This window comes from Heloderma suspectum, chromosome 2 (assembly GCF_057233095.1).
Source record: "Heloderma suspectum isolate Gila_16-S chromosome 2, 16-S_ref, whole genome shotgun sequence".
In the NCBI taxonomy this organism is placed as follows: Eukaryota; Metazoa; Chordata; class Lepidosauria; order Squamata; family Helodermatidae; genus Heloderma; species Heloderma suspectum.
In genome coordinates this window covers 114,925,440-115,209,077 of record NC_139459.1, presented here as the reverse complement: position 1 = coordinate 115,209,077, position 283,638 = coordinate 114,925,440, and the positions used below count along the sequence as shown (strand labels likewise).

General features: G+C 43.1%; 1 protein-coding gene across 2 annotated transcripts; it reads left to right on the top strand.

Annotated features, from left to right (window-relative positions):
* Window positions 1-135,103: 135,103 nt before the first annotated feature.
* On the top strand, window positions 135,104-266,649 carry SLC24A2 (solute carrier family 24 member 2). 2 transcript variants are annotated; one of them, XM_084834580.1, is made up of 11 exons: window positions 135,104-135,379; window positions 137,625-138,700; window positions 205,212-205,241; window positions 210,816-210,924; window positions 233,354-233,404; window positions 239,466-239,561; window positions 241,572-241,645; window positions 250,825-250,953; window positions 256,056-256,145; window positions 256,941-257,107; window positions 258,606-266,649. In XM_084834580.1, exons 2-11 carry the CDS (start codon window positions 137,774-137,776, stop codon window positions 258,853-258,855), a joined length of 1,923 nt encoding a protein of 640 aa, XP_084690706.1. In that variant the 5' UTR covers window positions 135,104-135,379; window positions 137,625-137,773; the 3' UTR covers window positions 258,856-266,649. The 2 variants fall into 2 exon arrangements, with proteins under 2 accessions (XP_084690706.1, XP_084690707.1); XM_084834581.1 differs by lacking the exon at window positions 233,354-233,404 and having other exon boundaries at window positions 258,606-266,622.
* Window positions 266,650-283,638: the final 16,989 nt, after the last annotated feature.

The following is a 283,638-nucleotide window of genomic DNA, read 5'->3' as shown; positions in this document are numbered from 1 at the left end:
ATTAGAGGTCAAGAGCTACTCCTTAATACTATCATTTCAAAAGTCCAGGGGCAAGATGGCCCCCTGTCCTACACCTGTAGGAAGCCTTAGGATGGTATTCACACAGTAAGAATTGCAATTCCCAGGCTGCCTTTGTGGGCTCAGTGCCCAGTATAGTGCATTGCCCAACAATTGATCTGAGTTTTTATATGTCCAGTCCTGATTTCCAAGGTGGTGAATCAATAGAAATCTGACTTTGGCCCAGACTTTGGCTTCTAGCTGAACTTGCCTGTAAGCTGAGATCCTCTGTGGAGGCCCTTTTATTGCAGCCTTCAGAAGTGGGCCATGATCGGGAATAGGGCCTTTTCTGTTGTGGTGCCCTATCTGTGAAATAACATCCCCAGACAAGTCCATCTGGTGCCAGCTTGAAGCACCAGGCCAGAACAATCCATTTCATTTGAGCTTTTAATTGAACATTGGTAATATTTGACTGCTGCCTCTGATGTTAGGATTTTATTGTTGTTTTTCTTTGTTTTTAGGCTGGCTTCTGCAGTATTTATTATACTGTTTTATTGTTTGTTATATTTACTTTTTTATGTATTGATTAGATTTATAATATCGCACGCTCTGCCTAGCAGGCACTCAGGGCAAAAACATTATGGGTTGTATATCCAACAGTGTTGTTCCACTGACAGAAACAGTTCTGTCAACGGAACCAGAAGGGGGGTGATTCCCACCCCCCACAGTCCTGAAAATCTGTTCCAGAGGGCTGGGAAACCCAACAGACCAGATTTTCGGGTGGCATGGGAGGAGAGAAAGGGAAAGTTCTGTCACACTAGTGGACTTCCACTAGCACAATGTTGAATTTAACCCTAGAACAGCCTTCCCCAACCTGGTGCCTTCACGATGTTTTGGACTGCAACTCCCATAATTCCCATGTCTATGCTGACTCGGGATTATGGAAGTTGCAGTCCAACACATCTTGAGGGCACCAGGTTGGGGACGGCTGCCCAGAACTTCACATAACCTTTTATGATGTCTTTTAAATGTATTTAATTTGAAAGGTGATATATAAATATCCTAAGTTAATAGTTGCTTTCTTTTTTTTAAATTCTCAAATGCTGTCTCAATTTGAACAACCCATAGGAAGGCCAACTTTTTTCATTAGACTGATGGTGACAAAATTGTATCTGATACATGGATTTTAGTTCTTTTGGATTCTGCTACAAAAGGCGAGGTACCTCATAAGAATTATGGTATGGAGGAGAATTTTGTGGAGAGATATGCATGATAAAACAGAAGAAGGAGAGATCATGATGGATCATGCAGTATAGATTCATTCTTTTCCCTTGTTCGTTTTATTTTCTTCTGTGGGCATGTTGCATTAGACAGGGTCATTATGTGGGAAGTTATATAGGGAAAGAATGGGGATTAACAGGATATATTTGTACGTTTGAATTTATCTGTTAAAATACTTATTATCTGTTAAAATACTAAACCATACTTTTATGACAATGGTTATAAAAAAAGTGACGGTGGGTAAATCTTGTAAACGTGCATTTCCTAGTTAAGCGAAGAAACATACAGAATTCATTACCGCATTGCAATTACAACTGGATATTAAGTTTGATGTGATTTCCCCTTTATGCTACATAGTATAGGAAGGAGCAGGCATTTCTAGCTGCTTTTCAATGCAGATGGGAATGAGCAGCCCAAACACTCTCTTGGGCTGTGCACATGTAGTTGTTTGCAGCTAACATGGAATGGTAGGGTGGCCGTGCGTCTGACTTTACAGAGGATAGTCCTCTCTTTGAAGGCTTCCTTTATTAGTAGGGCTGTCCAGTCTAAGTCTGGTTTAAAGGTAAAGAACAGTAAAAATTGAGAGCCCAGAGGCCTTGAAGTTGCAGTCAACAGTTAGCCCCTGGGCATCAGAGTCATAGTCTTCCCTCCTACAATGAGATGTAATGCAGTTCTACTTAACTAATAGTAATTATTTCTAAATGTTCATCTATACATATAAATTAGCACATGCAAATTGTATGCAAATCAGTGTCTCTTTTGTCCCTCTTTTTGGTAATGGAATAATATATGTTTCCACTTGGGAGGCACTCAGAATTGTATTTCTCAGTTTTAAGAGTATTTTAAGTTTTGAGATCAGTTTAGTGAGCCAGACAATGGGGCTGTTTGCATAACATGACAGCTCACCATGGGTTATTTAACCCATAGTGAGGCTGCAGCATATGCGGGGTGGAGCGGGGTGGGGTGAGTATGGCTGCCATTTTGAATTTGCAACCCATATGCAACACCACTTTTGAATATGCAGACAGACCCATGGCCTGTTTTAGGATTATGTGAGGGTTGTTTAACCCTCACATAACCCAAGCTTGCCGGGTTTGCACACACAACATGATATCCGCCGAGTGGTAGTTGCATATGCAGCCTGGTGCCCACAGGTGCTGTGGCTCACCATGGGTTAACCCAGTCAATTCCCGGTCAGTCACTTACAGTAAGGAGTCAAGGAGTGCAGTATCCCACTGCTTCTGAAATCTCCTTGTTTTGCAACAGTATAAGCAATGGGATAATTACTAGGCTAGACCTGCTAAAGTGCTTGCTGTGTTGGGTCTTTTCAGTAACTTTGAGGCAGAAATGTAATGACACCCTGGACAGGCAAGGAACAGACAAATGTACAACAAAGCTGCCAATTCACAGCTTGTATTTCTCTCATTAACATCCGTTCCTGCTGTCAGGGTGGACACTGAGCCCACAGAATCCCAGAGTAGTTCTGATTCTGAGGAAGAGGAGTCGCTCCTGGGAGAGGAGCGCGCTCCTCTTTGCCAGGGCCAACAGCTGACGGAGATTCCTCCCACCGGCATTCCTAGCTTAGATAGCAGTCCTGGGAGTGACAGAGCGCGGGAAGCAGACTTGATGGACGCGCGTCGCTGACGCAGACAGCGGTGCCAAATGGAGGGTGTGGAAAGGAGGCGTAGTGCCTGGTTGGCGCGCAAACAACGGTTGTGCCCAGAGGATCCAAGGGAAAAGGGGAGGGACTCTCCCTAGCCCTTAAGTTCAGGGGTCTGCCAGTGATTCCCTTTCAAACAGGGACCAACTGTTCCAGCTTAGGGCATAGGTACTCTGCTGCTCATATCTAGTTGCTAACGGTAGAGTTGTTAAGTTGTAAAAGAGGAATAAAGCTTTGAAAAGAATCCCTTTGTCTGTGTCTGGACTTGGCTACTGGATTAGACTGAGAGAGGCCTCCAAGGAGCCTTTGACAGCTTGGTCCCCATTCCTCTTTCCCCCCCCCCTCTCTTCTCCTATTGCCTTATGGAGGGTGCCGGGGACCCAGCGGTGCAAGCTCTGGCGCAAGAGAACCAGATGCTCCGTGATCAGATGGCTCAACTGACGGCTGCCATGCAGAATCTACAGGCTGCGTTTCAACCCCCTCCACCTCCGATTCCCCCCCACCGCAAGTGCCCGGTGGCTTTGCCAGAGAAGTTTTCTGGTGAGAAAGGACTTTTTCAGATTTTCAGGGCCCAATCAGAGCTGTACATACGTCTTAGGCCTGAGGATTTCCAGACGGAACAGGTTTGTGTGGGTTTCATCATTAACCTACTGTCAGGCATGGCAGCTAGATGGGCTTCGAGGCTCCTGCTCGCTAATGACCCCCTGCTCGGGGACTATCAAGGTTTCATGATAGCCATGGCCCGTTTTTTTGGTGACCCCCTGCGCATGCAGACAGCTTCTCGGGAGATTCGCCACCTCTGGCAGGGCAAGGACTCGGTTTCCAGCTACGCGACAACCTTTCGCTTGCTGATGCAGGATTTACAGTGGAATGATGCCGCGCTAGTGGCTCAGTTTTTGGATGGTTTGAACGACGAGATCTTAGATGAGTTGGCGCACACGCCCAGCCTGCCTACTTTGGAGGAGGTCATCCAGACCTGCCTTCAGATAGATAGTGGGCTAGAGGGGCGCCGGCAGACCCGGCGGGGCGCCGCGGGCCAGGATTTCCCTTCTCCCATTCCCCCACGTTTCCTGCCACCTCCCCCACCCCCCGCTCCGGCGCTGGGGGTGGAGGAGACCCCGATGCAGCTGGGAACTACCTGAGCCTCACTGCCGCCAGAGGAGCTTGAGCGCCGGCATGCTGAGCGCTGATGTTTTCGATGTGGAAAGCTGGGGCATTTTGCCAAGACCTGCCGAGTTAAATCCACAGCTCCGCTGCCTCCTCCTCCTCTCCTTCCCCCTCCTCCTCCTCCTCATCCCCAGGCCTGACTAGACTACCCCCCAAGCTTGTTGGGGGGCTCCAGTGTGGGGGTCAGTTCCCCACCAGGTGGGTGCTTTCCCCAACCCCCCCCACCCTCCCATCTGATGTTGCATGTTCACCTCCGCTCCTCCCAGTGGGGTGGGGTGGAGGCCCTAGCTTTAGTGGACTCGGGGGCTAGGACCAATTTCATGGATGAGACCTTTGCCCTCTTCCACAAGATTCCTACCCTGCCCCTTCCTGCCCCCTTGGCAGTGGAGACCATTGATGGGCATCCTCTCTCTTCGGGCGTGGTGACCCATATTACAGTTCCGCTCACTCTGCACGCCCAGTCCCACGTTGAGCAGATTCAGTTTCACTTAGCCAAGGTTCCCTTATACCCAATCGTGCTGGGTGTTTCCTGGCTCTATAAGCACAACCCTCAGATTTCTTGGGGGCTTCAGCAAGTGGAGTTTGCGTCTCCCTACTGCCAGGAGCATTGCCTCCCGGAGGAGGCGCCACTCCCAGCCCAGGCCTTAACCCTTTCCTCCCCCTCCTTGTCTGCTTCTGGCAGTCCTTCAGCTACCATTATCCTCCCAGAGAAGTATGCAGCTTTTCGGGATGTGTTTGACAAGAAGGAGGCTGACCGGCTTCCCCCCCACTGCCCTTTTGACTGTGCCATTAACCTCATTCTGGGGGCGACCATCCCCGCTGGCCGGCTGTATTCGATGTCAGAGCTGGAACTTCAAGCTCTGCGGGAGTTTTTGGACACAAATGTCAAACGCGGCTTCATTCGCCTGTCTTCCTCCCCCGCCTGCGCTCCTACCTTCTTTGTGGCCAAACAATCTGGAGAGCTCCGCCCGGTGCACAATTTCAGAAATCTAAATTCGGTCTCCATCCCTGACAAGTACCCCCTCCCCCACATACCTGAGATGCTGGAGCGCCTGGGGTGAGCCAAGATTTTCACAAAGTTGGACCTGCGTAGCGCATACAGTCTCATTCACATCCGGGAGGGGGATGAGTGGAAGACCTGTTTCGGGACCCGGTATGGAGTGTATGAATACCTAGTAATGCTTTTTGGGCTCGCCTGAACCCCTCCCACTTTTTCGCGTTTTATGAATGCCATCTTCCGGGACTATTTGGACACTTTCCTCATTGTATATCTCGATGATTTACTTATATTTTCTGAGGACCCCCACGCCCATCAGGGTCATGTCTCCGCCATCCTCCAGCGCCTCCGCAAGAACCATCTTTATGCCAAGCTGGAGAAATGTGCATTTGACCTAACCTCTTTGGACTTTCTTGGCTACATTATTTTGCCTGACGGTATCAGGATGGATCCTGCAAAGGTCCAGGCTGTCCTCTCCTGGCAGGCTCCATCCACCAAGAAGGACTTGCAACGTTTTCTGGGCTTTGCTAATTTTTACAGAAAGTTCCTGCCCAGTTTTGCTTGACTGACTTCTCCTCTCACGGACCTCCTTAAGGGCAAGAAATCTCCTTTTCATTGGACAGCATCTGCCCAACAGGCTTTCGAGGAACTTAAGAGGCTTTTCAGTTCTGAGTCGATCCTGTTACATCCCGACCCGAGGAAACCTTTTGTAGTGCAGACCGATGCCTCTGACTTTGCGGTGGGGGCGGTGCTCTTTCAGCCAGATCGGGAGGGCGGCGGGCTGCAACCCTGCGCCTACCACTCCAGGAAGCTGACCATGTCTGAGAGGAATTATACCATCTGGGAGAAGGAACTGTTGGCCATCAAGTCCGCTTTGGAGACCTGGTGTCATCTCCTGGAGGGGGCGCAGCACCCAGTCGAAGTTAGAACCGACCATCGCAACTTGGAACATCTTCAGACAGCCCGTGCCTTAAACCAGCGGCAGATTAGGTGGTCGCTTTTTTTTTTCTCGGTTCCACCTTAAGATTTGCCATGTGAAAGCCTCCAACAACCTACAAGCAGATGCTCTTTCTCATAAGCCTGACCTCCAGCCAGGGAGTGAGGAAAATTCCCTCCCCCTCTCTGATTCTTCCCCCCCAAGAGCCTGGCGGCAGCTGCGGTGCCTCATTCTTGGGAGGAGCTCCTTCTCTCTGCACAGGTTCAGGATGCTTCTGTTCGCACAAAGGTAGAGGAATTGGGGCTAGCCTCTGCCCCCCCCGCTCTACCCCCTTCTCTTTGCGAGGTGGCCTGCTTTACCTTTCCAGCCGGGTCTATGTGCCGTCTAGACCCCTCCGCGAGAAGGTCCTCCATTAGTGCCATGACTCCCCCACAGCTGGGCATTTTGGCGTCGCCAAGACCCTGCATGGAGTGACAAGGGATTTTTGGTGGCCTCGTGTGTGTCAGGACGTCAAGTCGTATGTCGCCTCCTGCCCAACCTGCCAGCAGGCGAAGGCTCCCTCAGGCAAGCCCACAGGCTTGCTTTACCCCCTGCCTACCCCCTCAGGACCTTGGAAACTGCTCTCCCTTGACTTCATCACTGACTTGCCTCGCTCACACGGAAAGACCACCATTCTGGTGGTGGTGGATTTGTTTTCTAAGATGGCCCATTTCATCCCCTGCTCTGGGTTGCCCACAGCCAGGGAGACGGCAGAGCTGTTTTTGGCACATGTTTTCCGCCTCCACGGATGGCCCGAGGGTCTCATTTCAGATAGGGGGGCCCAATTCACTGCCCATTTCTGGAGGGAGCTACTTGCGTTGCTCCATGTGACGCTCCGTCTTTCTTCCGCCCACCATCCACAGACAGATGGTCAGACTGAGCGCACCAATGCAACTCTGGAGCAATATTTGCGCTGTTATGTCAGTTACCAGCAGGATGACTGGTTTTCCTTGCTGCCTCTCGCAGAACTTGCTTATAACAGTGCCTGCCATGCTTCCACCCACCAAACTCCATTTTTTGCCAATTTTGGTTACCACCCCAAGGCTTTCCTGTCCACCCTAGCTCCCTCTTCGGTGCCAGTGGCCCATGACTTTTTAGAGGAGTTGCGAGCGGTACACCACCTCTTACGGGACTCCCTCGAGCAAGCCAAGACAGCCTACAAGGCCTCTGCGGACCGGTAGCGCCAGCCGGGTCCGTCTCTGCAACCGGGGGACTGGGTTTGGTTGTCCACCCAATTCCTCCCCTCTCACTCACCCACAAGGAAGCTTGCGCCTTGCCGCACGGGGCCTTTCCAGATTACGGCCCAGATTAACCCTGTTGCTTTTCGCCTGGCTCTCCCCCCCTCCATGAAGATCCATCCTGTTTTTCATCGGTCCTTGCTGTCCCCCCTGGTTTCTGGCGACCCTCATCGCTCAGTCGGCTCCCCCCCCCGCTGCCAGTGCTGGTGGAGGGGGAGGAGGAGTTTGAGGTCGCGGAGATTCTGGACTCCCGCCTTTCTCGCGGCCGCTTGCAATATCTAGTGGACTGGAAGGGGTACGGGCTTCATGAGTGATCCTGGGAACCTGCGGAAAATGTGCATGCTCCGTTGCTGCTGAGGCACTTCCACCAGCTGTACCCCCACAAACCCGGGGCCCAGGGGAGGAGCACGAGGGGGGGCCTCATGGGAGTGGGGATGATGTCAGGGTGGACACTGAGCCCATAGAATCCAGAGTAGTTCTAATTCTGAGGAAGAGGAGTCGCTCCTGGGAGAGGAGCGCGCTCCTCTTTGCCAGGGCCAACAGCTGACGGAGATTCCTCCCACCGGCATTCCTAGCTTAGATAGCAGTCCTGGGAGTGACAGAGCGCAGGAAGCAGGCTTGATGGACACGTGTCGCCGACACAGAGAGCGGCACCAAATGGAGGGTGCGGAAAGGAGGCGTAGTGCCCGGTTGGCGCGCAAACAACGGTTGCGCCCAGAGGATCCAAGGGAAAAGGGGAGGGACTCTCCCTAGCCCTTAAGTTCAGGGGTCTGCCAGTGATTCCCTTTCAAACGGGGACCAACTGTTCCAGCTTAGGGCATAGGTACTCTGCTGCTCATATCTAGTTGCTAACGGTAGAGTTGTTAAGTTGTAAAAGAGGAATAAAGCTTTGAAAAGAATCCCTTTGTCTGTGTCTGGACTTGGCTACTGGATTAGACTGAGAGAGGCCTCCAAGGAGCCCTTGACACCTGCTGCGAGATGCCCCTCAGAACCAATTCAGCCATTTGCTTATTAACAGTTATTGCAGGTGCGCTAATCCACTCCTGCCTCAACATCCTTTCTAATGCTGACACAGGCAGTCTCGCCCATGACCAGATCCATGTGCTCCACACAGCAATTCCAGGTGTGGGTCTGAACACAGGGGAGATATCTATCAGAGATTTGAACATTTACATTTTATGAGTGCTTATTGCACTGGGGAGATCCATGGCTTGTGTTCGAACATTACAGGAGTAACATTGCCAGACTGCAGTCCAGAGATTCACTCTGTCCCTATAAACTGTTGATGAAGTGGACGATGCAGCAGCCTGGATTTCTCCTGACCATTCCTTCCCCAGTCCTGTCATCCACTCATTCCCCTCACGCACTCTCTGGCACCTTGGGAATCCTGCTCACTACAGCGGGTGCGGAAGGAGCGCAGATGAAAGGAGAAGGAATGAGCAAGAGAAGATTGGGCTTCTAATCAACAATTTTCCAGGGACAGAACAAATCCCCAGGTAGTGCAACCTGGAAACTCTGCATAGAAGAAAGACAAAAACCGGATGCGTGACTCACGCGTACATCTTGTTTCAGCACTGGTTATATTGTCTGAAACCCATCAGAGTTCACAGTCACTGAGGTTCCGATCTACAGCACTCTTGTAGTAGCAGAAGAAGACTTTGTCTTCATCATTCAGGATGATTTGAGAGTCTTCTTTGACTGACATTTCTCAAAACCATTCATAATTTTATAAATGTATATCATGCCCCCACCCCATTAACCATATTTTTTTCTAAGCAAAAAAGTTGCAAATGCTTTTCAACCTTTCTTCATGCTCCAACTGTTTGATAATATTTTAAGGCAATGATACTGGCTATTTTGTTTTCAGTCCTTTCCCTAATGATCCCTAGCATGGAATTTGCCCTATTTTTTTTTTTACTGCCACAAGAACATAAGAACAGCTCTCCTGGATCTGTGCATCTAGACTAGCTTCGGGTGGCCTTCCAGGAAGCCCACAAGGAAGTCATGAAGTCAACAGCCCTTTCCTGCTGCTGCTCCCAACAACTGGTATTTATCACTGTAATGCCTCAGTATCAATACCCTCAAGGGTGAGTACCGATCTTTAGCCAAAATGACACCACCGACACATAAGAGAGAAATATTAGCTAGCTTGGGAGAATCCGAAGGTTTGCAAACATATAAAAAATTATTTATGGGAAAAACCCTAAGGGGGCTATCCCCCCGCCCAAGGATCAAATTTGCTCAGTAGCCACAGGCCACTAAGTCAGTTGGAAAAGAAAATGGGTGGGTGGAATGGGCTGGCTGGTTGGAAGTGGCCAAAGACAAGGGCATGGCTGCATCAGTATAGGACACTTCAAAGTGCCACCAATGGGCTGGCAAGAGAGGCTAGCTGAGAGAGGTGCGCCAAGGGAGTAAGGAAGAGAGTAGAAAGTGAGCAGTTGTATCTCTGTGTATGTTCCTCCTTTGCTCCATTTCTCTCCTTTGCTCTAGTCCTTCAAGAGAAAGGAGCAAAAGAAGACAGAGGAAGAGACACAGAGATATAAAAAGGGTACAGAGAACCTTCTCATTGTCTGGATAGGTCATTTCCTGGTTTATACTGAGAAGTTATTTTTAAACGTCACCATGGACAGATGTGAGAGTTACCCACAGAAATCAGTGGAGAAATCAAAGGTTTTAACGTAGCCAGGTTTGGACACCAGTGTCCCCCCCCCCCAACTTTGAAAGGTAGAAGATTTTTGCTCTTTCTCTTATTTAGTTTGAAACATTTAAAAAACACCCCTGCTAAGGCAAATTCCAAAGCAAATGCAGTTCATTGTAGGTTGAAAGGGGCTGTGGCTGGAAGAAAATAGTGTTCGCAACCCTGGAGTATTGTCCAGAAGAACTATACCCTACTGCGTGTTAGGGGTTAGGCTGAAGCTGAGAAATTAGCTTTCCACAAATTTGTCATGTAATCCATTTCTTTAATCCCCACATTGCAGGGTTCAGAGAGCAGCATTCAAAAACCATGCAGTGTAGTCACTGTTATACTCTTACAGCAGGCTGGAGGGCTGCACTGAAAGAGAGGCCGGGTTCGCACAGTTAGCGGGGGAAACAACGCAGTATGGGGTGTTTACTGTGCCCCCCTGCAGGTGCCACTTGCTTAACTACTGTGTGGCATTGCAGGTTGCCTTGTTCTCCAAACCCTGTGTGTGGTGTGGTGGGGGTGGCTTCTAACCCACCACACAAACCATGACTTGTAGTAGGAGTTGTGGAGTGAGTTAGAAGTCACTCCCACCGTGCCCTGGATGACCCAGCAACCCACAACACGGCACAGGTCATTAAGTAAATGCTGGGAAAGTGACTGGTACGTGTGGGGGAAGGGGAAACAACCCATACTGCGTTGTTTCCCCCTGCAATTGTGCAAACCCGGCCAGAGAGTTGCTTTCAGGAGCCCTGCAATGTAGCCCACTGTTAACATTGCATATCAGGGGTGGGCCTGAGGCTGGTTTGGATTCCAGTCAACCTCCCACCACTCTCAGGTTGCAGCAAGGGTCCATGTTAATTGCCTCCCCAGATTTCCTGCCAGGCTTAATCCAGCACTTGGTCGCATGGAGCAGCCTCATGCTTCGCTGGGTCACTACTTGAAGCACTAGTGTGTAGACTAAAGGTTGCATGCAGACTGGTTGCCCTCTTAAATGTTCAAAAAATAAAACAAAATAAAATAAACTAGGCACATAAAGTAAGACCCAAGTTAAAGTTGGGGCTCCTGTCTTTAATGCTAACTATTGTTTTTTCAGCTGCCTGAGCTACCAGCTCAGGTAAGACACACACACACACACACCAGGGATACACTGCAACATTTTGTTGTGGGTCCCCACTGCTATATGGTATTGACATTTTCATTGAACTATCCACCAAGGTGGCAGAACTGTAATGAATTCTCCCCTCCCAGTTCATCAGAATGTTCCCTTATGAACTTTGGCAAGCATTGTCTGAATATTCTTTGGGATCTGTAGGCCTCAAAAGAACCCTTGCTGAGGCGGCCTTCAAAATCAAGTTATGCAGAGATGGAAAAACGCATTGCTGTTTAGACAGCCTTGTGTATATACCTGGCAAGACAGCGAAGAAAAGACAGGCAAGCAATTTGGAGTATAAAAGCTTAACACAGAATGCTGAGAGAGGCAAGGGTGGGATGTGAACAAACGTAATTAAGCAGGCATCGTGTGGGTGCTCTAATATATATTAGTAGAATTATACTAGTCATTGCTTAAAAGTAACTCATAAGGAGACAACCAGTAAGGTTGCAAGCCAATATCATCTTACCTAGAAGTAAGTTCCATTGAACTAAATGGGACTTCCTTCTGAGTAGGTATGTATTAAGATTGCACTACAAATCTACTATGTTAAATCCAGTTTTCATTTTGTTTTCTACTCAGAATCCAGGTCCCATCCTGAAACAGCTGTCTCTTCTCAGGAACTTTTGACAATCCTTGCTTGGCTGTTTAAGTTTCAGCTCACTGTTTAACAGGTTTGGGATTTAAGTGGCCACAGTTATGCTTTGAGGTTAAGACACCATTAAGATAAATGGGAAACGTTTGCTCCTCTTTGTGGCTCATTTAGTCCGCTCTGTCTGAAAACTGACACGAAGAAGACCATCTTGGCTCTCTAACAGCCATCTTTCAGATTAAAAGGGGGTAAATCAGTTTAAGGGGAAGAGGAAACAGTAGAAGCTGAAGGCCCAGAGCCCACAGAATCAAAGGAACAATCAGAGTTCTTCAGTGGGTAGTAAAGTCACTAAGCCTAATGGCTTGGGTTATCGCTGACTGTCTAGCAGGCTAGTATTGGTGATAATGGACTCCAAGTCCATGTTATGTTTAAATAGCTTTGCAAGTTGCTCTTGTGCCAATGTTAGAATCATCGGAACTGAAAGTGGCAACCTTTAGTCCACACACTAGTGCTTCAAGTAGTGACCCATTCAAGGCTGCAGAATACAGAGACAAGAGACAGCATACCCTTCCCCAGTCTCCAGTGTTGGTTCTCCTTGATTTAGCTGGGCTTTAATTCCTCCATTTGACCTTGTCTGTTTGGGTCTCTCTGCTGTGTTTTCTTGCCTGCCAACCCAGCCACTGCCTCCCTGCATGACATATTCAGCTCAGGCCCTGGCCTTTGAAAAACATTACTCTGGTTTGTCCTTACGGCACAATATATATGTGGGCCACTTTCTCCCATATGAGCCTGCCTGGGGTTTAAGAACTTTGGGGGATGCCCTTTTCTCAGTACCATCGCCCTCAGAGGCCTGTTTGGTGGGGACGTTTGAGAGGGCCTTCTCACTGGCCACTCTCAGGCTGTGGAATTCCCTGCTGAGGGAGGCTAGGTTGGCTCTCTCTCTGTTGTACTTGTGCTGGCCAGCAAAGAGTTTTTTATTCAGGCAGGACTTTGGCATATAAGTGGGTCTGTTGCTGAAGCAGGTTTTAATTGGTTGGTGCTGTTTATTTCTTTTATTATTGTGTTTTAATGTCTTTGTTTTTATGCTATGATTTAATTAAGATTTTTTAAATCTGATTTTTATTGTTTGCTGCCTTGACGGCCATTTCTTTGGCAAAAAGGTGGGATACAAATTAAATAAATAAATCCACTACATGCCCTCAGTGTAGACCTTCCTGCCAAATTGTGTCTGAAAATTTCTGGTATTATCTGGCCCTGATCCCACTGGGATAAATAGGTTGCCTGTGGCTGAGCCAAACTAAGAAAGTAACATAGATGCGCACACACGCGCACACACATATTACACCTGACTACTTCCAAGAAAGAAAGAAATATGCTAAGAATCCAGAGTGGCTCAGCAGTGTCTGTTGAGAAATAGAAACACAAACCTCTCATTTACACACACACTTAACAACCCACTCACCCCCCTTAGCTGATCCATGCAGATCATCTAAAGGGGGGGGGGGAGTATTTCTCAGTTCACTTTCCCAGTGCAGAGCAAAGGAAAGCTCTTATATCTGATCAGCAACTGATCAGAAATAAGAGATTCTCCTGGCATGGGGGAGAGGTGGTGGGGCCTGGGGAGAAGCTGGCGAATCGGATAGGGGATTCCCGCGGGCTGGAGGTTCCCGATACATGATGTAAACCGCAGCATTGAAGTGATCATTGGAAGAGGCACCATAATCTGACATTCCTAAAATGAATGACAGTGCTTTAGTAACCCAGAATTGGTGAAATGTTTGGTAAATTGATGTTGCTAAAGAGTCAATTAATTTATATGGCTTTATATTAGAAAGAACCTGCCTATTTGGTTCAGGATGTGAGTTTTTAAATGCTTTCACTGCACTTAAGACAGAAATGGGTACCAATTTGCTTACCAGATGGCTAATTCGACTGAAGCAGACATCTTTGCTAACCCAAGGCAATTGTGGAGACTGGGTAGCATTATTGAAATATTTTCTAAGGATCTGTCCTCATCACGTATGCTGATTCAGTTCAATTTCATTAGGATCATGCTAGTGAAAGAAGTTTATAATTATAACTTGCTGTTTAGGAATGTGTGCATATTGCCAAGAAAACAAAATACCTATTTAAAAATACTTGAGAGAGAGAGAGAGAGACCTTGTTTAACCCTGTACATCTGCTAAATTGTTTTCCTCTGGGGATCTTTTATTCAACCCTCACATGCCCAAGATTTCCAAGATATATTAGTGTTGAGTGCCATTAAGTTGGGCCTTGATGAAAGAATGATAGGAGGACTCCAAATCAATTTATTTATTCTGCAAAATAAGGCTGGAGTCATTCACAGTTTGCACTGTATACTTCACAGAAAAAAATGTCATATTCTGATGAACACTCACTGAGACGACAAGATTAGTTTGCTATTAAATCAGGCAATAATACTGAAGTATACTTATTTCTGTCTGTATTATACTTGAGCATATAGTGCTTCTTCCTCCTGTGTAACCTTTCTCTGAATTTTGAGAGAGGTGAAGTAAGACTATGGCCTACAAAAAAGAACATCAAAAGTAGGCTTCAGCTTACACCCTTGTTCTGCCCTTCTTGAGTAGACTCTTGTTTTGACTCTTCTGTATAGAAAGATAACCCAATTCCAACTCACAGTCTCTCTCACACCTTCTGACCATGTCGCAGTTTTCAAGTTATGGGGAAAATACAAAGGACCCTTAATTAAATCAACAAACCTGCCCTTCACTTCTCCCAGTTTTAGCCAAATCATGCCCTGTAGCCTTCTGCAAACACTGACTAAGAGGGGTGTCAGAAAAGATAAGGGGGCAGCATCCATGAATGGCCTGCTCCAGTTTTGTGGGGCCCTAGGCAAAGCACACACACACACCCATGTTGTTGGGACCCAGTGGGTTTACCTGCTGACTGGCAGACAGCTATAAGCTACCATGTTAATCTCCCACAATATCTTTGATGTAGTCAATCAAACTACATTGATTGACTTGACTTTACAAGTCAAGTCATTACACGGAATAATGGGCTCAAGTTACAGGAAGCCAGATTCCGGCTGAACATCAGGAAAAAGTTCCTGACTGTAAGAGCAATACGACAATGGAACCAATTACCTGGGGAGGTGGTGGGCTCTCCCACACTGGAGGCCTTCAAGACGAGGCTGGACAGCCATTTGTCAGGGATGCTCTGACTTGGATTCCTGCATTGAGCAGGGAGTTGGACTCGATGGCCTTGTAGGCCCCTTCCAACCCTACTATTCTATGATTCTATGATTCTATGATTCTAGTCACTCCAGGGCATTGTGGGAAATTAAAATAGCAACTCCTTGATGGGGGTGTCCCAGGGCAGGCATTATTGGTGTGCCTTGTTAGGGTGATGGGGCCTTGGGTGCTGTCCAAAGGTACTGTGCGCTGAAACCAGCCTGCCCCCTGTAATTCAAGCACTGAACTTGGGTGCATCTGGATAGACAGCCGAAGTAAACAAAGCAATGCAGAGCTGGAGACCAGGATGCCTTCCCTGATCAGGCACAGAACCACAGAGAGACATGATGGTGAGGTCCAGGCAGGGCCCCCGGATCATGCCACCTACAACCTTCTAAAAGTGTAGCTAAGAGGGCCATCGTAAAAAGTAGGAGGCTGACCTCTTCCTGGCCCTTTCACACTATGAGCACCTCAACACGTTTTGGCTTATCCTTTATTCACCGAGTAGCTTTCCTTGCTTGGATTCAGGCCTGTACATATCCTCCTTCCCTTTGTTACCTGTGTGGATTCAGGCTGTGTAACCAGTTGCAGAAAGGGTTTGATGTCTGACTTAACATAGGTACTTACATTTTAGCCATGTGCAGGTCTTCACATGATGGCTAAACTACACCATTTTCACACTGAACCCCCTCCCCACTGTCCAACTGCTGTTTTGCTGCAATACAGGTACCAACCACCACTTTTGGGATTTTCACTGGGAAAGTGGCACAAGGGAAAAGAGCTAATCCCATTTCTCTGTGCCATGGTACTGATCTGCTGTTAGAGCCAAACTACACATTACACTAATTCCATAGCATGTAGTTGAGGCTTCTTTTTTAAAAACAAACTCTAGTATAAGCACATGCGGTCAGATTCCGATTGGGACCACCCCACTCTAGGAGGGGGGATTAAACCTCTGCCCACCATTTCCCCCCTGAAATCCCACCTCCCTCTGGGGAGAGTAAAAAAAAAAAGGAGAGAAAAAAGTCTCCACTGACATCATTCCGCTCCTTTTCTGACTCTACAATGTCATTTTTTAGGTGTGATGACCCATAGCCAGATTAACTACAGAGCTAAGGGGGCTGTAGTCCCTAGCCCAATATCTCAGGGGACCCACTAGGTAGCCCGGATTTTTAGCTTTCAAATAAAAAAGAGCAAGTTTCTAGCCCTTGTAGAACCTGACATATGAGGCAAAACATTCAGACGTATTCCACTCATTTTGTGAGAAATGAACCAACTACAGCCTTTCAGGGTATTTAGCCACTGAGGGAAGTTGCAGCTAGGATGAACATTTGACCATAGAGATAAGTATAGAATGAAGAGTTGTCTGCAGAAGGGATTTCCTGATTCATTTTGAGCCCCCCCCCCCTTTGGTCTACACTCATGGAATAGTGTTTACTGCCCATAGAAAACAATTGGGAAATCCAGAATTTTAGTGCAACTGGGATTGGGAAGTAGCATATTAAGGACATATCAACAACAGGAGTTCATATTCTTTCTAGCTCATGTCTTATTTTATTACCTTTCTGGCTGTTTTGTTAAAATGAGTCAGGGAATCTATGGCTCGATCTACACAGGTGATTTAGTGCAGAATGAGAGCACATCAGGGTCATTCATAACACATGACGTTATCGCCATTCTGCAGCAACCCTGCAGCTTTCCCCTGAAAATGGCGCATTTTGGGGAGGTTGTTTTCCTCCGTCTTTTTTTCTTTAAGTGCGGGTCCCGCATGGTTCTGCTGCAGTGTGCCCCTTTCCCCCAAATTAAATCCTGCATGCTGGGTGTGCCCAGGGATGTGTGTGCGACCAGGTTGTGACCTAGTCAAGGGGTGGGGCCACCACTTCCTCCCCCTTTTCCCCCATTATTGGCAGTAGCATGCTTTTCGGACACAGGCTTAGGGTTCTTTTCCCGCCAGTTAGCACTAATTCACAGTAGTGCAGTGTCACTCTTTCACCACTGGCATTCCCCTTTCCTTCTCCTCTGTTTACTTTTACTTTGCACTATATCACAGTAGCACTGCTTCACAATAGCACTGTTTCACTCTCTCACTGTGGTGCTTTCTTCTGCAGCTCCCTTCTTGGTTGTTTATTTTTTACTGTGTGTTACATTGCAGTAGCACTATTTTGGAATACAGCTGTTTCCCTCTCTCACTATTTCACAGTGGTGTGCTTTGGATATAGGACACATCTCGACTGTTTCTTTTTAATTTGCACTATGCAGTGTGCAGCTTCCTAGCAATGTAACCATTCTACAAGCCGCATGCAGTTATGAAGACAAATGGTGGATGTGAGGAGAGAGGTGTGGGGTAAAGTACAGTGACATAATTCATCCCTTCTATTAAACTTCCCTGAGCAGGGGAGCATGGACAGGGGCGGGGAACAAGCCTCTCATTCACTAAGCAGCATCTATGCAGTTGAGAACTTTCAGTTGTACTGGCAGGACTCTGCACACCAAACCCCAAAGTAAGGCAGTTTCAAGTGCAGTTTGACCTGTGAAAGTGGGTTTTTACCAGGTAGTGTAACACTACCTAAGAAAACACTTTTCTTGTTTCATGTGCTGCTGACGGACCAAAGCCAATTCATGAAAATCCAGATATAAGCAGAAAGTGCTTCTTATACCGTTCCCATGTAGATTGGGCCTATGTCTCTGTGTTGTGTGTGTGTGAGAGAGAGAATGGGAGAGAGGACTTTGATGTGTTTTTACATTTTTTGTGTCTGTGTGCTGTATGCTATAAAAGGGGAAGCTTGTGTTTATATTTGAGTTCTCTACCATAGAAGAGATATTAGTGGAGAATGAGAGCACATCAGGGTCGTTCATGACACATTTTGTTTCCAGGAAAGCATTGATGATTTACACTAAAATATGTAGTGAAAAATGTTTTAAAATTACTATTGTACATTGTTGACTCGTGTGTGTGTGTGTGTGTGTGTGTGTATGCACAACTGTTTTATATGAGTTCTGTATTGGAGGCACAACAGGGGACACTATCTCTGTCTGCCAGATAAAGGTTTGATCCAGGATGGATCTAGGTTTTCCAAGTCCTAACCCTAACATGAAATTTAACCCTCCCCCTCAGCCCAAGCTTAAATGTCTCCCCATCCAGACAGAACACAAAAAAGCAGCATGCAGGGTGTCCTGGTTGACTGCTCGTTCTGTCTGCCATATATATGGGCATGATCCAGGCCTGTGTACTTGCATATAGACCTAGCTTTTACTAACCCTTACCTAAATCTTAACCCTAACCCACACCCCAAGCTTAAAGCTTTCACTATCCAGACAGCATACTCAAAGGTTGCACACAGGGTGTCCTGGTTGACCACAAAGGGGCCATGATCAAGTCTATATATAGTGATCAAGTCCATATATATTATCAAGTCTGCCAAAGATATGGTTGACCTAGGTCCTTGTTCCTGCACAAGGACCCAGGTTTTACTAACCCTAACCCAAGTCTTAACCCAAACACCAACCCCAGCTTAAAGCTCTCCCTATTCAGAGAGCAGACTCAAAGGTCTCATTCCTGGTGTCCTGGTTGACCACTCACTTAGCCTGCTTTATATATAGACTTGATCATGGCCCATTTAACTGCATAGGGACCCAAGTGTTACTAACCCTAACCCTCACCCCAAACATAAATCTCTCCTCACAGAGACAGGATCCACAAAAGCAGCACACGGTGTCCTGGTTGACCACTCACTCTGTCTGCCATATATAGGCTTGATCCAAGCCCCTGTACCTGTAGAGGCAGGCAGGCTTTACTAACCCTAAACCTAAGCTGAACCCTAACCCACACCCCAAGCTTAAAGCTTTCCCTATCCAGACAGTGTACTCAAAGGTCGCATGCAAGGTGTCCTCTGTCTGCCATATATAGGCTTGATCTAGGCCCCTGTTCCTGCACGGGCACCCAAATTTTATTAACCTTAACCCCAAACGTAACCCAAAAGTTAACCTTAACACAGAGCCCAAGCTTAAAGCTTTCCCCATTCAGACAGCAGACACAGAGTCAGCAATCAGGGTGTCCTGGCTGACCACTTCATCTATCTGCAACATACAGGCTTGATCTAGGTCCCTATACCTGCACAAGGACCCACGTTTTACTAACTCTAACTTGATCCTAAATCCTCACCCTCACCCCAAGCTTAAATCTCTCCCCATCGACACCACATACACGAAGGCAGCATTGAGGGTATCCTGCTTGACTGCTCACTCTGTCTGCCATACGTAGGCTGATCCTGGCATGAGTGTGTGTCACGGGTGAGGACACTGTGGCTGACTATGGGTTATGTCAGCACTGGAAATTCGTCAATGTGTGTATGCACAAATGTCATGCATGAGTTCAGTACTGGGGTAGCATAGGGGGACCACTACATACAGCTAGGGGCCCATGGTGGCCTTGATCTGGCCCTGCGGTGACCAGGCGGCTGTTTCCATGACAACGGAAGGAGAAGCAAATGGAGGAGTGCTGGATGGAATCAGCTTTGCGGCGCTTTGGTCCATTCAGGGCTCCACGAGCAAGTGCTCTACACCAGTAAAAATCACTTCATATAACATACTTCCTGGTGGGAGTGGGGTTTGGAGTGAACGTCATCTGACTGGCAGGGGCTGCTCAACCAATAAGAGAGGCTTTTCCCTCTCCCCGCCTTTCTCCTTTCCCCTTTCCTCTGAAGCTCCGGATGCACCTGCATTTTAGGAGCAAGCCTCATTGACCACAATGGGAGTTACTTCCGAGTAGACACACATATGCTTGTGCTGGGAAAGACAGTGGGAGGGAGAACACAGGGATGGGAAACCAGCCCCCTTTCTAACCCAATGCTGCGCAGGATCGCTGTAACAAAGATGTGGTTACTTCCTAAGGCAATAAACCAAACAACAGAGAATCGGAGCCTCAAAACCCCACTTTAGAGCATTTAGGGAATTTGTGCTTTAAACTGTGCCATTTCAGTTGAGGGAGATCTCTGTAAATTCTGGTGTGGGCATTCAGGGGGCAAGTCTCACTGAGCAGAATGGGAATTACTTCTGAGTAGACACTAGTTGGTTTGTGCTGGGAAAGACAGGGACAGGAAACACCCCTTGACTGGGTTTATGGTGAAAGGCACACCTCTGGACAGGGCTAGCATACCCAAATAAATGAGGGGGTTGGGGCACACAACAACTATACTGGGGAGAACCCAGTATAGAAAAGAGAGCTTGGGGAAAAGAATAGGACTTTAAGCAGTCTCAGAAAATCCAGTTTTTCCGTGATAAACTCTGGGGTGGCTGCTGGATGGCCACGAAGTCATGTAATCCCTAACAACCTCCAAACGCAGCCAGCTTGGAGTAAATCGCTCAGGGAGAAACCTCTCAGAATTGTACACAGTCTTCCAGGTGTGATCACACAGTATTTTTGCATAAGGGCAGAATGATATTGGCTGTTTTATTTTCAGTTCTTTTCCTAATTATTCCTAACATGCAATTTGCCTTTTGCATCTCTTCACAAACCCTTTCTGTTTTAACCACCCTAAATAATGTGGTGTCATCAGCAAACCTGGCCACCTCACTGCTCACTGCTAATTCCAGATCATTTATGAACAAGTTGAAAAGCATTGGTCCCAGTACAGATCCTTGTGGGACCCCACTGTTTACATCTTTCCATTGGGAGGATTTATCATTTATTCCTACACTCTGCTTTCTATTCTTTAACCAGTTACTGATCCATTAGAGGAAGTCTCCTTTTATTCCATGACTGCTAAGTTTGCTAAGGAGTCTTTGATGGGGGACTTTGTTAAAAGCCTTTTGGAAGTCCAAATAAACAGTATCTACCAGATCACCCTTGTCCACAGGTTTACTGATACTGTAAAAAAAAAACACTGTAAAAAAATAGTGAGAGAAGACTTACATTTGTTTGAGCCATGTTGATTCTTTTTCAGCAGATCTTGTCCTTCTATAAGCTTACTCATTTTATCTTTAATAATGCTTTCCAACATACACTTAACAGACATTAAGCTAATTAGTCTGTAATTTTCCCGATCCCCTTGGATCCCTTTCTTAAAACTGGCATTACATTTGCAATTCTCCACTCTTCTAAAACAGAAGCTGATCTTAGGAACATGTTACATATTTTTGTTAGAAGGTCAGCAATTTCACTCTTGAGTTCTTTAAGAACTCTAAGATGGATATCATCTTAGCCTGGTGATTTATTCACTTTCAGTTTGTCAATATTCGAGAACTTCATCTTTTGTCACCACTATCTGCCTCAGTTCCCCAGACTCCCTTCCTGAAAACATGAGTTCAGGCACAGGTATGTGTCCTACATCTTCTGCAGTGAAGACAGTTGAAAACAATTCATTCAGCTTGTTTGCAATCTCATCCCCCTTTAGTATTTCTTTAACACCTTTGTCATCCAACAGTCCAATTGCCTCCCTAGCTGGTTTCCTGCTTCTGATAAATTTAAAGAATTATTAATTGTTGGCCTTGATGTTGTTAGTGATATGCTCCTCAAAAAGCTTTTTTGCATCTTTTGTTGTCTGCTTGCATTTCCTTTATGTATGTGTTCTTTTTTGTTCTCCTCACTTGGGCAAGACTTCCAGTTTCTGATGGAAGTCTTCTTTCCTTTAATAACCTCACACTGCTCATTAAGCATGCTAGTGACCTCTTCAACCTGGTACCTTTCCTGACCTGTGATATACATTCTAGCTGAGCTTCTATTACTGTGGTTTTGAGTAACCTCCAAGCACTTTAGAGAAATTTAACCCTTTTGACTTCCCCTTTAAACTTCCTTTTATTTATCTCATTTTAGAGAAGTTTTCTCTTTTTAAGCCAAATGTGACTATGCTGGACTTCTTTGACAATTTTCCAAGTACATATAAATTAAATTTGATAGCACTATGGACACTGTTTTCATTTGGTTCAACAACACTGACACCCCACACCAGGTCCTGTGCATGTATTGCATTGTTAATGTCATGACTAGTTTGACCCTAAGTGTTGTGGAATGTGGAGAAAAAAATTCTCCTCCATCAAAGTTGCTAGTTTCTACCCAAATCTTACTGTAAACCAACCTGAGAATTCTTGTAAAGCTGGGGTGGGCAGCTTGGGGCCCTCCAGATGTTTTGGCCTACCACTCCATTAGCTGTTGCCAGCATAGTCAATGGTGAGAGATGATGGGAGTTGTAGACAAAAACATCTGGAGGGCTTCAAGTTGCCACCCCTTTATTGAAAGGTAGTATATAAATACCAATAATACATATAACTGGAATGGCTCTAGGTGTGATACTTGTTTAATGCCTTTTGATAAATCTTATTAACCCCACCCCATGCATCTTTCTTTATCCAGTCCTATCAATTCTCCATTTTGTTTGCTCATTAAAACAGGTTAACAGCAAGTCTGACAAAACCTATGTATTATTTCTTATCTTGTCAGTGTGTGTGTAAGTGTGTATGTCAGTTTCATAAAATTACTTTCAGAAAATTTCAGAGAAAACAACAGGGTTCTCAAATGGGCCAACGTTTGGAGAGAAATTATGTGCAGACTGACGTTATGAGCTACACAGTTGCACTTCGTTAACATGACATCCATTGAGCAAAAGGCTCTGTTTGTTTTCTCTTGTCCCAGCCGAACAAATTATAGCCTTATCTGTCTTCTTCTGGCACTTGGGTATTTTAAGCTTCTCTGTTCCAGATGACTAAGGACATTAACAAATTATTGTAAGGTTTATATTGCAGCTGGTTAGTTTTGACAAGTTAGTGAAAAGAGCTCCAACTGCAAAGTAAGTTAAGAAGAGGGTGACAGGGTGTGTGTGTGCATCTGGGTATGTAGCATCCTGACCCTGATGAAAGATAGCAAGACCACATCTTTTTTGTGTTGTTCCTGTTAATGGGAGAGGATCCCTTCTTCATCCCTGCAGTGAAATTAATTGTCACAACCATGGGGACTTGTGTGATGCTACAAAACCCTAGAACACTTTTCACATTACACAGGTGAGCTCTTGGCAGGGCTAGCTCCAGGTTTAAGCTCTCCTACATTGGGCGTGCCTGACACCATTTTAAAAGTTCACAATGTCCCATTCTATAGGTGTTATGGGACGTTATAAGACATTTACAATGGTGGCTTGTAGTCCTACCCCACCTGGCATGGGGGGGTCAAGGCAAATGTCAGCACCAGTAGGCCTTGCTGGGGTCCCAGGAGCTGCTGGAGGATGCCCGGTAGCAACATATGCCCTGGATTTTGGAAGCCAGTGATGTAAAGACCTATGCAAACAACATAAATGTTGGAACTAAAGTGCATGCATCTGTCTCAGAACAATGTTAAGCCTCCATGGGAATCCTGCTGAGTCCCTCTGTTCGGATATTTCACTAGGCATGATCCTGCACTTCCAAACTCATCTTTGCAACCATATTTACCTGCAGATCTCACATTGGTTCTTTGTTTGCCTTACGTGTATAGCTAATTCCATATTGCTGTAATTCATGTTTGCAAGCCACCAAAAGGCAGGATAGAAATATTTTACTAAATCAATAATCAGGGGCTAAAAATGTGCTTTTTCTTTTTTTGAGTGAACACTGAGATCCTTGCGATCCTTACTTTCGTATCCAGTATCAAAACACACGTTTGCTCTGCAGAATAATGGGATTATTATTTAATCCCATTAAATATGCATATGCATATTTAATGCTGCATATGCAGCAACGGATTTAAGGTAGCAGAAATGGTTCAATATTGTATGGAAATATTGTACGGAAATGAGCAATGGTTTGGGTGCCGAATCTAGCACCGAGGAATGTCTAAAGTCATGTTTTCTGGAGCTCTGTGGCATGATGAGTGAGTAATATGACGAATTAATATCTCTTCCTTTTGTCCTCCTGACCCCACAAGCTTTTCATTCTGAAGTAAAACTGCTGCAGCTGCTCAGCTGTGTTATTGGGTCTCAGCATATCACTGTCATTTTTCAGGCGCAAATAACCACAGCCGCTAGCAATATTAATTCTGTTGGCAAACCAAACGGCAGCTGTATTCATTCCCCCTCCTCCCTGTTGAGGGTGGCTCCGGAACCTGTCTAACAGCTTCCACAACACCCTCCAGTTGCGAGGAAAAAAATTCAGTGCCACTTGTGGAAGAAGCAAACACGAACAACTGACACTTCTGTCACTGGAAATACCCTCTTGATTTCCTTTCCAACTGCAGTGAAGGAAAGGCAATGAGCGGAACAGGTTGCCATTGTTGCACAGTAATTTGCAGCAATCGCTTCAGACAAAAATGTAGTTGTCGCGCTGAATGTGTAACTGATTACCTATTCAATATAGCCCGTCTCCCTGCCTGGGTTGATGTGGTGGCGCCTATGCTATCGGTGCCACATGTGGTATTTGGAATAACCGCTTAGGGATATTGAGGGGTGGGGGGAAGCAAGTAATTAAAACAAAAATCACTGTGCATTTTGCGTTGCCCTGGTTGTAATCGGTGTTTGTAAAACAGAGAGACTGGACTGCAAAGCATTTGGAACAAAGCTGACCTACCCACCCCAACCGCCCAAATCTGGGCCTTACATAAGGGGAAGATCTCCTTTGATTTTGTAATTTGCGCAACTTTTTACGTGTAAAAACTATTAAGAAAAACATCTGTTAAGATTGGGAGAAATTAAGTCTTTAAAATTTGTTATGAAAAATCATAAGAATTTTGCTGGGGCTTAATGACCATTTCTATGTCTTGTAATAATTATATTTTTATTAAAATGTCTGTTCTTGGCTCTTTTAAGAGTATACATTTGAAAAACACAACATTAATATCTATTCATCATAGATGCATGGAAAAAAATCAAATCATTTGTTACTATCTTGTGTTCAAAAGCTGTTCCCACTCCCAACCCCCAAGTGGTAAAAAAATAAAATAAAAAATAGTGTGCATCATATTTCAGCTATGTTCCCAAAATGACTTTTCCCCCCCTCTTAGGCAGACCATGCATATGTATTTCTTCTTTCAATGTATAATTATCTTGTCTCTTAAGGCTCGCTCGTGGCAATATATTTCTTTATTTAATTTATTTATATCCTCCACATGACTCAGAGAGCTCTTGGTGTGACTAATACATTATACATGATTAATATACATTTAAAATACCCCCCATCATAAATACTACATAGCATCAGCAGAGCAAAAAGAACCTTTTAAACTGTCCAGCAGACGGAGAATATTTAAATCTACACCAGCTCATTTATTCAAAAAGACCTACTTCCTTCTCAAGGCCCATTGAAATGTTTTTATCAACCTTCTGAGACTAAAAACCAAGCTGGAGTAATTTTGGGAAGTTCCACAGTGAAGGTGCCACTACCAAAAAGGCCCAGTTCCTTATTGTTACCAATTTAGTCTCTGCTCAAGATGGACATTATCTCGATATGGGGAATAGGGTGCTAAGATGGGAGAAGGTGGCTGGATCTATACTTACTGCCTTTTTTTGCTTCCAATGAGGTTTCACCACCCACCTTTCACACTATGCAGTACTCACCTCAAATTGGAACCGGAATTTCCCACTTCTGTGCTCCCGCTTTCAATACCCTAATATCCCGGTATTTCCCCTTAACGTGCTCTGATTTTCCACCTTCGCTACCATATCCGGTCATAGTCCCCTCCCCGGCCTGTCCATATATAGCAGTGTTTGTATTTCCCTCCTGTCCAATCACAGCTCTCGACGGCCCCATCTCTTCTTCCAGCTACTGATCGCATAGCTTCCTCAGCAGCCCCTGTTTCCTCAGCAACAAGCAAAGGGCTGGATGTGTGTGCACTTGTCTGATCTTGGAAGCTAAGCAGGGTCGGTCCTGGTCAGTGCTTGGATGGGAGACCGCCTGGGAATCAGGCTTCCTGCACTGAGCAGGGGGTTGTTCTATTTATTTATTTATTTATTAAATTTATTAATCGCCCATCTGACTGGTCACCCAGCCACTCTGGGCGATGTACTACCCACCATAAAACAATTTAAAACAATAAAATTTTACCATAATTTTTTTTTTTAAATACCCTAACCCACCCCAAATGCCTGCCTGAACAACCACGTTTTTAATGCACGACAGCTTTGGAGTTGTGAAGCTTCACAACTTCGAAGCTTCGAAGATCATGCCTTAATTAGAAAAAAAACCATCGCGGAGAAGCCCCGATTCTGCGAGGATAACGCCTTAATTTAAAAAGCAACAACATCCGGAGCGGGGGATAGGAGGGGGTAAAACTTAGTCTCATTTGAAGGGATAGAACAACCCCCTGCTCAGTGCAGGAAGCCTGATTCCCAGGCTGTCAACCATCCAACTACTGACCGGGGCCGACCCCGCTTAGCATCTGAGATCAGACAAGCGCGCACAGGAAAACAGCACAGCGCTCGAGTGTGAACCGAACTCGCGCATTTGATGAAGCACTGCAATGGGGAAAATGGGTGAGTGTGAATAATTACGTTTTAATGCGAGTGCGTTTAACCGAACGGGACACTGAATTCAATGCGATGGCGGGCGCAACGTAGATCAGCCCAGTGTTTTCTAAGGCTCAAATTACACATGATCTCAGTGCGCATGTAGTTTTTCCTCTGATTTTATTTTTTTTACTGAAGCGCAGCTGTGGAAGCTACAATCTGGAGCTGCAGATCAACATGGGGAGTTTTTTTAACCCTTTACCCTCTGGGTTTTTCCTGCTAAAAATTGCCCCTCTAAACTGCTTTTCCTCCTTTGGAAAAGATACAGGTACAACCTCCTCCTCCATTTACTAGTGCCTAGAACAACCCAGCCAGCCTGGCCCAGATAGATTTATTTGTCAATCAGCCATAATCAAAACGATAGGATAAAACAGACAGAGCCATGTTCAGAGTGCTACCATTAGAGATCTGGTGTTCAAAAATGTAGCAGCCATTAACGTTTCCTTGGCATTAGAGCCATCCAAACAAAAAAGCAAGCAAAAATCCATCAGTGTCCTAGAAATAACACTAAAAGAGGTTGGAGAAAACATGCCTTCATTCCATTAAAGAAACTACAGTAGAACAATACATGAGAAATAGTCTACTTTAACCTTAAGTGACACATTTAGCATCATGTATAGTTTGGCCCCCTGTAAAGCACTGTGCGCATTGACTGGGGCATATCAATAGTTGTTAACAACAATCATGTATATTTCCTGAAACATCTTGGCAGATTTATTTTCAGCAGCAAGTATATTGCTGACTGATTTTTCAAGTGACAATTACTTGAAAAAGACCTACATGGCTCAGCGGTAAAGCACATACTTTACAGCAAAAGGTCCTATGTTTAATACCCGGCATTTCCAGGGGGCTGTCTTCACAAGCAATTTGGTGTGAAGTTAGAACAGTCTGAGGACCTTCGCAACAGATGACGTCGTGGCCAATCTTCTGCCAAACAGCCGCTTCCCTCTTGAAAAGCTGCATTTTCTGAAACTCCTTTTACTCCATCTTCCTTACTGAAAGCGGCTCCCTGGTGGTTTCACCATGTCCCCCTGGCATTAAATCCTGGGCATGCCTCTGTGACCTGACAGTGATGTGGTCAAGGGGGTGGGATGCCCCATTCCCTCTTATTTCCCCAAAGTAGTTTTCCCATTGAGAAAATCCCCAGGACCGCAGCAGCAACCCCTCACATTACCACAGTAGTAGGGACAATCATTCACCTTAGATAGCCTGCTTTTAATCTTTAACATATCCCCCCTTCTGTGCATGTTTACTCAGAAGTAAGAAATAAATCTTGCTCCCCTGCAGTTAACATATCTCTATGCATTCGGAGCCAGAATATTTTGCTAAACCGCTAAATTGTTAAAGGGTTAAAGGCTAACTTTAGTAACTTGCCCTAAAATGCTCTTTCACTTCTCTGATGCTCTCTTAAATCGCTATTGCGATACTGTGCTTCTTTGATCTGTAGTTTCTCTGATAAGTCATTTCTCTGTTGTTATGTAAAGTCCCTTCTCCACTTTATTGCAGTAACAATCTTTCCGGTTTATGGGACCTTCTCACTGTAAGCAGGGAGAAGGGGGGGGGGTTGGAAGCAATAGCTCCACAGCAGAGTGCCGGAATGGGGCAAAATTGAGGGGCTGGGCTGTTCTCAGGGGGAGTCTTCAGATGCTGCACTCTAGAATCAGGGATTTTGGCTTCTCAAGGCAAAAGTGTGCACACTGGGGAAAAGAGGGGGGAGATAATGTAGTAGCAAGGAGGAGCCTTCAGAATTGTGAATTAGTTGCTCTCCATTCATAATAATGTAGTAGTGGGGGGGCGCTGGACAGGGGCAGGAAACAAACCTCTCTCAGTGGTTGGGCAGCCCTTGCCAGGTTGATGACATTCTGTTCTACTCCCTGCACCCCACCTGGAAGTATGCTCCTTTCAAGTGCTGTGTGACCCACGAAAACCGGATATTAAAGATACAGTACACTCAGCTTATCTTGCTTCATGTGTTCCTGACGGACCAAAGCCGATTCCATGAAAATCTGAGTAATACTCCAACATGATTCTAATTCCATTGTTGTGAAGATCCCCCCAGGTAGGGCTGAAAAAACTGAACACCTGGGTAGCCACTGCCAGTCAGTGTCAATAATACTGGGCTAAATGGCCTGACTCAGTGTAAGAGGCAGCTTCCTATGTTCCTGTGTACTTAATGGTCATTCAGTGCCTTAAGCCTATCTGGCTAGCTGAATATATTACTGTTAATAGGTAGTTGAATATATAAACCACGTTTTCATTATCTTATTATTTTATTTTTATTATTAAATTTATTAATCGCCCATCTGGCTGGTCACCCAGCCACTCTGGGCGATGTACAACATACAATAAAAACAGTTTAAAACAATAAAATTCTACAATAAAAACATTTTCTAAAATACCCTAACCCACCCCAAATGCCTGCCTGAACAACAACGTTTTTAATGCACGACGGAAGCTCATTAAAGAGGGGGCATGACGGAGTTCCCTAGGGAGGGAGTTCCACAGAGTGGGGGCCACCACAGAAAAGGCCCTCTCCCTCATCCCCACCAGTCTAGCTGTCCTGGCTGATGGGACAGAGAGAAGGCCATCCAAGGCTGATCTTGTTAAGCGGCCTGTCTGGTGCTGCTGGAGGCGCTCCTTAAGATAGGCTGGGCCGGAACCATATAGGGTTTTAAAGGTCAAAAGCAACACCTTGAATTTGGCCCAGAAAACAGCTGGTAACCAGTGCAACTCCTTCAGCACTGGAGTGATGTGATCTCGCCGGCAGCTGCCTTTAATCAGGCGAGCCGCCGCATTCTGTACCAGCTGCAGTTTCCGAACCGTCTTCAAGGGTAACCCCACATAGAGCGCATTACAGTAGTCTAAACGAGAGGAGACCAGGGCATGTACTACTGATGGGAGCAGGTGGTCGGGAAGGAAAGGGCGCAGCCGCCGTATCTGATGGAGTTGATACAGCGCTGTCCGGCTCACAGCTGACACCTGAGCCTCCATGGACAGCTGGGAGTCCAAAATGACCCCCAGGCTGCGGACCTGGTCTTTCAAGGGTAGCCGTACCCCATTCAACACCAGGTCAACATCCCCCAGCCTCCTCTTGTCTCCAACCAAAAGTACCTCGGTCAGGGTTCAGCTTCAGCCTATTCCTCCCCATCCAGCCACTCACCGTCTCCAGACATTTGGACAGGGATTCTACGGCCAACCTTGGTGAAGATTTAAACGAGAGGTAGAGCTGCGTGTCATCCGCATATTGATGACACTGCACCCCAAACCTCCTGATGATAGCCCCCAGTGGCTTCACATAGATGTTAAATAGCATCGGGGAGAGGATGGAACCCTGTGGCACCCCACAAGTAAGTTGCCACGGGTCCGAAACCTCCTCTCCCAGTGCTACCCTCTGGTACCTGCCGGAGAGGAAGGACCGGAACCACCGCAATACGGTGTCTCCAATGCCCAACCCCTCCAGGCGGTCCAGGAGGATACCGTGGTCAACGGTATTGAAAGCCGCTGAGAGGTCGAGGAGAACAAGGAAGGAGCATTCACCCCTATCCAGAGCCCTCCTCATATCATCTACCAAGGCGACCAAGGCCGTTTCTGTCCCATGCCCAGGCCTGAAGCCCGACTGAAATGGGTCTAGATAATCAGTTTCTTCCAAGTGTGCCTTCAACTTCACCGCCACCACCCGCTCAATCACCTTGCCCCAAAATGGCAGATTTTAGACTGGGCGAAAGTTGTTCAAAACTTGAGGATCCAAGGAGGGCTTCTTTAAGAGTGGTCTTATCACTGCCTCCTTGAGGGCTGATGGCATCACTCCCTCCTCAAGGGAGGCATTCACCACCACCTTGATCCCCTCACCCAGTCTCTCTCTGCAGCTCATAATGAGCCAAGATGGGCAAGGATCAAGTAAGCAGGTGGTCGGCCTTACAGATGAAAGCACCTTGTCCACTTCATCAGGAGGAAGAAGCTGGAACCGATCCCACAAAACCGGTTTGCCACAGGCCACCTCTTGCTCACTAACTGTATCCACAGTGTGCAGAGTAACACACCTAATCTGATCAATTTTATCTGCAAAGTGCCTTGCCAAGGCCTCACAGGAGGCCTTAGAATGCTCCAGTGGTTCCGGAGCCACAGGACCGACCAGGCTCCGGACCACTTGGAACAGCCTCCTGGGACAGCACTCTGCAGACGCGATGGAGGCAGCATAATATTCCTTTTTTGCTGCCTTCACCGCCACGTGATAGGCTGAAGATACAGCTCTAGCCCGTGTCTGATCGCCGTCTCACCTCCTGTTTCAGAGCTCATAACCGCGGATTGAACCATGGTGCAGTCCGAGCCCTGTTCAGGGGGAGAGGGCGTTTCGGAGCCACCTGATCTAATGCCCCAGTGATTGCGGCATTCCAGCCACCCACCAGGGTCTCAACCGAGTGGCCGTTGGCATGCCCCAGAGAATCCCCAAGCACATTCAGGAATCCATTTGGATCCATAAGACGCCTGGGACGGACCATTTTAATGGGTCCTCCACCCCTGTGGAGGGGTTGTGGAACCGAGAAGTCCAACGTCACCAGATAGTGATCTGACCATGACAAGGGGGTGGTGGATATACCCCCGACTTCCAGATCACTCCCCACTTCTCCAGAAACAAACACAAGGTCTAGTGCATGACCGGCTACATGGGTGGGCCCAGTTAGAATATGGTGCAGCTCCCAGGAGGCCATGGTCTCCATGAAGTCCCGAGGTGCTCCTGTGAGGATGGCCTCCGAATGTACGTTGAAGTCCCCCAACACCAGTAAGTTAGGGGACTGCACACGCACATCAGAGACCACCTCAAGCACCTCGGCCAGGGAGTCAGTCGTGCAGCGGGGTGGACGGTACACGAGCAGAATCCCCAGACTGCCCTTCGGGCCCAACCTCCAGTACATGCACTCAGCAACCTTGGTCTCCCGGAGAGGGGGTCTGGTGAAGACCAAGGACTCTCGGTAGATAACAGCCACTCCCCCTCCCCGATCCCCAGCCCTCGGCTGCTGTGCATACGAAAATCCGGCTGGACACATGGCTGCAAGGGTTGGAGCAGCAGCCTCGGCCAGCCAGGTCTCCGTAATACATGCCAGGTCTGCACCCTCATCCAGGATCATGTCATGGATGAGGGAGGTTTTCTGGGTAACAGACCTGGCATTGCAGAGCAGCAAACGAAGGCCAGAAGATGGGGTCACGCCTCCCCCAGCCATCCTTTGGCTCTGGACAGGCCCGGAGCAGGGGACAGATACTACACATCTCTCCCTTGTTCCCCTTACCTGGCATGGCCTGCCCCTAGCGCTCCGCCAGTGCCTGCCGCCCAGCCTCGGTATCTTCTGGCCCCCAACACTCCCCCCACTGCCTCCATCAGGTGGACACATGCCCCCTCGCTCCCGCCTATCAGGCAGGCTACCCACCCCTAAAAACACAACAAAATCCCCCAAGAAAAAGAAAACACACACACACACACAAAACAATTAAAAATCCCCTTAAAAATAATGCCAGGCCGGAGTCCACAGGGAAGGCCAGGTGGTGGTGGTGGTGGTGGTGGCGGCAGCAGCAGCAGGCCCAGCAGCAGCAGGCGCACCTCTTCCCCGGTGATGGTGGTGGCCTCTCCTGCAGGCCCTGGCAATCCCAGGCCACCTCAGCCAGCCACCTCAGCTTATGTAGCCCCTCCAGGGAGGGCAGGTGGAGCAGCACAGCTGGCTCAGTACCTGGGGGCCTGGTCCTGCAGGGACTGGCGGTCTGCCAGGCAGAAGTCTCCAGGGAAGGCCTGGTGGTGGTGGTGGTGGTGGTGGTGGTGGCGGCGGCGGCGGCGGCGGCAGCGGCAGCAGCAGCGGCGGCGGCGGCAGCAGCAGCAGGCCCAGCAGCAGCAGGCCCGCCTCTTCCCCGGTGGTGATGGTGGCCTCTTCTGCAGGCCCTGGCTCTCCCAGGCCACCTCAGCCAGCCACCTCAGCTTATGTAGCCCCTCCAGGGAGGGCAGGTGGAGCAGCACAGCTGGCTCGGTACCTGGGGGCCTGGTCCTGCAGGGACTGGCGGTCTGCCAGGCAGAAGTCTCCAGGGAAGGCCTGGTGGTGGTGGCAGTGGCAGTAGCGGCGGCGGCAGCGGCGGCGGCGGCAGCAGCAGGCCCAGCAACAGCAGGCCCAGCAGCAGCAGGCCCGCCTCTTCCCCGGTGGTGGTGGTGGCCTCTCCTGCAGGCCCTGGCTCTCTCACCATGATCTGGTGGTCATGTAGGTACCTAAATGTAATGTCCTATGGAAGGAAGTGATGGATACTATATAGAAAACTAACGGAGCAATCCTATTCATTCAGAGCGCTCTGAGGTTGGAGTGTGCAGCTATTTCCGAAGGGGAAGGGAAGGAAGAGTAGCATTCACCTCCTTTCTTCCCAGTTGTTTCTTTTCCCTCCCCCATTGTGAATGATGGGGAGGGTATGCAATGAGATGACCATAAGCACCAATGCACCTGCAGACACCTTTCTTGGCACTCACTTGTAACAATAAAAAAAAACACCACATTTTCTTACCAGCAGCTGAGAATGCTGTGAAATAGGTTTCTGATGGTGCTGATAACTGTGGGTCAAAAGGAGTTGTTTAGTGTGTTGGGATTCAGCCCCCACCTCTGTCTTGTACTCAGTCTTTGGGGCAAGTTACTTGTCCTTTGCCACACCTCCCATGGCAGCCATTTTGTGGTGGTGCCCCAGACAGTTTCTCAAATGGCTAAATGTGTCCACAGCCGAAAAAGGCTGTCTACCCCTGATTTAGACCACTTCTCAGGCTGGTCTGAATGTTCTCCCATGTTGGGACAACGGTGGAGTGTTTTGGATACTGTGTCTCCAGAGCATCTCTTGCTCTGCCCTCACTGTGCCCCCAGTTCACCCATTTCCCCCCTCTGTGACACTGGAGTCCAACGTTCAGATCTTCTTCTCCGAGGCTGGAGCTGTATGTCTGACTGTGGAGGGGAAGATCTTATCTCTCCTGTGGTCATTGTACTGTAAAGAATGAAAAATCCCATTTGTGCCAGAAGTTATTTTACTTCGTTTCTACAGAATTTTTATTAATGAATGAATAAATAAATAAATGAATGGCATGTGAAATGAGCGCAATTGTATGGTAGTTTGAACACTCTTTGGCATTGCCCTTCTTTGGAATTGGAATGTAAAATGACCTTTTCCAGTCTTGTGGCCACTGTTGAGTGTTCCAAATTTGTTGGCATATTGAGTGCAGCACTTTAACAGCATCATCTTTTAGGATTTTAAATAGCTCAGCTGGAATACTGTCATCTCCGCTAGCTTTGTTGTTAGTAATACTTCCTAAGGCCCACTTCACTTCACTCTCTAGGATATCCAGCTCAAGTTCAGTGAGCACACTATCATGGCTATCAGGGACATTAAGATCTTTCCTGTATAGTTCTTCTGTGTATTCTTTCCACCTCTTCTTAATCTCATCTGCTTCTGTTAGGTCCCTGCCTTCTTTGCCCTTTATCATGCCCATCTTTGCACAAAATGTTCCCTTGAGATCTCCAATTTTCTTGAAAAGATCTCTACTCTTTCCCATTCTATTGTTTTCCTCGATTTCTTTGCATTGTTCATTTACAAAGGCCTTCTTGTCTCTCCTTGCTATTCTCTGGAACTCTGCATTCAGTTGAATATATCGTCCCCTTTCTCCTTTGCTTTTTGCTTCCCTTCTTTCCTCAGCTACTTGTAAAGCCTCATCAGACAGCCACTTTGCTTTTTTGCATTTCTTTTTCTTGGGGATGGATTGAGTTGCTGCCTCCTGAACAATGTTACACACCTCTGACCATAGTTCCTCAGGCACTCTGTCTACCAGGTCTAATCCCTGAAATCTATTCCTCACCTCCACTGTATATTCATAAGGGATATGATTTAGGTCATACCTGAATGGTTTAGTGGTTTTCCCTACGTTCTTCAATTTAAGCCGAACTTTTGCAACAAGAAGCTCCTGATCTGAGCCACAGTCAGCTCCAGGTCTTGTTTTTACTGACTATATGGAGCTTCTCCATCTTTGGCTGCAAAGTACATAATCAATCTGATTTCGATATTGACCATCTGGTGATGTCCATGTGTACAGTCGCCTCTTGTGCTGTTGGAAAATAGTGTTTGCTATGATCAGCGTGTTCTCTTGACAAAACTCTATTAGCCTTTGTCCTGCTTCATTTTGTACACCAAGGCCATGCTTGCCTGTTATTCCGGTGATTTCTTGACTTCCTACTTTAGCATTCCAATCCCCTATAATGAAAAGGACATCTTTTTTTGGTGTTAGTTCTAGAAGGTGTTGTAGGTCTTCATAGAATCGATCAGCCTCAGCTTCTTCGGCCTCAGTGGTTGGGGCATAGACTTCAATTACTGTGATGTTGAACGGTTTGCCTTGGATTCGTACTGAGATCATTCTATCGTTTTTGAGATTTTACCCCAGTACTGCTTTTCCCACCCTTTTATTGACTATGAGTGCTACTCCATTTCTTCTAAGGGATTCTTGCCCACAGTAGTAGATATAATGGTCACCGGAATTACATTCGCCATTACCTGGGCATTTATGAGAAGTTAGTTGCTGCTGCAATGAATAGGGCTAGATATATTGTTGGTTATCTGTTTTCTTTGCTGATCAGTTTCATTAGAGCCTTATTTCTGGTATTTATTTAATTGTTGGTTGCTTTTAATATTGTTGCTTCCTGCCCTGGACTTTTCAGGAATGCTGAGATAAAATTAGAACTAAAATGGATCATACATACATACATACATACATAAATTGTATTTAAAATTTGCTGGATATTTAGGTGTGAATGTCAAGTTTTTGTATTTTATGAGTTGACAAATGGTGGCATTTTAATCTTTTTTATGATGTAGTTTTTGTTTTATTGTATTTGCTGCCTAGCCAATGGTTTATGCATTAATAAAACTGTGATCTGAGTGACCAAATGTCTTTTCAAGGTGACAGCCTAGGTGATATAGGAGCCCAAAAGGGACACAGAGATGCAAACATAACTAGAAATAACCTGTGCCAGAGCAAATAACTTGCCTTCACAGTCATGGCAGTTTCCTTTCTAAATAGCATATCTTATTTCCTTCGAGCCGCTTCTGAGTTTTCCAGAGGTGCCAGCACATCTATGCTCTGGAAACCCTTTTTTAGTCTTCTGAAAAGCAGTTAGTTTATTATAGCACACTTGAACCATAGAGGCACCCTTTATCTGCTACAGAAATGCTGAGTATTGGCATGTCTATCACACCTGGTCAACATCAAAGAAACCAAACCAAACCAAAACTTGGAAGTTTACTTGTCCTCAAGCGTGTGTGTTGGACTTGCCTCCTCTCTTGCCTTATTCCCAAACTTACAAAAAACAACATTCCACCTTGTCCATGTACAAAAGCCTGTGCATTTGAAAGATGGCAAGAGATGACTCCTGGGTGTGCATCAGTATTATCCTTTGGTATTGTTTAAGGGGTTTGAAATAACTTTCACAGCTTCATTGCCCACAGGATGCCTAATTGTGGGGAGCGTTTCAATTTTTACGACAATGATTTTCTTGTCACCCTAACCGGGGAGGAATTGTTTTAATTAGCATGGCCTTCCCCTCTGGAGTGGAAAATGCCTTGGCAGCAAAGCAACTCAGTATCGTGTTATTAATCATTAGCATTAATAAGGACTCTTTCTTGCATCTATTCATCCTCACAAATGCATTTAGTTCTTCAAAACTCTATTTAAAACCCCCCACGATCTTTATCTGATGTGAGCCTGATGTCCAAATGTAAATCACTTATTCTGGCTTATTGCCAGGAGTCCCTTACCACACAAGTACATGCACACAATACTCATTTCTAAGCTCTTTTCTTTTTTTGAGTTAGAGGTTAATGGGAAAAGTCTGTGATGAACTCTTTAGTTAGAAATGGATGCTTTTCTCAATTACGGTGGGGTGGGGGAAGAAAGCTCTTAATTGCAGAAAAAGCAGCACACCAACTCAAAAGTTGCTGCAGGAACTACGAAGACAAATTTATACTCGCCTTGACTCCTTTCATCTACTTTGCCAAAAGGTTGAATGGAGTGGCTTCATTCTGAGAAATACAAGACAATTTTCATTTATTATGAACCCCCTACAGTCTTGGACATTCCTGCCCATGGAATGAATTGTGTAATGCATACACTCCTCACTGAGCACTCCATAGGTCTATATATTTCTTTCTTGTTCATTTTTCCCAGTTCCTCAAGCCGTAGTTGTCTTTTGCTTCTCCCCTGTGGGGGTTCTTCACACAGAGCTTTTATCCTGCTGTTGAGATTGCTCACTCTTGGAAGTTTGCAGGTCCTTTTCATGATGTCATCAACCTCCAGGTCACATCCAGAGGTATTTCCTGGTCATTCCATGTTAAATAGATCAGGAAATAATGAAGTATTAAAATACATTGGATTGATGCGCTATTAAAACAGCCACCAGATGGCACTGTTTCATTGAGTTCTATGGAACCTTGAAAATTAAAAAAAATCCCCTCTCAGCAATCACATTGTCGCTGTCTGGGAGCCCGCTGTAAATGTGGAAAGGCTCCACAATGGTACGACTGCGGATTTTTTCTTTAATGTAAAGGCAGCCATAATTTGTAAATTAACTGTGAAAAGAGATACAAAAAAAAAACAAAAAAAACCAGCTGTCTTAGCCATAAAAAAAGCCAAAATCCATATAGTGCAATGCTTTTGTTAGGTCAACTCAAATGTCATCAAAAAATGTACAAGCTTTCAAGATCCCCAGCTCTCTTCATCAAGCAAGGTGTTACAAAAAGCAGGTTGGTGCACTATGGGGGGTGGAGAAAGAGGGGCAGTGAGGCTGACAGGATGTCTGCATAGTCAGACTCTTGACAGAGCCCAATTTCAATGTTTGCAAACCCTCCTCCTCCGTATCATCTTAAGATTCTGACTATGCAGGCATCCCAACTACTTCATCCATTCGGCCTTTCCCCCACTCCTATTCCTCCTCCAACCCAACATCCAATATGCTTTTTGTAACATCTGATGAAGAGATGAAGAGCTCTGGAGATCTCAAAGTCTTGCACATTTTTGTGATCTTTGAAATGGCCTAAATGTACTAAATACTAAATAAAAGTATTACACTATGGGTCTGTTCACACTACACGACAGCCAACCGTGGCTTGTTTTAGTCATTTGAGGGTTGTCTAAGGCTGCCTTTACACTAAAGAAACCCCCCACAGTCCTCCCATTCTGGAGCCTTTCCGCGTTTATCATGGGCTCCCAGACAGCGACTACGTGATTGCTGAGAGGTGACACTTTAATTTTCAAGTTTCCAAAGAACTCAGTGAAACAGTGTCATCTAGTAGATGTTTTAGTCACGTTACATTCCGAGTTTAAAACATGGTTCATTAGTTCCGGATCTATTTGAGACGGAATAACCCGGAAATACCTCTGGATGTGACCTGGAGGTTAACAACGTCATGAAAAGGACCCGCAAACTTCTGTGAGTGAGCAATCTCAATAGCAGGATAAAAGCTCTGTGTGAAGGAGCCCTAACTCTCAACCCCTGCTGCCTGGGTTTGCATGATGCGACAAGCCACATCAAGCCAGGTGCCTACAGGCACCATGCAAAGCGGAGCCCACAGGCACCTGGCACAACACAAGAGCCCCTGAGGGTAAATTGAGCTACAGTGGGCTGTCGTGTCATGTGGTCTATATAGGGATTGTAAAAAGAGAGAGAGAGCTTTTCAAAAATAAAGTCGTGCATTTTTTAAAATGGATGCTCCTTACCTTTATATAGTTTTCTTGATGTTCACAATCAAGCAGCTGGGCCTTCCTGCAGTATTGGCAAGCCACATTTCGGGCACTGCTGGGAAAGGTTTCAAATGAAACATTTTAGGATAAATTTACAATTTGGTTTGGCCCATGCGACTGCAGTCGGAAGGCAGAAAAAAGCATTTTTCTAGCTGCTCAGGAAAAGCATTGGCTCTCAGTTCAGCTTCGCAGTATTTAACCAAGAAACCTTGTAACGACTATTTCACAGTTGTAAATCCAGAAAAAGCTCAACTGTGGTGTACATCAACGTAATAGCTTCATCATTTGAAACAACCTAAAAGGTGAAGCCATTCAAATTTGCGGAAAGAACTGAAGTCTATGGATCCCCATACAACACGCTGCCTTCGGCTCACTGCTTGTTCTCTCACAGCTCATTCTGAAATCATAGAAGCCTTTCAGGAGGAGTGGTGGAGCTCAAATGTATTTTACTTATTTATTTGAGCATTTGTTAGCCATATCCTCCTTTTAAAAAAGGCATTTGAAGTGGCATACACATTGAAATGAAGAAACAGTCAAAAACCACAGAAGACATGTAAAGCAAGCAAAACATAAAAGCACAAGTGGGACCCGCAAGAAAATTGTTACAGCGTGAAGTGCTTCTGTTTAGATTCCAGCCAGCCATGCCTTTTTCCAAGATAGTCCATTACATTGCCACATACACACACATGCTAGTCATCTAGTATTCTGTGTCTACTGGACACATTTAGGCTGCTTAAGGCTATTTTTGGAGGGTTTTTTCTCTCATCCATTAAAAAAAAAAGAACTTCTGCAAACAGGGGCATTGCTAGGCTGGGGCGCATGAGGCTCTGGCCCCGAATCAGGTTCCCAGGGTCCTGAATGTATTATCCGCACCCTGAGTGTTTATTACTGCCAAAGGAAGGGTTTTTTTTTCTCAGCTCAGTTGCCATGCAGGGGACAATTTTAAGGGGGATTTCAGCTGGGGAAGGAAGAGTTGGCTGTCCTCATACCACATGCTGCAACACATACATACGCACACAATTTATTTATCTGAGGTGGTTTTGATGAGAGGTTAGTTGGCTTGCTGTGCCTTCTGTGAAATTTAAATGAATCCTATTAATTATTTCTAAATTTGCATATTTAAATTTCAAGTAGCATATGCAAATTTATGCAGCTTTGTGTCCTACAAGGCTGGGCACCAGATCTTTTCAGTGTCCAGCAACGCCCCTGTCTGCAAAACTTGGGGTTCCCCCCAAGCCCGCCGATACCTCCCCCTTGTGCACAGATTGTGCCATGCTACTTAAAACTTGAAGAAGTTTGCTGTTTGTATACCGAATTAAGTTTTTAGAAACCACACATTCAGAACACACAGTTAAAGGATTCCAGAACCAAATACAACTGTTAAGACACATTCATTTTTCATTTACTAACCACTCTGAAAACCTTGAACAAGCCATGGCTTTCAGGGTGGTTTGTAAACCACCCCAGCCTCCCACCCTTGCTAGGTTCGGACATCACGGCAACTCACGATTGGCAAGGTAATTATGCTAATTAGGCAGCTGTCATGTGCAGGGAGGGGAAACAAGCCACTGTGGCTTCTTTTCCCTCCGTGATCGTGCGAACCCGGTCAATGCCTTTTGGAAAAGTCTGGTTTTATCTTGGTGAGATTCCTCTGGGGAGGGCATGCGATAGTATGGGTACCACCATAGAGAAAGCTTTATTTTGTGCCCTCACCATCCTCACTTCCAAAATGGATGGTATTTAGAGCAGAGCTATCTCTGAAGATGGGAATAGGGAAGTACATTTGGAAGAAGACGTTACTCTTTGAGGTGCTCAGGAGTATTCAAACCTACTCCAGTGTTAGACCTAGCTGTCTTCGCTTGGAACAGTAGATTTCAAACTATGGTGTTCCCCAGAAAAGAGTGAGCTTTAAAAAGAAAATGGTCCAGGATAAAATATAATCAAAATAATCTCCTGTTGGGTGGTGATCCTACCCAGAATATATGGAAAAGACACACTTCTCCTTGGATATTTTGCAAAGTACAATTGCAAAGCACGCATGCACACACATGTATTTGCACAAATGCACATTGTGGTATAATGTACAAGGGAGTAATCATGGTCCATTCAGATGGTGACGGCATTTTCCAGAAAAACACCTATTCCATTACACTTCCACTCAGCAAATTCTTGCCGGGGTGAAAAAGAATAAAGGCTAAAAGTGCAGTCTTTTGCATGTCTAGTCAGAAGTAAGTCCCATTGAGTTAAGTGGCGCTTACTCCCAGGAAACTGAGTACAGGATTGCACCTTAAGTTATGACATGCAACGAAAGGAGAAAAAGGAAGAACTCTTACAGCTGTTAGACAATTGGAAGTAACATAATACAGAGAGTCTAAAACTGTCAGAACAGAAGTGTTCGCCTTAACATAGTTGTCAGATTACACACTTGGCAAGAAAAACAAATTGCACCATAGTATTTCACCTTGATGTGTTGCCAGTATTTTAACAAGGTCCTCCATGAAAATACCCCTTTTTCTGTGATCCATGATAGAAGTAAAAGGCTTAGAATCTAGTCATTTGTTTTACCATTCAGACAAAGCTGCTTCTTTCTCTTATTCATCACACACACACACACACACACACACACAGACACGAGAGACAATGCTGTTCAATTGAAAAACTTTCAGGATGTTGGGAAAGTTTGTTGCTTGCTTCTGAAATTTTGGCTGTTAGTTTTGGCTGCTGAATTAAGATTCATCAACAGGTTCAATTCTATCGCCAGAGGCTTGAGTTGGGACAAAGGGATTTTATCACACTACATGCGTTAATTGGCTTACCTAGTGCCAGGATGTATATGTTATCAGCAACAGCTGTTTTGTGAATGGCCACTGTTAATGCAATTGTCACTATCAGTACTTCCCGCATTTAATTTCCATCTGACCTCACTGTTTACAATCCCTCCCATATATACTGTATATATACCTGAAACTCTCAATAACACTTCACGTATCTGATGAAGTGGACTATAGTCCACAAAAGCTTGTCACAGAATAAATTTGCTAGCATTTAATTTTTGTTATAATACTGATTCTCAGCCCTATCCTGAGTGGTAGGAAGGTTTCTTGGCTTTTGTTGTTGTTGTTGTTGTTGTTCAGTCGTTTGCCATTGCCTTCCCCAGTCATGACTACCTTTCCCCCCAGCAAGCTGGGTCCTCATTTTACCGACCTCGGAAGGATGGAAGGCTGAGTCAACCCGAGCCGGCTACCTGGGACCCAGCTTCCGCTGGGATCGAACTCAGGTCGTGGGGAGAGCTTTGGTTGCTATACAGCCGCCTACCACTCTGCGCCACACGAGGCTCTTTCTTGGCTTTTAGTAACCCCCAAATGTAATGGGCTATTGAAGGCAAAGAGGCATGCCAGTTTGTGGTTGCAAAGTAGCGAGCAAGGGGGACACTTCTTTCCAGACAAATGCATGGAAGATGGAGCAGAGGTGGTTGTGGGGTGGGGGGTCAGACTCAAGTGGATGCTCACTGTTTGTTTTAGGCGGAACAGATTGTGTTTTATTGAACAATTCTTTTAGCCTCATTGCCTGCCTGCTTCCCCATGCTCAGTACCTATCACTGTAAATAAACAGATATTACAAAAGACACCTTAAATCTTCTGTGATATCTCATCCAGCTGGCCACTGGAAGGAAACTGCAGAGTGTGTAAACTCTATGCACCATTATTTATTCATCAAGGAGTCGTGATCCAGTCTTAACATGTGTAAGTCCCTGTGATTCTAGTGAGAAGGATTTAAATATCTCCAGCACTCCCACTTAAATCAGTGGGTCTGAAAAGTGCTTAATTTTGGCTGGATCTTGCCCTAACTAATTACTAGCTCTTTAGTTCCTCTTCAGTTCTATTCCTTGCCTGATTCAGTTGGATTCCACCTACAGGGCTGTGCAAATGATGTGTTAAAAGACTTCTGGATTTGCTCCAACAGCAATAACTCTACATTTTTATAAGAAGATGTCAAAGCGCTTTGCAGTCTTAACGCTCTTGAAGAGTACTTCTCATTTTCACTTTTTTTTAATGGTGCAGTTACCATTAATTTGTTTTTCTTTTTAACTTGCCCCCTAAAATAGACCATTTAACACTGATACCTGGGCTTAAAAACAGACTCAAAAGCAGTACGATAGCAACCCTACCCTCAAGAGCAAATTCTGCCTTCTACTACCCTTGTAACTTTGATAGCATCACGAGGAAATATATAAGTGTATACTATATAAATATGTGTTTAACTTTTTTTTAATTGATCATTAGGAAAACTGCCCATTGTTATGATGGGCGGCTAGGAAATGGAGGAAGTGCCCATATTGCAAAGACATATTGCGCACTCACACCCTTTACAACAGTATACAATGATGGGCGTGTGACAGTGATTTATATACAAACTTGCAAAACCCCAAACTGTTCTTTGATAGAACTTAGCCGCTTCTCTCAAAGAGCTTACTATGTAACATGAGCCACAAACCCCACATGGAGTCTACAGTAGTATAGGCACATTTCTGACAAAAATGGATTTCTAGTAACACATCAAGGTGACGTGATCCATTTTGGTGTAAACTGATTGCACTTCCAGGCTTCAGTCTTTTCTCTCTAAGCCATCTTTAGATATACAGTATATTTGTACATCTGCTACCATACATCAAATCTGGTTATTACACTGTTGATGGCTATTTGAATTATGGTCTCCCCTAGATGTGTGAAATTCTTCTGTAGTACAGTCTAGACATGTGAAAGTCCTATAACCATATAATGTATGCCTGGAAGGATAAGTTTTGAACTCTTGAAGTAAAGTGTAAGGAAGTGTTAAGTTTATCAACTGAATTCTTCCTGTTGTGTAATAATATATTTACGATATAGGATTAAATTCCTTGTGCTCTAACTAATAATAAAACATGCTAGCTCTTGTTTGTCAGGAAGGCATGCTACACTGCCCAATCAACAGAGAAATCCATGTGGGTGGGTGGTTTTTTTGTGGTGTGTATGTGTGGGTGAACTTGCAATTTCAGATACAAGTTACCTACATCACAAATTGCACACCTTGGATGATATGCCTTGATATTCAAATACTAATGGGATGAAGGCTCCATGGAGAGATGGGGAACCTTTCAGTTCAACATCAATCTGGACTGCACTCCCTGGTTTCGACTGGGATGGAAGCATTACTGGAGTGGACCCAAGACCTAGCACTTCTAGAATGGGTTCGAGGCCATGACAGATGGGTATATCATGGCCCAGGGATATGCTATAGCCGCCATGCATGCCTGGGATCTCTGGCATGATGAATGGGAAGTGTTTCACTGTCTCTTACTGCACCAGAGGCCTAGAATGACCTAGGGGTGTCCCTGAGCAAGACTGGGGCCCCACTTTGCAGCCCTGGAAGCCTCTAGTCCAGGAATGGGCAACTTCCTTTGTGTTGAGGGAAATTTTTGATGTTAGGAAACCATATCCAAATGGGGCCAGGCCAGAGCATGAAAGGGGCCCCTTTTCTTTGTGGGTGGAATTGTCAGCAAGGTCTGCCAACTCAAGAAATGGTTTTATTTATGGTTTGTATGGCTCCCCCCCCCAATAAATGTTCTCTGTAGTTTCCCTTGCTCTTGTATAAATTCCAGTTTATTTCACCTTTTATGTTTCATTATTTCATTTCCTTATTTTCCAATGAATGTATTCTCCATTCTCTTAAATTGCAGTTTAATCACCTTTTATTTTTCCATAATTTACTCCTACTGTACTTTGCTGTAACCTCCTGTAATCTTGCTAGCTGGCAGAAGATTAAATGGATTATTACAGTTTTATCATACAAAAGGGGGCAATCTGGTTCAGCCGACTTTGGAATTGTATAAGATTAGGGTTCTGCCAAAATTGCTATATGGAATTCTGCTATGGGCTATGGCCAATTTAGATTCATTAGAAAGAGCTCAAAATAATTTCTTTGTGTAGACTTCTGGCAATTCCCACTTCTACAAAATTAGAATTGGTTCATGCAGAACTGGATGTAATGACTTTCAAAGCTGAAGCTCTTAGATTAGCCCTGCTTTTTTGGCTAAAAATAATCTTTAAGCAGGTATCAGAATTTATGGTGATGGTATTGGAAGAGATGGGCCCAAAATCATGGAAGCAAAAAAATGCAACCAGTTGTCATGAATTTGGGATTTTCTACCTCCTTTCTTTTAACTTAAGGATATGATAGAGCTAAAGTAAAATTGCTTCAAAGACTTAAGGATACTGAGATGCAATTTCAGGCAGCTGGGATCAAGGCTTGTCAATCCAACAACTTTTATGCCTCTTTTGTTCCTTTGTAACTATCTCTTCCAAAATACCTGGTAGATTTACCAAATATTAAAATGAGGGCAGTCTTCACTCGGGCAAGATTAAATGTTCTCCCTTTGGCAGATTGGGTGGGTCGGCATAAGAGGGTCCCTAAGAAGGACAGAGTATGTGGTTGCAATTCTGTAATAACGGAATATATTATTCATGCACATCTAGAATGCTCTATTTATAACAGTCTTAGAATCAAATATATTTATACGCTGTTAAAATTGTTGAAGGGAAAGTAATCTCGTCTAAAGGTTTGTTTTCTATTGGCTAATGCTGACAAATATGTATCTTTCAGAACATCTAAATTTCTTGTCAGTGGTCTACAGATGCGTGTCACAAAGTTTAAAGGCTGTATGGAAAACTATTCAACTTCTGATGGTTCGCTAGTAGAGTTTTAATTACAATTATCCTTCTTTCACAGTAACTCTGTATAACGGCAATTTGCTAAGTTACAATAAATTATTTGTTGTAGTTGTAACCTCCATTCCACCTCTCCTCATTCACTCATCCGTACTTTGGTCAAACACAGCAGGAGTAGCAGTACTACTTTCTGCTTCCTGGATAGAGGCAGGTCTATAGTGCAGAAGGGTGACAGAGCATCTTCCTACACCATAGAGCCCTGCGAGAGCTCAGCCCTGGGCATCTCTTACAGGTTTCTAGGGAAAGAAGGAGAGGAGGGAAGAGTGGTAAAATCTTATTTTTAAACGTGGAACAGAGGCTGCACTGGCCAGGAGCAAAGGAATTTCAGCGGCAATTTGGTGGCACTCTATGGGCCCCCTAGGGGTACCGTAAGTGGCTCACGGGGTGCCACCTGTTCTATTTCATCAAAGGGGCAGTGATTTTACACTGATCCCTCACTACACCAGATGCCAGAGGCCTTGGAAGATGCTCAGAATGAACTCTGTACATTCTCTAAGTGAATTGTGGAATCCATTCCAGATTCCACAAACTTCTCTGGAGTTTTGGAGGAGTAGAATGGATTCATTTCTGACTTTCCCATATGTTTCTATCCATATTGTGTTTGTAGTGAGCTAGTCATATTTACATGGCATACACATCTTGTGTGGTTGTGCCTTGAATATATCCCCAGAAGGGGGGCAAAAAACCCCCCTTAACTGGTTCGTGGATTCTCCCTATGGTCAATTTTTTTCTGCCTGTTTCCATGACCCACTGTTAAATGAGTTACGAGATGGCCAGAAGGTGGATAATAAGTCATTAATAGGTGGAGACACATCCTAGCTGTTAGTGATCATCTGGAATACATAGCTAGGCGAACGTAACCAAAAATCTTTATCCCTATGTGAATTTTCTGCAAATTGCCAAGGTGACGTTGAAATTACTGTGTATCTGTGACAGTTTTACAAAGCTAAGGTTTCTTTTCCACTTTGTAACGGTATTTTCTCCTCTAGTAAAGATAGCAGTGTTTTCTTGCTATCTCCAAAATCAGGCTGGAGATCCACTGTGTAATGGGGTTAACAGGTAATGGAGGCAGATAGGAAATTACTTGTGCCTCACAGCAAATATTTGAATAGTGTCACTCCTTTGATGGAACACATCCACCCATTACTGCGCGTGAACAAAAACCTTCTGTATCAAATGGGAGAAAATAATAGTCTTTGAGCTATTTCAATAGAGTTCCAAATTAGTGAGTGCCAATTTACTTGATGCCTTAATGTACACCAAGATGCTCTTAGATGAATAATTTCCTCCACCACCACCCCCAATTGGAGCCATCATCCTTTGCATGTATCTCTCTTATTTCTGCCCAGGCCAGTGCAGATATGAGCTTAATAATAATTTCAAAGGAGACCTTGTTATGAAATTATCTCAATGGTATTTAAAATTATTTCAAGACACTGACAAGTTCTACTAAATTACAGTTTTCCAGTTAATGCATTTGTAATGCTTCACATGGTGAGGAATTATGGTACAAGGAGAATGGATGCAAGTATTTTGGTACTGTCTTCTAGAGAGCTTTCATCTCATTTTTTCCTGTTCCTTTTGCCCATGACCCTTTTACTCTTGACATCTAATTTTTCTTTTAATATGTAGAGCTGATTTGCACTTTTCCACATTTTTTTGTGAAACTATTCCCCATGGCTTTTCCCCAGGCAATATTAGTAACGTGCATACAGTACTACTTCTGTATCCCACCCTTCCTCCAGGGAGCCCAGGGCAGCATACCTAGGTTATCCTCACACCAACCCAGTGAGGTAGGCTAAAGAGTGACTACCCTATAGTGTTCTAATGAGTTTCATGGCTGACTAGAATTTGAATCTAGACCTCTCTGGTTCAACACTCTTGGTGAAATCCAGTGTTGTACAAGTGGACGTATGGGATTTCCCAATCCTCTCCTCTCCCTGTAGCCTCCTATGCCCTCAAAAACCTGCTCTGGAGGCTCCCCAACCCTCTGGAGCAGGTCTTGAAGGCGCAGGGAGGGGGAACTGCAAGGGGGAGGGGGAATTGCCCCCTCCTCGTTCTGCTGACAGGAGCCATTCTGTTGGTGAAAGGGGTTAATTGGATACTAAACTTCACATCATATGATACAGTGGATACACAAGATCAAGATGCAGGGGCAGTGCTAGAGGGGGAGGATCTACCCCCACCCCAGCTCACCTCCCATTGCTGGACTCCTTTCATTACTTGAAGGAAAGGCACTTTTCACATATATGAGCGCATGGTATTTTTATTCTGTAGTTTTAATAATTATATTTTATATTGTATTTTCTGTTGTATTTTTGTGGTTTTAATTTTGTGAACCACCCAGAGAGCCTCGGATATTGGGCAGTATAAAAATCAAATAAATAAATTCATATATCATCATCTCTGTAGCTCTTCTACACTTCAGATGCAGTTCTTGAGCCTACGAAGACTATGCATTTTGCAGCTACTGACATGCTCTTCAAGATGCCAACAGACCAGTGGCAATTCACTGAGGGGAAAGGGGAAGCATCTGCCATGAATTGAGGAGGCGTGGACAGCTGCATTGCTGAAGGAGGTAGAGCCCTGTTGTTTTTCCTTGACCCCCACCCCTTGGTGTCAGGATGGAAGTTGCTTTGTTATGCAATCATAACCGGTCCTCCAATCCCCTGAGGGTGGGAGAACTCCCTTAATCCCAGTTTCTCCTCCCTGTTGCCCTTACAGTGTAATCCCCCTAAGCATGTTTATTACTCAGAGTTAGGCAAGTGTGCATGGAATTGCAGCCTTAGATGCTATGCTGAACGTTGTCTGGAGTGAGACATAGCCTAATCCTATATATAAGCAAGAAACATCAAAGTTGATTTTTGGGTTGTATTTGTCTTAGTGGAGTGAGGCTTGGCTTGGGGGATGTGAATGTGAGTGTGGGAGGTGGCATAAAGAGCGCCTCCTGTGGTTGAAAATTTTCCACTACATCACAAAGCTAGCCCCTTCTGCATCCTAAAGGAAGGAGTGGGTAGAATGAAGATCATGCACATAAAAAAGGTGGAAAAAATGTAATGACATGTGGTGGGGAGGGAACCACTAAAATGGAGCAAATTGGGGAGCTGAGTAGAGGCCTATGGCTAGGCACTATTGCACTCTTCAGTTGCAGGCTTCTCTGTTGCAGACCAGGATCCCTGGACCCGACCCAATCCTCTCCACTGCACAGCATGCATAGACTTAGCGGCGCCTGAAGACAGTTGGTGGCTCCTGAGAGATATGAACAGGGGGTGTGGAGGGGGACTGCAAGAGTCTCAGCCAAAAAGGAACAAACTCAACCCTGGAGAGAAAGGTTGCTAAGAACTGTAGAAGGGCAAAGGCTCAGTCAATGTTGCCCCTGCGAAGAAAGCTTGTTAGATTCTATTTCCATTTTCCTCCTTGCAGCCTATGTGGGTGTGGTGTATGTTTGTCAAAGACTAAAAGGTTGGTGTGTTCTAACGTAGTCATCTTAATAAAGAGTCTCCAGTGTGCCGCTGGTAGGGATGTACGAAAATCACTTACCTTTCGGGGATTATGCTGATGGTGCGGGGGGAGGCGTTCCATCCCTCCCCCCGGAATCCTCGCCGGGGGGGAGGCGCTCCGTTCCTCCCCCCCCCCCCGGAATCCTGGCTGGTTGGCTGTGCTCCGCAGCGATTCTGCGGAGCCGCCGGCCGGCTCCGCCAGCAGCCAGACATCCGGCCGCTGGCTAGCAGGGACGCAAATGGCGGTGCCCGTAGCCGCCGCCGTTTGCGTCCCTGCAGTCAGCCATGATAGGCTACATAAATGTTTACGTAGCCTATCACGGTTGAGTAAAAAAAACAAAACAAAACGCGCGTACGCAAATGGCGGTGCCCATGGGCACCGCCATTTGCGTTCCTTATTTTGGCACATCTTAGTCTACGTAAACATTTACGTAGACTAAGACGGCGAAAATAAGGGGAACGCAAATAGCATAGTCTATGCTATTTGCGTTCCCCTTATTTTCGCCGTCTTAGTCTACGTAAATGTTTACGTAGACTAAGATGTGCCAAAATAAGGAACGCAAATGGCGGCACCCGTGGGTGCCGCCATTTGCGTACGTGCATTTGTTTTTTTTTAAGTCAGCTGTGATAGGCTACGTAAAGGTTTACGTAGCCTATCACGGTGTTTTTTTAAAATCTAGCTGTGATAGGCTACGTAAATCTTTACGTAGCCTATCACGTTTTTTTGTTTTTTGTTTTTTTTTAACTGGAAATGGCGGCAGTGGCGGCCGGTCAGAAGACCGACCGCTGCCGCCGCCAAACCGCCGCCGGAGCCGCCGCCGCTGCCAGGAAGATCCGCCCCAGGTAAGTCTCGTCCTGGGGGGGGTGGCAGACCATTCCGCCACCGATTTCGGGGGGCCGAATGCGCTGCCATTCGGCCTCCCCGAGATCCGTGGCGGAATTCTCTGACATCCCTAGCCACTGGACAGCAGGATCATGGATGCAATGCCAGAAGATTAGGTAACCCCTCCTCCCCTGCCTTTCACACTGTCACACTACAGCAGAGGCGGCTTATGGGGGTGGACAAACAGGGTGGAGGCCTACCTCCTGCTGTCTCCCTTCTTGATCTCCCTCAGTCCCCCCCATCACAGCGCCCAAACAGCCAGACCTTAGCAACACCGTTCAGCGGCAGTACAGTAGTCTCTTCTTCCTCTAGCTGGCGAGGGGAAAACACGTGAGACAGCTGCACTGGGCTTTTATTTGTTTTTCCTGCATGGGTCGCACAAGTCGCACAGCTCTCTTTGTTGGGGCAGGGCAATATGCAAGGCGCTCTCACGGAAACTGGGAACCCTCGGGAGCGCTCCCTGGTGGCGAGTCAGAGAGCAAAATCCGATAGGCAGTTCCCCCACTGTCCTAAAGTTGATGGCTGCAGAGGCACCGTGGAGCCAGCCCCCTGCCAATCCATACTGTGAAGAAAAGCACAGAGCCGGCCCACAGCCAATCATGCACAGTAAGGAAAATCAGCTCACCACAGAGCCCCTCAGAGCAGCCCCAGTGAGCGTGTTTTCAGTCTCAAGACAAAGGAGCGAGGGGGGGAGGTGACTACGATTCAGGTGACTATGATTCAGCAGTGACTCTGTCTGTTGGTGAATTTATCCACTGACTTGATTCTTCTGGCTTGCAAACGATATGTTGCTACACTCTTATGACTTCTCCCTCCATCGTGGAGGGGGATAGATTTGAAGCAGGGAAGTAGCTCTATTAGAACTCCCCTCCTTTTGAACTTGAGCCCTGGAACTTGCTTATAAGCATAGTGTGCCTCTGAGCAAGTGCAGGGTGCCTTTCTTTCACCTGCCCCTGCTACACTGCAACTAGAAGGGAATTTACTGCTGGAGGAAAGGCTGGCTTGTTCTTTTGAACTCATGAACTGGCCTCTTTGGGAGATGCTTTCAGAAACTTAAGATAAAAATAGTGGAAGGAGTTTCCTGAAACACACACACGAAAACAAGCACTTCATTCTTCATGCGATTTTGTGAACTCTTTCCCTAGTTATGGAAAGTAGGGGCATTTCTTTAGGGAGGAGAGCGACTAGATGCCCTTTTCTCCCCTGTCTGTTGTTTTGAGCTGTTGAAAACAGATTAGCTCATATTCATGCTTAGTACTGAAGCCTCTGTGAGCCTAGCATAGAATCATAGAATAATAGGATTGGAAGGAGCCTATAAGACCATCAAGTCCAACCCCGGCTCAATGCAGGAATCCAAGTCAAAGCAACCCTGACAGATGGCTGTCCGGCCTTGACTTGAATGCCTCCAGTGTGGGAGAGCCCACCACCTCCCTAGGTCATTGGTAGGGCTGTGCACTGCTTTGGCCCAAGGCCCGAACCCCGAGTCAAAGCGGGCTGCTTTGGGTCACTTTGAGCCCCTTCTGAGGCAAAGCGGAGGGGGCACGAAGCGACCCAGAGTGGGTCGGGGGCTCTCCGAAGCACTTGGTGTGTTTCGGAGCTTTGGCACCCCTGGCCCAGCCGCACCAGGTGCTTACCTGAGCCACTGCCGCCACCTCTGCCGCCGCCATTGCTGTCCTTGCCGCTGCCTCTGCCAATTCCTGAAGCATGGACGCGCGCTGACTCTTATTGCAGGGAGTTGCCATTTTTAAAATGGCAACTTCCAGGAACTTCCTGGAGGTTTTTAAAAATGGTGACTCCCTGCAATAAGAGTCAGCGTGTGCATCCAGGCGGTAAGGACAGCGGTGGAGAAGGCGGCAAGGACGGTGGCGATGGTGGCAGCGATGGTGGCGATAGCAGCGATGGTGGCTGCAGCGGCAATGACGGCAGTGGAGGAGGTGGTGGCAGAGGCGGTGGCAAGGTAAGGGGGTTTGCACGGGTGCATCAGGGGGGACCTGAAGCGGGGTTCAGCATCTAAATCCCGCTTCGGGTTCAAGGCTGAGTCGGGTTGGGGCCCCCCCGAATCTCCCGAGCCGAATTGGGCCTGCCTCCAAAGCCACAAAGCAGCTTCCGAGTCAGATTGGGGGGTCCCTGCACAGCCCTAGTAACTGGTTCCATTGTCGTATTGCTCTAACAGTCAGGAGGTTTTTCCTGATGTTCAGCCGGAATCTGGCTTCCTGTAACTTGAGCCCATGATTCTGTGTCCGTATTTGAGTCTCTCAAGCCAAGCCATTCAGAAAAGGAATGCAATCTATTATATGAGAAGAATAAAGTTGACTGCCACCAAAGTGGGACTGGAGCATGTGAAGAGTGAGGAGGTGGGTAAATGTGAAAATAAAGGCAGAAGGGCCTATTGGGTCAGGTTTGCTGTTTCAATGTAAGGAGAGGGAAGAGAAGGCTGCAGGAGGAATGCTTGAATCATTAGGTTATGTTTTTGAAGTTCAAGAAGTTGAATGCTTGTGCTCCAGTTCTATAGTTCCTGAAGAAATTTGGAAAGGGTGAGCATAATGTCCTCATAAGCACTCTAAATTATCCTAACATCTAAGATATGCCAGGAGAAAATCATTACTTAAGAGTTGTTCAGGGTATTTAGAGATGGATGAATGCAAGAAAAGACAGCTCTTTTCTGATGTCCAGCATGCCTTCCTAGGCTTTTTCTTCCTGAAAGAGGGTGTGATATACTAGTGAGTGGAAAGTTGCTCACACACATCTGAATTTTGTTGTCAGTTCAGTTTTTCATCCATTACTAGAAACATGTACATTCATGTCTGAAATGTGCATTTTGCTGTATCTTCAACAGCAGACTCTGATAGGGGATCATGGCAAAATAGGCATGTCTATAGATCTTAGGTTATACCTTATTCAGCAAAAAAATCTTGTTCCATGTCTATTCAAAGCCACAACATCTCTTTAATAAGGATTTGTCCAAGTCGGCGAATTGCTGGACGTGTAATACAGCTAATGCTTCCTTTAACCATATATTTTTGTAATGCCCAATAGTTGCCTCTTTGGGGGAGGATGTCATTCTATAGATAAACTTTGTATTGGAACACTCTTTAATATTTACTGATGTACATGTCCTTTTAAAGTATCTACCTGCTTCCTGGAAGTTAACACATGGTCAGTGCAAATGGATTCTCTGAGCTCTTTTGACAGCTAAAAGACTGCTGCTGCAACATTGGAAGGCTAAATGCTCACCTCCTATAATGCAATGGATTGAAGACTTTACAATGCTTTCAACATTTGAATGGGTGGTATATAGACACCAGGATACTTCTTTGGATATTTGGTTTGCTTTTGTTGAAATTTATGTATAATTTTTGGAAAGCTGTATTGTCTCTCATACACACACACACTTCATATGCATGCACTAAAATTGATATATCCAAATTTATGTTGCTACCTTTTTTTTCTTTCCCCCTTTTTTTATTTTGTGTGTGGGGGGGAATAAATATGTCCATGTTCAAGTACTGTGGGGAGACAGAAGAGTTCTACTTGAGGAGGAATCGGTCTACAACAGGAAATGTTAGACATCTTATGTTTTATTTGTATTTGAGGGAGTATGATCCAGTCAAGCTTAAGAATATGTTTAAAGTCCATTGCTTTCAGAAATTCCCATGGCCTTTCCCAACCTGGTACCCTCTAGATGTTTTGGACTACAACTCCCAACATTCTTGACCATTGACCAGGCTGGCTGGGGCTGATGAGAATTGAAATCCAAAACATCTGGAGGGCACCAGGTTGGGGAAGACTGCCTTAAAAATCAACACATTTATTGTGGCATGAATCCTAAACTTGTTATTTAGAGGTTAATCCTACTCAGTTCAATGGGGCTCATTCCCAAATGAGTGTTCATAATAAGATTTCAGCCCTACTCTTATGGGGATGGTTGTCTTGAATGATAGAAGTCACAGAACTCCTTATGAAATCTGAAAGTATCCACATGAGTGTGATCAAACTGAAAATCATTAACACTACTTTCAGGTGTATCTGTTATTTGTTGAAATAAGAGAAATAGCAAGGTAACTACAATAAATATTTTACTCACCTACAGTTATAACCAAATGGTTGCTGATAAATACTTACTAATGAATGCGATGCCACATGTATTGCATTGATCATGGACATTTCTTCTTATAGTACAACAAATTAGGAAAAGATTTAATTTTAGGAAGGGGAACCTCTAGTTATGATTAGAAGAACAGGAAGTCTCTTAACATTTCTTCATATGTATTTCAGCATGTAGCAAATATTATATGAATGCAATGGAGAATATTTGGAAGAAAAAGAATGCTTTTCTTTCCTGTGATGTGCTTTTCCTTTTATTTCATGAAGGTTGTATATAACTAAGAGAAAATGTACCTTGGCTTGCATATCTTAATATATATGTGTGTGTGTGTGTGTGTGTGTGTGTTCATATATTGATATATGTTTCCCCATTTCATTCCTTAGGATAGTAATCTCTACAAAAAAATTCATATGATGGATTAATGGGCTTCAGAATTACTGGAGAGAAATGTTTCCAGAACAATGTACTTCACAAAGTACAAAGTATAACAAGCTTGACTCACCAATTCAAATGAACTGTGAAAGATAAATTAACTCTGGAATTAACTCTGGAAAAGATTAAAAAATCAAGTTTCTGTTGGGTATTACAAATATGAACAGAACAGGGAGGCTGAAGGTTAGATCAAGTCATATATCTAAGGCTGCATGATCATTGAATTCTCAGTTTAGTCATAACTACTTGGGCAGATAGTTCTATTTTCCATTTTTTCAAATGGTGTATGTGGGGGTGATCTTGGCCCTGGTATTAAGTTCTTTCCCAGTTTGATTGCTTCGCAGGATTACAACATATATCCTTGCACCATTTTGTCAGGGGAGGCTTGGAACTTCACGTCCACCATGACAACCATAGATCCATCCCTGTGTCTAGAATATATGGCAGATCAAATACCAACCAACTTCCTATTTTAACTTGATCTAGAAAAAGGTGCACTACATATTGACAGAGAGAAGGAATACCAGTGAAGTATTTAAACTGGAATACCACTGGAATAACTGAGTATACCTATCAGAATGTCACTGCAACCAACTGAGTTAAAAGTATATACTCTGGACCCATGAAGTTACATACTCTATAGCCAACCTTTTGGGACCTGTGGGCGCATTTGGGAATTTGAGTTACTGCTGTGGGCACCACCACAAAATGCCTAGGTCATCACTTTGGCTTCTATCTTTCGCATCTATGGATCTTAGGCTGCATCTTATTCAGCAAAGCTTTTGCTTCGTAAATTGGACACCACAACGTCTCTTTAATAAGGGATTTTCTAATTCAGCTAATTGCTGGCAGTGCAATACAGCTAATGCTTCTTTCAAACATATGTTTTGGCAATGTCCAGTAGTTGCTTCTTGGGGCGGGGGGGAGGTTATTACACATATAAATTTCGTACTGGAACCGTCTTTAATATTCACTGATGTACATGCTCTTTTAAGTTATTTACCTGCTTCATGGAAATTAACAAATGGTCAGCATAAATGGATTCTCTGCACCCCTTTGACAGCAAAAATACTGTTATTGAAACATTGGAAGGATAAACACTCACCTCCTATAATGCAGTGGATTGAGGACCTAACAATGCTATCAATAATTGAACACGTGGCATATAGACGTCTATATAGATTATATAGACTTGAGGATACTTATTTGAATATTTGCTCCACTTTTGTTGCAGTCCGAGTATAATTGCTAGAAAGTAGTATGTATTTCTACTTATACAAATCCATATATACATATACAAATCCATGTATGTATATTAAAAAATTGGGGAAATATAAAAATAAAAAAATATTTTGGGTGCCCATGGGTGCCACGTTGTGCTGTGTTGGAGACTCCTGCTATAAGCCATCCCCAGGCCTTGTTCCTGTATGAAGGGGTGGGTATAGAGCAGGGCTTTTACTAGTCATGGAAGCAGGTTTCTATCCACCTGCATTCTGAGGACCAAAACAGGCACTACTTGAAATGTGTACTACATCTCCCTCTCTCCCTCTCTCTCTCCCTTCCTGTCTTCATTTTTAGTCTAGAGTGGGTGTATGGCCGCCAATCTGGGTTGGGACCCTGGCATGGGGGTGTAGGGGGGCTTTCAAGCTATGAATCAGGGCCCCTGCACCTACTCTAGACTAAAAATTAAAAGAAGACACAGCTGCTAGGCACACTTTTAAAGTAATGTCTGTTTGGGCCCTAAAGTGGTACAGGCCAGAGACACAGATTTACCGCCTCAGTGTGATGGAGGCCTCACACCATAAGCATCTTATCTGTACATCATCCCACAAAGCCCAGTAGATGACAGCAGGAATGACGAGTTCAGGGGGAAGGTCGGTTTACTTTTGCCTTGCAAAATCTTGGTAAGGCACTCAGGCTTTTAAAAAAAGTACTTAACTTTTCAGCACCACAGACTCTTCAGCACTGTGAAGTCATTTGTCCCACAGCCAAATGCTAAGTTCTTCTGAAATATCAACAGGGGGGAGGAATTAGATGTCTTTTGATGGGAAAGAAAAATATACATACATACATACATACATACATATATATATCTTTTCCTTCAAAATGTATTCCTTTAAAGTGTGAGAGTGGAAGAGTGAAGAAACCTGAAAAGTTCAGGTGTCACAAGAAGTCTGTCAGCTGCTAAATATCTGTATTCTTCAGAAGAATAATGTGCACTATACTTTAAACAAACTTTGTGGCTCGCTTTCTGTCGTCTTCACTCCCCCCCACCCCACCCCACCCCGTTCATACACTTCTTGGTATTTGCTTCCTAAGCAGCCTTTATTAAAGCAGTGCTGGGGAGTAGCTGACAGTGGGTGGTCTTTGAAAACCAGGGAGGCAAGTTTGGAAGGGAAATGGAAATGGTAGGATCCCTTTTTCATATGTATGTTTCAGTTTCTAGTATTGAAAGGAGAAGGCCATTTGCCCCACACGCAATCTGAAGGAACACACCAGACATATAAAAGAGACACAGTGAATGGGCTGAATTACAGGCCACAACTTTATTAAGGTACATGTCTGATGTGCACCATTCTTCCTTAGTTAAAGCCAAGCTCCCTAAAGTCAGCGCAGGTGTGCTCATTACCAAGGCAAGGGCTAGTAACAGCCATTCCTGCCAGTCACCTCGCATGGGCAACCACCCTGCCTCCAAGCATCAGATCAGTCCTATACTTGGTTTTTGGTCTTCGCTGCCCACACACTTAAAACATGGGCAGGGGAATCTGTGTCAGCAACAGCAGCAATTTAACTTCTGAAAACAAGTTAAATTGGTCCCTTTTAGCGCACTGTGGCACTAAAATAGCTGATCGCACACCCCCCCCTGCTGCTGCCACCACTGAATATGGGGGGGGATGAAGCAGGGCTACATGTGGCCCATGGCTGGTGTGTTGACCACCCCTGCTGTACCACCCTTGCTGTGATGAGACCATCAGGGCTCAGAGGAGACTCCCTACCTCAGGCCCATAAGCTAGATCTCACTTGGGTATCCCTCCCTTCACCACACCAATACCTCAGAGTGGTCACTAATGTCCACTGTCTGTGTCTCCCTTGGGCCTACACTGAGCTCGCCAGTTGTGACCTATTTATGGGGAAAGGCCAGGCCAAACGAATCCACATCTTCAAACCCAACTGTTGACAGAGTGCAGCAGAGGCAAGAATTCTCCCTTCCTATAGCCTATTTAGGAATGGGAGTCAAAAAATCCTGCTCAGCCCCACTGGTGGTGATCCTACATTCCCTGACATGGTGGTGGGGCTTTGGTTGTGAGCTGCATTTGGTGCCCATCCGTGATTGGAGAAGTTGCTGAACACAAGATAGCTAGCCTTCTCCTCCTCCATGCCTTCTGAGGGTCAGAACAGACAGTACTTTAGATGTGTGTTTAGCAGCTACGTCTTCTTAATTTTTATTCTAGGGTAGGTGCCGGGACCCCTGGATTGGGACCTGGGAGTAGGGAAGCTTTTAAGATCTGGATTGGGGCACTTCTACCTACTCTAGAGTATTTTTTTAAGGCATAGCTGTTAAACACACATTTAAAGTAATGTTTGTTTTGGCCCTAAGGGAAAGAGGCAAAATGTTTCTGTTTCTGGCTTTTAATTAATATTTTAGAGCTCTGTAGTTAAACTGCTGCTACTTTAATGTCTCGTTTTTAGCTGCTTGAGTTAATATTCGTAGTGTTTGTACTGTTTTAAATTGCTGCTGGGATAATATCTTTTGATATTGTAGTAAAGAATGAGGTTTTATGTTATGCTTTGATGAATTTATGGTTTTAGTATGTTGTGAGCCACTTGGGGAGGGCTTGCCCTGAAATGTGGCATACAAACATTAAAATAACATAAAATACCCTCTCCCACTAGATGAGGTGGGCCGTGGAGTGCTAATTTTTTCATCATCATCATCATCATCTCAAATTCTCTGTAGTGTAGCATAGGGATAGGCAGTAGATAGATAGGGATCTACTAGTAAATCTCTGATTGATTTGCAGTAGATTGGCAAGGGTTTCTGGATTCCTGGTTGTCCAATGTTAGCAACAACTAAGGGTATAATCTTATACAAGTTTAGGCAGCAAAAAGTCCTACAACTCCCAGCATTCCCCAACCAGCTAAGTTGGCTGGGGAATGCTGGGAGTTGTAGGACTTTTTTCTGTCCAAACACGCATCGAATTGAGCCCTAAAATGTTTTCCCCACTCCCGGCTTTGGTTGCTGAAGAAGAATGCTTAGGGGAAAAACCAGGAGTGGTCTTTGTTTGTGAAAGAACTTATGAGCTTGGTTCTAATACTGATCACAAATTATCAAGCTGGCCACGTACTCAGAAGTACCCTGTTCCACAATTCTTAGTGTATGTTCACCTGTCTGAGACACTATTTTGCATTGGTGGACTCATGGTTCTAGTACCTGGTGTAGCATGTCATATTGTTCTATGCACACATTTTCTGCTCCATTGTAGCCATAAGAATGGCCTTACTAGATCAGACCAAGATCCATCTAGTGTAGAATGCTGTTTCCACAGCAGCTCACAAGCAGCAGAGCTCAAAAATGATGGCCATTCCCTGTCATTGTCCCCAGCACTTAATATTCAGAAACATACTGCCTCTATTCTTGGCTAATTAATAATGATAATACGCACAAATAAATGGTTGTTTTTTCTACCATTTGCTCATGCTGATCAATTTCTCAGCAACATCCCTGGTTTTTTCATGCTATTTTCACTCTGTGCTGCAAGATGCATTTCCTGTATCTTTTAATCCCCTCGAGCCACTGTAAATTCTCAGTTAAACTGGGACATATAGCGAGCTGTGAATTTTCAACACTTAGGTTGCCACAACACACGAATGCATTGACCTTGCTGAAATGTTTGGTGATGCTGAGCTAACAGGAGCCAGGTTCTTCTCCCTGTTGGCTTTGCTACCATCTCTTCTACTATATTTTCTCTCTGCTTGTCATAGTTCTTAATCTCACTGACATATGATGTCACAGGTTGAGCAAGGAAAAGATCCCTCATTGAGTCAACCCTTTGCACTGAAAAGTGATGAATCTTTTCTCTTATTTATATGAGACGAACCAGAGGCCCCTCTGGTTGCAAGCAGCAAATGTGAGGTGCAATTTGGTTGTGACCATTTGGGGGCAAACTTCATAGAATCATAGAATAGTAGGGCTGGAAGGGCTCCTCCTGAAGCAAAGCCAGTACTGCTGGGCAACCAAGGCACTGAATGTGGAAGGACACGTTTCATCCACAGTGTGCAGGGTACGGTTTAGGAATCTTCAGCCCATCAGGCCTCCCCATCTGGCCTGTGAAGGCCTTCCATGAATACCCTCCACCTTCCCAAAGCTTCACCCCTCAGAAACAGAAGAGGGACGGGAGAGCAGCTCCCAACTCAGCCACAGCCTTGTGGAGCGCTCCTGGCTGGGAAAGGCTAGGATGAAGTGAAACCGGCTCTCAGCGGAGCTGCCGATGCAAGGGGTGCTCCTTGAGCGGATGGCTTGATCTGATTCGTTCCTCCCTCGCCATTCTTGGTTGGGAAAGGCAAGGATGGAGTGAAGCCGGTTTCCAACCTGTGAGAAGAGCACTCCTGCTTCATGGTGCTCCTTTCTGTCAGGAAAGCTAGCTCAGTGCATGTGCGTGTATGTATGTGTGTGTGTGTCTGCATGCTTTTGTGGGTCTGTGTGAATGGGGTGAGTGTGGGTGGGGGGTGAGAGAGAGAGAGAGAATGGCTGGGTTCACACAACACTCAGTGGTTGAATGTGGGTTGTTGTTGAACCATGGGTTATTGTTGTACCATGGGTTATCATGTTGTCTGAACACAGCATGTTTCCCGCAGGGTGGCTTGTTAAGTGCCATCCACTGTGGCTTATTTTTCTCAAACAAGCCACCTTGAGAACCCATGATCTGTTGTTGAGTTGTTCAGAGTGGTCAACAAGCCATACTGCATGTTTAACAAGCCACCCTGCAGAAAACATTCTGCATTCAGATAACACGATAACCTACCCTGCAGAAAACGTGCTGCGTTCAGACAACATGATAACTCACGGTTCAATAACAACCCATACCATGGGTTGTTTATTGAACCATGGATTATCACTTTATATGAATCCAGCTAGGGTGGCTTGTTAACCATGCAGTGTGGCTTCTTTTCTCAAACAAGCCACCTTGAGAACTCATGGTTTGTTGTTGGGTTGTTCAGGGTGCTTAACAAGCCACACTGCATGGCTCTGTTCAGACAACACGATAACCCACCCTGTGGGAAACGTGCTGCATTCAGACAGCACTCTAACTCATGGTTCAACAAACAACCCATGGTTCAAAACAAGCCACACTCAATCACTGAGTGTGGGTTAGCGTATTGTGTGAACCCAGCCACTGTGTGGGAGTGTTTGGGTGAGCTATGCCCTGTCCGCTGCTGGCATACACCTCCCAACATCCTGGGGCCAATCCTTACCCTCCAGTTCTCAGCAAGTGGTATTCATTTTTTAATGGAAGATGCTCCCTACCCAAAGTTGTGCATTCCCTGATGCAGTGTGTATGTTTTCTACAGGTCTTCAATATAAATGGTTCTATTATCTTCCCCCATCTAGCAGAAAACCTTGCACAAACCTGTAAAAACCTGTGACATATATCATAGCCATGAGCAAGTAGCATTCCATCTTGGGACGTACAGGAAATACATTAGCTGAGGTGCAGAAAGACAAGGTACCTTTCCTAACCCCTTTGTATATTCAGACAATTTGGATGCTGCTTCCTTCTAAAGATAAAAGGAAAGAACATAATCTCTCTTTTCTGGCAGGCATGCTTTTTTCCTCCACAGCTGAGTACCGCTCTTAAACTAATGGGTACCTACAATATAGTATTATATGTGAATAGCACTTTGGATACATTATTCAACCTTGTTTTGAAGTCCTATTGATCACTACGACTCATTAATTCTGTCACTGTCATAACATAAATAGCCCGAAGAAGCATTTGCATGGATGTGCAAACTTTCCTGATGAACCCTTCCCTCCGATAAATGTTAACCATGCAAATGAGCTGGAAGAGATCGAGGCATAATTGGTTATATTATCAGCGCACGGCAGAAGGGTGGCTTGTAGCCAGATGGGCAGTAGTCTAAGGGCATGGAAGAACGGCGGGATAGGGTGAGGTGTGGCAGTGGGAGGACAAAATCACAAGCCATTCTGGAAGCTCAAGTGCTGCTGATTAATCTTTGTAGGATCTTGCTAGTCAAAGAAAAAGCTTTGTCTGTATCTTGCTAGTCAAAGTAAAAGCTTTGTATTACCTTTGTCTAAGGTTAAAAAGATTTTGATTTGCCATTTCTTTTTGTTTTTTTCTTCGTTTAAACATCTAGGTTCTGCGACAAGGGTAGGCAACATGGTGCTCATGGGTACCAATGTGCCTCTGGGACACCTTTCTTGGCACCCGCCAAAGTACCCTACCCTTCCCACTTAATTTTTTTTTAGCACATTTTCATACCAGCCGCTAGGATTGATGTGAAAAGGTTTCTGTTGGTGCTGAAAACAGTAGCATCAAAGGAGTTGTTTAGTGTGATTATGTTCAGACCCCACCTCTACCTTGCACTCTGCACTTTGGGCAGGTTATTTGTCCCTTGCCATGCGTCCAAGGGCAGCCATTTTGTGGTGGTGCCCAGGACAGTTTATCAAATTGCTAAATGTGCTCATGGCCCCCAAAGTTGTCTATCCCCTGTTCTGGGAGATCAGTATCAGTCTCCAAATCCAAAAGCCCCTTTTCACACCTTCACATTCTGTGTAGAATCAACACAGAGAGCGGGAGTGGGACCACGTTCCTTGCCTCCAGACTCCGTGTATTCATTAGCTCTATGGGTAGAGATGCCTACATGCATACAATTGGCCCCTGCTTTTTCAGGGTTCCTGATCACATGGAGAGAGTTACAGGGCTTCATCACATGAAGCTGTTATCCTGCGATTGAGATTGCTCCTTCACGGAAGTTTGCGGGCTCTTTACATTATGCCGTGACCCTGCCATGACCTTCCTGCACTAAATGCCCTTTGTTCCGTTTTTAAATTGATCGCAGATAATGAGCTATCAAATTACCCCCTTGTGTTCCGCTCCAGTTTCCTCTGTGAAAAGAGTTAAAGTGGCAAGAAGAGGAGCGACGTCAATGACAGATAATGGAAGACTCAGATACGGGGAGAAGGCGGGGGGGGGGAGGAAGCACATGTAAAGGGAGTCAGCGGTGATCCTGCATTTAAAATGGAAGCAGAAAGCCCTTTTTTAAATGCAGGATTTCAGACTGATGTAGAAATTCAGTCTGAATGGTCTGCATCAGTGTTTCTAATTCTCTTTCTAAAAGTACTCCATATTACTAACGTCAAACAAGCTACTCCTGAACTGGGAGGAATCAGACACAGCTTCCAATGAAGCAGAATAAGCCATGGTCAGAAAGAAAAGGAGGAAAAAGCACAAGCATCTTGATGTGTATGGAAATGTTTGAGTGCTTTAAAAAGCCCTTTTAGACTGGGCCCTCTTAAAGCAGTTTAGCACATGGACAAGCTAGTAGGAGAAGCTGGAATCTCCTTCTACTGAGCTTTTTCTTCTTTTTTACATAAACAAAGATGAGACAGGAGTCTTTCAGGTATGTGAAGATCTCGTGAATGTTTTCCAGTGCTATGAGTCATTTATTGCTCTATAAGCCTTGAGAAATGAAGGTTGCTACTGAGATTTTATGGTTATCCATAAATATTTTAGGTCAACCATTGCACTGCAAGTCTTTTTTTATTAAAGGAAGCTGACTCAAACCTCATGAGAAATGAGGATAAGAACATAAGAAGAGCTGGGTTGGATCAAAGCAGGATTGATAAAAATCATTTATTTTTAAAAATTAAAACCAGATTTTTAAATTTTAAATCGGGTTTTTAAAATTTAAATCAGATTTTTTGAAACAATTAGTTTCTCATTTTCTTAAAGCAATTAGTAAAAAAGAGTCTGGGTTAAAGAGAACATCATGAATACTAATTACACAACTTCTAATTATATTCTATGAACATGTTAACAGCAGTTTATGGAGATGGGAGATACCCTGATCAGTCCTATTCTGCAAGTTGTGTACAGAAGTGCATACATGTGTGTGCGCTCTCAATCTCTCTCAGCCTTGCCTCTCTTGAAGTGCAAAGACAGAGAAGGTCAATGAATAGAGAATTTGGGGAGATGGAGTAGGTCTGAAGGAGGAGGAGGAGTCTGGATATAAATGCAAGGGATAGGGGAGGGGAATAGTTCTGTGACTACAGTATTCCAAGTGTGATTGCACTAGAGCTTTGTATAAGGGTAATATGAAATTGGCTGTTTACTTTTCAGCTCCTTTTCTAATTATGCATGGAATTTGCCTTTTTCACAGCAGCCCAACATGGGTCTACATTTTCACTGAGCCATCCACAACCCCAAGATGTGTTTCCTGGTCAGTTCATCACTTTACATTTACTTACATTGAATCCCATTTGCTGTTTTAATGCCCATTCTCCCAGTTTGGAGAGATCCTTTGAGAGCTCTTCGCTGTCCCATTTCATTTTAACCACCTTATATAATTTGGCGTCATGAGCAGCCCTCCCCACCTCACTGCTGACCTCTAACTCCAGATCATTTATGAACAAGTTAAAAAGCATGGGTCCCATTACTGATCCTTGGATCTGAGATGTAATACAGACAAGAAGAAGCTCCACGCAATTACCTTTTTTTTTGCTGAGCTGCACCATTTCAGAAGTGGGGGGAAACAATTGAATGCGTTCACACAGAAAATATTCTCTACAGAAAGGACCAGCCCTATCATTAGGCAAAGCGTTCTAATGTGTAATGTTCGAATGCGTGTGTGTGGTTTTTTTTACTATTTTAATGTTCCTGTTTTTTAGTGTTTTATGGCTTATTTGTAAATATATTGTACACTGCCTTGATGGCTTTTTAGCAGATAAGGTGGTACATAAATGCTAATAATAAATAATAATAAATTAAAAAGTGAGGTGGCTGCCACAGGTGGTGGATACTTGGCTGTGGGGGAAGGCAGGAGTGGCAGCCCCCCCGACCTTTCCTTCTACCCCACCCCCCAGCCATTCCCTCTGTTGGAGGACAGAGCTGTGTGCCCTGCACCCCCAAGTTAGACTGTGGTCCTCACCTGCTGCCCCATCCCCTGTGCTAAAATAACATTCAACTGCCAGTCCAAGTCAGGTTCTGTACATTGACGAGCAATGGGGGCTGGGGGGAGAGAAATCTGTTCTTTCCCTCAGGCATATGCCATGGGATGAGTTAGTCTGGAACCTCACATCCTTTTAAAAAATGTGTTGGTAGTATTTTCTGCAGGGGAGCATTCAAAATATTTGTTCCATCACCTGCTCTCTGAAATGGTGCAGCCAAGCAGAAGATACCACATGAGGCACCTACTCTTCTGTTTACTGGTTCTCTCACAGTATTGTGTAGGGGGTACGGTGGCCACTTACAAATCGCCAAAAAAAGAGGAAATGCATCACCAAAAAGGAGGCAATTGTTTTGCATAAAAATTGCATATTCTTATTTATACGTATAGATGCAAATTTAGAAATAATTTATAGTTTAAGTAGAAAGACAGTACATCTCATCATACATGGAAGACTGTAACTAGGTGACCTGTGTGCCTGCCTGTCTGGCCTGTTTCCACAAGTGATTTACTCCAAACTGGCTGCATATGGAGGTCATTAGGGATACATGATATCGTGGCCATCCAGCAGCCACCCCGGAGCATATCTCAGAAAAACCGGATTTTCTGAGACTGCTTATAGTCTGATTCTTTTCCTTAATTTGGCTTGTCAGAGCTTCTGTTGTGGTGTACACCAACCCTCCGCATTTACTCCAGTGTGTTAGCCCTGCCCAGAGGTGTGCCTTTCACCGTGACCCTGGTCAAGGGGTGTTTCCCCAGTGTTTTCCCTGACTGCATTTCCCTGACTGCCATTTCTGCCATTTCCCCGCTGGCCACCAGAGTTCTTTTTTTTTTTTTTTTAAGTAAAGGATTAAACCAAAACAGCACTTTAGTGCTATGTTGCGAACCAGAAGTAAGCACTCCCCATTCACCAGCCACCAACTGTGTTGATGTTGGACATTTAAAGCCGTTACTCTATCAGGAGCTAAGGCTTACACTGCTAAAAGAGCCATGGGGTGAGGTGTACATATATAAGTTCCCAACCAGATCGCAGTTCCAACGGTAGTTACTGCAGAATCCTCAGTTGCACATTTAGAAGGCATCACTATCGCTCGACAGCGAAAAAAAACCCAGTTCTCCAGCAGCACCTCTATTCCTCCCTCTTGCTATCTCATAATAACACTAGTGAACATTTCTTCCGTCCATATGAATACCCCCTATGTCAGTAACTCACTATCATGAAATAGCACTAACATGTATTTGTGCTATCGCGCGATAGTGATTAGTTCAGGGGGTCCTGCTAACTCCTGTTGTAGTCAGTGAGGCTTGTTCCCGAAAGTGCACTATCATGTGTTTGTGCTATCATGCGATAGCACATCTATTCAGGGGTGCCTGCTAATGTGGAAGCCTGAGATTTAGAGGGAAAGGAAAAGAATGGGCAGAATCGGGCATAGGTCTGGGAAGTCTACTCAGAAGTAACTCCTGTTGCAGTCAAGGAGGCTTGTTCCCAAATTTACTGAGATTGCCATTAAGCCCAAAACACCAACTGCATCCAGGGTACACCATGTATTCATCTAGTGAAAGACATAGTAAAGGCTATGTGAAGTGCTATTTCCAAAGCTGCATGTCTCTGCTGTTTGGTTCAAGGCTTTTTAGGAGTAATTAACACCAGCTTCAATCCTTTGCATCATCACCTAACCAGGGGGGCAGAAAAAAGGGGAGTAGAGTGGGGAGCCTCTCTTATTGGTTGAGCAGCCCCTGCCAGTCTGATGACTTCCAATCCCTCCCCACCCCACCAGGAAGTATGTTTCTGTCAGTGACGTATAATGGTGCGGTGGAGTCATGCCGATTCCATGAAAACTCCAGTATTCCTTCGTTTGCTTCACCCTTCTGTTGTTGTGGAAACACGGCCCAGGTGTAACCCTTGATGGGCAACAGTTCTTATGGTTCTTTATCTTTAAGTCAGAATTGGACAGGACAGCCCTTCAAATAGAGAATGGTCCTCTGTAAAAGAGGACACATGGCCACCCTAAGTCAGTGAAGGTGGACAGTGAGATGAAGGGAAGGGTCTTTCACTTTAAAAGTTGACAAATAAAATGTAAGATAATTGCTTCTCTAGTTGCAGTTAAAAAGGGCGGGGGAGTGAGTGTGTAGGGTGTGGCACTTTAACTTTACTGTCAATGTGGCATATCTTGTTGAAGATGATAGAAATGGAAGCCCTTGGTATATATGTTAAGATCTGATGAAGGAAAGGCAGCCAATCTATATCCTCAAGCAGCCTGGAGAGATCTATTAAAAGGAAGTGTTTAAAGGTTGGCAATGAAAAGTAACCGGCAGTAATTGCATAGCAAAGTTTGCCAAGGTTGCAGGGAAACTCCCAGGGCATGTCACAGCAAATTCCAGCAACATAATTGTTCATTGGATGTTAAGTACAACTATGGAACATAACTACGCTAATAGCAGTGCAGTGCATTTTTGCATTTACTGCCTTTTTAATATATCGGCAGAGCAGATGTTTTTGGGTAGATGTAAACAACAAGCAAGCCTAAAGCATAAGAAAAATAGATAGGGCTTCCCTGGGGGCTGTCTTCATGAGCAATTTTTTAGTACAAAGTTAGAGCAGTCTGAATTCCTTTGCGGCAGATGATGCCATCACCAGTCCGCTGCCAACCAGCCGCTTCCCTCTTGAAAAGCTGCATTTTCTGAAACTCCTTTTACTCTGACATTTTTACTGAAAGCAGATCCCTGGTGGCTTTACCACAGTATGCCATGTCCTGCCTCACCCCCGCATTCAATCCTGGGCATGCCTCTGTGGCCTGGCAGTGACATGGTCAAGGGGGTGGGACACCCCATTCCCTCTTGTTTCCCCAGTGGAAGTAGTTTTTCCCAGAAAATCCCCAGGACCGCAGCAGTGACCCTTCACATTACCGCAGTAGCGGGGACACTCAAATCACCGTAGGTAGCCTGCTTTTAATCTTTAAAATACCCCGCCCCTTCTGTGCATGTTTACTCAGAAGTAAGAAATAAATCTCACTCCCCTGCAGTGAAAGACCTAAACACTATCTTTAGAAACTCACCCTAAAGCTCTCTTTTCCTTCTCTGATGCTCTCTTAAATTGCTATTGCAATGTTTTGCTTCTTTGATGTTCTGTAGTTTCTCTGCTGTAAAGTCATTTCTCTGTTGTTATGTAAAGTTCCTTCTCCACTTTATCACAGTAATGATCTTTCAGGTTTACGGGAGCTGCTCATTGCGAGCAGGGAGAAGGAGAAAGGGAGAAAGGGGGGGGGGTTGGAAGCAATAACTCCAGGGCAGAGTGCTGGAATGGGGCAAAATTGGGGGGCTGAGCTGCTCTCAGGGGGAGTCTTCAGATGCTGCACTTGAGAACCAGTGATTTTGGCTTCTCAAGGCAGAAGAGTGCATGTGGGGGAAAACGGGGTGGGAACAATAACTCCATAGCAGATTGCTGGAATGGGGCGAAATTGGGGTGGGGGGAACTTCTCAGGGGGGGCCTTCAGATGCTGCACTCAAGAACTGGGGATTTTGGCTTCTTCAGGGAAATCTGCACATATAAGGAAAATTAGTTGTTCTCCATTCATAATACTGTAGTAGCAGGGGGGAGCCTAGACAGGGGCGGCAAACAAGCCTCTCTCATTGGTTGAGCAGCCTCTGCCAGTTTGATGACATTCAGTTCTACTCCCCCACCCCAACCCAGAACTATGTTCCTTTCAAGCACTGTGTGACCCCTGAAAACCAGATTTTATGCCAATTCCATGAAAATCCGGGTAATACTCCACTCTCTTCTCATTCCATTGTCATGAAGATCCCCCCTGGATTTTTCCCAAGAGGGGGTAGGCCCCACTGAGGTCCTGTTTCAGTGGTGCGGAGGTGATAAGATTCAGCAAGGCCTGACGATCTGTTCCACTCCTAGCTACATGTCAGGGTGGAAACTGAGCCCATAGAGCCCCAGAGCAGTTCTGATTCTGAGGAAGAACAGCAATCTGTGGGAGATGAGCTCGCTCATCTCTCATAAGCACAGCAGCTGGCAGAGATTCCTCCTGCCAGCATTCCTGAGATAGATAGTGACCCTGGCAGCGAGAGAGCGCTGGAGGGGGGCTTGCTGGATGCTCGGCGCAGACGCAGGGAGCGCCGACAGATGGAGGGCACCGAGACGAGGCGCTCCGCTCATTTGGTGCTCAAACAACGGTTGTGTCCCGAGGACCCAAGGGAAAGAGGGAGGATCTCTCCATAGCCCATAAGTTCAGAGTCTTCCCGCGGTTCTCCTTCAAACGGGGACCAACTGCCTAACCTGGAGCTTAGGCTACTCTGCTATCTATCCCCAGTGCAGTTCCTTGCTTAGTCGCTAATGATTAGTATCTGTAAGAGTCATAAAGTAATAAAGGAATAAAGCCTTGGAAAGAATCCTCGTCGTCTGTGTCCTGAGTTGGCTGTTGGAGGGGACTGCAAGAGGCAGCTAGGGTGCTCCTGACACTACATCAGTGGCAGCATATTCTCAGAATTTATGACTGATTATATTTTTGATCTGCCTTTCCCCCAAAGAGCTGATGGTGGCTTACAAAGGTCTCCCTCCACCACCACCACCCTGTGAGATAGATCAGACTGAGAGATGCTAATTGGCCCAAGGTCACCCAGTCAACTTCATTACTGAGTGGGGATTCGAGCCTGGATCTCGCCAGTGCTAGTCTAGCACACTAATCACCATGCCACATTGGTAATAACAAAGTTATCAGCACAATTGTTGCTTTTTGTAAGCAAATGGATTTGTCTCTCTAGCTTGTGTACCGTGTTTATAGGACCATTTAATCGTCGATAAGGTGAGCCACTCTGCCCACACGCGATCTGTTGAAACGATGCGTTGATCAAAGGTATGAGGGGCCCCGAGGCATTAATAATAGCACTTTCATTAACTAGACATTGTACATAAATCACAGTAAAAGTGCAGACCCTGCCCTTGGGTTTACCATCTAAACGACTAGTCAGACAGGGGCAGAGGAGGGAAAGGAGAGAAAGAAAATCAGCTTGGCAACATGAGAACTAAAAGGCTTAACAGGCATTTGCACCTTGCTGGAGCTAAGTGTAGGGCAGCCATGTGTCCTATTTTACAAGGGCCGCCCTCTATTTGGAGTCATCTTCTTTGAAGGGCTGTCCAGGCCAAGTCTGGTTTAAATATCAAGAGCCATAAGGAGGGAGAGCTGGGAGCTGATGGGCCTTAAAGTTGCCTATCATCTCTTAGCACCTAGACAGCAGACTGAGCAGGCCCACAGATCACCTGGTCACAGTCTTCCCCACTATGGTGAAACGTATTGCATTTCCATTTGAATTACAGTAATTACAGCAACGTGCATATAGTAATGTCCATACCTAGAAATTAGCATGGGGATATTTTGTGCAGTTCTGTGTCTTTTGCCCTCTTTTTTAGTGATGTGTAAGTGGATCTATATTTGCTGACATAATTGCGGGGCTAGAGAAAGTACAACGACCCAGCAGCCCCATACCCTCCATAATTTTGCTGGCAAGCATGGACACAACTGCTCTCACCTTGGCCCCCTGGCCTTTGCTCAACGGTGACTCTGGGCAAAGTGGTCCCTTTTCATGCGCATGTGTAGGGGAATGACCAGAAAATGGCAGGAAATGTACAGCTTTGGTATCAGAGGATATTGTCATACATGTTGCTGTGATACCTCTTTAAGAAGCATTGCTAACTTTGGAGGGGAAACTCACTGGTGTAGAAAGGCAGCAGGGCAGAACTCCAAGGAAAGGGAGAGCAGGAAGGACTTTAAGAGAGCAATCCTAAATGGCTGTCGTTCTATAGGCAAGAGAACGACAAGGCAAGGGGCTCTGAGACTGGAGCCCTCTGTCTCTTCTAGGCCCTGCCCGGAAGGATGGGAGGAACAACAGAAGTGAAAACACCTCATTCCTCTCAGCTATTTTTAGCAGGATGGGTCTTGGAGCCCGGCCAGCTTGCTGGCTTACCTGGAGACACTGCCAGGAATGAAGAGGCATGTGGATCCTATGGACCCACATCCTCTCCGTTCCCTCTGCAGTCTACCCACCGGCATGCCCCCTTCCTACCAGCCCTGACCCTCTTCCAAGATCGCAACAGCAATCTCATAAAAGAAGCCTCCACAGAGCTGTGAGGGGTGCTAGAGGCGACAGCGGGGGGGGGGGTTCCCATTCAGATTTCCCCTCCTGAGGCTGTAACAGTGTTTATGGCCTCAGGAGGGGAGATCCGTGATATCCTATGGTCCCTGGGATGCTTTCCCAGGGACCATAGGATTGTTCTGCCTGGTGAACAGTGAGCACAACTTCGTAAAAAGTATTACAGCACTTGACTTGGACATGATTGTTATTGGTGTTGGGAATATTGTAACCTCATCTGCAAGCTACTGGAACGTGGCAGTGCTGCAGTTAGTTCATAAGAACGCTGGCCACAGCTAGCCTTGGGATCTCTATAGACTACAGTGTGGTTTCCTGTGATTTCTTCCTTTTGCTCCTGCCCCCCCCCCCCATTGCTGAGAGCACTTGTGTTTGCTCTCTCACTCCTGCCTGTATAATGGAACACAAAACAGACTGAACAAACTCCTCTTGAAACTCTATGCTGTACCTGCATGTATATGCAAGATGATTTGTGAGTAAAACCATTTTACCTTTTCTTCCCTAAAGGAAGGTGCAGTCTCCTTTATTATCCTAAGATAGCCTTGTGTGCATGTGGGACTCGTAAATGCTCATTCTGCTTTGCCTTTTTTTGTTTTTCCCTGCTAATTGCCTTTCTGACAGGAGGCATCATTACTAAATAATCCCATCAACTGGAATACTTGTAAATTTGACCACTCAATATACTTCCCTTGCATTATCTGAATGTTAAGGCAAGAGGGGGGCAGGGGGAATGAAGACACTGAAAACTTACCATATTAATTTTAGCATGCCTGAAAGATTGTGTGCATAACTGTATGTGCTTCTTGAGAATAGTCATTTGGAAAAAAAAGAGTTAATGACACCTTTGATTTTAGATTTGACTGGTATTGTATCAATGCAGTTGCTCAGTTTGACCTGTATTATTTTAATTTAGTATTGTTTTATGAAACTATGCACTTTGGAACATGGCTTTTTTTTCTGCAAAAAATATAGCAAAGGAAAATACAACCCCGCACCCTCCCGTGTGCTACTGGCACTGTGCAAACCGATCTCCATAACATCTATAGTGGATATTTCTTTTAATGCCTCCTCTTCCCTCTGCCAAGTGCAATTCATTGACCCCTGATGGATTCCATTAAAATGTCTGGCCCAGTCTAGTACTTGGTGAACTGCACCCTACTGTGTATATGTCAGAATACAGGCTAGTTCCTGCACCTTTCATTCATTCATCTTTTTGCCGTCCTTGCTTCCGTATAAATAATAATAATACTCAGTCTTGTTTACAGGTTTATTATCACTAGTGATTAGCATTTTAATTTGATTTTAAATTAAACGACCCCATTTGTTTTTATGCTCTCGGTTTATGGGCTCTTGCAATGCGATCTGTTTTTCATCCCTTTTGAATGCAGGATCCAGAGCTAAAAAGAATCCAATAGTTACCTTTTGCAGCCCCTAGTGAGCAGCATGGAATACCTGGAGAGGGTCTCTGATTATCTCAGGTAATTAAAGGAGTAATCCTATGCATGTTTAGACAGAAAAAATGCCCTACAATTCTCAGCATTCCCCAGCCTGCCATGCTGGCTGGAGAATGCTGGGAATTGTAGGGCTTTTTCTGTCTAAACATGCATAGGATTGTGCCCTAACGCTGTTGCTTTTTCTTCCTTAATTATTATTTATCTCCAACTTACTTTACCAAAATTGCCCCCCACCATTCCTGTGGCACTAGTGGATTTCTTAAAAAAAACTACAAAATAGAATCTGAATTAGCATTTGGATAAGCTTAATCAGATATGAATTAATAATGTGCTATTAGCAGTCTGAATGTTAATTGCTGCCAAATTTTCTTCCAAGGGGGACATCCAATTGTGTCTGTCTGCTGATGGAACAGCTTTCACCAGTGGGGCGGATTCCCCCTCTGCCATGTCCTCCAAAATATGCTCCAGAGGTTTGGGGGACCCTCCAGAAAAGACTATAGGGAGGAAGAAGGGATGGGATAGTTCCATTGTCTGTTTGCACAATATTGGATGTGGCCCTAAATTAGAATGGCTAAATAAAATATGGAATGTAGCTAAATTTGATATATTGATAACATATAAAAAAATTAAGGCAAAACAGTTTGAAAAGAGATAATTTTTATTTTGCATGAGACCCTTTTAAACGATATTGGTTGGTATATCACAGATTAACTAAATTATATTTTTCTGTTGTAATAATACTTTTTTTTATAGTTTTCCATATCTGTAGCTCATCTCTGAGATTTTTTTTTCATTTGGTCTGTTTTTCTTATATCTAATTTTCCCTTCTGTAAAGTATTAACTTAAAAAAAGAAATATCAAACAGAATTGTCTGATTGTGTTTGCTTAGTTACTGATGACAGAATGAATGAATTCATTTCAAAAATGTGGTGATTAATAAGCCACTTACTTAAGAGGCGTGGATTTTCCGACTGTATTCTGGGAAGTCCTGGAGTTCCTGAAAAAACATTATTGTGGGTTCCTCAATGAGAAGGTGGGTAATGGTGGACAAGCTCCTTGAAAAACAGCTTGCCAGCTGGGCAGCTGCAGCAGCCAGCAACTCTCTCCCCAAATACTGCCTCTGTCTCAACTCTGCCCCACCCCACCTGCCCACCCCAACATAGCATCCCTCTCCTCTCTCAGCACTATTGGTAGGAAGATGGAATTTGCTTCTACCAGATTGCTTGGTCTTTGCAGCCAAGTCTAATTTTCTCTGCCAGCATAAATCTCTCATTTGCATCTGGAACACGGAATGAACTCTGTCCAGGCGCTGATTAATCTCTGCTATTTCCCATCATTTTTGTACTGTATAGAGCGAAGCATTAACATATTGTGGTTCAAATCCTGCATAGCGGACCACTTAAGAATAGCAGCTCATACTTTTGTCTTGAGATATTCCCTCTTAGGCTTAAGGGAGATAAAAGTAGATCATCCATAAAAGCCTTTCCACCTTCAGAAAACATGCTGAAGGTGTCCAGTGCTGACATATTATCATGCCACTGTTTAATTAAAGTCTAGAATGCTGGCTTCATTATAGATGTAATAAACTAATTCACTAAATCCATGTAAGTATGAAAGAACTCTAGACAGACAGTAGCTTGAATAAATCCTTTCCTTTTCCTGTTGCCTGTATAGAGGGAGCTCATGTGGCCTAGTGGTTAAGAGCATGAGCTACATGGTAGGAAGTCATGGGTTTAACTCTACACTCTGCTAGGAACTCAGAGGGGAAGATGAGGCAACAACACACTATCCCTCAGCTCCACCCCATCTGTAGTATGGGGCTAAGAATATTTGTTAATTTGTTAAGATATTTATACCAAACTTTGCAGTCTTAAAAAGACCCACAAGGTGACTATTGGTCCACTTTAAAGTGACAATGACACATCAGCAAAAAAATTGGGAAAATGCAACACAGCAGAACTCTCAAAACCCGCAGAGAGACCAATTCAGTATAGGATCATTATCAAACAAGTGCTCTATCAAAAGGCTATGTTTTCACTACACAGTGGGAAGGTCAGCAGTGACAGAACTAGGTGGACCTCCCTTGGGTAGGTCAGCAGTGACAGAACTAGGTATTCCACAGCTATGGCACCAAAACTGAGAAAGCCATAGAGATTCTCAAACTTCCTACCCTCAGGGCCTACTTGAGAGAGCTAAAATGACTGAGGTCCACCAAAATGGTAATGTAGGGGTGGAGCCAGTCATCAAATAGTGGCAGATGGAAGCAGAGTTGGTCCTTACTAGCTGGCAATTAATGATACAAGCTTATATTGATACTTAATCCTTCTTAGGAAGTTGCTACGTTCTTTGCCACCATGATTTCCTTATAGTAGGGAATTTCATAATTCAGCTTTCCTCAAGTGAAGTACAGACATCAGCTCTGGAGGGATCATGACTCAGCCTCACCATTTCAGGCAGAATTTGCTGATCCAGAGGCTCTAAGTGAAGGACTTTTGTTTTATAGTTTTTCCTCCTCCCGCCCCACATGCCTCGCAAAGAATTCTTACTCATCTCCTGCCCTTTCTTGTGCCTCGCTTCTCTCACACTTAACTTGTAATCTCTCCCCCCACACTGCCAACTTCTTTCATCCCTCCCTCCTGCTGGGGGTACTGGGTGGGCTGCAGCATTGAGGGCCCCCTGAAAGTGGGCTGAGACCCACTGGTGGCCCCTGGCTCACAGCTTATAAAATGCTGCCCTATCCCACATTCCTGACTGCTGTATTTCAGATGATGGGGGGACATGAGAAAGAGCTTCTTTCAATCTAAGTATTTGTGCTGCTGGCTATGGATGGAGATGGTGTCAAAGATATCCTGGTCCAAGACTATTGAGGTCCTAACAGGTTTTTTTTTAAGCATTGTGAAATGGGCTTGGTATCCAATCGGTATCCAATGAAAGTGGTACAGTACTGGAGCAACACGGTCCATATGTCTCACCCCAATATATATTATAGCACAGGGGTGGGTAGATGGTAGATTGAGATATATTGGTGGATCACAGAGACTGAGATCTGTTGGTGGATTTGAAGTAGGTTGGCAAGGGTTTCTGACTTCCAAGAGACACAACAAAAAGGCTAGTTTTCTTTGCTAAATTAGACGGTTACAGTCCCTGATTTGCAATCATTCAGATGTAAGATTCGTATATTTATATGCAGTGTGGCAGATATTTGCCTCCACCATTAGAGCCACCATTTTGCATCTGGCTGCTCGTCCAAGCCAATATTTTGCAACTGTGACCTGGCTGATAAAAAAAAGAAATAGATCCTGCAAGCCTGAAGTCTGCCCATGCCTCTTCCAGTGGCTGCAAGTAGCCTACTTTCCCAGCCGGATAATGAGATGAAATAACGTAAGGGAAGCAACATCTATTAGTTTTCACACAGAGTACAGTTTTTAAGAGAAAGGAGTTTTTAAGGTGTGATAGAGACATCATTGCCCTTAGTATATGGGCTCTTTCATATGGAACTTTTATCCTGCTATTAAGATTTCTCACTCACGGACGTGTGTGGGTCCTTTTCATGACGTCGTTAACCTCCAGGGCACATCCAGAGGTATTTCCTGCTAATTTCGTCACAAAAAGATCCGGAACTAATGAGCCATTTTTTAAACTCGGAATATTATGTGATTAAAACAGCCACTAGACAGCGCTGTTTCATTGCGTGGAACCTTGAAAATTCAAAGCTTCCCCTCTCAGCCCACTGTAAATGCGGAAAGGCTCCAGAACAGGAGGACTGCGGGGGGTTTCCTTAGTGTAAAGGCAGTCTATGTGCATGCAAACACACACGTACACATATCTTATACCCCAATGTTATATCTGGTCAAACTGTTATGAAAAATATAAAAGCATGCAAAACGTGATTACTAGATACAATAGCAAGATGACTGTGAAAACCATGGGCAGCAATATCTCTTTTCGTATCACCTTCATCACTGAAAACAGGAACCTGTCCTCAGCTTTAATATAAGAGAACAATGAGTATCTATACCACAGTGGGCTGGTTCTCACAATCAAACAGCTCACCAGGGCGTATTTAAGCCAAAGTGGGCTGCAGTGCACGCCAGTGGCCATTTTGAATATTCACTGCCCAGCCACAACTTGCTGTCTTTTGCAAACGGGGGGCAGGGGGGTCTGTGAGGGCAAAACTGCCCAGTTTTGCACAATATGACAAGTTGCAGCTGAGCAGTGAATACTGAAATCCTGACCAGCACACACTGCAGCCCACCGTGATTTAATCCAGGTTGGGCTGTTTTGATCGTGTAAACCAGGTCAGAGCTTAGATTTAGATAGGGTCTCAGTTAAAGCCATGGCACATCATATTTGTCCTCTGAAAGACATGCAATAAGTATTATTATTATTATTAATCATGTATGGCACCTGCAAGTAGTATACAACTTTAATAGAGAAAACTGTTGGAGATCTGCATATTGTGAGTGGGACATCCAAAGGCGAAGAAACCTCCTTGTTCAAAGCCCCATTAGGCTTCCACTGGCAAAGCAAAAGAGGAAAAGGAATGGCTTTGTTCTTTTCCTCCCCTTTCAGGTCCCCCCCCCCTTTTCTTTTACTAAAGCGAAATACCCATCCATTCCTGCAATGGGAGGGAAATACATATGCCAGCTCCAGGGCTAGTGTACATTTCCCCCAGTTAAAGGAGCATATCAGGGGAATGAGAAGGCTATGGATTCCTTGGATCCAAACCTTCCCTTGATCTGCCCGACATGCCCACAGAACACCTTTTCCCCTCTACTGATGTTGGCAAAAGTTTCTGCAGCAGCTGGGAGGGGATTTGCAAGGTCAGATCTCGCCCTTTCAGGTCAGCCCTCTCTCCCTACCCTCGAAGGAGGAAATCCAAAACATCCTATGGCTCCTGGTATTCCCTCCCAGAGCTCATGGGAGCCCAGCCTGACTAAGAGCCTTTCTACATGAGGGTTTTATTGTTCGCTCACTCATGGTAGTTTGCGGGTCCTTTATACGACGTCATCACCGGGGAAGATGGGCGGGAGGGTGCTGTTGCACTCCTGTCCTGCTTGTGGGTTTCCTGTGGAAAGCTGGTTGGCCACTGTGTGAACAGAATGCTGGACTAGATGGACCCTTGGTCTGATCCAGCATGGCTCTTATTATGGTCTTATTCTCCAGGGCCTCTCCCATGCTTACCGACCATTATCAGGGTTTTTTTTCTTAACAGAGAAAGTGCGTTAGTTTTTCTGAATTGCCTCTATAATGCCATAGAAATATCATGTAATTGTGCAATTCCACTATACCACAGTGCCACTTAGGGCGCAATCCTATTGAGATAGGCAGCCGCCTCCAAACTTGGAGGCGACTGCCTATCCAATGCAGGGCATGAGCTGCCCTGCATTCGTGGCTAGACAGACAATTTCGGCTGTCTAGCTGCAGGAAGTCAGAGCAGGGGGGTGATGCCAGATGACGCATAGGAAGGGTCGGAAAGGTACGTCCACCCTCCCCGCCCTGGTCCAGCCCCAGGAACGCCCCGTTCTCGTTGGTCCACACTCCTCTTACGAGCACGGAGCATGGGGCCAATCTGCGCTGCCTACAAGGCAGCGTGGGAGGGGGTGGAGGTCGGTTCTCAGGGAACCGACCTATCCTGTGGCTGTCTAGCCACTGACTAGCAGCCATAGGATTGCACTCTTAGTGGAACATATAGAATGGAAAACATAGAAAGGCAGAGAAAGAAAATTCCCAGAAAAGAGCGTGTAAAAGAGACTATTTTAATCCCACAAAGAATCTGGAACCAGAATCCTCAGCAAAGGTGTGTGTTAAAAGCTTCATGTAGAAAATACCTAAGAAAATCCCTCTGAACAGCCAAGAGAGGTCAGCCATCATGAAATTCATTTTACAAGTCAAGCACTTGAGAGATTATGATTTGCCTAAGATTGACCAATGAATTGTGAGGCTCAATGTCAGTATTATAACCATTGGATCATACAAATTGTCTCTTCTTTGTGAATGCAATGTATTTTATGTACCCCATTCATTTGAACACATGGTTCGCTAACAGACAACAAATGACGATCTTTAGGAGCTTCTTCATGCGTCACTTTATAAGCCGACTATTCCTATCCTACACACTTTCCATAGCTCTAAAAACTGTAGTGATCTGCATGGAAATGTTATAAGGTAGCATAGCAACATCTGGAAGGGCTTGAAAATGTGCCTGGGTCAATCAGTGTAGCTGCCATTCACAAATTCTGATGACAGTCAAACCTTTCTGGTTATAAATAAGCACGGTTGAAGTATACCAATCACTGAAAACTGTGTCAGTATAGCACCCAACCACCTGTTGGTTTAAAATCCTAAGCCCTTTGAAGCTCACAACCAGTAAAACAAAATATATCATTTGCCATGATTTTCCTTCGCTGAAGCATTTACTGTAAATCATTTGTCAGAGAGAGGCCTATTCCTTAAATATCAAGGAGTAGCTAAAAGGCTCCTGGAGTTTAAAATTGTTCTCCCTACTTTGTCTGCAAGGGTATAATTGGCATATAATTTTGTTCGGCTTTCAAACGCAGGATGGTTCAGGTTCAAGAGAGCAGCAAGCCAATTAACCTGTAAGACTCCTTCACCGTATTCCATTGTGGAACTATCAGGCTTATTTGTAACGCTTGCTAGGGCATTAGCGCACAAATGATAGGTCGTGTCTGTGCTGATTTCTCTATGAAGAAGCAGGACCTCTGTTTCTTTAAAGAAACAGCTGTATTCATTACATTGTAAAGAGGTCTTTTGCTGTGCTGCACAGAGCACTCTCTCTCTCACACACACACAGAAACTGGCTGCACCTTGTCTCCTAGCTAGTGTGGCTGCACCTTGTCTCCTAGCTAGTCAGCCTAACTAGTCTCTACTAGTTGTTTGTTAACACATCAACCAATACGCAAGTCTTAAAGCGACAGTGCACAATTCCCACAGGCTCTGTCTATTACAGTATTTGAAGTAACCCAAAGGACTAGAACTGCTATGTCCTCTCACCTCCTTGAACGGTGAGAGGTTCCAGGGGGAGCACGACAAGGACCTGGCTTCCTTTTGGAGGAGAGATCACTGAAGACCTAAGGCATTTCTGTAATATTTGCTTTATTGATAAATAAACGAGTAGAAAATAACCGAAGGCAAGCACTTGTGTTCTCCTACTGGGCATCAGATCTGCTACCCCAATCAGATCACCAAAGAGAGGAATTGCAAACCCCAGGTGCAGGCCCACAGTTACAGCCCACCTCTCTCTGTCTTAGAGCTTCACCACATGAGGCTAAAATCGTGCATCCTTACCGGGGCTTCTGCTTCTGGATTTTTTGCAGGATTAAGATTGGCTCCTTTACACGGGTGGACATGTGCTTTGAACCGGGGAATTCCTTTCTTGGCAAGTTCTATATGTGGTTATAGTGGAACTCTGCAATTACACACAGCCGATATATCGGATCAGTGTTCCTTATCAGGTTATCGCCTGTCTTTTAAAAAGCAGGATAAAGGTCAGAAAGTGTGGGAAGTGCCCTGGAGGTTGAGGACATTGTGTAAAGGACCCACAAGCTTCTGTGGGTGACCAATCACAAGTGTGCAATAAAAGCCTCATGTAGAAATGCTCTCCGTCTCTCTATCAAACCATAGTGACTTCATGCAGATTCAAACCTTAGAATATCATACCCTACCCATTAGCTTGGGGATAGGAAAGAAGATGTGACTTTCCCATAGCCTCTCTCACTGAGAAAACATCAAGCACTTCCTAAGCGAGGTGTGGGCAACACATGCCCCACAAATCACATGCAGCTTCCCTGCCCCTTTGTGCAGCCCCCACTGTCTTCTGGCCCATGATGATGGCGAAAAAAGAAATTCAGTTTGCTGTTGACATTTGGCAGTGTGGCAGCTGGAAAAAAGGACCTATTTTGCTTTAAAACAAAGCTAAATGCACCTTTTTTGCCACCATCACTGCTGAATTTCAGTGGCAAATTTGGTGGTGTGGGGCAGGAGGGTGCTGCCAAGACCTTGGGAGGCTGTCTACCAGCTGCAATCTCTCTTTAAAAAGGAAGGTATGGCCAGGAATTGCTGCTGGTCAAAACAGAACTGTATAAAAAGAGTGCCTGTCTCTCTCCCCCTCATGCACACACATTTTGCAGAAAGGGAGCTCAAATTCTGAGGGCTCAACTAGATGTTATAGGAGTTGCACAGCTACCACCAAAATTTGCAGCTCTGTATTTTTTCTTCTCCTCTCTCTTCTAGTGATGTCTGCAACTACAAAACATGTATGACTACTCCCTGGCTGCTGCTTATGGGGAGGGGAAAGGAAACAAGGCAACAGAATCAATTGCTCAAAGAGGATTGACAAAGATATTTGGCCTCACAGACTGGAAAAACCACTGCTGTAGTAGACAAATGTTCTAGGCCAAACCAACTTGCCTACAGAGGAAACCCTGCGCATTGGGGAAGCTTCTGGGATTATATTCTTTCTATTCAAATCCTTCTTGTGTCTAATTCTTAGTCAAGCATTGCATAGCCATGTGGTTATATGGCCTCAGAATACACAGTAATACCAGACTTTTTAAAATCACATTTGGCCATTATTGGCCATAGTATCTTGGATCTGCTCATCCTTTTACCAGTGCCTAAAATCTGAGAATTAAAATCTGTGTAAGAATGTAAATAAAGATGGAAGGCAGATTTAAAAATAAAAATGTTGGCCTGAAAGAAATGTACACTCTCTCTTTGAACAAGACTGTAGCCATCTGGGATACTGTGCCACAATGTCAATCCAAGAAGAAGAAGAAGAAGAAGAGCAGTCTATATAATTAGATGGGCCCTTAGACCAGGGAACGTTGCCCATACTAGGCTGCCTAAATTAACAAGAAAATTATTTCTACACATATACTTGTTTAGTAGCTATTAATCTTCCTCCTTCAAAAATTGTATTCCAACACTATTATTGTGAAGAAAACTTTTCCTTGTTTCAATTCTAGAGATGGATCAAGTGGACTCTTCACTAATGCCGCCATTCTAACTGGAAGTGAGCATCACTGAACACAATGTGAAACTTACCTTTGAGTAAATTTGCATAGGATCAGGCTGCATGGTTGGCGTCACACAACCACTTGGGGCTGGCAGGGTGTGTGTGTGTGTGTGAGAGAGAGCTTTTATTCTTTTCAATAACCATGCAAATGCCATTCCTCTCCCTTCCTCTGCAAACTTTCCTAACTCTGAGTTAATACTAATGGCAGAACGAGCAGGTTGAGGAATGACATCAGCTGGTTACTGCCAAAGAGCCCATCATTAAGATGGAAAGGCATTTGTGAGGTTCTGTTTATATCTGTAAGTTCTGCGCACAGACCCATACTGCCCTACCCTGTGGGATCTGTGTCAGTGGAGACTGGGCCAGCCAGAGGCGGAGGTTTGTCCTCATCGCAAGAGCATTTCTCCCATAGGAGTGAATGGCAAATATTCACTTATATGGGAGAGATTAAAGAGATATACACTCAAATACTACTGGGGAAGGGACTAAATTTACTCCTTGATTGCAGTCATGGAGCATAAAGCTTACCTGTGTAGGCCCATCCTGGATTTGGTTGCTTGGTAATGCTTGAGTGTGGCTGGCTTTTTTATATATGTTAGCAAGGTCCCCATTGCTATGAGCAATGGGTGGGGTGGGTTGATATATTTCAAGGATCCTATGGAAATGCAGGGCACATGGTCAATGAGGATTGGGTCACCCAGCATGAGGCTAGATCAGGGGTGCAGAACCTCTCTCAACCCAAGGGCCAAATTTCATTTTGGAGAAGCTCTCAGGGGCCTCATTCCAGTGATGGGTGGGGCCAAAGGGACGGGGCTAAAATAATAAAAACCCGCATATTTTAGCTTAAAGCTCCTACAACCAAGTGATCTGTGGTTGGGGAAAAGGGGGTGTGGCCAGGGGACCCCAGAGGGCCAGATTTGGCCCCTGGGCCTGAGGTTTTGCACCACTGGGGTAGAGGATAGTTTTTGTCCTCACTACGAGAATCCCCTTAAGTGCAGCACTTTACTTTTCTCCCTAGGACTGAAATGGCCACTATACATTTATATGGGGGGAAAGTGAAGGGGTACATCTGGAGACTTGGCTGTGTGGGGGGGATTAACACACTCACTGGCCCAATGATGACCTCAGGTAAGACTCAAGACTGCTCCTACCTGCATACTACACCCCTTCATTTTCCCTCATTCTGTTTCGTGGTCACTCCAGGCATTTCCCCTCATGCTGTAAGGGAAAAACTAGAGGCTAAAATTTCAGGGTCCCTGGTATTGGGTACCTAGGCACACCTACTTTAAACAGCCTTAGCTTGGCCCTGATGTTGTAGGCGAGGTTCCTTTGGGGACTGAGACCAGTGTTCACATTCACCCGGATTTACTTAATTTCTACAAATAAGGACTAAAACAATGACATAAGCTAAATGCATTTATTAAAGAAAGATAAAGAAAAGTTCAACCAGCACACAAACCTTCAGCCAAGCAAAGCCATACTCACACTTTACCAAGAAGGGTAAAGGGACTCTTTCCTACTCCAAACCCTGGCTTTAACCATGACCACAGTGTAGCAGAGTTAATCCAGAGTAAAGGAAGGAGACCCAGATCTCTTCTGTGTACCCCATTATATACCTTCTTGAAGTTGGTGTCCTCCTGCTAAAAAATTCCAAAATCTTTACAACTATTGGTCTATGTCATCCTATATGTCCCATCTCATGACAGATTTCCCATATACCCTCCTACCTCTTGTTTACTACAAAACATGTCCAAGTTCTCCTTTTACATGGTCAACAGCTCCTTTTTTCTTCCCTTTATTTCCAGACAGGGGAATCCCAAACCACAACTTGTTCTTATCTATGACCCCTTACTTTTTACCCAGTTTCCTTATAAGGAAGACACAGTTGATAAGGTTGGAAGATTATCAAAACATATCTTATCAGCATCAGCATCTAGCAAGCTTCTAATAGAGTGGATTTTACTCCCTTACTTGTCCCATTGCCCATGGTACAAATGTAAATTACAAGGCCCAAGAAAATCCTTACAATGCGATGGATTAACAATTGCATGACGGGGAGAGCAGGAACACACTGGCTGGCCCCATGGTCACATCCTCTGCTGGCCATGGTTCCCTGCCATCCATGCACTGGGGCAACATCTGCAGTGTGGAAGGCTACCTGCTTAAGCCTCACTGCAACCTGGAACCCAGTGTGACCAGGGTTCCAGAGCATGGGGAGGGCCTACCTGTGTTCAGGAAGTTTCCCCCCCTGCAGATGTTTCCCCAACACATGGATGGTGGGGTTGTGGGAGCTGAGGTTAGGTGGCATGGCCTCACCCTCCCCTTTACATGGGTGTTAATTGCATGTGCAGAGACACCTGAAGGGAGCTAGAGTGTGAGCAGAATTTGGGGGAACTGGCTTTTTATATATAGATAAATGACTGTAGGCCCTACTCCCAGTTGGGTTTCCTTGGTCTCATGGCTGAAGTAACTATTAATGCAGGAAAGTTAGGCTGGATCTAGTGGCATGAAAATTGCATTAGATTTTGATCACTTGATTTATTAGATTCTTATAATTGTAAAGCATTTGAACAGGAGTGTTGAGCCCCTTTCAGCCCAAGGGCCAAATACCATTTTGGAGAAGCTCTCAGGGGCCGCATTCCAGTGCTGGCCAGGGCCAAAGGCAAATGGGCTGGCCCAGATACCAAAAATGCCAGTATATTAACGTTCCTACTGCCAGTAACTAAGCTTTAGGAGAGGCGTTTCAACCTTTTAGAGTGGGGAAAAAACTGCACAAAAGCTGGGAAGCCACCAATGATTGGTGGTTGGGGGAAAGGGTTGGGGCCAGGGGAAGGGGGTGTGACCTTCTGGGGAACCTTGTAAGGCCAGATTGGGACCCCAGGAGGCCAAATTTGGCCTCCTGGGTTTCTGCACCTCTGATTTAAATAAATAAAAATCCCTCTACTTCAAAACACACACAATACACAGGACTCCTTCACACAGAGCTTTTATCCTACTATTGAGTTTGCTCACTCACGGAAGTTTGCAGCTCCCTTTTATGACGTTGTGAACCTCCAGGGCACATGCAGAGGCATTTCCTGGTTATTTAAACTCAAGAGGATCTGGAACTAATGAACTATTTATTTAAGTCGGAACGTTATAGGATTAAAACAGCCACTAGATGGCGCTGTTTCATTGTGTTCTATGGAACCTTGAAGCTTCCCCTCTCAGCAATCATGTGGTCACTGTCTGGGAACCTGCGCTAAATGCAGAAAGGTTGCAGAACGGGCGGACTGCAGGGGTTTTCTTGAGTGTAAAGGCAGCCAAAGTTCCATGAGCAAACACACATCTCTCTTTCTCGTTCTCTCTTACGTTCTAAAGATCAAGTTCTCCTTTGTATTACCTACATGTTGCTGCCCTGAAAAAGACTGAAGATCTGCAACAGGGAAGAGAGACTTTGTTCTCCAGCTTGCTGCAGTCGTGGAACGGTCTTCATTACTCTTTGATTCCTCTAACATCCCCTAACGTATAAGGAGCTTGGTTTCAGTATGGCTGCCACAAGATGAATAATATCCCCTTCTGTGCTGCTTTTATGTCTAATTGGTATCTTTGTTGAACAAAGTGGGAGTCGGGGAGGGTTTTTTTGATGATGTAGCACATCAAACAACGATCGAAAATCTGGCGGTACCTAATTTGTTGTTTACAGAGGATTCAGACACTCAATCGCTTCAGTTTTGCTAAGGAGATAAGTATGACTTGTAATCAGGAATCGCAGGTGTAAATCAGATGCGCATTGGAGGGTGCGTCAAAGATTATATGCTACTTATCAGCACTGTATTTTAAGCTTTATTAAAATGTTCCCTCTGCACCCAAGGATCTCCACCACACATCCGCCACCCCACTGTTTCTCTGTATGTGCTACTTGGTGGGTAAGGCCCTGCATTTTCAATTCTGTTGCTCTGTGAACTACTTACAAATAAAAATCAGCCTACATTAGAGGTTAGTTGGTGATATATGCATTACAACATCTGTTAATTGAAGTGGTTAAATTGGACCAGCTGCCAGTGCTGTTTCTAGCTCACTTGAGATTTGGAATTTGTTAAAATCTGTATCAGCTTTAAATAAGGGAACAATTATTGTGTATAAAGCTGCCTCCAAAGCATTATCACGAACCGTATCATTAGACCTCTTATGGAATATCTGGGAAAAAGAAATTGGAATATTACAGCAAGTTGTTGGAAGAAAGGTTTTTAAATAATCCCAATATCTATATTAGGTATGAAACATAATGCAGCAAAAAAAAAAAAAAAAAAGGTTGGATCCAGCATAAGCTTCCTGCAGACAGAAGGGCACTTTCCATCCATGGGAGGTTCTGATTGAGAGGAGGAAATCCACCAGCAGAAAAGGGGGACAACGATTTTCATTGCTTCCCCCTCCACCTGCAATCCCTGTGAACCCCCACCCTCAATCTGCTCTGGAGTTGGGATTGGTGAAGAATGCCTCCCCCTCCCTTTTCCACAGGTGGGAGCTTTTGGGGTGGAACTCCACTCAAGGAATGCTCCTGCCAGTGGAAAAGAAGCTCGATCAAATGCATTACCTAAAGTAGCCTTCCCCAACCTGGCACCTTCCAGATTTGGTGGGCTACAACTCCCATCATCCCCACCCAGTATGGCCATTGGCTAGCTGCAGATCATGGGGTTTGTAGTTCAACACATCTGAAGGGCGTCAGGTTGGGAAAGGGTGATCTAGAGTATACTGGGCTCTTCCATGATTATGGTGTGGAAAGTTTATGGATATAAATTACTGCTGGAGATGTAACAGTAGCTACACCTACATCGCCCTGAGATCTTTGAATGTGGAGAGGTATACAAATATTGTAAATGAATGAATAAATAAATAAATAATTGATGCATATATTATTTATTTATTTAGTACATTTCTGATCCGCTCAGTAACTAATGTTCTCAGGGCGGATTTCAACCTGTTAAAACACAGTTAAAAATATAAAATAAAATACAAATATTTAACAGAATAAAATACAATATAGTGCAAAATAATAAACAGCACAGGAATTGATAAAATAGCCACAACTTAGAACTAGGTCTCTAAAATGCCTGGGAGAAAAGAAAGGTCTTTGCCTGGCACTGAAAAGATAACAACATAGTTGTCAGGCAAACTTCTTTGGGGAGTTTAGTGGGGTGCAACCACTGAGAAGGCCCTCTTTTTTGTAGACACCTGCCTAGCTTCCCTTGGCAGGGGCACCCAGAAAAAGGCCCCTGAAGATGACCCAAGGGTCTGAGCAGGTACATGCAGGAAGAGATGTGTGTTTAGATACTCTGTTCCAAGTGGTTTTAGGATAATACTATGGGGATATACATATAAAGGTCAATATTATGGGGATGTTAGGTGAATTTTTCTGACAGGACATGTTCAGCTTTTCAGTAATGTGGTGTTAAACATGAGATGTGTATTTTCTTTAAAAGAAGCAATTTTAGGAAAGTTTTGTTTGGGCACTTGATTTACAGCAAAATCTCTTCCTCAATCAGCCTTCTTAGTGGCAAAAATTAAAATTAAAGCACTCGAAAGCAGAAGTTGCATGCCCATATAATTTACATATATTAGCAGGTTAAAGAAAACTTGTATTTGTTAAGCAAGGGAAATTGTTCAGTTTGAAAAATGTCATTCTTTTTTAAATTGTTTTTCTATATAATATTTCATCCTCCATTTACTGGATTTCTCTGAAAGGTTACATGAGTTGACTATTAAGCAATGGAAAGAAGGAACCCATTATTTTTATAAGCTTCAATTTGTTTTATTAATGGGATGACACTGTACATTTATGACTAAAAAGTTTTTTTAAAAAATAATTAATTAAAAAGGCAAGTTCAGAAAAAGGGAATCGTAGCAGGAAGGACTGGTGGTGGGGAAATGACATAATCTGATTTGAATGGGCCTTAGCTTTAATGTGTTAATTCCGGCCTGGTTTGAATTTGGCCAAGATTAAATCATTTGAGACAGGCCCATTCTGAATTGGGCCAGTGTGAGATTTCATATTAGTAGTAAACACTTTTGAACAGCATAATTAGGGCTGTTTGGGGGTAAACTTCTTTCATTTATATTAATTTTCTTAGTGAAAATCTAAACTAGATTAAGAGAGCAATCCTATGGCCCCCTAGACAGAGTCTGGGGGGGCATAGGATAGTTCAGATTCCTGTAACCAAGGTCGGAGATAGCGCTCTGACCTACGACCCAGGAGTCTGAGCCCCCTGCCCCCTCCCCCTTGCAGCCAGCGTGTAGAGAACCATGGCGGCCAGCGTGTAGAGAACCACAGCGGTTGCCTCTCCAAGGTTGCAAAGGCAACCTTGGAGGGAAGGGAAAGGGGGTGGTGCCAGTGGGTGAGGATGGGAGGAGACAGCTTATGCCGTATCCCCAGGCCTCCCCAGCCGCCTCCCCTCCACTCCCCGGCGCCTCAGCTAGATGGGAGAAAATGCCCATCTAGCAAAAATACAGAGTGGGAGGAGCGTGGAGGTGAAGATCTCCTCCGTGGTGCCTCCCTGTCTGCTTTGGATGGCTGTAAGCCACTCAGTCCAGAGGCTTACGGCCATCCCCGTAGGATTACACCCTAAATTACATTTCCTTCCATTTACTAAATTTTATATTACCACACTCCCCTGCAATATAACTGCAGGGATGCTGTAATCAGGCAACCTAAAACTGTCCTACTTGAAAGCCAGTAACAGTTGCAGTGCAGTTTAACACAGGTCAAGATGGTGGTTCCTAAAGCTCAGCTTCTTTACTTGAAAGATCAGTGATTGTAAGGCAGGATGGCAATGGACTGATGCCCATTTGACTAAGTGTGCTTTTGATGTTTCTGGGGCAAGGCTTGCCGTTAATCTGTGCCCTGCGCACTGTCTGCTCAAATTCCATAGTGGGCTGACTGGCAGTCAATGTTGTGATGAAGTTTAGGGGACTGACTATAAAGTATGTTACTCCTTTTAGAGGTCTGTTAAGGGCACGATCCTATAGAGACAGACAGGTGCCTCTGACCTCCCATGAAGTCGGAGGTGACCGCTTATCCAATGCAGGGCAGAAGTAACACAGAGGAGAGGATTCCCTCTGTGCTGCAGCTGGCCTGCACTTTGCCTTAGACACACCTAAGTGCAGCTTCGGTGAGGAGGCTGGAACGGGGCTGGAGACCACATTGGAAGCAGTGGTCTCCTCTCACCCTCACCCCCAGGAACGCACTGTTTTCACCTGTCCATGCTCTGTGTTATGAGCATGGAGGCAGTGGTGGTGTAGCTCTCCGCATGAGCTACAAGGGGGAGGGGAGCACAGTTTCCCAGCTCCGAGCTTGTAGTGCTGTCTACAAGCTCGGAGCTGGGAAACTGAGAAATCCTATCTCCCCCAGACGCTGTCTAGGGGACATAGGATTGCTCTCTCTAACACTCTTCTCTCTGTAATGTTTTAATCCCTACTGTGGGGCAATATCCAACAATGTCACTTCGCAAACTCAAAGAGTGCTAACAGAGCTCCACCAAATCTTTCTGTTATGCAAATAGTTGCGCATCGCACTTCCACAAGCTGTTGCACAATCGGCTGCGCAACCGGTTGCACAACCCGTTGCGCAAGTGTAATGCACAACCTGTTGCATAACAGGTTGCACAAGCATGCACAACTGCTTGCACATCGGGTTGCACAACCACCTGCACAAATGTAAGTTTAGTTGGATTCTCCTCTTGCGCGTAGTTCGGAACCTGGTTTCCGCTAGCGCAACATCATTTGCACTAGCGGATTGACACAGTTGGATACTGTCCTATGGCACCGTAGATACTGTCCTATGGGAACTTCCCTCCCAATTCAAATAGTAGCTGTGGGGGCCCCTCTCTGAATCCATACTGTAATGGAGGCCAAGGTTTAATGCCCCCCTCCCGCTACAGCCCCAGTCTGGATCAGGGAGCCCTGTGGTTGCTATTTACTTTAAAAAACCCACAACATTCACTCACGTGTGCTAATTGTGTAAATAACATAATCCCTGTTTTGGCTTCAAATCCCCCTTTTGACACAACTTTTATTTCGCCTCCCACCTCATGGGGCATGACATACACATGCTTTATGGATGGCCCGTGAGGCCATTTCTTTGAAGAATTTTCAGATAGTTTGGTTGCACAGTTCTCTCATTGCCCTTCAAACTTTGCTGACTTCTGATACCACACGTGGTGCAGAACCTCAGGACCAGGGGCCAAATCTGGCCCTCTGGCAGTCACAGTTTGACACTTTGAGAAGCCATGGCCCCTTCTCCTCCCCCACCCTCTGTTTCTCCCAACCACTGATTGTTGGGTGGCTTCCCATCTCGAGCAGTTTTCCCCCATTCTCAGAGGTTGAAATTGTCTCCTGAGGCTTTGTTCCTGGCAGGTAGAGCTTTAAATTAAAATGCTGGTATTTTTATTATTTGGTCCTTCTCCTTTTGCTCCCCCACCCCCAAGAATGCAGACCCTGAGAGCTTCTCCAAAATATCCAGCCCTCAGGCTAAAAGAGGTCCTGCACCATCTTCTAAGCTCACTGATTTGGGGATTTACCTGGAACCAACTGTATAATGGGTATCTATTTTTCATCTTTGCATCTTTTATCTTTGAGTTCTTTCAGTCTACCGTGGGAAATTGTCACAGAGTTAAGTACTGGGACTGGCACTTCAAATTCTTATCTTCTTTCCTTCCTTGTGGCATGTGCACCCTACAGACTGGAACCGATTGAACTGTCAAAGCATCCTCAGCGACACCAACACACACACATGCATGCACGCACACAGCCTGATAACTATGGCTCAAAGAGAGAGGACTGTGCATTGCTTGCAGAGAATGCCCAATTCCACAGGAAGCTGTAACAACTGAGCTAGTGTAAAGCTAGACTACGTTTCTAAGGTAGAACTGCTTCGTTAACTGAATTACCTTTGCAAAATATTGTATCAACTCTCAAAATACATTATATGCACCCCAATTAATCAAATGGGTCTCGTGTTAGCAGACTGGTCTGAGGACACCAGGGGCAGTATGCATTTCAAACTGGCTTCAGAGCAGGATACGGAATTGAGACTGCCATGGTCTCCTTGGTGGATGGTCTTTGCCTGGGAATCGATAGGGAGAGTGCACCCCTGTTGATTCTTTTGGATCTCTCAGCGTCATTCGATACCGTCGACACTGGTATCCTTCTGGATCGCCTGAGGGAGTTTGGGGTTGGGGGCACTGCTCCTTTCTCTCAGGACAGTTCCAGATGGTGTCACTCGGGATAGTTGTTCCTCGAAAAAGGAATTATGTGGAGTCCTTCGGGGCTCCATTCTATCCCCGACGCTGTTCAATATCTACATGAAACCGCTGGGAGAAATCACCAGGAGGTTTGGGGCTGAGTGTTATCAGTATACTGATGACACCCAAATCTATTTCTCCTTATCATCTTTATCCAAGGAAGGTATGACTCCTCTGAATGACTGCCTGAAGTCAGCAATGGGCTGGATGAGGGAGAACAAGCTGAAATTGAATCCAGGCAAGACAGAGGTGCTTACTGTGAAGGGTCCTAATTCAGGTATTGAGGTATGTCAACCAGTTCTGGATGTGGTTGCACTCCCCCTGAAGGAGCAAGTTCGTAGCTTGGGGGTGCTACTTGACCCAACCCTGGCATCCCAGGTGGAGGCAACGGTGAGAAGTGCCTGTTATCAGCTTCGGCTGATACTCCAGCTACGCCCATTCCTGGAATGTGGATCTGGTAATGGTGGTGCATGCGCTGGTAACTTCTAGGCCTGATTCCTGCAATGCGCTGTGATTGGGGCTGCCTGTATATTTAGTTCAGAAACTTCAACTGGTAAAAAATATGGCAGCCAGGTTGGTCTCTGGGACACCTCATGGAAACCATATTACATCGGTTTTAAAATCTTTACACAACGTAGGCATCAGGGAAGCTCATTCCACAACTGGGGTGTCACAGCAGAAAAGGCCCTCTTCTTGGTAGCCACCCACCTCACTTCCTTTGGACTGCTGAAGATGATCTTGGTGTCTGGTCAGGTACATATGAGAGGAGATCATCCAAGCCATTTATGGCTCTGAATGTTAATATCAGCACTTTGAATCAGGCCCAGGAATGGACTGGCAGCCAGTACAGATGGAAAAGTACTAGCATAATTTGATCATGCAGTCCCCATTAACAATCTCACTGCCCTGTTTTGGACCAGCTGAAGTTTCCGGACTGTTTTCAAAGGCAGCCCCACATATAACGCATTGCAGTAATCAAGATGAGAGGTTATCAGAGTGTGGACAACTGTAGCTAGGCTATCTCTGTCCCGATAAGGCATAGTTGGTATATCAGCCTAGCTGATAAGAGGTTCTCTGTGCCATGGGTAGTTCTAATGCAACCGGTAGTTAGTACTGCCTAAAGCAACCTCAGAAACAAGTGGAAATGCTTGTTTCCAGATCGGGAGAGGTCAGAGGAGCTCCCTCTGCTGACTTGCCCCTTTCCAGAAATGAGCATTTCAGCTCACTTATTGCTTTAAGAATCACTAACTTCCCATTGCACTAGCGGTGGGTCATACTGGCACTCACGCAACATTGGTTACTGCCCAGGTTTTGAGCAGTTTGGAACATTTTACCGTAGACTTAACGTCTTCTAAATCTAAAGAAAACTCCTTTGCTTTTGGTGATGGCTGCAGGGAGAAGATTGGCAAGTAGAATTTATCCCACTGCTATGTAGTAATAAAGGGATAAAAAACCACATCTGCCATGCTTTTTTCTGTCATGCAGCCATTACAAGTGCAATAAGAGTTAGCAATCTCAAAATAAAAAAATGTAAGGGTAAAACTAGTGATCTGAGGGCAAGGGCCAACTAAGATGTACTAGAAATAATACAAAGAAGGGATTTGGGAAGTTTACCCTATCAGGGTTTTTACATCTTTCTGGGGATCTGCCTTCACTGTCTAAGTAGCTTCTTTCAAAAAGTTAGACATTCTTCTGGGGGGCAGAGAGGAAGACATACAAGATGACCTGTTTTCACTGAAGTTTGAAAAGTCTCTGGCTAATGGCTAATTCAGTCTCCAGCATAAAATGTCACCAGCTTTCATAAACTGACCACAGGAACAAAGGTGTACCATTGCTTCTTTGTTTGTTTGTTTGTTTTTTGCAAATCAGTAGGAATATATTTCCTCAGTGAGCTGTTTTCTGCCTTTACTTGCATGAAAATACTTGGAGGAGCAGGAGGGGCGGTGCCAAAGAGAAATTCTGTGATGAAAACCAGCTTTCTTTACATTCAGCCTCTGCGGGTCTGTTGCTGATACAGAATGCAAGTCTCTGTGATTACCACTAGGCAATTCCCCATTTAAGCAAATAAAGCACTGTCATCTGGTGGCAAACGAAGGGAATTATCTTCTTGGGTTTATCTTGTATTCATTTATACTAGAAAGATTAAGGAGACTGAGAAGAGCCAGAAGAATGCCCTTAATTTGGGCTGGACCAGATGGGAAGAAAACCTGCCTGAGGTCATGTCATGCCACAGGGAAGGGACCAAACACCACACACAGGTAGAAAGTAGGGTGGCCCCTTACACATTGCTGAAAAGAGGAACTGCATCACCAAAAAAAAAAAGAGGGCAAAAGAAGTCACAGGTGTGCATAAAATGTGTGCATGCTAATTTATATGCATAGATGAAAATTTAGAAATAATTACTTATCAGTTCAGTAGAAATACAGTACATCTCACCATAGTGGGGAAGACTGTGACCCTGATATCCACATGCTAACTGTTGATGGGCAACTTCAAGGCCCCTCCCTGCTCCTGCTTCTGACAGTTTTTTAATCTTTAAACCAGACTTGGACTGGACAGTCCCTCAAATAGCAGAACCTTTCAAACAGAGGACTGTCCTCTGTAAAGTAGGACAGATGGCCACCCTAGAAGAAAGGTGATTTTCAACTCGATTAAGGTATGAATGAGCAAGGCCTTTTTTTGGCACCCCAATGGAACTGGCTTTCAACAGAGATCAGCATGGCTACCTCCCCATATAGGGCTTTTCTACATTAGTCTATTAATCCACTGCATCTACTTTTGGTTTTGTTGCAGAATTGAAATCTGAGCACTACATGAGGAGTGTTTCCTTTTCTGCTTCATAACCTCTAGGTGGTACTGTGGTGTACCAGAAGAGCACAAATACACAAGAGGAAATCACACTTCCTTTTGCAATCAGAAATATAACCCCATTTTCCTGCTCTAGAAAAACTCATGGGAAGTGCTGTTTACAAGCAGAAGCAAAACTGGAGAGTCACAACGTCATGTAAAGAACTCACAAACTACGGTGAGTAGAGAATGATGAGTGCACAATAAATGCCTTGCCTAGGAAAGAAAGCTCTTGGTTTTTGTCCACAAGAGAAGGCTCTTCTTTATCAGAAGGCACCCACGCAGTATTGTTGGGGATTGCAAGGATTTTATGTCTACAATTGTTCTGCTTCCCCTCCCATCTTTGATTTTAAATTAAATCTGTAGTTTGTACAGTCTTGCAGTTGTTCTTTAATTTCCTTTTTATGTATTTCTTGCAATTTGGATTTTATTTGGAGTACTTTCAGCAGAAAATGGCAGATAAATGAATAACTAGAAGAGATGCACAAAGAGGACTAGTAAAATAATAAAAAGATATTAAACAGGGGTTGGTTAGACTTTTATTAAGCTTGGCTCTGAATAGGAATACTGGACTGAAAATGCCTGCAGTTAGTAGCACCTGGAAGAGTCACAGGGACTGGGTAATTGTTCTTATTTATGGATAGCATTCAAGACACACGCATGCTATTATTGTCTTGTTCTTCTGCCTTTTTAAAAAAGGACTCTGGCCTTTCCATTCTCCTTTGTGTAAAGTAAAGGTATTTTGTCAACTATTCCCTGAAATTACAACCAATATTGTTTTGACCACAGTTTGCAATTTGTTGTCCTGTTGACTGTATGTGTTTCATTGAGCACTATGTTCTTCTACCAGCATGGTGAGCATTTAACTCAAAGCAAAAACAGAAGCTGCATTGGTAAGCATATCATTTATCAGTTCAAGGAACAGGACAGGCCCTACTATTAGGCAGAGTGAGTCAGTTGCCTCAGGCGGCAGATATGAGGAGGCAGGCAACATCCCCACCCCGCCTAGCCTCTTGCCACCAGGTGCAGTAGAAGAAGCTATCTCATCACCCATGTTGAAGTAAGACTCAGATGCTAGTCTGGTTGGATTGTCTTGGGCTGGTCCCATCAAGAAATATTTCACATACAATAGTAAAAAACCCATACACAATTTAAAAAAACAAAACCCTAGGTTGCTGTTTTCTGGATGTCCCATAACTACAGAAATCATAGACACTTTATGATTTTAGGTTTTGCTGTAAATGCATGTAACAATCTGTGTATTGAAGGGTGGTATGGAAATCTAATCATGAATACATAACAGGTTTTGTAAATTTGCCCAGAAAACTCGACTTGAGTAAGCTGTGATCCAGAACAGATGTATGTGTAAGTAGGTTACGTTGAGATCAAAGTGTTTAAAATCAAGGTTATGTCTAAAGCACTCTGAGCCTGGTAGTTTACTAGAATTTAACTGTTGTTATAATAGAGGAATCCCCTTCATGGATCACTGCCTTGTTGTGGCGAAGGGGCTTGCGTAACTCAGTGAAGCCATAACCTATGCCGTGCAGGGCCACCCAAGACGGACAGGTCATGGCGGGGAGTTCTGACAAACTGTGGTCCACTGGAGAAGGAAATGGCAACCCACTCCAGTATTCTTGCCAAGAAAACCCCATGGAACGTATCACAAAGTTAAAAGATATGACGCCAGAAGATGAGCCCCTCAGGTCGGAAGGTGTCCAATATACTACTGGGGAAGAGCAGAGGGAATTTCCAAGTAGCGCCAGAAAGAGTAAAGCAGCTGGGCCAAAGCCGAAAGAACACTCAGCTGTGGATGTGTCTGGTGGTGAAAAGAAAGTCTGACGCTGTAAAGAACAATATTGTTTAGGAACCTGGAATGTAAGATCAATGAATCAAGGTAAGCTGGAAGTGGTCAAACATGAGATGGCAAGATTGAACATCAACATCTTGGGAATCAGTGAACTAAAATGGACAAGCATGGGAGAATTTAATTCAGGTGACCATTATATCTACTACTGTGGGCAAGAATCCCTTAGAAGAAATGGAGTAGCACTCATAGTCAGCAAAAGGATGGGAAAAGCAGTACTGGGGTACAATCTCAGAAACGATAGAATGATCTCAATATGAATCCAAGGCAAACCATTCAACATCACAGTAATTCAAGTCTATGCCCCAACCACTGAGGCCGAAGAAGCTGAGGTTGATCGGTTCTATGAAGACCTACAACACCTTCTAGAACTAACACCAAAAAAGATGTCCTCTTCATCATAGGGGATTGGAATGCTAAAGTAGGAAGTCAAGAAATCACCGGGACAACAGGCAAGCATGGCTTTGGTGTACAAAATGAAGCAGGACAAAGGCTAATAGAGTTTTGCCAAGAGAACACGCTGATCATAGCAAACATTCTTTTCCAACAGCACAAGAGGCGACTCTGCACATGGACATCACCAGATGGTCAATATTGAAATCAGATTGATTATGTCCTTTGCAGCTATACAGTCAGTAAAAACAAGACCTGGAGCTGACTGTGGCTCAGATCATGAGCTTCTTATTGCAAAATTTTGGCTTAAATTGAAGAACGTAGGGAAAACCACTAAACCATTCAGGTATGACCTCAATCATATCCCTTATGAATATACAGTGGAGGTGAGGAATAGATTTCAGGGATTAGACCTGACAGACAGAGTGCCTGAGGAACTATGGACGGAGGTGTGTAACATTGTTCAGGAGGCAACAACTCAATCCATCCTAAAGAAAAAGAAATGCAAGAAAACAAAGTGGCTGTCTGATAAGGCTTTACAAGAAGCTGAGGAAAGAAGGGAAGCGAAAAGCAAGGGAGAAAGGGGAAGATATATCCAACTAAATGCAGAGTTCCAGAGAATAGCAAGGAGAAACAAGAAGGCCTTCGTAAATGAACAATGCAAAGAAATCGAAGAAAACAATAGAATGGGAAAGACTAGAGATCTTTTCAAGAAAATCGGAGATCTCAAGGGAACATTTTGTGCAAAGACAGGCATGATAAAGGACAAAGAAGGCAGGGACCTAACAGAAGCAGATGAGATCAAGAAGAGGTGGAGTGAATACACAGAAGAACTATACAGGAAAGATCTGAATGTCCCTGACAGCCATGATAGTGCGGTCACTGAACTTGAGCCGGACATCCTCGAGAGTGAAGTCAAGTGGGCCTTAGGAAGCATTACGAACAACAAAGCTAGCAGAGATGACAGTATTCCAGCTGAGCTATTTAAGATCCTAAAAGGTGATGCTGTTAAAGTGCTGCACTCAATATGCCAACAAATTTGGAACACTCAACAGTGGCCACAAGACTGGAAAAGTCAGTTTACATTCCAATTCCAAAGAAGGGCAATGCCAAAGAGTGTTCAAACTACCGTACAATTGTGCTCATTTCACATGCCAGCAAGGTTATGCTCAAAATCCTACAAACTAGGCTTCAGCAGTATGTGAACCAAGAACTACCAGAAGTACAAGCTGGGTTCCGAAGAGGCAGAGGAACTAGAGATCAAATTGCCAATATTCGCTGGATCATGGAGAAAGCAAGACAATTCAAGAAAAATGTCTATTTCTATTTCTGCTTCATTGACTACGCTAAAGCCTTTGATTGTGTGGATCACAACAAACTGTGGGAAATTCTTAAAGAGATGGGAGTACCAGACCACCTTACCTGTCTCCTGAGAATCCTGTACGAGGGCCAAGAAGCAACAGTAAGAACCGGACATGGAACAACCGATTGGTTCAAAATTGGGAAAGGAGTATGACAAGGCTGTATATTGTCGCCCTGCTTATTTAACTTCTATGCAGAGTACATCATGAGAAACGCCGGGTTGGATGAATCACAGGTCGGAATTAAGATTGCCAGGAGAATTATCAACAACCTCAGATATGCAGACGATACCACCCTAATGGCCGAAAGCAAAGAGGATCTTTCACCTTGTTGAGGGTGAAAGTGGACAGCGCAAACGCTGGTTTGAAACTCAACATTAAAAAAGCTAAGATCATGGCATCTGGCCCCATCACTTCCTGTGCAGTGACAGATTTTATTTTCATGGGCTCCAAGATCACCACAGACGGTGACTGTAGCCATGAAATTAAAAGACGCTTGCTCCTTGGGAGGAAAGCTATGGCAAACCTAGACAGCATAGTAAGAATTAAAGACATCACCATGCTGACAAAGGTCCGTCTAATCAAAGCTATGGTTTTCTCAGTAGTAATGTATGGCTGTGAGAGCTGGACTATAAGGAAGGCTGAGCACCAAAGAATTGATGCTTTTGAACTGTGGTGCTGGAGAAGACTCTTACGAGTCCCCTGGACTGCAAGGGGGTCAAATCAGGCCATCCTAAAGGAAATCAACCCTGAGTGCTCATTGGAAGGACAGATATTGAAGCTGAAGTGCAAATATTTTGGCCACCTAATGTGAAGAGAAAACTCCCTGGAAAAGACCCTGATGCTGGGAAAGATTGACAGCAAAAGGAGAAGGGGACGGCAGAGGATGAGATGGCTAGATAGCATCACCGAAGCAATGAATATGAACTTGAGCACTCTCCAGGAGAGAGCGGAGGACCGGAAGGCCTGGCGTGCTACGGTCCATGGGGTAATGAAGAGTCGGACACGACTTAACGACTGAACAACAACAAATAATAGAGGAATAACACCGAAAAAGGGTGACTTGTTCAAGAGCATTTATTTAGCAGGTCTATGGCTAATCAGAGACTATACCGAACTCTCCGAGGCTCAGGTCCACACATTTTCTGGTGTATTGCCTCCCACTCCATTTCTCATAGATCACACGTGATATATATTATATTTTAAATTCACACAGGACATAAGTTTCAAAGACCATCATATGCTTGATGAAGAAGTTCACAATTTCCACTTTCTCAGCAGTGCAGGGTTGTGAGGCATGGCTGGTTGAGGTTATTTCTGATACCATTATACTGCATGCCTCCCCGGCCCCAGATCTACCAGTTCTAGTACCATGCACATTTCTCATTCACACTACTGTGTGGACCAAAAGTGATTAATATAGGCAGCAGAACACCCATCCGGTTCGCAGCTTTATTCTTCTCAACCATTTCAGCCACAGGAATCTTCACAACATTGGGCCTCTTGCTCTCTGCTTTGGATTCTGAACCATAAGTCCCCGGCCACAGCCAAACTATTGGTGATGATGGTGATAATTACTGTTATTAATATAGATAACTATACAGGGAGATGATTCTCATTAAACCTGGCATTGGGGGGTATTGTGATGCAGGGAGATGATCCCCATTAAGCTTTGGGGGGGGCAGGGGCGGGGTATTGTGATTCCAAATCTGCCATTGACTTGCTGTTATAAAAGGGGGAAATACATAGAAACTTTAGACTGCTTCATCAGTGAAGTCTGTCTATTGTGAAGTATTCCTTCCAAGGAGGGAAGAGGGATGAGAGAGACAGAGAGGGAGGGAGATGGCATGTGAATATCAAGCCTCCATGGTCGATTCTCAAAATCGGCTTCATCGTTGCTTTCACCTTCTCGCCTTTATCATCTTTCTTGGTTCCCCCCACACCTCCCCAATTTGTCTTTGCTACTCAGAAAAAAAATTGTTTGGCCAAGTAAAGCCTACCCCATGTGAAAGAGACTGCATTGCCTGTAATAATAATATTTTTAATGGGACTTTAGATGCCGCTCTCCTTTACAGAGTGGTGTTTTATGCCTCTTCCCCATTCCTCCTGCTCAGACAGCCCACTTCAGCCTTTAAATCTTCCTCTTCTACCTATGAACATTTTATAGGGGCTCTCAGACAGGCTTGGCTTAAAGCCATTGACCTTTGTGGCCTGCCTTATTGACCAGAACACAGTATCCTCAGCCCACATAGTATTTGTCTCTTTTTATCTCCCTGAAAGAAAAGGAAATGGCTCTCCAAATGATTGGGAATGCAGTAATAAAGACAGGAGCTTCCTCTCCATTTTGTTTTGGAGTGGGGGGAGGGCTGGCCCTTAGAGGAAGATTACAGAAGGAATCTATAAACTCACTGGGCAGTACTTTGGCCATTCTGCCTTTTCACAACACATTTGGGAACAGCTAGACACAGCTCCCCCTGGAAGTCTGCACATTTGCCACATGTAATTAACCGAAGGGGTGACATAGTTTATGGCTAATCAATACCAGATAATAGGGGGTGTAGATCAATCGGTAGTCACCTATAGTAACCCTCAAGAGAGCACTTTCTAATTCCAAATCTCTGGAACCAACCCAATTTCAAATAACCACATTTAGGGCACATGTCCAACAAATTTAGGGCACATATCCTCATTTGTTGGCTTGCATACTCACTCAATCAAGTCTTTGATTTGCTTACTCATGTGCCACACATCTTTTTACTCTTACCTTACTCAGTTGATTGCTCATTTACATTACTCTCTTGCTCACTTAGGACAGCTCCTAGTGCTGCAGATCTGAAAGCAAAAAAGATTGTGCAGCTGTTCTGTCCTTCCCTCCTTAATGGGTTTTTTGTGGCAAGAAAAGAGATGGAAGAATTGGTGGGGAAACACAGGAGAGTTACAGCTGGAAGGTGAGGTTGTGTGGACTTTATGTTTGAGGCAGGACGATATTGGCACAGGAAAAGCCTCATCTGGAAGCACCCTTATAATACAATCCTATCATGCCTACTCAGAAGTAAGCCCCATTGAGACCAATGGGGTTTACTCTCAGGTTAGTGTGTACAGATTCCAGGCATCTGTAGCTGCTTACATACATAATCAACTTTCTGACTTAGGGCGCAATCCTATGGATGTTTAGACAGAGAAAAGGCCTACAACTTCCAGCATGCTCCAGTCAGCTATGTTGGCTAGGGCATGCTGGGAGTTGTAGGCCTTTTCTCAGTCTAAACAAACATAGGATTGCAGCTTTACTTGCTTACTGATTAATTACCCATTTACTCACTTTATCTTTTCCTCACCTAGTTCAATCATTTAGTCCTGAACTTAGTTTACGCACTTGCTCACTTTGTAAAGCCATGTGATTTGCCACTCCCTTGCAAGCAAGCAGAAAGCACCAACTCTGGGGAAGTCTATGAAAGATAGGAAGATGGCTTTTACTCAGAAAGTAGCTTCTCTGGCTTTTGCTATGATCAAAGGCAATGCAGATTTTGTTCAAATCCCATGTTTTGAATTGTGCACCAGACCAATGCTTATTTTAATTTGTAAACTGCTTAAGGGAGCTATCCTACAAATGTTTAGACAGAAAAACATCCTACAATTCCCAGCATTCCCCGGCCAGCCATGCCACAGGAGGGGCCATAGGACAGTTTGGATTCCCCAATCTGAGGTCAGAGACAGTGCTCTGACTTTGGAGGAGGGAATCAGAGATCTGACCCCCCACCCCCAAGCTGATGTCGAAAGAACCACACTGGCTGGCCTCCATGTTTGGGAACACGACCTCGGAGAGCAAAACAAGGAGGTGTTTTAGTGGACGGGGAAGGGAGGAGACTAGAGAAGCCAGGATATGAGTTATCCTGAGCCTCTGCCATCCTCGTTCCCTCCCCCTCTGAAACACCTTCACTAGATGAGCAAAAAAAGCCCATTTAGTGAAAAATGCAGGGCAGGAGTACGGGTAGGCGAAGATCGGCTCCACCGCTCCTCCTGCCTTGCATAGGTTGATTGTAAGCTTCCGAGTTCAGGATCATTAAAGGTGCAACCCATAGGATTGTACCCTAAATTTAGTAATTACTATATATGATCCCTCACCAGTGGCTATGCTGGCTAGGGCTGATGAGAGCTGTAGGCCAAAGCAACCCCACTGGCATATAGACTTTGTTGTGACTAATGCCTGAAACAAACTGAAATGGAATTGATGGGCAAGCATCCTAGTGGAAAACTGCACTGTTGCTTGTCTCTTCCCTTCTGTTCCACCCCTTGCCCTGCCTTTACCACCACCTCCTAACCTTTTAAATCATTTTTCTCTGGGTTCTCTTCCCTTTCTTGATATTATTTCTGCCACTGTCAACGCTGTTTAAATTAGAATAGAAGAGACCATGCTTCAGTGGCAACATGCATCTGCATATACGTATGTTGTTGTTCAGTCATTCAGTCGTGTCCGACTCTTCGTGACCCCATGGACCATAGCACACTAGGCCTTCCTGTCCTGCGCTCTCCCGGAGCGTGCTCAAGTCCATATTAATTGCATCAGTGATGCTATCTAGCCATCTCATCCTCTGCCGTCCCCTTCTCCTTTTGCCTTCAATCTTTCCCAGCATCAGGGTCTTAAAGAAAGGTGTGAATGTCCACCCTCAGGTGATCTATTGATTAGCCCCTCCCTGCTCCTAGGGGCAATGGGCCATCCCTTGTCCTATCGAGTTGCCAGCTTGCCTGGCATAGCTGTACCCTGTGCAGACCCTGGATGGCATCCAAAGAGATGCAAGTGGACATCCACTCACACAGCAACAGAGCTTTCCCACCCCCGCCTCCCAATTGGAACCCCTGTGGGCTCAAAAAGGCCTGGGTATAAGTGCGGGGGCTGCAGGAGGAGGGGGTATAATCAGAATTGTGGAGGACTGCATTGCAAGAGTGGAAGTGCCTTTCCACTTGGGTAGAGTACCTTTGGGTGCTGCCTCCTTTATTTATTTGTTATCTCCATTAATCATAACAAAATCTGTGTGTAGCCACTGAAGCTGTTTATAAATTAAATTATACATTAGTCTGGTTGCGCATCCAAAACATGGGATGTTAACAAAGTCTGCCTAGACTCTGGCCAAAGCAAAGCATTGAGCATAAGTCTTGAATGAGCCTATGCATGTGTACAGACTGTACACTTCTTGGCTTCTGATCAACATAAGCAGAAACCCTGGAAAAAGCAGGGGCAATAACTGTGCACTTTGTATGGCTGCGGGCCCTTTCACAATATAAGCTGGCCTCCCTCTGCACCAGGGATGCGACAACCAGGGATGTTTGAGCTTGCCAAAATTCTCCAAACTTCACTTCAAGGCTCCGTTTGGCTCGCTCCCATTTTAATTTGCTATTTGTTTTGGGGATCATTTGAATGGGAAAAGTGCACATTTCAAATAGGATAAGTGTACATTTCCATGCATATTTTTTTCAAAAGTGCACACTTTCCTTCCATTGGCTAAAGCATGAAAATGTGTAGTTTTTGAAAAATGTGTGTTTCAAAGTGTGCGTTTTCAAAAAAATATTCATGTTTTGAATGTGATTGCAAGTTTGGGAATGTACAAGCTTGCCCCCCCATTTGTGTTCGGGGTTGTGAATGGGGCATGTTCAGATGAACTGCAAACTGAAAATAAATTCTCATACGTCCCTACTCTGCACTCATTCTGATGCATGAACAGGGCTACAGACAAGCAAGGTAGTCCAGGATGAAAGCGTTTACTTTGGGATCAATGTGTTGCCTGTATGGGCTCATTGTTTATTTCCATGCGGTTAAAAAAACCAGAAACATAACTTCCAGTTTTCTGCATACAAGCTGCTGTTAATGCCACAAGAACAGGCCGGTTTTTGCTTCTTTTGTTTTGTTTTTGGGCGGTTGGTTGGTTGGCGATCCACTGCTACTCAGGATGCCGGCTGGTGCCCCCAGTGGTGCAAGCTTTATGCACACCCTCATAAAGAGAAATGGCAGCCAGGAAAGCAAGAGGAAGAAGCAGAGCAGGGCCTCGAATGTAGGGTGGGCAGGTGTCCTGCTTTACCGAGGATAGTGCTCTATTTGAAAAGCTGTCAGGGGACAGTCCTCTATTTGAAGGTGTCCTTTATTTGTCTGCTGCCCAGTCCAAGTCTGGCTGAAAGATACAGAACCATAAGGAGGGAGAGCAGGGGCCCTGATGTTGCCCATCAATGGCTAGCATCTGGGCAGCTGACGGAGTAGCCACTTGCAGTCTTTGTCAGTATGGGGAGATATTGTATTTCTGTCTAAATGATAGTCGTTTCTTAATGTGCATTTATGCACATACATTAGCATATGCAAATGGTATGCAAATTGGCATCTTCCTTTGACCGCTCTGTGATGCAATTCCCCCTTTTGAGAAATGCATAAGTGGCTGTCCTACTTTGGCAGCCAGTTGGAGGCACTCAAAAGAGTTGATATAATGCAAAGGAACAGGGGCATTATAGGTGCCAATACAGCTTCTCCCAATTGCAAACTTCTTTAGCATGAAAGGAAGTGAAAGTTAATTTCCAGGCTGTTTCTCAAATCTTTGTTTCTCTCTGAAAACATACACTTTAATCGTTAAAGGAGAGAAAAAGAAGAAATCTCACCCCCACCCCCTCCGGTAGGAGAGACAGCATTGATTTTTTTTCTTCAGGGGAGAAGAGCTCCAATAATTTATTGCTTTCATTTTGAGAATTGTGACAATTGGAATTATGGCTTAGTACATGTGGCTTGCACTATGCCTGACCTTTTGTGCAATATTAAGATGGTTTTATTACCGGATTCAGTATCCAACTGATTTCAGTGAAATAGGTTTTCATAGCATGTGCAGTTCTTTTTTTTTTCTTGTTGTGTGTGTGTGTGTGTGTGTGTGTGTGTGTGTGTTTAAGGGGGTGGATATGTTTTCTCTCCACAGCCTTCCTTTGAGTTGTGAGTCTTTGGGGGGGCGGTGGCTCCATTTTGGATGTGGCAACAGTCAGTGCTTCATATGTCTCATATTTTATTTCAATTATCGCATCCACCAACTCCTCTAACATCCCCCCTCCCCCAGTATGATAAGATGTTGACTCCTAATTTTATCTTTCTCAACCAATTGCAGGTGAAGCTGGCTGCTATTATAGTATCCCACAAAGATCATCAAAATGTCTGATCATTCTTATGTGATATTTCACATAACAATACCACATTTCTGTTGTAAGCCGTCAATTCTGAGGGAGAAAATAATAATCATATTTTCAACTCTAAAATAATTATATTTTTCAGCATTAAAATAATTATATTTTCAGCATTAAAATCATTATATTTTCAGCATTAAAATAATGATATTTTTCAACATTATAATAATTATATTTTCCAGCCCTGGTTGGCATTTTATACAGTAGTAACTGTCTTTGTATGACCCTGTATGCCCAGTGCCAGCTCCAGGTTTTTCAGAGCCCTTGGGCAAGACTCATAGATCATAGATTCATAGGGTTGGAAGGGGCCTACAAAGCCATCGAGTCCAACCCCCTGCTCAGTGCAGGAAGCCTGATTCCCAGGCGGTCTCCCATCCAAGTACTAACCAGGGCTGACCCTGCTTAGCTACCGAGATCAGGCGCATCTAGCCCTTTAGAGCTCCATCAATGGGCCCCCTCCCTCAGTGACTCCACCTTCTCATCACCGTTGTCACCAGCTGCTGTTGCTCCTCATCCTCTTTCTCATCACGGTTACCACTTGCTTGCTTGACAGGCAGAGGGCCAGTGAACAAACAGGCAGTGGCATCTGCTCCTTCACTGTGATTGTTAGATCACTGATAATAAACTACTACTACTGTTCCTCCTTCTCACCACCACCATTGTCTGGGCCAGACTGAGAGGCAGGTGAACAAGCCAATTGCAATGGTGAAGAGAAGGAGCAAGACCGTGGCTGGCTGGGGAATGCTGGGAATTGTAGGACTTCTTTCTGTCTAAACATACATAGGGTTGTGCTCTAAAGTAAGATGAAATGAGATGTTTAGAACTGCAATTTCCAGGCTTCATACATTAATGTGAATGTGGCAATAACAACCAGTTAAGAACGTTAAGAGCCATGCTGGATCAGACTGAGGGTCCATCTAGTCCAGCATTCTGTTCACACAGGGGCCAACCAGCTGTCAACCAGGAACCCACAAGCAGGACACGAATGCAACAGCACCCTCCCACCCATGTTCCCCAGCAACTGGTGTACATAGGCTCACTGCCTCTGGTACTGGAGGTAGCACACAGCCTTCAGGACTAGTACCCATTGACACCCTTCTCCAGGAATCTGTCCAACCCCTTTTAAAGCTGCCCAAATTGGTGGCCATCTCTACATCCTGTGGTAGTGAATTCCATAGTTTAACTATGCACTGTGGGCTTATGCGTGATGATAACCATCATTATCATCATGCGTGATGATAACCTACCACCTTACATTAATGAACTGTAAATTTGTTTTCAAAAAAACTATTACTCCGGAGGTATTCGTGAAAAAACAAAATCTGCCTTGAAAAGAGGATAACAGTGCACTCTTCTGCAGGCCTACTCAAAAGTAAGTCCCATTGTGTTCAGTTGGGCTTCATCCCAGAAAAGTGTGCACAGGATTGTAGCCTTATTTTCTAAACTTTGAAAAATGTGTGAGGGCTAAGTGAACTTTTGTGAGAGTCTAATTTCTCTCCACTAGGTGGTGGCAAAAGACTATCCCAGCCAGATTAAGCCCATTCTTTGGTCTCCACAAACAAATTCTGCCAAGCTATAATAAGACTGCAGCAGATAGTATTTCAGCCAATTAGAGTTCACTGTATTAATACCATCTCAGTTGCAGCAAATTTCTGAACTGGACCAGTTTAGAAAACCATCACTGCAACCTTTTAGGAAGGCCCTGAATACATACCTGTTTTCCTTAGCGTTTCTCTGAGTATGTTTCATTTGACTACTCTGATTTTTTAGCTGCAATTGTGTTTGAGACATTAGTGCTGTTAGGCTAGATGTATTATTGCTGGTGTTTATTGATTTTATTACTTATTGCTGTTTGATCATTGGCTGGAATTTTATTGTATGGGATTTTATCATGAAAGCTGCCTTAGGTGGGCTTTTGCCCTGAAAGGCAGCCTAGAAATATTTTCAATAGATAAATAAACATATGTTTTCTTGAAAAACTAGATAGGTGAACCTGTAACAGAGTTGTACATGAAAGTGACATTTTGCAAATGTGGGAGACCATTCATATCTTGTGAGAAACAGAACATACAGAACAAAATGTATGCCTATATTGAAATATATTGGATTTCCCCCAATCAAGACTAATGGAAGGACATCGCCCTAGGCAATGTTGATATTTTATTACTTTTTCTTTTGTTGTTGAGTCTTTATCTAACAGACATTAAATGATCTAGAACTGTAATAGAACAAGGAATGATTGTATTATATTTCCTGAGAGCTTTCATTGGTTTCGATTTTATGAACCAGAACCTACATTAGCTGCACTGGGAATGTACAAGCGTAACTGTCAGCCTTATAAATGTGGCTCCACCACATATTCCTGGAAACTAGATCAAAACTATTTTTAGCTGAGTCTAGAATAAATTATCGACAGGATACAAAAGCCTTTGAAATTACGAAAGAGCTAAGGAAATGGCATGATATGAAAGGAACAGAAAATGTAAAAATCTAGTTCATAGCAAGGGGCTGGATTAACTGTTATGCTAATAGCCGGTTCTGGTATAGAATGGCCAGGTCACAGCCCAGAGGTCACATCTGTCTGTTGAACAGATGTGCAGGAAGATGCAGCTTTAGCTCCTCTCCCCTTGGTTCCTGCATCCACCCGCCCCTCCCTCCTGGCAGAGTAAATAAGTAAGACTGTGTTGGGGAAAGCAGGCAGATCGGGGAACAAGATCAGAGGAGGAGAAGCTGTGTTTCTCCTATTTCAGCCTCTGTCCCATTTAATTCACAGGTGTTTGGCGGGTTGTTGGAGCATGATTGTGCAGGGGAAAGGGGCACTCATGGAGACCAATCCCAGTGTGCCTTCTTTGCCATTCAAGCAGGCTGACAGGAGCGCAATTGTGCTGGGGAGGGCAGCATACCGGGGTGACTCTCCTCACATGCTACCTCCCCCAATCAAATCACAGAAGCGCCATGCTGGGTGTGTGTGTGTGTGTATGTGGGGATTTGGTGGTGCAGCTGGCAGCAACTTGAGCATGTGTGGCAGGCCACCACAGAAGGCCTTCGAGGAGCATATGTGGCCTTCAGAAAATGGGTTTTTAAAACAATTATTATACTTTTAAACCACCCAAGAAACCAAGTTCTCTGAGCTGTATACAATACATTAAACCCTGAAAATATAAACAATAAAACAATAAATAAAATCCGTACATAATAAAACCGAGACAAAATCAGCAGCAAAACAGTAAACACACTCCAGCACATAAAATCAAAGTAAAACCAGCAGCAATAAAAGTGCAGTAATCCAAACACATTGAAAATGGTTCTTAAAATGCCTGAGAGAATTAAAAATGCTTTTAACTTGGCACCCAAAAGACCATAATGTAGGTGAATCTGTCTGGGGAGGGCCCAGGCAGGCTGCCACCACTGAAAAGGCCTCACTTGATGGGGCCACCTGGGAGATGGCCTCAGACGATGAGTTTAGTGTCCAGGTAGGTAAATACTGGAGGAGATGGCCCTTCAGGTAACCTGGCCCTAAGCCATTCAGGGTTAGCCATATGTGAATTAATGGGAAGGTGGTAGTGATGGTATTGCTAGCCAAGAAAAGGACAAGGAATGGCGGTTTCTTCACATCCTTTTTGGAAGCAAGAGAGTAAGCCAAACAGGCCCTACAAGCCACTGCAACCTGCCCTTCCTTTCTGGCCACTGGGGGGGATGCAATCTCCTCTCTACTTTGGGATTTCCAAATGATTGTGAACTGCCTCAAATGTCGAAGGTGCAAGACAGAAATGTTTAAAATATGTTGAGTAATTTAGGGCAATTCAAACACACACATTTCCTCATTGGAAGAATATGTGAATCTGCCCAAGAGACACACACAAGAAGGAGGTATCAACAGTCTTGCGGGTGGGGGAACCCCAAGATTGTAGAAGTACAAAACACCTTTACGACACCCCTTCCCCCGGCCAAGTACATGCACACAGAGGGGAACCTCAAAGCAGGACTAATCATTCCCAGTGACTATGGAATGCTGACTGACTAATGGACGGAGGGGACCAGATAACCAAGGGGGATGGAATGGAGTATCCTGGAAGAGGGCAGGGTTCCCACCAGGCAGGCAGCCAGCCATGAACAGGACCACTCCATACTGCAACATTTTACTGCAGTGAGTGTGTGTTTGTTAAAACTGATTTTGCTCTGTATTCTGCCAGTCTCACCACTTAGATACTCAGCAGTAAGCCAGTTCTAGAAGTATAGATTATTATTTCTTCCATTATCAGCAAGCTGATAGACCTTTCAGAGAGGCTCATATATAATTGAGGTTTTATGTAACTTTAAAACAACCCAGATATATCCCGTTAGTGTTGAGCTCTGCACATTGAGAGAGAGAAAGAGAGAGAGAGAAAGTGTTCCTACATTATACAAAGGTTTTGTCAATGCCACTGAACAACAACAGCAATTATATAAGCTCTTTTTTCCTGACATGCAGAAAAATCTCTCCCCTGATTCATTAATGTTTTCATAAAGGTGGCATCCTGTGCCCTTAAAGTCTACCTGTGTCTACTCTTTTTTTGTTTTTTTTAATGTTATTTGAAATACAACAATAACAACAGCAACAACAATGCAAAAAAAAATGGGGGGATTCATATAAAACATAAGAAAAAGAGGAACACAAAGTGGGGGAGGGTTTAACTTTTGATTTCAAATATATACCTTAATATAAGCAGTCCTTGACTAATAAGCATTCATATGACTTTGATGATTGTAGGAGATATGCACAAATGGAGCAAGAGCAGTGAGGCCTTCAGTCCATTGAGTGATAGGTGATGGGTGTTTTTCCTTCCATGCTTTGGAGCTTTTCTACACATGACATTTATCATGTGCTCATTATTCCCTACTCACAGTTGTTTATGGGTTCTTTAGACAATGTTATGACCCTCCAGTTTCGCTTCTGTTTGTTAACAGCACTTTCCCTGAGTTTTTTTTAGAGCTGGGAAAATGGCAGAAAGAAAACACCTTTTCTACCTGTGTATTTGCACTATTTCAGTATACCACAGTGCCTCCTAGAGGTTATGTAGCAGAAAAGCAGGAAAGGAAACACTCCTCTTGTGGTGCTCGGATTTCAGTTCTGTGACGAAACCGAAAGTGGATGCAGTGGATTAACAGCCTCATGTAGAAAAGCCTTAAGTCTCTTTGCAACTGTATGGGCTGTCAGCATCCACTTTTGCTGCCCATCTGTTAATGCCCACATTACATGGATGTAATTTAAAAGTGCATATACATTTGCTATTATCACAGATTTTCCAAGAACAAAATTTATACGAGCAATAAGGATCTATGTGAAGATTGGCTGGGTACTGTCAGTTTGTGACCCTTATGTTACACACAAAACAGCCCTTTTTGCTAAGGCCACAAAACATATTTGTGCAGTCACTCTGAATGCCATTGCAGTTGACTGTGTGGGTGATTCATTAACTTGATTTATGTTTATGTTCTGACATTGCATGATGTAGTAAGTTATGCTGTTTGTAATGACTATTCGCCAAATACAATAAAATGTTATGACCCTGAAATATGAGCAATGACTTCCAACCAAAAAAGAAGCCGCTACAGGACATGCCAACATCATATTGCTCAGTGAGGCATTGTCCTTATTACATTACCAGCATCTGGCAGAGCTAGCCAACTTCTTAACAAGCCTCTGTGGTGTCCAATGTATGTTTTTGTTGAATCAGTCTCAGTTTTGAGTCTACAGACCTAGTAACCTTCCATTGATTAGACTGTGTAGAAGATTCCAATTCCTTATTCCATTCATCTCTTACCTTCTGAGCATCTTGCTTACTACATTCCAAAAGACTTTTGTAAACATCTATTGTAGGCTTAGCTTTTTGTTAGGAATGAATTAATTCCTCCGACAGTGCAGGAGGTGCTGAAACACTCATAGCGGATAGCCCGTATATAGATTCCAACAAATGCTGAAGCTGAATGTACTCCCATCTAGCACTAGACTGTAAATGATGTCTAGTGTGCATTACTGAAAATGGTAAAAATTCATCATCCAAATCTGGGGGGGGGGAGTAATCCTATGGGCTCTAGATAGTGTCTGGGGGGCCATAGGATATTTTGGATTCCCAGACAGGAGGTCAGAGCAACGCTCCGACCTCAGAGGTGGAAATCCATGCTCCCTGCCCACTCCCCCTCACAGCCAGTGTGGAGAGAACCATGCCAGCTGCCTCTCTGAGGTCAGAAAAGTGATTTCGGAGAGGGGGTAATGGGGGTGTTCCAATGGGGAGGGAGGGGAAGGGACTGGAGAGGCCAGGAGATGAGCTACCCCCAGGCCACTCCAGCCTCCTTCCCTTCCCCTCTGTAATGCCTCAGCTAGACAGGCGAAAAAGCTTATCTAGTTAAAATGCAGAGTGGGAGGACAGGGAGGCGACCATCACCTCTGCTGCACCTCTCGCTCTGTGTTTGGCCATTTGTAAGTGTCCGACTCCCTTCATGGATCACTGCCTTGTTGTGGCGAAGGGGCTTGCATAACTCAGTGAAGCCATAAGCTATGCCATGCAGGGCCACCCAAGACGGACAGGTCATGGCGGAGAGTTTGGACAAACTGTGGTCCACTGGAGAAGGAAATGGCAACCCACTCCAGTATTCTTGCCAACAAAACCCCATGGAACGTATCACAACGCTAAAAGATATGACGCCGGAAGATGAGCCCCTCCGGTCAGAAGGTGTCCAATATACTACTGAGGAAGAGCAGAGGGTATTTCCAAGTAGCACCAGAAAGAGTGAAGCGGCTGGGCCAAAGCCGAAAGGACACTCAGCTGTGGATGTGTCTGGTGGTAAAAAGAAAATCCAATGCTGTAAAGAACAATATTGTTTAGGAACCTGGAATGTAAGGTCAATGAATCAAGGTAAGCTGGAGGTGGTCAAACATGAGATGGCAAGATTGAACATCGACATCTTGGGAATCAGCGAACTAAAACGGACAGGCATGGGCAAATTTAATTCAGGTGACCATCATATCTACTACTGTGGGCAAGAATCCCCTAGAAGAAATGGAGTAGCACTCATAGTCAATAAAAGGATGAGAAAAGCAGTACTAGGGTACAATCTCAAAAACGATAGAATGATCTCAGTACGAATCCAAGGCAAACCATTCAACATCACAGTAATTCAAGTCTATGCCCCAACCACTGAGGCCGAAGAAGCTGAGGTTGATCGGTTCTATGAAGACCTACAACACCTTCTAGAACTAACAACAAAAAAATATGTCCTTTTCATCATAGGGGATTGGAATGCTAAAGTAGGAAGTCAAGAAATCACCGGGATAACAGGCAAGCATGGCCTTGGTGTACAAAATGAAGCAGGACAAAGGCTAATAGAGTTTTGCCAAGAGAACATGCTGATCATAGCAAACACTCTTTTCCAACAGCACAAGAGGCAATTCTACACATGGACATCACCAGATGGTCAATATCGAAATCAGATTGATTATGTACTTTGCAGCCAAAGATGGAGAAGCTCTATACAGTCAGTAAAAACAAGACCTGGAGCTGACTGTGGCTCAGATCATGAGCTTCTTGTTGCAAAATTTCGGCTTAAATTGAAGAACGTAGGGAAAACCACTAAACCATTCAGCTATGACCTAAATCCTATCCCTTATAAATATACAGTGGAGGTGAGGAATAGATTTCAGGGATTAGACCTGACAGACAGAGTGCCTGAGGAACTACAGACAGAGGTCCGTAACATTGTTCAGGAGGCAGCAACTCAATCCATCCCCAATAAAAAGAAATGCAAGAAAGCAAAGTGGCTGTCTGATGAGGATTTACTAGAAGCTGAGGAAAGAAGGGAAGTGAAAAGCCCGGGAGAAAGGGGAAGATATATCCAACTGAATGCAGAGTTCCAGAGAATAGCAAGGAGAAACAAGAAGGCCTTCGTAAATGAACAATGCAAAGAAATCGAAGAAAACAATAGAATGGGAAAGACTAGAGATCTTTTCAAGAAAATCGGAGATCTCAAGGGAACATTTTGTGCAAAGACAGGCATGATAAAGGACAAAGAAGGCAGGGACCTAACAGAAGCAGATGAGATTAAGAAGAGGTGGCAAGAATACACAGAAGAACTATACAGGGAAGATCTTAATGTCCCTGATAGCCATGATAGTGCGGTCACTGAACTTGAGCCAGACATCCTAGAGAGTGAAGGCAAGAGGGCCTTAGGAAGCATTACTAACAACAAAGCTAGCGGAAATGACAGTATTCCAGCTGAGCTATTTAAAATCCTAAAAGATGATGCTGTTAAAGTGCTGCACTCAGTATGCCAACAAATTTGGAACACTCAACAGTGGCCACAAGACTGGAAAAGTCAGTTTACATTCCAATTCCAAAGAAGGGCAATGCCAAAGAGTGCTCAGACTACCATATAATTGCGCTCATTTCACATGCCAGCAAGGTTATGCTCAAAATCCTACAAGCTAGGCTTCAGCAGCATGCGAACCGAGAACTACCGGAAGTACAAGCTGGGTTTCGAAGAGGCAGAGGAACTAGAGATCAAATCGCCAACATTCGCTGCATCATGGAGAAAACAAGAGAATTCCAGAAAAACGTCTATTTCTGCTTCATTGACTACGTTAAAGCCTTTGATTGTGTGGATCACAACAAACTGTGGCAAATTCTTAATGAGATGGGAGTACCAGACCACCTTACCTGTCTCCTGAGAAACCTGTACGAGGGCCAAGAAGCAACAGTAAGAACCACACATGGAACAACCGATTGGTTCAAAATTGGGAAAGGAGTACGACAAGGCTGCATATTGTCGCCCTGCTTATTTAACTTCTGCTTATTTAACTTCTATGCAGAGTACATCATGAGAAACGCCGGGTTGGTTGAATCAAAGGTCGGAATTAAGATTGCCGGGAGAATTATCAACAACCTCAGATACGCAGATGATACCACCCTAATGGCAGAAAGTGAAGAAGATCTAAAGAGCCTCTTGTTGAGGGTGAAAGAGGAGAGTGCAAAAGCTGGTTTGAAACTCAACATTAAAAAAACTCAGATCATGGCATCTGACCCCATCACTTCCTGGCATATGGAAGGGGACGAAATGGAAGCAGTGACAGATTTTATTTTCTTGGGCTCCAAGATCACCGCAGACGGTGACTGTAGCCATTAAATTAAAAGACGCTTGCTCCTTGGGAGGAAATCTATGGCAAACCTAGACTGCATAGTAAGAAGCAGAGACATCACCTTGCTGACAAAGGTCCGCATAATCAAAGCTATGGTTTTCCCAGTAGTAACGTATGGCTGTGAGAGCTGGACTATAAGGAAGGCTGAGCACTGAAGAATTGATGCTTTCGAACTGTGGTGCTGGAGAAGACTCTTACGAGTCCCCTGGACTGCAAGGAATATTTTGGCCACCTAATGCGAAGAGAAAAGTCACTGGAAAAGACCCTGATGCTGGGAAAGATTGAAGGCAAAAGGAGAAGGGGACGGCAGAGGATGTGATGGCTAGATAGCATCACCGATGCAATGAATATGAACTTGAGCACGCTCCGGGAGAGAGCGGAGGACAGGAAGGCCTGGCGTGCTATTGCCCATGGGGTCACGAAAAGTTGGACATGACCTAACGACTGAACAACAACAACAACAATGTGTCCGACTTCAGAGGCTTATGATCAGTGGAGGCCGGTGGCTCCAATTTCAGTGGGGCTTTACTCCATTCTGGGTTTCAGTCAAAACCACCCAGATCTCTAAGGGAGCTGTCCAAGGAACTGAACACTATTCCCAACATAGGTTTAGAACCTTAGGTAGCTCCCTTAGAGTTCTGGCTGGTTCTGACTGAAACCCAGGATACGGCCCCACTGAAATCGGAGCCACAAGTCTCCACTGTTTATGATCATCAAGGGCGGAAACAATAAGATTGGGCCTTAACTGATCTAAAGTATAAATTCCATTACTGGCCCCACTTCTCTACATAAAATATCATCTTCTGTTTTCAAAATTGGATTCTCCCATAAAGTTAAACATGAGAATATGTCCCAAACTGCAGTTGGCGAGTCATTGCATTCTGAGTCTCTTTCACTAGTAAAATTGTTAATGGAGCCATTCCTTCCTTTTTAATATACCCAGATCCTAATGCCATCCGGCCAGAAAGGGGTACCAAATAGACTCCAAAGCAACCCATGGAGGAGTACTAAAAGAAAAGGTTGTTTTCCAATCATTAGTGCAAGCTAACAAATAAGCTTTATGATATAAACTAAGATCTGGAAAATTAAATCTTCCCTCTTTAATTGACAACTGCACCTTCTTCAATGAAAAATGGGGAAGAGACACCCCTCCCCCATAAACTTCCAACATGCTGCATAAAGCTTTTGAAAATATGTTTGGGGAATATATAAAGGAATACTATGAAATACATAAATTACCCATGGCAAGACATTCATCTTAAATATATTAACCTTACCCCAAATACTTAAATTAAATGATGCCTATTTTTTCAGGTCAAGAGATAATTTCAGCCAGTAATGCACTTATATTTAATTTAATCATTTCTGAAATATGTCTAGGCACCAGTATACCAAGATACTTTTATCACTTCTGGGCACCAATAAAATTGCCAATTAGTAGCTAATTTGGCTATGTCAGTACTACCTACAGGCATTAATTCAGATTTTGACCAATTAATAGTACAACCTGAAATTGTACCAAAGGTCTCAATTAATGTGATTCATTTTTGTACAGAATATTCTAACCTACTAATAAATAGCAACAAATCATCGGCACATAAAGCTGTTTTCTACTCAATCTGCTCATCTAGGTAATCTAGTCTTGAAGCAGAGATGGTCAGTGGAGGAACCCTTTCAAAACTGAAAAGGCTGCAGACTTCTACAGCCAAGACTGCCAACTTTTCAACTTGCTGCTGCAACTGTGGCTTTAACAGAGGGGTGTGGAACCTCTTTCAGCCCGAGAAACAAATGTAATTTCAGAGAAGCTCTTGGAGCCCACACTGTAGTGGGCAGGGCAAAAGGCAGGGGCAAAATACCCCAAATACCCCAAAGCCTATTTTAACTGAAAGCCCTTGCTGCCTGTAATGAAGCCTTGGGAGAGTCATTTGCGAGCCTTTGCGACCGGAGGGGAGGGGGCAGCGGGAGGGTACTGCAAACACCAGGGAGTTGTTTCCACCAAGGATTTACTCTGAGCCGGCTGCGTGTGAGGCCGTTAGGGATACATGACATCATGGCCATCCAGTAGCCACCCCAGAGCTTATCAGGGAAAAAACGGATTTCCTGAGACCACTTAAAGTCCGATTCTTTTCCTTAAGTCGGGTTCTCCCCAGTATAGTTGCTGTGCGCCCCAACCCCCGCATTTAGCTTGGGTATGCTAGTCCTGCCCGAGGGTGTGCCTTTCACCGTGACCCCAGTCAAGGGGTGTTTCTTCCCATTGTGCTGAATGAGGCTTGCCCTCTCAATGACCACAGAAATAACAGAGAAGCCCCTCAACTGGCACATATCAAAGCCTTAAATGTGATTAAGCGAGTGTGATCTTGAGGCTCTGGTCCATTGCTTTAGGACGTAACTCCTTCATAGCTTCTTTATAGAGAGCCTGTGCATTAAAATGGGAACTGGTTTTGGTCTCTTTCCCGCAACAAACCCATTAGTGTCTGCTCAGAAGTAACTCACATTGTGCTGAATGAGGCTTGCCTTTGAATGCCCACATCAGAACTTACAGAGATTCCCCCTCAATTGAAATGGCACACTTTTAAGCCCAATTCCTTAAATGCAATTAAGCACGATCTCGAGGCTTCGATCCATTGCCTTAGGAAGTCACTACTTAACAGCTTCGTTATAGAGATCCTGCAGGTTACAATGGGGGCTAGTTTCTGTCTTTGTGTTTACTGGTCTCTTTTCCACAACAAACCCATTACTGTCTCCTCAGAAGTAACTCCCATTGTGATCAATGAGGTCCTTTGGGTTAAAATGGGGGCTGGTTTCCATCTTTGTGTTCTTCCCCCCTCTTTCCCAGCACAAGCATGTGTGTGTCTACTTGGAAGTAACTCTCATTGTGCTCAATGAGGCTTGCTCCTGAAATGTAGGTGCATCTGGACTTTCAGGGGAAAGCAGAAGGGGGGGGAGAGAGGGGAAGCCTCTCTTATTGGTTGAGCAGCCCCTGCCAGTCAGATGATGTTCTGACCCCCACCCCCACCCAGAAGTGTGTTCTGTGAAGCAATTTTTACTGGTGCAGAGAATTTGTTCGTGGAACCCTGTTCACAGCAAAGCTGATTCCTTAAAAAAAAATAAAAATGGTACTCCTCCATTAGCTTCTCCTTCCATTGTTGTGCAAACACAGCCCAGGAAAACACCAAACGATTGGTGGTCGGGGCATGGCTATCTGGTGAACACCAGAGGGACAGATTGGGGCCCCTGCCTAAATGGCTGCTTGATATGCAGATCAGAGATGGCCCAAGACATCTGGCTGCCTGAGGTGAAGAACAAGAGGGTCCCCTTCCCATCCCATCAGAAGACTGGCAGATGAACCTGTCTTCAACACTGATGATGAGACAGCGTCCTTCACTGCACTGGAAGGCAGCAGGCTAACTTAGGGGGCACAGAGCAAGATTCATGGCCTCTCTCCTCCAACACCTTGCTGCCACTTCCTAGCACCTGCTGCCTGAGGTGACTGCTTCACTCTGCCTAATGGTAGGACCGGCCCTGATGCAGATATTAGTACCTGGAAGAAAGCTTCACCTGCTAATGTCAGCACAGTAGGTTGCTGATAAAAGAACAATTGCTGGCCAGGCAGGAGCTTTTTTCTGGGCAGTTTGCTATTCCATTCAGTGACTGTTTGCTTTTTCAGAGCCGAGACTGACCATTCGATCAGTCAAACAGTGGGAACAACTGTATCCAGATCAAGATTGCATGGAGGGACGTGTGGCCCTCCAGATGTGGTTGGACTGCAACTCCCATCATTCCTCACCATTGGTTGTTGTGGCTAGGGTTAATGGGAGTTGCAGTCCAACCACATCTGGAGGGCCACACGTTCCCCACTCCTGTCTTAGAACATTCTCTTTATTTATTTAGGTATTTATACATACTCTGTTACATTAACAGCCATTTTTAGATTTGCTTTCTCAGTGGGTGCTTGCTACCCACAGTGCCAAAGGAGAAACTGTTCCCAGCAGCAGTTCTAAGTACACCTGATTACTTAGTCTGATCTCTAATCAGTTTCAAACTCCAGACCTTCTGCTTTTGTTTAATATAGCCCACGGAGATTAAAATGGGATTAGAGCTGAACTCATGGGGAGAATAGCTTGAAAGATTTTTTTTTTCCACTGCTCTTTTGCAAACATTTCTCGGGATGGGGGAAATGTCCTGCATGCAGGGAGGGTCCCAAACCATCTGTCATAGACATTTCTAACACAGTCTATCCCCCTCAGACTGTTGTGCATTGGTGTGTGTGTGCACGCATGTGTGTGCATTCTCAGTTGAAGACCACAACTCTGCAAACGTGTCCTCAAATATCATCCCCGTTTTCAACAGACCTGCTTATTAGGTTGTCAGTTTTTGAACGGTTTCAGGCAGGAGTTTTTCCAGCTCCACTTGCAGATGCCAAGGACTGAGCCTAGGGCCTTCTGCACGCCAAGCATGTGCTGTACCACTGAGCCATGGCCCCATCCCTTTCCCACATAGCATTTCCCCCCTGAATTGGGAGCTCGGTTTTCAGTGGGAGAACGGAACTGGGAGAAGGGGTTAAAAAACCCTCCCCCTGCACCACAGTCCTGGTCGGGGCCCTATTCCACCCCCACCCCCTGCCCCAGCAGCAGCTGAGAGTTAAAAAAGAAAAAGAAAATGTGAATGCATCACGTCTTGTTTGATCCTGGCAAAGTAAGGCAAAGCAAAGCGGATGATAATATAGGGCTCTGTGTCATGAGAAATGTTTCTTGGTTTCTGCAAATCAAAGCCCCTGGCCATTTGGAAATCTTATTCCTGATTCAGGCCCCCTTTAGGTTACTAGATAAGAATAGTCCATAGCTGTGCTTTAGTGCAGGGGCAGGGGCTTTGAGCTAGAACCTCCACAGTTGGAGTTGCCAACGTTTTTATTTTACAAGCACTTGCTCATGTGCATTTAACAGAAATGTGGCCTACAGAGATTATCAGCTGATCATGCTGTGGAAAGCTTAGCCTGCTGATTTTTTTGCAGAGCAGGCTGTTAAATTACAAAAGCAGGCCAGGTTGTTTTTCTTCCTGGTCAGTTGGCAACCCTGTCCCTAATTTGGATCTCATCTTGCTCTGTCACATCCTGGGTGGGTTCACACAACATGGCAACCCAGAGTACTGGTTGAGTATAGGTTGCTGCTGAATCATTGGTTGTTGTTGAATTGTGGGTTGTGTTGTGTGAACCCATCTATACTAACAAACCATGGTTTGTTAATGATGAACAACCCACAAAGAGAACTCATGCTTTGCTGTTGTGAACTCTGGGTTACTGTGGTTAACAAACCATGGTTTGTTAGGATGATTGGGTTCACACAACACAACAACCCACAATTCATTGATAACCCAAGATTCCATGACAACCCATACTCAACCCATACTCTGGGTTGTTGTGTTGGGCCGGTTTGCACGACACAGCTGGCTTACTGTGGGTTATTTGAGCGTTAAAAACCCTCAGTTTGTTGTAGGGTTATGTGAGGGTTGTTTAACTCTCAAATAACCCCCAGTGGCCAGGTTCACATGACACGACAACCCCCACTTGGGGTTGCATATTCGAAAAGTTGCCCAGCATGTGCATGGTATGCACCGTGGCTCATCATGGGTTAAACAACTTCCAGTGAACCTGACGTGTCATGCGAGCTGCGTGAACCAGGTCCCTTAGTCAAGCAACACTCTCTCCACATCATCCCATCCCTCATCTGCAATATAATACTAACCAACCTGACAAGATTTTTGTAACAAAAAACAGCGTTGCGTAGCGGTTAGAGTATTGGACTAGGACTGGGGAGACCTGGGTTCTAGTCCCTACTCAGCCATGCAGCTCACTGGGTGACTTTGGGCCAGCACTGACTCTCAGCCTAGCCTACCTCACAGGGCTGCTGTGAGGATAAAATGGAGAGGAGGAGGACGACCATGTAAGCTGCCTTGGGTTCCTTGCAAGAGGGAAAAAAGGCAGGATATAAATGTAATAATACAGTAAAGAAAAATGAAGAATAGATAATGTATGTGCGATGTTTGAACGCTCTTATTATTTCAGTGCTTTTTAATTATTATTCCAGAGCAAATTCTGGCAATATCCCCACTAAAGAGCTTTGCATGTCTCTGCATTACATACACTTCCTAAGTCTGGTGAAATCGCAGCATGCTAATTACAGAGGCATAAGCTTTCCTTGTGTCTGAAAAGGTCACAAGAAATGGTTGGGTCATTGTCATTTCCATTTCATTAGGAAAAAGCTTTGATCCTGCTCTGAAATTTTCTTCTTCACTACTCCATTAGATCGGAATTATACAGCCATTAGGGGTTTTTGGTTGATAATGCTAAATATCCTTTACCCAAACAGCGAGTGTCACTGTAGGGTAATGATTCTCAATTGCACTCCTTTTCTGATGGACAATTTGCAGACTACCGGGAGTTAATGAATTTCAGGCCTTGTCAGGCTCTAATGCCGTATTATGCCACATTTCTCTCCCACCTTACCGACATTCTGCTAAATGAGCATTGATTAGCTCATGACCCACTCTTAATGGCGGAAAATAGCACAGGAGCTTGCTAGAGTAATTTCATTACTAATTATTATTGTCATGGTTATAACCTCTTTGATTTTTCTTCCCCCCCTCCCCGCTCACCAAGATCTTTTGTATTTTTCTGTCCCCAATTTACTATGACTAATGTGACAAAACACCTGGGCATTGAAAAGGGGGTGATTAACTTCCTGTTATGGGCTGCTGAGCTTTTTCTGAGATTCTGACTTTGATGGAATTTCCATAGAAGAATACATGTGGGAAACATTACACCAGAACTAAAAACCACTGTAGATTTTGCAGGCAAGGTTGTGGCCTAGTTTGCACAATCACAGGGGAAATAAACTGCGGTGGCTTATTTCCCCCCGCCATGCATGCCGGTCAGGTGCTGGGAGGATTTGCGTAATCCCTTTCGCCAGTGCAGGTTGCCATGTCATGCAAACCCAGCATGGGTGGCTTGTTGCCATGGTTAGCAAGCCACCCCAGCACCTTAAAACTGCCCCTATGAGTCAGGTGATTACTAGAAACAATAGTAGAGAGGACTGGGCCTTAACATTTGTAATAGTTTTGTAGGAAAGGGACTTCTGACAGCTTTGCTGACCTCTGTAAAACGGTGGCCAGGTTCGCACGATCACGATGGGGGAAATAAGCTATGGTGGCTTATTTCCCCCACTGCACGTGCTGGTTGCACGCAGGGGGAATTAGCATAATTACTCTTGCTGGTGCCGCATCAGCTCTCACAATTGGCTATGCTGGCTAGGGCGGATGGGAGTTGTCAGCCAAAACATCTAAATGGACAAGAAGTTGCCCATCTCTGCCACAGATGATTGTTTTCAATCTGTTACTGTATTCTAAATCTATGCATTGCTGCTAGGTTTTTTTTTTTCTGTTCTTTTACTTCATTTTGGTGGCTGGTTCTTCTGACCAGATGGAGGGTGCTCAACCTGTTCTGGATGGGGTTGCATTTCCTCTGAAGGAGCAGGTCCGTAGCTTGGGGGTCCTCCCAGAGCCATCTTTGTCACTTGAGGCTCAAGTAGCTTCAGTGGCACGGAGTGCCTTCTTCTACCAACTGCGGTTGGTGGCGCAGCTACACTCCTATCTGGACAGGGATAGCTTGGCTTCAGATGTCTATGCTCTGGTAAACTCCAAGTTAGATTACTGCAATGTGCTCTACGTGAGGCTGCCTTTGAAGACGGTTTGGAAGCTGCAGCTCATGCAAAATGCAGATTGATAACTGGGACCAGAAGGTCTGCACATATAAGACCAACTCTGGCCCACTTGCACTGGCTGCCTATATGCTTCCAACCTCAATTCAAGGTGCTGGTTTTAACCTACATGGCTTGGGACCACAATACCTGATGGCACACCTCTCCTGAAATGAACCTACCCATACTCTACGTTCAGCATCTAAGGTCCTCCTCCAGGTGCCTCCTCCAAGGGAAGCTCAGAAGGCGACAATGAGGGAGAGGGCCTTCTCAGTGGTGCCCCCCCCATCTGTTGAGCTCCCCGATGAGGTCTGCCAACATTGTTATCTTTTTGGCGCCAGTTTAAGATCTATCTCCTTTCCCAGGCATTTGGCAGCACGTGATGAGTTTTAATCGATCTTGGATGTGTCTTTAGTTATGACTGACTGTTCAAATTTGTTTTTAGTTATATGTTGTTTCTGTATATTGTCTGTGTTCTTTTATGTAAATGGCTTTTAAACTTTGTATATTGTATTTTAACGTTTTAACTTCTGTAAACCGCCCAGAGAGCTTCAGCTATGGGGCAGTATAGAAATGTAATAAATAAACAAATAAACAAATAAAACATGGCACTTTATAGGTGCATAGGCAAAAATAGACAGGAGCAAGTGAATCTCCATGTAGCCTCCCAGTCAGGCTTCGTGAGCAGGACTGGGCTGGGCTTGCTAATGCTCAACCCTATTTTCAGGATTGAGGCTAGTCCAGTTAAAATGGCAGCCATTTAAAATCATGCCTGGGTCCCCCAAAAAGGTCCATGTGCCAAAGCTGTAGGTCTCTCCTCTGCTCACAGGGCCCAGTATGCATTCATGCACCAAGCATGCACACACAAACCTAAGTGACTAATTTAAAATAATAATAATAATAATAATAATAATAATAAATGGTCCCAGGAAAACTGGGCAGGAGTGAGAGCACTAGCAGTTTCCTTTCTGTTTTGACAAAGGGATGGGATTGGGACAAATGCTATGAAACCATCCAGGATATTGTTCCAGGGGCAGTTGGTAATTATCTCTGTAAACACATCTGCAGTTTTAAATATATTGGGTAACATAGTTGATCAGTGGTTTTTAATACAGTCATTTGTGTGTGAGAGAGGTGTCTTTTTTATTAATGTTATTTCCATAATACATAATGATGTCATGATATGTAATAGCACCAAATACTGCTCACAATGATCAAATTTTAACATCAAAGATCATCAGAAATTGAAAGCAGCCTTACAGCATAATCCTATGGCCGCTAGACAGCAGCTAGACAGTCATAGGATTGGTCGGTTCCTGGAGAACTGCCTGCCCACCCCCTTCCCTGCTGCCTCGTAGGCGGTGCGGATCGTCCCTGTGCTCTGTGCTCATAAGAGCACCTCAGAGAGGGGCAAAAGCAGGGTGTTCCTGGGGGCGGGGCGGGGCAGGGAATGCAGAAGTGCCAGTACGACATTTCCTAAGTGTCGTCAGGCTTTCCCATCTCACGCTCCGATGTCCTGCGGCTAGACAGCCGAAATTGGCCATCTAGCCACGAATGCAGGGTGGCTGGAGTGCGGAGGAGATGATCCCATCCACGCTCCTCCCGCCGTGGATTGGATAGGCAGTCGCCTCCGAGGCAGCTGTGTATCCACATAGGATTGCTCCCTTAAGAATTTAAATGCAATAAAGTTTTATACCAAAGCTGACATTAAACCATCCACAGAAAAGGGCTTTCATGATGCCTGAGCCTTTCCATTCCAGTAAATAATAAAAAGACTCCACTTTACTATCCATTGATCCTCTATTAATCTCCCCTCTCTAGCTCTTTTCATGTTAGTTTAACCATACTAGCCATATCCCAGACCCTAAGACACCAAACATTAATTGAAAGTGGGTTAACCTTCCAGCTAAGCACACAATCCTGTTGATCATGCCTTCCATGATCAGAAGCCCCCAAACTCGGAGGCTTCTGATCATCCAATGCAGGACAGGAGGAACGGCGAAGACGATCTTTGCTTCCCTGGCTTCCTGCCCTGCATTTTTTTTTGCTAGGCTGGGTTTTGTTTTTTGTTTTGCCTGTCTAGCAACAGTGCTTCAGAAGGGGGGGGGAAGGAGGCTGGAAGAGACTCAAGATAGCTCATATCCTGGCCTCTCTGGTCTCCTCCCCTCCCTGATCACCGAAACACACCCTTTCCCCCCTCTCTGAGGTTGACTACTGACCTTGGAGGGCAGCCAGTGTAGTTCTTTCCATGCCGGCTGCAAGGGGGTGGGGTAGTCTCTGACTCTCCCTTCTGAGGTTGGAGTGCTGTCTCTGACCTCAGAGAGGGGGAATCCCCAGTATCCTATGGCCTCTCAGACAATGTCTAGGGGCCGTAGGATTGCTCCCTATAACTGATTGCCATTTGAACTGCAGCCAATAGGCAAATCACCATTTCAGTATCCTCACAAACAACTATGCCCTCAAGATATCTAAAAAGAACTACAAGTGGGTCCTTAGGGAGTGCATATTCCAAAACTAAACTGATCTCATGCAGCACTGAGGACCAAAATCTTATAATCATTGAACAAGTCCAAAAGATATGCAGAATGTTTGCTCTTGTACAAACAAGTACAGTCACTTTTTAACATTCAAAATAAATCCAATCAATAACTGGCGACTGCATTAAGAATATAACTTCTGTTTGTACAGCTAAATATGGAGTTCTATTTCAGAATTATTACAGCAGTTGAATGCCAAAAACCACAGAAAATAAAGCAACTCTACTGAAGTTTTTATGACTTCAAACACACACAGAAGCGATCAGCTCATGTAAAAACCATGACTGTTTCATTCATTTGATCTTCTGACCTAACTAGGCCACAGGCCAACAACATCATCAAAATGAACTTTTCATGGGCATTTCTGGATAAAGGTCTGAATCATTCTGAAACAATGCAGATTATTCTAAAACGCATTGAGCTTGCATGCTCTGCAAATCACTACAGCTATTGTAATTAACTTCATTGAGTTGTAAGCTGTGGATAGTACAAGTTTTGTTTCCTGGGATTTACCCTTAATTTATTACATAACATGTGTAGAATAGAAACTTAATTCTGAACCTAAAGCTACTAGTTTTCAAGCTGGTTTCTTCTGATCTAGCTTTATTGAATGTTGAACTCTTTTAAAGACATGGAGAAATTTATTTATTTATTTATTTCATTTCTATACCGCCCAATAGCCAAAGCTCTCTGGGCGGTTCACAAAAATTAAATCCAAACAACACACAATAAAACAATTTAAAATATACAGAACATTAAAACCACAATATAACAATACAACCACAATAAAACCTAGCAGCAGTGCAGGAGTTTAAAATACAGATTTAAAACAGCAAAGGTAAAAATTTAGAAGGCTAAAATGCTAAAATACCTGGGAAAATAAAAAGGTCTTCACCTGGCGCCGAAAGGAATACAATGTAGGCGCCAGGCGAACCTCACTAGGGAGCTCATTCCAGAGCCGGGGTGCCACCTTTTTATTGGATTTGCTCCTGTGCTTTTAACAGCAGTCTGACCACACAATGTTCACAGGTCAATCTTTTTCCTTTCTTTTACACCCATTCCAGGAAAAGGTTCCCATACAAAAATTCCTGAGTGTCAAGCTGCTATTAAGCATAGCATCAGAGCAACAAATATATTTTAAAAAATCATAGCAACCCTCTTCAGGAATGGGGTGGTTGGTAGGTTGTAATTAAGCTTGAATAAATAAGAGCTTTTCTACATGAGGCATTTATTGTGGACTTGTCATTCCCTACTCATGGTTGTTTATGGGTCCTTTAGACGACATTGTGACCCTCACTTCTGTTTTTAAACGGCACTTTTAAAATATTAAAATATTTTAAATATTCGGTGATTATTTTTAGAATAGGGAAAATGTACTGTTATTTAAAGAAAGAAAAAAAAGCAACACTATTTCCTGCTGTGTATTTGGGTTATTCCGTTATGCCACAGTGCCACCTAGAGGTTATGTAACAGAAAAGCAGGAAAGGAAATGCTTGTCATGTAGTGCTTGGATCTCTATTCTAGGACGAAACTGAAAGTAGATACAGCGGATTAACAGCCTCATGTAGAAAAGCTCTAAATAGCATAAGAAAGCTTTGGCTGCTCATTCATTGACAGGAGCAATTCTAGATGTTGGTATTGAACTATTACTAGCATGAGCCCTCAGAGCTCACTTCTTTGTTCTGTTTCATTGCAACAAATTTTAAGAGCAACTAACATCACAATCCTATACATGTCTATTTGGATGTGAGCCCTGTTGACTTCAGTGGGACATAGGGCTTAGAAGGGGTGGGAAACACAAGAAGGCTACAAGTGGAAGCCATCGTTGTCTGGATGCCCCCCCCCCCCATTTCTGTGAATGAGGCAGGGCAATGGCCAGAATGGTGTAGTGAAGCCAGGGCTCTCAGGGTCATAATGTCAGGACTTTTTGATTAGCAAAGTCGATAATTTCATCTGCCAACTGCTCAGTCCTCCTTACAATAGTGGGGTGTGGGGTAGAGAATGGGTTTTTCTAGCAATGGTATATTGTTGGAGTTGTCCCTTTTGCAGTGTGGGGTTGCTTTGTCCTGAATAATCAATGAAGACCCATTAGCTTTACAGAAGCTCCTGGTGGAGATGAAAATGGCTTGAATTGGTTTGTTGATATGATTCAACACAGCTGACTGCATTTTTGGACTCTCCTTGGGAGCAGCTGTGGGGATTGTCATGATGTGCACCTGCACTGAAACATTTAGCATTATACCACTAGTGAAGGCATTTTAAAAGCCTCATCTGGAGGCACCCTTACTCCCAGGTAAGTGTGTATAGGATTGCAAGCTAAGAATGCTTTCATAAAAGAACCATCCCAGCACCAAATTGGAACAGCCAGAGCACACAGATAGATGTTCTTTGTGGCTACTCCACAATGATAGGTTCCCTTCCTTTAGAGGTCTCAGCCTGAATATCTTCTGAAAGTGCTGTGAGACCTTCTTGTTTTCTATTGGCTTTTACCAGTCAGGATTAAAAAGGCATGGGAGTCGTTTTAAATTACATATTCTGTGAATATATAAATAAAATAAAATGGGTCTTATATGTGAGCTTTTGAAAAATTGCAGGATACAAATTAATGTATCTGTTAAAAAGAGATCATTCATAAGGATGAAAGTGAAGGACCATTTTTATGAAGGCGTGTTTAATTTATAATATTTAATACAGAATTACCACAGCATCCAAGAGATCTGTAAATCACACAAGGAAGAAGCTGGTGGGTGTATGAAAAAGATCTTTGCAGGTGGAGAAGGATAGCACTGGAGATGAACCAGTCAAAAGTTAAGCACTTTTAGGGCACAACTCTGAACTCGGAGGCGACCACCTATCCAATGCAGGGCAGGAGAAGCAAGGAGGGGATTGTTGCCTCCACGCTTCTCCTGCCCTGCATTTGTGGCTAGACAGCCGATTTTGGCTATCTAGCTGCAGGAAGGCAGAGTGGGGGAGGAGGCTGCCGGATGACACATAGGATGTGTCGTACCAGCATTTCCGCCTTCCCCGCCCTGGAATGCCTCCCGGAATGCCCCGTTTTGGCCTCTCCGTGCTCTTCTTCTGAGCGCAGAGTGCAGGGCCATTCCTCGCTGCCTGGGGGGCAGCACGGAAGGGGGAGAAGGTCGGTTCTCCAGGAACCAATTTCAGAGCGCGGGCTCCGAGGTCGGTTCCTGGAAACCCACATAACCTATGGCCATCTAGCCACTGACTAGCAGCCATAGGATTGGTCCCTTAAAGTCCCATTGAATTCATTTTCCAGAGGGGTAGCCATATTAGTCTGTTGCAGGATAAACAAGAGACAGACTTGTAGCTCATAGACCAAGAAATGTATTATGGAATAAGTTGTCTTTGTGCATCTGAAAGATTCTAGTATGGTTCACAAAAGCTCATGCCATAATCCAGCCTTCCCCAACCTAGTCCCCTAAACCCTATGATTTGGATCACAACTCTCAGCATTCCTGACCATTGACCATGCTGGCTATTGCTGATGGGAGTTGAAGTCCAAAACATCTGGAGGGCACCAGGTTGGGTGAAGACTACTTAAACATTCATGTTTAAGGTGCCACAAGATGCTTTGTTGTGTTCACTGAATTTCATGGAGACACTTAGCACAGAGTTCCATCTTTTCCTTTGAATGCAGTAGCATTTAAAAGTGCTTCTCTTTGGCTGTATTGTACCCATTGTTATCTTCCTCATGGAAGAACTGGTTGAAGATGCAAACAGAGACAAGGAAAATCTGAAGCAGTCTTAAGCATTGGGCTGATTTTCAGGCATAATGCTGTGGTACTTGGGCTACAAAAATGATCAACTTTCACATAAGACATAAAACAGTGGTACTCAGATAATTATATTGTGCCTGCCTAAATTACTTCTAATGTAATAAACTTGTCATAGTTGAGAGTAACTAACAGATAATGGATTTGTACTAATGGAGCCACCCCCCCAAAAGGCTTTAATTTGGTTGTTTGTGCATTTCTTTCTCTGAGTCATAGCACCAAGACATAGTATTTCAAAGGAAGAGTCTGTTGAAGCATTAACACTTGCCATTCTCATCTGAATAGAGGTTACTTCAAAGTACGTATGCTGAAGACCGGGGTCTTGAACTGTTCACACAATCAAACTGGTATGATCGAAATACTGGCTGAGCATATCTGGCCTGAGTTGTGCTAATTGTGAAATGGTTGTGTTATTGCATCACCACAAAGTATACAGAAGTTTCATTTGTTCTACAACCCACATTTACACCACCATGCATCATTCAACCCACTTTTGGGGGGTATAGTGTATTCTGTTGAGTGGTACACAACTCCAGGGCTGTGAATGACTGAACGTGTTCACATTGTAGACTAACGCATGGCTTTGTCTTTTTAAAAATGGAGACTCGGTGAACAACAGGTTGTCCCATGATTTGAGCATGTGTTGGATAATTTGGAAGACTAGAATACACATGATGTCAGGGTGGACACTGAGCCCACAGAATCCCAGAGTAGTTCTGATTCTGAGGAAGAGGAGTCGCTCCTGGGAGAGGAGTGCGCTCCTCTTTCCCAGGGCCAACAGCTGACGGAGATTCCTCCCACCAGCATTCCTAGCTTAGATAGCAGTCCTGGGAGTGACAGAGCGCGGGAAGCAGACTTGATGGACGTGCGACGCCGACGCAGAGAGCGGCACCAAATGGAGGGCGCAGAAAGGAGGCGTAGTGCCCGGTTCGTGCGCAAACAACGGCTGCGCCCAGAGGATCCAAGGGAAAAGGGGAGGGACTCTCCCTAGTCCTTAAATTCAGGGGTCTGCCAGTAATTCCCTTTCAAACAGGGACCACCTGTTCCAACTTAGGGCATAGGTACTCTGCTGCTCATATCTAGTTGCTAACAGTAGAGTTGTTAAGTTGTAAAAGAGGAATAAAGCTTTGAAAAGAATCCCTTTGTCTATGTCTGGACTTGGCTACTGGATTAGAGAGAGAGAGGCCTCCAAGGAGCCCTTGACACATAGTCATCTGCCAGTAAACTACTGAAAATAGAGTAGAAGAAGAAGCCATGTTGACTACCCTTTTTCCTACAAGGATTAGGGATGGATGGACTCTCCTCCATCCATGCTGTGAGGTGCTCGCTGAGCTGCTGCCATCCGCCTGCCCCATTTGGTTCCCTGGACGAGCCACTGCATGGTCCGTGGGCACCCAGCAAGCGCCGGACCCATTTTTATGTAAATGTAATGTTGAGTAAGTGGTGGCCATAAAAGGACAATTTACACAACATTACAGGTGTAAATGGGCCATTTACACCTGTAATGTTGCGGAAATGGCCCTTTATGGCCACCACTTACACAACATTACATTTACAGAAAAACCTGAGCCACCATTTTTTCACAAAATGGCAGCTCGCTGAGGGGTCGGGTGGCTACTGGGCGCTTGTGGACCACTTGGCGGTTCAGAGAGCAGGGTCTGGTAAGCACGGCATCTTGGGAAATGGGGTCCGGGAGACTGAGCGTAGAGGAGTCTGCTGGACTCCACCCCCTCTCGGATTCCCACAACATCCCTAACAAGGATCCAGTCCCTCCTCATATCTTGGGCTTTGGCATTTAAATTTTTTGAATGCCATTATGCCTTCTCATTTAATCCATCTGCCTGACCTGGTTGTTCCTGATATCGTAAAACAGTAGATGGTTTTTATAAGAAAGAATTCCATTAAGGCTGGGGCCTTAATGGGAGTTGTAGGACTTATTTCTTTCTAAACATGCATTGGATTGTGCCCTAAAAATATGAGTGATTGTCTACATAGTCACTTAATTGTTGTTGTTCAGTCATTAAGTTGTGTCCGACTCTTCGTGACCCCATGGACCATAGCATGCCAGGTAATCCTGTCCACCGCTCTCTCCCGGAATGTGCTCAAGTTCATATTCATTGCATCGGAGTCACCTGATTGCATGTCTGTAAAAAGTCAAATCTTTCTTTCCATTTCAGCCATGCCACATCATTCAACACATGGCTCAAAAACCAACCAACTTCCCTCCCTTCCTTTCTTGTTTTGCTCAGGAGTGAAATTGACTAGCCTTGAAGCAGCTTTGCTTAACCTACAAGGCATGCTTTTTTTTTTTTTTACCCCCAGGGTAAGCTTAAGGGACTCCCTTTGAAGATAAATTTCAGTTGCGATCCCCAGGGCAAATATATATATACATACATACATACATACATACATATAATCAACATTCAAGACTGTTTACTGACAATTGAACAAATGTAGATAAATAGAAAATAAATACAAATTATAAGTATCCTAAATACTTATAAGTATCCTAAATACTAAAGCAATACTTTCATTTTTATAGTCCAACATTCTTGAAAATCCTGTTTTTGGCTTAATTACAATGAAGTTATTCAGTAGTGAGAAATGTAGGACTGCAGTTCTATCCACAGTTGCCTAAGAGTAAGTCTTACTGAACTCCATGGGGCTTTCTTCTAAGTGATAGGACTGCGCTGCTAGTTTGTGAATCCTTTTTGATTCCCAGAAGCAAATAAATATATCCCTATTCCAAATACTTTAGGGCATTTGAAAGAAGCACCTACACCTATTTTGTCTCAGTTGTTTCCTCAGGTGGAACCTTCTGTCCATGCACTCCCCTTACCATCTGAGTCTTGAAGGGCACATTATATCTTTTTGGCATTACGCTGGCAATGTGGCCTAGTAAGTATCACTACTCCATTGACTGGCTTGGAGAAGCAGCTGCAGATAGAAATTAACGGGCTTTCCTGCCTGCATTGTTCTTCAAATGTACCCCAAGATACTCAAAGTCAGTGTTGCACTTAATATTTTGAAGCTTCATAAGCCACAGTAGTTGTAAAGCACAAACGTCTTCTTTCATCTAAGCATCCTTGAAGATGAGTTTATTTGAAATGGTTTTATATAAATGCCATCATTTCTGTAAATAATTCCAGCTTGTAATTTTTTAAAATTATTATTATTGCCTTAGATCTAACAAGTTCTAAGGGGGTTGGACTCAATGGCCTTGTAGGCCCCTTCCAATCCTACTATTCTATGATTCTATGATAAGTAGCTATATATCTTACTATATTGAACAAGTAAAATATGCAATATTTTCCCTATTATGAGCTGGGAAATGATGTTGCATGTACCTCTTTTTATTCAACATCATAGAATTTGTTTTTTCCTCTAGCTCTCTTCTTAAAATAGGGCACGAGTTGTGAAGTGTTAGAAAAATGATTGCAATTTCAGCATCTCCTATTTCTCAATTGCAATTAGCATTTAAAAGCCTAGCACCAATTTGTATTTAAATATGCCGCCTTTGTAGCCATGGTGATCTCCTTCACCAGCATCTTCCAGGTTTGTAATTTGCTGCTTCTAGCTACCATACAGGTGTTCTCATTTGATTCACTTTTCCCACCCTGTCATACACAACAATACCTATACACATGTATCTCCAAAGTATAAGTTATGTAACAAAAGGAAGTCATCATAAAAACTGTCCAAAAATAGAATAATGTTATGATAAACACCACTGGAGAAAGCTTTTTCAGGAAAGGAATGAACGAACAATTATTCCTTTGTGATTTTCAGCAGGTATCTTCATACATGTGATACAATCATTTAAAAACAAAAATCACTTCACATTTCTCATTATCTTTATAAGCATGGATGTGATTTGATAATTATTTTACAAGGGGCAGGTAGGATATATGGATTTTGTTAAAGACCGTTATGTCTATGTTTTGAAGATTGACAGGCATCTTTTGTTCCATCATCCACTCATTGAAAAGTGTGTGTGTGTGTGTGTGTGTGTGTGTGATGTACAAAATTGTTGTTCCTGTTTGCAAATGTGCATTTGTGCAAATCCCCCCCCCCCAGTAAAAAAAACAGTCTGCAGAATCCATGGGACTCAGGAAAAGTTTGTCCGCTGCAGAATGGATGGCCTTAAAAGGAGGTTGGACAAATTCCTGGAGGAAAAGGCTATCAATGGCTACTAGTCTTGATGGCTATGTGCTACCTCCAGTACCAGAGGCAGTGAGCCTATGTACACCAGTTGCTGGGGAACATGGGTGGGAGGGCGCTGTTCTGCTCATGCCCTGCTTGTGGGTTCCTGGTTGACAGCTAGTTGGCCACTGTGTGAACAGAATGCTGGACTAGATGGACCCTTGGTCTGATCCAGCATGGATCTTATGTTCTTAGAATCTGCAGGTCAGATTCTCAGAAATCTGAACTCATTTGAATCCATTGTGGATTTCTCCGACATCCCTAGGGGCAGCAAAATGAAAAGAATCTTACAATAACCTACTCCCCCTAATCTAGTGTTGTTTTGGGGGTTGGTAGCTGCTGCCTCAGATTACTCAGTGGAGAGCGAGAGGCACTCTGCACATGCTCAGAGGCAGCCTTATTGTATGGTAATATGTCACAGGCTGAACACTGGCATTGAAAACTGTTTGGGCTCAGGTTAAATTTGATTTATTGCTAATCATCCCCAGAGGTCTCAGGTCTGCACAAAGGTTCACCTCCAGAACATTGTTTAAATATCAGGGCTCAGCAATGCACCATGAATGATTTCTACCTTTTTCTGGCAGGGCTCTTGGCTTTAACAGCTGCAAGATGGCCAGAAATTGAGCTAGTGAAATTTTCTTCATCAATACATTACTATGCTCAGGAAACACTAACTCCTGCTGTTAAGGAAACCTGCAAAAACAGAGAAGCGGCAATCCTAATTTGCTTACCCCCACCTTAGCAACTGCATACCAGCCAAGAGTCTAGCAGGTTAAGCTTTCCTTTTCTTTTTATTTCCATGCCTATAACAAAAATGGGCAAAAATTTTATCCGGAGTGGCATGGGGAAGAAAAGAAGATCCTATCTACTTGTATTTTCTTGATTTCAGTGAGATTTATGTCTAACTATGCATGCTTAGGTAGGACAAGATGTTTTAGAGAGGAAAAAAATCCTACAGCTCCCAGGATTGCTGGCTGGGGAATGCTGGGAATTGTAGGACTTCTTTCTACATAAACATGCATAGGATTGCACATATCGATTATGTCATTGGTTATCAGAACCCCCCAAACTCAGAGGCTTCTGATCATCCAATGCAGGGTGTGAGGAGCAGCGGAGGTGATCTTTGCCTCCCGTCCTCCGATTTCACTAGATGAACTTTTGAGCCCATCTAGTGATGGCGCTTCAGGGAAAGAGGAAAGTGACGAGCAGGGAAAGAGGCTGGAAGAGGCTCAGAATAATTTGTACCCTGGCTTCTCTGGTCCCCTCCCCTCCCACCAGAACACCCCCTTTTCTTCCTCTCCGAGGTCAATTTTCCAACCTTGTGGGCCAGCCGGCACAGTTCTCTCCACACCAGCTGTGAGGGGGCAGGGGGGGGATCTCTGACTCCCCCTTCCAAGCTTGGAGCAGTCTCCGAGCTTGGAGGGGGGAATCCCCAGTATCCTATGGCCCCTCAGACAATGTCTAGGGGCCACAGCTTGTGTCCTTGGTGTCTAAAGAAGGAAGGAACTTTTTCTCACCTGGGTAGATATTATGGTACTGTCTTTGTATTTGGGCCGAATCTTGTTTTTTGTTTATTACTGGGGGGGTTGGTTGTTTTTTTGTTTTTGTTTTACATCTAAGGGTTTTAGACTATCCATTTACTAGTTTCATTGAACTTTGCATTGTGGTATCTTATTCTTTTTATAAACATAAACTGTTTTGAGAACCTTTTATTGACCAGGTTTGCATGATCACGGAGGGGGAAATAAGGCACGGTGCAGCTTACCGTATCATGCGAACCTGGCGAGGGTGGCTTGTTGCCATGGTTAACAAGGGACCCAGAACACGTGGGCTGTTTTAGGGTTCTGGGGTGGCTTGTTAACCATGGCAACGAGCCAACCTCACCAGGTTCGCACAACACTGCAAGCTGCAAGGGCAAATCCCCCCAGCACAAGTGGCAGGGGAAATAAGCCACCCTGGCTTATTTCTCCCCTTGTGATTGTATAAACAGCTCCTTCAACTGACCAGAAGAAAATTGCCTGACCTGCTCTTGTGTTACTAAGAGCATCTTAATATGTAGAGGTCAGCCACTGGAGCTTTTCACAGCATGGAGACTTATTACCAGCTAATGTCTGCACATCAAGCTACTGTTTATATAAAAAACAACTCTACATGGGGGGGGGGGTCTATTTGATTTTTTGGCCTTCCTTTCAATCCAAAATGACCTCCAAGGCAATTTGCCATAAATGATAGGCATATTTACATTAGGACCATTTCTATCCCCTCTACTACATGAGCTGCGATGTGCCATTCAAACCCAGTCATTGTGGCTGTTCAGCTGCCTTTCATCCCATCTCACTCTGGCTGTTGGATGTTGTTGCCAGGGTGTTCTTTATTCTCTTATCTGAGGATTGCTGGTCTTGTCACCTTTCCAAGGGCAGAGAGGAAGGAGCCAGGTGGAGCTGCTGAGCAATGGCAATTTGATATTTTGTTGCCTGGCTGCACACTTCTTACGCCCCTACCCCACACCGAATTGCAGATCTTTACACAGTCCAAGGACAAAGGAGGAGATGGAAAAGTTGGAAATCCTGATTGTAAAGTGACATAGACATTTCATAATTTAAATAAAGCCCATGCTTGTTTGCTCAGGAAAGAGAATGCTTTGGGTTGGGTTTCTTGGATAGCCCAAGCCTATGGATGTGAATTCACAGTAGGGGTGGACATGTGACCCTCTAGATGTTTGGGCCTACAATTCCCATAACCCCTTGCCATTGGCTATGCTGAAATCTTGAAAGCTTTCACATTTTTGTGGGGTTTTTGGTGGGCCTAATAAAGGTATTACACTAATATGGCATTTGGAATTTTTGTTATGGTCAACATGACTACCTTTTCTTTGTGTGTGCGTGTGCTACTCTCAGGAGTTGCAGCCTAAGCAACTACCGGAAGTCTGCTTACCTGTTAGCAAGCACATCCCACCGAACTAAGCGGAACTTACTTCTCAGTAACCCCTGTGTAGGACTGGAAGGCATGGCGCATCGAAGGGATGGGAAAAGATTCATTTCTTAAACTGCTGCCTGTCAGTTTTAAGACGCAGAACATTGCCTAAGACAATCCCGTGCACCGCTACTTGGGAGTAAGCCCCATTTCAACACAGTGCGACTTCTGAGTAAACAACATATAGCCAGAGCAGCCCAGAATCTGTGTCGCTTTGCTGTTGTTTATAGCTTGGGCTATTAGACAGCACAGAAACGGAATACATGTATTCGTGCCTCTTCTTTTAAATCCCAGCCTTCCTCCAAGAAGTTCAGGGTTTCCTCATCCACAGAACCCTGTGAGCTAGTTTAGGCCAAGATGAAGTGACCAGTGCTCACTGGTGGTCACCCCCAGTGAGGAATGAGTCAAATTCGAGCCCTGCCGGCCCAGACTAGCCACTCCCGCCTCCCGGGCACCCTCGAGAGGCTTTCGACTACAACTCCCATCAACCCCAGCCAACACGCCGGCTGGTGCGATGGTGGGGTGCAGCCCCCAACGACCCCCCCAGATGTGTTTGGACTACAACTCCCATCACCCCAGCCAACAATGCAGGCGGGGGACGATGCTGCAGTGCAGCCTTCCCCGGCCGGCGCCACCCAGATGCGCTGGACTACAACTCCCATCGCCCCCAGCCAGCCGACCTGGCGCTTCCCTAGCGCCACGCCGGGGGCACCTTCCCTCCACCACGCGCCCTGGCTTCTCGGCTCTATGAGTCCCCGCTTCTTTCCTTCCGCCCGCAGAGCTTGCGCGAGGGGACGGGTCTGTCCGCCTCCCGGCGGCGGCGGCGGCGGCTCCTGCGGGAGCCGAGCGCCGCTCCCGGGAGGAGGAGCGGGCGGGCTGAGCCGCTCCCCTCAGCCGGAGCGGTTCAGGCCGGGGCAGTGGGCGGGAAGGGAGGGCGTGTGCCTGTGTGTGTGGTGGGAGGGGCTCCAGCCGGGGCGGGGCGGGGCGGGGCGGGGCGGGCGGCGAGAGGGGGCCGGCGGCAGTGGATGCTGCGCGGCGTGCGGCACGGGTCGCTCTCGCCCGGCGCTCGTCCTGCCGCAGGGCCGGGCGACAGGCGGCTGCCGCCGGCTGACAGCACCAACCGCCGAGCCCCGCTGCTCGCCCGTCGTTTCCGGGAGGGGGGAGGGAGTCGGGCAGGCGGCACGGACGGGCCGACCACGCTCTCCTCCCGGCGAGAGAGGGCGGCTTCTCCCTCACGCCAGCTCCCTTCTGCCCAAGCCCGCGGCGGGAGAGCGCTGTGGGGTAAGTTAGGCTCTGCACGGGGGGTGGGGAGAGGGTCAAAAAGACGTGGCGGCTGGGGGGGGGGCTGAAGGGAGAGGGGCGCTGCCGCCAGGGTGGACCCCGAAGTTGCCCCCTGCCCCCCACCGACCCTTCTGCCTTGCCTAGCTTGTTTGGCGGGAAAGGGGGTGCTCCTCGTCTCTGGGGGGTCGAAGAAGCCCTTTCAGATTTGGACTTCCCCACTAAGCCCCTTTCGCAAAGTTTTCTGCCCCGAGCAAACACCTCGCAGCCCCCGCGCCCCAATACGTCCGCGCACCGTAATGAGACATCTTCTTAAAATGAAGCTTGTGCGTTTATTTGTTTTTATGTTGGCTCCAACGTGGAATTGCAATGCCAGTCTATAATGTATACTCGGAAGTAAGGAATTTGCCTATCAAATCCTTTGCTGCCAAGCATCTACAGAGTTTCTGTGGATTCTGAGGATTTTAGTTTTGACTGCTTTATTTTCTTTATGAAGGAATGGACGGAATATGATTTGTTGCCCACCCCCCATTTTTTACGGAGAGAAGTTATGGAGAGAATGAGATTATCTGTCCTCCCCGTCCTCCCCATTTTTATTTATTTTTAAATAAGGGACAGAAATATCACCTCTCCACACACTCCCATTCTTGCATTTAGGAAGTTTTGTTTCTGTGAAAATGGGATTTTGGTTTGGAGTGAAATATTTCAGCCACGCTATGATGGGCAATGGCTTCCCCAAAGGAAAGGCAGTATAAGGAACCTGGAGTCTGTACTGTAATAGGATCAATTCACTAGGAAAAGTGCACAGCAGTGAGTCTGAGGGATGAGCAAGGGTCGAACAAGGAGAAGCTTAGAGAATAATTAATTCCTCAACCCTTAGTACATCATGGCTGCTTATAAGAGTGGGGTGGGGAAGACAGAAGTCGAATTAATTACACGTATTTTCTCTTTCGTTGTGGTGTCTGCCTAGGTAAAGAAAAAACGTCAAAAGATTGTGTGGAAGGTTTGTACCTTCTGCTTTTATAATATCTTTTGTGCTGTCTGTAATCCCGATTGGAGTGGGAACAAATGGCAGCTATGACTTTGCTCTTAATAGGAGGATCACATCGGATAGTATTTGACTATTCTTCTAACTATATTTCAGAAAGCTGCAAGGCAAACTTGAGAATTTTTTTTTTAAACTTTTCAATACTGTGGCTGAATCTACACATAGCAGTTTTACCGTGAACATACTGCAGTGATAACTACTGGTGCCTATTGGTGTCATGTGGACCAATAGTTACCATAGCAGTTTTACTGTTATACTGCAATGTGTAGTTTCGGCTTGAGTGTTGTAACTGAATATGTTCATAACTTAATTTCCTAAATAGATAACTTGCAGATGGATACACAGCTTAGTTAAGCTGAAGTGTCTGGATTTAACCTAGTCTAATTCACTTGACTTCAGTAAATGTGAACTGATACAGTGGCTTAAATACTAACATTTCAGCTCAACGCAATTGTGGACTGGGCTATTCTTTGTGAGGCTCTAGGCGCAGCTAGACCATCACTCATTTCACTTTCCTAACACTAATCTTCATATTTCTTGTTCTTACAAACTCTTTTCTCACCAAATTGCAGTCTCAGGTTTTTTACATAATGAATGTATGCAGTTCCATTCATTATTGTTAGTATTATATTATTATTATTATTATTATTCTATCTTATTTGTTAAAGAGCCATTAAGGTGGTGTTCATACAACATATGCACCTGGATGCGTTTGATATAGCATACTGGGAAAAGGAATGAGGTCTCAGGAGTCAGATACTATGAATTGACCATTCCTGGGATCATGAAGTAGCCAGGTTTGGCTTCTCCTAGTTATTTATTTCAGAAATTGTTTATACTGCTTTTCATTAAACATCTCTCTCTCTCAAAGCAGTTCATAAGTAAAATCATAATAACATGCAATAATATAAATCAGTAAAACTGTAAACCAGTAATGAAACAATAACATATTTCATTAAAATAACCAAGGGCAGTTGACGATGCTATTGGTCAAGAAAATGCCTCGGCCAAACAATTATGTCTTTAATTTTCTGCGGAAACCCTCTGATTTCTTCTGTAAGATATTAGTAACTGGGTGCACTGATGTAAATGATTAATGGCATGCAATGGCTCGCATTAACCACAAATGACTCCCTGTTGAGTGTATACATCAAATGTTCACAATTGTAAGTAATACAGATATTTCTTTCTCCTTTTAAGCATGACCAAGGCATGAGCTCTATATGAAGCATAACAATCCTTGATTCTGAAAGTGCATGTTAAAGCACCATCTATTTGAACAGTAAAAGAAGAATGACCGAACAATCTTTCTGACTCTTAAGTTATTGGACCACAGGAAAGAGCTCAAAATGGCTCAGTGTAAAAACATTGCTGTTCATATTCTCGAGGAATGGTGTCTGCAGGAACCATTGCTTGGCTGTAAGAAACACCAAAATGTTAGGAAAAAAATGAGACTGATACGAATAATGGGACTTTTCCTGGGTATTATGGCCATGAGCACATTCTCTCTTTCAATCAGTGCCTTTTTCCAGTTGGAACCTTATAGCAGAGAGACAACCAGCAATCTAGGTAGCCAAACGTCTAAGCATATGCATCAAAGAACTCTGCTGGACTTCAAGGAACAGAATCAAAGTGGCACTCCAGATTCACCTGTTTCTGTGAAATATGAAGCTGGAAATGCTAACCACACAGAACACAAGGGAGAGTATCCAGAAGATCTTTTTTCTCTTGAGGAAAGAAGAAGGGGTGCTGTGGTCCTTCATATTCTTGGAATGGTTTACATGTTCATAGCCTTAGCCATTGTCTGTGATGAGTTCTTTGTTCCTTCATTGACAGTCATCACAGAAAAACTGGTGATTTCTGATGATGTGGCTGGGGCAACGTTCATGGCTGCTGGTGGCTCAGCCCCAGAACTATTTACTTCTTTAATAGGAGTCTTCATAGCTCACAGCAACGTTGGCATTGGAACAATAGTTGGATCAGCAGTATTCAATATTTTGTTTGTGATTGGCATGTGTGCTTTATTTTCTAAAGAAATGCTGCACCTTACTTGGTGGCCACTCTTTCGTGATGTGTCCTTTTACATCATGGACTTGATATTACTTATCATCTTCTTTTTGGATAATGTCATTATGTGGTGGGAAAGTTTAACACTGCTGAGTGCTTATATGGTCTATGTGACTTTCATGAAGTTCAATGTGCAAGTAGAAGAAGTGGTGAAAAACATATTAACCAAGAACAAAGTGGAGAAAGTATCACCAGAACCTGAAGGAAAGGTTAGTGATTTGGTCAGTATATATGGAAAAATCACATCATTGACTTCTGAAATTGTGCTGTACCTGTGCCAAAAACATAGCTCAGGATTGCCTCTGGGTCTATTTCTAGTTTGAGTTGTGTTTGCTGGCAGCCCCTATTTTACTTGAATATTTTTATCTGACTTTTCTTTCTGTATATAGGACCCTCAGTGTGGCTAATAATAACGTTAATTTAAAAATCACGAATGTCTGTGCAGCCAACAAAAACCTCAGAACATAAAGCCAAAAGCAAACAAAGCACCAATAGCAGGAGCTAATACAGAACAGTGCATATAAAGGCGCAAGGAACATTCCGCTACTGCTTAAGTAAAAAAAAATGCATCAAAACAATAACATGACCTGGTGTCTGAAGGCGTGCAGGGCACCATACAAGTCTGCTGGGGTAGTGAATGTCGTGGCCTGGTTGCAACCACTAAAAAGGCTCTGTCTCATGCACCCATCTGCTGCACCTCAGACAGTGATGATACACAGAGCAGGGCTTCAGATGAAGGCCTAAAAGTGCATAGCTAGGTTCACAGGAGAAGAGGTGGTCCATTAGGTTTCTCACCCAAACCAATAGGGTGCTTTATTTCTAGTGCCTTGGGAGTGTGTTGGGCTGTCGTGTTTATGGGTGTTGCGAGATATGTGAACTTGTGCCTCTACGTGGGGACTCTCTATGCCAATTCTGCAATTTGTGCAATCTTGGCAGCTTCTTTTTTTTTTTTTTTAGCTGTTGCAACGGCACAAATTGCAGTGGAAGCTTATGGAGATGGTGTGGCAGAATCAATTCACCTCTGCCTGAGTGTGACTTGGCATTAACCCTGTGCTTTCTAGTCTAGACGTGCTTGCTAGAGGGTTGATGTAAATGTGAAGGTTCAGCAATAAATTGTTGCAAGTACATCATACTATGTGTTACAGAGCTAATTCACTGCTGCATATACTTCACTCGCTTTTTCAACACTGGCTCAATTCACTTATTATTTGTTAGACAGGTTTGGGAGTGCAGCTGATAGCATAACAGGATGGATTTACCCAGTTCAGGATGCTGTTGTAGCTGCATGATGCTCTGTGTGCTGTTGCAGCTTTGTTTTCCTTTAGATTCAGGGTAGCTACCCATGACCATGTCATACAGATTGGAAACCCTTTACACCATGCTACATCTTTGCTCACAGTTGCAAGAATTATCATAGCAAATGTATAGCAAAAGCAGACTTTTTCTGCTCTGGGGCGTTGTAGATGTAATATGACCTGTCCTGAATGGCTAAGGAATTTTACTTATTTATTTGCGGCATTTATTTACCGCTGAATATAATAAAATCTCCCAGCAGTTCACAATATTAAAATACAATATTAAAAACACAACATTAAAATACAACTTCAGAAACACTTCCAAATATAATAAAAAATCAAGAAGCAGTAAAATGGAGCAGCATAATTTATTTACTTACAGCCCAGGGAATAGGGGATAGGCTGTGCACTACCCCCACCCTCATCTGTCTACTGTAAACTTTTATCCTTCCATATCCAGCTTTAACCATGGTTAAGGGCAGAAAATTAATGAAAATATCAATTAAAACCACACACCATGGTTAAGGGCAGTGCCAATTTAAGCCTTAATCATGATTAACACGCCTTCCAATCTTGGTGGGGGCAAATTTACACCCGACAGGAGAGGGGCTGCTGGAGTGGAATGCACATTCCTGTGGCCCATTACCAACCCCTTTATCATGGTTAAGGAATGGGCTTGTTACATCTGCACTGGCCCTGTTTTAATGTATGGAGTGGGAAATTCTAATCCATAGAAGTGATTAGAACACTTCCACCAGGAAGTGGGAATTATTCTGGAAGAAAATATGTGGACTTCCATGTGTCAGCACGTACAAAGCATGAGAATCCCACCAATTTCAGTAAGGTCATTACAATGTACCTTCTATTTGGGATTAGTAGGGAATTTTCCTTTAGCATAGTTGTGCTACTGCTTGCCCACTTCTTAAAAAATTTGGCTAGATGTGCACAGGCATAACAGATGGGAGCCTATAGCCTTGACTGAATTATAAAATGAAAATTAAGCAGGTTTTACAAAATGACTGAGTATCACTGCAGCATAGCTGCAATTTGTTACTTTAAAAAGTGCACCTAATTGATTGATCTTGTTCTGAGATTCTTCAGCAAGGTAAGCACAAAACCTACAAAATACTCATAAAAGGATGTGTGGAGAGGGAGCTGTGATTAATGATAAGTGAACAATCATAAATAGTGTTCGGTAGGTATCCAGGATACTTGCAGAGCCGTATTCCACGTAGCAGTCACAAAAACCCTTAATGTTACCTGGGGTAAGGGGCATTTCACAATTTCCCCCAGGTGCAAAATAAGATGGCTTTGAGTGCTGGAAAAATGTGGCCTACTCGTAACAGAAGTGAGACCTTGAGAGGAAGTTGGAGAACCCTACTTGACAAATAGACATTTATTACACAAAACTATTCATTCAGAAAGGCCTTCACTGGATTAGGTTATGGTCACACTGGAGTTCTGATTACTGATAATAACTGGGGTTGGTAAGGACTTTTCCCTTAGAGTGTCTAGAGACCTCGGGATTAGTATTTTGGGGTGTTCATTTGAGCCATGTCAATTCGGTTTCTCTGTTAGCACTGCTGAACAGTGCACCTGTTCACTTCATGTTGCACTGTAGTCTCGATGATCACTTTCGTAAATCTGTGGCAAAGTGGTAGACAGGTGGCCTTCCTTAGGACAGAATTTTATACTAGACAAGTTGGACTTGCAACAAAATGCTGTAGTATGTGGTGCACTTGTTTAGGAAGTCAGCCTGCCAGGCACACTCTCTTCCAGAATACTCCATTCCATTTCCCCTTCCCCACACAGCTTTCTGTTTTCTTCTCCCTCCAACAGTCACTTCTGAAAAGGTTCCATCCTCAGTGGGCTATTTTGGGTTCTCCCCCCTACCAACCCCTTAGAGTTTTTTTTTTGTATGTCTGCAAAACTTGCGGTTCACTAAAGATACTTTCATCTTGAGTGTGGATGATGCCATTTTGGCTACATAAAGACTGGCGCTCAGAGAATTGAGTTCACTGTTAGTATATATATGGTGGCCTTTTCTTCCTGTGGCATTCTATAAAATGCTCTCATAGAATGCTGTAGAAATTGCTCTCACAGAATGCTCTAATAGTTCTGCATCTTGTTAGTCATTAAGTGATTAGATAGCATTTCTTCTTGAAATGAAAGAGCTTTACAGTGTAATCCTGTAGTAATATCTACTCAGAAGTAAGACACATTGAATTCTGTGGGGCTTAATCCCAGGTAAGTATGTATAGCATTGCAGAATTAGGGATTTCTGTTGCATCTCGAAAAAATATTTTGAAAGTTTGGCTTTCATTTACAGGGTGGTTTCCTAAAGCGCTCAACAAGATTCTTCTGTTGTCTGCAGAAAGCATTAAATGACTAATCCCAATGGCACATGGACTGTGGCTTCTCAAGCGATAGAGATTAGAAGCATTGCAGAGGTAGTATATTCTTGGTCTCCGTTGGAGGAGATGCTGCCTCATGTTTTAATGCCTTGTTACCTGCTGCAGGTTTTGGCTTTCTGTTTCAGGGAAATTAGAGTAGTCAAAGGCAACAATAAGACAAGCTTGTAATTAAGAGTCAAATAAGATTGGTTTTCACTGCAAAGTATTTTTCTTTCTTTCAGTGGAATATTTAATAAGAAAGCAGCAAATTAAGTGCATTCAGCATGGAATTAAAACAAATTTCTCTGGCAATGGTTGTTCTAGGCATTTACAATATTGAAGACTAATTGGGTAAATTCCTACAGTTTCTCTATAACTCTGCCTGCAGATATGCAAAATGAGCTTTAGCATTGTTAAGCTGGAAAGTGGTCAGTCAAGGAAACTGTTGTCCCCAGTATTTATCTTTAAGACTTTGTGTTTTAAGCTGACAGCAGGTCAAGGGAGTTCTGAGAGGCCTAAATAAAGAACCAAAGGACTAAAGGGTTATCCTAGCAACAAATCCCCAATCCCAAACAATGAAATGTACACAGTCCCAGTTAAATGAAGAACATTTGGATCTGAACATTTCTGTGGGGCTAGAGGACAGTCTGTGTGTTGCACTAAAATCACTGGTGCAAGAAACGCTGTTATAAAGGGTCTATAAGCTGAGAAGTAGTTCCAGCATTGTGAGTACACTGGATGGGTTCATGTAATTTTTGTCATTTGGTGAAACCGAGCCCTGTCTGATATTTTAACAGTTCAACCCAATATATGTCTACTCAGAAGTAAGCCCTTTTGAGTTTAATCAGATCTCCTCCCAGGTAAGTGGTTTAGGATTGTATCTTAAATCAGTAAAGTTTCATTTCACCACCTGGTAATCTGTTGTGCTCTAAACTAAAAACTTGGAAGTCTTTAATGGCACTCAGATTTGTTCTAACAATAAAATTATTAATTTTCAGAAGAACTGAGTTCTTCATTCATTCATTCATTTTATTTCTATACCACTCCATAGCCAAAGCATTCTGGACAGTGATACATTCTTGCAATCTATTTTACTCTTATTTGTCAGGCATAAATCTTGCAAAAATCCCTTTATCATGTTTAGAAAACTTCAGGAAAAAAGGAAAAAGAGTTTAGCACTTCTGATGAATTGACGAGAGCAAAAGCAAACTGGAAAGTCGTTGGTTAAGTTCAACATGGTAGGAAAGTAGAACAGCTTTAATATTGGAAATCTAGTGTACTTCCCCAAGTCGCAGAGTTGGCATGTCTGCAGTTGGGGTGTTGCTAAAAATTCTAAGCTCACCACCATGTTCTGAGTACAAGGCTCGACAAGTAAAGAAGCCAAATGCAGGTGGCAGAACAAGATCATTACAAAATGGCATAATTGTTATTGCTAATATGTTCTTGATAAACAAATTATGCAAAAGTTATTTGCAGCATTGTTTATGTTAGTTTGCAGAAGCTTGCCTTTGCAAGAACATAATTTCACGATAATATGGCTTGAAATGCTCTTGCTTGTTCAGCAGAAAGTTTGTGGGGTGGGAAAGTATGTAGAGGATTTTGGGGAATATGTTTTCAGTGATAAAGAGACAAGAAAAATATACTAGTTGTGCCAAAGTGGTAACATTGACCTGGTTCGTACAGAATGTTAACCCATGGTTTATTTAACCCAAGGGTTGTTGAATTCTGAGTTGCTGTGATATGTGAACCCAGCCGTACTAACAAACCCTGATTTGTTAACTGGGAACAACCATGAAAGAGAACCCATGGTTTGTTGTTTTGGTGTGAACACTGGGCTATTTAAACCATGGGTTGTCTTGATAACCTGGTATGCATGACATGTTGGGCTCACCGTGGTTTATTTAACCCATGATAAGCCATGGTGCATGCTGGGCATGTGTGGCCACTATTATGAATATACAACTCTCAATTGGGTTGTGGTGTGTGGTCCAAACCTGGCCACCGTCAGTTATTTGAGGGTTAAACCCTTGATTTGTAGTAGGGTTATGTAAGGGTTGTTTTATGGGATATGGTCCCAGGCATGGTCTGAAGGCACATGAGACAGCTACCTTGCTGAAGCTAAGCAGGTCTAGGTCTGGTCAGTGCTTGGAAGGAGACCACCTGGGAACCACATGTAGTCACCTTGAATTCCACAATGGAAGAAAGGTGAGATATAAATGAAATAAATAATAATAATTTTACCATCGAATAACCCAAGGTGGCTGGGTTCAGACGACATGCTGCATCATCATCATGAGTTGCATATTCATTATGGCTCATCGTGGGTTAAGTAACCCACAGTGGGACTGATGTGTTATGCAAACCAGCCCATTGTGTGAACCCAGAACCATGGGCTGTTTTGTCAGGTGACAGAGGTGGCAGGTAAGAGTGGTACCCCCAGATGTTCTACATGCCAGTACTACTGTGCCACAAAGGCACGTCAGATACAGGGAGTTAGCAAGCAAAGGAGGAGAGAGAGAAACCTAGGGATTGAGAAAACTGCAGTTTGTTTGATCATCTGCCAGATAACCCTGGATAGGGCAACAAACCATGGTTAATCATGGATTAAAAAAATGGATTAGCGTTATGTGCGAACCAGGTCAGTATTACACTCTTTGTGACAAGTGAATTTTTCAGGTGTCTTTGGACAATACATAATTTCCATTAAAAGCAAAGGAAGCCATGTTCATATATAAGAAAGCTTTTGCAAAGCTTTTGAACGAATCATTGTAGTAGTTCTGGAATACATTTTGTTAATATTGTCTTGAAACGTTCTTTTTCTCCCAGTTTATGTCTGATTGTCCTTAAATTGCCAGAAGATACACTGCTTCATAATTAGGGAATACTCAGACCTCCTGGCTGACAAACCTCTTCGGCAATACTCAAAAGAAAATTATGTAAGAAGCTGTTTTGAGATAATTGTGTGTGTGATGTTATACACAATTGATAATTGTGATGCTACAGTAAAAATGCTTCCACAGAAAGAAATATTGTGTGTGTGTGTGTGGGGGGGAGTTCAAGAGATAAATTGGGAGGGGTGCAACAGCTAGACTTGCTTTTTATTTTTATTTTTCTAAAAAGCTGGTTCATGTGGCTTTAAAATACAGTGATATGCTATCCTAAAATAGCACCACTTTGCTTCTGGGGGACCGTGTGATTATTTGAGATTCACATGCATGTGAATCATGAGCCAAAAAAGGCAAACAGTGAAGACTATTAAATTTTTACAACTCATAGATTACTCTGTAAAGGGCATTCTGAATGTATTGGGGCATATAATTCTGTGGGCTGTCATTGATTCTCCCTGTGAAAACTCTGGAAAAGGCCTACTTGTACCAGAACCAATTAGATGTAATTAAATGTGTATTTTTGAAAAGTTTTACAATACAGAGTGGCCCAAAAGTAGGTATGCAGTATAGTTTATTTGCATTTTATTACACTGTTTATTACATTTACATTTGTTTAACACTGTTTAATCTTGTAAGTGCTCGAAATGTATTCCTTCAATGTTCCAGGTGTTCTGGACAGGTTCCTCGAACCTGTCCAGAACACCTTCACTGGACAGTGCACCCCACACTGTGATGCCTGGCTGGTTCAGTTGAGATGTGATAGTCAAATGAGGATTTTCATCTGCCCAATACACACAGTTATGCCTGTTAATGTGGCCTGACAACTTGAAAGGAGCCTCATCTGACCAGATGATCTTATCAAGAAGGTCTGGTTCATTAGAGATTTGGTTACGCATCATCTCACAGAATTGCAACCGACAGTCTGAGTCGTCCTCCAGAAGACCATGTAACAGTCTTGGATGGTACGGCTTCAATTTCAATTTACGCATTAAGCATTGCAAGGATATTCTAGGTATGGATAGCTGCTTAGACGCATGTTGTGTGGACTTTTCGGGACTGTTCACAAATGTCAGAGCGACTCTCATCTCATTTTCCTCTGTCATAGATGTCCTAGGACGTCCAGATTTTGGTGCATTAGCCACTGCACCTGTTGCTTCAGATTTATCTCTAAGATGATAAATTTTCAGACGGGTTGGTGGAGGAGTGTCAGATGCTTCTTGCCACGCTGTGCGCACCCGCTTGGCATTTTCAGTCTTTCAGTACTGCTTTAGAATCCACTTTCTTTGTTCTTGACTCAAGTTCGCTGCCATCATTCACAATATCAGTAAAAAAAAACCCTAAAAAATTAAACAACTGTATACCTACTTAAGGGCCTCACTCCCCTCACTCTCTACACTTAACTGATTTAATTGTCACTCCCTGTCACTCACTCTGCCCAACGGTCATTCTGACTCCACCCACACATCTTCTACTCACACATTCTCTCCCCCTCCCATCAACATTCTAAACAACTGTATATCTACTTTTGGGCTACCTGCTATGTAGTTATAGTTGCTTCAGTTTAATATCTACTAGGAATGAATAATTGTAAGAACACTTGGCCATTTATACAATGGGATACATGGAAAAGCATAGTGAAAACTCTCCACCTCTGTTCATATGCCTTTCAGTTAAAGCTGTAAGGTTTAGGATACAATCTATACGTATTTACATGAGATATCAGTAGGGCTTATTTAGGGCACAATCCTATGGAGATAGTTGTCAGCTTCTGAACTCGGAGGCTGACAACTCTCCAGTGCAGGGCAGCTGGAGCATGGAGGTGATATTTGCCTCCGTGCTCCGGCCGCCCTGCATTTCTGGCTAGACAGGCAAATTCGCCTGTCTAGCTGGGGAGGTTCAGAGCAGGAGTGGGGGGAGGCCATGTGATACATAGGAAGCTGCATAATGTGGCTTCCATGGTCTCCTCCACTCCCTGCCCCTTTTCCCCATCTCTGCAGTCCGTTTCTAAGTACGGAGATGTAGCCAGTGCAGAGAGAACTGCCGGCTGTGAGGGGGAAGGGGCAGGGAGCATGGTTTTTGGGAACCATGGTCGGAGCCCTGTCTCTGACCTTGGTTCCCAGAAACCGAAAAATCCTGTGACCCTCTAGACAGTGTCTAGTGGCCATAGGATTGCTCTCTTAATCCTAGATAAATTGGGACAGGATTGCAGCCTGAGGTGACCAATTAAATTAAATATGAAAAGCAAAAAGAATAATCACACTTTGCTTTTAGATGAGGCACACATGTGTTGTAGCAGATATTTCAGATGAGAAAAGGAAGGTTATGTTATAAAAGAAGACGGGTCCAATCTGTTTTATAATTCTGTGTGTTTGTCTCTCTTTTTTGTATGCTGTCTAATTATCAGTGTGCCTTTATGAGTTCTTTGTTGAGAAGTTGAAACACTGAAAACATTATGTAGTCTTTGACCAACATGCTACTTTTTCTGCCAAGGGATTCGTGTTAAATTACTAGCAAAAGAGAATAACTAAGATAGGTATAGGCATCCACTGAAGATATCTGTGTAGTTTTATTTGAGGTTGATTCTCAGGTCCTAAATGAGAAGTGAAACCTGAAAAACAAAAGAATAAAAGTCACTGCGTAGAGATTTCCCCTGCTTCAAAATGGCCATTTTTGAACAGTAAGGTGCTTGTTGCAGGAATCTAGGGTAGGTGGCCGCTGATAAAAGTTATGAGCAAAGCTGGACCATAGTAAATTGGCTACGTTTCTTCTGTGTTATTGGCACATATAAAGAACTTTGTACTTTCTTACTCTGTTGGGTGGGCAATTGGGGTTTGATGTGCAGATCTGCTGTAGCAAGAACCCAAAAGGCTGCTGCAGGGGTGGGAGGAATACCAGCTGTGTTCTGGATAGCTGTAGCTGGAGGTGTGCCTCCTTCAGGTGCATTTGTAGTACCTTTGATTGGGGTAAAGCAGGGATGGGGAACATATGGCCCTCCAGATGTTGTTGGATTACAACTCCCATCAGCCCTAGCCAGCACAGCCAATAGTGAGGGATGGTGTGAGTTGCAGTTTAACAACATCTGGAGGGCCACATATTCCCCATCCCTGGGGTAGAGCTGTAAAATCTCTGGAAATTTTGAGGCCACGGGGAAAAAACCCTTTTTTCTGGGGGGGGGGGTTTGGGGGGACACACAAAATTTGGGGGGAAAGGGAAAAATAAGCAATACTTCTATTTTTAGTGTTCTTTACAGATCTAAATTCACTTTGCTGCGCTAAGACAATCTTCCCCAAAGTGGTGCCCTCCAGGTATTTTGGACTTGGGCTCCCATCAGCCTCAGGCAGCATCGCCAATGGTCAGGAATGGTGGGCATTGTAGTCGAAAACATCTGGAGGGCACCAGATTGGGGAAGGCTGCTTTAGGAACGTAAAGCAGCCTTTCAGTTCCTAAAATTATTTTATGTATGATTTGGTTTGCTCATAAAATGTTCATCATATTAGTAATTTGTAATTACTATCTGAATAAACTATACTTTTACATTTAATGTACCAAAAATGATACTTTTATGAACAAACCAAGATAAACGTAACGTATTTTAGGTTCCTGTTTAATGTCTGACTAGAGGGCACATCACAAGTACTCTCTGAAACATCTGAATCATCCTAGAAACCACAAAAAGCAGGAATAACTGGAGGCAGAGGAAGACTGGTATACCACATCTGTTACTATTTGTAAGGAAGTTTAGGGGAAATCCTAAACCTGTTCCTGTTTGTGGGGTGAAGCTTAGAGAAATCTAATCTCAAAGTTAATTTTACCCAAGCCTCAAAGTTAATTTAAAAAAAAGAAACATAGGTGGGATAACCCACATGCTGTTCCGTCGCATCTGATGACAGTAGCTGGATAACCTACAGTGTTTTTTTCACATGAGGGTTTTAGATTAGAACTACATCGAATGAGTGCTACAGCATCAGAAACACAGGACTCTATGGAACAAAACCCAAACTGTCAAGAATGCACATTTACTGTCAAGAATGCACAATGGTGACTCTGCTCACATAAATGTCTATCAGTAAAATATACTTTGGATAAATAATTTTAATAAGCAATGAAAGAAATAACTATGGTGGGAATTTTACAGACAGGATTTAAAAAAGCATTTTTTCCCCATGGCTTCATAGAATCAGGGTTGGAAGGGGCCTACAAGTCCATCGAGTCCAACCCCCTGCTCAGTGCAGGAAGGCTGATTCCCAGGCAGTCCCCCATCCAAGTACCAACCAGGGCTGACCCTGCTTAGCTGAAATTATCTCCAGACATTTTACATCTCTAGGCTTTCTATAAAAGTGTTCTTACTACATATTTTTTAGAAATCATTTGTGGGGTGGGGGTACAAGCTTGGTAACAATATATAAACACCTTGTCTTAAATTCTAAAAGAAAATATTTCATAATCCAAAGCTGTTCAAATTTTACAGTTTTTCAGGAAAAAACAAATCGTTACCAGAAAAAATCAGGGAAAAACTATTTTTTTTCCAAATGTTTCTGGGTTTTTTCCCCCTGAGCCTTCACATCGCTACCCTGGGGTAAAAGGCAATTTCTGTAAGCCTTGCTTTTCTGCAGGTATCACTGAAAAGACTGAGGGTTTTATCATTCTGCTGTTTTGTATGCTGTGCCATGTTATGGTGGGGAAGCATCCCACAGTTGCCAGTAGAAAAACCAGCCTTGAGAGGTGTCATGTAAATCCTAGACGAGTCTTGTCTAGCAAGCTCATGCAAGTTACTGTTAAAAGACCCACTGACTTCCATGACAACGGGACCAGTCCTTGCATCTTCTAAGGGCAGGGAGGTGTTATCCTTTCTGATGTTGTTTGATTCTTGACTGGCTGACATTGCTTCCAAAGTAGCTTAAAAATATCCTTCTGCTCCAGCTTGATTCAGCTGCAACTGAATGTGTACACTGGCAATTTTGCAGGGTCTTCAAATGCTGGCAAATTTAGATATGTATCTTGTCCTCCAAATTATTAGTTAGTTGCTGCTTTTATTGATCTGCTCTGAGTCTGTTGCTTCCACTCTGTTCTTCATTTTTAAAGATGTATTTCTTTAAATGGTTAAGCCATAAATAGCTGTGACCTTGAGTAACTCTTTTGAGGTGAGATGTGGGAACAGGCTTAAAAGACTTGTGGCATTAACAGCTCTACAGAAGGACACATCCTTACATTTAGAAAAGGAAAGGAAGAAGGAGGAAAGGAAAAAATGCCCAAATAGTTTTATTTTGAGGAAATGGACATATTTCAGGGAATACTTGGAATATTCAATAGCCAAAAGGTGGGAAGGAAGGAAGGAAGGAATGTTCAAACAGTTTTTATGTTGTAGGAGATATAAAGATATATCTGGTAAGACTTGAAGATTCACTGGCAAATGCAATAAATAGAATTAATCATAAATTATGTTCAGGGGTTAAGTCTGCTTTATCACCACTTTAATGCTTACTGCTCCGAGACTAGTTTAAAATAAATGGTATTGTGAATGACATTTATTACATATCTAACCAGTGTCAACTTTTCACTTCTTCGCTCTTGGCACATGGGGTGCATTCTGTAAGGGAGGGGTGTGGCATCTTAGGCCTGGGGCCAAATCTGGCCCTCTGGAGTTCCCAATCTGGCCCTCCAGATGGCCATGCCCCCTTTCCCCTGACCACTGATTGTTTGGTCATCTTCCAGTTTTTCTGCAGTTTTTTCCCCCATCCTAAAAGGTTGAACTGCTTCTCCTAAAGCTTAGTTATTGGCAGTAAGAGCTTTAAGATAAAGTATGCTGGTATTTTGGCCCTGCTCCTTTTGCCTTCGGTCCCACCCACCACTGGGATGTGGCCCCTGAGAGTTTCTCTTTAATAGAATTTGGCCCTTGAGCTGAAAGTGGTTCAACAACCCTGCTGTAAGGAAACTGAGGGTATCCCTAATACAGTGGAAAAATTAGATGTTCTTTGTATTGGTTGGGAATCAAGATCCCTGTTCAGAGCTCCTTTTTTCCTTCAAATTTTAAGTAGTAAATGTATTGGACATGTATAAAAGTTGTTTCCTCTTCTTTTAGTGACCCTTTATTTTTCAGCCTTTCTTGCTATGTTGGTTGCTTAGTGCAAGAATCCTATAGCCTGATCTGAAGACTTCTGTGATAGCTTATTTATTGTTTAGGTTATTTTATTTATAAAACTTGCCATCATTTCTGTTCAATGACACTCAAGAAAATGTACAATGAAATAAGACACATAAACAACAAATGCTCCAGAGTATAGAACAAATATAGGAAGACAAACAGTAGTAGCAGCAGAGAAATAAAGAGTACTACATTTCACATTAAAATGCCTGGGGTAAATAAAAAGATTTTAACAATATGCCTAAAACTAAGGGATAAGATAGGGAAGCTATTTCACCGCAGCATCCCTACTAAACGAAAACCCTGGCTCAGATGGGCAGGTATGTCAGTATAACTTCACCAATGTGTTACAACACATTAGTCCTACCTAGATTAGACCTGCTGAACTGAATCCCATTCATTTAAATGGATCTAATCTAAATAACACTAACATTGGATACAACATCGGTGATATTGACCTGGTTCTAACGACATGACAGCCTGCCATGGGTTAATTTACCCAGGGGGCTGTTGATTTGTGGCAGCCACCTATGGGGGCCATTTTTGCATGGTGCCCGGTTTCCTGTGGGTTGTTGCATCATATGAACCTTGGCGGAAGGGGTTCTTTGAGGATTAGACAATCCTCAAATAACCCTAAAACAAGCCAGGCACCTGTGGATGCCATGCAAAAATGGTGCCTACAGGCACCTGGCACAACACAGCAGCTCCCATGGGAAAATTAACCCACGGTTGGCTGCTGTGTCGTGTGAACTAGCCCATTGCGCCTATTGTAGGTAGGTATGGCAGAATACACATTTAGGATGAGAGATCCTTATTCTGAAACAAATGTGAAAGCTCGTTGTTTGTTTGGCATTTGATACCTCCTTAATGATATTTTGTCCTATTTGGGAAGTTTTGTGGAGTAGCCTCGGTGGGAGTGAGCCTAGTTATTGCAATGAAATCTGCCTCCCGGTTGGAAGCTTGAGTCCAGCTTGAGTCAGAGTTGGAACTCCTTCCTGGCCTCAGAGAGTTTCTACAGAGAAGTCTTCCCTAACCTGGTGCTCTCCGAATGAGTTGGACTGCAACTCCCAGCCACCTGCTGATTTCTAGGATTCTTGCAAAGAATACTGGTCTAGGTGGAGCATGCTGTTGTCCAATACGGTGCTTCTTACATTAACTGTGTAAGAACTAGGCGCTTCTAGATGAGTTACCCTGCCTCATTCATGGAATTTTATGGGGGTTCTAAACACTTACACCTTCAAGTTGTAGCCCTCCCATGTTTTCCCACTGGTTCTTTCATCTTTTACTATAAAATATCCATTAGTGAGGGAAAGGCTGAATAGGTGCACAATGCCTTTTGACTGGTAGCGCAAGGAGCACTCTGCTGAGAAACATCCCAAGTGTGCATACTCAGGATCACTTAAAACAGATTAGTTATGCCTTACTGTAAGAAATTTTGAGTATATAGGCCTTGTACGTTTAAAACACATCAGTTGATCCTGAGGACTCTAGTAAAAATATTTAAAAATAGTCCAAGCAAGAATGAAGTCCACCTTTGGTGTCTCTGACTGGTTTCACACAACATGATAACCACGCTCAAGGTTGAATGTGGGTTGTTGTTGAAACATAGGCTGTCGTTGAAACGTGGGTTGTTGTGTTGTCTGAACCCAGCCATGTTAACAAACCATGGTAAACATGGTTTAGCATGAACAACCCATGAATAGCACCCATGGTTCCACGCTGGGTTGTGAACTGTGGGTTGTTTGTGGTTATCACAGCTGGGTTCAGACAACACAACAATCTAGAGTTCAACAACAATCTATGGTACAATGACACTGTAATGACTTGACCTTCAAGGGTTCCGTGAAATAAGCTCACATATAAATGAAGGCTCCCATATAGCAGACAAAAGATTTATTCTATATTCAACTGCAAACCAAGCACCAGCATAACCTCTGTGCTAGGAAAAGGCTAACTGAAAACACTTGGTTAAATACTCCATAGCTGTGCTGGGAAACAGTTAATCTTAAAGAGATATTGTAGCACATATCCCTTTCATATTAAAACAAGAAATATACATACATATATATAAAAACTAATATATCACCAATGATAAAGTAAGACATTGTAATCAGTTACTCAGTGGGACCAGAGGTCACCAGTACTTGGCCCACTGTTGAGGATGGTCTTTACCACCATCCTGCCTCAAGGGTCATATCTTTCAGGGAAAAAGAGGTCTGCCACAAGATGTTACACTTATGGGGATTTCTTTCTTCAGCTGGTAAAACATGTCTCACAAGGTATATTATTGTCCTCATTAATATCTTTTGTATCACCCACAGTTTCAGATGCCTGACTTTGAAACCTTAAGTGGTGCCTATTCCGACAATACAGACAACCTTCTGGAGACCTCACTTGATATGAACGAGGCTGCTCACATTTTGCTGTAACAACAGCAGGGAGCCATCCTTCATTTGACTCCATCTGTACTGAATCTCCTTGTAGGGGCTTAGGAGGCTTTACTGTACGATCATAAATATTTTTTTGTCTGTCCTGGGGTCTCTGAAGGTTGTTATGTACATCAATGGGAATCTTAGGGCACAATAGATTAGTTGTTACTGGAAGTTTTCTCCTTAGCATTCTGCCCATTAACATTTGTGCAGGTGAATATAATATTCTAGTAACTGATGTATTCCAATATTCCAGCAGCACCAGATGCGGAATCCACACGTGCATCTTCCGCATTCTTTATGAGCTGTTTTGTGGATTGCATTGCTCTTTCAAGCATTCCATTAGACTGTGGATACCTTGGGCTGCTAAAACATTGTTCAAACCCCTATTCCTGAGCAAACAATTTAAACTCTCAACTAGTAAAGGGCATATAATCGCTCACAACTATTCTCGGAATTCCATGATGAGGAAACACCTGAGCTGCAGTTCAACCTTGAGTGTGGGTTATTGTGTTGTGTGAACCCAGTCTAAGACTGGGTCATAAGATGGTCTTGCAAATCAACTTCACAGCTGTTCTCAGCAACAAAATATTGTTCTCTGTTGTGATGCAAAGTATTTTGGGGTTCCCTGTTGTGATGCAAAGTATCTTGGTCTTGTCTTATGGGCAATAAGACCAATTGGGTTTACAAAAGACCTTCTCCTGACTGCTCATTGGAAGGACAGATACTGAAGCTGAAGCTCAAATATTTTGGCCACCTAATGTGAAGAGAAAACTCTCTGGAAAAGACTCTGATGCTGGGAAAGACTGAAGGCAAAAGGAGAAGGGGACAGCAGAGGATGAGATGGCTAGATAGCATCACGGATGCAATGAATATGAACTTGAGCACACTCCAGGAGAGAGCGGAGGACAGGAAGGCCTGGTGAGCTATGGTCCATGGGGTCATGAAGAGTCGGACACGACTGAACGACTGAACAACAAGAGAGCATTAAAGTGTGAAATATCTTTCTCTTACATATTTTGAAAACAATTTTTCCTTATAAGGAAAACCATCCATAAACATTTTTTAAAACCACACCTTGATTAAAATTTGATAGAACTGTCAGAAACCAGATAAGGAGGAGTGAATGACTGGACTGTCTATATAATAATATGCCACATTAAAAGGTGGCAACCTACATGGGGAATGGCTTGAAGTCTGCAGCACTTGTGCTCCTCAATTAGGTTTCCACTGTAATATCTGAAGGAAAACTTAAGTGGGGGAGATGTGCAATGTCATCCAGTGCTTCCTGTAATGTCCAGAGCTGCTTTTAGTAAATTCTCGGAAAGGAAAATGTTGTACGTTTTTTGTTTTCTAAAGGTGGAGGGATCATTGAATTGCTAGCATGGCTGATTCAGGGATGCGAAGTAGTATGGTTGGCTGGGCGATGCTGGAAGTCCAACACATATTGGGGACACCTGGTTGGGGAAGGCTGACTTGACTTATATGACGTCAGCATACAATTGCACAGTTACATGATTTTTGTTAAAATGAAACCCCTCCCACCAGAAGTGGCACAGTTGTTTTTCTGTATTTAACATTCTAGAGGAAAAACAGGCTTGTAAAACAAAAAACACTGAACCTCTTACAGCATTAAATAGCATATCACTGCAATTAGAAATTAAATGTAAGCGCATTTCTAACAAGCAAGAAATAAATTGTAAACTCGTGTTAGGTTAGGATTTATGAGACTAATGGTTCCCCTTCATTTAATCCAATCAGGCAGGCAGAAAAGATGCTTCATAGATCTCACTGGAAAAAAAAGGTCTACTAGGGCTTGAAAGCCACAGGCTTTTAAGAAGATCAGCGTATGTAAGTGAATCAGCAGAATGAATATTGACTCTTAAAAAATGTTGACACAACATAGATATTTAATTGGTAGCTATGGCTTTGCCAAGGAATGTGGTAGTTGTACAAAAATAGCGCACCAGAGCATAGACCAGAAATTATGAGCACTTTTGCTGGGCCATCAATTATGCATGGCTGTTTTTAATGTGTATTTCTTTCAGACTAATTAGATCAATAACTGCCAATGTGGATTTACTGTTGGACCTAGGAGATGAGCGTTCAGATCCTAGCTTACTTATAGATTTCATTGGATGAACCTGGTCTACTTACTCTTTGCCTCAGTTCATTATTTTCATAGTGAAATTTATAGATGACTGCAGTTTTATTCAAAAAAGTTACATTAGGGGCAAAACAGACATTACTTTAAATCTGTATTTACTAGCAATTAAAAAAAAACCTTTTTATTACTCTAGAATAGGTGCAGAAATCCTGATCAGGACCCTAGTGTGGGGGATAGGGGGCCTTTTAAGATCCAGGTCAGGTTCCCTGGATCTACTCTAGAGTAAAAATGAAAAAAAGATGTAACTGCTAGATACGGATTTAAAGTAATGTCTGTTTTGGCCCTTAGCCTTTTGAAATATCTGAAGATATCTAAGCAGCTGTTCACAAGCAACTGTATACCTGGTGATGGGGTAAAAAGCAATAGAGATCTAGCAACATAAACGCAAACAAGGTCATGAAAACAAAGATTGCCTTGTTGTCTGCAATGGCAGTGAAGAGGTGCAACTAAGTGTGACTAGTCCCTTTGCAGGTATGCACATGACATTCTGTGCCTCCCTATAGCACCAGTTGGAACCGTCTAGATCTTAAACCTAAATATTTAGGGATGTACTCCTTTGCTAAACCACAAGACATATTTTGGAGCCCTAGATATTACTGCTGTTACTGAATAGAGACCTCTGTTTTTGTATTATGGAGGAGAAGTTTGTGACATATTGACATACTCTCATGAAAGGGGGTGAATATGTCTTCCAATTAGTCCTAAAATTCTTCATAGATTATTTTAACTTAAAAATAAGCACTGAGCTCAAAATTGACAACTGTAGGCAAACAAAGCATTAAACTACAGATACAATAGATGACATGATATCAGATGACATCAGTGGTACATAAGTATTCTCTAAGGTCCACCTGAATACAGGATATTGGAAGCTGAAGCAGGATCCCAGTTCTAGATAAATCTGTTTTATTTTATTTTTTATTTATTTGAGAATTTTATGATCCGTCTTCAACTCAATTGAATTTTCAATGATAAGTTCACAGCTGCATTCTCACCTCATGTTGGCCTAAGGAGATATGGTATCTCTTCAGCAGCAGAGATATTTAAGGATGTCATTTATGAGTTGTCAGGAATTCAGTAGTGAAAAATCTCAGTGTTTATACTGTACTTTCAATTAAAAATATTATTTCAGAAACTAAGAGAAAAATATTTTAAGGAGTGAGAGTAAATTCAGCAAAGATTATCTGGAATTCGGTTACTAGCTTTTCAAATAGCAATAACAAAAAGCAAAATAAGTGAGATTAGAATCCTACTGGGACTAATCAACTGAGCTTCATGATTTATTCCACACTCCATAAAATCACTATAGTACTTAAGCAAGCGAGATATAGAATGGAAATGGGGAAAGAAACAAGAGAGAACATTACAAGGTATAAGAGAAAAATGTCAAGGCATATTTCATTACCATCAACGGTTTCTCCAAAGTAATTGTAGATGCAAACCCAGTTGGATTTGGAACCATGTTGGTGGAAGAGGGCCCTATCATAGTTTAGTATAGCACTAACAGGCACAGAATGGTGATACTCGCAAATAGAAAGAGAAGCCTTGGCAGTTGTTGACCAGTTTTGAGTACCCTGATCAGTAACCTTGGGAATGGACTTCAACAATTCAAATTACAAGCCACCACTGAAGATTGAGCAATGGAGCCTGTGATTTCAATGGCAGATCTTCACCATTAAATACAAAATTAAACAGGACAAATCAACAGTTCCAAATCCTATACAGCAAAATCATTTGTCAACTTCTTGCTGCTCATGCCACGCCTAAATCAATGTCATTTTATAAAGTCAAATGAGAAACTGCAAAATATGTAATCAGTCCTAATACTTACAAGTTTGTTCGTGTGTGTGTGTGTATGTGTGTGTTGTGTTTAACAATTTTAAACTTGTGAGGGCTAGCTGTAAAAGGTGGGGTAATAAAAGACAAAAAAATAAATTAGGCAGATGATGGTTGCTTGACAACAAGGAAACTTTTTTTTATAATATTTTTTTATTTTAAAAAAACAACACAAAATAACAACATAAACACACAATAGACATACAGTACAATATCTCTTACAATTATAAGATATCTACCTTTGGCTCCACCTACACAACAAATGCTCATTATTATTCTCTAATTTTTATCTTGGTTGTATATCATACATTGAGTTCACAGACATATTATTTCTCTCCTTATTTTAACAACAACAACAACAAAAGAGAGTTAACCATCTCAAAGTTCAAAATCCATATACATAGATATAATTTTTCTCTATTTCTTGTACAAATTCTATGAAAGGTTTCCAGTCTAACATAAATTTAATTGTTGATCCTTCTTTAATTATAGTAGTCAGTTTTGCCATCTCTGCCAGCGCCATCATTTTCATAATCCACTCATTCGCAGTTGGTATTATTTCATTCTTCCACTTTTGTGCATACAATAACCTTGCAGCCATTGTCATGTAGAGAAAGAGGGTTCCCCCCCTTCTCTTTCACGTGTTTATCTATTAGTCCCAATAAAAAAGTTTCTGGCTTTAATTCTATAGTAGTCTTTAATATTCTTTGCACTAAAGACTGTATTCATTTCCAAAATGTTTTAGCTTTTTTACAAGTCCACCATAAATGATAAAATGTTTCCTCTTAATCTTCACATTTCCAACATCTTCCAGAAACACCTTTATACATTTTAGACAATTTAAATGGTGACATAAACTATCTATACATCTTATAAAAATTCTCTTTAAGACTTGTACATAAAGTAAATTTTAAATCTTTTCCCCACATACTTTCCCACTGTTCCATTAATATATTATGACCAACATTTTGTGCCCATTTTATCATACAATCTTTTACTTGTTCATCTTCTGTCTCATATTAATTTATACAGTTTAGCAATAACATGTTCGTCATTTTTACAGTGTTATTTCAAACTCAGATTCTGTTTGTTCAAATCCACCGTTTTTCTCATCTATTTTAAACCTTTCTTTAATTTGCAAATATGAAAACCACTGACATACATAACTTTCCTCCAATAATCTTTCCCTTGATTTTAATTTATATTCCCCTTGTGACAGTTCCAATAAATCATTATATCTTATCCATTTATGCGTACCATCAAATTCTCTTCTATGCATTGCTTCTTGTGAGGATATCCAACGTGGTATTTTTGATAGAACCTTAATTTATATTTATTCCAAATTCTTAATACAGCCCTTATATAGTGATTATTAAAATCTACATTCACTTTAACTTTATCATACCACAAATAACCATGCCACCCGTATCTCAATTCATGCCCTTCTAATTCTAGAAGTCTATTTTTCAACGTCACCCATTCCTTCATCCACATCAAGCAGCAGGCTGAAAAACAGGTTTTAAAATCTGGTAATCCCAAACCACCTCTTTCCTTTGCATCTTTTAAAATTTTTACTTTAACTCTTGTTTTTTTTTGCTTGCCATATAAACTTCGTTATATCTCTCTGCCACTGCTTGAAAGGTAAATCCAAAACTTTTTAAAATGTGCATAAGTGACTGTATTATACCAAAGTTCATGGTCAGAAGTATGTGCAGAGTCAATTTAGAATATGTGTGTGTTTGTGTGTGTGTGTGTAAGTAAGGGAATAACTTTCCTGGGCATTCTCCGCTTTTGCTTATAATTGCTGGCCCCAAACCAAATTGACTCTGGGGAGTCCAGCCAATACTACAATATAAAGCACTCTGCAAGTAAATTATTAACTAGGACCTATTTGTTTATTATGAGGCAAAAAATTCTATACAGAGCTGTGCTAAATAAGGCTTTATTACTTTGTTCAGTTGAGAAGTGAAAGTCATCGGATGCATTTGCAGAAATCAATAGAAGTTTTCCTATGGATTTCAGTTGGAGCAAGGTTTAATTCTAAACAATCTCATAGTTTGCCTTGAAGAAGCCCCACCCCACTTAAAAACAAGCCATATTTTGGATTGGAAGCAATCCATCTCTTATAATTCTGAATAAGGTTCTATCTATTTTTGTATCCAAAGTGTTATTTTGAACAAGATTATACACTTTAGAAAAGAAAATGAAAGCATAACTGCTAATAAACAAAATTACTACCGTATGGTTATTACTTTAGCACTTAGTACCAAACAATAATTTCTTCTGTAGTTCTTTCTTTCTTCTGTTACTACTGTACTTGTAGGTAGAGGAATAGTGACTTGTTCAAGGCCTTAGAGTTTTCATGGCAGAGAGGAGATTTGAACCTGGTTTCTCCTAGATCTAAAACAAATACTCTATCCACTAATCCTTAGGAAGTCCATTAAAGGGGTCAAAAGAGTCAACCTTGAGCTTTGGCTTTTATCAAAGGTAAGTTCTCTTCTGATTTCTGGTTAGTTAATGTACAGAGAAAGGATGATTGACTTGCAGAAATTCACATAGAAGAGTATATAGAATAAAGGTTCTGCTTTCTGACTTTGGGCCTGTGTGTGGAGTAGATGTTGTATTGCCAGTGCTTTGGTCTCTTCAGAAGTTGCCAGAAACAGACATAGGGAGGTTTTCAATCTAGATATCTTGTTCATGTGTAGACATTTTCAAATTAAAAGGGTGCATGCTTCTGTTGCATCTTCTCTGCACATATTTTCAAAATATTAATACAGAAGGCAAATGGAAATAGTCCCCAAATGGCAGACACATAAAGGACATTGGGTGGTATTCAATTAACCCCTCCAGCTGATGGAATGGTTTCCATCAGAAGAATAGGGAGGGGGGTCAATTCCCTCTCCCCACACCCTCAAAATCTGTTCTGGAGTGTTAGGGGCTTCTGGTACAGGTTGTTGGGGCATAGGGTGCTAAAGGGGAAAGTCCCATTGCTCGAGCAGAAGTCCACTCACACAATGCTGGATTTTACCCATTGAATACTAGGGTCCTTCAGGTCTTGAGGAAAAAACTGTAGCCAGTTGGCCAACTGGCAGCTGCATTCAGCCACATTTGCTGGTTACTAGATTTCCCATGGCCTGATTAGCTCCCGGCCGGCTCTTTGGTTTTTCTGGGAACCAGGCCAAGAAACCTCCATCTGATGTTCGAGTCTGTGACTCGAAACAATCCAGGGCTTACCAACTGCAATTTGCTTGACCTGTTTTTTCAAGGTTGGTTCCAGTTTTTCCTTCTTTGCTCCTTATGCTACTGTTGACTTTGGGCTTGGAATTATGTTTCCTTGTGCTCCAACAATGAAACTTTGCTCTCCTTTGGTCAGACTTTGCATGGACCTAAGTGATCCCACTTGGCTGCCAGTCCCCAGATTTGATAATAATCAGTTTAACCAATTCATTGTATAAGATGGGGGAGGGGAGTTATGTCATAATATCAGATTGTCTGCTATTTTAAGTTACAACAAATCATGTTGTAAGAATCCTCTCATTTGGAATAGAAACTACAGTCAAGGACTCTTCTGTGAAAGGACTGGGATCCTTGAGAGAGATTTCTCAGCAGCCTCACAAAACTAGAACTTCCAGGCTTCCTTAAGGGGGCTTCCGAGGCACCCAGATATTCACTCTTGTGTATTGTTCTTTCTAGATTAGTGTGTGCTGCCATGAATTGAGTGAGTAATATTTGGACCGTGCCTCCTCCAAGAGGAGCGGGAGATCATCTTTACTACTTAAAAGGACTGGCACTGTTGGGGTTTTTCATGTATGAAAGTGATGCAGAGTCTTTAATTAGGATTCAGGGCTGCTTTACATGTTGAATTCTGAGGCAGTCTTGCCTGGTGCCTCCTGCTATGTATAGAGAGGTGAGGATGAAAAGCAAAATAGCAAACTTTGTTTTAACAAATTTGGTTTGAGTAACTGTGCCAGCAAAAAGAGGTCCAACTATCACTGTTCGATCATACTTTGCACATTCCTGCTTTGCACAGCAGGGACCACCACACAGATAATGGAGGAAGCGCAAATGTGAATGTGTAGAGCCTTCCTTAGTCACAGGTTACAAACCAGTGTGTGTTTGAGGGTCTTGTTTTTCAGGGTGATTGCAAGAGGGCTGTTGAGTTTCCAGTAATAAAGTATGCTCAACTCTGCAGCATATAAGCAACTGAACTCACCTTTTGCGGAAGGAATCGTTTTTAGGATTATACCTGATTCAAGTGGGACTTGCAGCAAAAACATTGAACATGAAAAACATATATTTTGGTATTGATGTAGACGCATCTTAAGGTTACATTTAATATTAGTTTAGTGCTTTAGATTGAAGTAGGTGAGTATTATTATCCCATATTGAATATGGGGAAGGGGGATCAAGATTGGGATGGTGGGTTGGTTCACATATAACGTCAAACCATTGTGATAGTTGCTAGATTCACAGATAATGTAAAGCTATGGTGTGATTTGTTAAAATCTGGCTTGTCGTGTGTCCAAACCCATCCCCACAAATAAACCATGGTTTTATAATCAACTACAAACCACAAATGGAAGCCATGGTTTGTTGTTGGCTTGTTTAAACATGGCATGTCATGATGTCTAAATCCAGAACTGTGGCTTGTTCCTGGTTTGTTAGTGCTGCTGCCCACCCTGAAAAAAAGGTGTCCAGCAAGAGCAGACTGAAAACTAAACTGCTATGAAGGGTGGCAAAATGGGTGGGAGAGGAACAAACAAGAAACAGGCAAAACAAGTTGCAGTTTTTTTGCTTGTCTGCAAGATAATTCATTGCTAAAACAACAAACCATGGTTCATATAAACCATGGCTAAGCATTATGTGCGGGTGGGGCAATACATTCTGTATGAGTGAGCTACTTTATAGCTGAAGAGAGTTATCAAAGTATTTTAAGAGAGCCATCCTTTGGCCCCTAGACAGCATCTTGGGGGCCATAGGAAAGTTCGGATTCCTGGATCTGAGGTATGAGTCAGCGCTCTGACCTCAGACCTAGGAGTCTGTGCTCCCCTCCACCTTGCAGCTAGCATGGAGAGAACAGCGTCGGCTGCCTCTCTGAGGTTGCAAAAGCAACCTCTGAGGTAAGGCAAAGGGGATGTTCCCATAGGTGGGGAGGGGACTGGGGAGCCCAGCTTATGAAGAATCCTCCATCCTCCCCAGCCTCCCCCCCCCCATGCTGTAGCTAGATGGGCGAAAAAGCCTGTCTAGCTGAAACGCAGAGTGGGAAGAGTGTGGAGGCGACAACTTCCTTCACCGCTCCACCTGCTCTGCTTTGGATGGCCGTCAGCCTCCAAATTCAGAGGCTTACCGCCATCCCCATAGGATTGCGCCCTAAAAGGATCAAAATCAGGTGTATGCTCTGTCATCTAAGATATAATCTCAATATCCCTCCCTCCCGCCAAAACCCTTTAGCAAAACACCAGGCATGCATCTGGTGAAGCAGTCTTCTAGGGATACTGACAATAATCCATGCAGTTATCCTTGGTTGGCTTGTACTGTTTCCACAATAGACCAGGTCACTTGATAGTCATGAACACATGTAGCCATTACAATTCATTTGCTCAGATAGTGGGCCATAAGACTGGGCCTTTAGTAGCATTATCTAGTTTCTTAGCAGTGGATTACATGTTTCTGTCATTTTTCGACTTATGTCTCACAATAAATATTTCAGGTTCTACAGAGGAAGTTGTCTTCTGTGTATTATAAATGTAAGTAACAGCTTGGAAAGAGGTGCTATGCAAGAAGCAGTGTTACTAAATCAAGCCTGTGACTTGAATTTTTCAGTAGGCTTGGGGTATCTTAATGTTAAGCTACTTTAGATGTTTTGTAACAGAGGTTTTTACCACTCTGCTGGATTCAAAAGAACACCTGCATTTATCCTTTCTTTGAGCTGCGTTTCTTGATTTACATACATGCACATTAAATTATGTTGCTAATGTAAGAAAGCACTTACCAAAGCCATCCTTACCAACAAGTAATTGTATGTGGAGCTTAGGTTTGTTGCAACATAAAAATATTTAAGGTAGAGGTGAATTCCCATCCCCAGTTCTGTCTCCAGACATCTGATCAGGCAAAAGAGGAGATGAAGAAAGATGGAAAACATGATGTTTGAAGGATGATGCTTTAAAACACCCTGGACTGGAAGGTGATGAGTAAGGATTCCACCTGCAGTTTGGTTGGAAACACATTTAGGGGACCAGAAACAGTGTCATAGTCCACAGGACAGGGTTGAATAAGGGGAACCCAGAGGGTAGCTTCCCAAGCCCTTGGTGACAACCACTGTATGAAACTGGATGAGAAGGAAACTGGTGAATTGGATAACTGCAAAACGCATGTGCTTTTTTCTTTTCTTTTGTCATTATAGCTGCATATTCCAGCTATTCAGACTATTCAGCTAGCTCGGATGGTGCTGTTGATACATGCAGAGTGTAGAGAGTCAGTGTGCACTGAATGTACAGCACTTCTCCTTTAAAGCCATCATTGGCATGCATCTAAAGAGGCAGAGGTAAGATTAGATGATCTAGGATTGGATATAGGAATGTTTGTGGGAGGTCCCATTGGAGCTTAACCAACCTTATGACCAAGGAGGATGAAGATGGGGCCACTAGGCTCAGGAGTTCAGTCATTTTGTGAGAAGGATGGGAGAAGCCCCACACTTCCTATTTTTTCAAGCATCACTATCCCTGTCACCATTACAAGTCCTTCCTGCCACTAAGATAATCTCCCATGTACCTTCATACACTCTGTTTCTTCTGTAACACATATTGTTTAAATTAGCCGACAAAATCTTTGAGATAGTTGCCCGTTAATAAAATAGTTTCACCCCACTGCCATCTATGTTCATGAGGGGATGGCTTTTTTCCAGAAGAATCTCTTTTGTAATCTACTGTAATTACAGCTTGGATAGGTTTTTAAAACTAAAGCAGTTGTCCTTTTCTTTTCCTGACTGAAGTAGTGTTCATATTAACCATACACTTTTATATTGTGTTATTTTTAATACCAAGAGCACATACGTTGTTAAACCAAAGACATTCTAAAGATGGATGAGTCATAATTAACTTTATATAGGCTGATCTTTATACTAGCACTGCTTGGTTTCTGAAGGTAAAATCCAGACCCCTTAGCAAACAATGGTGGAACATGCCGTTGACTTCAACAGAACACTCAGCCTCCAGAACATACTGTTAATTTGAGTTAAAATAATAGCTTGCACATCAGCTATAAACTAAGAATTTATAGTCTGCATTGTAGCAGAAATACTGTACATTGAGTTCTGTGGTCTCCAACTCAGATATTTTTCAGCATGTACATTCGATAGTTGTAGCTGTTGTTATTGTTCAAGTGGTTTTCCCATGCCACATTATTCATTTTTAGATGTAGGCACCACTCAGTTCTCTTCCTACTGTATTGGCTTAAGAGTGGGAGGTGAAGATGAAGCCTATCCCCATGAGACAGAAACATAGGTATTAGTAGGATTCCCAGAATCTTCATACAGTATTTTCAGAAGTTTGTTTCAGTTCCGTATATAAAACATTTTATGCTTCTTGAATAATCATTTATGTACTATTGGAAACTGCAGCGATTCATAGCAGACATTCTACTTAATAATATCTCATCTTCATATGCTAAAAATGATAGAAAGAAGAGATGAAAAAGATCGAATTAGAATATTAATTACTTTTAAGCTGTAGATAAAATTAATTTCCAACAGCATGCAAATCTGTGAACATCGTCTGAACATTTTAGAGCACACAGATGCAAAGCAAGCAAAAATGAATGGTTTGGATCTTAAAGCTCCAGTGGGAGCATCCCCTCACTGGGTTTCACTCACATGATGCTCCCATGAGCAGAAGAGGGAATTTTTGTCAATTTCTCCTCTACCCTGTAGCCACTTGGACACACAAAAGTCTGCTCCAGAGGGTTGCCCTGGAACTTTGGGCATGAATAGAAGTATTTCTTCCATTCATTTCTCCCAACCCAATGTCTGTATTTTGCTGCAAATTCATGGCATGAACTGGTATTCTAGCTTTCAACAGTGTTTTTATTGAATGCATGAAATGAATGAATCTTTGTGCTTAAGACTAAAATACAGACCACCTAATTAGAATAGCTGCAGTTCCCTTCTTGATCTTAGTCCGTTGTTGGTCTTTCCCTTTTGCTACCATTTACTTATTTTTTTTACTCCAATTATAGATGCCAATATCTCTTGATAATACTAAAAGTATACTGCATCAAAAGACAGGAAAGAATATAAAATAAGTTAGCTTGAATCATCACAGCATCATAGGAGCTACAAGGTATTTGGTGCTTACCGGATAAAGCTTAGGCAGGTGAGGCATCTCAGAACTCCTTGGATAGGTCAAACTTCCAGCTGGTCTTAACAGAGAAGCACAAATGTTTTTTAGACACATCAAAGTGTATGTGGTACCAAACTCTTAAGTACATGTGGTGGAAACACGCCAGGGAGCCATGATTGGTGCAACACATCCACTGCATCGTGGGAGGCATGCATTTGCCAGGATGCAGTAGACATGCTGCAGCAATTTGTATGTTTAGCACAGCAAGCACTACCAAGCACTGGTCTGCCTGTGATGCTGCATAAAGTGTGTGGCAACTCCAAATCCTTGCCTAATAGGTAACTCTTGTACTGCTTTTAACAAATACAAAATGACCAGAGGATCCAGTTCTTTTCTCTTGTTCCTCCCCTCCCTATGCATACCTAACTTCACACTTTAATCCCATTAAAGCTTAAAAATGGTTCATGAGGCAGGACCTCCTATCTGCTTGGCTGGGTCGGTATGACATCCCTATAAATCTGAGGATCCCAAACCCTGTTTCAACACATCAAGAAGTGCTCATGCAGCTTATGAATGCATACACACAATGTTCCAGTGTGGCCATTTTTAGAGGATGTGACTGTCACCTGCATTCTTGCATGGGAGAAAATCCATTCCTGACTGTTAAATATACCAATGTAGATTTCTTGCATCCTTCCAGAGAAAATTCTCACAGTCCGTAAGTACCTGTTACTATAAGATGTTTCATTTCTAAATGTGTCTTATATATATATATATATATATATATATGTATATATAAGAGCTAATGACCTTATTTTCTCCCACTGGTATTAGAGCTAATGACCTTATTTGCTCTCACTGTTTTAGGATGCACGTTCCAGAATTTTGCTCCTATGATGATTAAGGTTGCAGTCTTATACACACTTACTTGAGAGTAAGCCTCACTGAACAGGTGTGCTGCTAAATACTTTTCCTCTTTCTTAGTATACATTTTTAATGGATTATCAATATCCATGTGTTCTTGTAGCCAAGTTTGGTGAACTAGTTAACTCTGTAGTATATAAATTTATTTCAAGTATTTTAAAGCTACTTTTTAGGGCTATGCCCTCCCAAAATTATGTACAAAAAGAAGTGAGAGACAAGGTACAATTTAAAGCTGATCACATCAGAACAGATGTCCAGAATTACTTTGTGACACTTCTTTGCTTACATACGCTATCGTATCAGTCAAAGGCAGTCTTGAAGAGATGGTCTTCAAGGCCTGCCTACAAGGGGCAAGGTGTAGATTATTAGAAGGGAGTTTGAAAGACTCAAGGCCTCAACTGAGGAGCCTCTGCCTCTAGTTCATGCCAATCTTGCTGATTTTAATCGTGGGCATTCAAGAAGGACCCTCTGAGGTAGTATACAGGCAGGTTTGTATGGGTGAAGGTGGTCCCAGGTCATTAAGGGCTTTAAACATTAGGACTAGCACTTTGAATTGGGCCCAGAAACATACTCGTAGCCTGTGTAACTGACACAAAATTGGAGTTATGTGTTTTCATTTCATTTATTGTATTTCTATACCGTCCCATAGCCGAAACTCTCTGGGTGGTTCACAGAAATGAAAAACGATTAAAATGCATTATATAAAGTGTAAAACCATTTGTCAGGGTTGTATCTGATCCCATAGAGTCCCAAAGCAGCTCTGATTCTGAGGAGGAGAGACAACTTGTGGGGGAGGAACTCTCTCAGACTTCAGAGGCGCAGCTGGATGGGAAGCCCCCCCCCTTCTCACATCCTTGGGAGTGACAGCGAACCAGGCATGGAAAGGGAGGGACAACCTAAACTTTTAGATGCGAGGTGCAGACGTAGGCACAAGCGAGAGATCGCAGGGGCTGAGCTTCGGCGCTCAGCCTGATTGGCTTGATGTCAACAGCTGCGCCCAGAAGCATCACGGGAGAGGGGGAGATCTTCCCCTCCCACCCCTTAAGTTCAGAGAATTGCCGCTTTTTCCCCAAACGGAGATCAACTGACGTCCTAACCCCTAGAACCCCTAGATGGCTGTTCCTTTGTAGTTTCACTGAGTCTTAAGCAATTAGCATCTGTATGCCTCATTAGGATAAATGGACTTAAAGCCTTGGAAAGCAGCCCTTTTGTCTGAGTGTTGATTTTGGCTATTGGAGTATTCAGTAGGCAACAGGAGAACCTTGAGAGCATTCACGTAATGCCATAGAACAAATAGTGCACGCAACAACAACATATATCTAAAACAATTTAAAACAGTCAGCCAGAGGCAATCAAAGAGACCCATTATATGCTGCCAAATGCCTGAGAGAGGAGGGCAGTTTTAACCCGATGCCGAAAAAATGACAATGTTGGCACCAGTGCGCCTTATCAGGGAGATTATTCCATAAGTGGGGGCCACCACTGAGAAGGCCCTCTTCCTTGTTGCTGCCCTCTGAGCCTCCCTCGGAGGAGGCTCCTAGAGGAGGGCCTTAGATGCACAGCATAGCATATAGGTCAGTTCATGCTGGGAGAGGCATTCTGTCAGGTACTGTGGTTCCGAGCCATATAAGGCTTTATAGGTCAAAACGAGCACTTTGAATTGGGCTTGGAAGCACAGAGGCAGCCAGTGCAAGCTGGCTAGAATCGGTCTAATACGTTTGGACTTCTGGTCTCCATTATCAGTCTGGCTGCCGCATTTTGCACAAGCTGCAGCTTCTGAACCGTTTTCAAAGGCAGATCCACAAAAAGCACATTGCAGTAATCTAACTTGGAGCTGACTAGAGCATAGACAACTGAATTCAGGATAGGGGCATAGCTGGGCCACCAACTGAAATTGATAGAAGGCACTCCATGCCACTGAGGCTACTTGAGCCTCAAGTGACACAGATGGCTCCAGGAAGACCCCCAGGCTACAAACCTGCTACTTTAGGGGGAGTGTAACACCATCCAGAACAGGTTGCGCATCCTCCATCCAGTCAGGAGAACCACCCACTAACAGCATCTCAGTCCTGTCTGGATTACGTTTCAGTTTATTAGCCTTCATCCAGTCCATTGTCCAGCCAGGCAACAATTTAGCACATCCACAGCCGCACCCGAAGAAGATGAAAAGGAGAAATGGAGCTGTGTGTCATCAGCAAACGGATGACAATGCAGTCCAAAACTCTGGATGACCACACTCAAGGCTTTCATGTAGATGTTGAATAACATGGGGGACAAAACCCACCCCTGTGGAACCCCATACTGGAGAATCCACAGGACTGAGCAATATCCCCCAGGTACCACCTTCTGGAGCCCACTATCCAAGTAGGAATGAAACCACTGCAATGAAGGGCCTCCCACTCCCAACTCAGACAATCATCCCAGAAAGATAACATGGTCGATGGTACTGAAAGCCACTGAGAGTACAAGGAGAATCAACAAGGTCACACTTATTAAGATTTTCTGGCTCCCATGAGCATCTGTGTGACTACATTTTGCATTATATGTAGCTTCTGGACAATCTTCAGAAGCAGCCCCATGTAAAATGCATTGCTGTAGTCTAATTTGGAGGTAACCAGAGGATGGATAATGTGGCCAGGTCCAAATGCTCCAGATGGGGCCACAGCTGGTGTACTCTTCCTTCTCTAGTGTCTGAATCTCTCTGCTATATCCATTAAAAGGGTCCTATCCAATCTTTTGCTGAGCTAAAAGCCTGTCACTTTTAATTTACTGTCTTAAAACAGATCATTAAAGGTGTCATATTGACTTTAACTATATTGATCCCCAGCTAATGCCCTCAGTGAAACAGACTAAGGTATTCCCCCCGCCCGCCCGAAATACAGTCATTATGAAATCATACTCCAACAATGTTTTGCTCCATGGAAAACATACCTTTGCAGAATCTTACTTACAAGTAAGTGTGCATAGGATTGTAGCCTGAATATCAAGATTAGTTTTTAATATATGGTATTTAAATTAGATACTGTAGTGGGACCTTCCTTATCTGTTGGTAACCACTTCTCTCTCTTATAGCCTATTGAAGTTGTGTACAGACTAACATTCTAAGCATTTCTATAGACAAGATCAGATCTGTGGCATTTGTAAGCGTTATTGGGTTCCTGTTTGTCATGTTTCAGATTAATTTGATTTGACTGTTGACAGGCCAACAAAATCTAGTTTAGATTTGTTGACATATGGCATATGCTTCATCCAGCCAGAACTGCATGTTCACATTTTCTCTTAGCATCACAGTTACTGTGATGTATCTGGGCGCTAGGAATTTTACAGTACATGCAGGTAACCTTAGGTTGTCTCTAATGCCCTTGTCTAGATTGCCGTGATCTTTGATGCTGGGTTATATACTGACACACTTTATCCTCATTCAGTTGAATTTCGCAGGGCCAAACTAGATGAGATGCCATTCATATCAATAATAATGAGTGAATGGCTTTTTAAAAGTAAATAATAAGTGTGTGTGTGTGTGTGTGTGTGTTCTGGGGGAGGGGATTGGGATTGGGACCCAAGTAGGAAGGTTTTAACCCTTTGCTCTCCACTGTGGTCTCATTCTGGATCACGGCCCACACACCTGCTGTTTGTACTGGAGGAAAAGCACCCATTCATCTATTCATACAGTTACCAATTGCAAGAATGGCATCTTGTTTAGTTTGGCCCTCAGTGAAAAATACATGTTTAGTCCTGCTGCTATAGATGAATCATTTGGGGATGCGGGGGGTGGGGGTCTGCATTCTGTATCATATCTGCTTTCTTTGCAGTGAACCCAGTATAATTTTTGACATATAGTGCTCCCTGTAGTTCTCACAGAAATAGGAATGTTACTAATACAGGATTGACCTCTCTAACCTGGAACCTTAAGTCCCCCTGCTGCTTGCAACGATGGCTAGGTAGGAAAAGCTTCTCTGGCTAATTCATGGTAGGTATTAAGGAAGCACAGCTATGCAACCTCCCAGCAGATTTCCTTATTTAAAAAGCCAGTAGTTACCATTGCAATCCAGGTTAAGGAATCAGCAGCAAGAAAAAATCCAAAGCAAAATGGTGCTTATCTTAGCATTGCCCAAATATAACCTGGTTTTAGCAAATGACAGATTCAAAGGCTTGGGTTTACAATGCAGAGTAACAGGCTCCTGAAGCTTTGTCCAAGATGTCTTGGGGTAACAAACTGTTTCTCAGATTAGTATTTTATTTGAACTTTTACTTTCTGTTCTGTTTTGTTAATATATTTGTATCCTTCCTTTTTAAAGCAAAGGGATTTCCAAGGTGGTTCATAATCAGAATCCAAATATATTAAATCACAATGCACAAAACAATGAACCAATATCTAGTAGGCTAAATTAAGCAGCAGTATTAAAATAAAAGAAAGAAGAAAAAGCTCAATAGAAAGGTAAGGAAGGATATACCATCAAATTCAGCCCCCCCCCCTTTGAAAGAATACTGCCTTTGCCTTGCATTTAAAAGCCAACAGGAGAGGGTAGAATGAACTTCTTCTGGGAGGAAGTTCCAGAACAGAACCTTGGTGCCGCTATTGAGAAGGCCCTGTCCTGGGTACCCCCACCCAAAGCATTTCAAATAGTAAGGGGACTCAGAGCAGGGTGTCTAAGGGTTAACTTAAGGTACATCTTAGCTGTTTAGCTCTGTTCACAAGGGTTGGGTATATATTAATGGAAATGGTAACTGCAGTGTTTCCTGCCACACTACAAACCTTGCTGGAAGTCATTAAGTGCAACAACTAGTGACAGAATTGAATAGTAATCTGAACATATTGTGTCTCTGAGCAGAGTGCATAGCAGTTGTGGTTATGGGAAAGGTTTCTCCCTGGTAGAAATTAGGGCTTACAAGAGGTCTGAAGGGATGTTAGCCAATGGCACTATTCGGATGTAAGGGCGGTGTCCAGCACCAAATCATGGATGAATTAACCCACAAATTATGAGGATCCATCTGAGCCAAGTGCAAGGTGCTACCTGTTTCCATTAACAACCCTTGAATGCCACATTTGAGGGTTGTAACTTCTGTGACATCCAAACAGGGGCACTTGGGGTTGTTCATGGGTTAACTTGGCTTTGTTTAACCCATGAACAACCTTTTCTGTGATGACAAGTGGTTGTCAGTAATATGCTACCTAGCAGATATTTTTGAAAAAATAAACACACTTAATCTGTCCCTTCAAGGTAAAGGTGTTATTTTAACAATGAGTGAGAAAGTAACTGTTTTCGAAAGAAACTCATGCTATGGATAGAGTATTTTGAAAATGCATATTTGGAAATGTTTCTATCAGTGTGTTATTTTGTTGCCGAAAGCGATGTAAGTGTGTCACCTATAAAAACTCTCATATTTGCACACTTTAAAAACTTGGAAATGGAATTTTCTAATATGTTTAAAAATCTTCCAGATGAAGAGTTTCAGTGGGTTTTGAATTCATTTGTTAAAGATATAAAAATGCAACACCTTCCAATTAGTTTGCAAGAACACCCGATTGACATCAGGGAAGATGGAAGTTTACTAGCAGAATTTCAACAAAAACCTTCGCATAATTGATGGGATTGAAAAATGAGTGTCATGGTTTAGTAAACGCAGCCAAAGATGCACTTCTTCCATTTGGATCTACATATCTTTGTGAGGTGTCTTTTTCGGCTATGACAGCCATTAAAACCAAGTATCAAAATAAACTTAGAACCAGACCTTTGAATCGCTGTATCACAAAGTGTTAAACCAAGATTTTCAAAAATAATGACGCAACTTCAATCACATTGCTCTCTCTAAAGATGTTACTATTATTATTAATAATAATATTTTAGTGAGAGCAAAAAGGGTTTTAATACCATTAATAAATAAATTATTTTTAAGTATTGTTTATTTCCTCTTTATCTCACCCTTTTTAAATTTCTATTTTTGTGTATGTTTTATAACGTGCATAATATATTAGTTCAGTAGTACATGTATATCATATATAAAAAAATTGAGCATGCATTCCCAATATATGTATATTTATATAAATAACTATACATATATTGGGGGTGCGTGCTCAAATTTTTTTACTGATGGGGTGTGCGATCAAAAAAGTTTGGAGATCACTGCCTTGATCAATGAGATGTGACTTTTAGAAATGTTTTGTAGGACAACAAACATTTTAGATTAATGAGGAACTAATTGTGGTTTTAAACCGGGTATAGAAAAAATAAAGTAACTCAAAAGAGTTGTATTGCATTACCACTTTTTCACCTTACGTTGTTATGTTCCTGTTTTGTTGCTCCATTGCACATATTCAAGCAGACTGCTGTATAGTTCCATGAGCCAGTGAAATAGATTATCTCAGTACATTCTGAAACACTTCCTTTCTTGAATGGTTTTCATTCAGAGTGAAAGACATGCTCCTTGATAAAACATGGAATAGCTATTTTATTCCTTGTGGGTAATTACATTTTTCCATCTCAAAGCTAGCTTTAACATGGTCCCCAGGAATGTGGAGGAACCTAGCTATTGAGGGTGCTCACTGGCTTGTACTTATGATGTCACCAAGAAACTCCCTCGCCCGCCAGTCTCAGAGCAGTTCTGCAGATGTTTTTGAAATATATTTTGCAAGTTGAAGGACATATAAAACTGACACACAATATAGAGATTGCTGATCCAGAGCTCAATTTGGTACAGTGTCAGTGCAATCCTATGTACACTTATTTGGAGTAAGCCATGTTGATCACAGTACTTCCAAGTATACATGCATAGAATTGCACTGCATGTATCTCTAATGGAAGCTGGGAAGCCAAGTACATACCACAGGTGAAAAACTTAACTGTAACTGATCTCCATAGCTGTCTAGAAAAATTTAAAAAATAAAATAGTACAGGTAATTTTTAGACAGGAAAGACAGGGCTTCAAAGATTTTGAAGAGTTCCTTCTTCTTACTATGCCTTCTCCAGTTGACTGACATTATACTGCAGTTTGACTAATGTACACGAACTGATTGTATGTGAGCATAAGTGCTATTTGGGATTTTTGATTCAGGTTAGAATATTTGCATTTTATAAACTGAATATGTTGAGGAGTACAGGTCACCATTGGTTCTACTTGTATTACACTCCCTTTCTACCAGACGTTTGGAGCTTTATTTTGACTGCTCTCAGAGCTTTTAGGAAGAGATTGCAGTGCTCAAAATCTGCTATATAAATGCTAAATATTATTAATAATAGTACGAGAGGTAGTACAAACATCTTAGGCTTGCCATGTTCATCAGTTCTTGTTTATGAAGGTCAACTTTCCTGACTAACCAATCCATACAGTCCTAGCTAGAACACATCCCATGTTTTTACCATTTGTCTAGATTTTTTTTTAGGGTTGGTGTGTCAGTGGGTTGTTGGGAGCTTTTACTAATATAAGAAGTTTTATAACCTAGCTTTGCATAAAATGTCAAATTGTATGCTGACTATTCTAAATATGGAATGTACACAGTTTTTTTCAAAGTAACCTAATAAAGATGGCAAGCTACTCTTATTTATATACAATAGTATTTTAAAAAATAAATTCTTATTGAGTGTTGTCAGTTTGCAGTAACATGTCAGAGAAAAGGACTGGGCCCTTCTTGTTTGATACATGTAACATTCAGGAAGCAGATGGTGTTCTACCTCATTCTACAGGATCTCTGTGATGCTGTTTCTAATTAGAATCTTAACAGCTTTAATACCATGTGTGTACTTTTAATAGGAAACATGGCATTGTGTAATATCTGTTAGTGTATAACTGAATGTGGATATGTAAAAAAAAACAACTTTGAGCTTCCAGAGTGGTGTTTGGTGATCTGAATGCATGATTTTTATCTTTGACAAATATATGCAACAAGTTACTTTATACAAATTTCTGTTGTATTTCAATTTGAAATACTACTACTATTAATACTACTATACATCATGGTTAAAGAATCTGAGGGAATGGTTCAGCTGTATTTCTGTACAATTATTCAGAGCAGGGGCGTCAAAAACAAAAATAGCTGTAATGATAGCTAACCTCTGATAGGAGATGGTACATTAGGAAGAAGAAGACTACTATTATATATCTAACTGTTGTATTAGCCTGAGGAAATATGACAGAAAGTAACATTAAAATCCTGTTATGAGCTATTCGCACATAATGACAACCCATCAATTTAAAAAATGATGGATTTTTGATATATGCAAACCAGGTGATAAGCTCTGCTTGCAGACTAAGGAACTAATCGGTATGAGCTAAGTGCCAGATTCACCATGTTAGAGAGGACAGACTGCAGAATGATGTGTTCAAAGCTGCCATTACAGGAATACTTACGTCAGTGCTAGTGACTAAACACTTAGGTCAGATTCCATATGCCACTGTTGGACACCTGGCTCATTTCAGGATTATTTCTGTAACTAGGGATTGCCCAGACTAAAATTACTCACATATGGACTTATGCAAAACTGATGAAATATAGTTAACATAATACTGCACTAGATCTTAGCCAAAAGGCCAAGAAGCTATTTTAATAAATGTATTAAAAGTTAGCTTTTAAACACAATCTTATTTGCCTAGACAGAACCAATTTTTCTTTGTGGCTTGTAAGCTTAAATTAAGGATCAGTGTGGTATTTATATATCCAGATTCTATTGTAGGAAACCATTTTATAGCACCATTATGTTTTGCACCAAACTTGAGGTGCACAATTTAAACCTACATTTTGAAAAATAAAATTAATGTCACCATAATTTTATTCTGGGAGAGTACAAAAGATGTGAAATTTATTCCTGATGTCAATAGACTGATTTCACTGATCATGCACAAAGAAGAAGCAATAGCCCAGTACGCATTTTGGATGAAAAATTATTTGTATGATTTATTTTATTACCAGAATCTTAGTAACTCTGACAAATCTAACCAGGCTGCAGATTTGAAAATAATTATTTTTTTAATAGGAGACTTAGGGCACAATCCTATGGCCACTAGGCAGTGTCTAGACAACCATAGGATTTTTTGGTTTTTGGGAACTGAGCTTGGAGCCAGCACTCTGAGCTCACTTCCCAGAAATCCAACTCCCCTTTCCTTCCCCCTCATAGTAGGCATGGTTTGTCCCCAACTCCGCGCTCAGAAGAGGGCGTTCTTGGGTGGGGAGGGGAAGAGACTCTAGAAGCACCAGTATGATGCTTCCTATGCGCTGTCCGGCCTCCCCCTCCCCCTCCCCGCTCCAGGGCGCCCCAGTTAGACGGCCAAAATCAGCCATTTAGCTGCAAATGCAGGGCAGCTGGAGCGCAGAGGAGAAGATCCCCTCTGCGCTCCGCCCACCCTGCATTGGATAGTCGGCCACCTCCAAGTTCGGAGGCAGCCGACTATCCTCATAGGATTGCACCTTTAGTTGACTTCAGTAGACTTACTCCGAAATAATCTTAAAGGTTCATTGACCAACCTGTGGAGATTATTTGTATGCAACTCTAAGAACAATGGTGCAACTCTAAGAACAATGGTGCAAGTTATCCCACAGATGTGTAACATTCTGTTGGAAATGGCTGTGTTTTAACACCATACTTGAACATTTCTGTAGTTATTTTTGATGGCTATGATTTTTCCCAATTAAATGGTGGTTAAAATGGTATGTGTCATGGATAGCGACTTGGAAAGAGTTTAAAATTGAAAGTCTTTAATATAATGTCAGAAGCCAGCAGGCTCTCTCTAATGTAATTGTTACTAATCCATATAAAAATTTGCATCCTTACTCAATTTCTCAGAAAGGATTTATTTAACACTTTATTGGAACAGATGAGAATCATGCTATTCCAGACATTGTTTTCACAAAGTTTGTCCATGAGTATATATTCTACTGTATGCATTTCTATTAAACTAAAAAAGTAGAATGTGTTTAGAACACAAGTGGAGACCTGCAACAAAATCCCCATCCCATAAGGCAGGGTGGGCAAATTGTAGCCCTTCAGATGCTTTGGCCTACAGCTCCCATAATCCCTAGCCAGCATAGCCCGTGGTGAGGGATGATGAAAATTGTGTGCCAAGACACATGGAGGGCCACAGGTTGCCCACTCCTGCCCTAAGAGAAGTGCTCTTTTTCTAGGCTCTAGCCAACCTGGAAAAGGACATTTGTAGTGCTGTCTAAGCCTTCTGAGGTGAGTAGGGAGGCAAGCTTCAGAAGGAGGAACTGAAAAAAGACACATTCTTCATTTTCAGTCCTCCTGAAGCTTTCACTGGCTGTGCTACATAGTGTTGAAGGACTCAGGATTGGGTGGGAGGACGGGCTGCCCCAAAGCTTCACATATAGTTGCTGGGGACCGGGGATATAATGTGGGTGTCCCTATTACCCTCATGCTCACCTTCAACATAGTATAAGCTGTTAGGGACTCAAGCATGCCAATTCCCTTTCTTTCCCTCCATTTTCCTTTTTCCTGCCTACAGCTGCAGGCCCGGCTATACCATTAGGGGTATCATAAAAGAGCTGCAAATTGCTAGTTATTTAATTTGTTATTATATTTTTACTTCTATATTTGAGGAAAGGTTCTTGTGGGATTTTCTGCTTCATGGGCCAAAATAACTTGGCTGGTTTGTGGTACTATGCACTTTGACTTGGGAAGGTAGGGGTTGACATTTGCCGCACTGCCTCATTTGCTGCCTCATGTCTTGGGCCGGTCCAGTTCAGCTGACACTTTCAACATTCTATGGATCAGATGCCCTCAATACTTAATTACTAGACTTATGCAGTCTGTCCAATGTCCTTTTCCCCCTCTCCCCTTGGCAGAAGTGAGAGTGCCCATAGAAAACAATGGAGAAATCCAGGATTTTAATGTAGCTGTGACTGGAAAGTAGTGTCCCACCCTCAACAAAAGGTAGCATCAAAGACATAGATTCCTGTCTTTGGTGTTCAATGTGACCCTGGAAGTTTTGTCTCCAGACAATGAGATTTGTTGCTCTAGAATTGTCTTATCTCAGTGCTCTCGGCATTCTATAGATTCCAGAAACTCACAGGGCCATTTCGTGGATGTGGGTATGTTCTACATTTCCAGAGGAATAGCCAAGTTAGTCTGTTGCAGCAAAAACAACAAAGAGTCTTGTAGCACACTATAGACTCAAAAGGATTATGCTATAATAACTTGGTGAGGGCAGTATCGAACACTGCTGGTCTGCTTACGCTAGTGGTACATCAATAATGTAAGTGGACTGACGGTGTTGGATATTTCCCTATGTCTTTATGGTACCACAAAACTGTGTTTTTGTTTTTAACTTTTAATGTATAAACTTGCATACTGCGGCATAAGCACTATCATATTTTTGGGTGGCCCTATTCCACTTCCAAATTGATAGGCACTTCATCACCCAAGTTCTGTATTAGAGGGAACGATGATAGTCTGCTCACTGTTCTTGTTTTAGTCAGCAATGGGACAGTTCTGGTATTAACAACTTTTGTTCCATTCAGGGGAAATGATTCTGTTTCCTATATGAAGATAAACGATAACATGCGGAAAGCTCTGGTTGAACATTACAATGGGCAATAAATTGAAGAAAACCCCTCAGAGGATACATGCAATTGCTTTGCAACTTATCTTCATCATAACTGCATGTATCAACAAAGTATCAAGGCTTAGTGGGATCATGAGTTAACTGCTACTAATCAGTTTTCAGAAATGTGCAGCAAGGTACTGCTCTGTTTTTCATTTTGAAGGTTAAAAAGTCAGAAGGGCACCATCTGTGCTTTAAAGCCCCTGGCTCATGGACCCAATCTGACCCATGGAGGCTTAAGAACATAAGAAGAGCCATGCTGGATCAGACCAAAGGTCCATCTAGCCCAGCATTCTGTTCACACAGTGGGCAACCAGCTGTTGACCAGAAACCCACAAACAGGACATGAGTGCGACAGCATCCCACCCATGTTCCCCAGCAACTGGTGTACATAGGCATACTGCCTCTGATACTGGACGTAGCATATAGCCATCAGGACTAATAGCCATTTATAACCTCACTCCCACATCTTTGTCTTCGCCATGGCAGTGAGTTTATTACAACTATTAGGTCCATTAGATTGTAACACCATTATGTATTCATGTACAACCTCAAACGGGGATAATTATATTATTTACAGTGCACAGGGCACTGATATGAACATGTGATGTCTTCATTTTCAGCTTGTATGATTTTTTACTTCTGAGGAAGCCTGTTGTGAAACAGGAGTATATACAGATTCCTGTAAAAACAGAAGGCCACAATCTCTACAACACAGTTCTCTCAGTTGTAATTAATTACTGTTTGTCCTTGGAACATTTAGCCAGTTTCATCTATATTTCCTTTCATTTTGTTCCTTGTATTGTGCTGTTACTCTTGTGGTCCTTTTTGTATACACACTGTTTTTGTCCCTTTATATTACGTCATTATGTATTTGCACTTGTGTGTTCCAGTTGTATGTGGTTTAGCAATTTTTGCGTTTTGTTTCCAATTGGTTCAACAACGTTTACATCTTGTCCTGGGTCCTCGGTGACACAATTTAGGTTTAAATGCAGGTCGCCTCCCCTCTGGTTGGTTCCGTGACCAACTGTTCCAGGGCACAATCGTTTAGGGCATCAGGACATTTAACTTCTTTGTTGTGACTGGAATAAGCATTTATTCAGTCAATGTGGGTGTAATTGAAGTCACCCATTATTATGGTGGCCTCCCTGATTTTGTTTTCCATCTCAAGGTCATACTGAGCATTCTGATCTGGGGGACGATAGCACATTCTTAATACTAAATTAGTTTTGAAGCCTGGTATTGTCACCCACAGAATTTCTGTGGAAGAGTCTGCCCCTTTTAGGTGTTCTAGTCTGCTCAACACTGTGCCCTCTTTGACTTACGGAGCAACACCTCCCCCAGTACTCCCTTTCCTGTCCTTCTTGTAGAGTTTATATCCAGAGATGACCATATCCCACTGGTTCTCTCCATTCCACTAGTTTTCCATAATGCCCACTATGTCTAGCTTCTCCTTTAAAACCGTGCACTCCAACTCTCCCATTTTGGTTTGGAGGCTTCTAGCATTTGCATAGAAACACCTATACATGGTGTCCTTCCCTGGATGTCTCTGGCGTGTGCATCTTTTGCTATGGCACTTAGGCTTCTTTGATTGGCTATCATGTTCCACCATATACTCATGGCCTATTTCCTCCCCTTCTACATTTGGGCAATCAGAAACATTTTCACCCCTAGGGATGATTTAACCCAAACGGGATGTTTCCCAGCTCTGGTCAGCTTTCCCCCAGGATTTAGTTTAAAAGTTGCTCTGCTACACTTTTTATGTTTAGTGCCAACAGTCTGGTTCCATGGTGGAACAGGTAGCATTTCTAAGAAAGCCATCTTGGTGGTTCTGGATTTCAGCCTCCTACCTAGCAACCTAAATTTGGCTTCCAGGACCTCACAGCTACATTTCCCCACATTGTTGGTACCAACATGGACCACAACCACTGACTCTATCCCGGCGCTATCAACTAGTCTATCCGGACAGTGCATAATATCTGCAACCTTCGCACCAGTCAGGCAATATACACCCTACATACCCATCACAAACCCAGCTGCCTGTGTGTATAATGATCAAATTTCACGCTAACACAAGGTCCCCTTCCCCTGGATGCACATCCTCAGTGCAAGAGGATATTTGCTTCACTTCTGAGGAATGGGTCCCTTCTCAGTGATCATTTCCCTCTTACACAGAACGATGCCCTCCTTCCCCAAGATCCCCGTTCTCTGTGACCACAGAGGAGTTGTCACCCAGGGAGTGGAGACTGCTGTTAGGTCCCTGAAGGTCTCATCCACCAAGCTTTATGTCTCTCTAAGCTTCTCCAGGTCAGCAACCTTGGCTTCAAGGGAATGAACTTGTTCCCTGGTTGCCACTAGGAGCTCATTATACCAAGCACTCACACCCGACTACTGTCCAGCCGGTAGATAGTCATACATGTGGCACTCAGTGCAATACACTGGATAGCCCCAACACCACTGCTGGCTTTCTACCTTCACCACCACCACCATCACCACCACCACTACTACTACTACTACTACTACTTATTATTATTATTATTATTATTGGGTTTGTTTACCTGGAACATTTAGTTGTTACTAGGAGAAGGTGGGGAATTAATTTACAGTTATTTATTTACAGTTACCATGAGTAGGGAGGGAAGAGTCAACTGCCCTGGCTTCCTCGCCCTGTTTCTAAACTTGCACAGGTGCTTCACAACAATCCCCTATGGGTCCCTCCCCTCTTCAAACCCCACTCCTTGGCCTGGAGGCTAGGGGTCTTGGGGAGAAGGCAGTGAGAGAAATCCCCTTATCTCCAATCTGTGATCGGAGATAACAAGGGGATTTCCATGTGCGCTGCTTCCCCTCCCAAGGAGTCTAGAGAGGGATGGGCAGCTTGTGGCTCGCCAGATGCTTTGGCCTACAAATCCCATCAGCTGTAGCCAGCATAAAAAATGGTGAGGCATGATGGGAGTTTCAGGCCAAAACGTCTGGAAGGCCACAAGTTGCCTACCTCTGGTCAAGAATCTAGAGGGAGGTATCAGCAGGGTTGGGGAATTCTATGTTTTGCAGAAGCATGATAATAGCCACCATTTTGTAGCCACCATATTTGCATGTGGGACACCCATGTAAATCAACATTTGGTACATCAGGGTTGTATCATAGTCATGGGTTTTTCTTGTTGTTTTTTAAAGCATTTTTTTTCAAACAGTGAAAGGGGTTTGGCGATGTTCATACTTACGAAAATGGGAGTCTTGACAACTTGGGATGCTAGCTGAAAATGCATGGGTCTGTGTGTCTGAACCGTGGCACAAATCTAGAGTGTGGAGCACTTGTTGAATGATTATTTGTGAACTGGTGACTGATGATCAGGGTCTCCGACAGCTCCTTTATTTCCCTGTGATGGTGCTCCACTGGTGCTGAGAGGACTTCTGAAATGTGCCTCTGCTCTTCATCTGTGAGATAAGAGTGTTGTCTACTTCCACCACACTATCTCATTAGCTGCAGGTAGAGCTATGTCCTGGGAACATCTCCTTTGATTACATGGGCTCAGAGTGGAAGAAAGGGGAGTTGCCCCATTGGTTATCCTTTTCAGGGTGGACACTTAACCTTATCTCTCATACTACAAAATTTGTAGTATGAGCTGGGCGGGAACATGACAGATGTCCCTCTCCCTATTTTCTTGAGGCTGCTTGGATCAGCTCACTCTGGGTTGCTAGTTCTTGGTGGCATCCTCCCAGTGCTTCAGCATGGGGTATTGGCTCATTTTTCAGCTTGTATGTGGAATGAAACCCATTCTGTAACAAGGACTTAGATTTTCATACTGCAGAAGTAATGCTTTTGGGAGGGCAAATATTTCCTTAACAATAATTAAGCTGTGTTGTTTACCATTTTTCAATCCTGTTTTCTTCCATTATTTCCCTTCTATGCTGCTGCATTGGGATCATTGTTCCCTGATGGCATCTTTTTCTTTAATTAGTCACATGGGTAATTCCAGCCAATTGGAGATCATTTAGCGATCACCTCAAAGTGCTGCATAGCCAATGTCACTGAGGGCAAATGAAGCCAATAGACTGAGTGACAGGAATGGATCAGATACATGGGTGATACCAGCCAATCAAGGGTCGCATAATGGACTAGATGACATCACAATCCTGAATTGCTAGTCAGATTTGGCTACATGCTGTGTCACTGAGAGCAATAAAAAGCCAAAGTGAAGCATGGCTTCACTCTGAATAGGAGAACGCTTGCACTCCCTTTTGGCATTATCACCAAATACTTCCAAAAAGGGAAGGGAGGGTTTTCAGTGCTACCAAAAATGTTTTGCAAAAAGCATGCACACCCTTTCAGCCCAGCTCTGGCTTTAACTCAAATAACAGATATTACTTCAGTACCATGGAGAGCAGTGTGCAGTCGCAGAAATCACTGCCAAAGCAAAGGGCTGTCAAACATATTTAAAACAAAGAAGCTAGGACTGATGCATATGACTATTTTTATATACCAAAAGTATGGTTGCTGTACTCATTTTGGTCATTTGTGATGAAGCAGTCAGTGATTACCTATGAGCACAGATCACTGGCAAAAAAAAAACAGTATAGGATTCCCTCCATAACTAAGTTGGATATATACTGGACCGGTTTACTAGACCCACTTATTTTGGGTCTTGTAAAGTGAGTAACTGAAAACTGCTTTATGGGAAAGAAGCAATAAGATGAAATCCACCTTACTCCCTTCATCAAAATGAAGCTAATTCAAATGGTTGATAGAATTTACCCTCTGATGGAACATAGAATTGTTGTATGCTAGTTCTGAAAATGTAAACCAAGATGTTTACTGATTAACTTCATTTTCCTTGGAGATTTGCCAGTCAGAAATGCTATTTAGGTGATATATTTCTTGCACTTCGTCTTTATCACAAACTAGCACCATGCTTTGTCTGAAATTATCTTACATCACACATTTATTTTTGTAAATAACAAGAGAACTTTCTCAGTGTACTGAGAAACTCTATTCCCCTAGGCTTTATTCAGAAAAGAGATCCTTTAAATAGATCATTTTTGTGGCAGCAGTGAATATCCTTGTTTAACAAACTATTTCTGTAAGGCAATTAAGGTATTCCCATGTGATTTTATAAATATATTTTCATTGGAATGAGTGCTAATTATCTTTGTCTTAGCATGGCATGAAATTGATAATTCACTGCTCTAAATCAGATAGCAGACAGTGGAGGCCAGTGCCTTAAATATGATTGCATTACCTCGTGAAGATATTTGTCATCCTGTGATTAAGCATGAAGAATCAGAATTAAACTGTTTGGGAGACAGAGAAAAACAGTATTTTAAAAACATTGAAACTGACAAAGTAAATAATAACAACAACAACAATGCTTCCAAAGTGCTGAAACTGCTGCACATTTATTTCCCTGATAATCCTTACAGCAACCTTCAGAGGTGGGTCAGTATTTTTATTCCCACATGTATTGCCCTGGCCGTGGGCTGCTAAGGTTTGGAGGTGCCGAGATAATGATAAGCCAGATCCAGGTTTGCTTACAAGGAGACTTTATTGAGTACTTACAGCACACAGGCGTACCCAGTGGCTGGATCAGACAGCTTCTCTGAACACAGAGCCAAGGGGTAAAATGGGTTTTATACCATACATGTCAGCAGTGAGGCAGCATGACAGCAGCAAGAGTTAATTAGCATTCATCTGCAACTTTCCCAGCATAGACTAACAGTGCTTGTTCAGAAGGAAAACAATCAGAACTTTCCCAGCACAGACATCTGTAGCTTAGCATAAACATAGCCTCACTTCTCAGTCGCATTCTAGGCCCTGATAAGATTCAGAGCTCGTTAGCATGGAATGTGTTGAGGCGGTGATTTCAACCTTTGACTCATCTTACCAGCCAAGAGGCCCACTAGCAGAAGAATTGCAGCCCATGAATCAAAGCCAAGATGGATCTCTAGGCCCCTCTAAAACTACTGGTCACCTGGTTACAGGCCTGGGGCCATTACATTACATCACAGACTGAGGTGGAGAGCACTGAGGCTGAGAAATGTGGTTCACTAAGACCTGGTTTTCATGTAACAACAACCTATGGGTTGTTTAAGCCATGGGTTGTCAGAACTGAGTGTAAGTGAGCAAATGCGCTGACTCCTATATGCTTGCTGCTTCTGGTTTGTATCTGCTTTGCTAAACAACCCAGAAACATTTCAAAGCCAGCCTTCTGGGTTGTTGAGGGTTAAACAACCCAGAGTTTGAACCCAGAGTTTGTTGTTGGGTTAAAACTCTGTATTGTTTAACCTTCAGCAACCCAGGTTCAGATGTCACAACTAACAACCCAGAGATGGGGTGTTCCTGTGTTGTTTAGCAGAGTGGATGCAAAGCGGAAGTGGCAAGCAGGCAGGAGGCAGCACACCCACTCACCTGCCAATCCATGGGTTGTTTAACCTGTGATTTGGTGTGATGTGCGAACCAGGTCCAAGAGAGTTCATGTCTGAGGTGAGATTTGAATTGGTCATTTCAAGTTCAGAGTTACTCTTAACAGCACATCCCTATAAATGAGTTGGTAATGTTGGAATGACCTTTACCATAACTAAAACAAGCATTCTCTTTTTCCTAAGTAGTTTTCAGATTGTGTTTTTCACCCCAGTGCAATAATAGTACTGTCTTATGCCAATAATTTAACTCGTAATACAACTTCCAAGCAAGCCTCTTGATCCATCTACCACTTCTAAGAAGCTTGACATTCTAAGGGCCAAAACAGACATAACTGTGTCCATCAGCTACATCTTCTTTTTCACTTTTACTCTAAAGAAGGCATAGGGCCCCCAAGCCAGATCTTAAAAGTCCGCCTACCCCCAATGCTAGGGTTCTGATCTGGATTGGGGGACCAGTGCCTACTCCAGAGGGTTGTGTGATTTTTTTTAAGTCATAGCTGCTAGATACAGATTTAAAGTAATGCCTGTTTTGGTCCACTTGGCAATACAAATACACTATTTTTATTGGTTTAATTGGTTAGATTTTGAGAATATTTTACAGCACCATGAACTTCAGCTGATTAAGGCTATGGTTCTATACACACTTATCTGGGAGTAAGTCTTAATGAACTCTGTGGGACTTATTTCTGATTAAACCTGCATAGGATAGTGCTCTTTGGCTGCATTTCTATGCACATGTACCTAGGATTAAGGACCATTGAACCTGGTGGGACTTACTTCTGAGTAAGGAATGTTCTCTAAGACTGTTATCCTATACACACATACATGTGAGTAAGCTCTATTGGAAACAATGGGCTGACTTCTGAGTATGCATATGATTTCATTGTCAGACCATGGAATCATAGAATCATAGGGTTGGAAGGGGCCTACAAGGCCATCGAGTCCAACCCCCTGCTCAATGCAGGAATCCAAGTCAGAGCATCCCTGACAGATGGCTGTCCAGCCTCGTCTGGAATGCCTCCAGTGTGGGAGAGCTCACCACCTCCCTAGGTAATTGGTTCCATTGTCATATTGCTCTAACAGTCAGGAAGTTTTTCCTGATGTTCAGCCAGAATCTGGCTTCCTGTAACTTGAGCCCATGATTCCGTGTCCTGCACTCTGAGATGATCAAGAAGAGGCCCTGGCCTTCCTCTCTGTGATAACCTTTCAAGTACTTGAAGAGCACTATCATATCTCCCCTCAGTCTTCTCTTCTCAAGGCTAAATATGCCCAGTTCTTTCCGTCTCTCTTCATAGGGCTGTGTTTCCAGTCCCCTGATCATCTTTGTTGCCCTCCTCTGAACCCTCTCCAGTTTGTCTGCATCCTTTTTAAAATGTGGTGCCCAGAACTGGACACAGTACTCCAGATGAGGCCTAACCAGTGCCAAGTAGAGGTGAACTAGTACTTCCTGGGATTTGGAAGCTATGCTTCTGTTAATGCAGCCCAAAATAGCATTTGCCTTTTTTGCAGCCACATCACATTGTTGGCTCATATTCAGCTTGTGATCTACCACAATTCCAAGATCCTTCTCGTACTGGTACTGATCTGGTACTGATCACAAATTCCTGGGTTGGGCATGTGCTCAGAAGCACCCTGTTACTTATTTCCCTTATATATCCATCTGCCTGAGCCACTGTTTTGCATCTGGCTGTGGTTGGTAGATCTCAGGGTTCTAGTAAAAAAAACAAAGTACATCCTGTAAGCCTGATATCTGCCTCCCTTGTGTTACATGTTTGTGCTCTCTCTCTCTTTGGAAATTGCCTATCCTATGATTTAAATCCTTTTCAGCTAAAAACAAGATAAGGGATCATGTTTCCAATGGTGGGGAAGTAAAATATTAGTAGCTTGCCCAGCTTAAAAAAGAAAAGAAAAAAAAGGAATAGAATTTCTGTGCTCTTTACTGTCACAAGTGTGGGCTTGCTTGCTTGTTTATGGTGAAATCAGAGGGGAGGAAGTGCATAAAAGAGGAATAGACTCCAAATATGATTGGTGTATTCTATATATTGTATGATGAGGATGCTGTAAAAAGTGGTGCTCTGATAAACACAGCTGGTCTAATTCTTTTCATATTTTAGCAGCTGGGCTCAAAGAATATAATGCAATGTTACTGGTTCACAATGAGAGCATCATTGCTAAGAAACCCTGGTTTAGCACAAAACATTTAACTCTTGGATGCTTAAGCACATGCTTGAAGTTATGCATATGCTCTAAGAAGTTTCCTGAAAAGGGATAGAATGGTCCCTTTTTTCATTCAGCAATACATGTACACTCTGGCTTGATGATTCATTTAGGGAGCAATCCTAAAGATATAGACAGAGGGCTCCATCTGTCTATCCTAAGCCTGCCAGCAAGAGGATGGAGCCTTTACAGTCTCCTGTTCTTCCTATTATGATATTTACAGGTAGATAGGCCTCTGAGCTCATTTCACTTCCTTACCTTCAAGTGATCAGGGATGGACAACAAAGAGGCTTGTGGATCCAGCACATCCACACCTTTCCTCTCCTCTCCTCTCCTCTCCTCTCCTCTCCTCCCCGCCCACTGGGACACTTGCTTTCCCCCTCTTAAATCCTGTCCCAAGATAACTCTTGTGGCCTCGGAAGAGGAGCAGGGGATGGGAGGGGGCAAAAGAATCTACACTCTTATTTCTGTCCCTGAGGCTGTGGCTGTGTCTATGGCCTCGAGGGTGGGAATCCGCACCATCCTGTGGCTCCTCAGATATCATCTGAGAAGCCATAAGATTGCTCTGCTCAGCATTTTAAAGTGTATAAGTGTGGCAGAAAAAAATGGATGCTTGTACAGTTTCTGGCTCTAAATACTATGCCAGCATTAGTTTGGATTAGTATACTGGAGAAAGCAATCTCCTTTGCCTCTCTTATTCGAACAGCCAAGGCCAACACTCTTCTTGTTTATTTGTAGCCTGGTCCTATCCTTAGCTGCTGTTTGTTCTCCTGCTTGTGTTGCAACAGAAAAAACAAAATCCCTCAATCCTTGATGCCACACTTTGTCTGATCCAAATTTGTTTTGGGCATTAATTGGTCAGAGCCTTAGGATGGTGCTAAGAGAGCTTCCAGACAGAGGGCTCCTAGCGCAACCAAACAAAAGGAGTTGTGCTGCTATTCTCGCTTTTCTTCCTTTGTGGGTTTTCCAAGGTAAGAAAAAAGATGGAAGATACGGGAAAACATAGGAGGGTTACAAGTAGAAGACAATGTCATCGGGACCCCGCCCATCTAAAATTCTGTGAAGGAGGATTTCAGGGTTGGTATCCTACCCCTTTATAATTGAAATTATTTATGTTCTATAATCACTCAGTATTTTAACTGATCAGTGGGTTGGATTCAGGACCTCCCTTCCATAAGAGGAAGGGCTCTGTTCACAGAAGGTTCCCCACCCGATATTTAGGGATCTCCCTCTCCCACACACACCACAGTTTGCCCTATTTAGCAGGTTCTCCTGTGTAGCATTTTCAGGGCCTTTAAGGGCTGCTGTGGGAAAGAGAGGCCGAGGAATTCCACTTCCACCAGCACAGTTGATCCAGTGTAAATATGGATCCAACCCGTAAGGTGCAAAATGTAAGCATTTTTGCTAGACAAGATTCACGATGTACAACTAACATATGGGAGAGAGAGAGAGAGAAAGAGATACCCTAACAGAGAGGCACATGAAGCCAATACTATATAACAGAAAATTCCTTTTTATTGTAAGATAAATTTTCATCTAGAGAATTTATCCAAGAAGTCTGTATGAAGATATATTTTTAAAGGTCAAGCTATAGTAAAAGAATGAAAGCTATCCTATCCCAAACTTTTGAATGCTGAAAAGAGAACCAATAAAATATAACCAAAAAAGATGTTTGTGCAGAGCTTTTATTCTTTTTTTTAGCCAGAGAACTAATATTAAGAACTATTTCTGAAGCTAGGGAAATATTCGGAAGACCGTCAGAAAATAATGGTGGAATTGGAAACTTGTATTTATGCTTGGGGAGCCTTGGAGGATTGGATGAGGTCCCAAGGAGAGATCAGCTGGGACAGCACAGAAACTGCTGGCAGTTGGTCCCCTCTCAGAAAGTTGTGTCCCAGCTGTGCTACAGATCAAGAGAAATACATAGATGTGCAAAATTAATCTGATTTCATGCTAAATACCTACTTACCTTTCCATTTGTGTGTGGAGTAGCACAGCTGGTTTAGCTGGCCATAAAGCCAGCTTTAATCACTTTAGTAAGAGTGATTTGGACAGTCTAATGACCTTACATATCAACATGATTTATGTCTGGCTCCATACAAAATTCCTCTTTTAAAATTAGGATATTTCTACAGAAGGGCATGTTTGAAGATGCATCTGGGTGACAGGCATTTAGCCATGAGCTTAACCTAGCCATGAGTTCACTGGGTATCTTTCTTTCAGCTTCAGTATCATCTGTAATGATACTGGCATGCCCTACAGGGTTCTTGTAAGGTTGACTACAATAATATATGGGAATTGATTCAGGCCTATCCTCTGTTGATGTGGTTAGGCCACTGTGCTCTGAGGCTTCTTGGCTTTAATGTATTTCAAGATCTGTTACAGCACCTGCATTTTATAGTAGTGGTTAGTAGTGCTTTTACCAAGTTGGGGAAATGCTATGTAATATTTAGTATCGCATTCTTCTCGAATGTTGGATCATAACCTGTAAATGTTTAGAATGTAGTCCATAAAGGCAAGCTAAGCATAACTGTTTCAAAGTAAACATGTAGCTAATAGTGAATGAATTTTCCCTCTGAAGGTACAGTCAGTGGGTACAGATATGTAGCAGGTGGACTAGGGAAAAGAAATGTGCAGGGGGCATAAAACTACCTGGCAATACACCAGGGCCCACAAGTGGTCTTCACATCACAACAAAAGAACTACTGTTCCATGTTTAACTGGAATAACAACTACTATTTTGTCCTAAACTCATGATTAAGCAAGGATTAAGAATTTCCATTTTACTCATATGCATGTGGAATATTGCAGGCTGAAGAAATGAAAAATGTCAAACTCTGGTGCCCTTGGATTGCTACACATGCATTAAAAGGTGGGGGGAAATGCACAATTTTAATACCCCAGTTGTGGGTACATCAACATATTTAAAGGATTAATGTTAAATGATCTTAAGAGTGCATTAGGATAACTGGTTTACTGTGGCATGATCGCTTAAATACTTTGTGGCTGGGCGAGGTGGTCTATTCTGAGTGTCAGCAAGAAATTGCATTTACTCACTGGTAACAGCAAGCCTGTTTAAAGACATGTATGTCTAGGACTGTTGTAGCACTATCTTGCAATAGTGGTCTGGACTACTTTTCATTAACTTCTAAGGGTTTTATACACATGGTACCAAGCAATCATTTTTCATGCTGTCTTTAAACAACTGCAGTGAATGTTGCCTTTGTTGGAGGGTAAATGCTGAATATGTGGAGTACAATTCAAAGTATTAGTTTTGACCTATAAATTCCTAAACTAATCAAGTTCTGTAGACTTTAGAGATCAATACTCTGTGTGTGTGTGTGTGTGTGCGTGTGTGCGCGCACGTGTGAACAACTGGACATATTTCAAAAGTGATGCAGGATATAGATATATGTATCCTTTTCCAACCTAATGCTAAATAAACTGGAATAGTTGAATTGTTAGATGTGTATGTAAAAAGTATGCTTATAGCAGAGAATATTTTAACAACTTGATTTTGCTAAGTTCTATTTTTTTTAAGATTCTTTAGAAAGAACTCAATTTTATATGCTTTCCACTAAATTGACTTCATGTAGCAGGGAAATGAAGAAAATAGCAGTTATATAGGCTGCTAGTCTGCTGTTAACCTCTACAGAAAGGTGCCATTTCTGTTCCTAGTTTCTCTTTGTAACTTCAGGGATCATTATAGATATTTCACTGTTCATGTTATATTTTGCCATGGAAACAGACTGTCTCTGTTTGCTTCTAGCTGCAAAAATGACTAAATATTATTGTTTGATTCAATGGCAATGCAATTATTATTTTCACCTTTGGATGTAATTAGAATAATTTTGCTAGGGCTGGAAGAGGAGAGTAACAGCGCTAATATGGTAGAAGGCTTTATATAGTTGACTATAGGGACTGCATTCACTGAACAAATTAACTTATAGATGCATATTTCAAGTCAAATATTTGTAGGACTATATAATGTATATTATATTGTTACAGGTATATGGAATGGCTTTTTAACTGAGTAAGATTCAGTACATGCAGTCTTATACCGTTTACTACTGTGCAGTGTTCTCCAACCTGGTGCCCTTCAGATGTGTGACTGCAACTCCCATGATTCCAGTCAGCCATGCTGGCTGGGAATGACGGTAGTTGTAGCCCAGTATGTCTAGAGGGCTCCATACAAAATTCTTACTGTTTGATGATTGAGGTTAGGCCAGTACCAGGACAAAGGAGAGGGAATAGGAATGTGATGTCATTATTCTTTTTAGAAAAATTATAAACCCTAAATGTAATATATAATAAATAAACCCTCTACATGCCTCCAGAGCAAATTTGGTTGGGGGGTGGGAATGGAGGGCAGCAGTTCAGAGGAAAGGAGGGGGAACTCCTCTTTCATGAATGGAAGTCCATTCCTGTGATGATGGATTTCACCCATATATATTTTTCTAAATCCCTCTGCATTTATTCCAAATAATAAGCCATAAATCCACAAGCTTTGTAACCCCAAATGATTATATATTAGTAAAGACCACTCACATTCTACTAGCTTAGATATGTTCCTGGCTGCCATTGGCAATTCCACCTTCCTCCAGTCAGAAGATGCTTCAAGTGGATGAAACAGAAACTTCAGCACCCTTCCATTTCACCACATGAGTGGCTTGGCTCACTGTATGATGGAGCGATGGCCACAGTTGAGGCAGGTTTCTTGCAACCAGTTCTGAGAGAGAGAGAGAGAGAGAGAGAGAGAGAGAGAGAGAGAGAGATTAAATATCCAGTTATCAGTGTGTCTTGGAATATATGTATATCAAATTTCAACTATCAACGTTTTTGTAGACATATCAGGGATTAGAAAGAAATCTTTATTTGGTTCATTGGTCATGAATATGCAGTGGGCTTTATATCACACTGTTACATTATTTCCATCCTCTGCATGTGAGAGAGGGAGGGGAGAGAGAGAGAGAGAGAGAATGAGAGTATGTACAGATTAGCCTGGAATGGCTTGAGGCCAGAGAAGAAGGTAAAGAGACAATTTTCTTTTTATGTTTGGAAGCTCACAGTCTGATAGATAAAGTGCCAGAAATAATTAGACGAGACAATGCTGCAGTTCCCAGTAGGAGTGAAACACTTTATCTATAATGAAGAACTTGCTGTTCAGGCTTTGTGCTCCTTCATTCCAATTAACTGGCAAACAAGCTACCATTATAGTGCATTCCCATGGCAATAGCATTGCGAAGGAAAGTTGTCTTTCTGAATGCATGTCACAGGGAGATAATATGAGTTAGTACTACATTAGACAGTGCTAAACATTGTGTTCAACAAGTCAGTTTGTAACCCTTGCAAAATAATTTGTTTTTATTGATGGTTTATCTAGCCTTTGCTTTCGGACAATACTTTTTGTGCGTGACTGTATCTTGGTTTTTATTTTACTTTCCATATCTTTGTCTAGAAAATTATTTGCCTGGAAACTTAATCCTAAATCTATTTATCTTGAACTATTTGTCCTTACTGATTTTCAGTGGGTTTACTTCCAAGTAAAGATGCTCATGATCTCATACTTGCACCATAAGCAAATATGTTGGATGTTCTTTATAATCAGTGGTGTTGCTTTCAAGGATATCTGTTATAACATTGGGAGCTTAGGACCAGGGTTGTTGCTCAGTCGTTAAGTAGTGTCCGACTCTTCGTGACCCCATGGACCATAGCACGCCAGGCCTTCCTGTCCTCCACTCTCTCCCGGAGTGTGCTCAAGTTCATATTCATTGCATCGGTGATGCTATCTAGCCATCTCATCCTCTGCCGTCCCTTTCTCCTTTTGCCTTCAATCTTTCCCAGCATCAGGGTCTTTTCCAGTGACATTTCTCTTCGCATTAGGTGGCCAAAATATTTGAGCTTCAGCTTCAGTATCTGCCCTTCCAATGAGCGCTCAGGGTTGATTTCCTTTAGGATGGACTGATTTGACCTCCTTGCAGTCCAGGGGACTCGTAAGAGTCTTCTCCAGCACCACAGTTCGAAAGCATCAATTCTTCGGTGCTCAGCCTTCCTTATAGTCCAGCTCTCACAGCCATACGTTACTACTGGGAAAACCATAGCTTTGATTATGCGGACCTTTGTCAGCAAGGTGATGTCTCTGCTTCTTACTATGCAGTCTAGGTTTGCCATAGATTTCCTCCCAAGGAGCAAGCGTCTTTTAATTTCATGGCTACAGTCACTGTCTGCGGTGATCTTGGAGCCCAAGAAAATAAAATCTGTCACTGCTTCCATTTCTTTCCTTTCTATATGCCAGGAAGTGATGGGGCCAGATGCCATGATCTTAGTTTTTTTAATGTTGAGTTTCAAACCAGCTTTTGCACTCTCCACTTTCACCCTCAACAAGAGGCTCTTTAGATCCTCTTCACTTTCTGCCATTAGGGTGCTATCATCTGCGTATCTGAGGTTGTTGATAATTCTCCTGGCAATCTTAATTCCGACCTGTGATTCATCCAACCCGGCGTTTCTCATGATGTACTCTGCATATAAGTTAAATAAGCAGGGCGACAATATACAGCCTTGTCGTACTCCTTTCCCAATTTTGAACCAATCGGTTGTTCCATGTCTGGTTCTTACTGTTGCTTCTTGACCCTCATACAAGTTTCTCAGGAGACAGGTAAGGTGGTCTGGTACTCCCATCACTTTAAGAATTTGCCACAGTTTGTTGTGATCCACATAATCAAAGGCTTTAGCGTAGTCAATGAAGCAGAAATAGACATTTTTCTGGAATTCTCTTGTTTTCTCCATGATGCAGCGAATGTTGGCGATTTGATCTCTAGTTTCTCTGCCTCTTCGGAACCCAGCTTGTACTTCCGGTAGTTCTCGGTTCACATACTGCTGAAACCTAGCTTGTAGGCTTTTGAGCATAACCTTGCTGGCATGTGAAATGAGCGCAATTGTACGGCAGTTTGAACACTCTTTGGCATTGCCCTTCTTTGGAATTGGAATGTAAACTGACCTTTTCCAGTCTTGTGACTACTGTTGAGTGTTCCAAATTTGTTGGCATATTGAGTGCAGCACTTTAACAGCATCATCTTTTAGGATTTTAAATAGCTCAGCTGGAATACTGTCATTTCCGCTAGCTTTGTTGTTAGTAATGCTTCCTAAGGCCCTCTTGCCTTCACTCTCTAGGATGTCCGGCTCAAGTTCAGTGACCGCACTATCATGGCTGTCAGGGACATTAAGATCTTTCCTGTATAGTTCTTCTGTGTATTCTTTCCACCTCTTCTTAATCTCATCTGCTTCTGTTAGGTCCCTGCCTTCTTTGTCCTTTATCATGCCCATCTTTGCACAAAATGTTCCCTTGATATCTCCAATTTTCTTGAAAAGATCTCTAGTCTTTCCCATTCTGTTGTTTTCCTCGATTTCTTTGCATTGTTCATGTCAGAAGGCCTTCTTGTCTCTCCTTGCTATTCTCTGGAACTCTGCATTCAGTTGGATATATCTTCCCCTTTCTCCCTTGCTTTTCGCTTCCCTTCTTTCCTCAGCCTCATCAGACAGCCACTTGGCTTTCTTGCATTTCTTTTTCTTTGGGATGGATTTCGTTGCTGCCTCCTGAACAATGTTACGGACCTCCGTCCATAGTTCCTCAGGCACTCTATCAGGTCTAATCCCTTAAATCTATTCCTCACCTCCACTGTATATTCATAAGGGATATGAATAGTTTAGTGGTTTTCCCTACGTTCTTCAATTTAAGCCGAAATTTTGCAAGAAGAAGCTCATGATCTGAGCCGCAGTCAGCTCCAGGTCTTGTTTTTACTGACTGTATAGAGCTTCTCCATCTTTGACTGCAAAGTACATAATCAATCTGATTTCGATATTGACCATCTGGTGATGTCCATGTGTTCCAGTATTCTTGCCAAGAAAACCCCATGGAACGTATTACTAGGGCCAGGGTACCAATCCACATTTTAACTCCATTTTGTTTTCCTTTTAGGAAGGGAAATACAGCAGTTTATCATTATGAGTTTGAGGTTTCTGTAATTCTCTGATTTGATTTCCCCATCGCACTCCCTTCATAAGACTTGAATGTCAGAGATTTTGAAAAAACAAACAAACCTAAAATGTAATGTTTCCAGTTTGTCAGCATATGCATATTTAAGACTATTTGTCGATGAAGTTGTAGTTGCAATTGACTGATGTTTGCCAGTTCAATCATCAGAACACATTCACTTGGATCAAGGGTGAGGAATTTTTTCAGCCCAAGGGCCAAATTGGTTCAAGGCAAGTACTTTTGGGATCACATGACAGCAGTGGGCAGGACAATACCTCAAAGTGGGTGGGGCTACCCTATTGCTGGCCTGTGGCCCCAACGTGATTGGCCAGACCTGTTAATTCAAACATACTTTTATGTAACTCATGTACATACAATCTCTCTCTGTCTCTCTCTCTCTCTCTCTCTCTCTTTCTCTCACACACACACACACACACGTACGTTACCCTTCCCTTACTGCAATCAGGCTTTTAAAAAGCCTCCATTGATGATTGCAGCAGGAGAGAGATAACTTTTTGTGAGGGGGGTCACAATGTTCATGAAGGTAGTGTTAGCCCTTCCCTTCCTAGCAGAGGCACCCCCCAAAGTGCCATGCTTTAATAAGGCTTTCAAAAGCCTCCACCAGCACTACTGGAGGCTTTTAAAAAGCTCATTGCAGCATGAGAGGGACAAGTGGAAACCCTTCATCTCCAGTCACTGAGGGCACAGAGATATGGGCATCAGGGCAGCTGGAAGGCTAGATGGGGTCTCTTGTTGACCAGAGATTTCCCATTCCCTGACTTGGATACTATCAGGCTATAGTCTGATTAAGGGCGCAATCCTATGCATGTTTAGACAGAAAAAAGTCCTACAACTCCCAGCATTCCCCAGTTAACATGGCTGGCTGAGGATTGCTGGGAGTTGTAGGGCTTTTTGCAGTCTAAACATGTATAGGATTGCGCCCTAAGTCCCATTGTCTCCATTGATACAGTAATAGTAAAGCTCTGTTGTAAAAGGGGAAGGGGCTCAGTGGTTGTGTGTATTATGCAAGAAAAGTGTGCCAGATCAAGAGAAGAAAGGGGAAGAGTTTTTGCTGAAACATTTCCACAACATGGTTTATGTACATAAAAATATGAGTCAGATATCTCCATTAACCATAATATTGCTCTTTCAAGAACTGTCTATTTAAAGAATCAGCCAGTGAGATTAAGAAGAATAACAACACAGTCCTTTCTAGTATCATAGTTTTGTAGTACATCCAAACATAGATCTAAAAAGCATTCCTTATAGTCACTATCATTTGTTCTATACTTATAGAAAACTCAGTGGCCTGTTTCACATGTAATGAGAAGCCACCATGGATAAATTTTCTTGTGGGTTATTTTTGTCAATGCAGCTGCCATTTTTAATATTCGAGCTGTGGCAGGGTTACACCATAGCTTGTTACGTGCAAACCTGGTGAAGGTAGGTTGTTGGGGTGGGTGATAAGCCAGCCAGAATCCATGCCCTGCTTTAGAGTTGCTAACAAGCCTAACAAGCCCCCTCGCCAGGTTTGTGCATAACGACAAACTACAGCTCAAATGTTCAAAATGGCGGCTGCCATGATGAGAAGCCCTGCGGGGAAATTCACCCATGGTGACTTCTCGTTACGTGAGAACCCGCCCAGTGACCTGAATCTATGGCACCCGCTGTGGCTTAAATAAGCCTTGGTGGACTGTGATGCATGCCAGCAGCCATTGTGAATATTCAGGCCAAGGTGGGCAGTCACCATGGCTTATTGTGATGCGTGAATCCAGGCAGGGTGGCTTGTTGCCATGTTTAACAACCCACCCCCAAATCCTACTGGTTGCCACCAATCGTGCGAACCAGGTCATTCTCTGACTGCAGTAATTTAATAAAAACGTTATTAATAAAAAATTTATTCAGTTGTATCATACTTTGGAAATCTGGTAACAAATTGAAAAGTGGGCCACAATATCTTAAATATACCTGGACCGGTGAACAAGGCTGTAGGCTGTTTTTGTTTGTACCCCTAAATCATATATCTCCCTCTGTGAGCAGTATACTCAATGTACTTGGCATACTCCCTTGTTCATAAAAAAATAGTTTCTAGAAACACTGCATTAATAGTTTAAGCAGTGAATTGAAATAATCAAAGCATGGATGAAACCCAGGAACTCTAAAACAAGAGCAGCATTTCTGGTGATAATTCGGTCTTCCAAACTGCAGATTAGATTGTGAAGAAAATTGCCTGCGCTTAGATAGCAGAAGATTTTATTTATTCATTTCATTTCGTTTCGTTTCTATACTGCCCAATAGCCGAAGCTCTCTGGGCGGTTCACAAAAATTAAAACCAAACAGCATACAATAAAGCAATTTAAAATATATAGAACATTAAAACCACACTATAACAATACAACCACAATAAAACCTAGCAGCAGTGCAGGAGTTTAAAATACAGATTTAAAACAGCAAAGCTAAAAGTTTAGAAAGCTAAAATGCCTGGGAAAATAAAAAGGTCTTCACCTGGCGCCGAAAGGAATACAATGTAGGTGCCAGGCGAACCTCACTAAGGAGCTCATTCCACAGCCGGGGTGCCACAGCAGAAAAAGCCCTCCTCCTAGTAGCCACCCCCCTCACTTCCTTTGGCAGGGGCTCATGGAGAAGGGCCGCTGACGATGATCTTAAGGTCCGGGCAGGCACATATGGGAGGAGGCGATCCTTCAGGTAACCTGGCCCCAAGCCATTAAGGGCTTTAAATGTTAATACCAGCACTTTGAATCAGGCCTGGAAATGGACTGGCAGCCAGTGCAGCGGAAATGGACTGGTCACAGGCCAGTCCCTATTAACAATCTTGCTGCCCTATTTTGGACCAGCTGAAGTTTCCGGACCGTTTTCAAAGGCAGCCCCACGTATAACGCATTGCAGTAATCCAGACGAGAAGTTATCAGAGCATGGATAACTATAGCTAGGCTATCTCTGTCCAGATAAGGGCATAGTTGGTATACCAGCCTGACCTGATAAAAAGTGCTCTGTGCCACTGAGTTCACCTGTGCCTCAAGTGACAGTTCTGGATCCAAGCGCATCCCCAAACTACGAACGTGATCCTTTAGGGGGAGTGCATCCCCCTCCAGAACAGGTTGAATATCAGAACAGGTTGAACCACCCACTAACAGTACCTCCGTCTTGTCTGGATTGAGTTTCAGTTTATTGGCCCTCATCCAGTCCATTACCATGTCCAGGCACTGATTCAGAACAACTACTGCCTCACCTGGTTTTGATGAGAAAGAGAGGTAGAGATGGGTGTCATCTGTATATTGATGGCACCTCAGCCCACACCTCCGGATAACCTCCCCCAGCGGTTTCATGCAGATGTTAAACAGCATAGGGGATAAAATAGAGCCCTGTGGAGCCCCATGGCACAATTGCCATGGCACAGAGCAGTAATCCCCCAGCACCACCTTCTGGAATCGGCCATCCAAGTAGGAGTGGAACCACTGTAGTGCAGTGCCTCCAACTCCCAACCCAGCAACCTATCCAGAAGGATACCATGGTCGATGGTATCGAAAGCCACTGAGAGGTCCAGGAGAATCAACAGGGTCGCACTCCCCCTGTCCCTCTCCCGGCAGAGGTCATCCCACAGAGCAACCAAGGCAGTTTCCGTTCCAAAACCAGGCCTGAATCCCGATTGAAATGGATCTAGATAATCCGTTTCATTCAAGAGTGCCTGGAGGTGCCCTACAACCACCCGCTCAAGCACCTTGCCCAGGAAGGGGATGTTGGCCACTGGCCTATAATTGTTAACATCCTCTGGGTCCAGGTTAGGCTTTTTCAGGAGTGGTCTAATTACTGCCTCTTTTAAAGCGGCAGGCACCACTCCCTCTCTCAAGGAGGAATTTACAACCTCCTGGACCCAGCCAGGCATCCCCTCCTTGTTTGATTTAAGAATCTATGAAGGGCAAGAGTCAAGCACACAAGTGGTTGATCGGACTGGGCCAAGCACCTTGTCCGCATCCTCAGGCCTTAGTAACTGAAACTCATCCAATAAAACTGGACCAGACGGTGCTTTGAACACCTCTACCAATGGAACTGCATTAATCGTGGTGTCCAATTCATGACAAATCTGAGCAACTTTATCTTCAAAGTGCCTTGCAAACTTATCACAGTGTGCCGCCGAGGGTTCCACCGTCTCTCTCCCTGGCCCAGAATGTAACAGGCCACGAACCACTCGGAAAACCTCCGCTGGACGACACTGGGAAGATGCAATGCTGGAGGAAAAGAACTGTCTCTTTGCCACCCTCACCGCCACAGAGTAGGCTCGATAGTGGGCTCTTACCTGTGTTCGGTCAGACTCAGCACGAGTTTTCCTCCACCTGTGTTCTAGACGTCTCCCCTCTTGCTTCATTGCCCTCAGCTCAGGTGTATACCAAGGAGCTGGCTGGGCTCTGCTCAGAGGGAGAGGGTGCTTGGGCGCGATCGTGTCAACCGCCCAAGTCATCTCTGCATTCCACAGTGCAACCTGGGCTTCGACAGGGGCACCAGCCATACCAGCAGGAAAATCCCCCAGAGCCCTCTGGAATCCATCAGAATCCATTAATCTCCGGGGGCGGACCCTTTTAATAGGTGCCCCACCCTTGCAGAGGGGGAAGGCTGCCAGGACTCTAAACCTCAGCAGGAAGTGATGTGACCATGACAAAGGGACAGATGTTAATTCCTTCACTTTCAGATCACCATCCTCCTGCCCAGTCGAGAAAACCAGATCAAGTGTGTGTCCTTTTATATGCGTTGGGCCGATGACATGTTGGGACAGCCCCATGGTTGTTATGGCAGCCATGAAGTCCTGTGCTGCCCCGGATACAGTGGCCTCGGCATGGAAGTTGAGATCTCCCAGGACCATCATCCTAGGGGTCCTCAACACCAAGTCCTAGACCACCTCCGTCAGCTCAGGCAGGGAGTCTGATGGGCAGCGGGGTGGGCGGTACACCAACAGAATCCCTATCTGTCCCGGGTACCCAACACAAGGTACAAACACTCAAGATCTACACTCGAATGAGAAGGAAGCCTGGAGAGGGAGATTGAATTCCTATAGACCATGGCAACCTACCCTCCCTGACCCTCAAGTCGGTGTTGGTGCTGCACTGAGTACCCAGGAGGGCACAGCCGGGAATGAGTGACCCCTCCCAGTTCCCCCACCCAGGTCTCAGTAACACATACCATGTCAGCCCCCTCATCCATAATCAAATCATGGATGAGGGAGATTTTATTTTGGACTGACCTGGCATTCAGCAGCAGCACCACCAGACCCGAGGGCAGACCGGTAAGGCTGCCAGGAACCATCAGGTTGGGGGAAGAACCAGAAGAGGGGACAGCTGTAAGGTGTCTAGCCCCTCTTCTCCTCAGCTGGCCTGTTAATCCCCCTATGCCATACCTCCCCCTGCCCATGACCACAATTATAGTGGCACCTCCCCAACCCCCTGAGTTGCTCAATAGTCCTCCTAGGCACATATTAAAATGTTAGGATATAAAATGTACAACAGTGTAAAAGAATATAAAAGATAAAAGAGAACAGCAGCTAAGAAGGAGCAGATAAAATCCACGTTTGCCCCTTTCTCCCTGGTCTTTAAAGCTGCTGCCCTCTGCTGCTGCTATTTGCTGTTGGTATCTGTGGCTGCTGGTGTCTGTGGAGAGGCAGGTGGGTGGGTCTTCAGGTGCTGTTCTGTGCGATGCTAAGTGCGCAGCCTCTGGCAGCCCCGCCTTAAGTACCTGTTTGGCGGGGGCAGAAGCAGGCTCAGGATCCACCTGGTGCAGCTGGCTGGTCCTCATTCCCACAGGCTCCCCACAGCTGGTACAGCTGGCTGGTCCTCCTTCCCACAGGCTGGCCCTCCTTCCCACAGGAAAATATACCTTTTCCACTTAAAAACAAAACAAAACTGTCCTTTGGCAATCAGTACAAGGTGGAGAGAGGGAGGAGTTTAGATGGGATTTTAAGTTAATTAGTATTAGTGGGTACATATGTGCACATGCAGCTGCTTTATGTTGAGTAGAACAGTTGGCCCATCCAGTCCACTATGGTTTAATCTGACTGACTGGTGGCTCTCTGGGGTCTCAGACAAGGTCTTTCCTAGCTTTGCTACCTAGGAGTTTACTGAAGGTCAGCAGAGGTGGGTTAGGATGGGACAGAGGAGCCTGTACACTGGCAGAAAGGAACTCCATTAGTGGGGCTGCCCAGTAGTCCCTGGAAAGCCCTGTGGGTATAGGAGTACTGCTGGAGGTCTTTCCAATGGCAATGGAGGGCAGATGGGGAGGCATTGGATCTGACAGATCAAATGCCCACTTGCTTCCCCGATGAGGCCCAGTAAGTACACCAGCCTATGAATTAATGCCATAGTTAATTCAAAATCTTGAAAATATTTTAAGTAAGTAATATTTTAACACCCCTCCTGCCCTAGCTGGCACAATCCATCACTTCACTCCCCAGCATGACCCACTTAGGATTGCTCTGGGAATTAGCTTGAGTCCATGGGCATGAAAACATGCACTCTACTGCTGAACTATGGGACCACTCATAGTTTATATATTTTAGTTCCCCTCTCCCCCACCATGACTTTAAAAAAAAAATTCAACCCACTCTGAACCATGGCACATCTTACAAAGATGTCATGTTATCTTGACCTGCAACCTTCCTCCTGACTGCTTTTGTTGCTAATTGTTGCTAATCTACAAGACAAGTAAAGTGAGTATGAACTATCTTCTGTCAGTTGTTCTCTTTTGTAGCCTGAGAACTGAGGATTCTCTTGAGAACTTTTATCATGTGTATTATATTCACATAGTCTTCTCAGTGTACAGAAGTGGTTTACAATGTTTTGTTTCATGAAAACATAACAGTTTGGGTTGTTCTTGCCTTCTCTAATATTATGTGGCCTGGATCATCTTCACTGCTTGCATGAAAATTTCCTTGAATGGCTCAGGCACTTCTGTTGAAAGAAGATGTTGTTTTCTCTTTGATTGTTAATAAGATGGAGCTCTACCCCACAAGAGATCCCATGGGCAAACAGAGCCACTTGAAGTCTCCAGATTCCATAGAAAAGTTACCACCTATTATCTCACCAGATCAGTCTCTAGTTGGCAGTTGTTAGGCAAGGCTACAAGTGCAGTCTTTGTGCCATATGAGCTAAGATTGAGAAAGCCGCAGGTATTGAGTATATGCATGTGTCCAAGAATGGAGGTAGAACACCTGTGCACACAGCTCCTAAATGGGGTTGCACTCGGATTTGCTCAAACAATACTGACTGGATTAGGTGTTTATCTCTCCCACAAATGTATACACACAGCAGACTTGAGCTCTATTGTGTGCGTAAACATGTGTGTGCATGTGCTGGTGCGCACACCTACTAATGGATATCATAGGTTGGATCCAGGATCTGCCTTCCATAAGAGGAAGGGGCCTTCCGCAAGAGGAAGGGCTCCACTTGTGGAAAGTACTTCCATCTGCTTTGGGGGGATCCTCCCTCCTCACCTAACCACAGATCATCCCATCAGCAGGGTCACCTGACTCTCTGTGTAGCATTTTCAGGGGGCTGATTCAGCAGGAAGGAGTGGGTGGGCAAGTCCACTTCAGCCAGTGTAGTTGATCCAGTTTAAATCTGACTCCAGCCCCCTATTTCTGTACACAGCTTGCATTCTTTGGATTGTGGCAATGATCTGAGTTAAATTCTATAGATCAGAAAGCTTTTTAAAACACATAACACCATTTTATTGTTTCACACTGGAAGACATCAGATGCTACTGAATGATGTGTTTAGAACTATATATGATACCCCTTAGAAGTGAGTTTTCCTGGCCAGCGAAACAGAATTTGGTTCTCTCTCTCTCATAGACACAGGAAGCCTTTTCTAACATAATCTTTGTGTCATACCGACAATCCTAGCTAGGGACTTCTTATGAGATAATACATTAAGTTCCTGTTCACTTTTTATTTACTATGGGAAGGAAATGGACTGCTTCATTGTCATGTTTACCCTCAAAATATTTGTCCTCTGCTAACCCTTATGACTGAACTTAATAATGGGTCAGATGTTTTCAGATATTTACTCTTGATCCGTGTCAAAAAGCTGAGGTGATTAACTTACCCTGGGGATTGCATTGTTACAGTAAAATGCTGTTTGTTGATCTGAAGTGGGAAATAGAGTAATTAAGCATTATTGTAAAAGAAAATAGCACAGGTGTAGTTTTTGTGTGGGTGTTGGTTTTGTGCAGTTTATATTTTTTGAGAGTCATTATAATTGTTACTTACTTGGTCCCAGAAAAGGAGTGAGAATCAAGGCAGACAAAGTAATGTCTTTTATTAGATTAGTATGTGTGGGGCAGTGTGACAAACAGCCATTTGTCTGGCATGATGTATGCAGTCTTTTCTTTCTGTTCCAGATTTGGCAGATAAAGTTAATGGACTTTGCATTTTGCATTTGCATCTGATGGCAAGTTCAGCATGCCCAAATTCCAACTCTTGATATTCCAACCCCTGATTTGAAAACAAGCCCAAATCCCTGCAGTTTTCCATGTCAATATTTAGCTCACACTGAGGAGGTTTATGGTAGTATGCAAAATTACAGGTTCTGTTTCTAGAGAACAAGATGCCATGAGCCAGGAATTAGTGTGACTATATGAATAGCCCCTACAAGCAGGGTAGTCATGTACACCAAGCCTTTGAGTATAACAGTCATTGCCAGAGTACTCCCAGGTTTGGTAAAAGAAAAATACAACTTTTTACCAAAGCATTTACACAGCCAGATATAATTTCAGGGTTCTTTACCTATGGATATGTTGTTATGGCATTACATGATGGTCATCCATTAAATTTGGCAAAAAACAAAGGTAGCCATATTGGCCATAATAAAATTTCAACATCCATATAGTACAATACCTTTATTAGGCCAAGATCACAAAAAGTTCAAGCTTTCAAGATTTCCAGATCTCTTCATCAGGCAAGATGCTACAAAAAAGCATGTGTAGGAGGATAAGGAGGTGGAAAAGGGCTGTCTAGATCTTGTAGTCAGTATGTGTACATGGTCAGAGTGTTAAGGGGATAATGAAGGAGCAGAGGTTGCAGCCCTTCAGATTAGGCTCTGTCAGATGATATGATGGTTTCAGTGCCTCTGGGATCACTGAGTAAAGAAAATTTCAGACAATGGTAGATCCTACACTTTTGAAAATATAAAATCTATCTTTTAACTCAAATCTGTCAACATCCAGGGCAAATCAGGCAGGTTACTGGGTTGGTGGAAAACAGAAGTAGAGATCAACTAGGCAGTGTTTACATTAGCAAAGCTGGATATAAATTTAGATGCTGTGCTAGGTAAAAGAGGGTCAATAGAAACCAAACAGGGTAGTTTTACCTAGTAATTGGAAGAGATGACACCCCACCCCCGAGAATAGTGCCAGCTTGGATACAGAAGATCCATCATCTTCCATTGTTATTCGCAGCACAGCAGCCCAAGAAACTGAACTGTTTGCTCATGTGGATGTTGGTTTTCTTGCTATACATTAGCCTCTAAGGGCCAAAGTAAATTATTTATGTAAATAGGAACCTTGGGGAAGCCAGAGCAGCCTCAGGATGGTGGGGCATAGGGAGGAGTATCTGAAGGTATTTACATTTCAAGGGAAACTCCCATTGGCTCTTAATATCAATGATATCTGTTTATAGAATATCAGCCTCGTTTTTCAAAATGTCAAGACAACCATCATAAGCCATCACACTCATAGCATCCCTACTCTGAAGGCCTTAATTTTTCATGGCCTTACTTAAATAAGGGCACAATCCTATGCATGTTTAGACAGAAAAAAAGTCCTAAAACTCCCAGCATTCCAGTATGGCTGGCTGGGGGAATGCTGGGAATTGTAGGACTTTTCTGTCTCAGCATGCATAGGATTGCAACTTAAATGCCTCAGATATAGTCTAGAGTTCCATGACATTCAGATATGGTTTCTCTTTAGAGAATGTACGCTAGCATCTTTCTGTATTTGCCATCTTTGTTTTTAATGTTTATTTCTCAAAATGTTTGCATGCTTCATCACCCATTTTATGTTTTGTTTTTGTCTCTCCCCCCCCCCCCCATGCAGTCTAATTCCGGGGAAGACCAGACGTTGACGGTAGGCAGCAGCTAGTATCTTTTATATCTAGACATCTTGTTTATAAAAGGTGTAGGTGAAAATTTTTGCAACCAGTGTATGTATATGTGTGTGTGTTGTGTAAATATAATTGCAAATACATGAATTCTAGTGCTAAAATCAATGCCAGGATCCTACTTTTAAAATTTGATTTGTATTTCAATGGAAAATAAATGTACAGTATATACACAGGATGTACAGATTTTTGGCTGGTCTTGTCACCAAGTCAAATGTTGTGGTCACTTGCCCCTACCTTTCCCATTGCCAGGTTGCAGCCAAGGAAACTTCCTCATCTCCCTTTCCTGTGAGAATTAGGAGATAGTGGGCCAGTTAGCATTATCAAGCAGCCTACTGTGGTTATTTAAACCACAGTGGTCTGTGGCACATGCAGATGGCCATTTTGAATATTCAAGCCATGTAGCAGCTTGTCATGTTGTCTGAACCTGGAGGGGGTGGATTGTGCAAACGTTAAACAACCCTCACATAACCCATGACCTGTTTTAGGGTTATGCAAGGATTTTTTAGCCCTTGCACATCCCACCCCTGCTGGGTTTGGACAACACAACAGGCCACAGTCAGAGCTTGAATATTCAAAAGCCACCCAGCATGTTCCACAACCCACCATGGCTTATTTAAGCCACCATGATCATGCAAACCACATCAGTCTGTCTCCTAGCATAGTAGAGAGAATGGCTGGCTGGCTGGCTCCACTTGGGTGAGGTGCTTTGGTCTCCTTGGCAAATGGCAGCCAAGAAAGCCCCTGCATCTGTCTTTCCCATGGGAAAAGGAGTTGTGGTCTGACTCGTGTTTGGACATTCAGGAATCCATTGGATTCCACCTGCAAAACCATGGATAATCAGAAGCATTAATTGCATGTGAAGAATGAAATCATACTAATAACTTCATTGTGTTTAGGGCTGCTCCGCATATTATTCTGTTTTAGGTGTATGCCTGAAGGTTTTTAAGTGTACACCTAAAAAGTAACACATATATGAGATATCTTTGGAAATGCATGCATCATACAGGTACATTTATCAGAGGGCCAGGATTGGCTGCAGCTACTGATGGTTTGGGGTCTGAAAATGGGAAGTGTCAGGCCAGCTGAGAAGAAGAGGGGCTAGATACCTTATGGTTATCCCCTCTTCTGGTTTTTCTCCCAACCAGATAGTTCCTGGCAGCCTTACCAGCTTGCCCTCAAGACTGGTAATGTTGCTGCTGAATGCCAGGTCAGTTCAAAATAAAATCTCCCTCATCCATGATTTGATTGTGGATGAGGGGGCTGAACTGGTATGTATTACTGAGACCTGGGTGGGGGAACTGGGAGGGATTACTCTCTCCCAGCTGTGCCCTCCTGGGTACTCGGTGCAGCACCAACACCAACTCGAGGGTCGGGGAGGGGGGGTTGCTGTGGTCTATAGGAATTCAATCTCCCTGTCTAGGCTTTCTGCTCATTTGAACGCAGATCTTGAGTGTTTGTACCTTGTGTTGGGTACCCGGGACAGATTAGGGATTCTGCTGGTGTACTGCCCACCCCGCTGCCCATCAGACTCCCTGCCTGAGCTGACGGAAGTGGTCTTAGACTTGGTGTTGAGGAGCCCTAGGATGATGGTGCTGGGGAATCTCAACTTCCATGCTGAGGCCACTGTATCCAGGGCAGCACAATTCTTCATGGACGCCATGACAACCATGGGGCTGGCCCAACATGTCATCGGCCCAACACATGTAAAAGGACACATGCTTGATCCGGTGTTCTCGACTGGGCAGGAGGATGGTGATCTGAAAGTGGAGAAATTAACATCTGTCCCCTTGTCATGGTCAGATCACTTCCTGCTGAGGTTTAGACTCTCGGCAGCCTTCCCCCTCTGCAAGGGTGGGGGACCTATTAAAATGGTCTGCCCCTGGAGGCTAATGGATTCCGATGGATTCCAGAGGGCTCTGAGGGATTTTCCTGCTGGTATGGCTGGTGCTTCTGTCGAAGCCCAGGTCTCTCTATGAAATGCAGAGATGACTCGGGTGGTTGACATGATTGCACCCAAGCACCCTCTCCCTCTGAGCAGAGCCCGGCTAGCTCCTTGGTATACACCTGAGCTGAGGACAATGAAGCAAGAAGGGAGATGGCTAGAATGCAGGTGGAGGAAAATTCGTGCTGAGTTTGACTGAACACAGGTTAGCGCTCATTATCCAGCCTACTCTGTGGTGGTGAGGATGGCAAAGAGACAGTTCTTTTCCACCAGCATTGCATCTTCTCAGTGTTGTCCAGCAGAGCTTTTCCAAGTGATTCATGGCCTGTGACATTCTGGGCCAGGGGGAGAGACTTTGGAACCCTTGGTAGCACGCTGTGACAAGTTTGCACAGCACTTGAAGATAAAGTTGCTCTGATTCGTCATGAATTGGACACAACAATTAATGCAGTTCCATTGGTAGAGGCATTCAGAGCACCGTCTGGTCCAGTTTTATTGGATGAGTTTCAGTTATTGAGGTCTGAGGATGTGGCCAAGTCCAGTCCACCACTTGTGTGCTTGACCCTTGCCCTTCATGGCTTATTACATCAAACAAGGAGGGGATGTCCAGCTGGGTCCAGGAGGTTGTAAATTCCTCCTTGAGAGAGGGAGTGGTGCCAACAGCTTTAAAAGAGGTGGTAATCAGGCCACTCCTGAAAAAGCCTAACCTGGACCCAGAGGATGTTAACCATTATAGGCCGGTGGCCAACATCCCCTTCCTGGGCAAGGTGCTTGAGAGGGTGGTTGCAGGATAACTCCAGGCATTCTTGAATGAAACAGATTATCTAGATTCATTTCAATAGGGCTTCAGGCCTGGTTTTGGATGGAAATTGCCTTGGTCGCCCTGTGGAATGACCTCTGCTGGGAGAAGGACAGGGAGAGTGCGACCCTGTTGATTCTCCTGGACATTTCAGCGGCTTTTGATACCATCGACCATGGTATCCTTCTGGATAGGTTGTATGGATTGGGAGTTGGAGGCACTGCACTGCAGTGGTTCTGCTCCTACATGGATGGCCAATTCCAGAAGGTGGTGCTGTGCCATGGCAGTTATGCCATGGGGTTCCACAGGCCTCTGTTTTATCCCCCATGCTGTTCAACATCTACATGAAACTACTGGGGGAGGTTATCTGGAGGTGTGGGCTGAGGTGCCATCAATATACGGATGACACCCAACTCTACCTCTCTTTCTCATCAAACCCAGGTGAGGCAGTGGCTGTTCTGAATGAGCTGGATGAGGGCCAATAAACTAAAACTTAATCCAGACAAGATGGAGGTACTGTTAGTGGGTGGTTCATCTGCCCAGCTGGGTGATATTCAACCTGTTCTGGAGGGGGTTGCACTCCCCCTAAAGGATTAGGTTTGTAGTTTGGGGGTGCTCTTGAACTCAGAACTGTCACTTGAGGCACAGGTGAACTCAGTGGCACGGAGCACTTTTTATCAGCTTAGGCTGGTATACCAACTATGCTCTTTTCTGGACAGAGTTCGCCTAGCATACAGTTATGCATGCCTTGTAGGCCTCTTCCAACCCTACTATTCTATTCTATGATAATTTCTCATCTGGGTTACTGCAATGCATTATACATGGGGCTGCCTTTGAAAATGGTCCGGAAACTTCAGCTAGTCCAAAACAGGGCAGCAAGATTGTTAACAGGGACTGGCCAATGAGATCACATTACGCCAGTACTTTTCCAGCTGCACTGGCTGCTGGTCCATTTCCGGGCCTGATTCAAAGTGCTGGTATTAACATTCAAAGCCCTTAATGGCTTGGGGCCAGGTTACCTGAAGGATTGCCTCCTCCCATATGTGCCTGCCCAGACCCTAAGATCATCTTCAGGAGTCCTTCTCCATGAGGTCCTGCCAAAGGAAGTGAGGTGGGTGGCTACCAGGAAGAGGGCCTTTTCTGCTGTGGCACCCCGGCTGTGGAATGAGCTTCCTAGTGAGGTTCGCCTGGCACCTTCGTTGTATTCCTTCCAGCGCCAGGTGAAGACCCTTGTATTCTCCCAAGCGTTTTAACATTTTAGATTCCTAGTCTTTTAGCTTTGCTGTTTTAAATCTGTATTTTAAATCTATGCATTGCTGCTAGGTTTTATTCTGGTTTTATTCTGGTTGTATTGTCATATTGTGGTTTTAATGCTTTTATACTTTGTATTGTTTTATCCTGCACTTTTTGGTTATAATTTTTGTGAACCGCCCAGAGAGCTTCAGCTATTGGGCGGTTAAATAAATAAATAAATAAATGAATGGTGGTCAGACACTGGATTTCAAGAGTCTTCCCCTTGATCCATTTAGGATCAGACCCAGGCTTCTCCAGAATTTGTGCCAATACTTAATAAATCAGTTTAGGCCCACATGCTTCTGTTGGAGCCATCCACATTTCCCTTTCCCAGATTTTAGTCAACAAGTGGTACATGTGGCATGGAGGACTTCTGGGGTTTGTCTCAATCAGTGCTGACTCCATGTTTTGGGCAAGACACCCTCAATGGGCCCCCTCCCTTGGTGAGTCAATCTTCTTACCACCATTGTCACCAGCTGGTCTTGATCCTCATTCTCTTTCTCATCATTGCTACCACTTGTTTGCTTGATAGGCAGAGAGCCAGGGAGTAAATAGGCCGTGGCATCTACTGCTCCTCCTTCTTAGCACCACGGTTGTCTGGGTCAGAATGAGAGGCATGTGAACAAGCAGGTTGCAATGGTGAAGGGGAGGACTAAATCCAAGGGACTCCTGTCAGTGGATCCCTATTGTGATGTGAGCTCTCAGCAGATGCCCAGTCATGCCTACCTTTGACACCAGTCCTGCTCTCAGTATTTATGTTCTAGATACTGCCATGAACACATGTGGCAGAGTCCAGCCCCACCAGGTACAATGGGAAATATGGTTCCCAGTATTCCCAGATATTGCTGTAAAAATGTGCAGTAGCATCTGTGAATATAAGGAACCATGGGAACCAAGTAGTTTCCACCTTTTGTACATCTGCTTGTGCATACTCATGGCAGCGTTTAGCTTGGCACATCCCTAGTAAAGGGAAAGGGGGCATTAGAGACCTGATCCTCTCTGGACCAATTTGGATCCTATATTATTTTCCTGACCATATCTATATATCTATATATATAACCCACCTCACAGGGTTGTTGTTGTGAGGATAAAATGGAGAGGAGGAGGATAATGTAAGCCGCCTTGGGTTCCTTGCAAGGGAAAAAAGGCGGGGTATAAATGCAATAAATAAATAAATAAATATATTATTTCTGGCATGGGTTGGGAGGAGTCCATCCTTCAGTAGCTGTAGCTACCATCAACTATTAGTATGTTTATGAGGCCTACAAAGTGTGGCCCAGAGACTGAAAACTTAATACCTTAGCATTATGTAATGCTGTAAAGTATTATGACTGTATAAATGTTATCTTATTGTAAATGGAGTTCTTTGTACTGAAATGTGAAGAAAACACCTGCCTCATGTATGTGATAGGCATTACAGCGTCATAATTAATCTGTTTTCTGAAAGTAAATCTATATTCTGAAAAGGGCTTGAGCAATCTTTTCTGCTTTCCCCCCATTTAGACTAAGCCACGTCTCCAGCGGGGTGGGAGTTCTGCATCTCTGCACAACAGTCTAATGAGGAACAGCATTTTCCAACTTATGATTCACACCCTTGACCCACTTGCTGAAGGTATCACTTTAACTTGTTTTTATATATCCATGTTCTGTCTCAAAAGTTAATTCTGTTTAATATTATCTTCAGCAGCGAATGTTTCTTCTCTTCTGTTTTCTGTGGGCACAATTCACAAATGTGTGTTTTCTGTTAATCTCAGTGGGACTTGCACACCTGTAAAACTCTGCTGTGCATAAACATTTATTTAAATGCCTATTTTAATATGGGTCCTGCTGAAATCATTGCTTTACTTTCAGCTAGATTTAAATGGGTACATATAAACACATCTCTGTGTGTCTGTGTGCGTGCGTGTGTGCGCGCACACACACACACATAAGCACGCGTGCATTTTAATGTCATGGCTTAGCTTTCCTGCAGTTAAATATACTACTAAACTAATGCTTGTATTTGCATGGCTTGAATTTCTCCAAAAATATGAAGTGGTCATACATTACTGATAATATTGACAGCTCATTTCTAAAGGCAAGTGATTGCAAAAATTAAATTACTTTGTATTGGAAGCACAAAGAAATCAGGTTCCACTTGAAAACCCTTTTTATTCCTATTTTAAAGTGTAAAAGCTCCACATCACTCTGAAATTTAGATCCTATTTATTTATTTTCATTTCCCATCATGCAAGTTAACATTCATCAGTGCAAAAAGAAAAGGTGCTGTTCTTTCATCCCTTATCTTCTACGCATCACCAAGTTTGTGCTCAGAAAAGTACATGTATTGCTTTGAGTCATTATCAGAAATTGTGTATATTATCAGAAATGATTAGAGCTTCCTGTTATTTACAGGAAGACCATGCACAATGGGCATTGATCATGTCAGTAATCTGTCTGGAGTATGACTTTTGGCTTATTTTTTCTTTTTTTTTAAAGGATCAGCAATGATTGAACCTTATCTTGCCATCTTAAAAAAGAAATAGGGCATCTGACCAGATTTTATTGATATTATTCTCTTGTTTTACCCTTCAGTGCATAACTGTGCATCTGTCCTACATCATCTGCGCTATGCAAAATGCAGGCATCAGAGTAGACACAATGTATTGTTGGATAACCATTTTTTTTAAAAGCATAGTTTTGATGGAGGCCCACTTCCAACTCCTGAGCTATAATGAAAGTGTTCCAGTGTCAATACTAATGCTCAAGTAGTTGTACTGCTGAGTTATGACCAACAATTAGATTGTAACTCAGTTTAAGGCTAGTTGTTGCTGTGAAAACACCACTGTCTTTCTAAAACCTTTGTAAAAGGAAGAGAAAAAAGGAAACTTTCCTCAGAGAGAAAGGGAGAAAAACAAAAAAACAGAGACGGAGAAAGGTGGATTAAATATTACCCAATATAAGCAACATGTAGATATGCCCTAACTGTGTATTTATTAGATCTGTTCTCAAAGTACTTGGGTCAATAGATCCTGTAGGCTTCAGTCTGGCGTTTGCCAGCTCATGTATATGGGACTGAACTGAGTTTGAAAATGGTTGAAGTAGCAAATATATGTTGCATGTTAGCAAAAGTAACAGCACAACCTTACATTGGTGGGGTGGGATTTCTGTAGTGCAGGAACTGCCACTACCTAAACCCTGCTGGTCCTTTCACCTTTTTCTCCCTGTAGTTAAAAAAAAATCTCCACAGTGCCTTTTGATTGTTAGTACTAGGAACCCTCTGACTGGAAGCACCCCTTGTTTTCCTGTACCCTCCCAATACATTTTTCCTTTCGTATTATAGCTATTAGATAGGAAAGCTTGTGGGTGCTGTATAGTACCTAGAAAGCTTTAGGGCAATCCTCCTCATCTCCCAACTATTTCCACAAATCACAGAGCAATCCATCCACCAGAGGCTGTCTGAGAGGTTGTTAGATGTGGTGGAGTGCTGCTTTGCTAGCAGAGAGGAAGCCCCCCAGTGGGATGCCCCAGAGGCCCCCTGGTACACCTATGGAAAGCTCTGCAGTGATAGAAATGCTGCTGGCAGAGTTTCTGCTAGTTGTTGGGCCTGAAACAGGGCGTGTTGGTGGCATGTCAGGGGCAGCCTTGGATCCGCAGGAAAAAAGCCCCCTTGTTCACCTGATATGCCCCTGGATTAGGTGCCCAGATTATGCGAGCTGCAAGGGGAGGAGAGGATGGCAAAGTCCCGTTGCAGGAGGGGACTTCAGCTCACACAAGGGTTGGATCCAACCACTGGATACCAGGTTTGGACATCACAGTGAGCTATCCTTTCCTCATTAGTTCTACCTGCTTGCATAAAAGGAAGCGCGAAGCAGGAGCAAATAGGCTACATGCGCCAGAATGTTGCTGTTTCACAGTAAGCCAGGAATCCTGTCTTATCCTTAAGTGTAATTGTGGTCATGGCTCGCCCAAAGACACTTAATGAGTTTTTATTTATTTCTATCCTGCCCTTCGGTATTGCTATTTCCAGGGCAGATTGACATCAAATGAACAAAAAAAAAACCCCATAATAAAATCAGAACAATAATAACAATTACAACTACAAATTACAGAAGTTCACAACAGAGGCAGCATTCAAACTGGGCACTTCCTGATTTGTAGCTCAGTCTCATGAAACACAATTCTGTGTCTGTTTACTCAGAAGTAGGTTTCACAGCACTCCATGGGGCTTACTCCTAGGTAAGGTTTCAGCCTTAGCCACTATGTTGTACCAGCAAGTTTGTTGACTCTTAAGGGTGCAATACTATGCAAGTTTAGAAAGAAAAATGTCCTACAACTCTCAGCATTCCTCAGCCAGCAGTGGTGGCTGGGGAATGCTGGCAGTTGTAGCACTTTTCTCTCTCTGAACATGCATAGGATTGAGTCTTAAGTGCTTTTGTCCACGTAACAATCCCCTGAAATAATTTAAACCTAGTCAAAATTTTCCAGAACCACTCTCTCTGAGTTAATTGCATAGCATCTTTTGAAAAAAATTATTTAGCAGAAACTTGTAAATATGTGACTAGTTAATTATCCCTTTCCCCTTCATGGATCACTGCCTTGTTGTGGCGAAGGGGCTTGCGTAACTCAGTGAAGCCATAAGCTATGCCGTACAGGGCCACCCAAGATGGACATGTCATGGCAGAGAGTTCTGACAAAATGTGGTCCACTGGAGAAGGAAATGGCAACCCACTCCAGTATCCTTGCCAAGAAAACCCCATGGAACGTATCACAAGGCTAAAAGATATGACGCCGGAAGATGAGCCCCTCAGGTCGGAAGGTGTCCAATATACTACTGGGGAAGAGCAGAGGGTATTTCCAAGTAGCACCAGAAAGAGTGAAGCGGCTGGGCCAAAGCCGAAAGGATGTGTCTGTGGATGTGTCTGGTGGTGAAAAGAAAATCCGATGCTGTAAAGAACAATATTGTTTAGGAACCTGGAATGTCAGATCAATGAATCAAGGTAAGCTGGAGGTGGTCAAACATGAGATGGCAAGATTGAACATCGAAATCTTGGGAATCAGCGAACTAAAATGGACAGGCATGGGCGAATTTAATTCAGGTGACCATCATATCTACTACTGTGGGCAAGAATCCCTTAGAAGAAATGGACTAGCACTCATAGTCAACAAAAGAGGGCAAAAGCAGTACTGGGGTACAATCTTAAAAACGATAGAATGATCTCAGTACGAATCCAAGGCAAACCATTCAACATCACAGTAATTCAAGTCTTGCCCCAACCACTGAGGCCGAAGAAGCTGAGGTTGATCGGTTCTATGAAGACCTACAACACCTTCTAGAACTAACACCAAAAAAAGATGTCCTCTTCATCATAGGGGATTGGAATGCTAAAGTAGGAAGTCAAGAAATCACTGGGATAACAGGCAGGCATGGCCTTGGTGCACAAAATGAAGCAGGACAAAAGCTAATAGAGTTTTGCCAGGAGAACACGCTGATCATAGCAAACACTCTTTTCCAACAGCACAAGAAGCGACTCTACACATGGACATCACCAGATGGTCAATATCGAAATCAGATTGATTATGTCCTTTGCAGTCAAAGATGGAGAAGCTCTATACAGTCAGTAAAAACAAGAACTGGAGCTGACTGTGGCTCAGATCATGAGCTTCTTATTGCAAAATTTCGGCTTAAATTGAAGAACGTAGGGAAAACCACTAAACCATTCAGGTATGACCTAAATTATATCCCTTATGAATATACAGTAGAGGTGAGGAATAGATTTCAGGGATTAGACCTGATAGACAGAGTGCCTGAGGAACTATGGACGGAGGTCCGTAACATTGTTCAGGAGGCAGCAACTCAATCCATCCCAAAGAAAAAGAAATGCAAGAAAGCCAAGTGGCTGTCTGATGAGGCTTTACAAGTAGCTGAAGAAAGAAGGGAAGCGAAAAGCAAGGGAGAAAGGGGAAGATATAGCCAACTGAATGCAGAGTTCCAGAGAATAGCAAGGAGAGACAAGAAGGCCTTCTGAAATGAACAATGCAAAGAAATTGAGGAAAACAATAGAATGGGAAAGACTAGAGATCTCTTCAAGAAAATTGGAGATCTCAAGAGAACGTTTTGTGCAAAGACGGGCATGATAAAGGACAAAGAAGGCAGGGACCTAACAGAAGCAGAGGAGATGAAGAAGAGGTGGAAAGAATACACAGAAGAACTATACAGGAAAGGTCTTAATGTCCCTGATAGCCATGATAGTGCGGCCACTGAACTTGAGCCGGACATCCTCGAGAGTGAAGTCAAGTGGGCCTTTTGGAAGCATTACTAACAACAAAGTTAGCGGAGATGACAGTATTCCAGCTGAGCTATTTAAAATCCTAAAAGATGATGCTGTTAAAGTGCTGCATTCAATATGCCAACAAATTTGGAACACTCAACAATGGCCGCAAGGCTGGAAAAGGTCAGTTTACATTCCAATTCCAAAGAAGGGCAACGCCAAAGAGTGTTCAAACTACCGCACAATTGCGCTCATTTCACATGCCAGCAAGGTTATGCTCAAAATCCTACAAGCTAGTCTTCAGCAGTATGCGAACCGAGAACTACCGGAAGTACAAGCTGGGTTTCGAAGAGGCAGAGGAACTAGAGATCAAATTGCCAACGTTCACTGGATCATGGAGAAAGCAAGAGAATTCCAGAAAAACGTCTACTATGCTAAAGCCTTTGATTGTGTGGATCACAACAAACTGTGGCAAATTCTGAAAGTGATGGGAGTACCAGACCACCTTACCTGTCTCCGGAGAAACCTGTACGAGGGTCAAGAAGCAACAGTAAGAACCAGACATGGAACAACCGAGTGGTTCAAAATTGGGAAAGGAGTACGACAAGGCTGCATATTGTCGCCCTGCTTATTTAACTTATATGCAGAGTACATCATGAGAAACACCGGGTTGGATGAATCACAGGTCGGAATTAAGATTGCCGGGAGAATTATCAACAACCTCCGATACGCGGATGATACCACCCTAATGGCAGAAAGCGAAGAGGAACTCAAGAGCCTCTTGTTGAGGGTGAAAGAGGAGAGTGCAAAAGCTGGTTTGAAACTCAACATTAAAAAAACTCAGATCATGGCATCTGGCCCCATCACTTCCTGGCATATAGACGGGGAAGAAATGGAAGCAGTGACAGATTTTATTTTCTTGGGCTCCAAGATCACCGCAGACGGTGACTGTAGCCATGAAATTAAAAGACGCTTGCTCCTTGGGAGGAAAGCTATGGCAAACCTAGACTGCATAGTAAGAAGTAAAGACATCACCTTGCCGACAAAGGTCCGTCTAATCAAAGCTATGGTTTTCCCAGTAGTAATGTATGGCTGTGAGAGCTAGACTATAAGGAAGGCTGAGCGCCGAAGAATCGATGCTTTCGAACTGTGGTGCTGGAGAAGACTCTTACGAGTCTCCTGGACTGCAAGGAGGTCAAATCAGTCCATCCTAAAGGAAATCAACCCTGAGTGCTCATTGGAAGGACAGGTAGTGAAGCTGAAGCTGAAATATTTTGGCCACCTAATGTGAAGAGAAAACTCTCTGGAAAAGACCCTGATGCTGGGAAAGACTGAAGGCAAAAGGAGAAGGGGATGACAGAGGATGAGATGGCTAGATAGCATCACCGATGCAATGAATATGAACTTGAGCACACTCCGGGAGAGAGCGCAGGACAGGAAGGCTTGGCATGCTATGGTCCATGGGGTCACGAAGAGTCGGACACGACTGAACGACTGAACAACAACAATTATCCCTTTACTCAATTCTGTCTTATTCCCCAAGCTTGGACTGTATATATATTTTTTCCCTCAAATGCTCAGTTGATCTTTAACTCTGGACTCATTCCAGAAGCTTGGGACCAAAACAGACATTATTTTAAATCCATATCCAGCAGCTGTGTCTTTTTCATTTTTACTCTAGATTAGGTACAGAGGGCCTGATCCAGATCTTAAAAGCCCCCTACCACCACATTAGGGTCCCTATGCAGAGCAGGGGTCCTGTGCCTACTCTAGCATAAAAAGAAAGGCATAACTACTAGATAAAGACTTAAAGTAATGCCTGTTTTGGCCCTTGGTTTGAAATTCTCAAGTCACTTAATCTGGAGTGGGACCCACTGGCATCCCTGAGAGAAAAAGCAAAACGTCCCTACTATGATGATTTGTGTCTAAATGATACATTTTGACTGAAGTTAATTACAGGTTACTCACTTCTTCATTTACTTAGTTATTACATTTCAGTAGGGCCTTTCTGCCTAGATACTGACATAATTGAGGAAGAGCACACCTATACTTGCGGTAAAGCAAAAGGTACCTGATCTATCTAACATACATGGAAAAGAATAAATAAGACTGCAGGCAATCCTCTTACGAACGTACCTACCATGTTTCCAAAGACATTAGTCTCATCCACACATTACATGATATTTTATCCTGAATTACTTTAAAAAATAGATTTCACATATAGAAATATAGGGTTGGATTCAGACTTAGTCACAAGTAACTTTAGTTCCATTGATTTCTCTGGGTCTACTCTAATCATGACAAAGTCTGGATCCAACCTATAGTACTTAAAGAGGAATTATTTAAAAGATGATCAATTGCAGGTTTGGGTTTAACTGTCAAGTTAGCTTTAATATATTATCCAAAATTCTGAGGTCCCAGAAGTTACTGCTGCATTGAGGATAAGTGCAATGTACATTCTCAGAGACAAGCAACTGCACGTGGGGTCTCCTCAAAAACTGTTTGGCTTACTTTTATAGTAAGACACTTTAGTCCTTGCTTAAAAAACAGATACATGTATTGAAGGAAGAAAAACTGACTGCAAGAAAATATCCCCTTAGGTACTTGCAAATTCATCCCTTCTTCAGGAGGAAACCTAAAACCCTTTCACCTCAGCTCTTGTCAAGTTCACAAAGGAGAACTGGAATGTCTATTTTTGGTTTTGAGCCATCATTTGTGCTTAAATCCTAACATGTTTGTTAGGAACCTTTTAAAGTGTATTTCTTCAGTATACATACAAAATGGTTTAATTTTTTTAAAGCAAACGTATTAAAATGAGAATAGTTTAAGAGATACTAAAAATACCAAGGTAAATAGATGAAAAACACATTCCTAGCAGCTAAATATGGTATATTTGATAGGACTGTTAATTCTTATGCTATGGCGGGGGGAGTCTACCTCAGTAAATCATCAGGGATTCTCAAGATATAGCTTTCTATTTGAAAGACCAAAATGACAGAAAATTGAATTTGTAGCTTTCTGTCTCATATCAGTTAGAAATATATGGCATTCTAATGGCAGAAATGGCACCACATTACGCAATGGTAAGTGCACTTTCTGTACGGGAAATTTTATTTTAGAATAAAGAGGCTTTTGCTGTGATATGTTTTAAAATATTTACTTTGGAATAACATTGAGAGAATATTTACAGGGTGAATAGAGTTGCCATCTTTCACTCTTGACCCTGGGCATTGCCCTTTAAATCTCTAGTTGAAGCATGAAAAAAAGTTGTAATTCCTCCAAACCCATCTTCCAATAAGTGAAGTTAATGGACTGCTTAGGATATCTCATGAAAAGTCATTGTTTTCTTTTTTGTTTGTTTATTATATTTTAGAGAACTTCTGCCCCACTTTTCAGCTCCCCAAATGGCTTCCAGGTTAAAAACACAAGAAGTGCAACAAAAACACATAATACAATAATACATGCAGTACATAAATTAAATCGGGAGGGTAGAAGGCAGATTGGGATCTACTGGTTGATCTCTGGATGATATGAAGTAGATCAGTAAGGATTTATTTTCTGACCTTCAGTTGTTTAACAGTCGCAAGAACAAAATGACTCTTTCTTTCTCTCTTCCCCCACCCCCACCATTATACTGCTGCAAAGAAGAAAGCTGTTGGGAGTGGGGAGTGAGTTTTTGTGTTGCCACACTGGGAGTTCAGTTCTGGTATTCAAAACAAATTCCTGGGCTCATAATTCTTTAATTTAAAGTATGTGTCTTTTGCTCCTGCCTCCAGATGGTGGATGTCAGGGTTCTGGTAAAGAACAAAGTAGATCCTGCAAGCCTGAAGTTTACCCACTCCTGAATTAAATATTAAAACAACCATATGAAAGGGCATAAAACTACTGGGTCAGTTTAAAAATACATCACCAGGAATACAGGAAGTTAAAATAAGTTCAAAGCACAGTGTAGTAAAAGTGTTTTTGTTACCCTCCTAAAACTCAGGAGAAAAGGGACCAGCTAAACCACTTTTGGGAGGGTGTTCCACAATCTGGCTGCTGTTGCTTAGAAGGCCTACTCTCGTGTTCCCATCAAACACACCTCTGAAGGTGGCAGAACATAGAGCAGGGCCTCAGATGTTAAACACAATGCACAAGTAGGTTCATGTGAGAGGAGACAGTTCTTTAGATAGCCTGGCCACAAGCTATTTAGTGCTTTATAGGTAAAAAAACTCGTACCCAGAAATGAATTAGAAGCCAGTGCAATTTAAAAAGAAATGTAAAATGTTCTGAAAAGCGAAGACCAGAAGCTGTCTGCCTGCTGTATTTTCTACCACCTGGAGTTTCCAGCTGGTGCACACAGAATGCACTGCAGTAGTCCCATCTGAATATGAATAGGTCATTAGTGACAGTGGGCAGATTTTCATGATCCAGGAAAGGCACACAAGTCAATGCTGAGCAGATGTGCTCCTGGGCACAGCCACCACTTGGGCCTCCAGGAACAAATCTGGATCCAGAAGTACTTCCAGATTGCGGACCTGATCCATTTTGTTTTTCATATATAACCATTGTATAACAGTTGGATATATTACATTATGTGTTTTGATTACTTCCAGAAGAATCCAGATTCCCTCATCCTCATATATGCATTCATTCAACATGTTGTGCCATTCACTATATTGTGATGGCCATATAAATAGTCAGTCAGTCTGCAGTTAAATGTGCAGTTACATTTCTATCCAAAGATGTTCATTTATACATATGTGCAGGGTACCATGTTTTAAAATGACAGAACTGACACAGATTTCTCAACACAATTTAAATGGAGAATTGATTTTCACACTGGATTTCCGTAATTACTCTAAATAGGCAGAATACACCTCTGTTTCCATTAGGGAGCTTGTTACCAATGAAAAAGGACAGGGGAAGTACATCCATCACTCCGCACTTCAAATCTAGCGTTTCCCATTTGTAGCAAATGAACTCTCACTCCTTGACTGTGTGGAGTGGGAAGACCTGAATGGGAATATGGGAAGTCTGGTACTGTGCAACAGGGGGAACAAGGCTCTTTTATGCTCTATGAGGCTTGCTCTGTGAACACACTGCATCCACACTGGACTGGCCTGAACCCACTATGTTAAACCTTATACTTCACTTGCGCAAGAAGAAAAAATACATTGCATAAGTGCATATTATGCAAATAAACATAAACGTGGCATTCACAGTTGCTACATGGCCTCATAGAAAAGCCTAAAATGCTGGTATCTTTGACCAGCACCTGTTTCTGTGTGAATATACAAGTGGAATACTTGTATCCTCCTACACGAACATAAACTGGTTCTATGAAAGGTACCATCTTGTCCATGTGTACATCATAATAATTATGTAGTTGTTGGTGGATCTTCTGATTTGATTTTTCTTAGTGATTAGAAATGGAGATTCAGGATGAGTTGATAATGTTGCAGTTTCCCTGTGAAAATTGCAGCTATTACTTGATGTATTTCCAATTTATGAAGGACTGATACTGAATCCTCATGAATGCTGAAAATGGTACTTCATGCTGAATGTTACGTATGTTGGTAGTGATACCAAATATGGTCCAAATGTAAGGGATCCTTGTATCATATGGTATTATTGAGGCAGGGGAGAATTAAAATGCATTGCACCCTGGGGCTAAAACTAAGCTGCAGAGTAGCTTCCCCATGGATTGTATGTTGTGATGGGGCACATCAGGAAGAAGTGCCTGACTGCTTTAAGTTGCAGCCACAAAGCATCTGTTAATTATTACCTGCTTAGTAAAATAATCTGAGTAACATGTTGGATGCTAATTTATATATTCTAATCATATAGGATGGTCTTCTGCTAAAGGCGAGGCAGGAGACATTTTATAAACAAAAGAATTTCAAATGCTAATTAAAATGTATAATTGCAAAATAAAATCTTCTTGCTCCTTGCTGTTTACATAGAATGTAATGACAATTTGAATCCAGAGTTGTTGTCATCTGAGTTCTGCTAGCATTGGAAGAAAGGAATGGGGCAACAGTTTTCAGTAATTCTTACTTCCTGCAACCCCCGCCCCATGCCTCCTGAAAAATTGAGAATCAGGAGTCCTCTGTAACAGAATGGCAGGGGGCACTGTAGGGGGAAGGAAGAATTGCTGAAAATTACTACCTCCTCTTTCCAGTGGGGAGCCTCTGCTGGTCCTGGAGTCCTTCTGTTCATGGAGGGGCAGGTCTGAATCCAACCCAGTGACACTTTCTGCATTATTTCAGTGGGTGAACTCATATCTGCAGTATCAGAATTGAATAATGGTCTCAAACTAGTGTGATCTTTTTAGGCTTTAATTAATGGCAATGATAATGCCCCTCAGATCACCAGCAGTGCCAGTGAGTTGAGTTCATATTGTCTTAATGTCTTATTTCCCATTATTTTATGTTTGCTAGCTTGAACCCTTCTTTATTCCTACTTGTGTTTCTTCTGTCAGTGGCATAATATGATTGATTCCCAAACAATACTGGCTATCTGGTTTACCTTCTCTTAACATTTATTTTCATTCTGCGGTTTGGATTATTGGCACGAAGTCTTTCTTTTTTCTGTCCCTTCAGAATCATCTTGGATTCCAGTATATGATCTTTCTTCCCAAATATTTTTCTTCTAATAAATGCTTTCCATGAACATTTCTTTTGTCCCCTTCCTTCTCAATTATTTTGTCCATCTTAGATTTGCATTACACCTTCCTTATCCACTTGTCAAGCCTTCCTCTTTTCCTTAGGTCGTGGATGAGCAACTAAAGACAAGCCATCTTTCTAGAACCCAAGGGATATTAGATTAAACAATAAAATCTCTGACCTGGTTCATACATAACACTAATCCATGGCTTGTCTGGCAGATGATCAAACAAAACACAGTTTGTTTTCTCAGTCCCTGGGTTGTTTCCCTCCTCCTTCACCCACTCACTCCCTGTATGCCAAATGCCTTTGTGGTGCATGTAGAGCGGCTAGTTGTTGTTTTTTTACCAGTGTTGCAGGCTGCCTCTGTAGCCTCACAAAACAACCCATGGCTCTGTGTTCACACATAACGACACCCCGTGGTTTAAACAAACACTAAGTCCTCTTTCCGGTTTGTTAGCAGGGCTGGGTTTGCACATTGTGACAACCCCGCATTCAACGACCCATATCATGCTAATACAGCCATTATATGCATCTGAAGCTGCTGCTGCTCCCTTACAGCAAGAAGTGGGAGGTGACACTGTGAGATACCTTGTACATCTTTAAGAAAGAGCCATGTGGCATGAAATGCCCTAGCTCCAACACCATGCTGAATTCCATACTTATGTCAGAAATGCAGCCAGTGGACAACGAACCCATGTCACTGAATGGATTCCATGAGAAATTTGAGTGTCAATTAAAATCCAGTGCATAAGTGAGCCATTGATTTGCACTATACAAATACACCAGTCCTCCTAATGTGATGAAGAGTGTAAGGAATTTGTGACAGTTGCAAGCACATAATTGTCAACTTAAATCAAGAGAATCCTCTCCATTACCAGTCACTGCCCCCAGAAAATGTTAGAGGATTTGGGTTTGTTTGCTTTTTTAAATTTCTAAAATAATTTTACTGTAAAGGCGGAGAACTTACTTCCCTGCTCTTCCGGATAAGATAAGCAGATAAGCAAAAAGACTCCATCCATAATATTGCAAGACTGCCTCTTTCTTCACTGTTTCTCTTCTTAAGGATCCTTTTAATGTGTTTTTGCCCCTCCCCTTGGTATTGCAGCAGACATCATGACAAGGGAGAGAATATGAACATGGTTTTCTCACAGAGCAACACAAGCCTTCTGAAGCAAGAGCCATTGACTGTTGTCATAGTACTGTTCTGATCAGGCTTAGCTGGCAGAAAGCACTGCAAGAGAGGTTGCGGCCTTCTTCCCTTAAAAGGTCACCTTTACAAGTTCAAATTGAGTTTAACCCTGGAAAGTATCATTTGTAAATAGTGTTAATATGGGATGGCAAACAAGAGTTAGTCATTCTTAAATTTAATGAGCATTCTAGCAAATACAGGAATGCATAGGCAAGATACATTTCATTTTAGAAGAAAACAGAATTCTCAACTTTTAGCAGTAACACAGACAAATTGTCACAATATCTTAGAACTAAAAGCAAAAGAGAGAGCGTTATGGAAATGTGCCTGAACAAAGAGCATTTTTAGATGAGAACAGGCAAGAACAGGCGAAACAATAGACTGAAGAGCAAAATAATGGGTGTGTGCTTCTATAATTATTTTTGAGTGCTTCCATTAAAAGGGGGAGAATGACTCCTAAAATTCTATTATCCAATTATTAGAGATCCACAGATCTTCAGTTTTGGTAGTCAGTGATAAATGCTCAGAAATACAATTACTGAAGGGAGACTAGATAGAACATAGGGCCAAAGTACATGTTATTTTAAAAATGTAGTAAGCAGCTATTTTTTTTTCTTTCTTACTGTAGAGCAGGGGTGGGTCACTTCAGTGGGTCTGGAGGCTACTTACCACACCCCATGCCCCCAGGCACCCCTGCAGGCTGCACTCTTGCTGCCACCCCACTGCCAGCAATAAAATAATTGGTGACAAACCCCTACAGAGCCTTAGAAAGGACAAATTTAGCTTGAAATTTGGCAGCAAACAAACAAAACATGACTGCTTGCTACGTCTTTAATGTGCTTTGGGTCTTAGTGATGGGGAAAGTCACTATGCTTGTGAATAACTTGTCTTAATTTCTCATGATTTTGTAGCCCTACTTGTCACTTGAGTGTTTTAAAACAAGTCATTTAGAACATTTCACGCACCACAGATATTGAAAGGAGGTCACATTCCCACTTAGGGGTAGAATTTTAAAAAGAGAGCTTGGAGAGTATTATTTCCAGAGCTGATTACATCATATGTCAACTTCACTATATTGTTGTTACAGGATACTATTCTAGTTTAAGAAAGGCTTTTCCTTTTGTCTGACAAAGGGATGAAACTCCCTGATGTGGACATTTTCCTTGCCCTAACCCCTTAACTACTTCAATGATAAGAATAAAACTGAAATGTGCAACTTTGTATTATTCCTATTAAACTTTTGAATTCTGAAAAGGCTCTTGGAAAAGGAGTCTTTGCCCTACAATATCCATATTGTCTAGATTAGGAAAGAGTAATATTATGCTCTCAAGACACTTGTAGTCCAGAACAATGTGTGCTAGAGACTTACTTGGCGATTAGTTTTACAGGAGAGCCGTTTGGAAGACTGATTGGAGATGATCTTAGTGGAGTGACTGTAAATCCCTTTATCACAGCCACCATGGCCTCTGCAAAGCCCTTTCTAGTCTGGAACTGGGATGGATGCACTGGTATTTCTCAGGGGGCTGGATTTGGTGCTGGTACCCCATACCAGAGAATCTAGCTCTCATAGCTTGTAGCCCAGGATGGCAACATGCTAAAGGGATTGAAAAGTGGGAAGTAGGCCAGAGTCAGCAGCCCTGTTACAATGGTTCTATTGGGTGCTGAGGAATTGTGTGGGAATGGTAAATTATAGGGTTTCTTACCATGTCATGCCAGCACCTCCCTGGCCAGGATCTCTGCAAGGTTTGCGTAAGAATGGCCCAGGTCATTCACTCCACCCTGTCATTCTTTAGACACTACTGGAACTGCATGGGTTTGGATCCATGGGTTCTCAGATTGCATCAGGAATCCTTTGATGGCTTCAAAAAGGATCATCCTGTTGCAGAACCCAGAGTCAGAGAGACCACGGAGTGAAGGAAAAAGAGATTCTTTATTTAACGCGCGGGCTTAAGGCTGGAATCATTTCCAAAGAGCCAGAAGCCCCGATTTACATCAGCACATTGGTTTTATAGACATTGTGACACATATGAAACGGCTCCTCCTCCCCCTCTTGCATGGGGTTGCAATCCTCAACATTTCTTCTCTTAGCACTATTGTTTATAATACAAGAACTGGGTTATAGGGTAGCCATGATAAGGAGAGAACAGAAGAGAACAGCAGAGAACAAGATATACAATTGTATGACCTTTGACAAGATAAGAAATTCCTGTGTCTCGTCAGCTTACAACAATATATTCAAGGGAGAAAGAGCTCAGCAAGAACATGAAGCATGAGACTGCATGAGGCTACTTAGTCTGACCCCTGATATGGCTGCTACATTCCCCCCTTAAATGCATAATTTCATTACAATTATAGCATTTTTGATAACCATACAAAGCTTTTTGTGACATACATATTACTTAGCCTCTTGTTGGGCTATTAGAGCGTAGAGGGCAGCAGTTTTACTAGCTGAGACATAAAACAGATTGGTTAAACAGCGCATAAGACAAGGAACGCAGAGACATATTACAATTTTTAGTTAGTTGGAGTGCTCGAGGCTGCCGTTGACGGATTTTCTCGGGCTACAGGGGAAGAATTGGCACCAGTTTAATTGGCGGCTGAGGCAACATGGGTGGTTATCAGACAAGTTGGCAGGAATGAATGACCAAGTGCGGGAATTACATGTCTAAAACCATCCATGAGGCAAAAGTATGTGGGCATCATTAAAAGATATGTTTTGAATTTTATTACAGTGGAAGGGGGCCAGGGATAGCTTTGTATTTTCTGGAAAAAATTTTTGACAATTAAGCATTCGTGCACACGTAGCATTTGTTTCAGCAACGATGGGGGTGCATAGAGTGAACTCTGTAGGGGGTAGGATCTTTGCAACTACGCCCCAATTAGCATTTTGGGAATAAGTTAAACTTACACCATAAACTCTTAACATGGTATCTTTTTGAATTTTCCCAGGATGTCTACAGACAGGTATTAGGCAAGAGCTAATAAGCCTGTTTGCAGGTATACCTCTTGGCAAACAAAAATGTTTTATGCTCGTGATGTTAGCCAGGTGAAGCCAGTAATTATCAGCAAATCACTGGGACAAACTTTTTTTTTCCAGGGGCAGACCCCCCTTTTGCACCTTATTAAGGAAACACAATGCAACACTACTAACACTACAACACACATGTTTGATCTTCTTTGGGATCTGACCGTACGCTGGGCAGCTATTCACCTGGCAAGCTGCAGTAGGGTCTAGTCCCCTTCTTCAATTCTCCAGTTGCAGGTCTGACCGTACGCAGGGGGACAGTTTCCCGGTGTGTCCACAGTAAGGTCTAGCCTGAGTCTTCTTACTGCTTTTTCAGAATGATTTTTAAAGGATTTTCAGGATTTCTGTTTATATTCTACTTTCCCCCTCTCGCTCTCTTGACTCGTGTCCAATGTATCTAGGGTTTAACTCTAGCTGCTTTCATAGCTGCGGGGGTGGAAAGTATGACAGTTCTGAGTTCTTTCCATCTGGGAGTCAAAGGGTTATTTTTCCCTCTTTAACTCATACTTTAACTCTTGGTTGGAAAGGATGAACTTCTGTGATGGGAATGGCTTATTTTTTTAAGACAAAGCGACGCTGGGCTTGAAGACCTTTGCTCAGTGTTTGGACTTCTTGTTTAAGGCTAACGTTTGCTTGCTTTTGATGCTGCTCCAGTGTCAATTATGAAGTCAATGTCACGGCCCCTCACAGTTAATGTTACGGCCCTTCTCAAGCTGTCTCCCTCTTCGCCCATTTTGGCCCCTTTGGTTTTTTCCTTTGTGTATTTGATTTATTTTATTTGGGCATTCATGCCACTAATGTCCATCTTGTCCACACTGGGCACACTGGTTCTTTTTTAAGAATCTTCTGCCTCTGCTGGGTCTTCTTCTTTTCTTCTTTCATCCATGTCTTCTTGGGCCTCTGGGTTGAGGGAGGTATACTGGCGATAGGCATTTGAAAGACGCTCCAAGTACGCTCTGGGGCCTCGGTGGCACCTTGCAGCACTTTAGACACTTTGGTCATATTAACTGACTTCTTCATACCTGCTTTCATGGCTTTTAACAGCAGGGTTTGATACTGGGTGAGGCGCTCTAGCCCCACTTGTGTTTTGGGATTCCAGCGGGGGGGGGGGGTACTTACAAGGAGGCTTTATTGGGTAACTTACAGCACACAGGCGTACTTAATGGTTGGATCAGACAGCTTCTCTGAACCACGAGCTATTGGGCTAAATGGGTTTTATACCATACATGTTACCTATGAGGCAGCACAACACTAGCAAGCATTTTCAGCATAGGCTAGAAGTGTTTGGTTCTCAGGCACAGCTTCCTGTAAACAATTTCGCTTCTCAGAGTGCTTGATAACACTTTTATTTATTAGTATGGGAAGACAAATTTTTTCTTTCTTTTGCTTTCTTTTTCTTTGCTGATCTGCCTGTATTGCAGATCATGTTTCAAACTTTTTATATAAAACTTTCTGCTCCATGCACCAGCCTTGTCTCTTTATTCGTCTTTTTTAAGTTAAACTTACTCAAACTTTTCTGCCTTACACTAGTCCCACTGACACACATTTGGGATAGGCTCTTCTTCTCCTTCTAGTTACATTTTCTTCATTTTAAAGAACTATTACATTATTGTGGCTACTTTACCCCAGGTAATAAGCTCCAGGCACAATCAGCTGCTTTTAATTTACCCTGGGGGCAACTATGGCCACGCTTCTTTTTTATAAATGTTTTTTCTTTGCCTTTTGCCTTTTCTTTTTCTCTCTTCTCTATCTGTCTTCTACTTTCTCTATTTTTTCTTTTCTACTTGCTTTTGTCTTTTCTCTTCGTCATCCATTGGGAACTACACTTAGTATCATTTGGAGTTGCAACTAACACTAATTTGCAAATATCACATATATTTCATGATATTTAAGAAATCATAAAATATACACAACAAACTTTTTCTGCAATTTAACACAATGAATGGAAAACACTTCTTGCATGGTAAGGCATGATGGAGCAGATCCAGCAATTATACTGCTCTTCTGGCTGAAAGCTCAGGGCTCATCAAAATCAAGGGAAAGGCATACCCACACACACAAAGAGTTCTAGGTCACCATTTTTGCATCAGCAACTCTATGCTGCATGAGTTTTAGCAGAAGGAAATTTAAAAGTCACAGATCAAACTTAGCCTGCTGTACACTGAGCTGACTACAAACACAGACACATGGTCCACAGCGATGAGAGTTCAAGTTTATCAAAAGCTTCACAGCACTGTCCATGGCAAGTCTTTGACAATTTAAAATTTTAGTTCATGTGCAGAGTGTCTCTAAAAAGCCCAGATGATGATGGAGGCAAACAGAGAAGGCTCTGGGCAATGAAGATGCGATGTTTCCAGCAAAGGCTCTCTACTTTTGCATGAGTTTAAAAAGGGAAAGTGTGGCCCTACACCCCTTCTGACAGACAAGGGCCTTTAACTTTTTAGCAAGGCCTCTGTCTAAACAGAGCCGCACAGCTCAGCTCTCTAGCCGTGACGCTTTAACTTGGGCAACTCCTCTGTAAATTTTATTTTACTTCTGTCAGGTTCTCTCACAGACATTTTAAGAACTTACTCTTTTTTTTTTCTTTTCTAACCTGGTACACGAAAGCACTGAAACACTGAGTGCCGAAACTCAGGACGCTGGGGGGTGATGGGCATCGCTTTATACTTGCATTTTTCAAGCAGCCATTAATCTTCGGGGAGGCGGTGGGGTGATTTGCAGGACTTCAAAGGCAAGCTTCTCAGTTTGTTTGTATTTGTAAATCCCAAGCTCAAAACAGGACACGATGAGGTACAGGGCAGCCAAATTCTTGCTTTGGCACGGGCAACAAATAACTCAGGTCAGCTTTCTTCGCTGGGGTCTCAAACAGGAAAACAGTCTTAATTTAAAGTTGTAACATCACTGACAGCGTCAGCCAGCCAGCTACACAGATCTCATTGTTTTTCAAGACAGTTGCTCCAATATCTTGTTTTCTTCTCAATCAGGTTGGGTCTCCCAGCTTACACAGTTTATTGCAGCTTCCAGGAGCATGGCAGTAGCGTGATTTTGGCTTGGCCAGGAACATGCTGTCTGGTTTCTCGGTCTCTTTAGCACACACACTTAGGCAGTGTAACACTGGACACTCAAATCAGTGAGATTTCTTCATTGCAGGGAATCCCACGGCAAAAGCTTAATGGTTACGCTCTTCAGAAATCATATACCTGATGGTCAGTAGCTACAGGCTCTATGCAATTTTAACACAGTTCAAAGCTAAACACGGTTACCTTGACAGAGATCTTCAACGTGGTCTCTCCGCTTCATTCTGCTTTGGGACAGTCTTATGGCACACTTTTCACTCGAAGAGGGGTCTAGCCTGTGCTCTGGGGGCTGATTCTTCACCTTTATTTTCTATTTTGCCTTCATCTTCTGGGACTTCATTTTCAGTTTCCATTTCTTAGGGATTTTATCTCAATTAGGCGAGGTGATGATGTTGCACAACTCAGAACGTTGTGGGCAATTTTCCTGCCCCCCCTCTCTCGGCGCGCTAGGCTAACAGCTACTTCTTCGGCCTTACACTCTCATGCTCCCACGCTTTGTTAAAAGCCAGACTGTCCTGCAACATTTTTCTAATTAACAGCCTCAGATCTTGTTTTTTTTCCTCTCAGCTCGACCTTGAGCTTTTTGCTGTTTTCTCTTTCTATTCTGAATCTTTAAAAAAACACCTTTTTCTTTCTTTGTTTGACATACATCTCAAGGGGGTGCAAGGTTTGCTTCCCCCACCACCCATAGCCTCCCTCCTAAATTGAAGACAGACACAATTAGGGAATGGGAATTGGTCAGTGAGTAAGGGGTCTCACTGGCCGACACAAGAGGATTTTTCACACCACGCACTTTGCTACTGGCCTGGGCACCTGGACGGTCAACGGTATGCTTCAGAAACCGCAGTAGCCACTCACACAATCATCATTCTCTCTACTGCATCCATATGTCCCTGCCACCCACTTTTCCCACTTTTTACCAGAGCGGAAAACGGCTTCCCCAGCTTCCTACTGAGTACTGGCGTGCTAGGTACTGGCGCCCACTCGGGGGTGTGATCAGGCCCCCCTTCTACCCGCAAGGAGTAGGTTCTTTTGTATACGTATACCACCAACACTGACCTTCTTCATAAGGCGGGGCCCTCTTTTTTTCTGCCCAGTGGCCTTTCTCCCTAAAGGCGGGGCCCTCTTTTTCCCATATACTTGCCTTTCTCCTGAAGGCTTCCAATGTGGGTTTCAACTCAATTGCAGCTGCGATACAGGCAGGGCTCAAGTTCCTTCCTCCGCTTCCCAAGGTTCTCTTGCTGCTCGCTGCCGTTTGGGCGATCCCGGTGCAGGCTTTCTCCCATTCACTCGACAAAAAGGTCGGTGGCGCCAAGAAAGGGAGGCATGCGCCGAGCTCGTCTTCCCGGTGCGGCGATCAAGAGCAGGCAACTGCCACCTGTCTGGCTCAGAGCCTGCCACATCCGAGTCACGGCACCATTTATGTTGCAGAACCCAGAGTCAGAGAGACCACGGAGTGAAGGAAAAAGAGATTCTTTATTTAACGCGCGGGCTTAAGGCTGGAATCATTTCCAAAGAGCCAGAAGCCCCGATTTACATCAGCACATTGGTTTTATAGACATTGTGACACATATGAAACGGCTCCTCCTCCCCCTCTTGCATGGGGTTGCAATCCTCAACATTTCTTCTCTTAGCACTATTGTTTATAATACAAGAACTGGGTTATAGGGTAGCCATGATAAGGAGAGAACAGAAGAGAACAGCAGAGAACAAGATATACAATTGTATGACCTTTGACAAGATAAGAAATTCCTGTGTCTCGTCAGCTTACAACAATATATTCAAGGGAGAAAGAGCTCAGCAAGAACATGAAGCACGAGACTGCATGAGGCTACTTAGTCTGACCCCTGATATGGCTGCTACAATCCCACATGTAGGATGGACCTATTTATCAGGTTATCTAAATCAACACTCTTTGTTCAGGACCAGTATATTTCTCGGTACCAGATACTGCAACCAATAAGGGATAGCAAACAATATGGGATGGGCAGCACCAGTATGCCCTGCTTGTGAACTTCCAGATGTATGTGATTGACCACTGCTAGCAGTTCTTATCTCATGTCTTTACACCCATCTTCCCCAATCTGATGCCGCCCAGATGTTTTGGACTTCAGTTCCCAGGATTCCTGACTATTACTTGCCAGGGCTCCTGGGAGCTGAAATCCAAAACATCTGAAGGACACCAGATTGAGGAAGGCTACTGTCCTGTTGTTTTTGTATTCTCATTGCAGTCTCCAGCTATTAATGATGCCTCACCAGTACTGCACACAATGAAAGTTCACAAATATCTTGTGGGAGGGCAGTCTTATAAACAGGGCCATCATGCAATGGTCTCCCATCTACCATGGGCCTCAGAAATCAGACTAAAATGAGAAAATAATGTAATTTTGAGCATGAATTCAGTTGTCTGAATTAAATTGCCTTAAAATAGCCCCTTTTCATATTTATAATCTTTTAAAGTTTTAAAAATGGAAAATACAGTAGAAATAAATCAATACAATTATATGAAGCAAGAATAAACAAAAAATAAATTAATGATATCAAATATATTAACATCAGCAAAGCTGAATATTGGAAAGAATTGGAAATATGCAAAATCAATTGCATGTCAAGAGTGGATTAATAAAGTATGGGAAGTAAAGGAACTATTAAAAATTAATGAGATGGTCAGGTTGAGAGGCGGTAGGCAACTGAATTTGTTAATGAATGGAATCCCTTTATTGAGTATTGGAAATCGAATTATGATGTGGAACTTAATATTCATGTTTGTATCATTTCCTAACTATTTAACCATCCTTAATGAGGATTCTGTTCATGAAGGAAATTGTGTGATTTAAAATGTATTCTGCTCCTTCATCCCCTCCCTTACCTATTTATCTTATTTATTCTATTTAATTAATTTTTCACCATTTATTTTTTAATGTAATATATCTTCAATCATTCTGGGGGTTTTTACAAAATAAAATAAACCTGGGACTTTCCATTTATCATATACTTTGCATGAAAAAAGCAAAGAATATATTTTTCTAATATATCACATGAAAAGCTTCATTAACCTAATTAAATCACTGAAATAATTTCTTATCTATCTTTTTCATCAGGCTTCAATCATATTCCAGTATATACTCAATACTAGGTTTCATGTGGGTACGCTTGTAGATCTTGGGCACCTTGCACACTCTTGATGCTAAAAAAATACTATGTTGTAGTATAAAATCATAGTTTATATTTAAAAAGATACTGATAAAGTAGAATTGGGCTGGTTTATATATTACATCAGGGGCATGAGAGCCTCTTCCGCGCAGCTTCTTCCCATGCCTCTCTGATAACATCTGTATCTCAGAATGATGTCAGCAGGTTTAATGTAGTGGTTCCTTCTGCACAAACATTACTCTCCCTTCTGGACAAGAAACATTTAGGTTGCAAGGAAGCAGTACCTTGCACCCATCTACATGGTGCCCGAATCCAAATTTTACTGGAAAGGTGTTGCCATCTCACAGAGACAAAATATAACCACATTTTCATTACAGTTCATTGTAATAAACAAATATAAAATTGCACATTGTGGAATATAAAAGAGACCCTAGATACTCAATCCAAACGCTAACGTCTTAGGAGCCTCTGTCATATTCAGCAATATTTTGTGTTCAAACCAGCATACGCTAGATGATTACGCTAACTATAGAAGTGATTCTCATGAAAAACTTAATTATATGCCATTCCAACAACCTGTGTTTACCTACACTGCAGAAATTGCTGTGAATTTTATTAAGAATGTGTGAAAGCATGTCAATTATCTTGAATGTCTTCTGGTTCCTTATCTCTGTGTCTTTTACTGTGATGTTGTAGAGCTTGGATCATATGGAAAGCTAAAATATTATGACACAATGACTGAAGAAGGTAAGACATATTTTAGAATTTTTGTGTCAGCATTTTTTTTACTCTTAAAAAAAACTATTGTTACTTTTTTCTTCTTTTTGAGGCTTTTCAGTTCCTCTCTGCATGATTTCACTGACATAGTGTGATGTGTTACCATATTTCTTCACTTTTTTTATTAACACTTCTTAACATTTTTATCAACTTGCATTTGCCTTTTTTCTTTTATTGTCATACAGCAAATACAGTTTTCTTTAAGATGGCACACATTTTGACTAATAAGTATATATTAATATATACATTGACACTTTAAAAACTTCATTCTGCAATTAAATGTGCTTAAATTTATTCTCATTATGATTCAGGAAGAATTGTTAATCTCACTTTTTGTCTCCGATATATAAAGGCAAGAAGTTGACCTTTTGATTCTGCAGACACTTGCGTGTATATATTCATAACTTCAGCCAAATACCCAATACTTAACTCAAATGTTTTTATTAAGGTGAGGTAATAGTATGCAATCTACATATTAGTGAAGATAAAGTGAAGTTTAACTTCGGTGTGGCCAGTTTATTTTAAACCCAGGTATTCTGACAAAAGTGGTTTTTGGTGGGTTGAGTTAAATCTGTGATTTTCAAACTGTGTTCTAAAGGTCATTGGGGTTCTTTGAGAGCTCCTCAGGGTTTCTTCAACAAGAAGATTGCTAATGGCGGACAATCTTCACTGAAAAAAAGCTTGCCTCCCATTAGCAATTTTCACCTACATGAAGTCAGAGGGGAGTGTTGTGTGTCACACTTTCAGTTCAGGTGCAACAAGTCTGACTAATGTCCTCCACACACTGGGCCGGTTTGCACGACACAACAGCCCATCATGGGTTAATTAACTTTCGAGCAGCCATGGTGCATGCCAGCTGCCATTTTGAATATTCAACCCCCAAATGGGGCTTGTCATGTCATGCGAACCCGACCACTGTGGGTTATGCAAGGTTTAAACAACCCTTGCATAATCCATGGTCTGTAGTAGGGTTATGCGAGGATTGTTTAAACCTTGTATAACCCACGGTGGTCAGGTTTGCACGACATGACAACCCTCAACCAGGGGTTGAATATGCAATCTGGCACTCGCAGGTTGGGCTACACTGTTAAATGACCCACAGTGAGAGATGGCATGTCATGCAAACAAGGTCACTGAGTGTGCGCTCATGATATGGCCCAAGGAACTTCTGCAGCATTCTGAGGTTCTATAGCAGATGCATAGCATTTGTTCAGCAGATTAATTGATGTGCAAAGGGCTCCACAAAGGTAGAAACTTTCAAATCCACCGAGTTAAATGAAATAAAAAGAATAATGCAGGAAACTGGAATGGAAATATTTTTTCTGGATCAAGTCTTCAATAAATTTTGGAAACCAGATCTTAATGCCTCTGCTGGATCCTAATTGAAGTTGCTGTGTTATCCTCAAATGCAAATATTCTGTGTTTGTAAATGTGCACAGTTTAAGTGAACCTCATCAAAGTGAAAGGAAATATGCAATCAATGTCTTCAGTCTATTGTATATTAAACATCAGTCCAAGTATGAAGGTTTTTTTTATTTTGCCTTCTTTATTGTTTAAAATGCTTACAAACATTTTGCTAAATGACATAAAGTAAATAGCACTTGATAGCTAAATTCTGTATTTGGTTTTGAAGTGCTCCCTGTTGATGTATTATGACAATAAGCCTTCGTAGAACCAAACCAGAACTTGGTCTGCACATGGCAGGGGTGGGAATAGAACCATTCTGAGGAGGCAGGTGCTGTCCCCACAATGCACACTTTAGAACAGCCTTCCCCAACATAATGCCCTCCAGATGTTTTGGACTCTGACTCCCAGCATCCCTGACCATTGTCCATGATCGGTGGGGCTGTTGGGAGTTGAAGACCAAAATATCTGGAGGGCACCAGATTGGGGTTCGGCTGCTTTAGGAGAATACCTTGCTGTAAAACAATATGAAGTGGTGGTAGAATTACGTATATTCATATTTAGTGCTCAGGTTCTCTTGATTTCCACAACCCCAAACTAGTTCTAATTCCAAAGGAAGCAGAAAGGGAGGAACAGCTTTTGCAATATTGAGGACTCAGCAACTGGATTTCCCAGATATCATAGCAAGTCCTGGCCACACCTTTGGCCCTGCCATAATTCCATGAAGTAGCAAATCCTGGCAAATCAGCTTTCAGAGTGTTTATGCTGTGTCTAGCATCAGAGCTTCTCTAAATCTTCAGTCCCTGGCCCTTTCTTAAAAAATGGAAGCTATGGCAGATAGCAGTTTGTGTAATCTTGTAACTACAAAAAGCAAAGCCTGTGTTGGCCATAAGAAAAATTCCAAAATCCGTACAGTATAATACCTTTATTAGGCCAACTCAAAGATCACACAAAATGTGCAAGCTTTTGAGAGCTCCAGATGTAACATCAGGTAAGATGTTACAGAAAGCAGGTGTGTATGTGGTGGGGTGGGGATAAGAGGGGGGAAAGTTAACTGGATCTTTTGGTCGGGATGTCTGCAGAGTCAGAGGGCCGGTTCACATGATTGAACAGCCCACCATGGCTTATTCAACCAGGTCTCTGTCTTAAGATGATATGCAGCATTTTGCCTGATGAAGAGATCTGGAGATCTGAAAAGCATGCACATTTTTTGTGAACTTTGAGTTGGCCTAATAAAGTTATTATGCTTTGTAAGTAAATGCCATCCTTATCAAAGTAGAAGTGATGTATGAATGAGAGATCGGTGTTGCTGCTGTCCTCCTCCCCACAGCTGAACTAAGGGTAGAACTACACTTGGAATTCTCAACCACGTTTCCCTTGTAACCTGAATGCAGAGACTGGGCATTTGCAGGAAAGAATCAGTGGGAAAGAGCTGCTTCATCTTCTTCCCTCTCCCTGATGTTCCCCCAGTCATTTTTGTTTTTACTACTTTTCTCCCAGACAACCTCTGAGATCAGAAGAAATTGGGGGGACGGGGACGGGGGGGGCGAACAGCATTCATGTTTTTGTCCCTGCATTCATGTTAACCAGGCAACATGTTTTTAGGAAACACTTGTTTGCTGATATAATGTGGAGTTCCACTCATAAGAACATAAGAGTCCTGCTGAATCAGACCAAAGGCCTATCTAGTCTAGTTCTATTCACACAGTGGCTAATCGGATGGCTGCAGGAAGCCCACAAGCAGGACATGAGTGCAACAGCATCCTCCTGCTTGTGTTTCCAGTACTGGCATATAGAGGCATAACTTCCAACACTCTTAGAAGCTGAAAAGAATAAATTAATCCGTGCCCTTTTAGCTGAAAAAGTATTCATACACTCATGTTATATGACATGGTTTTGTGCTGACTGGATTTGAAACCGTAAGTGAGAGTGGCATTCTGTTTCAATGTATATCCTTTGTTTCCTGGGAGCGGGAACAAAATAGTCTTTGACATTTTTGTGCTAGGTTGCTGTATGTAGAACTTATTCATCCTTGGGAATTTTTCATAACTACAAAAATGAATTTACATAAAGCATTTGAAAGAGCAGGTGGAGATACATATTTTGACTTTAGCACCATATCTGTAGATAAGCTTAATGGATGCCACTGCTTCCCCCTTCTTCCCTGGTTCTCCAAAATATGCTTACCATACATGACAAAAGTAAGGATTAATATTCCTGCAAACATTTTTGCCTCCCTTACAAAATCCATCCCTCTGATCCCTTGCTTTTCAGTACGGGTATGCACAGGGTTGCCCTGGCCTGCTTGGCTTTTGTGAGTTTAGCTGTGGAGATAATAGCTATTGTGATGCAAACAATGGCTTGCAGCACTGCAGCTCTGTCTGCTAGGGGAAGCAAAGACATCTGCTTTACAGGCAAACTCTACCTATTGTCCCTTACTCTCTGTTGGGCTGTTTTTGGGTTCTGGAAGCTCCTAGGGATCCAGTACAGCTGAAAGCTCTATAGAATGTTATGCAAAGGGACTGAAATGGCTTCTGTGCCTACGATGGCCCTGGCAATGCAAGTGTCATTATGACCCACTACCACTGTCTTTCTTTGGGGGCAGGAGCAACTGTCTGTACATCAGCCCCAATGGCTGCAAGAGCAACAGGGGTGATCTTGTATAATCACCAAACTATAGCATCAGATTATGAATCTGTGTTGCTGTAACTTGAGCAAATTGCTTTGTGTACATCCACCATTCTCTCCACAATTTGTTTTTCTATTCATATACAGATCTGTGCTCTTTTCACTGTGTGAGGATTTGAACATATTCTTTTTAGCTTTGAATTTTCCATCACATTAGGATAAATGAATTACCAATCTAAATCTCAGTAATTGTTTGTTCATCTCTCTTCCTTGTAACAGCTCTTTAAATAGTCTGACTTTCTCTTCTTGAAGTCTAGTATTTGCCTACCCTGTGAACTGCTGTTGCATTCTCTTGTCTTAAATGCTCCTATTTTCAAGTTTACCATGTATACCAAACATACTGTTCTGTCTAAAACCAATAGTAACTTTAAAAAAACCTCTGTAACTTTAATTGTAAAATAACAGCAATTCTTCTGAATGGATGCATGTTCTAGCTTGATAGGCAAAGTGTATTGGTGGCTACCATATTTCTTATATATCTTTATTTAATCATATGATTATGTCCAACCCAGCTATCCTCTGTTCTCCAAAAAAAAAACCCTTTCAGAATATTGCAAAAGATCTGCGCCTCAGGAAACTTGATTTATCAGGGAGGAAATTGTCAAGTAATTTGTAACTCAGAAATGTAATAAAAGGAAAATGGAAATAACAGTTCTCTTCTACCTTTCCCACAAGTATTGGGATATCCACCACTGCCTTCTGCCTATCATTATACTTGATCAGTATTCATACCTCGCTCCCTATCTAATTGTAATTGCATAAAAAGTAATGCATTCAAGATTAAAGATCACTCAAGCTCAAGAACAAAGAATTGGGCAGTGGGCTGATTACAACTGTGGGTCAAAGCTAATGTTGCATGAGTAGACTTCCTCTTGTGCAATGGGACTTTCCCTTCCTTTCCTCCCCTGTACCCCTCCCCCAGTCTGTTCTGAAGGGTCCCCCCATCTCTCCAGAGTAGATTTTGAGGGTGTGTTGGGGCAGCAGAGGGAAATCATCCCCCCTCTGTTTCACTGATGGAAGCTGTTCCATTGCAGTGAGGGGCTAATTTGATACGACCCTATAGCCACAGAGACAATCCCCTCCCCCCTCCAAAGGAAGGCAGTTGGAAGAGGGATTGCTGCTTATTGTGCATACACTCATTCCACTTTTACCTCCTGTACACAGGCTTTGCAGGTTTTTGCATTTTTTAAAAAAATGTGCAAAACCTATTTGTTCAGAAGCAACAGTGGGACAAAACCAATATGGGTATCCACCCAGGAAAGGGACCTTGTTCGATATCCTGGTTTGTGAATTAGTCATGCAAATGTCATATACAAGTTATATAAAGGCCTTCCAAGGTTAAAACAGGAAATTTTATAGATAGAAAGAAATTCTCTTTGGATTTTTTTTTAGGCATGTATGTATGTCTCAGTGTTCAGACTTCTGAAAGCAGTTCATATTTATGATTAGGTGGGCTTTCGCATGTGAACACTTGTGCCACAATACATTTGTTAGTTTTTAGGCTGCCACAGTTTTCTTAGGCTGCAATCCACTGAGTTCAGTGGGACTTACTTTTGAGTAATTATACATAAGATTGAGCTGTTGGTTTCTGCGGCAAAATCACCCTTCTGGAATTTGTCTCCCGGGAATGCAGCAAAGGCAAAGCATAGCAGTCATTCTATTAATAAAAGTTGGTGTTAATTGAGACACGTTGCTTCACTCAGAATTAATTGGAACTAAATCAGTGTGCCCCCTTTGCCTAAAGTGTTGTCTCCTAAAGTTACAGAAACTTTCAGTGACACACACATATACATTCCCAAGGTTTTTTGCGGCGAAGTGTGGGGCACATCCTCTTCATGTTGGAGGAATACAGCATGGCACATTTCGCTGCGTGAAGTAAAAAGCTGAGGCAATGGTCGAGGAACAGCTGTGCTTTAACAAAGGTACTCTTTTCTTTCAGGAAAGTTCAAAGAAAGGGCATCGATTCTTCATAAGATGGCCAAAAAATGTCAGGTAGAGGATGGTGAAAAACGGAATGGAAGTGCTAATCATGCTGGTATGTGTACAAGTAGAGCATTGTTTCTTCCAAACAGGTTATTTCTTTAACTGTATCCTTTTTTGATGTATTTGGGCTAAACTACATTATATGTTAAACACATAGTCTGGGTTTATGCAACCCACGCTCATGGTTGAATATGGGTTGAACTGTGGGTTGTTGTATTGTGTGAACCCAGGAAAACAAAAGGCGGTGAGAATCCAAAGTAGATTGCAAAGAAGAGAAACGGGTTTTCAGGATGCAAAAATACATTTATTATAGGAAACCCAACACATTTCGGCCTTTTTCTTATTTTTAGGCCTTCAGGGGGTAGAGAAAAAAGTCTGCGGAATTTTTTCACAGCAAACATTTATCTCCTGTGTCAAAAAGATTGAGTCACCAGTAAATTGACACAGGAGACAATGTTTTGCTATGAAAAAATTCTGCAAACTTTTTCTCTACCCTCTGAAGAAGGCCTAAAAAATAAGAAAAAGGCCGAAATGCATTGGGCTTCCTATAATAAATTTATTTTTGCATCCTGAGAACCCGTTTCTCTTCTTTGTGTTGTGTGAACCCAGCCACGCTACGAACTATGGTTTGTTAACCCTGAACAACCCACGAAGAGAGGTTTGTGGATTGTGAACTATGGGTTGTTTGTGGTTAACAACCAATGGTTTGTTAGCATTGCTGGGTTCACACAACACAACAATCCATGGTTCAACGACAACCCACACTCAACCCATGCTCAACCTGGAGTGTTGGTTGTCATATTGTGTGAACCCAGTCATAGTGTGCAGCTTAGTCCCTCTTTTTTACTTACAAGTAAGCACATGGGATCCTGATATGGACTGGGACCATTGCACAGGTTTGGGAGAAGTTTAAAACTTTTCCTGCTGGCTGCATGTTTCCCTAAATTTGTCCCTCCCCCTGACAAGAGAGCTGAAGAAAGAAAAAAAGCCTCTGTTGGCACCAGTGGAGCCTATGTATTCAACGTACCATGTAGTTTAGCCCTTAGTATATCATATTATGCTTTACATTAAAAAGTTCCAGATGGTACCCTTATATGTATATTGCAAAATACTATGCACCTCTTTGTGGTACATACCTAAGCACAAAGAAACTTGCATTTGTTCAGCACAATGTAGATGAGACTTCTCGGTGTCTGCAGTGCATCTTTTTCCAGGATCTTTTTCACTTTAAATTTTCTTTAAGCTTAGATGATCCCCTTTGATCACCTAGACCAATTATGACCAACCTGATGGGCTCATTTGCAGCTCACCAATTTAGTGTATTTGTATGTATCCCCAATTAAGGGAGCCATACTGGGTTATACTTCCAACCCCACATCCTTCTAAGAGACTTGCTGGAAGTCAGGGATATACTGCTGATGAAGCACCACTTTCCATAGCTTGTCCTTCACCCACTCATGGGTATTTATATTGAATTTGAGTTGTCCTGGGATATATTTGCATCTGTCAACTGAAGCACACCTGGCATTGGGAGAATCCCAGAATATCGCTGATTATTCCCCACTAGCACCATAAATGCCCACATATATGCAAAGAGGGGTACATCACAAAGTCCCTCTCCTATTGTGTAATAGGGATGGGGAACCTGCCAGTTTAAACATTTGAGCAGTTTCCTCCCAGGGACCTATGAGTTCGCCATGACTGTAAGAGACAATTCCAAGGTAGATTCAAGATAAGAGACTATTGAATATGGCTCAGCAGCCATGTAAACAAAGCTTGAGTGATAAATTCATTGCCATGATACTGGGGTAAGGAAGGTAAATAATAGATTACGAAGATGTTGTCCAATTCTGTTCACGCTCTTTGAATCTCATACAAAGTCTATTGGCTTCAGAAGATTTAAGCTGGACTAGCTTTGTCTCAAACTGACTTTTAAATGAACTGATAAATATTTGTGCTTAACTGTTCAATGGAAGTGCATTATGAATGTCGTAAAAATAACAAGTTTGTTCTCAATTTTACTTTTCTTTCTTTTGTTTTTTATTTGTGAATTATGCTTCAGAAAAAATTGAAGTTGAAGTGACACCACCAAACGACGGACCAGTGCAAAATGGAAATGCTGTTGGTGCAGATGAGGTTGCTCTCTCATTTTTCTTCCTCTCTTTCCTCCATCCCTGTTAAATGTATTTATGCTTGATTTTATGTTATATAGAAAATACTGCAAAAGGGTAACATGATCGATGTTCATAAAACTATGAGCACTGTAGAGAAAGAGAAACTCTTTTCCGTCTTTTAAATACTTGTACTTGGGGTCAGCAGTGTGTGTACCATATATTGTATGGCTAATTTCTAGAAAGCTTGTGGTGTTGGCCGCAAGCTTAATGACTTTTGAATGCAGCCTTGGATGTTGGGAACTATTTCCCAGTCCCCAGATGTTATTGCACTGCAACTCCCCATTATCCCCAGCCAGCATGGCCAAAGGACAGGGAAGATGGAAGTTGTAGTCCAACGGCATCCAGGGGCCCAACTCTGGGAACCACTGTTTTAAAAGGATTAAGAACATTCATGGAGAACGATCTATCCAATGCTATTAGTTGTGGCAGCTAAAAGGTGGTAGTATACCTCCAAATACTGGATGCAAGGTACATACAACAGGGAAGACCCTTGTCCCTTGGATTCTGCCTTTGGAAGAATCCAGCTGGCCACTGCTGTAAACAGAATTCAAGGATTAGGTGGAACTTTGGTCCAGTCCAATAGAGTTCTTCATATGTTTTCACCATTTCTTATTTAAAAAGGAAGTGGGGAGAAGTCTTACGAACTAAAGAGGAAAAATATGCTCATGAGACCATTTGCCTTGGAGGTTAAGGAGAAAGAGTGCTTTCACAGAAGCTGGTATAACAGTGCAGTGTGATATGTAGTATTTGGATATTTTTTAGTTCTGTTGAACTATCACTTTATTCAAGGCAAGGCCAAAGTCAGCAATGTTTCCTTCCAGGGTATATTTCTAACATGTTGCCTAGGGAATTACTCGAGTTGCTCTGTTTGGTTGCTCTGAGCAAAATGTTTTCTCCGAAGACTGCAGCCTGTCAGCTGTGATTAACAGGATGAATAAAAGGATATGTTTACAAATTCTGCCACAATCCACATTCTCCTATTCTAGATATGGTGTTAAACTGCACTGTAAAACAAAGAGCAACATGGCTTGCTGTCTCAAGTAAGCAGGGGGCCAGAGGAAGGGGTTGACAAGACTAGGGTGCTGAGAAATGTAGAGACTGCAGAAAAGAGGCTGAACAGGTAGAGAGTTAACCTTTCCCCACCATCCCTCCATGACATTTATTTAATAGCTGTTGCAGCTCATTTGGGGAGAAAACTTTTACCCCAGTCCTGCAGTCAGAAGGGGCCATATGTTGTTGGTGAGAATGGGTATGAAGAGGTAAGGAAGGTTGACTTTCTCAAGTGCCTTCTGCTTCCTTCTAACATTATTATCTCCTAGTGCATTATTATATCCTAGTATAGGGAACATGTGACCCTCCAGATGTTGTTGGACTGCAACTCCCATCAGCTCTAGCTAGCATAGTGAATAGTGAGGGGTGATGAAAGTTGCAGTCCAACAACATCTGGAGGGCCACAAGTTGCCCACCCCTGTGCTAGTGGTTGCATCATTACAGGAAAACCAAGCAGGGTTATTTTGGGGAGTACACCTCAAATATGCATATGTATGCTGGTGGGATGAGGTACAGACATGGGGCCGAATTTAGGATAAACCAGTTAGAATAACTCTTTCTTACAATATTTTGTGGGCAAGTCAGTTGGGATTCTAAAGATTAATTACAACAGAGTCCTATGGAACCTTAAAGACTAACAGATTTACTGTGACATAAGGCTAGGACTAGAGAGACCCATTCAGTCAATGGCCTTGCATCAGTGGCCATCTTCCAGCCTAACCTACTTCATAGGCTTGTTGTGAGGATAAAATGGAGTGTGGGGAGTCATTTGTGCTATCCTGAGCTTCTTGGAGGAAGGGCAGTATATGCATGTAATAAATTAATAATTAATAATTCCTTTGTTCTTCATGAAATGGGCTTTTGAAGCTTCCTTCATTCTTCACAAAAGCTTATCCCACAATAAATGTGTTAATATTTCTGGTGCCGCAAGACTCATCATTGTTTTTTATTGCATGAGACTAATGTGACCACCTGTCCTAAAAATTGCCTCTCCCAGGGACAGGAAGCAGGATTGTTGGAAATCTAATTTCCTCTTCCCCTTTCCTGCCCTATGGCTGGAGGGGAGAGTTAGTTATTTACCCTGTGTAAGAATAGGGAAGCCTAGAACAGCCTTACCCAACCTGATACCCTCCAGATGGTTTGGACTTCAACTTCCATCAGCCCCAGCCAGCATGACCAATGGTCAGAGCTGATGGGAGTTATAGTCCAACAACATCTAGGGACCCAAGTTTGGGGAAAGCTAGTCTAGAGTGTGGGGAGGTAGAGGGTTTAGGGGTGCTGGGAATTATTTGTTCCAGTAGCTGGTGAAAAAGACACCTGCTGCACACTCATCATCCTTGGATTGGGTTAAATACTTCCTTTTTAAAGGCAGTAATTCTGTCCAAGTGGGCTGATCTCTGCACACAGAAGCCTCCAAAGGCCTGATTCTTTGATAGGGAGTGGGGAAAACCCATTACAAAGTGGCAAAGAGTGAAGTGGCTTGTTTGCATGGCAGAGCGATTAGCCACAGAATTCTTTTTTGATCCAGAATATATTTTTTTCACAGGGGGATCCCCACCTATAAGACTTCATAATTAGCATTTAATATTTATAATTAGAGGCAAGGCTGATATTCTGGTTGCCACTTTTTGATGTATCCTGTATTCAAAATTGAAATCATTTCAAGACTGTCTTCAAAGCAAACAAACCAAAAGATGGAGAAAAGACTAAGCACAATTGATGTTTTTCTTATGAATATTTTATTATTATCTTCTGTTTACATTGGGCATGATCCAGCACTTTGATTTCAGTGGGAGAGATTTAAACATCTGCTCAGTTCTCCGATTGCATCAACGCAATTTAAGAGTGCTTAGCTTTTTCTGAATCTTGCCCTGTGTCTGACAAAAAGGACTTTTATTTAGCACAGTAAACGCAAAAGGGTCTAGCACTAAATAAATTAATATGAAAGTCTATTCTTCCTGTAGTTTATGCCTCAGAAATTATTCAGGAAGAACAGGCAAAAAGAAGCACAACTGCATCTCATAGAATATTCTATGTGTAGTCATTTTGTGTTGTGTGTTTCTAAGCCCGCTGGAAAAACCTGCAGAGTCAGGAACTCTCATCTTCAAAAGCAAAGCACTGAGATAATCTTATTTTGGAGTAGGAACCTGAATTATTGCAAGTCCATCTAACTAGATTAACTTATATAACTAGACCAAACTAAGGCTGCACAAACTTATTTGGAAGTAAATGTCATTGACTTAGTTACTTCTGAGTACACCTACATGATTGCGTTGTAAACCAGCCAGTTCACAGAATCATAGAATAGTAGGGTTGTAAGGGGCCTATAAGACCATCAAGTCCAACCCCCTGCTCAATGCAGGAATCCAAGTCAAAGCATCCCTGACAGATGGCTGATCAGCTTCATCTTGAATGCCTCCAGTGTGGGAGAGCCCACTACCTCCCTAGGTAATTGGTTCCATTGTCATATTGCTCTAACAGTCAGGAAGTTTCTCCTGATGTTCAGCCGGAATCTGGCTTCCTGTAACTTGAGCCTGTGTCCTGCATTTTGGGATGATCGAGTAGAGATGCTGGCCTTCCTTTCTGTGACAACCTTTCAAGTACTTTAAGAGCGCTATCATATCTCCCCTCAGTCATCTCTTCTCAAGGCTAAACATGTCCATTTCTCTCAGTCAGTTCGACATAAGATCCGAGAGCAATATATTTTGCAAACATTTATTTGTATTTTACATGCAGCAATACATAAATGGAGGGTCAGGAATCAAGCATGCTTTCCAGCATGTTGAGGATAGCACAACATGCTAAGCAAGTTTCACTCCTGTATTGGAGGCAGAGTACACGAATCAGACAAGTAAACTTGTGAATGACAGCCTATTCAGCTGTCATGTTTCTTCATTTATAATAACAATTTTGAATGTTATGCTTCTAGAAATCAGTCATATTGCTTTCTCCTACCAATATGTCAGACTTTCCCCATCATGCATTGCCTTCCAGAGTCACCTTGTAGTGGGATCTTTATGGAATTCTGTTATCTGTAGGGATGAGGTATCTGATGTACCTACTCTTTGGCCACAGTTCTTTAGACTTGATAGAATTTTGTAGCTCGCTGAAAGCGTAATGGACTTGAGATTCACGTAAAATGATTTCAGATAATCTAGGCATCCCTACTACATAAAGACAGCAAAAGTCACTATGTAGTAATAAGAAAAAAGAAATTGTACACAAGGAGGGAAGTTGTAGCTAGGGATGTACAGATTTTGTTGAATCCATTCTGTCTATATTTTGCAGATTGTTGGGCGTCTTTTGTTCCATTGTCTGCTCATTAATGGAATTGGATTTTTTATATGAGAATTTCATTCATTTGCAAATGTGCATTTGCGCATTAGCACACAAGTGAGCATTTGGACAAGTGCACATTAGCTAACGTGAATTAGTTAATGTGCGCTAGCGCTAATGTGCAGTTGCACTAATGCGCATTTGCAAATGAACAGAATTGCGCAAATCTCCCCAGAAAGTTAAAAAAAATGGTCCCCAAGTCCATGCAGCTCAGAAAAATCTGGTCCACTGCAGAATCGGCAGGTTGGATTCATAGAAATCCGAACTCATTTGAATCTGTTGCAGATTTCTCCAACATCCCTAGTTGTAGTCTTCCCATGCTGTGTTTCTTGGGTATCTCAATATATTGCGAGAGAAATGCAAAGAAGGGGAAAAAATAGAGGGAGTCTCCCAGAGCTTACACCAGTTCCTTAATTCTTGTCATTCTTGGACACAAAGTGGAAATAGGGTCTTTTGGACTCGCAGGCTTTTGTTATCCCAAATCTGTCATAACATACAAACCCAGTGCTTAATCTAAATGTGATCATTAGGAGAGTAGATGCCTTAAAACTGGGATCATCAAGCAATTGTCGTGTTATGCTAGTCATGTCTACTTAGAAGTAAGTCCTATTGAGTGGGGCTTTTTCCCAGGTATGGGTGTAGGACTGCAGCTTTAATAAACTGATCTGTAATCAATTGATTAGCCAATTTAATTTAAATAAATGTATATATTTCAACCCCTTCTTTCACATAGTGAAGAAATTCTAAGTTTGCTTTTTTTAAAAGCTGCCACTCAATGTTGGAAGGAAAGGCCTTTTTTCTTTTGTGTTCCTACTATTAGAATATTCTGTTCTATAATTTTGAATATTTATAGTTTGGTACTGAATATGTTTGATTTAAAAAAAAAAAAGGTGAGGGGAGACCAGAAGGCCTGCAGGAGTTTCTCACTATGCATACACACACTCACACGCAGACATATATAGATATAACTTAGGTTTACCTACATAAGATTCTCCAGAAACTTTATATGTACAGTAAGAAGAATAACCATCTCTCTGTTAGGTAGGCAGTTATGCAAGTTCAGCTTTAATTGTTCTAGCCTATGACTTTCCTAAAAATAACATTCAATTTCACATTAACAACCTCTCCCACTCAGGCATGTTCCTTTTTTACCAGTTTCTATGGAAACCAAATCAGAAAAAAAATATATATGACTACTATGGCAAAGATAACTTTAAATTTAAAAAGCACATTAGATCTAGTTATGAAGCAACACTAATTCTACATTGTTTTTTGTGTGATTACTAAACAGTTCATTGAACAACTGTGGCAAAGTGAATTTATCTTGATATGCCGCAGGGCCAATACAATGTTAGCTCATTTCAGGAGATGTTCCTTTCTATCCTCCTTGCATGCATATATGACCTCTAATAAAAATAAAATTTTTATCTGTGGCCTTTATCTATGAATAGTTTTTCCCCCTATCATGTGATTCCTTGGATACATTGAATGCTTCCACTAGACAAACAGCTTGGGGGTGGGGGCGGTTGTGGTGGAAATATATACTAAATTCAGAAAAAAATGTGCTGTGACCTACGGTGCTTCCAAGTGAGACTTTCATCATGCAGTCCCTTGCCTAATTCATGGAATTTTCAGGGAGTCTACTTGTAACCTTCCTGCTTTTTCCATCTTACCAGAAAAAACTCAATTAAGGAAGAAAATATGGAATAGCTCCACAATGCCTTTTGTTTAGTAGCACTAAGATCCCTCTGTCTGGAAGCACCCTTAGTTTGTGTGATCTTCCTGATGCTATAGAAATATGATGCTGGATCGTGCAATCTCAAATCCTTTTTTTAGCACCATGTAGTTCCTATAATTTCAACAGTATTTTTCAGCCTTATTCTTAGCAATTGGTTACATACAGGCAAAAGTGGATTGGATAAAATAAGGAGTATCATGAGTAGAAGTAATTTGAACAAATGAAAAAAATGTGGAATAGTGACTAGTGATTAAGCATCTGGTTATCCTTTAGCATGACACAAGTCCGGAAATCTCTGGTTTCCTTTTTAATGAAAATTTTGTCGCGCTCATCTGCTCATAGAATACAATTTTTAAAAACTTGACAATTTAATAGTATAACTAAGGTCTGCCACGAAATATTGCAGTGGGTACTCATCTCCAACAGAAGTGCTCGTATTCAGGACTTCACCCATGCAGCCATGTTCCAGGATTCTCCCATTTTCTACCCACCTCCCAGTTTTCTGGTTTTCTTTTCCAAACGATATTCGACAATCCATTGCTACTAAGTATGTTCAGTCCTCATTGGGCTGTTTGGTGGTAGCATGGGGGAATGTTTCCCCCTTAGGTGTTTCTTTTAAAATAATTGTTTATACTTTTGCAAACCTCAGGTTTCCCCTGAGCATGCTGATACTGCCCTCTTGTTCTTCAGTGGCCGTGTTTTTTGGCTCCATTTCTGTTGGCACTTATTACCTGAGTTTGCTATTAGAGGGAGTGATGTCATACTTCAAGGGTGGGAAAAGATTAGAAAAGGAGGGATTTAGTATTAGTTAAAAGTGGAGCGACATGTGGAGGAGCAGGATGGTTTAAAATGGGCTTTAAAAGTGTGACATTCTTTATGGATGGTCTGTGCACTGAAGAGACCAGAAGGATATAACTGTAGCTTCTAGCATCCAGCCAGAAGAAAATCTGGTAGTTCATATATCTAAGTAGGAAAAAATGTTGCTGAACAAATATTCCAAGGAACAAAAAGAACTCTCCAGAAACTAGACTGCTGAATTAGTTTTAATAAAGCCTTTAGGAACAGCCAGCTTTGTTGAATTCAAAGGAGTCAGATCAATTTTAACACTTCTTTATCTGAACCTCTCCATTCCCTGAAATGGGAAGAACATTAGCTTGAGTTGTGGCTAAATTCACTGACTGATGGCATACGTAGGTATACATGAGCCTGTCACCAAGGTGAGATTGGTTGCCAAATGTAAGGATGTGATGATGAGCCTTGTGGCAATTTGAAGGGGGCATCATACCCATGCTGGTTTCCAAATGACTCCATTTGTGTCACTGATGTCAAATCATTTTGCACACTGATGGTATCATAATAAAGTACCATGCTGGTCTCTAAGTACATTGCTGTATAACCCCAGGTATATATATGCCTTATTATGGTCATTAAAAAGAGCTAAATTCTAGAAATACAGTATGTGTGTTAGCAACAAAGAGTCTTATACCACCTTCAAGACTAGTATATGTATGTGTACTGCATTTTTATTATAAAAATAGCTGTTAATCTTATCTGGTCTGTAAAGATAAGCATTCAGTAAGTGCTTAGTTACTCAGTTATTCAGTAAGAACTTAGTTTACAAGTTCCTTGTAAAAATATGAATTGGGGGCGGGTGTATTGCTAAGAGCGCTGCTTGAAGTATATTGAAGCCACTGAGGGCAAAAACTTTTGCACCTTGTGTGACAAGTTCACTGATGTCTATTTTGCTTTGTGTACATGTGGCAAAATATGTAGGTATGCCTTTTGACACTTACTATACTGTACAGGTGGTGTACACAGAAGTGTGATATCCTTATGGGAAATAGATTTTTGTCTTTCAGAGAATAGTCTTTCTCCTTAGAGAGAATTACCTAGGCAACATTTCTAGTCCTTCTCTTATGATCACACTTTACCTTGAAACTTTGTATCTAGTTTGTCTTGACCCATCGCCTCTCGTCCATCAGCACACTTCCTTGTGCATACATATAACACTCGTAAATATAATTTGAAGACAGGACAGAGGTGTGTGCATGTTTCTTTTAAACAAAGCCTACTAGATAGATTCTTGCACCTACACAGCTATACTTAAACATGGGATCTTTTGTAGATTATGGAAATAAAGGACAGAGCATCTCTCTACTTTGTTGCCATGATAAACAGTGCCAGTCTTTTAAGCTGATGTTCTGTGGAAAGAGAGAGAAGACTGTACAGGCCAAACAGCCTGTCATGGCAAACATCTGTAGCAGTGTGAGTGGTTTTTGCCTTCCACAAGTACATGCAACAGTGAGTGGATTCTGGGCTGTGTATCAAACATTGATCTTTAGAAGCTCATCTTTCATTTATTCAAAGCATGTTTTTAGCTGTTATTGAACATAAGAAGAGCCGTGCTGGATCAAACCAAAAGCCTATCAAGTCGAACACTCTGTCCCCACAGTGACCAGCCAGATGCCGTAATGGGAAGCCCACAAGCAGGACATGAGTGTAATTGCACCCACCCACTCATGTTCCCCAGCAACTGGTATTCAGGGGCATACTGCCTCTGATATTGGAGGTAATGCATACCCATCATGACTAATAGCCACTGATAGCCTTATCCTCCATGAATTTTTGTAATCCCCTTTTAAAGCAGTCCAGGTTGGGGGCCATCGCTTCATCTTGTGGTAAAGACAGGCTTGAACATGTACAGGGAATGCTTGATGAAAACTCAAGTGCTTGGCCGGAAGAGAAGGAGATAGACTGCTGAACTCTGAGTAGCACCAGCATAATATGCAAGTTGACTTAAATAAACAAAATTCTGCTTATTGTGTTACATAACGTTGCTGAAGGTTTTGTAAATATATTTTTTCAATGCAAAATGTTCACAGTCTGGACCCCAAGACTCACTGAAACTAGCATCTTTTTCTATCACAAAATGCTAAAGCTTCCATAATGATTCTGTGGCGTTTTCCATCTTGCACCGGATTAACATTAGTGTATCAATTTCCATGTTTTTGTAACAGGAAGAGGAGGATGAAGAACAGCCACTCAGCCTGGCCTGGCCTGACACCCGACGCAAGCAGCTCACCTATCTGTGTATTTTTCCCATTGTTTTTCCATTATGGGTTACCCTGCCAGATGTCAGAAATCCTGTAAGTAAAACAACATTTGCTTTTATATGTGAATTGATGGAATCAAGTTTTTAAGAATCAGATCTAGTCCAGATCTTCTCAAAGTGTATACACTTATTGGGTTTTCATTATTAATAAGTGAATGGTTTCTTAGCTCCCAGTAGATTACCTTGTGGAGAAAATAGCTAAGAAGCATGCTGCAGTATATGACATTTGGTTTGGGCCACTGGAGGTCTTGCCTGGCAGACAATAGCTGTGAATATATTGCCATTTACTCGTATAAATATTTAATGGCAACCTCTAAAAAATGGTATTAATAGTTCTTTCATGTTGGTCTCCATGGCTGCTTCTTAAGATGTCTATTATCAGTACATATGTGTAAGAAATCTTCCCCCTTGGATTCTACAGACGTCCGACAGTTTGTGTATCCTTGAGTCACCTCTTCAACAGCAGTTTCTGGTTTCCACAGTCATTTTGAAAATGTGCTTATGGGCACATTTTGTTTCCCATAACAAAATTAAATGAACATCTCAATACTTTCTTGACAAGAAATCCCATTTTTTATTTCAGTGGGGCTTTCCTCTATGCAAGTGTGAGCAACTCCACAGTAGTCTGACCCTCAAAGTGTTGCTGATGCCACTACATGGTTTTGGTTTGTCTGCTTCTTTGAAAAATCCTTCTATATCACAATTCCAATATTGCTGTTACAATATACTATTTCTGTAAGGGATATTAGGTGCTATGCATAACATAGAATTGGCACAGGATGCAATCCAGCCAAAGTTAAACACTTTTAAGTCCACTGATTTCAACCAATGCATGTGCTTAACTCTTTCCACTTAAGACTTAAGTATTTAATCTTTGGCTAGATCACACCTATAGTCTCTGCTGAAAGACTGACAATCTGCAATTGACAGACAAGTCAAGGATAGGCAAGTGAATACAGGTGCTTCCAGATGAGACATTTACTGTGCAATCTCCCTGCCTTATTTATGTAATTTTACAGGACTTCAGACCATGACATCTTCCATTGGTAACCTTCCTGTGTTCTCCTACTGCTTCTTCTGTCTTTTTTCTTACCACAAACAATCCGTTAAGGAGGGAAAGATTGACTAGCTGCACGATGCATTTTGATTGGTAGTGCTAGGAGTCATCTTTATGGAACCACCCTATGAACAGGTGCACAAGTATTGGATGAAGGAGGAGAGTTGAATGTTTGCTCAGGAAATTAACCTTGAGGTGGGACTTTGGGGGAAGAGAGGGAGCAAAGCAAACTGATGCATTATTGTACTCACCATAATTATGTGTTTGTGAATACATTTTCCTTTGTGAGAGCTTCCTGTCCCTTACAGCTTCCATAGAGGTATTTTCAGCCCCATATTTCCCTCAGTAGGGTTTAATGTCTCTGTAGTATGCACCAATGTAGTATCAAGGTAAGTGGCTGCATCAAGCCTTCCTGTAGCAGGTCCAGGTACAGAATAAAGTAGGGGTGCTGAACCTTGGGCCTGCAGGGCAAACCTGGCCTGCCTGGGGACCCAGTCCAGCCCTCCAGGGTTTTCCAGATAGCCATGCCTCTTTCCCTCATCTGCCAGTTGTTTGGTGGTTTCCTGACTTTTACGTAGTTTTCTTTCAATTCTAAAAAGTTGAAATGCCTCTCCTAAAGCTTAAGTACTAGCTGGAAGAGCTTTAAGTCAAAATATGCTGGTATTTTTGGCCCCACCCCCTTTTGCCTTCTGCTCTGCCCACCACTGGAATGCAGCCCCCGAGAGCTTTATTCAGAATTGAATTTGGCCCTCAGGCTGAAATAAGTTCAGCACTCCTGGAGTAATACAAATGCCCCTCCTGATGTTACTTTTAGTTGTGAGGGAACTACTGCACTCTGGCTTCTTCCTGAGGTGCTGGATACCACCAGAAGATCAAAGCCACATAGAAATGGGCTATGCCACTGCTCCCACATGTGTATTGCTCCAGTTCTGAGGAGGGGTGATACTGGCATCGGAAAGGGCCACAGCTTGGACTCATCCCAGATGGTATCAGATTTCTAACATTACTGAGGGGTTGTAGAGACATACTACAGGACCTCCCATGCAGCTGAAGATAATATCAGAAAAGGCCTTAGTCTCCTTGTGGGGTGCAGCTCTGAATTCCCTCTCCATGTATGATGCGCAGCAGGGTTTGAAGTGGCCACCCTCATAGTTATGGCTGCTGGTGGTATTGTGCTGCTGTTCCCACTGCTGACTCAACACTGATTCAAAAGGGGAGAAAAGGGCTATAGTATGAATCGCTTAAAAGTACCTGGATGTTTTCTTGGACTGTTTCCCTCTCCTCCCTGCAAGGGTGCTGACCAAGCTTGCCCTGGCTTAGCTTAGATGACCTTGTTTGACTTCCAAGAGCAGACAGGATCACAGCAAAGCAGGGGGTCATTGTAGAGCTGAAGTGCATGCAGGGTAGATAGATTAAACACTTAAGAGAAATTCTCTTCTCAGCAAGGCAAGGCTAGCACAAGCCAGCTGGGATGAGGAATTAACTCTTTAAGTCCCATTAAGACTTAAAGACATTAAGTCCCACAGAAGGGCAGTAATTGCCCTGTAAGTAATTTTATGTTCTTTGGAGATTTGTTCCCTCCTCCCCTTTTAGGGATAACACAATATCATTTTTACAACAACAACAACAACAACAACGAAATCCATAGCAACTAATAAAGATGAGCATAATTCATCTCTCCCTCCCCATATCACTGTTCTATCTATAGGGATTGTTCTGTGCAAGGTTATAAAGATAGAGCACTGTCTATCTTCCCACAGAGCCAGGAGAAACTAGCATCCAAGGGTCCTTGGAGAGGGAAGGACAGGTAAATCAGAATATGGGACGCATAGACCACCATATTGTAAATTATAGCCAATGCACTGAAAATATTATAGGATACCTCACAACTTCATTTGTTTCTATATTTGCTCTTCAGTAGCAACTGATTCATATAGTTCATTGTAGGAATATGGTCTAACTATCAACATATTTGTTGTTCTTTGGATATAATTAGGGATGTCACCCATTTAAAGAAATCTTAGTTGATTATCAAATTAGTTTTAATTAATTGACAGAGCAACCCTATGGTCTCAGGGATAGTGTCCCAGGCGCCATAAGATATGTTGAATTCCTCCTCCTGAGACAGTGGACACCCCTATGACCTCAGGAGGGAGCATCCAATATCGAGCCATTCCCCTTACCCTCTCCCTTGCAGCTGCCACAGAAAGCATCGCGGCAGCTGCTCTACTGAGGTCGCAAGAGCGACCTCAGAAGACCTCAGCAAAGTCCTGATGGGGGCATTCCAGGGGGAGGAGAGTGGTCAGGATCCACAGGATCTTACAGCCTCTCTCACACTGTTCCCACCCACAACAAGATAGCTCAGCTAGATGGGCTTAAAGGCTTAATTAAGCCATGATTTGTGGGGAAGCACAGAGAACAAATCATAGATTAACTCTTGTTTAACCCATAAACAACCCAGAGTGTCCAGGTTCAGCCATCACACTAACAGCCTGTTTGAATAAACAACCAAGGTGTTCATTGGTTGTTTATTCAAACCGGAAACAGCTTGCATGCAGCTTATGCACTCTGCGTGTCCCCACAAATTGCGGGTTAATTAACCCATGATTTGTTGCAGCAGTGTACAAACCAGGTCATTCTGTGCCAGCTGCATTGAGACAGCTACTCTACAGCAAAGTTGCTGAATCCAGTTGGTGTTGACAAGCTGGAAATGGGATATTTGCTATATGAAAAGTACTTGTCAGTATGTCCTATGTGCATGACCACAGGCAAGCTGGATAGTAATAATGAAGATGCTAGGTTCTTTCCAGTGCGTTTATTACAAAAAGCTTTATAGCAAAACATCATATATCTTTCCTGGAAGAAAATGTTTGGGCATGGCCCGGGGGGTGGGTGGGCTGGGGAGGGCAGGTTTATTGAGCAGTAGTGTCAGCAATCCTTTCAGGACCATTTTAAGAACACTTATACCTTCTTGTAGCCTCTTACTACAGAGTTATAACACCTTGTAAATCGCCTGTGGCAACAAACATCCAAAACGCAGGGTCATTGGGTAAAATCCTACTTAGAGTAGACCCATTAAATGAATGTGACTTAAGTCCCATTCATTTCAGTGGGTCTACTCTACGTAGGACTTACGTTGGATTTTACCCATTGTTTCAAAGTGAGGGTGTGGGGACAACATTCAGTAGTGCTCAAGCTTTTAAATACATTCAGGATTAAATTTAAAAAAAGTTTATTACAGGAGCATTCCTTGTGATACTTTTGGTCTGCTGTAAGGGATTCTGTAAAGGAGGATAGAATTTCACTGGGGGTGGCTTGGTCTGTCGTTTAAACCAAAGTACCACCAAGACTCTTGCCTGTTTACTCAAGATATGGGGATCTAGTGTACTGCATTGTCCAAAAAGTCTAGTGTGTAATGGAGTACACAGCCACTGGACTTTTGATAAGCTGCTAAAATCTAGTATTTTGTTATGAATTGATGTTCTTCACACACTGGATAACTAGAACTCAGTAAGTAAGTGGAAAAGTCATCACATGTATTTGAGCCTCACTTTTTTACCATGGCAAATCTAGCTAAATGGCATTATTTTTTTAGGTGTAGGACAGGTGCCCCAAAGAACTAAACATGTTTCTGTATTAATAAAATTGAACACTACTATAAAGTATTTGTTTTGGGTGGGTCATGAATTGGGTTGTAAGAAGGGGCTTTGGATGTGTGAAGGGTCACAGGATGACCCCAAAAGAAGACTTGCATTTTTTTTTTATGAGAAACTGCTAATTTGGGGAAGGAACACAGAAAAAGAGAAATCGTGAATGAATTGAAGATATAAATGGTAATTAATGTCCTTCCAAGAAATTATGACATACAGATTTATTTTTCTCTTAAAATATATTGCCCAATCCAGCATGGCAAAAGATCAGGAATCTTGGGAATTGTAGTCCAAAACATCTGGAGGTAACCAGGTTGGGAAAGGCTGGTGTACATGTTACATCTAAATACAGCTTATTTTGGAGGCTTTGGACTAAAATAGCAGCATCTAACTCTGGTGTTCACTCTTCCCATTCTTTCTGTCTTTCAGTCCTCAAAGAGGTTTTTTCCCCTGACATTTTTTGGATCGATCTCTTGGATAGCAATATTTTCTTACCTAATGGTCTGGTGGGCACATCAAGTAAGTTAATGATAGATTTGCACCCATGTTTTTGTTTGTATTTAAGCATTTCGGTCCAAACATTTCACTGTATCACATGTTCCAGGTGTAGAGAGGTGGGGCACATGGATATAAGGACCGGAAGCTGAAGTTGTTTTGTTGTTTGTTTAATACCATACTCTACAGTCCCAAAGGAACTTCCAGAGTACCTTAGATAACCATATACAACAGTACAAAAATACAGTATATTAAGTATACAGTAAAGCAGCAAGTAAGTGCAGCATCATAACACATTATATAGCCTGGGCAAATACAAGGGGGTTCACCTGGTGCTGAAAAGGCATTTTATCTCTTAAGATTAAAAAAAAAATAACTCGAGCATTGGAAAGCAAAGTGCTGCCCTCAAGTGGCATCTTTATTTGGGTTCAAAAGAGAAATTTTGTGTTTAGAGTTCAGACACCACCCCTAGCTTGTACTTACATTCTTGGGCAAGTTAGCAATTTGCCTTTTGGGAAATGGATGTTTTGTGAACAGCCATGCCCACTATGGCAGCAATTTTATGAATGGGCAAGCTGCCTACGTAGCAGTCATTTTGTGAGTGCCCACAACACTCTCTCAAAATTCCAAATGTGCCACCCACCAAAAAAGGTTGGGGACCCCTGAGCTAAGGCAAAAGATTGCATCACAAAAGACCAAAGGGAAACCCTGCATGGACATCCCTGGGCCCAACTCGGCCAGGAAGTCAGCCCCTTTCTAAGTATGCTTTGGAAGGAAGTCTCTTGTTTCCTTGATTTCAGTGCATTCGTTTGTATTTAGGTTGGAGAGACTATTGGCATCAGCGAAGAGATCATGGGCTTGACCATCTTAGCTGCTGGCACATCTATCCCTGACCTAATTACCAGTGTTATTGTGGCACGGAAAGGGCTGGGGGACATGGCAGTGTCCAGCTCTGTGGGAAGTAACATCTTTGACATCACAGTGGGGTAAGTACAGCCAATTTTTTTTAAAAAATCATCCATTTATAATTAAGGCACAGAATAAAACTTCATAATGTCATTATAATTATTTTTCCTTGCCACTTAAAAATATCCCATATCAGAAATATTAAATCTCAAGGAAAATAATTTATGCATGCACCCCTTTTCACTGAGCTTTCTCCCACAAGGGGTCAGAGACAACTGGCACCTGTGGGCGAAATCTGTTCCACAGGCATCTGCTAACAGTCTCACCACTCACTCAGGTAGAATGGGCAGACCAGGGGGGATATGCAAATAAGGTGCTGCCTCACCAGACTCCAGCCCTTTTGGCCCACTGGTGTAAAGAGTGAAAGGGGGCAGGAAGCCCAAGCCTCTGTCAGCTCACAGTAATCTTTGGCATCTTCAGTGGAGGCTGCTGGGAAGGTATGCACATAAGCTGCTATTCCACAACATCCCTCAGTTTCGTGTTGTGGATGGCACCATAACAGCTGTACTAAGAGAGAACAGTGAGTTGGAGAATACTGTGTGTTGAACCTCTTTCAGCTCACAGGCCAACTTTAATTTTGGAGAAGCGCTCAGCAGGCACATTCCAGTGGTGGGTGGAGCCCAAGACAAAAGGGGCAAGACCAAAATACCAAAAATGCCAGCAGACTTTAGCTTAAAGCTCTCACTACCAGTAACTAACCCTTAGGAGAGGCATTTCAACCTTTTAGAATGGGCAAAAAACTCTGCAAAAGCCAGGAAATCAGCAGTTGAGAGAAAGGGGTGGGGCTAGGGGAAGGGTGCATAGCCATCTTGGGAATCCCGGCGGGGCAGTTTTGGCCTGTGGGCCTGTGGTTCTGCACCTGTGGTGTCTAGAAAACCAAATAATTAGGCTATGGTGCAAAAGTTGGCCCTTCTTATCTTTCAGGGATAGCCAACAGGTGACCCACCCATGAGCTGGGTGGTCGACAGGGCTTTTTTACCTGACTCTTAATCAAGGTGTGTGTGTGTGGCGCGGGGGAAACGTCCCCAGTTTTACTCAGAAGGAACATTTATTCCTCACTTCAGTGTTACATCTACTTTTGGGTTCTCGGTATTAAGAGCCCAGCCATTCATATTATTTCTGACACCCTTATGCTAGATGGTGTGTTGGCTTTATGATAAATCCTAACTGCCATGGAAAATATTGATTGTGTGGCAAAATACACTTCCCCTTTCCATGACCCAACCACTGTCTGGAGCACGGAGTAGCTCCAAAGGTTACAGAAGCTGGCCATCCTTGCAGTAGACTTCAGTCTTGTTGCCTTCTTCTGGAACTGGAAGTGTCAGGTTAACCCTAGTTCCTGCTGTGTCCCATCTAATGTGAAGAAATCAGCACTGTCACATTCCAGAGGAATGTTTCAGTGGTCCCTTGTGGTAGCCTTTCATGTTGTCACCTAGAGTTAAATCACACAGTCTTTCAATCATCATCGAAGCCTGTCTTCATGAGCATTTCCAATGGTCTCTTCTCTTTTCCAACCAGGCTTCCTCTTCCATGGCTCCTCTATGCTTCAATTAACAATCTCAGCCCGGTGGCGGTGAGCAGCAATGGGCTATTCTGTGCTATTGTCCTCCTTTTCATCATGCTGCTCTTTGTCATCCTCTCGATTGCGGCCTGCAAGTGGAAGATGAACAAATTCCTGGGCATCACCATGTTTGGGCTCTACTTTATGTTCCTGGTCATCAGCGTCCTTCTAGAAGACCGGATCATCATGTGCCCTGTGACAATCTAACAGGAAGGAGGTGCTGTTTCTTGAACAGCAGCAAATGACAAGAAGAGACAAGAATGGAGAAATACTCTCACAATACAAAATAAGCCGTGTCTTTAGAACCCTCTAATCTGAAACAATGGAGAAAGGAAGGGCTGAAATCAGAAGTGGACACATTCAGCTGATACATTCACTTCTGCTGAACAAACAATGATGTGTGCAGAGTGGGACTGGCTGCTTCAGAACATGCTCCTGGCAAGGTTCCACTGCCTATTCATTGAAGGTATTGTGCATGTATTGTATAACCATGTTCAGCTTATTATATATGCTACACATAGGATGTGTTTCCATGTACCTTTCGCTCTCTACCTATATATTAACATATACATGCCACACAAACAGAGAGCAGTATTTATAAATATACAGAAAATGTTAATATCCATCTTTGGGAGGCACAAATCTCCTATTTGGGATTTTATCTGTTTATCTACACTGCTGGAAGGAGTTATCCAATACCATCAGCATGAACGGCATGGCAGACAAGAGAAGACCCTCTGTGGACAAAGTGCTATTCACGTGTGGACATAGATGCTGCAGATTTGACAAAGCATGCAGATTTTTAGAACAGAGTATTAGAAGGTGCATTGGTTCCCCAGAATGTGAGAAATAACAAGTGAGGTGATCACCGTAATGGGCTCAGTTGTTTTTCAAAAAGTATGCCATTCAGATACCCGCGTGTCCTATATTTTCAGGACTAAAGCCTGTGCACAGATACATGCTTGTCACTGCATTGTTGCAATATCAAATGATCATGTGCATGTGTGAAAGAACCACCACAGATCAAATATCACACATAGAGATTTTATATCGCCGCATAATACAATACTTGCCTATAGTGATAGTTTGGATACAGCTGCACATCATCAGGTGATGGATAATTAAGTGATGTCTGTGCATGTGATCCAGCCCTTAATCCAATAAAGATATTGCCTGGCTTGTTTTGTTTCCTAGAAAGGGCTTTGCATTTTGGGTATTCATCTCTAGAGTGGCCATATCTATAAAAGGACATCTGAGATACTCACAGGTAAAACTCACACTAAGGATTTGAAGTCTCTTCTACCACCATCATCCCATCATCTAAGCTGAAAATACATCTCAGTAAATAAATTTGTTTTGGTAGTGCAGCAATACTGTAAGAATATTAAAGCATTTTAAATGCTAGTTCTATTAGTGCATTTGCCTTGTTATATGAAAGAGGCTGGAGTGGCTTCTGTGTAGCTTTTAAAATAGGGTTTCAAAACTGCTGCATGATGGGGACAAAAGCAGAAATGGATACATTCCATTGGTTGTTTCCTTTTTATTATATGCAGCACTGCAAAGCTTCTTCATGGTTCTATATTTCCTTGTCTACTAAAGCATTGTGAATGTATGGGAAGGAAAAAGTTTCTGGGAAAGCTGAATTACTAGTCTGAAACCCAAACTAAGATTTTCTGAAGTTGACAAGAAACGTTAAGTGTAGATCTAATTGGCTGATGAGCAAATAAAGCTCCCTCCTGTTGCTATAGTAGCCCCAGGAAGAGGTGGCAGCTCCAGTATCAAAGGAGAAGAACCAAAAGAGGTTTAAAATTTGCTAGGATTCAGCATTGAATAGAACAGCTGAAAACAACAAGCCTGTCTTTCTTTGACAATAAGCAGCACTTGCCTGTTCTGTATTTTGTGTCTTGTTAAAACTCATGCAGTGTCATTTCCATGAGTGACTCATTACCAATGTTCTTGATATATTAAGTCACCCATGCACAATGGAAATTTTATACCTAGCCCCATGTAACAGAGGGTTCAGAGCTTTCCTGTTTGCCTCACACTTGCGCTTTCACGCTATACACCTTTTTAAATCTTCCATCGCATTCCATTGTTCTCCATTGTATGTATGTATCTGTACAAAGCTATATTCATACATAGCTATATCCAGGTAAATCATAGAACTCATAGAAAGCAAGCCTAGGTGAAACAAACCATGTGTATTTCAAGAAATAAAATGTGGAAATTGAGATAATTAACATAAGCAAGACAATTTTCACAAACGTTCTAACAGTCTGTTTGCTGCATTTCTTGTTTCTAGGGCTAGGTGCAGCATCTTACTGGGCATATCTTTTCTCTTAGTTATTCTCTGTAACATCAGTTGCTATTAGGAAATGATGATACACATTTGAAGATCTGTTTGTTCATTATGGTCTCTGGGATTGTGCTCAGGGGTGGGATCAGGAGTGGGTCTGGAGTCACACACCTACCTCCTATTATCATGTGCGTTATAAATGTAGCCTGATTATGTGCATGTTTGTTCAGAAATTCACAGCCTGATCCCTTAGGTTTACCCAAACCCTCTGAATTCAGTAGGACTTGCTTCCATCTAAATATACATAGGATTTCAGCCTAAGAAATAGCCATACATTGTGTTAAGATATCCGGACCTCGATTCAAAGAACTTGTGTGACCAATTCTGTACACCCAGGGGGTCTTTGCACTTCTGTTTCTCAAACATGCCACATGACAAGTCTCTTTTGAAACCTAAATCAGTTGTGCTATGGCATGGGGGGTTTTCAAAGGAAAAAACATCAAAAATTGCTCTGAGTGTGTCTTGGGCATGCCTAAAGCATTTCTCTAAATCCTGGCCCTGGTGTAATTTGTGCAAGCTCATAGAGGTTCTCAAGGCAAACTACGCTGTTCCCAATCAACAACATTTAAGTCATTAAAATAAAATGTTCTCTGGCCTCTCTTCTAGAGGACAAAATGTTATTAAAACAAATGACTCTGTAAGAAAACTTGAGAACTTTGTTGTCTGGCTGCTGTCTGTGAGGATGTGTGGCTGCATGCCTAAACACACTTACTAGGAGTAAGCCCCATTGAATATGGTGGGACTTACTTCTGAGTAAACATGCATAGGATTGTTGTATCTTGTGGAAGGCAGTAGTAAAAGCTGGTGCAACTTCTTAAGGAACTAGTGGAGTAAACCGCAGGGTTCCTTTTGCTGCTCAGTAGCTAAAGAAAATAAAGTATTGGCATTGGTGAGGGAAGCACATTTCCTGATCCCCAAAACAGTATGATAAGCATGTCCAAAACATATGCATTTGTGGCAAGAAGTCACAACATGTAATTTCTTACGATTCAAAATTCACAGTAAGATGGGAGAGGCTTCATAGCCAAGATGATGATTAAGGAGTTGGAATACATGTCATATGAAGAAAGGCAGGAGGAACAAGGCAGGCTTAGCACTGACTGAGAAATAAATAGACCAGCTTTTCAAAAACACCATTTGTGGAGACAACTGTGCAGGAAGCTATGTGGTGGGTGGTTCTACAGACTGAAACAGTGGCATTTGGAGGGTACAGAGAACCTTTTACAGGAACACACAGTTCCTACAAATTGCTAGAGCCCCCATTTGACAGTGGTGCCCTTCATTAAGTTGTGAGCTTGCCGCTGCTTGGTTTCCATGGCTTCAGCATTCCTAGCTGTTTAAAACATTAGCATGCAGTGCTGGGCTACCAGAAGTCCTGTAGCCAAATAATTGGCTGGTTACTTAAAATCAATTATGTGAAATGCATACACAGTTCTACTTTTTGGCCTTCATTTTTACCTTAAGGCTACCAAAACACAATGCGGTAGTGATGGTAGAAGCCACAACTGGCAGAATTCCCCTGTCAGGGCCTAGACCTGCCTCCATATGCTGTCTCACCCACAGTCCCTTTCCAAGCCTCTCTTTCCTGACCTCTTCCTTCCTGTCAATGCAGCACAGCCCTCATGCTGCTGGGATGTGGATGTAGCTGTGGCCAGTCCTACTTCCTCTTTGGCTCTTTTCTTTGACTCCACATCTCCACTGGCCATTGTTTCCTCTTCCCTGACTCAGTGCCCTTTTCCTCAGGTCACTTACCATTCCTTCAGGTTTCTCTTTCAGTCTATTTCCTGTGCTGCATCCTTCCTTCAGCCTCTGAACAGCCTTCCCCTTCAGTTCCCTGCCTACTGGGGCCTATTCCCAGTCCTAAGCTTGCCCCTGTGTAAAGTTTTAATTCTGGCCAACCTGACAACAGATAACAAAGTTCACAATATCTAGTGTTGTATGTATGCTGTGATTCTGAGGGGGCATGGAAAGAGTGCAGAATTCGGCTTTCTGAGAATGTCAGGTTTTATTTGTTGCTCATTTTTTAAAGCAGCTCTCTAAGCCTTATGGCTGTGAAGAGCCGTAAGGCTTAGAAAGCGTGTAGGCCTTCTGAAAGCATGTAGGCCTTCTGAACTTTCAGAAGTCAGAGAGATGGCTGAATTTCCAACAGTAATGTGTGTGGTTTCCGTTCCCTGTATGGCTCTTCGATCTTCCTGCTGATTAGCAAAACCAGAAGAAATAATGCAAAAGAAATATGCTAAATATGCCAAATATGCTAAATTTACATATTTTTTCAGGTTGAAGAATTCTGGGTTTTCTGGGCATGTAATTTTAGTTAATTTTCAGTGCACAGTATGCACAACCCTAAGAATATATCATGCTCTATAATTCCAAGACATCTGGTTGACTTCAAATAAGCCAGGACTTTTCAGGTTAATTTAACACTTTATTGGAAGTTTGAATATCACTGAGATATGTTAGCCTGGAGAAGAATCGTATGCTTTTGATAACTTTGTAGTCAGATATGGCTGAGATCTTTTCTGTATAAAATGATACTTCTGATAGATTAGGCTTGATTGAATTTCATGTTGCCACCATCATGCACTGCTGAAGTTCCTTCTTTAGTGAAGCATCAGTGAGATTTAGGTGGTGTATAGCTTTGGATGGCTTTCTCTGTGGAGACAAATTTCAGGCCTATAGTTGAAACTAGCTCCAGCTAGTTTAAACTAGTGAAGTTTCCATCATAACCATAATGTGAGTGTGCTTTAACTTACAAACATAGACCTGGTTTGCACGTAACTACAACCCAGCATATGGGTTGAATATGGGTTGTTGTTGTATCATGGGTTTTGCTACATGTACCCCCTGCACTATGGTTTAACTATGGGTTCTTAACCCAACAACAAACCATGGGCTCTCTTCCTGGGTTGTTCGTCGTTAGCAACCCATAGTTAAATCATAGTGCAAGGTGCACTCATAACAGCCCGCAATTCAACGACAACCCATACTCAAACCATCCCTTGGGTTATTGTTACATGCGAACCAGGCCATACTCTGGGTTGTCATTATGTGCGAATCAGACTATAGAGAAAAGTTATCCAATGATGGACACTTGGAAGCTTGTGCCAGAATTAAGTGGAGATTTTGAATTAAGCTTGATATGATTGAATGTTAGGTATAAGTACAGAATTCTCATGTACAGATGCACACTTGTTCCACTGTTAGATACAATCACAATGAATAACGAATAGGTATTATGGATTGTATCCAAATATATGCTGGATCAACTGTGCTAGTGGAAGTGGACTTCCCTATCCCCTCCTTCCCACAGCAGCAGCCCCCTGAAAATTCTACACAGAGAGTCAGGAGTTCCTGCTCAATTGGGCGAACTGTGGGGGAGGAGGGGAATCCCTTAAAATCCAGCAGAGGGCACAGCCCTTCCTCTCATAGAGTGTCCCTTTTGCTCAAAGAAGACAGATTCCGGATCCAACCCTATGTATTTAAAACCTGCAAACAGTATGAACAAGTATGAACAAGACACAACTCATTAGGTTAAAAATTTACATTTCAGGAATCCAAAATTGAATGCAGTACCAGTGTAATTGTAATTGCAGTTTATCTGATAATTCCCAATGGGCCGGACACACGGACACACACACACCCCAAAAATGACTTGCAGAAGAGAAAAAGAACATATGAAGTACCTGAAAACCTCTTGCCAAAATGGTATTGTATAGGACGTAGCGCTAACATGAGTCTGAATTAGCTTCAGTTGCAATAAGAGTCCAAAATGCATGAAATATTATTTGTTATTAACGAGTTTTAAGTTGAAATCCTGTGCATCCTTACCTGGGAACAAGCCCAAATGAATAAAGGGGAACTTAACTTGTGGATAAACATGGATAGAATTGCACTGTTAATTTGATAGCTAAAGTTGAGAATGTATCAATCATAAATTGTGTTTCCATTGTTTCTATCGAGAGTGGGCAACTTGTAGACCTCCAGATCTTTTGACCTACAACTCTCATCATCCCTGAGCTATGGCAGAGGGGAATTGTAGGCCAAAATAGCTGGGGAGCCACAAGTTGCCCACCCCTGGTTTAGAGGATATCTGTATTAGAGCATGTCGAAATTTAAGCAATCAATTTAATTAACTGTTTGATTACCTTTTAATGCTTTGTAAATAATGAGTGTGTTTCTAATAAGATTCTGAACTGACTCCTGTACTGTCACTAACTGAAGTGTTTTGGATGCTAACACATGCATCCAGGCCAAATCTGTGTGTCAACAAGTGGTATAGCTGGATACAACACAATTTAGAGTTCTTTTGGTTCTCTGAGTGTTAATCAAGTGTCATTAACTTCATTCATACGGTCCTTTAAAATAAATAGCCCAGCCTCCACCCAGTTCTTCAAAATTATGTTTTTTGGCAAGACATAATTCAGAGTTACCCTCATATTGGTGATACTAAATTATTATGCAGGTAAAATTCCAGCAAATGTGTTTACTTGGATCTAGCTCAACTCCATTCCATTGACTGATAGGGGAAAAGTTAGGCCTGATCTAACAAGGCACTTAAAACAAAGGATTATCTAGTTCTTGTATTGTAACAGCTTCTGGGAAGTTCTGTAGCAGTACCTTCAAGTACTGCTTCTTCATGAATTTGTGAATAAAACTACTTGTATCCCCAACTGAAATCAAAATAAACTGAGCTTCTTGGAGTGATCCAGTGGCAGATTGCCACAATTACAGGAAAGGATTTTCCATTGTCAGCTATAATATAGCCCTCACAGATCTTGGCCTTCTACAGCCAAGTATTACACCTGTACATGCACAGTTCTCTATATCACAGTCTTGTGTATAGCAAAATTGCACTGCTTCCATAATAGAATTCCAATGATTTGCTTCTCTTGAGTTCAGACTAGCACGCTAAAAGCAACAGTGTTTTTGAAGTTGATTTCAAAAAGCAGTATTGCAAAAGCTTCTGGAGTCACATTCAGTAATTGTGGGAATGATGTGAGAAATCATATCTTATTCCACTGCTGTATTGCACAAATGACTTACTCTAGAGTAGATTCACTTAAGTCAGTAGAACTGTTCCTGGCCAAGTTTCCTGTGGATTGCAATAAAAGAACAAACTTACTTGGCCAGTAAATATTTGCAAGATCAGACAATGATTGTGAAAATGTTGGTAAAGAGTTACGACAATCAGATGTTATTTTTTTAATAGAGTATTTTTTTAAAGCCCAAGGTAATTCAAAGCCCCTATTCCTTTTGATGCTAATTTAGGGGGAAGTATTTATTTCAAGTTGCTAATCTTTTATTATTTTGAATATTTTTAAAGGAGAATATATGCAGTCCCCAAATAATTTAATTTTGTGTATTTATTGATTGCTGTTCATTGCATGAAAATGGGATAACAGAAACACTATTTTCTCTGTGAAAACAAGTTTGTACATAGTGTGAAAGCTCTGTTTGTACATAAGTCTTGCAGAAATAATCCTTTGAATGTATTTCTTCATTATAAGCACTGAATTTTAATTATTGTGTTTTATGTACACTTTTACACACTGTTACTCAGTATTAGTAGTAATCACTTCTCCTCATAAGGTGCGCTGTGTAACCTAAATCTAAGTGTGAAAATAAAGGAACAAATTAGAAAGACTTAAAGAAGGCCTTATTTTCCTGTTGTCTACTCCAAAACAATACATATTTGTCAACTCTGTTGGAGGAGGGCCTGGTGCTTTGGGTAGCAGCCCTGTGTTAATATGTAGCTCTTCCCAGAGGTTTTTATGATCACGGAGAACATATTGCTAGAATTATGTTGGTACAGTTCCAATTATCTCTGCAGCAAATTTGGCCCTACATATTTTTAGATGACAGACTGCCTCATAGCAAGGAAGTAACCAGGCACCCTCTGGATGAAATACTCTCTGATTCATGTGGTCCAGAATCATCTCCTGAATTGGTGCACAGCAACTGAATATTTTGTGACATATTAGCTTTAACATGAAGGATTTCAGTGCTTGACATCAATGCTTTGCCAGTGATGATTGCTTGGACTATATGCCTTCAAACAGTGAACAAGCAACTGTCCTCGCCACCGAAACCAAAATATCTTATTAGCCTAAGTCTGCTTTGACCTCTGCCATCTTTCTTATCTCACGATATGCCGCTTGTGCAAGAGCTGCTGCAGCAACTTTTCTTGGACGTGTCAATGGGAGGGAGGAAAGGGGCAGGCAATAGAGTGACTATAACCTTATTACCTAAGCTAAAAACAGAGTCTCGGCAAAGTAGATTCAGCGAAAGAAGGCAATCATATTTCCAACTGGCAGATTTGCCTAGGTTAGTATCTAGCTGTATAGGCCTGTGTCAGTATCTGCGTAGCAGTAATTATTCAGGCTAAGAGATAATTGCATAAATGCAGAGCTTCAGTACAACTTCAGCATATACAGCTATTGCATTTTAAACATAAGAATGGGCATTCCCTCACAAATTCTGATGACTTGTAGGTTCTTGGCGCCCATTCTTACATTTGTCACCCAGTAAAAGTTTGGTATTGCAGGTCCTTTATTTAAATCTCCCCTGTAATCCAGGGGCCATAAGTGTGAGCTTGGCAGTTATTCCCACGCTTGAGATCAATTTTTCTAGATGCTGTAATCACAGAACTAGCTGCTTACCTAGCCCAACACAACCTTCCTCTATCACAGACCCTGAATAGACAGTATGTTTGCTGTGTGATCATCACTCCGGGCTTGTGTTGTTGTTTTTTGTCTGGAAATAGTAGTCTTGAGGGTAAGGGAACCAGATCGGGACCACTGGGATAACCCTCCCCCAGATCATTTTTTTCTTCAGAAATCACTGCCCCTTCAAAAAACCCACCCTGATGTCCCTGGAAATGAGTCCTCGGGAAATATCTGTTCTTGGGTGATTTCAGCAGAAAAATGATTGGGGGGGATGGGGGGGTGGACACAGTGACAACCGCTCTCCACACAATTACAGTGTTAACCCATGGAGCTAAACAAGCTGAAAAAGTTCAATGTCCCTTTTATTTGTGTCCCTTTGTTGAAATATCTTTCCTAAAACAGGAAAGAAACTGCTGAAAATTCAAGAATAAGGCAAGGCAAAGCAATGAAAGGTAGTTTAGGTGGCAGATCTCATGATCATCAGAGGCAGAGGGAGTTTTCCAAGCACATTTCCATTTAGAAATTGGTGCTCAGAAAACCAATACACATTATGGAACAAAATGTAGAATGTGCACCATAAATGCTCACAGGTAGCTGACCTCGCATTAAAGGACACGTGTAAAATGTAATGTTGGCTCACTTGTGTAAATGGCTAAGAACTGTTTTATAAATTACTGCTACACAGACACATGCACACTGGGAAGACTGCTGAAAACTAGGGATGTCTGTTGCCAGGAAATCTGTCCCTTTCTGGGCTCGCCAGATTTCCGCGGTGTCCGCAACTTCTCTTGCATTTGCAAGCCAACCTGCAAGTTTCCCCCCAAATCTGGGAACATTTCCCTTTTTAAAAATTTGAGTAAATACAAAGTCGTGCAAATAACTGCAATTGGCGTGACTTGCGCAGATGCAGCTGGAATTTGTGCAAGTTAATGCAAATTGCACCTGCAATTGGCATACATTTCTCCTTACGCAAAGAAAAAACTCACTGGAAAATCCACAAACTGATGCAGATTGAGTTGGGCCAGCTCAGGGGAAAATGAGCCCAAGTCCTGGGGGCTGAGCTGATGAAAGCTCAGTGAACTCCACCACCACCCTGCCCCCAATGGATTTCTCCGAAATCCCTACTGAAAACTGATTTGGTGATGAATAGGCCATACACAAGATAGCCAGGGAGCCTTTTTTTCTGTCAGCAGCTGCATTCCTGCAGAGATAGGGCCAGAGCCAGAACAGGGTAGGGGCACTCCTCTTTGTGTGCTCCCTTCTCTGCCAGCCCCCCCCCCCCCCGCTTGCTCTCCTTTTCCCCACCCAGGGGACTGCTAGGGGAAAGACAGATCACTCTTGCCAAAGCCCTGAACCAATTTGCTTACAGAGGGCTTTTGAAATAAGGCCAAAAGCCACATGAAATGAGGCTAAAGACATATCCAGCCCTTGGACTTGAGGTTGCTCACCCCTGCTATAAGCCTGTAACCACATCTGCTTAACCCAGTATAAGGAGAGCATTCACGACAGCACCGAGAGCCAGCAGGAACTTGCTGCACTCACACCCCAGTTTTCATTAGTGCAAAAAGCAGGGCAGGGGGGAGGTATGCATAGGTTTGGAGGAAAATAAGTGGCATCATGTGCCATCTCTCTTAAAGCCTGACCCTTAAAAACAAAAAAGTAGCATACGTAGCACATAAGGCATGCGTAATATAAGTGGGAGCAACAAAGCAAGTTGAGTGTGTGATGGGTGGAAGCAGGGTAGCGAGTAAAGCAAATTATAACTGCGTACAAGATAGGTAAGTAAAGCATGTCAGGACATAATGGAGGCAGGTAAAGTAAGAAATTAATCAACAATAGAGTTGACAGGGGCTTCGTTCCTTTGCATATTTATCTGGGAGTCAGCCCCATTGAACACAGTGGGAATTGCTTCTGAGTAAACATACATAGGAGCGTCCTGCTGATGAGTAAGTAACTAAGGCTACAATCCTATACACACACTTACCTAGAGGTAACTCCATTGAACTCAATGGGACTTATGTCTGAGTAGACATTTACTGGACTGTCACTGTACCACTAGGTAAGGAAGTGAGTAAAGAAGGCGAGTGAGTGAAGTAAGTGAAACCTTTAGTCACAGAACTAATTTTAGCCTCAATTTACAAAACTTACACAAGCTTCTCCGTTTGGCTTTTTGCAGCAAATTTTCAAAAATTAATTTAGTAAGGAATACACACACATACCAGGAAACAAACTAATACACTCAATACTGAAGTCCATATTGCACAATATTACTTACAAAGCATAGCAATCTACATTGCTTATTTCCAGCGCTGTCCCAAAGCATTTTTTTGCCCAGCTCCCCACCCTGAAGGCATGGTACAAATGCCAAATGTCATTTTGGCACCTGAGGCGGAAAATCCCACAAGGATTTTGCCTCTCCTAGAAAAAAATACAACAACAGATAAACAAACTTTTAACAACTTGTTGCTTTCGTGACACTCAAAATCAGGGTGCCTTATGGAAGACAAGCAGGGCTAGCCCTACCAGACCTGAGCTCTTGACAGAACGTGATGTGTACCCCCACTCCAAATATAGCCCTCAAAACTGAGCAACTCTGTTTCAGGCCTCCGTGTGTATTAAATAAAGATCCCACCAGTTTGATGCTAGCTGTCATTTGGAAAGGGTAGTGTCCCTGTCAGTCACACCTTGAGAAATGGCACAGACTGACATGCGGCATGAGGGCTTCTTAGGCTGCAGACAGCTTTGCCCTGTCTCTGTGCTGCTGAGGTAAAGCCGTTTCATTAGCGCATAGTGCACTCTCACACATGCACAAGGAGAAGATATGTGCCTTGTGTGCTGTTCTCCTGCACTGAATAACTCTCTGTAGCAGAAACCTGATGCAAGCTTCATAATTTATCCTTAAGCTTCTTATGAGTGCACCAGATTTGGGTAAGGGCATCTTTCCACGGTGTACCAAACAGGCATGTGCTCTCTAGGGAAAGGGAGGGGGGAGAATTAACAGGTACAGTATGGTTGAGAGAGAGACTAATGCCCAAACCAAAACTGCCCAAGAAAAAGGCTTCAGGATTCTTTAACAAGTTGATTTAATTCAGGCTGAAACATTTAGTTGGGGCGCCAACATTTTGTCGATGAATTAGATTACACAGGTGTCCTTGCTTAAATGGCCAGCAGACCATTTAAAAATACACGTGGTGTATTTTTTTAATTCAAGCAGTTACAATAACTGTGGGTGGCCGATGCCATCTTAGAAGAGGCATTCTCTCTCCCACATCCGTGAGGGGAATCCCTCTTCCAAGACGGTGTCTGCTAGAACATATGTGCGTTATCTAAAAGTATAGGGTACTTTTTCCCTTCAGCACTGTTATAGTAACATGCAAATTTTATGCCAGTTCATTTAACAGTGTATCCTATGCATATTTACTCAGAACTAAGCCCCCGGTGTTCAGTGGGGATTTCTCCCAGCAAAGTGGGCATAGGATTGCAGTGTATTGAACTGGGTGACTGCTCAAATTTAAGATTGCAGAAGTCTGCTGCGATATCTCTATTGAAAGACCTGGGTGTATTTCACAAATGAATATCCAAAGTTGTGGGGGGTTTTAACAACATTAGACTTGCACTTTTTAATTCTTCCACTCATGTACTGCTCTTACCAGTACCATTTTACTCTAGTAGCCTGAAGAATACGCTGTTCTGTGCCGTTAGTTTTCCCCTATACAATTTCTAGTATGCTATTGTAGCTCTGTCAGTGCCTGTGCAATATGACCTCCCACACCAACACCTATTTATAGGAGGTGGATCTGCATCCCTTTAGAAGCATAATTGGCAGTGCTGGCCATAACAAAAATTCCAAAATCTTTTATACTACTATGGATTTTAGAACATTCCTTTAGACTGCTGGCTAAAGGGGCACTCTGCAAGTTGTAGTCCAACACATCTGGAGGGTGCCGGGTTGGGAAAGGCTGCTTTAGACTTACTCTGTGGTAAGCTAAATGATCCCCTTCATGGATCACTGCCTTGTTGTGGCAAAGGGGCTTGCGTAACTCAGTGAAGCCATAAGCTATGCCGTGCAGGGCCACCCAAGACGGACAGGTCATGGCAGAGAGTTCTGACAAAATGTGGTCCACTGGAGAAGGAAATGGCAACCCACTCCAGTATTCTTGCCAAGAAAACCCCATGGAATGTATCACAAGGCTAAAAGATATGACGCCGGAAGATGAGCCCCTCAGGTCGGAAGGTGTCCAATATGCTACTGGGGAAGAGCAGAGGGTATTTCCAAGTAGCGCCAGAAAGAGTGAAGCGGCTGGGCCAAAGCCGAAAGGACACTCAGCTGTGGATGTGTCTGGTGGTGAAAAGAAAATCCAATGCTGTAAAGAACAATATTGCTTAGGAACCTGGAATGTCAGATCAATGAATCAAGGTAAGCTGGAGGTGGTCAAACATGAGATGGCAAGATTGAACATCGACATCTTGGGAATCAGTGAACTAAAATGGACAGGCATGGGCGAATTTAATTCAGGTGACCATCATATCTACTATTGTGGGCAAGAATCCCTTAGAAGAAATGGAGTAGCACTCATAGTCAACAAAAGGGTGGGAAAAGCAGTACTGGGGTACAATCTTAAAAATGATAGAATGATCTCAGTACGAATCCAAGGCAAACCATTCAACATCACAGTAATTCAAGTCTATGCCCCAACCACTGAGGCCGAAGAAGCTGAGGTTGATCGGTTCTATGAAGACCTACAACACCTTCTAGAACTAACACCAAAAAAAGATGTCCTCTGCATCATAGGGGATTGGAATGCTAAAGTAGGAAGTCAAGAAATCACCGGGATAACAGGCAGGCATGGCCTTGGTGTACAAAATGAAGCAGGACAAAAGCTAATAGAGTTTTGCCAAGAGAACATGCTGATCATAGCAAACACTCTTTTCCAACAGCACAAGAGGCGACTCTACACATGGACGTCACCAGATGGTCAATATCGAAATCAGATTGATTATGTCCTTTGCAGCCAAAGATGGAGAAACTCCATACAGTCAGTAAAAACAAGACCTGGAGCTGACTGTGGCTCAGATCATGAGCTGCTTCTTGCAAAATTTCGGCTTAAATTGAAGAATGTCGGGAAAACCACTAAACCGTTCAGGTATGACCTAAATCATATCCCTGATGAATATACAGTAGAGGTGAGGAATAGATTTCAGGGATTAGACCTGATAGACAGAGTGCCTGAGGAACTATGGACGGAGGTCCGTAACATTGTTCAGGAGGCAGCAACGAAATCCATCCCAAAGAAAAAGAAATGCAAGAAAGCAAAGTGGCTGTCTGATGAGGCTTTACAAGTAGCTGAGGAAAGAAGGGAAGCAAAAAGCAAGGGAGAAAGGGGAAGATATACCCAACTGAATGCAGAGTTCCAGAGAATAGCAAGGAGAGACAAGAAGGCCTTCTTAAATGAACAATGCAAAGAAATCGAGGAAAACAACAGAATGGGAAAGACTAGAGATCTCTTCAAGAAAATTGGAGATCTCAAGGGAACGTTTTGTGCAAAGACGGGCATGATAAAGGACAAAGAAGGCAGGGACCTAACAGAAGCAGATGAGATTAAGAAGAGGTGGCAAGAATACACAGAAGAACTATACAGGAAAGATCTGAATGTCTCTGATAGCCATGAGAGTGCGGTCACTGAACTTGAGCCGGACATCCTCGAGAGTGAAGTCAAGTGGGCCTTAGGAAGCATTAGTAACAACAAAGCTAGCGGAGATGACAGTATTCCAGCCGAGCTATTTAAAATCTTAAAAGATGATGCTGTTAAAGTGCTGCATTCAATATGCCAACAAATCTAGAACACTCAACAGTGGCCACAAGACTGGAAAAGGTCAGTTTACATTCCAATTCCAAAGAAGGGCAACGCCAAAGAGTGTTCAAACTACCGCACAATTGCGCTCATTTCACATGCCAGCAAGGTGATGCTCAAAATCCTACAAGCTAGGCTTCAGCAGTATGCGAACCGAGAACTACCGGAAGTACAAGCTGGGTTTAGAAGAGGCAGAGGAACTAGAGATCAAATCGCCAACATTCGCTGCATCATGGAGAAAGCAAGACAATTCAAGAAAAATGTCTATTTCTGCTTCATTGACTACGCTAAAGCCTTTGATTGTGTGGATCACAACAAACTGTGGCAAATTCTGAAAGAGATGGGAGTACCAGACCACCTTACCTGTCTCCTGAGAAACCTGTATGAGGGTCAAGAAGCAACAGTCAGAACCAGACATGGAACAACCGATTGGTTCAAAATTGGGAAAGGAGTACGACAAGGCTGCATATTGTCACCCTGCTTATTTAACTTATATGCAGAGTACATCATGAGAAATGCCGGGTTGGATGAATCAGAGGTCGGAATTAAGATTGCTGGGAGAATTATCAACAACCTCCGATATGCAGACGATACCACCCTAATGGCAGAAAGCGAAGAGGATCTCAAGAGCCTCTTGTTGAGGGTGAAAGAGGAGAGTGCAAAAGCTGGTTTGAAACTCAACATTAAAAAAACAAAGATCATGGCATCTGGCCCCATCACTTCCTGGCATATAGAAGGGGAAGAAATGGAAGCAGTGACAGATTTTACTTTCTTGGGCTCCAAGATCACCGCAGACGGTGACTGTAGCCATGAAATTAAAAGACGCTTGCTCCTTGGGAGGAAAGCTATGGCCAACCTAGACAGCATAGTAAGAAGCAGAGACATCACCTTGCCGACAAAGGTCCATCTAGTCAAAGCTATGGTTTTCCCAGTAGTAATGTATGGCTGTGAGAGCTGGACTATAAGGAAGGCTGAGCGCCGAAGAATTGATGCTTTCGAACTGTGGTGCTGGAGAAGACTCTTACGAGTCTCCTGGACTGCAAGGAGGTCAAATCAGTCCATCCTAAAGGAAATCAACCCTGAGTGCTCATTGGAAGGACAGATAATGAAGCTGAAGCTCCAATATTTTGGCCACCTAATGCGAAGAGAAAACTCCCTGGAAAAGACCCTGATGCTGGGAAAGACTGAAGGCAAAAGGAGAAGGGGACGGCAGAGGATGAGATGGCTAGATAGCATCACGGATGCAATGAATATGAACTTGAGCACGCTCCGGGAGAGAGCGCAGGACAGGAAGGCCTGGCGTGCTATGGTCCATGGGGTCACGAAGAGTCGGACACGACTGAACGACTGAACAACAACAAAGCTAAATGATCAAGTCTCATATTCAGAATTAATTTAAGATTAGAGTTTATTAAATATAATGCTAAATTTGAGCTTCAGTGCCCTCCAGGGCACTCATTCAGATACTGGTTGCAAAATTAGTTTCCATATCCAAATTTAGAGAAGCACCAGTATTTTTCACTGCTAGCTACAAAACTCTGCCTGCTTCCCATCTCAGAATGAGAGGCCTATTTGTCAGGGACACAGGAAAGGGTCTCTCCTGTGTTGCTGCCAAACTCTGGACCGCTCTCCCTGTGGAGTTGCGACTGGTCCCATTCAGGCAGGGGGTCAGACACATCTTTTTAACTTGGCTTTTTAAATCATTGGTATGGTTTTTCATGTCGTTTTCAGTGTTTTACTATGTTTCTATTTGATTATGTTTTTTATGTTTTTAACTCTTTGTAAATAGCCTTGGTTGAACCCAGAAAGGCAGTTCAGAAATACAACAAATACATAAAGCAAGTACAATATATAATAAATAACATTTACACTTACAGAACACACTCCAGTATTATTAAGAGTTTGGATTGTGCACATGCAAGGTGGGAGGTTTCTCAGATGTTTGCCCCTCAGGTCCTATAGTTCACCTCCTCCACTGCATCCCACATCCTCAGGATCAGCTTTTGGGGCTGACGCAGGGGGCCAGAATGAGTGGCAATGCCATAGACAGAGGCAGAAAAGCCCTGTTTCCCAAGCAAATATATTGTGACTCGGTAAACTTCATGCACTAAAGGGGGATATCTTTACAGTAGTTCTGGTTCTGCGCTGCTGAGAGAAGACTTTGGGCCTGTTCGCACAACACACCAGCCCACGATGGGTGACAAGCTATGCACTGTGGGTTGTCTTGCAAACAACCCACAGTTCATGGTTGGTGCACCCGACAGTCAGTCGAGGTCGGTGTGGGTTGTTTTCCTGCTCCTTCCCCCTGCGTCCTCCAGCTGGCTCTGCCCAGCATCCCAGGGAACTTGGCAGCAAAACCCGTCTTGCCTACTGCCAAGTCCCGTCCCTGCTCCGATCACAGTCCCTATCGCGGTTGGAGCCTTTTAAAATGTAACTGTTGTGTGTGCAAAAACAGGGCCAGGAGTTTTTTTTTCACATTTTCCCCACCCCGTGGAATGGGCGCAAATGGCCCCCCCTTGCTCCCCCTTTTAACTCGGTTATTTGCAGTTGCCCACTTGCATCTGTGGTTATTCAGAATAGAGAGGCTTGCCTTGCCAGGACCCTTGTATGTTGCAGTTGTCAAGCATACATGGCAATAGTCAAGGCTACACTTGTATGCAGCCTGTTTTGATAGCCTTGCACAGTTGACAGGTGAGGAAACGGGGTGTAGATCACCCCCTTAGCAGGTTTATCCCCAGGGTGCAACGGGTTGTTCAAACCCTTGGAGGTGCCCTGCTAAGAATCCCCACTTGCCCGAGTCCCCAGCAGCTCTTTTTCAGGGCGTCCGACCTGTTGGCAAGTTTATCCAGTTGGTTGCATTCGTTAAGGTTTTCTACAGTTAGTTCTATACCGCCCTCTTGTGGACCTAAATGCTTCAATTAGAGATGTTTCCCAAGGAAAACCAAATACATCTCTCCGTTGCTTGAGTCTGTTGCAACAAAGGCAAGAAAGGGTCTTGTGGCGCCTTGAAGACTAACAAATGTATTATGACATAAGCTTTCATGGACTAAAAAGTCCACAACATTTTATGCCATAATAAATGTGTTCTTAGTCTATAAGGTGTCACAAGACTTTGCTGTTCAATCTCATTTATAAAAATGGATTTGCATTCTCCCCATTTTATTCCGGGGGGGGGGGGGGCGGCAGGAATCCTCTTTGACCTTGCTTCTTTATCAATACATTTACACTTGGTGGGATCCAAAGAACCCCACACTAGTTCCATGCATCAAAGGGGCCTTTGGGCTTGTGTTGCACAAATAGCAACCACCCTTGCCCTATGGCACACAGCTTTGGAAACTTAAGAGGAGCTTAAAAAAAGCAGTCTGCAGTATTGAGCATGGAGGATTCATCATTCAGATAAGGGCAAAAAGCTAAAAAAAGAAAAGAGAAGCAAAGCACAGGGTACCTATTCGCTGAATCGGAGGTGCTCCTTTACCAAGCATTCTTACTGCTTATGGGTTGGACCCAGGATCTGCCTTCCACAAGAGGAAGGGTGCCACTCTTGGAAGATCCCTCTGCCTGATTTTGGAGGGTCACACACACACATAACACACACCACAACTCACCCCATCCTGACTCTCTGTAGCATTTTCAGGGAGGTGGAGGGGCTGTCCGGAGAAGGAGGAGGTGGGAAAGTCCCCTTTGGCCAGCACATTGATTCAGCTTAAATCTGGATCCAGCCCTATATGGGCTACATCCGATGTCACATGAGTGGATTCTCCCTCCCCCCACCCCAAATCTCCAGAGGGTTGGGGGACCCTCCAGAAGGGATTTAGGGAGCACAAGGGGCTGTAGGATGGGGAGCAGGGATCTTAGCAGGCCACTGTTTGATACAACCCTACATTTTTAAGCAGTTGCAATGGAGCATTTGTGCCGCTGGAAAACAATACAGGTAGTAAAGCTGTAGGCTACTCCCCAGACATAGTGCATTTTGCTCCTCTGTTGTGCACGTGCGCACACGTTATGCCTGGCTTCTGCTTACCTCACACGGACAGCACCCTTCTTCTAGAAGATTTGTGCGGGCCTGCCAAGTTGTGGATCTCTGAGGAACAGCGAATGTAAGCATATACAGAGACTGTCAGTTTTGAGGAAAGCTTCAGACGAAATTGACATGGCCTGCAAGGGCATTCGTAGGATGGCACACCTAGGTACAAATTTGCTGCTGCTGCTGCTTTCCAAAATGTTCCAGATGGCTTTCGGATGCCTGTGTTCAGTGTGCTAATAAACAGAATGTTATGAGGAACTTGGATTGGACTGATGCATCCATCTACCCACCCAACCCAATCAATGGCTTCAGAAATTAGTATCGATCTGGAGTCAAGGCTGATGGACATCCTTCTGATGCAAAGGAAGTTGTCACATCATCTTGATCACCCGTGGGGTGTTTCTTTACCAGTGTTTCCAGAGGCACCACACCATAGTGCCTTCCCCACTGCAAATACGCTGGTTGTATCAGCCCTGAAGAGACAGAAGGTTTCTCTCTGTGTCCAGACTTGAAAGTTCAACGACTCTCATTTAACAACTGAGACCATTGACTCATCTAGCTCAGTATTGCCTACACTGACTGGCTGCAGCTCTACAGGGTTTCAGAAAGAGATTGTTCCCGGTCCTACCTGGAGATGCCGGGGATCGAGCCTGGGACTCTCTGCACACAGAGGAAGTACTCTAAGGCCGAGTTACAGCCCCTTCTCTGCATCAATGGTAAGCTGCCTTGGGGTCGGAGAAAAGCAGGGCATAGACCTCTTGTAAATAAATAGAATTGTTTGATTTTCTGGGTATGGGGAAGAGTCTTTGCACAATGGAAGAGAAATCCCTTCCTTTGTATCTTCTTACAACAATTGGGAACACTCATGCAGGGCTGGCAGGCACTTGCCCATGGCAGTACGTATGACTTTCTATCAGGGGAGGGCAACCAAAATTGGGTGAGGGGCCAGATCACCCCCACGAGCCCTCCACAGGACAAACAAGGTCAAAGGGAGTGTACCCACACACGCTGACATCACTTGGTCCCCGATGGGAGCATCAGAAGGATGATCCTCCCAGCATGTCCACTGGAACTGGCAGACCTATAACCAGGCCACTTCTTTTTAGGCAGAGCCTGCTCTAACCAGCCCACTTGCATGTTTCTCCTGCTTCAGGCATTGCTCCCGTGATGGTTTCCAATGATTTCATCGCTCAGTCCTGCGAGCCAGTGTGCCAGGACCACAGCCCACAGGATCAGGGCTTACAGCCTTCTGGCTGGCATTCACGAAGCACAGTCTAGGAGCCTGGCAAGCAATTATAGGCCCTGTGCAGTGTGCGGACCAAACCCCAGCTCTTTCAGGAGTAGCAACTAAGCTGAACAGCCCCTCTGTTGTACCTGGAGAGACGCTTGACGGTGGCACACTAGCCAAGGGCCTTAACATGGAAACCCAAGGACCAGAACCTCTGCAATGTTGCAACAGGGAAATTTGCACAGAAAAGGACTGTTAAAGGGCAAAAAGGAGGAGAGCTGCACGGCTGCCCCCAAATGAGGCCACGCTTTAGCTGGCCTTTAACTGTGCCAACAGAAAATGCTGCAGCCCATTAGCTTCCTTTGAGGCCCCTTTGTGGACCCTAAGGCAGAGGGATGCTATTTGTATTCCACCTTTTTTTCAAGGAGCTCAGGACAGCTCCCGTTGTTCTCCCTCTGACCTGCACTTCTACCCTCACAACAACCCTGTGAGGTAGCTTAGGCTGATAAAGGGTGACTAGCCCAAGGTCACCCAATGAACTCAATGATGGAGTGGGGATTTGAACCTGGGTTTCTGTAGTCTCAATCCAACACTCTAAGCCAGGTGTAGGCAACCTGGTGCCCTCGAGATGCTTTGGACTACAACTCCCATAAGCCCCTTATGGCATAGCCCAAGGTCACACTAGAAGGGTCCTCACTCAGCTTTTTATCACTTTTATTTTACTTACAGCCCAAACCTCAGCACAGCTTCAGAAAAAGTCCAACTAACTCTAACAGGATGCTTTTCCAAGTAAAGGCTGCAACAATCCCTTGTATATTATAGACATTTTTATATTATATTAAAGGCATAAAACGCATTATCCATCACTTTTTGTTGTATTGTTTGCTGCTCCTTCCCTTGTTCAAATACTGTAACAATATAACAGAAACATCAAAATCCTTTAAACTTAAAACATTAGTTTACCCAAAGGTTCCAACATAACGGTATTAATATAACCTTTAAAACAAACCACCAATAAATCTGTGGTTTTAACGACAGCAGGAGTCACACATTTGTTCTAAAGATATTGGAAAATATAATCTGTGAATTTTACCATAGCCCATTTCCAGTGAAAACAGAGTGTGAATTACATCCACTGATTTTTTTTAACATATTGGCCCAGGGTTTCTTGTCCAGATAGGTGTGTTTGGGGGGAAATATTTTAGTGCCTAGTTACAAACATCAGGCACAATCCAACTGAGGTAACACACCCTGGAGCCCCACTGATTTAAGTTGGGAGAAATTTGCTTAATGCTCCTGTCAAAAGGACTTCAAATGCATACTTTTAATTGGGTACAACTAAATTTAGACACACGTGTGTATGAATATATCTCCATATTCTGTCTGATTTTGTGCAAAGGAGTCAAATTTTCCACTTGCAAACACACCCCTCTTTTCAGGCCCTTTCAGTCCATATGGCTTAATAATAAAGTAAGTGTGCACACACATCCAGTAACATCTATTATTAAATACTGTTGTTTCATTCCAAGCTCCAACAGTCTCACAGCTTTAACATACATCACCTAGGCTGCAGATGGAAAAACAGAATCTAAAATACGTAAGAGAAGACCCAGTTCCAACTGGTGACGAAACAGGCTGTCCAGCCTGAAACCACATTTCCTTCCAAATTCGCTTGGTGACTTAACGTGCCCTGATGTGTTTGCTGCCTCCTTAGAATCCCCCCTCTGCTAGTGACAACGCCGTATCAACACAACATGGGCACTGAGGTAAAATTTTGGTTCAACACGCTGGTGGTATAGCCATTGGTACTGTCCCATCCTTAAATACTTAGGTGTGGTCTCCAATGAAATGTTTTGTTTCCGGACTAAGAAAAAAAGTTCTAAAAATGGAAAGTTTACATTCGATAATAACACCCTCTTTCCATAGTTTAACTATGGAACTTGCTGCCACAGGATGTAGTGATGGCCACCAATTTGGATGGCTTTAAAAGGGGGTTGGACAAATTCCTGGAGAAAAGGGCTATCAATGGCTACTGGTCTTGATGACCATGTGCTACCTGCAGTACCAGAGGCAGTGAGCCTATGTACACCAGTTGCTGGGTGACATGGGTGGGAGGGTGCTGTTGCACTCATGCCCTGCTTGTGGGTCCCTGGTCAACAGCTGATTGGCCACTGTGTGAACAGGATGCTGCACCAGATGGACCCCTAGTGTGATCCAGCATGGCTCTTCTTATGTTCCTCTCATCCCATATGTCAGCCCAGGGGTGGGGAACCTCATTCACCTAAATCCTGAATTCAATTTTGGAGAAGTTCTCTGGGGGCTGCATTCCAGTGGTAGTGTGAAGGCAAAAGGAGTGGGGCCAAAATGCCCCAAATACCAGCATATTGTAGTGTGACGCTCTCACTGCCAGTAACACAGCCTCCAGAGAGGCATTTCAAGCTTTTAGAATAGGGGAAAAACTGCACAAAAGCTGGGAAGCCACCAAACAATCTGAGGGGGCAGGGGAAAGTGGGGGGCAGAAGAAGGGGGCTGGGCCCTCTGGGGTCAGATTTAGTCCCAAAGAGGGTCAGATTTAGTCCCAAAGGGGGCCAGATTTGGCCCCTAGGCCTGAGGTTTCCCACCCCTGCGTTCAACATTTCAGTATTTCCCCTCAATGTGATGCATTTGGATCCTTAGGACACATATATCAAAGTCACCCCCAAACACTGTCTGTCCACAACCTTCTACAAATATTGCTTTATACATTACACAAAATTCAGGTTTCGGTACCTATGATAAAGGTCACAATTTACAATGGTCAGCAAAAAAGATAGAAGCGAAGAAGAGACATGAGATTCATTGAACACCAGAAATGTAAATTGCAGTTATTCCATTATGAAGAAAGGGACATTTATACACCAGCATTATGTAGTAAGTCAGCAGCATTCCACCTGTTGATTGTTCTCGGAAAAGTCTATAATGTAAGTATTACACAAACCTACCCCTAAAAATGAAATTGTCATAAGGTATTATCGTAGGCAGATTTTCAATACATTTAAGAACCACCTTAACCCACCTCTCCCAAACCAAAAACTAGTATCTATCTGGTTGTTTAGTTTCCAATCCTTCCTAGGAAATAAATCCCATTTAATTCAATGGGATATACTTTGAGTACGCATGATCAGGATCAAAGAGTTGTATCCAATGTTAAGCCTACTTATAGCAGACCTATTGAAATCTGTTCAACTAACCCTGGATACATCCCAAACTGTTAAGCTTCTCAGTTGTGATTTTGTAAAAAAAAAAAAAAAAAGGAAAAAAGGGGGAAAAAAGCTTCTAGTCTTCAAGGTAGCAGAAGAAACCTTCCCCCTAAAGACTTAGAAGAAATCAGTGTGCATTTAAGTCAAGCTTTCAATGATCCGGAGTTTGAGAGCTTATGCCTAAATGCCAGTGTTTTCTTGGTCCCTACACACTTACATGCTCCCGTCCATTTTTTATTTTTTTTTAGAAATCCCAATCTGCCTTCTCCAGTTCCAGACTGGATCAAAAGAAAAACACAAAAAACAAGGTCTGCAAGCAAAATTTCAAATCCTGCAAAAAACAAAACAATTCAACAAGGTGTGACATTTTCTGAAAAACAATTTATTCCAAACATAGATTTTTAAAAAACATTTGGATGTTTAGTGCAAACATTTCTTATTTATCCATTTAGTAGCTCCTGCCCTCCCTCCCTGGATACCGCCATTAACACTACTGAAATGCCACATTTCAGAGATGGGAGCAACCATTGCTATATTATGGGGAACCATACCTTCAGCAGAAGCCAGGGCTTTCCCTATCTTGGGCCACAGAAATCAAAGACTGAGTGGGCTTTGCTGTTCCATAGATGGCAATGGGGAAACCTGTGTGTCCTATAGATTATGGCCAATATGAAATGCACTTTTCAGAAAGAAGTTCCAAAGAAAACATTTTGTTGCAGTCCAACAATTTGTGCCCTAAGAAATTAAAAGCTTACTGGATTTTAAAAAGTTATCTAGATTCCAATCTTATCATTTCTCCTAGTTTAGTGATTCCATCCCATAAGTGTACACAATTCACATTATCCATAACTATTAGCTATGTATGAATGGAGAAAAATAGAGTTCGCATCTAGCAAAGAGTCACATTCAGTGTTATTAACACTGTACCTGAGAATTATCACAAATCTGCTTCACTTTTAAAAAGGTATATGGAAAATTGTAACACGCATCATCATATAAATCACAACAGAGTGTGCTATGCACAAAATGTTTAAAGAGTGAACCAAATACATTGTTCTCTTTATGCCATGAAAATGCATACCTCTTCAAAACAAATGAGAAAATACATTTCAACCGGCATAAATACATAGGTTTGTATCCAATGTTGATCCTACTTAGAGTAGAGCCATTAAAGTTAATGGTATTTCAGTTAGACCAATACTGGATGTAACCCACAGAGGCTGATGGAGTATTCTTAAATCTAAACCGTCCCGAAATATCAGATGTTTCCTGGAAAGATACCAGTCTTCTATCTCCTCAAACATGACAAGGCCTCAAAACCATAGCTTTTCCTTTAGTACAGTCAGTTCCTTGAATATGCAAGTTATGGTTCAAATATGCTGTATCGCACTGAGAACTCACTAGTTGAAACAAGGACCAGTATCCATCACTGCCCGTCCATGTCTGTTCATTCCATTGCACCTGTACGACCCACCGCTAGCACAACAGAAAGCAAGCACTTCCTAAAGCGACCTCAGAAATGAGCTAACATGCTCATTTCGGGAATGGAGTAGGTCAGCGGAACTCCCTTCTGTGAGCTCTGCTGACCTGCCTCATTCTGGGAACCAGAGTTTTGGCTCGTGTCTG

Bases quoted from the DNA above. Each gene is read 5' to 3' on its own strand.
- SLC24A2 (XM_084834580.1), top strand. From the start codon at position 137,774: ATGGCTCAGTGTAAAAACATTGCTGTTCATATTCTCGAGGAATGGTGT. The intron at 138,701-205,211 runs GTTAGTGATTTG...CCCCCCATGCAG, and splicing joins CACCAGAACCTGAAGGAAAG to TCTAATTCCGGGGAAGACCA. The intron at 250,954-256,055 runs GTAAGTAAAACA...TCTGTCTTTCAG, and splicing joins TGCCAGATGTCAGAAATCCT to TCCTCAAAGAGGTTTTTTCC.